We start from the raw sequence: 288358 nt of genomic DNA, 5'->3' as shown, positions 1-288358 counted from the left end.
CAAAGATACAAGTGGTTAAAATAGATAACAAATAGTGTGTAGTAGAAAATACAAAAGCTTGAAAATCTTGCCTGTGGGCCAAAAAAAATGTTTCACGACCACCCATTACACATGCTTACCTTTTCAATGGATATTATCATTCAACAAACCTCATAAGCCTCTTGCAAGTGTGTGTTAATCTACAACGAGATTCTTAGCGAGCGTGAAGAACAATTGAAGCTTCTTTCCTGTAACATGGCTCACCAAGTAATATTGTTCTAGCCATTGAGTGATTGGATCGTGAAATTCATTATGGTTATTTGGAAGGTCTCCTGACCTATGAAAAGATGGCTTTCTAATTGGAGAGACGAGATCACGATGGGAATATTGTACAGAAAAATAAATCTGATCATTCTCATCAGTCATGCCAAGACAGTGAGGACCTGACATAACCATTAGTGTAGGCTAAAGTGCCTCACCCGCTTGACAGAAATTTGAGGAGAAAGATGCTAAACAGTGAAGATCGAAGAGTATGAAGTAAATGTCATTGAATGTACTATTGGGAAAATGATAAGATGCATGACAGTCACCTGATATGGGGAAATAATCAGACAAGTTTGCTAAAATATTAGATTCACAGTTTGAAATGAACAAAGAAAAATTCATTTGAAAAATATTGTGAACGCTCTGATCAAAGGAACGAAGTTCATCGTGAGCTCGACATGATGGACCACCCCCATGCAACTAGTGAAAAATTGCGTAGGCATCATGGTCATCACAGGAATGTAAAAGGAATGCTAGCATTATGAATGCGTGAAACTAGTTGGTGTTACATGTCTATTTGGGCACATCACTCCTGACATTCAGATCAGTACAATTAGGTCTCATCAAACCCTAATTCAGTTGTTACATGCCCTAGACAAGTCAACTCATTGAATGCTTCCTTCTAAGAAAGTTTTATGGCCTGAAGCCTTGCTGAAATGCCTCCTTGGGACACCAGCACAGCCTTGGTCAGGGGTAAATGCATTGCAGAGCAGGAAGGCCCATTCTAGCCTGCACTGCAGTGCACTTAGGCCCTCTTTGACCTGCGTTGGGTGAGATTGATCGAAATTTGCATAGGGTTCTGGGAATATTCCTTGATTCTAGATGATTCTTGAAGGATCCCATCTCTTATCTCCTCCTATGAGCTTGAAATTGGATAGGCTAAGGATCCATTAACCTCCTATCCTCTCATCCCTTACTCCATGGAAACTAACTCCAAGTTTGGAAGCCATTCAATACCCTCATTTATGAAAAAACCACCTCCATTTCTGATAAATTGAGCACTAATCATAGTGATCAAGGGGCTAGAATCTAAAGTTTGTAAGGAAATTGTGTTGGTTTGAGAATCAAGTTCATGTTAAGCAATGTTATGCTGCTAGATTGGTGTGCTTTTGATGTGGCGAGGGTTGGACCGAGGCTAGAGGAGTGGCACAGGATCGAACTATAATGGGTGATACTCTTCCTTCTACATTAATAAAGAGTTTATTCCTTTTCTCATATTATTGTTCATATCTATGATGATTATGTGTTTCAATGTCTTCGATTCCATTGTTTTATAATAGGTATATCATTTATGCTTTGATCATTTCTTGTTTCTGTTTCTCTTGATACAGGTACCTTTTGAGCGGATTTAGTTCAAGTGGGAGCGACGGGAGTGATTCAAAAAGAGATCAAGGAAGTGAAAGACTACAAGTAAGTTCCTTCATCTCATCTATCTACTATAGGAAAAGGTTAAACTACTTTCTTTCTATTGTTCTAGGTGTAGTCACCCACCTAGGGAAAATGTGTTTATCCGTAGATGAAAATTCCATATAAAATATTGACGACCATACTAGGGAATGAATGTCATTCTTGGTGGCTTACCCTCATCATATTACGCCCTAGTAGACTTTTCTTGACTTTATTGATCTTATTTCAGTCTTTTTGAAGTGTTTTTAGTCAAAAATTGTTCTTGAATGTCTCTTGATTTGACTCTCTGGCACCATTGTAGTGTTGGGCTTGACACAGTGTTATAGACATTTTTGGGCCCTACAACCCCAAGCATGAAATTTCCATAAACCAAGGGCTCCTAAGTCCCTAAAAGTGTTGTTCTAACCCCTAAAGGAACAAGGTCAACATATTACAGCTTCTCCCAGAAGTTCTCCATGATAAACTGCTCAGAATTGGTCAAAACAGGATCATTGCAGCTACTCCACTGGCTAAGTGCGTTGCATCTCACCCAAATACACTTTGAGGGTACGTTTCATTTCAAAAGTCCCTTCTGTCGGGTGTGATGGGCGAGAAATGACAAATGGCAGTGTCATTCCGCGAGGTGGAGAGGCAATGGAAGCTTCCAGGATCTTCTCCTGTGACACTTGCCTCACTGAATTCGACCAAGGATGAGTAAGAGGCCATCAGTCTCCAAGTGGAAGCAAGAACTATCAGAGAGAAGACAGTAATCAAATCACAAGCTGACTCATCCCCCTTACAGATATCTATATATGGATCCCTCATCCCAGAGATCCAGAGGCTGGAATTTTGCATATTGTAAGGAATTGTTGTTGGTTTCTTGAGACAAACATCAGATTGTTGGGTGATCTAAGCTTTGTTTGAGGTGAAGAGGGGCTTCTTTGCTGGGAGGTTGATGTTGGGTCAGAACAACTGGTTGTAACTCCTCTTGGCTCTTTTCTTGTTTATCAATAAAAGCTATTTGAGTTTTTCTCCATGCTTTTGTGTCATTGATGCTTGTTAAATTTGTATGGTCAATTTACATCTGATCCTAGATTGTTTATGATTATAGATCCATGTCTTTGTATAGTGCTATGCTTCTGTGATCTTACAGGCACTTTGTGAAGCTGGGCGTGCAAGGGAGCAGGTAACTGAGGACTATCAATGAAGAGAGGGATCAAATCAGGAGATTAGCGCAAGACAGAGGTTGGTCTTTCTGTTCCTCTCTATCTATAATTCATAAAGGAAAAACAAAAGTAGCTTTTCTCTGTTTGTTCTAAGGCAGCTGTCACACCTTAGTGGGATAGAGCAGTTCTATATAGTCCCTGTAACAAAATGGCGACTCCGCTAGGGATCTAATTAGTTTGTTTGTTTATCATTCTTTGTTGTTTGTTTCATAAACTTACAAGTAGCATTCGAATTGCATTTGCCATAACAAATGCAAAGTAGACAACTGCTACTTCAATCCATCTACTGGATCTGTTTATGATTTAAACAACTGATTCACAAACTATCTGATTGCCCTTGTGATAGCTCTTAGATCCTCCTTAGATCTACCCCTGATTGTTGCATTACTGATTGCTTTTTGCTCGGCCAAAACCCAAGAACTGAACTACAAACTGTGACCCGGAACCTGAACAGAGTCTCGTTTCTGGCCCAGCGCAGGTACTGTTCAGAGATTCTGAATTTTAGCGCACTTCCCGAGTGGACAATCTGCGCTGCATTTCAGATTCTTTGTGTTACAGGTGCGCTGATCAGACTAGCTTTGTGCAGTTGTGGCTTCTGGGGTTCATTCTTTCCAGTTCTATTCTTGAATTTTGCTGCCTGTGATCAGTATATGTCTGTTTGAAACCCCTTTTCCTTGCTGTTATTCCGCCTCCTTTGTACAAAAGAACTGTAGATGTTTTTGTGTGTTTGTTGAGTCATTTACAGTTCTCCTTTGCAAAAGTAGCGTAATCGTACTATCGTCCTTTGATTTGAAACTGTCGCAAGTGTCGATTTCAATCATAGGAAAGAGCTTAATTGTTGTTAATGGTCGATTATCCTGTTACTATTGTTTTTGGTCTGAATTTGTAATTTTCTAGTGTCAAGAACAAGTATTCAACTCAAAATCGTAAAGTGTTGTGATCGTCTCCATTTTTTGATTTCGAAAAGAAACTTGTTGATATTTGTCGCTTGAAAAGAAATTCAGATTTGTGCATCAACTTTCTTTTTAGCATTCATATACTAAGGAAGTCGAAAAAAAATACATGCATTTGCATTTGCATATAGACAGTCTGATTGGCTTGATTTAGGAAAGTGCATTTAGAGTGTGCTCTTTGCTCTTTGTGAAAAGATTTTGTCTTTCTTTTCCCTAGTAGCTAGGATTTTCATTGCATAAAGGAGATAAAAAGTTTGTTTATCATCTTAGATTGCATTTTAGGAATTACATCTACATCTTGTGGTGAACCCGAAAGGAAAACTTCATAAACAAGATCAACTTAAAATAAATTCAATGAATCTAACAACGCTTTGGAACTTAACGCACAACATTTAGAAGTCTAGGCTAGAGACGTATTCTAGCGTCGTAAAGCCTGGTAACTGTTGTTCTCACTGATGGTTGGGTGATTCCTCCACTTTGAGACGATAAGTTCCAGTATGGACTTGTTCTCCCACGTACCATCGAGTATATTTTGGGAGACCCCAATAGGCTTAATCCTTTATGCATAGGAAGCCGTGTCTGCCGCCCTATCGATCGCAATGCACTGAACACAGCATTCAGGAAGATTGACTGCCGTACCGTAAAAAGTATTCTGCAGTTTTGCGATTGGTTTGGTAATCCCTCTACCTAGGTTTCCAGAGCAGTCCCTTTCGTTCCTTTTCAGACTCCTTAATGGAAAAGGTCCATCTGAGCACTTGTCACTTCAGGCTCATTAAAAATCGAAGGAGACTAGAGTCATCTTTTGTTTTTCTCGACTCTTAAAAATTGAAAAAACAAGTTGTGTCAAAGCATCTAAAATTTATTTTAAACGGAATATTCATTACCCTTTCCTACGTTGATCTTGGGCTGAGAAAATCGAATCCACCAACCGAGGAATTCCCCTTGGAGGAGATTCTAGTCCCTTCTCCTCTTGGGGAGATGTTGGTGCCCCCCATATGGCCACATTGTCACTTCCAGGACTGACAATTGGTTTGCCTGTATGGCTCTTCTCAACCTCTGTCGTTCAGAATACCACAATTCCTGAACAATCGAATCAGCAACTAGACGAGTCCAGAGTTACCCACCAACCTTCTACTTCCTCTAATTCTTCCTCTCCTCCTTCCTCTTCGCTTGATGGGGCTGGTAAAGCCAAAAGTAAAGTACCTAAGGAGAAGAAGGAAAAGAAGAAGAAAGAGAAGAAGAAGAAGGAGCCAAAAGCGAATGGGGGCAAACGAGTGTCGTCTAGCGAAAATCCACACACTGCACCGACCAGGCCTAAATCGCCATGTGTCATTTGCAAAGGAGACCACTATCACAGAGATTGTCCTTGCATCCCTCGGATCTTAAGGGACTGGTCTCCTCATTTGCACAACCCGGTGTCATCAACCTCTGATGCTCATGTTGAAAACACACCGTCGACTAGTGAAAGTGAAGCCCCAGGACAAAAAGGAAAATATAGATTTCCTTGTAAACTGTGCAAAGGCGATCATGCCGTCCACCATTGTCCCTTCTTAGACAAAGCTAAAAGAGTTTTGGACGATCGTCCAGTTTCACCGTTACGACTTCCTCCTGGATATAAAAAACTCTTGCCGAGTCCGTCACTAGTTGAAAATCTGGCTGGCCCGCTCAGGTGGTCGGTCGAAGCATCTGTCATTGAAGATAAACCATCTGAACCCATACCAGACGAAAGTCAAAAGGTCGAGGCGGCAGTTGACCCGGTCTTGCCTTCAGAGGTTCCATCTTCAGATGATACAATCACTGAAAGAACATTGATGACACCGTCCAAATTCTTTTCATAAGCACAGACTCCAACGAACATGGGGGCAATTTACCCGTTCCTTTACCGCAGGAAGGAAGTTCGTCAGAGTCATACCCGGCCATCTATTCGGTCCCACCTCCAAGCAACCTAGTTGTCTCCTTCGACTGGAATCAACTAGGCAGACCCCGTTTACTAGCTAGTATACCATTCCGAATCATTGTTCAAATATATAGAATGGTTATGGCTGGTACCATCATAGATGAGGGGGCTTCTGTGAGTATCCTTTCCTCGACTGCTTGGAAAGCGCTTGGTTCGCCATCGCTTTTGCCTGAGATGAGAAATCTAACAAGTTTTGATAAAGGAACCAGTCGACCATTAGGGATCCTTCCCAATGTGCCCATAACATTGAGAGGGAAAATCGTTCACATGAACGTAATGGTAGTTCAAGGACCCCTGGATTACAATCTACTCCTTGGACGACACTATATTTATTGCATGAGAGCCATTGTCTCATCACTCTTTAGAGTGATGTGTTTTCCACACGAAGGAAGAGTGGTCAAGCTCGTAGACCAGCTTTCATTTCCCGGATCACACATATCAAATAGTCATATACCATCCCTGAATGGTCTTTTCACGCAAGAAATGTCTCAACCCCCAGTCCGTCCACCCGATGAGCACGAGTGATTCGAGGGACATGACTGAAACCCAGGGGGCATGCACCCTGGTCTGCTTCGGCAGGAAAACCTCGGGTATAGGGTAGGTTTCCGTGAGAGTATATGACCTCCGTACTCCCGTCCGTGATTGGAAGAGGGAGTTGGACTGGAATAAGATCCTCTTGTCAAAGTTATGTGAGTTGGCGGGCATCGCCACCCACCTTTGTTTATCTCGGTAGACATCGCCGAAGAGGTGTTTTGTTTACGCCGTAAATAGAACTATCTTTGGTAACCTGTAAGAGGTAGGCCTCTCTCGGTAAAACAAATGTTTTAACATACTAAAGAAGGGGTAACCTTGAAACTCTGTTTTATACCTAGGGGCATGCAAGCCTTTTGGCGTGCAAGCGAAGAGCGACTATTTATTTTTTAAATTTATAGGATCTCTAACCCTTTAAAATCATAGGATTGGTCGTCTCCTAACTTGCATAAAGAAAGGATGTGGGGAAAAACTCTAAAAGTTGTCATTTTATATGAGACATTCTTACCACACGACTGGATTAATCGAGCAGTTTTAGCACATAATTCAAGCTCGTTAAAAAATAAACATAAGCCATGAGCAAATGTTTCCCCCCGCATTTAAGCTCGTTAAAAAATGAACTATTCCCCGGTAAATAACCATCGTGAATGTAGTACTTCAGCCATTAAAAGCCTTGGTCGTTTTTGCACCGTCACCTCCACTTTTTCATTGGCTGATCATTCACCCCCATTTGATTTTTTACCCATTTTGAGGAACAGCTGCGAAGAGTGATCTCACTAGCATCCTTGTGACACTGTCGTGATTGGAAAATTCCAAACCTTACCTGGAATCAGCTGCTACCCATTTTATCACTCGTTCCTCAAAAGACGAGTCTCCTTTAAGCTCTTTCAACTGACTCGTAAAATATGAAAAGATTGTCGAGCCATTGGCCTCTCCAGCTCGTTAAAGGAATAGGGAGTGCTATCCCTCCTCTAGATTTTAATCTTTTTGGACCTGAGGGATTATTACACAAAAATATCGAGCACTTGTTTTGTTCGGCTCGTTAAAAGTATCGAAAATTCATCCCTTCTGTATTGTTTTATACTTTTTCAGACTTAAGGGATTAGATGTCGAAAAAGGAATTTTGGAGTTACCTTTACGTTCCTTTTCAGACTCTCTAAAATTGAAAAGGACTGAGTTATCTTTGTCATTAAACTCGTTAAAAATATTAATAGCGACAAACTTGTCTATAGACGAGAACGAGTTTCACTGTCACTAGGCTCGTTAAAACATAGCGATGGGTTTGCCCGAAGGGAAAATTATAGAACAAGCATATGTTATCCTCCTCAAGCTTGACAAAAATAAAGAGGTACTGGTCAGCAATGACTATGGAAAATTGGGAAGAAAACTTGAAGAAACTTTGTTGGTAGCAAGTCGCTCTTGAACATGACACTTCCACTCCATGTCCGAGTCGGGTTGGGTTGTTTCATTCACCGGTCACATCACCATGGTCACGCCATACCATCCACATTTGGGGTTAATGCTACCAATCCATCACATCAGTGTCGCCGATATGTTCAAGAGAAGTCATTCAGTGAATTCACCTGTGTCTCACCCACTACCATACATTATACTCCATTCTTTCATGACCGCCACCCTGAACCTTATATCACCAGATCGTTTTCACCTCCATTAAAATCAATTTCTCCATTCCGTGTCATTGATGTGGGATTCATTAAGGCCCTCCTGTGACAGATCACTTCTTGTCAACATCAGCTCATTATCCAAGAAGTTGATCTAGGAACACCCCATTCAGTACTTTGAAGCTTGCATGCCTCAATGGCAAGCTTCTCACTTCCGGCAACAGGTTTACATCAATGGCCTTCGACCGAAAGATTTTGCATGGTGTTCGACGCCAAGTCCTTTATTCACACCCCGTGAATTTTACTGCAGTACCTTGAGGGTCATTATCACTATCAGTGATTCCTCTCGTGCTTGTTAACAGTTTACATCATTGACTGGCAATCAAGCGATGTCTTTCCATGTTCGACTTCAGAACATTTCTCACATGGATCGACTTGTACTTCGAGTGAAGATCGGGCGAGATTGAAGACCCCGGATCTAGTTTCATCCATCCGGGCTACGATATATATTCAGGGAAATAAAGACATTAAATGTACATCATTGCTGCATAGATAATCATCCACTCAAAAGGATGATGGCTCTATCAGAATCATCAGTCTACACTCAGACGATTGTATGTCCTATGTACTTGAAAATGAATTTATAAAGCTGAGCATGGGAATGCCCGCCTCAGCCAGATCATGAAAATATTATGGAGATAATGTATTGTATTGTATCTTATTACAGGTCTCCTCCTAGCATTGAAATAACTTTGGATCCTCACAATAAAGCATTTCACCCGACATCAAAAGATTAACGGCCTCATGCTTTAGGGGGCAACTATTATAGACATTTTTGGGCCCTACAACCCCAAGCATGAAATGTCCATAAACCAAGGGCTCCTAAGTCCCTAAAAGTGTTGTTCTAACCCCTAAAGGAACAAGGTCAATAGATTACAGCTTCTCCCAGAAGTTCTCCATGAGAAACTGCTCAGAATTGGTCAAAACAGGATCATTGTAGCTGCTCCACTGGCTAAGTGCGTTGCATCTCACCCAAATACACTGTGAGGGTTCGTTGCATTTCAAAAGTCCCTTTTGTGGGGTGCGATGGGCGAGAAATGACAAATGGCAGTGTCATTCCGCGAGGTGGAGAGGCAATGGAAGCTTCCAGGATCTTCTTCTGTGACACTTGCCTCACTGAATTCGACCAAGGATGAGTAAGAGGCCATCAGTTTCCAAGTGGAAGCAAGAACTATCAGAGAGAAGACACTAATCAAATCACAAGCTGACTCATCCCCCTTACAGATATCTATATATGGATCCCTCATCCCAGAGATCCAGAGGCTGGAATTTTGCATATTGTAAGGAATTGTTGTTGGTTTCTTGAGACAAACATCAGATTGTTGGGTGATCTAAGCTTTGTTTGAGGTGAAGAGGGGCTTCTTTGCTGGGAGGTTGATGCTGGGTCAGAATAACTGGTTGTAACTCCTCTTGGCTCTTTTCTTGTTTATCAATAAAAGCTATTTGAGTTTTCCTCCATGCTTTTGTGTCATTGATGCTTGTTACATTTGTATGGTCAATTTACATCTGATCCTAGATTGTTTATGATTATAGATCCATGTCTTTGTATAGTGCTATGCTTCTGTGATCTTACAGGAACTTTGTGAAGCTGGGAGTGCAAGGGAGCAGGTAGCTGAGGACTATCAAAGAAGAGAGGGATCAAATCAGGAGATTAGCGCAAGACAGAGGTTGGTCTTTCTGTTCCTCTCTATCTATAATTCATAAAGGAAAAACAAAAGTAGCTTTTCTCTGTTTGTTTCTAAGGCAGCTGTCACACCTTAGTGAGATAGAGCAGTTTTATATAGACACTTTTCCCTGTAACACACAGTGCACTATAGGGCAGCCCCTACCTTAGAGACAGTGCATTACAGTGCATTGTCTCCCACTTTGGCCTGCGCTGATTCCTCTTAGGCTAAAAACCCCACCTTTGGCTTGATTTTTCCACAGTTTCTTCTATTTTTGTTTGCTAAAAGATCAATGATTCTTGTGGTTTTGAAATCAAGTTGTATTTCTCCTCCTAGCACAACTTTGGTCTTGATTGTTTAGTGTTTCTTAAATGATTTCTTTATCATTATCAATCCATTGTCAAAGTTAGCTTATAGTTGATTAATCTTTTATGAAGAGGAAGTGTCGTAAAGTCTTCATTTCTTTCAAAAAGGAATTGTCATAAAGTATTTTTTTCTTGCGAAAAGTATTGATTGATTGTATGTGCATTTAGTTTCCTTTCGTTCATCTAAACATTAAGGGAATTGAAAAGAAAAACTTGCATTATGAAACTAGAGGTTTGTGTGTGCTTGTAGGAATAGTATAGGGAAATTTATTTAGATGTGCTCTTTTCTCTTTGATTAAACATTCTAATCGCTCTATCCCTTGTATTTAAGGTTTCCATTATTCAAATAAAATGAAAAGAATTTTTCTCATCATAGTTGCATTCTAGGAATTTCAAAGACATCACGCGGTGAACCTGAAAGACAAACTCTTAATCAAGATCAACTTAAAAGTTATATCAATTAACCTAATGGAGCATTGTCACCTAATGAATAAAATTTAGAGGTTCTAGGCTATAGACATGTTCTGGCGTCGTAAAACATAACAGTTGTCGTTAATTGTCTGCGATACATTCCGATTGTGATACCTCATTCCACGTACATAAGTATATCGTAGCTCATCCACGTACCTTCCGGTATATAGGGCATTGTTATAGTATGAAAGCATAATGGAATGCTCTCACTATGCGGTTTCGCATTAGACAACGCTAAGATGGATTTGGCCTCCAAGTACTTTCGGATATATATGGGATGACTACATTAGGTTGCTATCCATCCTTAGGTAACCGAGTCAGTCGTCTTTTACATTGTGATACACCGAACACAACATTCAAGGAGATTTCCTACACATATGTTAAGTCCTTAGTTTACTGAGGCAGTATAATGCAGTTCACAATTGCTTGGTAATCCTTTTTCCTAGATTACCCTCTTTTTGTTTTTCTTTTTGTAATAAAATCAATCAGCAATCATGGAGGAACATCAACCCTTACCCTGTCATTCTTGGAGGACAGTGAATAAACCGCCTTTACCCCCTAAAGCTACACCTAGCCGGCAAAATCGTTCTCGTTTAACTGAATCTAGTACATCACAAACTTCTGGTTCTTCATCTGAATTACTAGAGTCACCTATACCGGTAAGTACTATGACTCCAATTACTCCTACAATTACTGGTACATATGTTACTGAAGTGGAACCTCTACAATTACCTGAGGACACTAAAGGTGAACTTAGTGAAATGGTAACCCAATTTGTCCAACAAGAAGTTGATTCTCAACCCAAATTTGTTCAACAAGAAATTACTTTTGAAACTGACTCTGTTTAACCAGAATTTGATCCTGAACCTATCATTGTTCAACCAGAAGTTACTTCTGAAACAAAAGTTGTTCAAGAAGCTCAACCTGAACCCGTTGTTCTTTTACCAGAACACTTGGATCTTGAAGTTGAACAATCAGAAGTTGTTCCCATACCAGAAGATAATCGACCGGTTTATCCTCAGACATCTGTAACTGTTGAGACTTCCCCTTTACCGTAGAGTCAAATACCGGAAATATATTACAGACTTGACAGTGAAATCCTTCCACCTGGTTTGATTTCAATTGAAGAGGAACCTGAAGAAGAAACACCCAGAACTCCAACTCGCTTTGGACCTGGGCTTTATCTTTATCCTCATACTCCTCATTTTACTACTCCTTTTGATCCTAGTTACTTTCAGACTCTCATTGATTCGTTGGGACATTTATTGGGTCATTTGACTATGGCAGAATCGACATCCCAGACTATACCATTTGTTACAGTTGTGGCAGAATCCTCTATCGCTACTTCTTCGATGTTTACCACAACACCTGAGTCATATTTGTATGGTTTTCCATCCATCCCATCAGGTTACCAATCTTTATCTGGAATCCACTCAAGTGTTGCTTCTAGTCCATGGTCTTCACCCATGTCCTCCACGGGAATTTTATCTAGTTCCTCACTTACAGATACTGAACAGTTTGATCCATCAAGTCAATATCAAGCTACACTGGATTACCCCCATATGGAGAACAATATGCACAATCTCCTTATCCTCCATTTTCTGGGGGGAAACCATATGGAAGTATGTCCTCGTCTTTAGGTCAGCCCAGAATGAGTGTTTGTCAGTGGCAACCTACAATGCCCATTCCACCAAGGCTTGTATATCCATCACAACCAATTAAATTTGTTTCATCCATACCTACTACGCCCGTCATTACAACTTTACCACAATTGCAAGCTCAGTTAGTTGTATCTCAACCTTTGCAAGCTAGTCCTTCAACCTCTGACCCCCAAGTTTCAGGTTTACAGATTCAGTCTTCTCAGGTCATTTTACAACAACCATTTGTGCCTGGAATCCAACAACCTCAGGCTAGTTTACCATTTACTAGAATGACTCAGACTTATACTGGTTTAATTTATTCACAACCTGGTCAAACTTACATTGGTGGGAAACAACCGTTAAATCAACAACCATGGTAGCCACAATATCAACAATAGAAATTCCAATAATACCAAACTTATCTTGGACTTGGTCAACAAGCCTATGTTGGGTTTGGTCAACAACAAGCTTACCCAGGTCCTGGTCAACAAGCCTATGCTGGGTTTGGACAACAACAAATTTATCCTGGTGCCCAACAACCAACTTATATAGGATTTTCTCAACAAACTTACCCCTATCAAGGTTACCAGCAGCAGATTCCTTATGTTGGTATGCAAAGGCCTATTTCCTAGTTAATACCATCTTACCCTAGTTACGCTCAACCTAACCTCAATAGAAAGTTGCCTTTTGTCGCAACACTGGAATTACCGGATTTAAATCGGCTTACCAATGATCCAATTGTTTATGCACCTTGGTGGCCGGTGATTCCTCATAAATTTCCTTCCGATATTCTGAAATTCAATGGAAACCATGGAGAAGACCCGTCCAACCATGTTATGACTTTTCATTTATGGTGTCCATCTAACTCCCTGAATGATGATTCAGTTAGACTACATCTTTTCCAGCAAACACTTATTGGTCCAGCTGCAAAGTGGTATATTTAATTACCACGAGCTTCATTTGATAACTTTACATCCTTAGCCACCACATTTTTAACCCACTTCCAGTTACCCATCAGATATGAAACTGGAATGGAACTATTGACCAACTTTAAACAGACTACTGCTACTCACATTTCTGATCATATTCATGAGTGGAATTGTCGTTGTCAAATAGTAAAAACTTATGTTCCTTATTAGATTTTAGCTGAGTGGTCTATAAAATCCTTGTTGCCATCTATCACCGAGGATGTGGCTAAAGGAGGAGTTGTTATTGAAGAGAAAGTACTTTCTCATGCCCAATACTTAGAATTGATTTACACTCAGTCTGGCACGTTCTATGACAAAATTCCAAATGCACCCAGACCAGCTTTTACTGTTCCTCCACCTCCATCTAGTAAGGAATCTCATGCTGGTGATGATGTGATTAGTTCTTCAAGCACACAAACAGTAGGTAGACCATCTTGTCAAACACTTGCTATTTCCAATCAAACTTCTACTACATTTGATAGTACTCCGGCTTCCAAAATAAATGTCGAGTCAAAGGTAAGAATGAAAAGCAACCTGGAAGCAAGAAGACGGGGAAAGATAAAAAGAAACAAAATCCTCCCCCTAAGGAGAAATCATCTGATTCCTCCTCTCCGGCTAGGAAAACTCATTATCCATTTTTAATCTATAAGGAGGAGCATTTTACGTGAGATTGTCCTCACCTCTCTAAAGTCTCAAAACTTCTTAAGACTTCTAGTGCATCCATTGCGTTGACAGACCCTTTTCTGAATCTAGAGACTCATTTGGTTGCTACAGATCATGCTTCCACTTCAAAAGTTCTTATGATATCCGCCTCTAAGCCTAAAATTGATGTGTTGGTGTCTACACGAAGTAAATATTACGGTAAACCATCATCATTGTCGAATAACTAGGCTACATATCAACCAAATACTTTGAATTTGACTTCGTCTGATCCTATTCCACCACCCATTGCACCAGAGTTAACTATAAAAACGCCTAAGGGAGTTGTACATAAGTCTACATTCAACCCTCCAGCTCGAGTAGCGCAAAACTATAACATAGTAGAAGGTCTAGCTCAGTCGCCTTCTGCTATGTCAATGCTTGAGGTGCTTCAAAATTGTCCCTCCCAAAAGTAGGCTTTATTGTCAGCAATTGGTGGAATTGATCCAACGGATTCCAATCTTGTGGTTTTTAACCATGCGGGATATACGACACAATTACCAACTCAATTAGCTTTCCTAATCCAAGTAAAGGCTTTGAATAAACTCGTTCATCAAACCATCATTGACGAGAGTGCATCTACTTGTATCATGTCAATGAGTTGCTAGAAAACACTTGGCTCCTTGCCTTTGTTATGGTCACCTACAACTTTAAAAGCTTTTAACATATGCACTTATACACCTTGTGGAATTTTAAGTAACCTGCAGATAGAACTAGGGGGCAAAACTGTAACTGTTGAAGTTGGGGTCATTAACGAACCCCTTGACTACAACATTTTGCTAAGAAGACATTGGGTTTATGCTATGGCTATTGTGGTTAAGAAGACCTTGGGTTTATGCTATGGCTATTGTGGTTTTTACATACTTTCATATGATCGCTTTCCCTCATAAAGGCGGAATCACAACAATTGATCAACTCGGCTTCTTTGCCTCTAGTTCACAGGATACTGGAAGAATTCCATCAGCTCACGGACCCCTGATATCTCTTCATAATGTTGGAGTAGGTCTCTTCAAAGATCCTTCCCTAATGGGTACCTTTTCGCTATCGTCACCATCACAAATGGCGGAAGTTGCAAAAGTTGAGACTTGCAACATGATTTCTTCCACTTCATCTGATTCATGGAAGATTTGCAATAATTCTAAAGATGATATGCATAATGAAACCATGCCACTAATACCCATTGAGCTTGCATAGCAATCAACCTTCTTGGCTTGTGCAGCAAACCCAAATCCATTATCACCGATTGTATGGGTTGATCGTTCATTAGAATATGGTACTTCTTCTGATCCTTTTTCACGTACATTTTCTACTAATGAAGGAATCATCCAATCAATGATCACAGAAGAAGAACCATGGGAAGATTATCATCATCGATCCCATCTTCTAGGTCACATAGAAGATGTTTCAAATTAACCAAATCACCTTTCAATTGTTGATTTCCTTTCGAATTCTGTATTTATAGACACAGTCGATTCCAAACGAAACTTGTCAAATATCGAAGAAACCATTTCTATCGACATTTGGACCAAACCTGGAATTGTAGAAAATATCCATGTTGGCAAATCTTGTTCTCCATCAGAACTTGAAATTTACTGTGCTCTTTTCCGTGAATTCCGTGATATAGTTTCCAGGTCATATGAGGAAATGCCAGGAATTGATTATAGTATAGTTTAACATGAGATTAAAATGTATCCTGATGTCAAACTGGTACGACAGTGCCTCCATCTAGTTCATCCAAAGAAGGTTGCTGCCATAAAAGCAGAAATTGAAAAACTTTTGCATGCTGGTTTCATTTACCTTGTTCCTCTTACCGATTGGGTTTCCAATCTTGTTCCTATCATGAAGAAACAAGGAACAATATGAGTGTGTGTTGATTATAGGGATGTTAATAATGCTTGTCCAAAAGACAACTATCCCACTCCCTTTATCAACCAGATAATTGATGACTGTGCTGGATGTGAAATATTCTCATTTATGGATGGCTTTTCCGACTATAATCAGATCAATATCCACCCAGAAGACCAATATAAAACTGCTTTTATTTGTCCCTGGGACACATTCACATATAGGAAACTCCCTTTTGGTTTGAAGAATGCTGGGGAAACTTTTCAGAGGGCAATGAATTATTCCTTCCATGACATCAAACACATTATTCAACCTTACTAGATGATTTACCTGCTCATTCACAAAAACAAGTTGATTACCTGCAACATCTGAGAGCTATCTTTTTACGGTGCCGACACTATAAATTCAACTCAATCCACATAAATATGTGTTTTGTGTTGGTTCTGGTTGTTTGCTTCATTTCGTAGTGTCTAAAGAAGGAATTCGACTCGGCCCTTTGAAGGTTAAGGCAATTCTTGATTTGCCTCCACCTTCCAATTTACTGTTGTTATGGAGACTCCAAGGGAAGGCTAACTTTCTAAGGAGGTTCATTCCCAACTATGTTGAAATGGCTAAAGGATTTACTCATATTTTGAAAAAGGGGATTCCCTTCCATTGGGACCAGGTTGTCTAAGTTTCCTTTGATGCTCTCAAAGATAACCTGATTTGAGCATCATTAATGTATACCCCTAATTATCAAAACGACTATTTCATGTATCTCGTCACTATAGATACAACCATTGCTATGGTTTTGTCCAAGAAGAAGATGGGACTGAACATCCAATCTATTATTTGAGTCGCAATCTCAATGATATAGAAGTTAAGTACTCTTATGTCAAAAAGTTAGCTTTGGATATTGTTCAAGCTGTACAGATATTTTGCCACTATATCCTGCTCCAAAAGACCATTGTCATTTCATATTGCAACCCTATGACATACATTCTATCACATCAATTGTTGGGGGGAAAATATTCGAAATAGATCGTCATTTTGCAGGAATTTGATTTGGAATTCATCAAATCCAAATCGAAGAAATCTCTAGTCTTCGCCAAGCTTCTTTGTGACATTCCCTCTACTGATATCAATTCAACAACGAAACCATCAATTCCAGATGACTCTCTATTTTTAATTTTGTCATCTGACCCGTGGTATGGAGATATACTGATCTATCTCCAAACCCAAACTTTCCGGCCCAATACCTCTTTCTCGCAACAACGACATATTTGTTACCAAGCCAAAGATTATCTAATCATTGGCGACACTCTTTATCATCGTGGTATCGATACGATATTACGGAGGTGCCTCACTCATGAGGAAGCTGAGAAAGTTTTGAATGATTACCATTCTAGTGCTTGTGGTGGACATTTATCTGTTTATGTTACTGCATAGAAGATTCTTTGTGCTGGTTACTTCTGGACAACTATATTCAATGATTGCATAATTGCTGTCAGAAGTTGTCATCCGTGCCAGATTTTTTACCGCAAAACATGATTACCACCTGCACTATTGCATCCTATCATCATTTTTGTACCATTTGCAAAATGGGGAATTGATTTTATGACATATAACCCTAACTCGGTCGGGGGGCATGGGTATATTATTGTTGTCATTGACTATTTTACGAAATGGGCTGAGGCCATGCCTACATTAAACAACAACAGTGAGATGACTACTCTTTTTTTATTCAACCATGTGGTTGCACGGTTTGGTGTACCACAAGCTATATTTATAGATCATGGTTCGCATTTTGGCAACCATATGATGACTGAATTGACTACCAAGTTAGGACTTTCACATGATAGTTCTACTCCTTATTATCCGCAAGCTAATGGACAAGTTGAGGCCATAAACAAAATCCTTAAGCAAATGCTCCAACGAATGATAGGAGTTCATAAATGAAAATGGCATTTAATCTTATACTCAGCTTTGTGGTCTTACCGAACCTCGGTAAGAAATTCAACCAGATTCACACCTTTTCAATTGGTGTATGGTCTAGAAGCAATCTTGCCTGTATAATGTGAAATTTCGTCATTAAAACTCGTGATTGACCAGTTACCCGACAAATCTAAAGAAGAAGCACGTTTCTTAGAGCTCATCCATCTAGATGAAACACGTCATGAAGCCGCATTGGCTAATGAAGCACATAAGAAACGAATTAAGGCACAATATGACCGAAATGTCAAGCCTCACATTTTCTCAGAAGGAGACCTAGTCCTGCTTTACGATTAGGAAGCTAATAGACTAGGAGCAGGGAAATTTGAACCATTATGGATGGGCCCCTATATTGTCAAGCGTGTTTTGGCAAAAGTTGCTTATGAGTTAGTTAATTATGATGGAATTCCATTGTCACAGCCCCATAACAGGTTGTATTTGAAAGATTAATATGCCTGATTTTGTGTAGTAATAAGAACTGTATATATACTTTGATTGTATGTGTGTGTGTTACAGTGTGACTTTTAGAGTTTTTATGTGGTTAAGTAATCCTCTTTGCATTTGTTGCAGATGTCGGAATCTTTGGAACCATTTGTTGGTTATGCCGATGGTGCTAGTCATAGTACGCAGAACCTATCTTCTGCAGCATGGGCCATATTTGCTCCATGTGGCGAGTTAGTGAGTTTTAAAGGGATTTGTATCGGTCATTCTACGAACAATATCACTAAGTATAGTGCATTGATCGAAATCCTCTCTGATGCCATTTTTCTTGGCATTCGCCGAATCATCATTAGGCTGGACTCACAACTTGTCGTACTGCAACTAACAAATGTTTATACCGTCTGAAATCCAACAATTTATCATATGTTCCTTAGAGTTCGTCTCTTGGAAAGACATTTTGATTACATGAAATATCAACACATTTCTAGGAACTTTAACACATTAAATAATTCATTAGCGAACTATGTGTTAAACAGGCATTTACGACACATGTAAAAGTAAATTTTTCAATTCACATCAATAATTGAATAGAATTGCACATAACCATATATAAAAGCACTGAAAGAAAAATACATAGATGTTTTAAAGTTTTTACAAAATTTATGTCCAAGACATGTTGGTCATCTGACCTCAAAACTCAAAATGCATATAGAAAAACATCCGAAGTAGACCTAATGATGCTCATGATAACAAGTCACAGCCTGAGCTATCATGTGCAATATCCTCATCCAACGGCTAGGTACATCAATAGTATGGCGCTACAGCCTCATCAGTAACTCCTTGATCTAGATATCTAGAATACCGAGGGTTAACCCCTCTACATGATCCTGCAACTCTGCCAGTGTCTCGGTCAAATCCAAATCCTGGATAACTAATCTTCCAACATTTCTCCACATTGGTTGACCCACCTCTTGTTGATGACCCATAGGTCATACAATACCAACATATGCATGCATGAGAACATTTTTAGTTTAGTCTTGGAAGCATAAAAAACACAAAAACATGTAGAAACTTAAAAAATTAAAAACACTTTGTCAAAATAAATTACCTATAGCACCCCATTGGGCACCCACTGGTAACCTCAAACCTAGATCTCCACGAAAGTCCAACCCTGCATATGGATGCTTCTTGATGACAATGTGTTATCGACTGAGCTAACTGAAGAATGCAGGAGGAAATGAGATTGATGATTGACCAGCACATCAAGCCATCAACTCAACCCATCTCTACATCCGTGGATCTCTAGGACCAGTGAAACTTAGTGACACATACTGAGGTTGCATCAATTGAATTCTCTCTGAGGTAAAGGCAATCAAGATCAAACCATATCTAAAATTCTTCGTCTTACTGCTCTTTACCTTGGTCAGCTTCTCTTTCATTGAAGAGAGAATTGCCTCACACCAGTTGAATGTAGTTGGCTCAAGGCACTCAAGTGCAAATTTCATATATGATCTATTCGCCAAATGAAGTGTCACACTACCCACCAACTTTGCAATAGTGAAAAGGATTGCTCACAAAGGAAAATCATGAACATCCCTCATGTTGATCTTCTCATCGTTGTTAGGCTGTGTACCAGGGCGACAGAACTGTCGAATGTAGTCCCTCACCGATTCACCCCCATAGGCAGAACCTGAAAGAGATATGTGGGCACAACGTCATGACAACCATGTAAGGAAGTAAACATCATCGATCAATATAGGGAGCAATTTTCCCCCTATGTGAAAAGCCTGACCCGCTGGATCCCATGAATGAAATAAGAACTGTAATAATTATAGTTTTTGTCTCATCCTGGACAACCTAAAGTATTTGAGTAACCCACAGTCTTTGAGGGCCTCAACAGTACTCGGATCATTTAGGGAAACTATATCCTTTTCTTCATGCTCTCTTTCACACCAAGTAATAGTCATTCTGATCCGATTAAAGCCTGAAATCAAACCATAAGCTTAGGTAGGATCCATTTCATGCAAAAAATTGAATACCTTTTGGGTAAAATAGGAGGAACAAATTTATCAACTGCGCCCAACATAGCCTAAGCCTTGAGACAGTGCACTGCAGAGCAGGTACCCTTCTGTTTGGGTGCACTGCAGCGCAGTTTTCAATGTGATAGCCTGCACTGATCCCAAGGTGAGGTATATTTTCCCTAGGGACCCAAAAACCCTAGGAAACTTGCCTAAAACTGCAAAAGAATGAACTTAAATGGAAGAGAAAAGGTAGATCTCCTACCTGGTCTTGACGACGCGACAAATGATCCACAGAATTTCTCGTAATCAGTTGCTAAAGTTCAATATAAAAACACATTCAGAGCACAAAACTGAATGGTAAATATCAAATGGTGAAAATGACTTGGTAAATTCTTGTTTTATGTTTATTTCATGTTCATTTAATGAATAAACTATAGTTTTTTACCCATTTTTACCAATGAAACAGGTATGTTTAATCCGTTTCGTGTTTCTTTGAACAAATTTATAGCTGATACAGTGAATTTGACGTGCACGATCGTGAATTGTACTTTTGACCATAGAGCATACTTTTATCTCTTCTTTGAGCTCTGTTAAACATCAAAAAAGGAACCCCCTTGGAGTCCTCTTTAAGCTCTTTTTAGTCTCTCGAAATATGAAAAGATTGTCGAGCTTGTCCTTTTCAACTCGTTAACAGATTGGAGACGACATCTACTCAATATAAGTTTAACCCTTTGCCGAACTGAGATAGATTATTTATGAAAAAGGAATATGTTGATCGAACATGGTCAATAGGTTCTCTCTTGTATTATTTTACGCCTTTTTGGACTTGAGAGACAAATTTACGAAAAAGAACGTGTGGAGTTTTCTTTTTGTCACTTTTCAAACTCTCTAAACATGAAAATGACCGAATTCTAATTGTCTTTAAACTCAGTAAAACATCAAATAGTGATAAACTTGTCCATCATGACAAGACTGAGTTTCACCTTCACTAGGCTCGTTAAAACATCGCATAGCGATGGATTCACCTGAAGGGTGGAATTATACTACAAGCATATGTTATCCTCCTCAAGCTTGTTAAAAAAAATAAGGAGGTATTGGTCAGCAATGACTAGGGAAAGTGGGAAAATGGATAAATCACTTTATAGTAGCAAGTCACTCTTGAACATGACACTTTCACTTCATCTCTGTGACTATTTGGGTTGAGTTATCTACTTGATGGTTATCATACCTATGGTATATCACACCATCCATCACTTTGGTTTTGGGTCAATGCTGCCAATTCATTCAATGTCGCCAACATGTTCAAGAGAAGTCACTCAGTAAAACTCATCCTTTTGTTGAAAATAACAACAAGAAATGATAAAAATAGAATCCAAAAATTCCAATTTTAATTTGTCCTTGAATTAAAATCGAATTTAGTCTCACCAGCTACTTGGAAATAATTAACTAATTCATTATGGTTTAATTAGTTGGAGAAATTCAAGTTAGAAGTCTTTCTGAAGTCATGCAACAGTTATTCCTTAAATTAAGGAGATTATCCTTTAATTAAGGAGATAAGATTGAGTTATGTTTTAGTTGTAATTAGTTAACTCATTTTACTGAGTTAAGTCCAGTTAAATTAGTTCCAAACTATTTGAGGAACTAATTATGAGTTATCAGTCAGTTGATGCATGCATGCACTCAACAAGTGTGCTCTAGATAACTGAAGATTCCCTCTTCAGAAACTCATGCTTGTCTATTCTGAGAAAGACCCAGTTGAACTAAATGTCAAGGATAGTGTACTATCAGTTGCATGTGTTTTCTTATAAAGGAAACTCATGCATGTTGTCAAGGTAAGGTTCCTTGAGGATTGCGCAGTTCATACAGGGTGTGAGATCAGTGTGAGAGATCATTTTTCCACTTGGTTGGAGAAGATCATCCCAGAGGAATAGTGCAAGGAAATAGGAGCTTGGATGATATAGGAGAAGTCTTGTGAGAAGCTTTGATTACCTGTGAGCATCTGTGAGGATTGTACTGAGAGCTGGATACCTGTGAGAGCTAAGACTTTGTATAATCTCTATGTATTTCCACCTTGTATGATAATACAAATAGTGGGGTTTTTAGCTGAGGCTTTCCCCAAACTATTTTCATGTGTATTGTGCATTGATTCTTCTTCTTCTAGTTATATGTGTTCAGCGCTATCTTTCTCAATATTTAAACTTCCGCAAATTGATAGTAGAAGTAGATTATAGTATTTTTCTTTGGTTATATTGCATTATCGGGTCAATCTACAATCAGATTTTCTACATGGTCTTAGAGCTATATTTGTAGAGATTTTGCAGAATTTCTACATCGTATCAGAGCCAAGTTTATCGGAGCAGTGAACAGTATATGGAGAAGAGAATTTGAAGTTTGAAGTTCAGGGTTACAGGTGTAAATTGAATTCTTATCATACTTCAAGGTTGGACAATGGCGTTCTATGGCTTGAGACTCGAGTATGCCTTGGAAGGTAGCTCGAATTGCATAGCATGGAAAAATAGAATGGAGGATGTATTAGAAGACAACAGCTTGAAGGATTTCATTGATCAAGAAATCCCAAAGCCAGCATCAACTAATGCACAAGAGTTGGTTGAGTGGAAGAAGTGTGTGGCGAAGGCGAGATAGATCATCCTTGAGGGAGTTCAAGACCATATTATCTCGAGTCTCCATGGGAAGGATACTCCATTTCAATGTGGAATACATTGAAGGACCTCTACCAGAACAGTAGCAACCAGAGGAAATTGGCGCTCAAGGATAAGCTTCGAAGAATCAAGATGAAGGGCGATACTATTTCCACATATCTGAACAAGCTGACCACTTGCAGAGATGAGCTTGGTAGTGTGGGAATAACTACTGCCAATGATGATATGGGGAGCCTCGCTCTCCTTGGCCTTCCAAAGAGCTGGAATAGCTACCAGGACTTTGCGAATGGAAGGGAGAAACTACCATATTGGGAACAACTGTGGTCAAATCTGATGCAGGAGGAGATCAGGAGGAGCACACAAGATGGTTCTTCATCCAAGGATGACAATGATGAAAATCTAGCCTTAGTAAGTAAGGCAAGGAAAGGGAAGGGGAAGGCTTCCCATTCCAAATCGAATTCCTCTCATGGAGGGAAGAAGGGTGACAAGTCTAAAGTGAGATGCTTTAATTGTCACAAGATGGGACATTATGCAACTAATTGCCCATCGAAGAAGTCCAAAAAGGGATCCTTGGAAGGATAGAAAGGTGAGGCATTGGCCTCTTAGTTCCAAATGGACTTTAGCCTCATTGCATGCATGGTGTCATCGATGATGGGTTTTGTTTGGTATCTTGACAATGGAGCCTCATTCCACATGACTGGTGATAAAAGTTTATTCAGTGCCTTGGAGGAGAAAGACCTCAAGATGCGCATAGAGATGGGTGACGACGGAAGGTACAGTGTTTCAGGAGTGGGCACGGTTGCTTTTCAGAGGGAGCATGGAGCTCTTATCACCTTGACATATGTGAAGCATGTTCCTGGACTGAAGAAGAACTTGGTATCAGTGGCGATGTTAGAGGACAAAGGCTACGATGTGTTTTTTAGTAAGGGAAAGGTTTTCCTCAGACACATCACCACGAGACAAGTGAAACATGTATGTTCATGAGTTAAGAACCTGTATGCTCTTGAGGTTCAAGATGCATGAAAAGCCTTGAGGAGCAAGGAAAATGTTAGAGAATTGGTGGTTGAGAGGGAGAGTAAATTACCTCTCAACATACAGCCACAAAAGAAGTCTCAAAAAATTGTGGACGAGCCACAATTGGAGAAGCAGAGAGGAGACTGAGTGAAGAGATGCACTCATGTAGATACCTCCATTAAGGGGGAATTTCGATCCAAGTGGGAAGAGGGATCACATGCAGCCATACCTCCAGGTGTGAGGTGGGGCGATGTGAAGTGATAGTCCCAAGAAGGCTAAAATTGGGTAGGGTCCATTGAGACATTTTATCTCATGGATCGTTCCTTGCTGCAGGAGCCCAAAGTGCATAGTAGCGGGACGAATCAGTGGGATTGATGCAGTCAGATATCAAAGTGATAGAGGCTAGAGCAGTTAGATACTAAAGAGCACAAAGAAGGATTGACAACATTGCAGAAAGGTAGAGTCAGTAGAAGCGCAAAGTTTTCAGTTCACAGAGGCAATAACAGTCAGAGACTTTGATGACAGATGCATCATACTGATACAGGTTGGATGTTTTTTTGTTTCTGGAGTTGCTGGAGAAAAAACAATAGAGAGAAGTGTTGCATGCATAACATTCCAAAGGTTCACAATCGGGATCGAATTGAATTCCTTTCTTGTTGAGAGGGAGTTTTGAAAATAGCAACAAGAAACGATAAAAATAGAATCCAGAAATTCCAATTTTAATTTGTCTTTGAATTAAGATTGTGAATTAAAATCGAATTTATTCTCACCAGCTGCTTGGAAATAATTAATTAATTCACTATGGATTAATTAGTTGGAGAAATTCAAGTTAGAAGTCTTTCTGAAGTCATGCAACAGTTATCCCTTAAATTAAGGAGATAAGATTGAGTTATATTTGAGTTGTAATTAGTTAACTCAGTTTACTAAGTTAAGTCCAGTTAAATTAGTTCCAAACTGTTTGAGGAACTAATTGTGAGTTATCAGTCAGTTGATGCATGCATGCACTCAACCAGTGTGCTCCAGATAATTGAAGATTCCCTCATCAAAAATTCATGCATGTCTATTCTGAGAGAGACCCAATTGAGCTAAATGTCAAGGACAGTGTACTATCAATTGCATGTGTTTTCCTATAAAGTAAACTCATTCATGCAGTCAACGTAAGGTTCCTTGAAGATTGCACAATTCATACAGGGTGTAAGATCAATGTGAGAGATCAGTTTTCCACTTGGTTGGAGAAGATCATCCCAGAGGAACAACACAAGAAAATAGGAGCTTGAAGGGCAGAGGAGAAGGCTTGTGAGAAGCTTTGATTTCTTGTGAGCATCTGTGAGGATTGTACTGAGAGTTGGATAACTATGAGAGCTAAGGCTTTGTATAATCTCTATGTATTTCCACCTTGTATGATAATACAGATAGTGGGGTTTTTAGCTGAGGCTTTCCCCAAAGTATTTTCATGTGTATTGTGCATTGATTCTTCTTCTTCTAGTTATATGTGTTCAACTCAATCTTGCTCAATATTTAATCTACAGTCAGATTTTCTACATGGTCTTAGAGCTATATTTGTAGAGAATTTGCAGAATTTCTACACATTTGCAATACTTATAAACCTTCATTTTCATGACCTCCATTCTTGAACCTTGTGTCGTCAATCACATTCCACCTCCAAAATCATTACACTTGTTTCGTGTCGTTGATGGGGGATACATCAAGGCCCTCTTGCGACGAGTTGCTTCTTGTCGACATCATAACATTATCCAAGAAGTTGACTTAGAAACACCCTTTTAGTACCTTGAGGCTTGCATACATCAATGGAAAGTTTCTCACTTCCGGCAACAGGTTGACATCACTGATCTTCGACCGAAAGACTTTGTATGGTGTTCAACATCAAAACATTTATTCACACCATGCAGAATGTACTGCAATACCTTAAGAATCATTATCATTATCGGTGATCTCTCTCGCGTTTGTCAACGACTTACATCATTGGCTGGTAATCAAACGACGTCTTCCCATGTTCGACTTCAGATCACATATTCACATGGTTAGACTCATACTTGAGTGAACGATTGGATGAGATAGAAGACCCCGGATCTAGTTTCATCCATCCGAGCTGCGATTTCAGGAGAGTACTAAATCATCTGTACAATGGCTTTACACGGATGGTCATCCTATCATGGGTCTATATCTGTAGACGACTATCTATGTACATGTAATGAAAAGTTTATATGCTGAGTATGGGTATGCCTTCCCTCAACAATTCATGAAAAATTCAAAATATCATGATGTAATGTATTGTAATCGATGCAGGTCACCATCCGCTTCAGTTCCTCTCTATCACATCGTAAAGCATATCACTCGACATTATCATTTTCGAATTAATGCTTACGGGGAAACTGTTACAGGTCTATTTGGGCACATCACTCCCGACATTTAGATCAATACAATTATGGCTCATCAAACGCTAATTTAGTTGTTACATGCCCTAGACAAGTCAACTCATTGAATGCTTCCTTGTAAGAAAGTTTCCTGGCCTGAAGCCTTGCTGAAATGCCTCCTTGGGACACCAGCGCAGCCTTGGTCAGGGGTAAATGCGCTGCAGAGTAGGCAAGCCCATTCTGGCCTGCACTATAATCTATTTAGGCCCTCTTTGCCTGCGCTTGGCGAGATTGAGTGAAATTTGCATAGGGTTTTTCTGCAGGAGCATTCAACTCAGAAGAATAATTGTATTTTAGTAGACATAGGGGGGTCTTGTGTTTTAAGGAAGCTAGTTTCCTACGTGTTAAAATTAATGTAATTACTTGGGATTTTGAGTGATTTTAATGAGAATAGGAATTAATTAAGTATTGTGAGGCATATTTGTAAATGTTCTTGAATGTTGGAGAACATGAGAGATTTAGGATATTTGAAAGATTTGAAAATCAATTACAAATCTTAGATTAGAAATAGGTTTCATGATTTGTGGATTAAAGAGGATCCTTAGGGATAAAGATGAGATTTTAGGATTTTGTTGAGACGTTTATGGATCTAAACCAGTAATTGGTTATAGAATCCTTTTGTATAAATGTAATCCAAAAGGGCAAAGAAAAAGTTAGTCAAGTTAGTTGGGTAGCTAGTTAAAGGTTGTGACTTAGAGGTTTGATTGTAAGCCTACGGGCAGTTAGGAAAACAGAGGCCACTGATACAGAAGATCAGGCCAAGGAGAGAGTTCCTATGTAAATCCCTGTTTATTAATACAAACAACTCGATTCTGAGTTTGTGTGTGTGTGTGGAGTAATTTAGTTATAATCTGTGTATGAACTAGAGTAAATTCTATGTAACAAAGGTTGCAACTGGAGTCTGAGCAGAACACAGAGAAGAAGTGGAGTATGTAGGATTAGGGTTTGATCATTGAATCCGATCAAAGGATCCAAGTGAATTTTAGGGATGAGAGTGATTAAGAGTACACAGAAAGGGAGTTGTAATGTAAAACAACTAAAGACCCGAAACCCTGAAGTAAAATCTAAAACCACAGAAACACTAAGAAATGGCATAAAAGCGAAGTAAAGGGAAGGTAGAAGAAATGAGGTGATGATGTACAGGAGCCGTTGGATTGAGAATAGATCAATGGATGAGAAGAGTTTCAATCGAAACTGGAGTTGATTGAGTAACATAGCGGCACTGTCGGATTGTCTAGATTGACGGATATTATTGGCAAAAGAAAGAACCCTCACAAAATTCATGGAGAAACCGAGAAATAGATCTAGATTGTCCGATCAATAGATCCATTGATCTAACGGTCAATGCACGCCAATAAGCTCGTGCGATAGTCAAGGAAGAAATGTGGTTTTATCAGCAAAACTGTTTATCGGGTGAAGAAAAAGTGGTATGTGGTAATTCGGGGTGGTCACCCGATTCCGTTTATCAGTCGACATGTAGCACACCACAGGATAGAGAAAACCACTTTATCGGGTGGGTAAACATTGCGCAAAATTCCTATCCAATATCTTTGTTAACCGTTGGATCAAATGGGTTTTGATCAATGGTGGAGGATCACTGATTAGTTTTGTTGATCGGGGGAGCCAACAACCATCGGATTGAGGGAGTGAAATCGACGGCGGAGGCTGAACGTGATGAGAGAGCATCAATAAATGTGCAAAGGCCGAGGAAAGGTGAAAAGGTAAGGTTAAGTGCAGTTTATGTAATATTTCTATTATACAAGAGTTATAATAGAAATAACAGAGTTAAAGGTATTTTGGCTTAAGTCAGGGGTTTAACAAAAGTCTAACCATGGTATGAATAAGACGAGTGGATAGTGAAATCAACCTGAGGGTTAAGTAGTAAGGTATAAGAATTAAACAAAGTTTATGAACATTGGGTAAAGTTTCGCTCAAGGGTTAAGTAAGGGGTCAGACTATGTATAGTCAAATGAAAACATTTCGGCAATGAGATTTAAATTAAGATGCCTTAAGCCTTTATATGTGAAGGTTTTCACCATGGATCAGGTGATTAATTCCTGGGACCAGTGACATGCAATTTTATTTGCATACTGTGGGTATTGTCGGCTTAGGCTGGCATCATTTGGTATCATAGCAGAATAAGGAAATTATGTGTAAAAGGTCTTTGAGAAATTTAGAACAGAGTTATGTTTTAAGATGTGTATGTAGGCAAGAGGAGATCAGATTTTAATCTGACGAATAGTAGGCAAACGGTGATAAAAGTATAACAGAATTTGCAGATGCAAGAAATAGAGAACAATCCATTCAAAGTGTAGGAGAATGGTAGAACAAGATCATGCAGAGATCTTGAAGGTGAGATGATATGTTTTTTATTTTAATTTGATTTGAAGATTGGAGGGTTTGTGGTCTTTATATTGATGCACAGGTAGCAGCATAAGAAGGTGATAAGGTTGCAGCAACCTAGAGCAAGGAGTGCTCAATTGGTTATAGAGGAAAGAACCAAAGAGATGCCAAAAGATTGAGCTCAAAGGAGAGAAGCTTAGTGAGGCATATGTAGCAAGAAGGAGACTTGTTATTGCAGGGGTTTTGTTGCAGCTCACAAAGGAAATTCCACAGAGGATGTGGGTAGAATTGCTAAGGGATGAAGGAAGTTGGTAAGAGTTTCTAAGTGAAAGAAGAGGTGGTCAAAACCTAGTATTTCATTAGTGATTGAAATACAAGAGGACAATTGTGTTCTTAAAAGGTGCAGATGAGTTGAAGCCTAGAAGGAGCAGAGAGAAGTGCTCAAAAGAGGTTCCAGAGATAGAGAACCAAGTGCTTGCCAAAAGACCAAGTACAGAGGAAAGCTTGGTGAGGTAAGTGGTAGCAGGGAGGACTTGTTGTTGCAGAGGCTTTAATGCAGCTCATAGTAAGTGAGTAAGGATCTCATGAAGATAGAGAAGGAGAAAATGACTATTGATAGTCATAGTAGAGGTTCTGAGGAAAACCACAACAGAAGAAAGGTGAAGAAGGAGGATGCCAAGGCAAATGGCAAGAGAATGAGTCAAGAGGAAATTGACAAAGAGATTGTTGAGATGAAAGAACAACTCAATGTATTAAGGATGATACTTGAGGAAAACCAAAGACTAGGTTGGGTATTAAAGAAGAAGCTAGTGAAGTGGTCTAAGTTACAGAGAAGGCTACAATAGAAGCAAGTAAAGTCATTGATGGAAAACCTCAGAGAAGTTGAGTTGGAAATGGAAGTTTCCATTTGTGAAGCAGAGGAGGGTGAAGTTCTGGGTGAAGAAGAAGGAATTATTGATGATTTTTTGAAATGTTGGACAAATGCAAACCAGTAGGAGAATGTAAAACCTTATATTGTTGAATCTAATAATCTTGATGTGATTACAGGTTTTGTAGAGGATGAGAAATATTTTGAAGCTGTCAAAAGTATGGAATAGTATCTTTCAGAAGATAAAAACTCTTAAGTAAAGAATGATGGAGAATGTCTCTTGAATGAGAAAAGCAGTGAATTATTGCAGCAAAAAGAATTTAGTAATACATTGATGTTTGAAGCTGTGACAACACAGGAAAAATTTCTTGTGAAAGGAGATGAAATTCATTCTGAAGAACTGATATGTGAAGCAACAGTTGAGATTGTTGAACCTTGTAATTTTCAAACTAATAATTTGTGTATAAATGTAGGAATCATAAGTAATGATGAAGTACTTATGAAGTGTCACAGAGAAATTGAATTGCTGGAGTATTTGCTGGGAAATTCAGAGTATGACAGTGTGATTGCAGAGGAAGGAGTTCACTACAGTGGACAAGAGCAAAAAGACATCATTAGAGCAGATGATGTGGAGGGGAGACTAACTGATAGTCTTGAGAGTACATTAGAGGATTCTTTAGATAATTATTTAAAGAGGTTGAATCAGCATACTGATGTGCTGATAGAAGAGGAGAAATCAGAGCAGCATACTGAAGTGTTGCCAAAGGAAGAAGAGGCACTGAGGCCTTATGTTTTTTATTTTAATAATTGTTTTGTGAGTGCAGGTTTAGTTGCAAATGCTGGAGGAAATTTGGCACAGATGAGCAGCCAAGTAAAGATGGTAGAAGAGGATTCTATGGAAGAATTTAATCCATGGAACATAGATGTTCAATTGCTAGAGAGAATGCTGGAAAGTCAGGATTCAATGCAGAAAGAGATAATCATGAAAGACGGTAAGGATGAAAGGGTGGTAGTAAGAATTCGACAAATTCAAAGAGAAGAACAACAGTTTGAAGAGTTAGCTAACAAAAGCAACAACCTGAAACAAAGAGAAAGAGGTAACAGTAAGTGGCAGAGTATGAACCAGCCCAAGGATGTGCTAGAGATGGAGATTGAAGAATTATGGCAGTTGATGATGAAACAGTCCAGGATGAGGGAAATGATAGCAGGAAGGATGGTCAATCAAAACTTGAACCTGAATGGCAAGGAGAGGAAGATGAAACAAAAGACAACAAACATACAACAGCAGCAAAGGTGCATAGCATTCAGACAACTACAAACTAAAGTTTGGGACCCTGAAGGTTTTCTATCAACATATGAAGACACATGATCAGGAGATCATGAATGTTTTCTACTTTGGGAGTTTGATGTAGGAGCATTTAGCTCAGAAGAATCATTGTATTTTAGTAGACATAGGGGGGTCTTGTGTTTTAAGGAAGTTGGTTTCCTAAGTGTTAAAATTAATGTAATTACTTAGGCTTTTGAGTGATTTTAATGAGAATAGGAATTAATTAAGTATTGTGAGGCATATTTGTAAATGTTCTCGAATGTTGGAGAACATGAGAGATTTAGGATAGTTGAAAGATTTGAGAATCAGTTGTAAATATTGGATTAGAAATAGGTTTCATGATTTGTGGATTAAAGAGGATCCTTAGGGATAAAGATGAGATTTTACGATTTCATTGAGAATTTTATGGATCTAAACCAGGAATTGGTTATAGAATCCTTTTGTATAAATGTAAGCCAAAAAGGCAAAGAAAAAGTTAGTCAAGTTAGCTGGTTAGCTAGTTAGAGGTTTGATTGTAAGCCTACGAGCAGTTAGGAAAATAAAGGCCACTGATACAGAAGATCAGGCCAAGGAGAGAGTTCCTGTGTAAATTCCTATTTATTAATACAAACAACTCGATTCTGAGTTTATGTGTGTGTATGGAGTAATTTAGTTATAATCTGTGTATGAACTAGAGTAAATTTTTTGTAACAGAGGTTGCAGGTGGAGTTCGAGCAAAACATAGAGAAGAAGTGGAGTAGGTAGGATTGGGGTTTGATTGTTGAATCCGATCAAAGGATCCAAGTGAAGTTCAGGGATGAAAGTGATTAAGAGTACACAGAGTTAACTTCAAGAGGGAGTTGTAATGCAAAACAACTAAAGATTCGAAACCCTGAAGTAAAACCCAAAACCATAGAAACAATATGAAATGGAATAAAAGAAAAGTGAAGGGAAGGTTGAAGAAATGAGGTGATGATGTATAGGAGCCGTTGGATTGAGAATAGATCAATGGATGACAAGAATTTCAATCGAAACTGGAGTTGATTGAGTAACGTAGCGGCACCGTTGAATCGTCTAAATCGGCGGATAATATTGGCGAAAGAAAGAACCTTGACAAAATTCGTGGAGAAACCTAGAAATAGATCTGGATTGTCCGATCAACAGATCCATTGATCTAATTGTCAGCGCGCACCAATAAGCTCGTCCAATAGTCAAGGAAGAAAGGCAGTTTTATCAGCGAAACTATTTTTCGGGTGAAGAAAAAGTGGTAAATGGTAATTCGGGGTGGCCACATGATTCCATTTATCAGTCAACATGTAGCACACCCAGGAGAGAGAAAACCACTTTATTGGGTGGGTAAACATTGTGCAAGATTCCCGTCTGATATCGTTGTTAACCGTTGGATCAAATGGGTTTTGATCAACGATGGAGGATCACTGATTAGTTTTGTTGATCGGGGGAGCCAACAACTGTCGGATTGAGGGATTGAAATCAACGACGGAAGCTAAACGTGATGAGAGAGCATCGATAAATGTGCAAAGGCTGAGGAAAGGTGAAAAGGTAAGGTTAAGTGTGGTTTATGTAATATTTCTATTATACGAGAATTATAATAGAAATAGCGGAGTTAAAGGTATTTTTGGTTAAGTTGGGGGTTTAACCAAAGTCTAATTATGGTATGATTAAGACAAGAAGATAGTGAAATCAACTAGAGGGTTAAGTACTAAGGTATAAGAATTAACCAAATTCTATGAACGTTGGGTAAAGTTTCGCTCAAGGTTTAATTAAGGGGTCAAACTATGTATAGTCAAATGAAAATGTTTCCGCAATGAGATTTAAATTAAGAAGCCTTAAGCCTTTATATGTAAAGGTTTTCACCATGGATCAGGTGATTAATTCCTGGGACCAGTGACATGCAATTTTATTTGCATAATGTGGATATTGTCAGCTTAGGCTGGCATCAGTTTCTGGGAATATTCCTTGATTCTAGATAATTCTAGAAGGATCCCATCTCTTATCTCCTCCTATGAGATCGAAATTAGATAGGCTAAGGATCCATTAACCTCCTATCCTCTCATACCTTGCTCCATGGAAACTAACTCCAAGTTTGGAAGGCCATTCAATACCCTCATTTATGACAAAACCACCTCCATTTCCTACAAATTGAGCACTCATCATAGTGATCAAGGGGCTAGAATCTGAAGTTTGTAAGGAAATTCTGTTGGTTTGAGAATTGAGTTCATCTTAAGCAATGTTATGTTGCTGGATTGGTGTGCTTTTGATGTGGCGAGGGTTGGACTAAAGCTAGAGGAGTTGCACATGATCGAATTGTATTATGTGATACTCTTCCTTCTACATTAATAAAGAGTTTATTCCTTTTCTCATATTATTGTTCATATCTATGATGATTATGTGTTTCAATGTCTTCGATTCCACTGTTTTATAGTAGGTAGATCATGTATGCTTTGATCATTTCTTGTTTCTATTTCTCTTGATACATGTACGTTTTGAGCGAATTTAGTTCAAGTGGGAGCGATGGGAGCGATTCAAAAAGAGATCAAGGAAGCGAAAGACTACAAGTAAGTTCCTTCATCTCACCTATCTACTATAGGAAAATTTTAAACTACTTTCTTTATGTTGTTCTAGGTGTAGTCACTCACCTAGGGAAAATGTGTTTATCCGTAGATGCAAATTCCATATAATAGTTGGGGCATGGTGAAATGAAAGGGACTTGATTCATGTGACATATTGTGCTCTCGTCATCACATAGTGTTATTAGGAATAGTGTCTATGCAGAGCTGCTAATCCCACTAAGGCTGGTAGATACCTTAGAAACAAACACACTAAAAACTACATTCGTTTTCCTTTATGAGAAATAGATAAGAGAAGAATAAGGAGACCAACCTCTATCTTGCGCTTGGTTCATTGCTCGATTCCTCTCTCTTCTGGTAGGTCTTTGCCACTTGCTTCCTTGTCTACCCAGCTTCAAAGAGTACCTGTAGAATCAAAGTAGCATAATACTATCCAAGAACATAGATCTATTATCATAAACAATATAGGATCAGATGTACATTGACCATACAAATGCATAAATAATCAATCATACAAGAATATGGAGGAAAACTTGAATAGCTTTATTGATAATCAAGAAAGAGAAAAGAGAATTACAACCGATTGTTCTGACCCAGCATCATCCTCTCAGCAAGTAAGCCCTTCTTCACCTCATGAAAAGCTTAGATCACCCAACACTATGATATTGCACCAAGAAACCAACAACACTTCCTTACAAGATACAAAATTCCAGCCTCCGGATCTCTGGGGTGAGGGATCCATATATAGATGTCTACAAGGGAGGTGAGTCAGCTTTTAAGATTTGATTAGTGTCTTCCCTCTGATAGTTCTTGATTCCACTTGGAGATTGATGATCTCTTACTCATCCCTGGTCGAATTCAGAGAGGCAAGTGTCACAGGAGAAGTTTCTGGAAGATTCCATGCTTCTCCACCTTGCGGATTGACCCTGCCATTTGTCCCTTCTCGCCCATCACACCCCATAGAAGGGATTTTTGACATGCATCGCACCTACTATTTGTATTTAGGTGGTATGCAACGCACTTTTCCTATGGAGCAGGTGAAATGGTCCAGTTTTGACCAGTTCTGAGTAGTTTTTCATGGAGAACTTCTGAGAGATGCTGTAATCAGTTGACCTTGTTCTTTTAGGGGTTGGAACAACACCTTTAGGGACTTAGGAGCCTTTGGTTTATGGACATTTACGCTTGGGGTTGCAGTGCCCAAAAATGTCTATAACAGTTTCCCCCTAAAGCATGAGGTCGTTAATCTTTTTGATGTCGGGTGAAATGCTTTATCATGAGGATCTGAAGTTTTTTCGAGCTGGGAGGCGACCTGTAATAAGATAAAATACAATACATTATCTTCATTTTATTTTCATGATCTAGCTGAGGCGGGCATTCCCATGCTCAGCTTTATAAATTCATTTTCATGTACATAGGACAGACAATCGTCTGAGTGTAGACTGATGATTTTGGTAGAGCCATCATCCCTTAGATTGGATGATTATCTATGCAGCAATGATGTACATTTGATGTCTTTATTTTCCTGAATATATATCGCAGCCCGGATGGATGAAACTAGATTCGGGGTCTTCAATCTCATTCGATCTTCACTCAAAGTACAAGTCGATCCATGTGAGAGATGTTCTAGAGTCAAACATGGAAAGACATCGCCTGATTACCAGCCAATGATGTAAGCTGTTAACAGGCACGAGAGGAATCACCAATAATGATAATGATCCTCAAGGTACTGCAGTACAATTCACGTGGTGTGAATAAGGGACTTGGCGTCGAACACCACGCAAAATCTTTCGGTCGAAGGCCATTGATGTAAACCTGTCGCCAGAAGTGAGAAACTTGCCATTGAGGCATGCAAGCTTCAAAGTACTGAAAGGGTTGTTCCTAGATCGACTTCTTTGATAATGAGCTGATGTCGACAAGAAGCGATCTGTCATAGGAGGGCCTTAGTGAATCCCACATCAACGACACAGAACGGAGCAAATGATTTTAATGGAGGTGAAAACAATCTGGTGATATACGGTTCAGGGTGGTGGTCATGAAAGAATGGAGCGAAAATGCATTATAGTGGGTGAGACACAGGTGAACTCTCTGAGCGACTTCTCTTGAACATATCGGCGACACTGACATGATGGATTGGTAGCATTGACCCCAAGTGTGGATGGTGTGATGGAACCATGGTGATGTGACCAGTGAATGGAACAACCCAACCCGACTTGGATGCAGACTGAAAGTGTCATGTTCAAGAGCGACTTGCTACCAACAAAGTTTCTTCAAGTTTTCTTCCCAATTTTTTCCCCAGTCATTGCTGACCAGTACCTCTTTATTTTTGTCAAGCTTGAGGAGGATAACATATGCGTGTTCTATAATTTTCCCTTCAGGAAAACCCATCGCTATGTTTTAACGAGCCTAGCGATAGTGAAACTCGTTCTTGTCTGTTATGGACAAGTTTGTCGCTATTAGGTTTTAACGAGTTTAACGACAAAGATAACTCAGTCCTTTTCAATTTTATAGAGTCTGAAAAGGAACGTAAAGGAAACTCCAAAATTCCTTTTTCGTCATCTAATCCCTTAAGTCCGAAAAAGTATAAAATAATACGAAAGGGATGAATTTTCGGTAATTTTAACGAGCCGAACAAGACAAGCGCTCGATCTTTTTGTGTAATAATCCCTCAGGTCCAAAAAGATTAAAATCTAAAGGAGGGATAGCACTTCCGGTCGCTTTAACGAGCTAGAGAGGCCAATGGCTCGGCAATCTTTTCATATTTTATGAGTCAGTTGAAAAGAGCTTAAAGGAGACTCGTTTTTTGAGGAACGAGTGATAGATTCGGGTAGCAGCTGATTCCAGGTAAGGTTTGGAATTTTTCAATCACGGCAGTGTCACAAGGATGGCAAACAAGATCACTCTTCGCAGCTGTTCCTCAAAAGGGGTAAACAATCAAGTGGAGGTGAATGATCGGCCAATACAGAGTGGAGGTGATGATGAGAACACGACCAAGTCTTCAAAGGCTGAAGTAATACATTCACGATGGTTATTTACTGGAAATTGGTTCATTTTTTAATGAGCTTAAACACTAGGGGAAACACTTGCTCATTGCTTATGTTTATTTTTTTAACGAGCTTGAATTCCACGTTAAAACTTCTCGATTAATCCAGTCGCATAATAAGGATGTCTCATATTAAAAACGACATTATTTCAAAGCTTTGCCTCACATCCTTTCTTTATGCAAGTTAGGAAACGACCAATCCTACGAGTTTAAAGGGTTAGAGGGCCTATAAATTTAAAAAATAAATGGTCGCTCTTCACTTGCATGCCAAAAGGTTTGCATGCCCCCAGGTATAGTGAAATAGAGTTTCAAGGTTACCCCTCAATTTGCAGACAAAACATTTGTTTTATCAGGAAAGGCCTACCTTTTCAGGTTACCCCTCAATTTGCAGACAAAACATTTGTTTTATCGGGAAAGGCCTACCTTTTTCAGGTTACCAAAGATTGTTCTATTTGTGCCACAAATAAAACACTTCTTCGGCGATGTCTATCGAAATAGACAAAGGTGAGTGGTGCAAACGCCTCCACTCACATAACTTTGACAAGGGAATCTTATTCTAGTCTAATCCCCTTTTCCTAAATGGATGGGTGTGTCAGACTAGTCAGATATCCTTCGCGGAAACCTACCCTATACTTGAAGTTTTCTTGTCAAAACAGGCCAGGGTGCATGCCCCCTGGGTTTCAGTCATGCCCTCCGAATCACTCGCGCTCATCAGGAGGACAGATTGGGGATTAATGAGACATTCCTTGCGTGAAAAGACCATTCAGGGTTGGTATATGACTATTTGCTATGTGTGAACCGAGGAATGAAAGTTGGTCTACGAGCTTGACCACTCTTCCTTCGTGCGGAAAACACATTACTCTAAAGAGTGAGGAGACAATGGCTCCCATGCAATAAATATAGTCTCGTCCAAGGAGTAGATTATAATCCAGGGGTCCTTGGACTACCATTACGTTCATGTGAACATTTTTCCTTCTCAATGTTATCGGCACATCAAGAAGGATCCCGAACGGTCGATTGGTTCCTTTGTCAAAGCCTATTAGATTTATCATCTCAGGCAAAAGCGATGGTGAACCAAGCGCTTTACAAGCAGTTGAGGAAAGGATACTCACAGAAGCCCCCTCATCTATGATGGTAGTGGCCATAACCATTCTATATACTTGAGGGATGATTCGGAAAGGTACACTAGCCGGTAAACGGGGTTTGCCTAGTAGATTCCAGTCAAAGGAAACAACCAGGTTGCTTGGAGGTGGGACCGAATAGATGGCCGGGTATGACTCTGACAAACTTCCTTCCTGTGGTAAAGGAACGGGTAGACTGCCCCCATGTCCATCAGAGTCTGTGTTTACGAAGAGAATTTGAACGATGTCATTCTTGTTCTCTTCGGTGACTGTATCATCTGAAGATTGATCCTCTGAAGGCACGACTGGGTCAACTGCCACCTCGACCTTTTGACTTTCATCTGGTATGGATTCAAATGGTTTATATTCAATGATAGATGCTTCGACCGACCACAAGGGCATGTCAGCCGGATTTTCAACTAGTGACGGACTCGGCAAGAGTTTATTGTATCCAGGAGGAAGCCGTAACGGTGAAACCGGACGGTCATCCAAGACACTTTTAGCATCGTCTAAGAAGGGACAATGGTGGATGGCGTGATCACCTTCACACACTTTACAAGGAAATTTATACTTTCCCTTTTGTCTAGGGGCTTCACTTTCACTAGTTGATGGTGTATGCTCAACATGATCGTCAGAGGTTGATGACACCGGATTGTGCAAACGAGGAGACCAATCCCTTAAGATCCGAGGGATGCAAGGACAATCTCAATGATAGTGGTCTCCTTTGCAAATGACACATGGCGATTTAGGCCTGGTCGGTGCAGTGTGTGGATTTTCGCTAGACGATGCTTGGTTTCCCCTTTTTGCCTTTGGCTCCTTCTTCTTCTTCTCTTTCTTCTTCTTCTCCTTCTTCTTCTCAGTTACTTGATTTTGGGCTTTACCAGCTTCATCAAGCGCAGAGGAAGGAGGAGAGGAAGAATTGGACGAAGTAGAGGGTTGGAGGGTAACTCTAGTATCGTTTAGTTGCTGACTTGATTGTTCAGGAATTATGGTGTTCTGAACGATAGAAGTCGAGAAGAGCCATACGGGCAAGCCGATTGTCAATCCTGGAAGAGACAATGTGGCCATATGGGGTGCACCAACATCTCCCCAAGAGGAGAAGGGACTAGGATTTCCTCCAAGGGGAACTCCTTGGTTGGTGGACTCCATTTTTCTCAACTTAAGATCAACGTAGGAAAGGTGATGATTATTTCGTTTAAAATAAAATTTAGATGCTTTGACACAACTTGTTTTTTCAATTTTTAAGAGTTGAGAAAAAAACAAAAGATGACTCTAGTCGCCTTCGATTTTTAATGAGCCTGAAGTGACAAGTGCTCAGATGGATCTTTTCTGTTAAGGAGTTTGAAAAGGAATGAAAGGTACTGCTCTGGAAATCTAGATAAAGGGATTACCAAACCAATCGCAAAACTGTAGAATATCTTTTACGGTACGGCAATCAATCTTCCCGAATGTTGTGTTCAATGCATTGTGATTGATAGGGCGGCAGACACGGCTTCCTATGGATAAAGGATGAAGCCTATTGTGGTCTCCCAAAATATACTCGAAGGTACATGGGAGCACAAGTCCGTACTGGCACTTATCATCTCAAAGTGGAGGAATCACCCAACCAACAGTGAAAACAACAGTTACCAGGCTTTACGACGTTGGAATACATCTCTAGCCTAGAATTCTAGATGTTGTGCGTTAGGTTCCAAAGCATTTTTAACGACAAAGATAACTCAGTCCTTTTCAATTTTAGAGAGTCTGAAAAGGAACGTAAAGGAAACTCCAAAAATCCTTTTTCGTCATCTAATCCCTTAAGTCCAAAAAAGTATAAAATAATACGAAAGGGATGAATTTTCGGTAATTTTAACGAGCCGAACAAGACAAGCACTTGATCTTTTTGTGTAATAATCCCTCAGGTCCAAAAAGATTAAAATCTAAAGGAGGGATAGCACTTCGGTCACTTTAACGAGCTAGAGAGGCCAATGGCTCGGCAATCTTTTCATATTTTATGAGTCAGTTGAAAAGAGCTTAAAGGAGACTCGTTTTTTGAGGAACGAGTGATAGATTTGGGTAGCAATTGATTCCAGGTAAGGTTTGGAATTTTCCAATCACGGCAGTGTCACAAGGATGGCTAACAAGATCACTCTTCACAGCTGTTCCTCAAAAGGGGTAAACAATCAAGTGGAGGTGAATGATCAGCCAATGCAGAGTGGAGGTGATGATGAGAACACGACCAAGTCTTCAAAAGCTGAAGTAATACATTCACGATGGTTATTTACCGGAAATTGGTTCATTTTTTAATGAGCTTAAACACTGGGGGAAACACTTGCTCATTGCTTATGTTTATTTTTTTAACGAGCTTGAATTCCGCGTTAAAACTTCTCGATTAATCCAGTCGCATAATAAGGATGTCTCATATTAAAAACGGCATTATTTCAAAGCTTTGCCTCACATCCTTTCTTTATGCAAGTTAGGAAACGACCAATCCTACGAGTTTAAAGGGTTAGAGGGCCTATAAATTTAAAAAATAAATGGTCACTCTTCACTTGCATGCCAAAAGGTTTGCATGCCCCCAGGTATAGTGAAATAGAGTTTCGAGGTTACCCCTCAATTTGCAGACAAAACATTTGTTTTATCGGGAAAGGCCTACCTTTTCAGGTTACCCCTCAATTTGCAGACAAAACATTTGTTTTATCGGGAAAGGCCTACCTTTTTCAGGTTACCAAAGATTGTTCTATTTGTGCCACAAACAAAACACTTCTTCGGCGATGTCTACCGAAATAGACAAAGGTGAGTGGCGCAGACGCCTCCACTCACATAACTTTGACGAGGGAATCTTATTCTAGTCTAATCCCCTTTTCCTAAACGGACGGGTGTGTCAGACTAGTCAGATATCCTTCGCGGAAACCTACCCTATACCTGAAGTTTTCTTGTCGAAACAAGCCAGGGTGCATGCCCCCTGGGTTTCAGTCATGCCCTCCGAATCACTTGCGCTCATCAGGAGGACAGACTGGGGATTGATGAGACATTCCTTGCGTGAAAAGACCATTCAGGGTTGGTATATGACTATTTGCTATGTGTGAAACGAGGAATGAAAGTTGGTCTACGAGCTTGACCACTCTTCCTTCGTGCGGAAAACACATTACTCTAAAGAGTGAGGAGACAATGGCTCCCATGCAATAAATATATTCTCGTCCAAGGAGTAGATTATAATCCAGGGGTCCTTGGACTACCATTACGTTCATGTGAACAATTTTCCTTCTCAATGTTATCGGCACATCGGGAAGGATCTCGAACGGTCGACTGGTTCCTTTGTCAAAGCCTATTATATTTCTCATCTCAGGCAAAAGCGATGGCGAACCAAGCGCTTTCCAAGCAGTTGAGGAAAGGATACTCACAGAAGCCCCCTCATCTATGATGGTAGTAGCCATAACCATTCTATATACTTGAGTGATGATTCGGAATGGTACACTAGTCGGTAAACGGGGTTTGCCTAGTATATTCCAGTCAAAGGAAACAACCAGGTTGCTTGGAGGTGGGACCGAATAGATGGCCGGGTATGACTCTGATGAACTTCCTTCCTGCAGTAAAGGAACGGGTAGACTGCCCCCATGTCCATCGGAGTCTGTGTTTACGAAGAGAATTTGAACAGTGTCATTCTTGTTCTCTTCGGTGACTGTATCATCTGAAGATTGATCCTCTGAAGGCACGGCCGGGTCAACTGCCACCTCGACCTTTTGACTTTCGTCTGGTATGGATTCAGATGGTTTATCTTCAATGATAGATGCTTCGGCCGACCACAAGGGCATGTCAGCTGGATTTTCAACTAGTGACGGACTCGACAAGAGTTTATTGTATCCAGGAGAAAGTCGTAACGGTGAAACCAAACGGTCATCCAAGACTCTTTTAGCTTCGTCTAAGAAGGGACAACGGTGGACGGCGTGATCGCCTTCACACACTTTACAAGGAAATTTATACTTTCCCTTTTTTCCAGGGGCTTCACTTTCACTAGTTGACAGTGTATGCTCAACATGATTGTCAGAGGTTGATGACACCGGATTGTGCAAACGAGGAGACCAGTCCCTTAAGATCCAAGGGATACAAGGACAATCTCGATGATAGTGGTCTCCTTTGCAAATGACACATGGTGATTTAGGCCTGGTCGGTGCAGTGTGTGGATTTTCGCTAGACGATGCTTGGTTGCCCCTTTTCACCTTTGGCTCCTTCTTCTTCTTCTCTTTCTTCTTCTTCTCCTTCTTCTTCTCAGTTACTTGATTTTGGGCTTTACCAGCTTCATCAAGTGAAGAGGAAGGAGGAGAGGAAGAATTGGACGAAGTAGAGGGTTGGAGGGTAACTCTAGTATCGTTTAGTTGCTGACTTGATTGTTCAGGAATTACGGTGTTCTGAACGACAGAAGTCGAAAAGAGCCATACGGGCAAGCCGATTGTCAATCCCGGAAGAGACAATGTGGCCATATGGGGTGCACCAACATCTCCCCAAGAGGAGAAGGGACTAGGATTTCCTCCAAGGGGAACTCCTTGGTTGGTGGACTCCATTTTTCTCAACTTAAGATCAACATAGGAAAGGTGATGATTATTCCGTTTAAAATAAATTTTAGATGCTTTGACACAACTTGTTTTTTCAATTTTTAAGAGTCGAGAAAAAACAAAAGATGACTCTAGTCGCCTTCGATTTTTAATGAGCCTGAAGTGACAAGTGCTCAGATGGACCTTTTCTGTTAAGGAGTCTGAAAAGGAACGAAAGGGACTGCTCTGGAAATCTAGACAGAGGGATTACCAAACCAATCACAAAATTGCAGAATACTTTTTACGGTAAAGCAGTCAATCTTCCTGAATGCTGTGTTCAGTGCATTGCGATCTATAGGGCGGCAGACACGGCTTCCTATGGATAAAGGATAAAGCCTATGATGTTCTCCCAAAATATACTCGACGGTACATGGGAGCACAAGTCCATACTGGCACTTATCGTCTCAAAGTGGAGGAATCGCCCAACCAACAGTGAAAACAACAGTTACCAGGCTTTACGACGCTGGAATACGTCTCTAGCCTAGACTTCTAGATGTTGTGCGTTAGGTTCCAAAGCGTTTTTAGATTCATTAAATTTATTTTATAGTTGATCTTGCTTAAGAAATTTGCCTTTCAGGTTCACCGCGTGATGTAGATGTACAATTCCTAAAATGCAATCTAAGATGATAAACAGTCGTTTAATCTTCTTTCTGCAATGAAAATCCTAGCTACTAAGGAAAGAGAGATGGCATTCTTTCAACAAAGAGCATAGAGAACACGATATGTGCACTGTCCTAAATCAAACCAACAAACAGTCTAAATGCAAATGCACATGCATGTATTTGTTTTTAGTGTTCTTAATGTGTGAATGATAAAAAGAAAGCTAAGCGCAAATCTGAATTATTTTCCAAAGCGACAATTACTAACAAGTTTCTTTTCAAAACAAAATGAGGACAATGACAACACTTTGCGATTTGGAATTGAAAACTTGCTTTCGACACTAGAAAAAACTACTAATTCAGATCAAATACAAGAGTAACAGTGTAATCGACTATCAAGAATAATCAGATTCTCTTCTATGACTGAAAACGACACTTGCGACACTTTCAAATCAAGAAACGATAGTACAATTACGCTACTTCTTTGTAAAGGAGAACTGAAAATGACTCCAAAATACATAAAAACATTTACAGTCCTTTGCACAATGGAGGCAGAATAACAGCAAGGAAAGGGGTTTCAAACAGAGGTGTACTGACTACAGGCTGCAAAACTCCTGAATAGAGCTGAAAAGAGTGAACACAGAAACCAAAATTTAGGAACAATGCCTTGTCTGATCAGCGCACCTATAACACAGTGAAACTGAAATGCAACGCACCTACTACACTCGGGAAGTGCGCTGCATTTGAAGTTCATGGAACAGACAGTGCGCTGGACAAGGGACGAGACTTTGATTGGATTCCGGGTCACAGTTTGCAGTTCAGTTCAGGGATTTAGGCCAAGCAAGTGGTAATCAGTAAATCAATCACAGGGGTAGATATAAGGAGGTTACTAGAGCCACCACAAGGGCAATTAGAAAGCTTGTAAATCAATCGTTTAATTCATAAAAAAAACCCGGAGATTGACTGAAGCAGCGTTGATCTACTTTGCACTTGCATAGCAAATGCAGTTCGAAGGCTAGTTGGCTTGACTTCAGGCTCTGTCTGTAACTTTATAAAGTAAACAAATGTAGATGAACAAACAATCTACTCGCTCCCCAGCGGAGTCGCCATTTTGTTATCGGGAATAGTGTCTATGCAGAGCTGCTAATCCCACTAAGGCTGGTAGCTACCTTAGAAACAAACACACTAAAAACCTACTTTCGTTTTCCTTTATGAGAAATAGATAAGAGAAGAATAAGGAGACCAACCTCTATTTTGTGCTTGGTTCCTTGCTCGATTCCTCTCTCTTCTGGTAGGTATTTTCCACTCGCTTCCTTGTCTACCCAGCTTCAAAGAGTACCTGTAGAATCAAAGCAGCATAACACTATCCAAGAACATAGATCTATTATCATAAACAATATAGGATCAGATGTACATTGACCATACAAATTCATAAATAATCAATCTTACAAGAATATGGAGGAAAACTTGAATAGCTTTATTGATAATCAAGAAAGAGCAAAGAGAATTACAACCTATTGTTCTGACCCAGCATCATCCTCTCAGCAAGTAAGCCCTTCTTCACCTCATGAAAAGCTTAGATCACCCAACACTATGATATTGCACCAAGAAACCAACAACACTTCCTTACAAGATACAAAATTCCAGCCTCCGGATCTCTAGGATGAGGGATCCATATATAGATGTCTGCAAGGGAGGTGAGTCAGCTTTTAAGATTTGATTAGTTTCTTCCTTCTGATAATTCTTGATTCCACTTGGAGATTGATGATCTCTTACTCATCCCTGGTCGAATTCAGAGAGGCAAGTGTCACAGGAGAAGTTTCTGGAAGATTCCATGCTTCTCCACCTTGCGGATTGACCCTGCCATTTGTCCCTTCTCGCCCATCGCACCCCATAGAAGGGATTTTTGACATGCATCACACCTACTGTGTGTATTTAGGTGGGATGCAACGCACTTTTCCTATGGAGCAGGTGAAATGGTCCAGTTTTGACCAGTTCTGAGTAGTTTTTCATGGAGAACTTTTGGGAGATGTTGTAATCAGTTGACCTTGTTCTTTTAGGGGTTGGAACAACACCTTTAGGGACTTAGGAGCCCTTGGTTTATGGACATTTATGCTTGGGGTTGCAGTGCCCAAAAATGTCTATAACACATAGTGGGATTGTTTGTGTGATAAGCGAGCAGATGTGAAGTACAAGGTTAGCAAGGAGACTTAGGAGTTGATCATGAGACAAAAAATCTGATAAGTATGATCGCAGGAAAAGACAATATTTTAGATGATCAACTTCATAATTCCACGATTTCATGAGGGATAGACATTCCCACCCTGAGTTTGATGTAAGAGATGTGCATGAAGATGGATGCGTTGTGACAGATTTGTGAATTTGGCCATAAGTGAAATTTTGAAAATTTGAGAGATCACATCCGGAATACCAAACATTTTTTACACGTGAATTCACATCGAGTGAAAACATGCAGATATATGGATTGTGCATGAGAAACCAGATCTGATTGGGTTCTAGAGGCTTACCATAGTCACGAGATCCTGACATAAGCATCAACAGACATTGAAGTGCCTCGACTCCTTGGCACGTCCCAGAACTTTCCAGAATTGCAAAATCATATTTTGAAGTTTGAACTAGATCATGCATGGCTTGAAGATGGTTGTTGTTGCTGATTTCAAAATTTCTCTCAGGATGGCAGCCATCTCTGTCATAGGATGCACAAGATTTTTCAGCTTCAGCAAGTTGACTTGAAGAGTTGTCTTCATTTAAGAGAAGAGATGACGAGGAATGGGAAGTATGCTTTGTGATTAAACTGTTTTCAACTTCATCATGGACAACCTCACTTCCTTTTGTCAATTGAGGAGATAACTCATCGGATGAAGAAGTAAGAGAACATGGAGTATCTCTGACACATGTGGGTGTGTTGTGAATGCTAGGACACACGGGTGAGTGAGGTGAAGAGGAAGTTTCGATATGAACATATTCTTTGACTAGAGGAAATTCTAGAATTGAGTAAGAGTATTCATGATAAAATGGAAGATCACATGATGTGCTTGGGCATTCATCATGGTATATGGAAGCATGGGAGTGATGACTACCCAAGACTAGGGATTGATCGAAAGGATTAATTATACAAGATGTTTCACTGAGATTAGTAGATTGAGAATTGTTAGAGAATGGAAGCTCATTGTTTTGATGTGGACAATTTTAAATCAAAGAGGGGGAATTGATAATGTCCTCACCTTTTTGCTCCTCTGCCAGTGTAATGTGACTGCCTTGCGCCTGATCGTAGTTTGGGATAATAGCTTAAGAATTGAGAGAATGTGCAAAGTTGGCTAGTGAAACAGATTGATCAAGCAAGTCATGGTACAAGGAGTCATGGCTTGTGAATGATGGAGGATGGCAGAGAGGTAGATCAACTTCGAGACTTGAGTTGTGAATGGTGATGTCCTCTTGTGGAATGGAGGAGTGAGTCTTGGCTATAGGCTCTCTGAGCCACTCTGGAAATTCCTCCATGGAAGTCAGAGACAAATGAGAAGATGGGATGGGGACATGTTGCGCAGATTCCTCAGCTTTACAATCACCACAAGGGGGCACCCACATCAGGACCGAAAAAGGAGGAGGACAAGGAACAAACGATGTGTTGGGCTCCTCCTCTATAATCTGAGGTGCCTCATGACCTGCAAGAGTTGGGGCAGCAAAAAAATCGAGAGGTTCAAGTTCACCATATGATGAAACACAAACCAAGTGCTTGAACTCTTGTTTCAAGAAATCCTAGTTCAAATCTTCTTCCGGAATTTCATAGCAAAGGTGAAGAAATCAATCAAAAAATTTCTCAACTAATTCATTAGGTTCCATTCTTAATAGGTTGATTCTTCCACAAACATCTCAGTAGTTATACTTACCGAAGACTTGATGGAGCTCCTTGAGGAAAGGGAGAAGGGAATGGATGGAAGTAGGTGGAAAGGTATGACACCATCAATTAGCATGACCTTCAAGGGTGAGGAAGAAAAGCACACAAGAAGACTCTTCATTATCGATTTCATAAGGTTGGAAAAATTGAAGAAAATCAGAAATGTGCTTGGATATGGACGTTCCGTCCTCACCATCAAACTTTAACTGGGACAAGTGATTGAGAAGCTCATTGGGGAGTGAAATTTGATCAAGGGAAAAATTGGAGAAATACCCTGGGAGCATGATTGGTGTATGATCCATTTTAGATAAGAGATTCAAACCAGATGTAACAGGCTCATCTTGTCATTTGGCCCTCCTTCTAGCACAATTTTTTTGACCTTGCTGGACCCACCAACAAAGGGGTTCTCCCCGGTATGAAGTCCCAACTAGACCTCACACCGTTTTGTGTAGGAGCCCCATCGGTACGATGGATCGATTTCCATTATCTTAAAGATCTTCCTTAGCTCTAGTTGTTAGCACATGAGAGTGTTACGCTGGTATCTTAAAACAGCAAGGTACATGTGCCTGGTAAGTGCGTAATGTAACTCATGTTTAGGTTCTCTTACTGTAAAAGAGGAGACTGAAGTGAGCCTCTTGATGAGAGGGAGCATTCTGAACCCAGAAAGAAACACATGTAGAACAATAACCGTTTATCTAGCATCCAACAAAATAGTCCACAGTGGATGCAACAGTCATCAAAACTAAAGTTCAAGGGAGAACACATACACCTTCCAACATAATAGTCCACATGGGGGTGACGGTCGTTAAAACCAAGAAAACACAAGGATGGTTTGTCTAGTGTCTAGCGGAGTAGTCCACATAGGCAAGACATCAGTGAGAAACAATACAACACATCTTCAACAATGTAAGTACTAAAATAACCGAAGTGGTTCAACTATCTTAGTATAGGTTAAGTAAACATGCATTACAAATGTTTAAAGAAGAGTCTTACAAACGGATACAAAACATGTGTGAAAACATGATGGCCTGAGACATGCTTCTGAATTAAGCAAACGTTCCAAGACACATATGTACACCATACATCACTAGTCCGAGTAGTGGGGCATTGGACCCACTCCTCATTCCTCAAAGAACAGACTATAGACTCTCAAGGCTATATGGGAGGAGCCAAGGTGAAAAATTCCTTTTCTCATACAATGAGGGGGTATATATAGCCAAGGGGGTATAACTGACCCTTGTGGATCTTCGACTTCCCTCTCGACTATTTGACTTCCTATGACCTTTTTACTTTACATGACTCTTCAACTTCATATGTGGGTCTCTTGGAATTCCACTTTACATTGCATTGATTACAACAAGTATGGCACATAGTAGTGATCTGGCCGAGACAACTCATGACACAACTCGACATGACACTGTTGACATGTACTGGCTGATTGTGGTGTTCATGTCGAGCTTGTGTGCTGTTGAGCAATGCTATGCTCTCGGTGTAACATGTCTCCACCTTCGCATGCCAAAGTGCGCGGTGTCTTTGATAGTCTTGATCTTTGCTTGATGGTGCATGTGTATGTGTCCCTTTCGCTCACTTTCTCAATGTGCTTCATGTGTTCGTTCGACTACGAGCAAGTCTTCTAGCATTCACCTTGTCTTCACCCCGTTTATCGTCACACCATGTTTCATCGATGTACCTGATCTTGCAATCACTCATGACGAGATGAAATCAAATCAAAAAATCTCCTAGTCTAACATGATGCATTGTTTTTTGTTTCAGTGCAGGTGACCAGGAGAGGGACAAGGCACTGGAACTACGCAGAGCATAGCTTAGGCTGGGATGCAAGGCTCCAAAGCATTGTCAGGAAAAATTGTGCATATGTCACTGGGAGGCACATTTGTGCAATCTGGGATAGCAGTGATAGTTGCAGAAAAAAAGCTAGCTAGGAGGTAGAATTACACAGTTTCCGGGAGGAAGGCCAAGCAAGGTGTCGGGGAACTACTGGGCCAATATGTGCAATTTTCAAGGGGAGCACTGGGCAGGCCATCTAGCTAGGGTCTGAAAATTTTCTCTGGGGAAGACAGTATGGGTAGGACAAAGCATTGGCAGAAAAATATGTGCATTTTTCAAGAGGAGGACTGGATCGGGTTGCAAGAGCTACTAGTCAAAATTACACAATTCTGGGAGACAGTCTAGGCCTGGAAATAACTACGCAATTTCTAGGCTGATTACAGAGCAGGACAGAAGGGGAAGTGACAAATAGATCTATGTAATTTTATGAGTGAGAGCATAGCAAACCAATAGCGAAGCCTGCTTGTCATATCTGTGCAATTTCTGGGTTGCTTGCAGAGCTGGGCAGGGCAGGTGATAGACAACTCTGTGCAATTTTTCAATTGATGACAGAGCGGGCCAGCAAGGAAGCATGCCTAGAAGATTTGTGCAATTTCCTGGGATAGTGTAGTGAAAGGAAGCAGAGGCATGTCCCACATGTATGCGAAGTTTCTACAAGTAGTGCAAGGCAATTAGGCTAGACAAGTTCTATGCAGTTTTAGAGATCAGTGTAGCCCTAGGTCACAACTCAAGTCATTTTTTTTTATTGACCAGCGGGAGACTTGATGGGAGATCTTGTGGTAAGTGCAAACTAGATCAGGTTTTGGGAAAACTTCTGCACAATTCTAGGAGACAGACAACTGACTCATTTCCCTAAATGCGCATTGCAGGCTGCCTGGAGGAAAACCTCAAGTTATGTGCAGTTTTGGGAATCAATGCAAGGTCATTGAGATCGGGGTCTGGTTGAAGGAGGGTTGTCAAGTCAACAGATTTTTAGGAAAATGACTAACTATGAAAGCAAGTGTAGTTGTGCATACATGAAAATGTGATCACACACTTAACACAACTCGACAACAAGACACCTCGAACCAACAAGACAAACATGTGCTCAATGAGACTGACTCAGTGATTAAAAAAATGACTAATCCTGCTCCTTCCTTTGACCAAGAGCCATAAAAATAAAGTTTCCAGATATCTGATTTTACAATTTTAGGTTTAGAAACTGTATTTTCAATAGCAAGTTGAGTGTTTGATGAATTTTGCAATGATAACTGAAAACAACCAAAATCCTAATCTACTGCATAAATGGGGTCATTTTTTACTTGATCAGACCTACAAACAGTATGGAGGAGTATGCCTTCCCTATAAAACCTTAGATGTTCACCTCCATAGACTGGAATAGTATCAAAATACATGTCCATCTGAAGTGATCCTCCAAGTTTAGCACAACATGATCTAGATAGAAGCATACCAATCTTGGCAGGAATATCAATGACAACTATGTCTAAGACTATACTCTTAACAGGTACTTGGGCTAGGGTGACAACTAGGTCTTTGATCAGTCCTAGGCATGGTACTTTATTTGAATCAAAGGCGTAGAGGTCATGATAGGAACAAGTAACTTCTAACTAGAGATGGTCCATAGTTACCTTTTGTATAAGGTTATGAGAATATCTAGAGTCCAACATGCAGTTATTGTTGAGATTGCAACAAGATGATGGAGCTTAGTGAAAAGAGTCGCATTCACTAAGTGGGCCCGTAGGCAAATTATGGCGCAAGTTCTATTTTTGATCACAGTGTGGATGATCACAGTATGGGTGATCACAATATGGATGATCACAGTGTGGATGACTACAGTATGAGTGATCACAGTGTGGGTGACCACAGTGTGAGTGATCACAGTATGAGTGATCAAAGTCTATTTTTAGACTGGCTGTCAAAAATAGAAAAGTCAAATATTGTTGTCTCATAATAATATTTGGACTATAAACTTGATCTTATTCTCTTGGAGCACTTCAGGATGAGCTACGGATGTGGTACATGCAGATCCCAGAGGGAAATATGTGGTTACCTATGGGATGACTAATATTTGCATGCAGGACTTCAGTTAGAACTCAAGTGAGTTGAGTTTAGTGGACTGGAGGTGCAGTTGATGGAGTTGTGTTCAGTTTAGCTTTGTTAAACTGGTTGTATTTAGTCTAACTGGAAAATAGACTAGAGATGAGTTGGGTGAATTAGTTATTAATTAATTCACAAGTTATTAACTCATAATGCAACTATAGAATACATCAGTTAACTCAGTTGCATGTCAGTGCATGTTCATTTCAGCAGGGACAGGTGTTAGAGGATCAGATTGCTATCAGTTGTGACTATAGTTGTGCATGATGGTTTGCACAATCAGAGGGATTGAGTATGCCAATGAATTGGCCAATATCAAGAATTGTAGCCTGTGCTCACGTCCAACACAGTGTGAGTGATTCTTTGCAGGTGAAATACGAGTTTGGTAAACCATTCTCATCAATTCTTGAGCAGGTATTGTGCAGTGGAGGTAGGCAAAGCAGCGGAGGAGATTTGGAGATTAGATCTGAGCTGTATTGTGTGTAGCATGTGGAGATGAGGAGTATTGCACTATGTATTATTACATGATTCAATCACACATCCAACACAGTGTGAGTGATTCTTTGCAGGTGAAATACGAGTTTGGTAAACCATTCTCATCAATTCTTGAGCAGGTATTGTGCAGTGGAGGCAGGCAAAGCAGCGGAGGAGATTTGGAGATCAGATCTGAGCTGTATTGTGTGTAGCATGTGGAGATAGTACTAAGTACTTGTGAGGAGTATTGTACTATGTATTATTACATGATTCAATCACTATAATATACAGATAGTTGGGGTTTTTAGCGGGATGCTTTCCCCGGGAAAATACTGTGTTGATATGTGTGATTGATGCTTCTATGTACGCCTGTGAATGTTTCTGCTTTTGTAAATTGATGATCAACGTAGAGGAGGTTATGTATTATGCATGTTCCGCTTATAAGTGTATAATCAAGATAATCTCTATGAATATGTGTCATATTATTCAAAATTTCTACATGGTATCGGAGCGCTTTGATTTGTAGAAGAAGTTCTACTTGGTATCAAAGCTGTTGATCATCAGATCTACTATTGAGGAAGTGTTTACATTCTATTTCTTCAGGCAGAGTCTGTAATCGGGCCAGGTAGCCTCTGGATTCATCCTTCCTTTGGAAGGTGAGATATCCGGTGAATGCCCATACAGTCGTTCTCTGTACAAGAAATATTTTATTCTCACGAATTTTAGATCGGAAGCGGTTGAGTTGGAGCTGGTGGAAATTTGAATTTGCAGAAGTGTTGTTGAAATGTCTTTCAATGGATTACAAATTTTATTCCAAAGCAAGAGCGACCTGGCGCTCAAGGATAAACTCAGAAACAATAAAGGTGAGAATGGATCTTCATCAAAGGTATCTGATGAAGAGAATTGCGCTTTGGCTGCCAAAGCAAAGAAGGGGAAGAACAAGAAAGCTTCTCAGTCTGGTGCGAAAGGCAAGAAGCAGGATATGTCCAAGGTGAAGTGTTTTCACTGTCACCAGCACGGACACTATGCCACTAATTGTCCACAGTAGAAGAAGAACAAGCAGGCTGCTGGATCTTCAGCAGGAGAGGCTCTAGCCTCACAGTTTGAGCTTGATTTTTCATTGATCGCATGCTTGGTCTCAAGTGTGATGGGATCAGTGTGGTTCTTGGACAGTGGTGCGTCTTTTCACATGACGGGAGATAGAGATTTGTTCTCTGATCTGGAGGACAAAGATCTTGGAGTGCACATCGAGATGGGCGATGATGGTAGATACAGTGCGACCAATATCGGTACCATTTCCTTTGAGAGGGAGTCTGGTAAACCCTTCGTATTGAAGGAAGTCATGCATGTTCCAGGATTGAAGAAGAATCTTATCTCAGTGGCGATGTTAGAAGACAAGGGGTATGATGTTGTTTTCAGCGAGGGAAGGGCTTTCCTGCGCAGCAAGACAACTGGTGAGACTCGGAAGATAGGGGTTCGAGTGAGGAACCTTTATCAGTTGCATGTAGTTGGATGCGCAGCAATGGCAGGCAAGGCAGAAGGATTGGTGAGTCGGGATGATGGCGAGTTGTGGCACAGGAGATTGGGTCACCTTCACCATGGAGCCTTGAAGATACTGCAGCAGATCACTACAGGGCTTCCTAAAGGCACACTTGCATAGTCAGATCAGTGCAAGGGGTGTACTTTGGGGAAGTTTGTGAAAGCCACCTTTCATGAGAAGGATAGTCGTGCCACGACAATCCTTGAGAGAATTCACACAGATGCGTGTGGACCTTTCTCAGTTGCTTCGACAGCAAAACACACGTATTATGTGATTTTTGTTGATGATTTCTCTCGTAAGTGCTGGATCTTCTTCATGCAGAAGAAGAGCGAGAAATATTCAAAGTTCTGTGAATTCAAAGCACTGGTCGAGAAGGATTCGGGGAAGAAGGTGAAGGCTCTTAGGAGCGATAATGGTGGTGAATACATCTCGGACGAGTTCAAGGATTTCTGCAAGGCAGAAGGGATTCGTAGAGAGCTCATAGCTCCCCATAACCCACAGCAGAATGGGGTAGCTGAGTGGAAGAACAGAACGATTGTGGGTGTTGCACGGGCAATGTTGCATGATCAAGGCCTACCCCTTCACTTGTGGGCAGAAGCATGCAATATAGCAGTTTATGTGCAGAACCGTTGTCCTCATAGGATACTTGGCATGAGTACACCCGAAGAGGCTTATTCTGGTAAGAAGCCTGATCTTTCTCATTTGAGGATTTTTGGTGCTAACGTTTACATGCATGTGACGAAGGATGCCAGGAAGAAGTTGGAGCCGACCGCAGAGGTTGGGATATTTTTGGGGTACACTGATACGCCCCACAACTATCGTGTGTATTTTCCAGACAGTGATAAAACTGTCGTGCGACGGGATATTAAATTTCAGGAGGAGAAAGCCATGCAGTGTTCGCTTGAGAGGGAGCTACACTTGCATGCAGATGAGGAGCTATTAGTTCCTAAGGATGAGCTTCAGGACGTGGATCAGCCACAGGACGAGGTTCATGGAGTGGAAGAGACCACTCATGCAACGCCAACTATCAGAGGGCGAAAGCGCTTGACAGAAGCTGAGCGACTGGCTCAAGATGCAGAGAAAGTTGTAGGACCACTTACAGCCCAACGTAGGCAGAGACAGTCACCTGATCGGTACACTGGATACATGGCTCTGATGAGCAAGTGTGTTGTGACTGAGCCATCCTCTTTCGAGGAAGCTGTGGAGGAGCCCGCATGGGTAGATGCCATGGTGGAAGAGTATGATTCTATTGTCAAAAACAGTGCATGGGAGATTGTTCCTAGACCGGAAGGGAAATCAGTGGTGGGTTTGAGATGGATCTACAAGGTCAAGCAGGCAGCTAACGGGAGTGTGGAGAAGTACAAGGCAAGATTTGTTGCCCGAGGCTTTTCACAGATAGAGGGGATCGATTATGAGGAGATATTTGCACCTGTCGCAAGGTATTCTTCCATACAGACGATTCTTTCTCTCTCAGTGTAGATGGGATGGCACATTCATCAGATGGATGTGAAGACTATGTTCCTCAACGGAGTCATTGAGGAGGAGGTGTACATTGAGCAACCCGAAGGCTTTGAGGTCTTCAGCAGCGAGTCGCATGTGTACAGGCTCAAGAGAGCGCTGTATGGGTTGAAGTAAGCACCACGTTCTTGGTACACATGGATAGATAGCTATTTCACAGGACTTGGATTCTCCAAGAGCGAGGCGGATCCTAACCTATACCAGATTGTGGTGGAGGGTAAGTTGCTTATCATTGTACTGTATGTTCATGATTTGATTCTAACGGGTGATGAGCTGTTGATACTGTCATGCAAGAAGGATCTTGCTACAGAGTTTGAGATGAAGGACTTGGGCCTCCTTCACTATTTCCTAGGATTGGAAATATGGCAGCGCAGTGGTGGACTGTTTGTTTCTCAGGGCAAGTATGCTCGGGAGATACTGGAGAAGTTCAACATGCATGGCTGCAAGCCTGTTGATACTCCTCTTCCTGGAGGTTGGAGGAAGGAGGATGCCACTTCGGGAGAAGAAGTGGATGCCACTGTTTATCAACAGTTGGTGGGGTCGCTGATGTATTTGGTCAATACACGACCTAATATATGCTATGCAGTTAACCAGCTTTCACAAGCTATGGTTAAGCCTACCAAGCTCTTCTGGAAGGCGGGCAAGCATGTATTACGCTACTTGAGAGGCACATCGGGATATGGATCTTGGTACAGACAGGAGGATGCAGATTGGGCAGGGAGCTCAAGAGGTCGAGTATATGGCAGCAAGGACATCAGGTACCATCATATCAGAGATTGTGTGTAGCGGAGGATCATGTTGCTTTCATACATTCCAACGGAGGATCAGGATGCTAATATTCTGACGAAGGCTCTCACCAGGAGCAAATTCGAGTACCACCGAGGCAGGATAGGGGTTGCTGATAATCCATATCTTTTCGAGAGGGAGTGTTGAGATTGCAACAAGATGATGGAGCTTAGTGAAAAGAGTCGCCTTCACTAAGTGGGCCCGCAGGCAAATTATGGCGCAAGTTCTATTTTTTATCACAGTTTGGATGATCACAGTATGGGTGATCACAGTATGGATGATCACAGTGTGGATGACCACAGTATGAGTGATCACAGTGTGGCTGACCACAGTGTGAGTGATCACAGTATGAGTGATCAAAGTCTATTTTTAGACTGGCTGTCAAAAATAGAAAAGTCAAATATTATTGTCTCATAATAATATTTGGACTATAAACTTGATCTTATTCTCTTGGAGCACTTCAGGATGAGCTACGGATGTGGTACATGCAGATCCCAGAGGAAAATACGTGGTTACCTATGGGATGACTAATATTTGCATGCAGGACTTCAGTTAGAACTCAAGTGAGTTGAGTTTAGTGGACTGGAAGTGCAGTTGATGGAGTTGTGTTCAGTTTAGCTTTGTTAAACTGGTTGTATTTAGTCTAACTGGAAAATAGACTAGAGATGAGTTGGGTGAATTAGTTATTAATTAATTCACAAGTTATTAACTCATAATGCAACTATAGAATACATCAATTAACTCAGTTGCATGTCAATGCATGTTCAGTTCAGCAGGGACAGGTGTTAGAGGATCAGATTGCTATCAGTTGTGAGTATAGTTGTGCATGATGATTTGCACAATCAGAGGGATTGAGTATGCCAATGAATTGGCCAATATCAATAATTGTAGCCTGTTCTCACGTCCAACACAGTGTGAGTGATTCTTTGTAAGTGAAATACGAGTTTGGTAAACCATTCTCATCAATTCTTGAGCAAGTATTGTGCAGTGGAGGCAGGCAAAGCAGCGGAGGAGATTTGGAGATTAGATTTGAGTTGTATTGTGTGTAGCATGTGGAGATAGTACTGAGTACTTGTGAGGAGTATTGTACTATGTATTGTTACATGATTCAATCACTATAATATACAGATAGTTGGGGTTTTTAGCGAGATGCTTTCCCCAGTAAAATACTGTGTTGATATGTGTGATTGATGCTTCTATGTATGCCTGTGAATGTTTCTGCTTCTGTAAATTGATGATCAACGTAGAGGAGGTTATGTATTATGCATGTTCCGCTTATAAGTGTATAATCGGGATAATCTCTGTGAATATGTGTCATATTATTCAAAATTTCTACAGTTATACAAGAGAAAATCATGGACCTTTAAAGTTACATAAAAGGGTGGAACAATCTCATCAATAATATCAGAACTAGGGCCAAAAACTACTAAGGGTTTTTCATCTTGTAGATTATAATATCTCCCTCAGCATCTACACTAGAGGATTGTATCCATTTAGACATTTGATTTTTGTAACCAGGTTTTTTGGAAAGTTAAGCTAAAGGGATAGGAATCTTGATTATTTCCAATTCTTTCTCAATATTAAAAGTTACCTAAATGGTTTTATCAAATGAAAAAGTTTCAGTAGATGACTCTGTAGTTTGAGGTGTTGGGGTTTGTGTTTGAATAGATTTTATTGTAGGTTCAATTATAGTTGTAGATTTTTGAGGTCTACATGGGCCAGATCTAGGTCTTAGATCATAACTCTTATTTAACTCTGCAATCAAAAATTTAGAAAACACTTGATATTTGTTGGGTTATGTTATATTCTTTCCACGACTAGCCACGCTAGTTAACTAGGGGGTTAGAGGGGGGGTGGAGCCACCCCTTCCTTGTGTTGATTACGTAGCGGGGGGGTCACATGGGGTTTGAGGGGGGTGGGTAGCCACTCTCTACAAGGTCTGGGGCAATGCCCTAGGTAAATTTCTTTTGGACCCTATATTAGGTTGCGCGGACCTACCTATGGTTTTGTGCATGGTTTTTGCACATGGTTTTGGACACGATGGTTTTTCAGTCCATGGTATCGGATGCTTCAGCATGTATAAATATGTATTGTAACATTGAAAGGAACATAATGAAAAATCAAGCTGGTAGTCCCAGTTTTGGGATCCAGGGGAAAATATCTGTGTATATGTGTTTTATGTGTTATGCTCTTGCATTGTTTATTTTCTGTTCATAGAATTCATATGCAGGTAATTTATGTATGGGGTTAAAAACTACATTTGGTATCATAGCTATTTTGGCTTCAAGGGGATGCCTTTGTTGCTGAGGGGTTTCGCTCGAACCTGTGGTAGACCCTATTCAGTGGGAGATCTGCAAGATCGATTCTGGTGGTGAAAGAAGATGGCGAGAAGTGGAAAGATAGAGATCGAGAAATTTAATGGTCGGAGTTTTGAGTTATGGAAACTCAAGAATGGGGGATTTGTTGGTAGATAAAGATCAGTGCATCGCGGTAGATCTAGGTACTAAACCAATAAGAGTGTCCGATGAAGAATGGAAGAAGTTGGATCGGAAGGAAAAGAGAACAATACGATTGTGTGTCTCAGATTCAGTATTGTTGAATGTATCAGGGGAAGCTACGGCTAAGGCTTTGTGGGTCAAGTTAGCGACTTTGTACCAATCTAAATCTCTAGTGAACAAACTGTTCCAATAGAAAGAGTTGTATAACCTGAGGATGAAAGATGGAGACTCGGTGACAAAGAATCTAAATGCATTTAATATTGTGGTAAGTCAGTTATTGTCTATTGATATTAAAATTTCAGATGAATATAAGTGCATTATTTTGTTGTGTTCTCTACCAGATTCATGGGATAGTCTGGTTATTGCAATAGGTAGCAAGGCAACTGCCTTGTAGTTTGATGAAATAGTCTCATCCTTGCTGACAGAGGAGATCAGATGGAAAAATATGGAGAGCTAGAATGGTGATCCCTTGTCTGTACGAGGACAGTCCCAGAATAGAAACAAAAATAAGCAATCTAGTGCGAGATCTAAATCTAGAGGGAGATCTAAATCTCCAGGAAAACCTGTAAAGGTGGTGTGCTGGAAATGCGGAAAGGAAGGGCACTACAAAAGGGACTGTAAATCTAAAGCTCCTGACAAAGGAAAGGGGTCTAATGGTTCTCCTTCTGTAGAGGTGAAAACCACCTCAGATGAAGGTGGGGATGTGTACTTGGCTTCTTCAAGTACACATGTAGATCATGAGGCATGGTTGATTGACTTATGTAAATCCTTCCACTTCACTCCCCATAGAGAGTGGTTCTACGAGTATGAGAAATATGATGGTGGTGATGTCTTCTTGGGGGATGATAGGAAGGCTAGAATCGTTGGTCACGGAAAATTTAAGTTGAAGTTGTAAGATGGAAGGATTAGAACACTTCTGGGTGTCCTGCATATCCCTGCATTAGCCAGAAATATTATTTCTGTAAGCAAGCTAGATGATGCAGGTGTAAAAACAGTGTTCGAGAAAGATACCTGCAAGATGGTTCGGGGAGCACTGGTATTGATGCGAGGAGTTTGGATTGGAACTTGCACAAGATGCAAGGTAGCACTGTTATTGATGGGTGCAACAATTATGTGGTTCCTGAAAGTGGAGCAGAAAATCTAGCGGTCTCTAGAGAAAATACCATGCTATGGAATCAAAGGCTTGCACATATTGGAGAGAAGGGCCTTCTAATTCTTCATGGTAAAGGTATGGTAGAAGGTATGGATAATAGCTCTCTGGATTATTATTTCTATGAAAATTGTGTATATGGGAAGCAGAATTGGGTGAGTTTCCCCTCTGGTGGTAAGAGGGCAAAACAGATATTAGAGCTTGTGCACAGTGATGTGTTTGGACCTCTAAAGGTTCCATCACTGGGTAAGTCTGTGTACTATGTATCATTTATAGATGACTTCTCAAGGAATACATGGATATATTTCCTCAAGAAGAAATCTGAATTCTTTGACAAGTTTAAAGAATTTAAGGCTCTGGTGGAAAACTAGACATAGAAGAAGATAAAGGTCCTAAGGACAGATAATGGTGGAGAGTTTTGTAGTAAGGAATTTGAAGAGTTTTGTAAGGTGTGGTATAGCACGACAAAATAATACTCCATACACACCTTAGAAAATGGAGTTGCAGAAAGAATGAACAAGATGTTGATGGAAAGCGCAAGAAGCATGCTTAGTGGTGTCAGAATAGGACAGAAATTCTGGGTAGAGGTAGTGGGGATAGCATGTTACCTGGTCAAAAGATCACCTTCATCAGTGTTGGAGGATAAGACTCCACAAGAGGCATGGACTAGTAATAAACCCTATCTTTCACATCTGAGGGTATTTGGATGTGATGCATATGTACATGTTCCAAAGGAGAAAAGAACAAAGTTGGATAGTAAATATGAAAATTGCATATTTATTGGGTATAAGGATGGTTTGAAGGGTTATAAGCTTTGGAACCTAGTAACAAGGAAGGTTGTGTACAACCGAGATGTGGTGTTGAGAGAGGTTAAAAATGTTATTAAACATGAAGTCCCATCAAAGGAACCTGAGAAGATAGATTTTGAGCTAAAGGAGGAAGAATCATACTCTACAACAGAAGAGGAATTAGAAAATGAAGAGCCACAAACTCCTGTTGTGAGAAGTTCAGTTCAAGAAAGAAGGCAGCCAGAAAGGTATAATCCATCTGATTTCTGTTCAAATTTTGCTTTATCTATTATTGATGATGATACCAAAACTGTGAAGGAAGCAATAGATTCAAAGGATGGAAAACTCTGGAAAGAGGCCATGGTTGATGAAATGGCATCTTTGCACAAAAACGAGGCTTGGGATCTGGTGGAGTTGTCGGCTGGAAAGAAACCCATTGGCAGCAAATGGGTGTTCAAGAAGAAGACAAATGCAAAAGGAAAGGTGGATAAATACAGAACTTCGTTGGTAGAAAAAGGTTTTTCCCAGGTGCTGGGAATTGATTTTGGTGATATTTTTTCTCCTATTGCCAAGGTAGCTTCTATTAGATTACTTTTATCTATTTTTGTTGCTTTTGATTTTGAGGTAGAACAGATGGATGTGAATACAACATTTCTCCATGGAGATCTGGAAGAGGAGATCCACATGAAGCAACCTGAAGGCTTTGTTGTGAAGGGTAAGAAAGAACTGGTATGCAAGTTAAATAAGTCTCTATATGGGCTAAAACAGTCACCAAGGATGTGGTATCAGAAATTTGATAAATTTATACGGGGAGTTGGATTCACCAGAAGGAAAGAAGATCACTATGTCTATTTTAAATTAATTGGTGACCGTGTTATTTATTTGGTCTTTTATGTGTATGACATGTTTTTGGTTGGAAATGACAAATAAGTCATCCAAGATTTGAAGACCCAGCTATCCTCCAAATTTGACATGAAAGATCTTGGAGCTACAAACTATATTTTGGGCATGGAAATTCAAAGAGATTGGGCAAAGAGGAAGCTCTGGTTAAACCAGAGGAAGTATGTCGAGACAATATTGCAGAGGTTTAATATGAGAGATAGTAAACCAGTAAAGGTTTCTATTCCTGTAGGTGTAAAGTTATCTATTGAGTAGTGTCTCAAGACATAAGAAGAGGAAGTGGACATGTCTCGTGTTCCATATGCAAGTGAAGTCGGTAGCCTGATGTATGTGATGGTCTGTACTAGACTAGACATTACAGATGCAGTGGGAGTATTGAGTAGGTTTATGTCAAAACCAGGGAAGGAGCATTGGACATCAGTGAAGCGGGTTTTCAGGTATTTGCGTCACACTAGTGATTATGGTTTTTGCTACCAAGGAAGACCAGGATTGGATAGAGTTTTGGATATTTGTGGCTTTGTTGATGCAGACTTGGCTGGAGATCTGTATCAAAGAAGATATACAAGTGGGTATGTGTTTAATGTATTTGGAGGTGCAGTCAGTTGGATAAGTAAGAAACAATCTGCAGTGGCATTGTCAACTACAGAGGCAGAATACATGGTAGCCACTCATGCAAGCAAGGAAGCAGTTTGGTTGTAGAGGTTATGTTCAAGTATGGGGTTAGTGTAGGGAGCTATAAGGATAGAATGTGACAACCAAAGTGCAATTTTCTTGGCAAAGAACCCTACTTACCATTCAAAGACAAAGCACATTGATATTCAGTATCACTTTGTGACAGATATGATAGAAGACAAAAAGGTGTTGCTAGTAAAGGTGGACACTTTCAATAATATTGCAGATGCATTGACAAAGTATGTGAGCTCTGAGAAGTTCTCTTGGTGTAGAGAAACAATGGGTGTTGCAGGGCTGGATAAATGACTAAGCTCTCTGTGGCCCCCTATGGAAAGAAAACAATAAGTGGGAGAATGTTGGGTTGTGTTATATTCTTTCCACAACTAGCCACCCTAGTCAACCGGGGGGTTAGAGGGGGGGCGAGCCCCCCCTTCATTGTGCCAATTGTGCAGCGGGGGGGTCACAAGGGGTTTGAGGGGGGTGGGTAACCCCCTCTACGGGGTCCGGGGTAGCGCTCAAGGGAAAAAAAAATTGGACCCTATATTAGGTTGGGTGGGCCTACCTATGGTTTTGTGCATGGTTTTCACACATTGTTTTGGACATGATGGTTTTTCGGTCCATGGTATTGGAAGCTTTGGCATGTATAAATATGTATTGTAACATTGAAAGGAACATAATGAAAAATCAATCTGGTAATCCCGATTTTGGGATCCAGTGGAAAATCTCTGTGTATATATGTTTTATGTGTTATGCTCTCGCATTGTTTATTTTCTGATCATAGAATTCATATGCAAGTAATTTCTGTACAGGGTTAAAACCTACAATATTTGAAAAGTTGAACATCTCCTTGCTCTTGTTCAAAAGACTAAGAGGAAGTTGTAGGTACTATTTCCATTTGTACTATTCAAGAATCAAGATTATTGATATCTTTAGTAATTAAAGGACCTATATCCTAAGGTTGTTGATCAGCAATCAACAATGGTGGTTGGATGTTTTGATCAAAACCTAGTCTCTGAAAGATCTACATTTGAGGAGCTCTTCGAAATTGAGTTTGAGCTTGTGGCCTATTAGTAGTTTGTTGAGTAGTCCTATGTAGTGCTTCAATTTTAGAAATCCTATTGGAAAGGTTTCTAAGTAAGGATGTAATTTCATCAATTTTCTGACCTTCAAGTTTTGATTTGGAAGAAGATGAATCATCAATCCTAACTTTTAATTTTATTTCTTCTTTTTCTTCTTTAGCTTTAAGTTTGCTAGAAGCAGACCTATTAGCTTCAAACTCTATGGCATTTGTCTGCATACCTTATAATGTATTGGGCACTCTCTCTCTTAACATGATTGCAAAGTCATCCTAAAACGCTTTGGAAAATCTAACTTTTGCAGCTGCTATCGATGGCTTACAATCAACGGGCATTTTCTGATAGAGTTTATTAAATCTTTTGATAAATTTGGCCACTGGTTCAACAGGATTTCTCTTCAATTCTTAAATTTTAGTGAGAAAGTAGATAGGATCCTTCTTTACCCCCCATTGATTCTTAAAGATAGTTATGAGCTCATTCCATGTTCTAATCGAGTTAGGTCTAAGTTTCCTAATCCAGATCCTAACATTTCCTTCTAAGGATTGCAAAAATAATGTCATATAAACATTTTCATGTTTTATGTTCATATTATCAGCAAAATAGAGGAAAGCGGCTACATGATATTCTACTAACGGACCAATTTCACCATTGAATCTTAGTATATCCATCAGGAAAATTTGCCAAGTTTTGAGGAAGAACTAAAGCAGCATATCTTTCTTGTACAATGGGTTGAAAAGCCATGATGGTAGTTGGAGTTTGGGGTGACTGAGTGGATGATGAAGAAGAAGAGGAAGATGATGAAGAAGAAGATGAAGTTGAAGAAGAAGAATCGGTAGGGGTATTAGTATGTGGAGGAGAGAAAGAAGGAGGAGACCTCCTTGAATATTTCAAAGGGGTTTTAATAACCACCTTCTAAACTCCTGATGGAAAGTATTCCTTATTATCAAACAAAAGATGTGAATAGATAGAGAATGTTTCCTCAAGATTAGTAGAAGTTGATGGAACATAATAAGGAGTTGGAGAGATGAAATATGTAGGCTTGAATTTGGGTAAATGTAAAGCCAACTCTTCCTTAGATGAAGGTGATTTTATAGAAATAGATGGCACTTGATATGACTCAAGTGATTGGATTAAAAAGGTTAATGGAAGATCTACCCCTTTTGAATGGAGTTCAGAACCCTAGGAGGTAGTTCAGTCCAATCAGGATTAGATGGAACAAATGAAAAAGGATCTACAAATGATATATCTTCAGAGTATAATGATGAAGAAGAAGAAGAGGTTTGATGTATTCTCCTTAAAGAGGCTCCCCTCATAAGTCTCTCTGGATCTCGAAGAGGGTTAATAATATCAAAATCAAAGTATGATATAGTATGCTTAAAAGGAGCCAGCTTGAAACAGTGGAATCGCTAGGTGAAATTTTTTGACCTATATCTAATCCTTTATTCACCTTAAAGGAAAAGGGAAAAAATGTTGCCCCAGGGAAAATAAAAATTTTAATCCTTCGCTCCCCAATAACAACGCCAATCTGATGTTGTCCTTTGAGATAACTCTAGGTCAATTAGTTATGCCAAAGAATCTATAATGTTTTGTTGTTTTAAATGATTGGATGACCGATGAACAATTTTGTAAACAGGTGTTTAAAACTTAGATAGATTGCCAAGTAAAATAAAAGGTTGTTCTTTAACTACACATAGTTAATTTGATTTTAATGGAGTGGAAAAGTAGAGCTTGGAGAAGTATAATTGATTTAATATTCAAACTGAATACTTAACCAGTTATAAGAAGAAATGAAGAAAAACGTGTTTACTTAATCAAAATAATATAATTAAAATGTTACGAAGCTCTGACATAATTTATTTTTAAAGAGGAACTTACAATAACAAACAATTCTGTAAATTATTCTCTTATTTAAAATCACAAATTCACAAAGGATTCAAAATGAGACTAAAACTCAGTTAAATTTTGAATCAGATAACTGCAAAAGACTTAGGTTATATGAAGAAAACATAATGAATAAACTAGATGAAATACAACTCACTAAGAAACAAACCATATGAGGTAAATCCAAAATATTTTGTTATTCCAAAAAAATGCTCCATATTAGTACAAATCTGCTTGATAGCTTGTTCTAGGGTTCAACCCATAATAACTCAAAGGAGGAGTTATTTATACAAAATTTGCAAAAGATCTATAATCTGTTTGGAATAGCATACCAAGATAGTACAAAATTACAAAAATATATCAATATAATAGGAACCGAGAATCTGCTGAAGAGGTGGCTCTGTCCTTTGGGAATATGTTGATGATCTAGCCTGAAAATACTGATGAGTTGTCATGTTGTTAGAATCAGAAATTACTAAATTGTTTCACAGAATTGATCCCATATTTCTTCACTTGGGATTTCCACATTCACCATCTTTCTAAATGTTTCATCCACTTCTATGTACCTCTTGAAATTTGGCTTGGTGAGAAATAAATGTTTAATTTCATGCATGGTGGTTAAATCAAACTCTAAGACCTCCAAAAAGGCCTTCCCTGTTATTTGTCCTTTGACTCCTGCAAATTTGGTTCTGTCCACTGCAATAGCATACAATTCCTTGCAATAATCTTCTAATTTGATCAATTTATCATTCAGACCTACCAATCCTGGTAGTCCTTTATGATTCAAGATATTAAACTTTGAATGAAACCTTTTAACAACAATATCCAGAGTTTGACATTTTGTTTCTAATTGGTTGATCAAATTCTTCTTTTGTAATACCTTCTTAATATCTAAAATGGTATTTGTTTTGTCAGAAATGTTCATTTCTTCTAGTTCTTCTCTGCTTTTTTAATTTAACACTTTGATCATATCTGTGGCTTCTACTAGCTTGGTCTTCAAGGTTTCTTTCTGCTCTTCTATCATTGCTCTGCATCTGGTGATGAGTTCTTGCTGCTCAAAAATAATCTGTATGGATGGCCATACATCTGTCATGGGTTGGCTGATTTGTGTCCAAATATTTTCCATGGCATGGGACAAAGTATCTACCATTAGGGCCTCATTCTCCAAATTCTGGATCTTAAGTTCCAATTTGTGGCACTTCTACATTCCCTGTAAATACAAAGTATCATTTTTTACTTTTTGCAATTATAAATTTTAGAATTTCTGTGGCAACTTCTCATTTTCCTATTTTTGTATGGCCAATTCTTGTGATAATCTGGTTGGATCAGCTGATGTTGAAGTAGACTCAATGGTTGTTGACGATGAACTAGGGTCTGTACCTTCAACTGCTATTGGGACTGGAACCATAGCAAGTTGTGTTGCTTCCTTTTCCTTTAATAACTCTTCAATATTCTCTTCCATTTTCTTCAGCTATATATTTTGCTCAATGATAAGCTTGAGCATGTCCTCCTTTTGCTATTCATTCTCTGTTATATCCTTTGTTAGAGGATCTTCTGTAGAAGGTAGCTTCAACTATTTCTTCAATGTAGCAATGTCTGCATCTTTCTTTTTGAGGAGTAGCTCTACAACTTTTACATCTTTGGGATCATATCCCACTTTAATTACAAAATATTCCAATGCTTTTATTCTATTATCTTTAGCTAAGGAAGAAATATTTTCTAACTTAAGCTGAGACTGAACATTGGATAGGGCAGTCCTAAGTTTGGAAAGAGACATAGTTGTAGTTGTCATAGTAGAAAACAACATCTCACCAGTTTGTTTGTGCATATCCATATGGTCAATTGGATGAATTTGACTGGTATCAAATGAAAACACGGTCCTTTTAGAATATGATGGAGACTTGGGAAATGGAATTTGGGCTTGTAAGAAAGCCATTTGCATTTTGCCTTTATCACTGTCAAAAGCAGAAAGAAGCCTATGCTGGGAAGTTGAAATTTGTTTCCAGAATTGGTTGTACACATTGGACTTTAACGTCCCATTTTTCTGTTTAATCTCAAGGAACCTTGAAAAGATATTCTGATCATCTGAAGAACTAGTTCCTTTGGACTGAATTATTTCTAGAGGCTCTCTAGAAGGTGAAGTTGTAGGAGGATTCATTGGAACACTAGTTGTAGGAGGAGTGGTTGAAACACTAACTCTTGCTGATGTAGAAACTTCTGAATCTCCTAGATCAATTATAATTGGTTGATTTTCTTTTATTGAAGTAATCAAGCCAACCTTTGGCTTCTTATGTTGAAAAAAAATCCTTTCATAATCTCCTCAGTAGATGAAGTCTCCTCTCTTAGCCCTTTCTATTGCTTTCTTTGAGAAACTGGAGCTTGTTCAGTGGGGGTGGATACAACCTGTTCATCTGCCTCTTGAAGTGTCCCATCAACCCATTACTCTTGATTCATGAATTTTTCTATTTTTGGCCTTGGAGTATGATTATAGGGAGTCATTTTTAAATCAACTTTCAAGGCAGAAATAATACCAAAAGGATCATAAGACCAAGTGAAGCTGGGCTGGAAATTCATCTTTTTTAACAATGTATCGCCTCAACACCAGTTGATCTAGTGTTGCAAATGAATGATCCAATATGTGCTTTGATCTTGAATTGAGATTTCATTTTGCCTGACACAAAGTGCAAGTCATCCATGTTGATCATCTACCTAATATATTCCAAAGAAAAGATTCTCATAGGAACATACTTGGGTAGCTTATATGGTGGAAGTTCACAACCATATACCCTTATCTCTGTGTAATTCTGGTATAACTACCAGTCACCAATTTTAGTCTGCTCACTTAAGTGTAAAATCTTTTTAATTTCATCTCCAATCCTTGGCTCTATCTGACTGTTGAGGAGTTGTGCCATTGGATGTATGAATGTATCGAAAAATTCTGAAAATGAGGAGGTGGTAGAAGTTGTCATGACTATTTATATCCAGTGAATCACCGATTGATTCACTCCTTGTTCATCCTGCTTGTTGAGCTTGATAGGCAAAAGATCACCCTACTGAAAAAGAAGCATGTGAACAATTACAAAGTTGTAACTAAACACTCCTTGTACAGTAAAATTCATAAATTGTTCATGTATATTATCAGCCAAAATTTGGCTATAATTATACATGAATGTTGGTTGCTAATCTTTGTTAAATATGGAAAGGAAACCAAGGATAGTCTCATCAACAGGTTGGTCATTTGGATATCCTAATAAGTAGGAAAGCATAGAAACACAATGTCTGGAGGCTTTAGGAAACATGGAATATGAGTAGGGAGGATTTCTTTTTGGTAATTCTGCATCCTCAGTTAAAAAGATTTCAAAAATTTAGGCTCTCTGTGGAAAGGTTAACTTATGGTACAGATCTATAAGTGTTGCTAGTGAAAAATGGCTGAGAGAGTCTAATTGAGGGATTAGGAGCATTTGGTTTATTGTTTCAGCCAAGATGGTGATCAGAATGTCTACATTTTGAGCCACCACTGCTCTTTTTACACGGTCATATTTGGCTTGGCACTAGGTGATTAAGTTAGGGAAATCATGTGTTTTTGGGAAACTGTAAAAAGGTAATAGTGATTCCCAAAATTTGATTGGATATTGCTTGTCGAGGTAATTTTGTTTGAGCCATAAGTGAAGTTCATAGAAACCGAACTCACACTTAGCTTCTGCAATTTTAAATAGTGAGTCTACAAGAGGAACATGGTCAAGGTCGAGCTGGGTTGGAGTAGCAGTGCTTTCCTCTGTACTCTACTTTTTAGCTTTCCCTTTTGAGGCCATGCTAGTAGACAGAAGGAAGAGAGATTTAGGTAACAAATCGATCGAATAGGAAAAGGTCCTACAGAAATTGTTTACCTGCAAATAACAAAAAAGAGTCAGAGGAAAGTGACAAAGAGGTGGGTATGGGTTTATTTATAGCATGTCGGGAAGAGCTAATGATTTTATTTATGACCGTAGTAGTTTTAATGTATAGGAGCGGAGCTACAATGAGTGAATATAAACGGGAATGATAGCAGGGCAGTAAGTACGTGAGGTGGAAACATATAGGATGATTGGGCAATGGGTATGCAAGGTGATGGCATTGGATTGGTTAGGAGACAATAGTCGAGGCATGGGATGAACGACCGTTTGCGGAGGGAAACCATAAGTGGTTTGCAGGGGGGGTAGCAATTGGTTTACGATTTTGAGCGGGGGAGTGCAGAGTAATAAGGTGGTGACACGTAGGGTTGGGGCGTTCACCATTGAAACCACTTTGCAGAACCCCCCCCCCCCGTCACGATAACGAGAAACGGTCGAGGGGGGTGTGAAGTCTTTCCCTGTCATTAATCCAGGTGGGGAGTAGATCTACGATTGAATGATGCGCTCTATTTATGAAAGCCGACAAGAAATTTTGTCCATTAGCGACTTTGGCCCAAACAATGTATATGTGCTATATAACATAAATTTTAATGTCAAAGGTTTATAACCAAAAATTAATCCCAATTAAGGAAATGAATCATTAATTAACAAAAATTTAACATTTCTAATGTGGCGCATTTAAATGAGCAGCCCTTGAATTTATTCATTTATTTGAAATTGAAGCCTTTATTTCTTTTTGCTTCCCTAGCATTTTATTTTCTTTTTCCTTCTTTATTTAGGGCAACTAACTCCTAACATTTTATTGATATGGAAGCATATAAAATATAAAATTGTCCTAACATTTTTTATTTTTCTATATTTTCCATCCATATCCTAACGTAACATTTTGAATTTATTTTTGACTAATATACTAACTTATCAAAACCAAATAATGTTACAACATGGGATCCAGCTAGGGACTGCTTCCCCCTGTGGGATGCAGAGAACAAGCAGATCCAAGTGCCTTCTCCTCAAGCTATGGAGTCTTTGATGAAACAATTACACACTTGCAATTTTCTCAAAATAAAATGAACTATCTGAATATTGATAGAGGATGAATGGATGGATGAAAATCTAATACTAGATATAATGTTTCAAGTATTTCCCATTGACTAGAAATGAAGAATACTCTCCTTCCAAATTTTGCAGGATGAATGTATTATCCCCTTTGACTTCTACAATGCTAAATGGACCAAACCAAAGGTTGTCAAATTTTGCATGCTTTCCTTTATCCTCCCTCCTTGTATCCCATCTAAGCACCATGTCTCCTTTCTTAAAATTTCTTTCTCTGGCCTTTCTATCAAACAACTCCTTCATCTTGTTTTGATATTTCCCTAGCTTGTACTAAATTTCATCCCTGTCCTCATTTAACTCAATGATTTGATTAATCCTTCTCAAGGAATCATCTTTTTCTTCATAAGATTCTTGAAGGAACCTCATAATTGCTAAAGCCAAATGAGTAGGAAAAATTGCCTCCTTACCATAAACTAATTGGAAAGGAGACTTTCCTGTGGATCTCTTAGGAGAAACTCTATTTTCCCAAATTGCATGGATGAGGTGATTGTCCCAACTCTTTTTATGGTCTTCAAGAGTCTTCTTAATGACCTTAACTAAGCTCTTGTTGGAGGACTCTTCTATCCCATTACCCTATGGATAGTATGGTGTAGAATGACGTAACAAAATTGAATACTTTTGACAGAACTCAATCATTTTAACACTGCTAAAAGTTGTTACATTGTCTGTAAAAATTTGTTGAGGACATCCAAATCTTGATAAATTATTTTCCTCAAGGAATTTAATTACAACAGTATTAGTTGCATTCTTAACAGGTATTGACTCTACCCATTTGGTAAAATAGTATGTAGCAGTTAGAATCCATCTATGTTGATTACTTGATTGTGGATGAATCTCTCCTATGAAGTCCAACCGCCATTGTAGAAATGGTGCTTGAACCAATACTGGAACAAGAGGGATTGCTGGCAGCTTCTATTTACATGCAAATATTTGACATTATGTGCAACTTCTAACTCTTACTCAGACTTCTTTAAAAAGCGTGGGCCAGTAAAAACCTGCCTTTAAAATTTTGTAAGTTGTTTCTCTCCAGGCATAGTGTCCACCACAAAACCTTGCATGGAACTGATCTATAATTCCCTCTCTTTCATTTTCAGTCAAACAAAGAAGAAGGATATCAAGGGGATCCTTCCAATATAGGTTACCATTGATAATATAGTATTTAACTACTTTAAGCTTCAGGGCCTTACACTGATTTAAGTCAAGTTTAGCTAGACATTGAAAATCTCTTAGAAACTGCACAATATCAGAATACCAATAAGAGAGTAGATATTTCTAATCTATATGAATGAGAATGGTTTGATTTGAAGAAAGAGGTTCTTGTGGATTCTCCCCTTCTGCATTTAAGGAAGGTTCTTGTGGATTCTCCTTTTGTGCAATTTGAGAAGGTTCTTGTGGATTTTTCTCAGAGGATAGTTCAGAAATTAAATTTATCCCCAATACTTTGCAATTAGATTCAGTCAACAATTTGGCTAAACCTTGACCCTTCACTAGCTTTGTGGTCTTGATCTCAAGATCAAATTCTATAATTTTGGTAATCCATCTTCCCCTTCTTCCATCAGTACCAGGTTGGGTTAAAAAAGTTTTGACAGCATTATTAGGGACATAATCTGTAATGTGTGAATGCAAAACATAGGTTCTAAAGGCTTTGAGTGCTTGGATTAAGGCATAAACTTGTTTTTCAATAATGTCATACCTAAGCTCGACATCCCTCATGACTTTAGGAAAGAAGGCTATGGGCTGGTCATCACCATTTGTATTCTTCTGTAAAAGTACAATTGCTAAGGTTGTCTCTGATGCAAAAGAAAATATGCTAAAAGGTGAAGAATAATCAGGACTAGCTAATGTAGGGGCTTCAGATATATCCTTTTTTATTTGATCAAAAGCATATCTGGAAAAAACTATCCATCTCGATTAATTTTTCTTCTTTAACATATCAATTATATCTTTTACCATCTTTGCATAATTAGGGATAAATCTTCTGATAAAATTAATTTTCCCAAGGAAGGTTTGTATCTCCTTCTTGTTTCTAGGTAGAGATAGAGTTTGAATAGCTGAAACTCTCTTTGGATCAATGATAACTCCCTCCTTGGAGATAATATGCCCTAGTAATTTCCCTTCCTTTACAACAAATAAAGACTTTTTTGGATTTATGGATATGCCATATTTTCTGCACATATCAAAAACCTTACTCAAGTGTTTTAAATGATTTTCATCAGAATCAGAGAAAATAGTTAAATCATCTAGATAAATGACAGTAAATTCAGATGTCTTACCTACAAATGCTAGAATCATTGGCTCTTTGGAAAGTGTCTCCAGTGTTTGTCAGTCCAAATGGCATCCTAGCATACATGAATGTACTCCAGGGAGTAATAAAAGCAGTTTTGTCTTGGTCAGCTTGACTCACCATAATCTGGTTGTAACCAGAAAATCCATCTAGAATAGAAATCTTATTTTCACCTGAAACTTTTTGAAGTAGATGATGCATTTTGGGCAATGGGTAGTTATCCTTTAAAGATGATTTGTTGAGATTTCAAAAGTCTACACATAGCCTAATTTCATCATTTTTCTTTCTGACAGGAACTAGGTTAGCTACCCAGTCAGAATACCTTAGAGGAACTATGATATGAGCATCAAGTAGTTTTTTAAGTTCTTTATCAATGTTTGGAAGAAGTATTGGATTGATTATTCTTATTTTTTGTTGGAAAGGTTTTGCTTCTGGTTTCAAAGGAATCTTATGCTCAATTAAAGATGTATCATAAGTTTTTAATTCATTATAAGACCAGGAAAAAACATCTTTGTAATTTTTAAGAAGATTCAAGTATTTGTTTTTAACATCCAAAGGCAAAGATGATGACAATTTAACATTTTTCACTTCATCTAAAGTCCCAATATTTCATTCTTCGGTTTCTTCTTCAGGTGAATTAGACAAGGGGTTTTTGGAGACATCATTATTATAAAATAGCTTTTCCAATGGAACTAATCCTTTGGGAATAAAATTATTAGATAATTGAATGATATCATGATCAAGAATTTTAGGACTGAATGAAGTTTCTAGGCTCTGTTGATTTGATTCTTGCACATCTTTTTGATCTTCTTCAATTTGCATATTTGAGAATTCATCAATGACTTGAAGAAAATATTTTAATTTCTCATCATCCTAAAAAATCTTCCAGTGTTTAAGGTTATCAGGAATTGATGGTCTGTACTTGACTTGAATTTGATATTCCAACAATACTCATTCAGGTATTTTGAAAGAGCTTGTTAAAACAACATGTGAATCAGCATGCATATTCTCATCCCTGGGTATAGTAGTTATGTTAAATCCTTAAAAGAAATTTTCAATGATATCCCAAACTTCATTTCTATAAGATCTGAGTCTTCGGTGCTTTGTTTGACACAATTTTCTAACCTGCTTCACTATTAGCTCAGAATCAGAAAAGACACTCAAGTTTTGAACCTTTAGACTCTTAGCTAGTTCAAGACCAAGAAGAAAAGCTTCATACTCAACCACATTATTGGTGACTACAAATTCAAGTTTACATGACTAAGCAATATTTCCTTTATTTGGTGAGATTAAAATAATGCCTGCTCCTGTTCCTTCCTTTGAGCAAGAGCCATCAAAATAAAGTTTCCAAATATCTGATTTTACAATTTTAGGTTTGGAAACTGTATTTTCAATAGAAAGTTGAGTATTTGATGAATTTTGCAATGATAACTGAAAACAACCAAAATCCTAATCTACTGCATAGATGGGGTGTTTTTTTGGTTGATCATACCTACAAACATTATGGAGGAATCTAACTTCCCTATACAACCTTAAATGTTCACCTCCATAGACTAGAATAGTAGCAAAAGACATGTCCATCTGAAGTGATCCTCCAATTTTAGCACATCATGATCTAGATAGAATCATACCAAACTTGGCATGAATATTAGTGACAACTATGTCTAAGACTATACTCTTAACAAGTACTTGGGCTAGGATGACAACTAGGTCTTTGATCAGTCCTAGGCATGGTACTTCATTGAATCAAAGGTGTATAGGTCATGATAGGAATGAGTAACTTCTAACTGGAGCTGGTCCATAATTACCTTTGGCATAAGGTTATGAGAAGCTCCAAAGTCTAACCTGCAATTATACAAGAGAAAATCATGGAACCTTAAAGTTACATAAAAAGGGGGAACAATCTCATCAATAATATTAGAACTAGGGCCAAAACTACTGAGGGTTTTTCATCTTGTAGACTAATAATATTTCCCTCAACATCTACACTAGAGGATTGCATCCATTTAGACACTTGATTTTTGTAACCAGGGTTTTTGGAAAGTTCGGCTAAAGGGATAGGAATCTTGATTCTTTCCAATTCTTTCTCAATATTAAAAGTTGTCAAAACGGTTTTATCATATGAAAAAGTTTCAGTAGATGAATTTGTATTTTGAGGTGTTAAAGTTTGTGTTTGAATATATTTTATTGTAGGTTAAATTATAGTTGTAGATTGTGGAGGCCTACCTGGGCCTAATCTAGGTCTTAGATCATACCTCTTATTTAACTCTGCAATCAAAAATTCAGAAAATGCTTGATATTTGGAAAGTTGAGCATCTCCTTTCTCTTGTTCAAAATACTGAGAGGAAGATGTAGGTACTATTGCCATTTGTACTAGTGAAGAATCAAGATTATTGATGTCTTCAATAATTAAAGGACCTATATCATGAGGTTGTTGATCATAAATCAATAATAGTGGTTGGATGTTTTGATCAGAACCTAGTCTCTGAAGGATTTGCATTTGAGGAGCTCTTCGAAATTGAGTTTGACCTTGTGGCCTAGCAGCAGTTTGGCAAGTAGTCCTATGTTGTGCTTCGATTTTAGAAATACTATTGGAAAGGTTTCTAAGTAAAGATGTAATTTCATCAATTTTCTGATCTTCAAGTTTTAATTTGGAAGAATATGAATCATCAACCCTAGCTTTTAATTCTATTTCTTCTTTTTCTTCTTTAGATTTAAGTTTGCTATAAGAACACCTATTAGCTTCAACCCCTATGGCATTTATCTACATATCTTATAATGTATTGGACACTCTCTCTTAACATGAATGCAAAGTCATCCTCAAATGCTTTGGAAAATCTAACTTTTACAGCTGCTACGTGTGGCTTACTGTTTGTGTGTGGAGCATGATTGTTCAGAGGTCTTTGTTTCAGCCGGATGTATACCCTAGGAAGTTTGTACACCCCTCCACGCGGGGGGCGTGCGGGGGGGACTTGTCCCCCCGGCGAGGGTCCGGGGGGGGGGGGGCGATCCCCCCCCGGCATGGGGGTCCGAGGGCCAACGGTCCCTCGGCGGGGGCTCTGGGGCAGCGCCCCCGAAGCTAAAAACAAATGTAAAATTGCCTTGTAAAAGTATAGTAATTTCTAGTCAATCTGGGCCATTCATTAGGCGGATGATCTGACGGTAGAACTTATGTTTAGTTTAGGTTTTTTTTCCCTAGAAGGCAACCCCTCTCTTTGTATGAGGGTATTGTATTTGAGGCTGTGAAATAGATGTGTATTCTATGAGTGAGAAACAGAGAGGTGAGACTGTGAGAGAAAACAGAGGATATTACAGCGGATTTGCTGTAGGTTGTGTCTCTTCATTTTGCTGGATAATAGAAAGGAAGGACTGGCTGTTCGGGGTGGACGTAGCCCAAACTGGGTGAACCACGTATATCTGTGTCTCTCTTGTTTTGTGCGTTCTCTGTGTTTATATTTCTGCAATATTTTATGTGTTCCATTGCTCTGTAATATATAATTTTCTAACAACTGGTATCAGAGCCGAAGGTCTATTTGGCTTATAAACTCGCAGGAAAGAAGGGTTCCTGGTTCGAGTGGGAGCAATGGCGGAAGATGGTAAGTTTAGGGTCGAGAAATTTAACGGCCAAAACTTCTCGCTGTGGAAGATGCATATGGAAGATTATCTGTATCAGAAAGATCTATACCTACCATTGGGCAGAAAAACAAAGATGCCGACGGGTATGAAAGACGAAGAATGGAACCTTCTCGATAGAAAGGCACTCGGAACAATACGGTTGTGCCTTGTTGCGTCAGTCGCCTTCAACATTTCGAAGGAAACCACGACAGAGGGTTTGATGCAGACATTGTCAAAACTATATGAAAAACCCTCGGCCTCAAACAAGGTATTTCTTATGAAATGGTTATTTAATATGAATATGTCGGAAGGTTGATCTGTTACAAACCATTTAAATGATTTTAATACAGTTACAAGTCAGTTAAGTTCTGTAGGGGAAAACTTTGATGATGAAGTTAGAGCTCTATTATTCTTGTGCTCATTACCAGAAAGTTGGAATGGTTTGGTAATGGCCATTAGTAACTCCGTTTCTGGATCTAGTACTTTAAAGTTTGATGATGTTGTCGATGCTATCCTTAGCGAGGAAATGCGACGGAAAAGCTCAGGTGAGACATCGGGAAATGCTTTGAGTGCAGAGTCTAGAGGAAGAAAAATGGAAAGAGGAAAGAGCTTAGGATATCGCAGTAAATCAAGGAAAGGCAGATCCAAGTCCAGATCGGGGATAGTGTGCTGGAAATGTGGAAAGAAAGGACACCTAAAGAAAGACTGTAGATCTCGGAAGGGAAAAGAAGGAGATGCACAACAAGAAAACAATCATGAAGCAAATGTGACAGGTGAGGTGTTACAAGATGCTTTGATTCTTTCTTTCGAAAATATTATTGATTCCTGGGTGGTAGATTCAGGGGCTTCATTCCATGCCACACCTGATAAGAAATACTTTCATGACTATGTTCAAGGAGATTTTGGACAAGTTCATCTGGGTGATTATAAACCCTGTAAAATCATTGGAATGGGTAAGGTTCTTGTAAAACAACAGAATGGAAACCAATGGCTATTAAAGGAGGTAAGGCATGTTCCAGATCTAAAGAAAAATCTGATTTCAACAGGGCAGTTAGGTGGTGAAGGTTGTGTGACAACTTTCACAGATAAAGCTTGGAAGGTCACCAAAGGAGCCCTGGTAATAGCAAAAAGCGAAAAGGTTGGTACATTGTATTTATGCAATGGTATTTCTAACTCTGTTAATGCTTTAACTTCCAAAGGAGCAGATGCAGCATTATGGCATCATAGGCTCGGACACATGAGTGAAAAGGGGATGAAGATTCTTCACTCAAGGAATTTGTTTCCGGGTTTGAAGAATGTTGATTTGGACTTCTGTGATAATTGCATTTATGGAAAACAGAAGAGAGTCAGATTTCTCATAGTTGGGAAAGAAAAGAAGAATGAAAAATTAGAGCTTGTGCATACAGATGTATGGGGACCTGCTCAGGTATCATCTCTCGGTGGCTCTCGTTATTATGTTACTTTTATTGATGATGCAACTAGAAAAACTTGGATTTATTGTATTAGGAATAAATCTGATGTATTTGATACTTTCAAGAAATGGAAAGCTTTGGTTGAGATTGAGACAGGAAAGAAATTGAAGTGTCTTAGATCAGACAATGGAGGTGAATATTGCAGCAAATAGTTTGATAGGTACTATTCAGAGCATGCAATTTGCAGAGAGAAGACAGTTCCAAGAACACCACAAGAAAATGGTGTGTCATAAAGGATGAACAGAAAAATCATGGAGCGTGCAAGGTGCATGAGATTGCATGCAGGATTGCCTTTATAGTTTTGGGCAGATGTTGTAGATACTGTTGTTTATCTAATAAACAAAGGGCCTTCAAGTTCCTTGGATGGTGGTGTTCCAGAGGAAGCATGGACAGGTAAAAAGGTAAACTACTCCTTTTTAAAGCCTTTTGGTTGTGAGGCCTTTGTCCATATTGCTAAAGAAAATAAAACAAAGCTTGAGGCAAAGTCAAAGAAATGTACCTTTATTGGATATGGTGTTAATGATTTTGGTTATCGCTTATATGATTATAAAAATCACAAAATCATTAGGAGCAGAGATGTAATATTCAATGAAAAGGTCTTGTATAAGCATCCGTTGCAGGAAAAGAAACAAGAAAAGGAAAACAAGGAATACGCAGTTCTTGATGAAATCACTGAAAAAGGAAAGGTGCCTGAAAATAATAATAATCAACAACCACAACAACAGCAACCACCACAACAACAACAAGCACCCCAAACACCTGAAAGTGGTGTTAGAAGATCTACCAGGATAAGTAGACCCCCTGAACGATACTCTCCTTCATTATATTATTTATTGTTGACTGATTCCAGTGAACCCGAATGTTATGAAGAAGCAATGCAGGTTGAACGCAGGAAGAAGTGGGAGGTAGCCATGGAAGAAGAGATGGACTCCTTAATGCATAACCAGACTTGGGATTTAGTCAGGTTGCATGTAGGAAAAACTACATTGAAGAATAAATGGGTTTACAGGCTGAAGGAAGAAGATGGAGGAAAACAGAGGTATAAAGCTAGACTTGTGGTGAAGGGGTTTGCACAGAAGAAAGGTATTGATTTTGATGAAATATTTTCTCCTGTTGTTAAAATGACTTCAATCAGAACCATTTTAAGTCTTGTAGCAGCTGAAGATTTGCATCTTGAGCAGTTAGATGTAAAGACAACCTTTCTCCATGGGGATTTGGAGGAAGAGATATATATGCAGCAACCACAAGGATATGAGGTGAAAGGGAAGGAGAAACTAGTGTGCAGGTTGAAGAAGAGCTTGTATGGCTTAAAACAGGCTCCAAGGCAGTGGTATCTAAAATTTGACAAGTTTATGTCTGAACAAGGTTATACTAGATGTCACTCTAATGACCGTGTTTATTTGAAAAAGCAAAATGATGGCAGTTATATTATATTGTTATTGTATGTAGATGACATGCTTGTTGCAGGATCTAACATGTAGGAAATAAATGTGCTCAAAAGAAAATTGGAAAATTCATTTGCAATGAAGGATTTGGGAGCTACAAAACAAATCCTTGGTATGAGAATAACTAGAGACAGGAAAAATCGTAAATTAACATTGTCTCAGAATGAGTACATACAAAAGGTGTTGAAAAGATTTAACATGCACAATGCAAAACCAGTTAGTACACCTTTTGCTAGCCATTTCAAACTTAGCAAGGAAATGTGCCCAAAGACCCAAGAAGACATGGATTATATGTCTAAAGTTCCATATGCATCAGCAGTTGGAAGCTTAATGTATGCAATGGTCTGCACAAGGCCTGATATTGCACATGCAGTGGGAGTTGTAAGCAGGTACATGAACAATCCAGGAAAGGAACATTGGATGGCAGTGAAATGGATTCTCAGATATTTGAAAGGTACCACAAATAAAGCATTATGCTTTGGTGGTTCAAACATATCCCTACAAGGATATGTTGATGCAGATATGGCAGGTGACAGAGATAACAGGAGGAGCACTACAGGATATGTATTTACTGTTGGAGGAACAGCTGTCAGTTGGGTTTCAAAAATCCAAAGTGTTGTTGCACTTTCAACAACAGAAGCAGAGTATGTTGCTGCTACAGAGGCTAGTAAAGAAATGATTTGGTTACAAAGGTTTATGGGTGAATTGGGTAAGGAGCATGATATGGGCACGTTATACAGTGATAGTCAAAGTGCCATTCATCTTGCAAAGAACTCAGCATTTCATTCTAGGACTAAACACATACAGCTCAAGTACCATTTCATACGATCAGTGTTGGAAGATGGAGAGTTGAAGCTAGAAAAGATACACACTAGCCAGAATCCTGCAAATATGCTAACAAAAGTTGTAACTAGGGAGAAACTGAGAATATGCTCAGTTTCAATTGGTCTTCAAGGATGACGATGAAGATGAGAAACAGCCAGGTCCAAAGAGGAGTCATTGTCCAGCAAATGAAGCAGCGGTGGAGTTTCTACAATCATTCTCCAAGTGGGAGATTGTTGTGTGTGGAGCATGATTGTTCAGAGGTCTTTGTTTCAGCCGGATGTATACCCTAGGAAGTTTGTACACCCCTCCACGCGGGGGGGTTGCGGGGGGGACTTGTCCCCCCCACGGGGGTCCGGGGGGGCCGATCCCCCCTGACTGGGGGGTCCGGGGGCCAGCGGTCCCCCGGCGGGGGCTCGGGGGCAGCGCCCCCGAAGCTAAAAACAAATGTAAAATTGCCTTGTAAAAGTATAGTAATTTCTAGTCAATCTGGGCCGTTCATTAGGCGGATGATCTGACGGTAGAACTTGTGTTTAGTTTAGGGTTTTTTTCCCTAGAAGGCAACCCCTCTCTTTGTATGAGGGTATTGTATTTGAGGCTGTGAAATAGATGTGTATTCTGTGAGTGAGAAATAGAGAGGTGAGACTGTGAGAGAAAACATAGGATATTACAGCAGATTTGCTGTAGGTTGTGTCTCTTCATTTTGCTGGATAATAGAAAGGAAGGACTGGCTGTTCGGGGTGGACGTAGCCCAAACTGGGTGAACCACGTATATCTGTGTCTCTCTTGTTTTGTGTGTTCTCTGTGTTTATATTTCTGCAATATTTTATGTGTTCCATTGCTCCGTAATATATAATTTTCTAACACTTACAATCAACAGGCTTTTTATGATAGAGTTTATTAAATCTTTTGATAAATTCGGCCACTGGTTCACTAAGGTTTCTCTTCAATTCTTCAAATTTAGTGAGAAAGTAGATAGGATCCTTCTTTACCCCCCATTGATTCTTAAATATAGTTATGAGCTCATTCCATGTTCTAATAGAGTCAGGTCTAAGTTGCCTAAACCAGATCCTAACATTTCCTTCTAAGGATTGCACAAATAATCTCATATAAACATTTTCATGTTCTATGTTCATATTATCAGCAAAATCTAGGAAAGCAGCTACATGATCTTCTGCTGAGGGACCAGTTTCACCATTGAATCTTGGTAAATGCTTTATATATCCATGAGGAAAATTTACCAAGTTTTGAGGAAGAACTAAAGAAGCATATATTGCTTGTACAATGGGTTGAAAATCCTTGATGGCAGGTGGAGTCTGGGGTGACTGAGTGGATGATGAAGAAGAAGAGGAAGATGATGAAGAAGAAGAGGAAGATGATGAAGGTGAAGGTGAAGAAGAAGAATCAGTAGGGGTATTAATATGTGGAGGAGAGAAAGAAGGAGGAGACCTCCTTGAAGATTTCAAAGGGGTTTTAATAACCAACTTCTGAATTCCTGATGGAAAGTCTTCCTTATTATCAAACAAAAGATGTGAATAGATAGAGAATGTTTCCTCAAGATTAGTAGAAGTTGATGGAACATAATAAGGAGTTGGAGAGATGAAATTTGTAGGCTTGAATTTGGGTAAATGTAAACCCAACCTTCCTCAGATGAAGGTGATTTTATAGGAATAGATGGCACTTGATATGACTCAAGTGATTGGATTAAAAAGGCTGATGAAAGATCTACTCCTTTTGAATGGAGTTCGGAAACCCTAGGAGGTAGTTGAGTCCAATTAGGATTAGATGGAACAAATGAAAAAGGATCTACAGATGATATATCTTCGAAGTGTAATGTTGAAGAAGAAGAAGAGGTTGATGTCTTCTCCTTAAAGAGGCTCCCCTAATAATTCTCTCTGGATCTCGAAGAGGGTTAACAATATCAGAATCAGAGCGTGATCTAGTATGCTTAAAAGGAGCCAGCTTGAAACAGTGGAATTTCCAGGTGAAATTTTTTGACCTATATCTAATCCTTTATTCACCTTAAAGGAAAAGGGAAAAAATTTTGCCCTAGGGAAAATAAAACCTTCAATCCTTCGCTCCCCGGTAATGATGCCAATATGATGTTGTCCTTTGAGATAACTCTAGGTAAATTAGTTATGCCAAAGAATCTATAATTTTTTGTTGTTTTAAATGCTCGGATGACCAGTGAACAATTTTATAAACAAGTGCTTCAAACTTAGATAGATTTGCAAGTAAAATAAAAGGTTGTTCTTTAATTACACATAGTTAATTTGATTTTAATGGAGTGGAAAAATAGAGCTTGGAGAAGTATAATTGATTTAATATTCAAATTGGGTACTTAACCAGTTATAAGAAGAAATTAAGAAAAAGGTGTTTACTTAATCAAGAAATTATAATTAAATTGTTACAGAGATTTGATGTAATTTATATCTAAAGAGGAACTTACAATAACAAATAGTTCTGTAAATTATTCTCTTATTTTAAATCACAACTTCACAAAGGATTCAAAATGAGACTAAAACTCAGTTAAATTTTGAATCGGATAACTGCAAAAGACTTAATTTATATGAAGAAAACATAATTAATAAACTAAATGAAATACAACTCACTAAGAAACCGACCATATGAGGTAAATCTAGAATCTTTTATTATTCCAAAAAAATGCTCCAATTTAGTATAAATATGCTTGATAGTTGTTCAAGGGTTTAACCCATAATAACTCAAAGGGGGAGTTATTTATACAAAATTTGCAAAAGATCTATAATATGTTTGGAATAGCATACCAAAATAGTACAAAATTACAAAAATAGATCAATATAATAGGAACCAAGAAACTGCTGAAGAGGTGACTCTATCCTTTGGGAATCTGTTGATGATCTGGCCTAAAAATACTGATGAGCTGTCATGCTGTTAGAATAAGAAATTACTAAATTATTTCACACAATTGATCCCATATTTCTTCACTTGGGATTTCCACATTCACCATCTTTCTAAATGTTTCATCCACTTTTGTGTACCTCTCAAAATTTATCTTGGTGAGAAATAAATGTTTAATTTCATGCATGATGGTTAAATCAAACTCCAAGGCTTCCAAAAAGGCCTTCCCTATTATTTTTCCTTTGACTCCTGCAAATTTGGTTATGTCCACTGCAATAGCATACATTTCCTTGCAATAATCTTCTAATTTGATCAATTTATCATTCATACCTACCAATCCTAGTAGTCCTTTATGATTCAAGATATTAAAATTTGAATGAAACCTTTTAACAACAATATCGAGAGTTTGACATTTTGTTTCTAATTGGTTGATCAAATTCTTCTTTTGTAATACTTTATTAATCTCTAAAATGGTAGTTGTTCCATCATAAATGTTTATTTCTTCTAGTTATTCTCTTCTTTTTGAATTTAACACTTTGATCATATATGTGGCTTCGGCTGGCTTGGTCTTCAAGGCTGCTTTCTACTCTTCAATCATTGCTCTGCATCTGGTGATGAGTTCTTGCTGCTCAAAAATAATCTGTATGGATGGCCATACATCTATCATGGATTGGATGATTTGTGTCCAAATATTTTCCTTGGCATGGGCCAAAGTATCTGCCATTAGGGACTCACTCTCCAACTTCTGGATCTTAAGTTCCAATCTGTGGGACTTCTGCATTTCCTGCACATACAAAGTATCATTTTTTACTTTCTGCAATTCTAAATTTTGGAATTTATGTAGTAACTTCTCATTTTCCTGTTTTTATATGGCCAGTTCTTATGATAATCTGGTTGCATGAGCTTCTGTTGAAGTAGAATCAATGGTGGTTGATGATGAACTAGGGTTTGTACCTTCAACTTCTATTGGGACTACTATGACTAGAACCATAGCAAGTTGTGTTGCTTCCTTTTCCTTTAATAACTCTTCAATCTGCTCTTCCATTTTCTTCAGTTGTATATTTTTCTCAATGATAATCTTGAGAATGTCCTCCTTTTGTTGTTCATTCTCTGTTATATCCTTTGTTAGAGGATCTTTTGTAGAAGGTAGCTTCAAGTGTTTCTTCAATGCAACAATGTCTGCATCTTTCATTTTGAGGAGTAGCTCTGCAGCTTTTACATCTTCGGGACCATATCCCAATTTAATTACAAAATATTCCAATGCTTTTATTCTATTATCTTTAGCTAAGGAAGAAATGTTTTCTAACTTAAGCTGAGACTGAACATTAGATAGGGCAGTCCTAAGTTTGGAAAGAGACATAGATGTAGTTGTCATAGTATAAAACAACATCTCACCATTCTGTCTGTGCATATCCATCTGGTCAATTGGATGAATTTGACTGGTATCAAATGAAAACACAATGTTTTTATAATCTAATGGAGACATGGGAAATGGAATTTGGGCTTGTAAGAAAGCCATTTGCATTCTGCCTTTCTCACTATCAAAAGTAGAAAGAAGCCTATGTTGGGAAGTTGAAGTTTGTTTCCAGAATTGGTTGTACACATTGGACTTTAAAGTCTCATTTTTCTATTTAATCTCAAGGAACCTTGAAAAGATATTTTGATCATTTGAAGAACTAGTTCCTGTGGAATGAATGATTTCTAGAGGCTCTCTAGAAGGTGAAGTTGTAGGAGGAGTGGTTGGAACACTAGTTGTAGGAGGAGTGGTTGAAACACTAACTCCTGCTGATGTAGAAACTTCTGAATCTCCTAGATCAATTATAACTGGTTGAGTTTCTTCTGTTGAAGTAACCAAGCCAACCTTTGGCTTCTTCTGTTGAAAAATAAATCCTTTCATAATCTCCTCAGTAGATGAAGTCTCCTATCTTACCCTTTTCTATTGCTTTCTCTAAGCAACTGGAGTCTGTTCAGTGGGGGTGGATACAACCTGTTCATCTGCCTCTTTAAGTGTCCCATCAACCCATTTCTCTTGATTCATGAATTTTTCTATTTCTGGCCTTGGAGTATGATTATAGGGAGTCATTTTTAAATCAACTCTCAAGGTAGAAATAATACCAAAAGGATCATAAGACCAAGTGAAGTTGGGTTGGAAATTCATCTTCTTTAACAATGTATCTGCCTCAACACCAACTAATCTGGTGTTGCAAATGAATGATCCAATATGTGCTTTGATCTTGAATTGAGATTTCCTTTTGCCTAACACAAAGTGCAGGTCATCCTTGTTGATAATCTACCTAATATATTCCAGAGAAAAGATTCTCATATGAACATACTTGGGTAGCTTATATGGTGGAAGTTCACAACCATATACCCTTATCTCTCTGTAATTCTGGTATAAATACCAGTCAACAGTTTTAGTCTCCTCACTTGATCCAGGTGGATGTTGGTGGCCACCCACCTATCCCATTTGGACCCCCACAATTGTCCCTTTCAGTTTTTCAGTTTCCTTAATTATAGCGCAGTTTACTATTTTTAGCAGTTTTTCGGGTCCTAAACTTCCGGAGCCGTTTTGAGGCCCTAAACGACGTTTTTTGGTAGCGATTTTTCTGTCAAAAAATCATCTTTTTCATCGTATTCCTCGAAGAGATATTTCCAACGGGCTATCATGTGCGTCAAACGGAGATAATACGACCAATTCGCGACCCCGGGAAGTTGATGTACCAACTTACCCAAAAACGGGGCCCACAATTTGGCGTTTCATCTTCTAGGGTTAGGTTTTGGAATGTGAAGGGTTTTCTATTGTTTCCCAACAATAAATAGGCCTTCGAGCCTCATTGTAACACAGTTCAGAACAGTCCAGAGGCATGTAGCCACCACATCTCTTCTCAGAGATAAGCTACCATCGCCCTAGCTGGTTTATTTCCATTCCTGTTTGTAAGCATATTCCAGTATTTTCTATTAATGAAATGAAACATTATTTCCACTGCATCTTTGTGTATATGGTTATCTCTGTATTTTGTTGCATTCCTATTTAAATCCGGATCATCACTTAAGTGTAAAATCTTTTTAATTTCATCTCCAATCCTTGGCGTTGTCTGACTGTTGAGGAGACGTGCCACTAGATGTATGAATGTATCTACAAATTCTGAAAATTAGGAGGTGGTAGAATTTGTCCTGACTATTTCTTTCCAGTGAATCACTGATTGATTCACTCCTTTTTCATCCTATTTGCTGAGCTTGATAGGAAAAATATCACCCTACTGAAAAAGAAACATATGAACAATTACAAAGTTGTAACTGAACACTCCTTGTACAGTAAAATTCATAAATTGTTCATGTATATTATCAACCAAGAATTGGTTGTAATTATACATGAATTTTGGTTGCTAATCTTTGTTAAAGATGGAAAGGAAACCAATGATAGTCTCATCAACAAACTGGTCATCTGGATATCCTAATAAGTAGGAAAGCATAGAAATACAATGTTTGGAGCCTTCAGGAAACATGGAAGATGAGCAGGAAGGATTTATTTTTGGTAATTCTACATCCTCAGCTAAAAATATTTCAAACTTTTGGGCTCTCTGTGGAAAGGTTAACTTATGGTACAGATCCATAAGTGTTGCTGGTGAAAAATGGCTGAGAGAGTCTAATTGAGGGATTAGGAGCATCTAGTTTATTGTTTCAACAGGGATGGTGATCATAGTGTCTCCATTCTGAGCCACCACTGCTCTTTTTACAGGGTCATATTTAGCTTTTCTCCAGGTCATTAAGTCAAGGAAATCATGTGTTTTTGGGAAACTATAAAAGGGTAACAGTGATTCCCAAAATCTGATTAGGTCTTGCTTATCAAGGTAATTTTGTTTGAGCCATAAGTGTAGTTCATAGAAATCAAACTCACACTTAGCTTATGAAATTTTAAGAAGTGAGTCTACAAGAGGAACATGGTCAAGGTTGAGTTGGATTGGAGTAGCAGTGCTTTCCTCTGTACTCTGCTTTTTATCTTTCCCTTTTGGGGCCATGCTGGTAGACAGAAGGAAGAGCGATTTAGGTAGCATATTGAATGAATAGGAAAAGGTCCTTCAAAAATTGTTTACCTACAAATAATAGAAAAGAGTCAGAGGAAAGTGACAGAGACGCGGGTACGGGTTTATTTATAGAAGGTTGGGAAGAGATAATGATTTTATTTATGACCATAGCGGTTTTAATTCATAGGAGCGGAGCTACAACAGGCAAATATAAACGGGTATTACAGCAGGGCAACGAGCACGTGAGGTGGAAACGGATAGGATGAATGGGCAACGGGAATGTGAGGTGGTGGCATTGGATTAGTTAGGAGATAATGGTCGAGGCACAGGATGAAAGACCATTGGTGGAGGGAAACCATGAGCATTTTGTGGGGTGTAGCGAGTGGTTTACGGTTTTGAGCGGTGGGGGGTGCAAAGTAATAAAGTGGTGACACGTAGGGTTGGGGCGTCTGCCATTGAAAGCACTTTGCAGAACCCCCCCCCCCCTGTCACATTAACAAGAAACGGTCAAGGGGGGTGTGAAGTCTTTCCCCGCCATTGATCCAGGCGGGGATTAGATCAGTCGTTGAATGATGCGCTCTATTTATGAAAATCGACAAGACTTTTTTTCCATTAGAGACTTTGGCCCAAACAATGTATATGCGTTATATAACATAAATTTTAATGTCAAAGGTTATAACCAAAAATTAATCCCGATTAAGGAAATTAATCATTAATTAACAAAAATTTAACATTTCTGATGTGGCACATTTAAATGAGCATCCCTTGCATTTATTCTTTTTATTTGAAATTGAAGCCTTTATTTCTTTTTGCTTCCCTAACATTTTATTGAGATGGATGCATATAAAATATAAAATTCTCGTAACTTTTTTTATTTTTCTTTCTTTTCCATCCATATCCTAACTTAACATTTTGAATTTATTTTTGACTAATATACTAACTTATCAAAACCAAATAATGTTACAACACTTCACTCAAACATTCCATGTTGTTGGGTGAAAAGGTGTTCAAAATCTTTAATTCTTTAATGATTCCCTAGTTGTAGTTAGTTGGATTAATGAGATAAATGAATTCAATAATTATTTCATACAACTTATATTTAACGTGATAAAACTTGATTGGATAGCTTTTAAATCTATTTCTTTCCATCATCATGTGAGAAATAGAGGAATGTTGATGTGCATGGGTTTTCAAATGTTGGGATACATTTAGATATAGGTGTTTGGATTATTTGATATATTTGACCACTATAACCCTTAGGTGTAACCACTTCCCCTTGGGACAACACACAATTTTGAAACTCAAGTAATTTGAGCATAGGACGTTCATAACACATAACTTTACATATCATGGGCTTGCCAAGTGAGTCGCCCCAAGAGTTACTTTAATTTGTATTTAAAATAAAACATATAACAACATAAAAATTGACAAGTGCATGGTTAAAGGTAGTATGACTATAGGATTGGCAGAGATTTATGAATGTATTTGAACTATTATAATTTATTTTAAAAGTTATTATATAAATTTCAATTATAATTATTCATTTTTTAATTTTTTATAATTTAACATTTTAGTATAACACTTTTAAATTTTATGACTATTATATTATTTTTTAATTTGTAATTCGATATTTTTTTCCCCTAAATTTTTGTAGATAAGAAATTATAATCATATAAATAGTTATATGCATATTCACTTAGATTCTTTAATTTGAAATTAATATTTTAATTGTTTTTCATCATTTTTTATGGGATAAAATGTAACAATTTCTTTTATTGTTAATTGGATCATTTCTCTTATAAAATAATAATAATCTATTTTTAAGGTTATAGCCAATCTAGACATGAAATTGGTGTATGAGACCCCCTTGTTTATGGGACAAGGAATGCGTACATATTCTATCATTCTCTGGATTTGAACCTGTGACCTTTTATGAGAAAATACATGTTATGAATCGTTAAACTCACACAAGTTGTTCAATAAAACTTGGACAACCCTTGTGATAGTTTAACTCCCCAAAAGTGGCTTCCATCCTCAATCACACCCAAGCCGACTAATCTACACTCAGTGGATTACATAATAATCTAATTTTAAGGTAAACCCACTCAAATGAATTTTTCTACACCTAGTGGGTTACATAATAATCTAATTTTAAGTACAAAATGAAGTCAAACACCAAATTGGTGTATGAGACCCCATTATTTGTGAGACAGTAGACCCACCTCCATACAATAACTTGTATTGTTAATTGAACCATTTCTCTTCTAAAATAATAATAATCTAATTTTAAGGTTATAATCAAGATAGACACCAAATTGGTACGTGAGATCCTCTTGTTTGTGCGGAAAGGAAGGTGTACATACTCTACCATCCTTTATATTTGAATCTATGACCACTTACAAGACATGTTCTTAATCATTAGACCCACACAGGTTGTACAATAAATCTTGGACACCCCTTGTGATAGTATAGTTCTAATAAAAGTGGCATCCATCCTCAACCCCACTCAAGCCAACTAGTGAGGACTAAACCGCACTCAATCCAACTGGTCTACACCTAGTGGGTTACATAAAAATATAATTTAGGTTTACCCCGTTCAAGCCCACTGATCTACACCTAGTGGGTTACATAATAATCTAATTTTAAGGTCACAAAATTGGTGTAAGAGACTCCATTATTTGTGAGACAATCGACCCACTTCCGCTACACAAAAATTTGACTACTAAACTCTATGAATGTGTACATACTCTACCCCCTTTGGATTTGAACATGTAACCTCTTACAAGAAAACACATATTCTTAACTCTTAGTCCTATTCAAACTATAATATGTAAGCCATGTGGAAATGTAAAAGTAATGTTATACAATTACATTCACAATTTTGTTGCACCAAGAGGTGCTTTACATCCCAGTATGAGAGAGATGTAGTCACCTAATGTTACATTAATAAATAATAAAATAATAATTGCAATAACAAATTAAAAAATAGTAATATAAAAAATAAATCAAAGTCGACTTCAATTTCCACCTTTAATTTACATCCACTTTATATAGAGATGATGTAATTGAAAGTAAAAAAAAAACTTTTAATATTAAAAAGATATGTAATTCCTTCACTACTTAACATGGAGTTGGAAAATGCCATGTAAAAACAATACAATTGATATTACATGATATGTAATTCATTTTAACGTTTAATTGGTATACATAATAATTCAAATAAAAATATATCGATGACAACAAATATTTTATTGTTAGACATAAATAAAATATTTCAATGTCCATATTAAATAACACAGCTTTATATAAAGTAATTTAAATCTAAAAAATTGTGATATTTTCACTTTTCATTGTAAGGGATATGCGAGTTTATTGCATTCTTAATATGGAGTTGATATATAATATTTAAAAAATATTAATAACAAAAAAAACTTTAATATGGATATAATATATATATATATATATATAGAGAGAGAGAGAGAGAGAGAGAGAGATATTCCATTAATAGATTCTTTAGAGAGATTTGTAATTAATTAATCTTTTTAATATGCAGTTGACTTGCATTAGAGAAATTTTGAGGTCTAAAATGGACCTCCTAAGGAATATTATAAAATAATAATGGAAACAATAAAATAAGATTAGATTATGTATCATCAAATTTTAGAGGGAAAAAAGAAAAATATTATTTTTCCAACTCATACTTTCAACTTATCTCCCTATAATTTTACTGAAATTTCGAGCGAGAGAACTCATTAGATGTGGAATTTAATTCTTCATCCAAGGAGTACCCATGTTGCATACTTTTGATGGACCCTATTACCCGAAAAATGAGACATACATGAAAAATGTGATTGTAATCATGTTTTTCATGTATTTCTCATTTTTGGTGTAGTAGGGTCCATCAAAAGTATGCAACATGGGCAATCCTTGGATGAGGAATTAAATTATGCATCCAACGAGTGCTCCTACTCGGATTGTGAGTAAAATCGTGAGAAAAGTTGAAAATACAAGTTGAAAAAATAGTTTTTTTTTTTTTTTAATATTTTTTTTACTCCAAAAATGGTGAATCACGCTCTGTGGTTGACATCATCATATTGGATCTTATTGGTCCTTATAAAGTTGATTTTGGTTGTACATTTTGGTTTTGAGACCCATTTTTTACTTCAAAATTTCTCTAATGTAAGATTATATATATATATATATATATATATATATATATATATATATATATATATATATATATATATAGTAATGCTAATTCTATTAAAGAAACAAAAATATAATTACAAAGAGGCCATAGCCTCAGTCATTAGCATCGAAGTCCATCAGGAGTATCTAAACTGCCCCATATTTGGGGAAACCAGTTTTCCATAACTAAAAACCATACAAATAACCCAGACCCAATCACCAAAGAAACTAGAAGAAGTTTTGATACAGCATAACATGACACAGCTGAAAGTATGACAGATCCGCCAATTGATTAGACAAAAAAACAAAAAAAATCAAATGACTAGACCACACCAGTCAGCATCAAAGACCTGAGATGGCACGTGGATGGCAGTGGATGCCACATGGCTTCACTTGGGATCATGCTGGTCAGGGGTCTCCTTGACAACGCGGCAAGCATACTGGTACCAAACTTCATCCACCTCCGCCACGTCGCCTTCCACCACGCCACTTGGTGGCTCCCTCGTTGGAAGAGTACCGCTCGAGCTTCCGGTCATAGCCACCAGAATAGAAGCACCAACTAAGCTGCCACCTAGTGGCCGAATGTCTCCAGTGTGTCCTCCTCTTGCATGCAAACCACCATGCCGCCTTCCTCCATGCCACTTGGTGGCTCCCTTGTTGGAAGAGTTCCGCTTGAGCTGCCAGTCATAGCCACCAAAACAGAAGCACCAACTAAGCTAACACCTGGTGGCCGAATGTCTCCAGTGTGTCCTCCTCCTGCATGCAAACTGCCACGCTGAATTCCCCTACATTCTTCTGTCAGGAGCAGCCTAGAGTCACATCCAATTCCCTGTCCTCATTCCTCCTGAAGCTGCATTTCAGAATTTCTCACAGGAATGTTGTGTTGCTCGTTCTCTTCTGAGAAGACAATGGTGACATTGGTCGTGATGATAGGCCTGTTCAGGTTGCTCTGGAACCTGAATTGAGTCGAGTGAGGGACCTAACTGGGGTGCAGAGGAAAAGTGGTTGTATGAAGCCTAAAATCTCTGTGCTCATTAGAAGAAGCCTGCACACGACCCCGGCCACTGCGAGTTTGAGGATAATGTCTGAGCGGCGAGCTGGGAGGGGGAGAATTTTCATGGGGAGGATGTGGAGAGGTAGGTTCCGAGCTCTTCGCTGCCTGTGTGTGAGCACTGCCACCACGGGTACTACCTCTGTGGCTCCTCATTCGGTGATGGACCATATCAGTGTGGTGGGTCTGGAATTTAGTAGGAGAGAAAGCCTGGAAGGATAACAGAGTATGAATAGTGATTGGGCAGGATTCAAAGGGCAGAGCCTGGAATGGGAATAATGATGCCCATTACCAAGGTTGATACAGCACAGAAGCCAACAGCGTCTTCCTGTTACAGTCCTACTGTAGGGATTTCCAACAAGGGGCGGGCAAATGGTGAGGGAAGGAGGGCAAGCTGAGGGGTTGAAGGACTCCATGTTATGTCAAACAGTGTCCGGATCTCAGCCTGAGCGGCCATTTAATGCATTATGCAGGCTGGCCTTCTCTCGTTTCAGGTGGACTTGGGATGGTGCGCTGGCCACCATCTGTCTGGTCTGAATGTCGTCATTCCATCAATTCTTCATTAATTTCTTCGGTTGTCACCCGCATCCTGTGCCATGTCATTCTTCACCAGTTCCTTGTATTCCAATAATTAGTGTTCAGTGGCTAGCGTAGAAAGCGAACTTGTATGGAGATCCCTCCCACTTTCCACTCCTATATTATCCAATAGATCAGCCACTTTATTTCCATCTCGCCATATGTGCTTGAGATTGACTGCTCTATTGGAAGAGAGCCAGATTTCAATAAGTTCTAGTCTACTCGCCAATCTCCAATTGTTGCTTACTTTGCTTGATGGTGTTCCCTACAAAATTTTATTGACCATATTTATAAGGATCTGCGAATCACCTTCTATAACAAGCGGGAAAAAACCATGATTTTGAGCTAGAAGGAGTCCCTGCCATAATCCTTCTAATTATGCTGAGTTATTAGTATCCCATCCACTTGAGCCTAAATAGGATAGAAGGGGAGCTCCCTTATGATCCCTGAATATCCCTCTGAATCCTGCTTTTCCCGGATTCCCTTTCAAGGCTCCATCAAAGTTTAGTTGGATCATGTGATGGGGAGGAGGAAGCCACTTATCTGGTGTCCTGCTCTTTGCTGGATCTTTTCGTTTGATTGTCATCTCTTGATTCCACTAAAGGTTCCAATTTGCCCATATGTTTTGTTCTTGAGGGAGGGAGGGAAAGTCCTCCTCATGCCATGTTTGAAGAAGTAGAGTTTCCCTGATATTTTGACAAACAATATTCCAAAGAGTTTCCAAGGGTGAGGATTGGTTCTTGAATATTCGCCAGTTTCTCTCCTTCCATATTATCCACATGAGAAAGCCCGGAATAAGCTTCCATAAGGAGTTTAAAATCTTGCTTTCAAATGGGTTCCGAGCCCAATTGAAAATAGTGGATATGATATCTCCTTGGATCCGTCCATCCTTTTGACATCTAAAACTGGCTTTTTCCTAGAGCTTGAGAGCTAGAGGACAAGAATGCATAAGATGCTTAGTGGATTCCTCTTCTTGCTTATAGTTGGGACAGATTGAGGGGCCGTGGAAGCTTCTCTTCCGGAGATTGTCCCACGTAAGGATTTTGTTTTGACATAAAAGCCATAGAAAGGTGGAAACTTTCGGCCAGAGACTGGGGTCCCATACTTTGTTCCAGAGAGGATCTTTGACAGTTTGTTCCTTTATGATGATGTTGTAAGCCTCCCGAGTAGTGAAAGTTCCTTTTTCTTCATATCCCCATCTAAGAACATCCTTTTTATCTGAATATTGTATTCTTCTTTTCGCAAGTTCTGTACCAAGAGTCTGTTGAGCTGAAGCCATTCCATGTCTTAAGATGTGGTCCGTGCGAAGCCATTGCCTATAGCCCTGTGTTGTGGAAGAGTGCCAGAAAAGCTTGACTTTGTCAGATTTCTGCAGTACCTGCTCCGGGATTTGATGAGGTAAGATTATGTCCTTTAATTTGGGTTGTTTCTACCAGGAATCTTCCCAGAATCTTGTTGTGTTTCCATCCCTAACTTCCCAGAAACTGTGCTGCTGGATTAAGATCTTGTGTTGCTTGGCTGCATTCTAAATTAAGGAACCTGGACTGACTTCTGAAATTCATATTAGTTCTTTTGTAGGTCGATTACTAGCATATTTTGCTGTCGAGAGGGTGGCCCATGGGGTGAATAGCTTGGTAAGCCACTTCCACCAAATGCGAGCACCCATGACCACATTGTTGTGATGAGGATCCTGAAGTCCAGTTCCTCCTGCAATCTTCGATAAACAAACTGTATCCCATTTAACCAGAGCCCATTTACGCTTTTGTCCCGAATTGCCCCACAGAAAGGATCACTGGAGATGTTCAATTTCTTTGAGAACCTATTTCGGTGCAGCCAGGATCGAGAAGAGATACAATGGCATGGATTGGAGAACTGCCTTAATTACAACTAGACGACTGGTCATATTGAGGGCCCTATGAGTCCAGGAGAAGAGGCGCACCTCCAGTTTTTCTAAGAGCACCCTCTAAGATGAGTGTTTTAGAGCAAAGTTAGTCATGGGGGCGCCAAGATAATTGGAAGGGAGAGCAGCAATTGTGAATCCAAGAATGCGGGAAATGGATGCTTGGGTAACTGTAGGGGTATTGAAAAAGTAAATTTGGGAATTGGCTTTATTTATTCTTGCTCCAAAAGCATCCGAGAAGTCCGTCAATAGAGATTTGTATTGACATGCTTCCTGGACTGAAGGATGACCAAACAACATGTTGTCGTCCACGAATTGCTGGTGGGTGAAAGCAGGGGTATTAGGAAAGGAAAGGCCTCTTAGATGTTGGGATTGCAGAGCGTCTTTAATGCTTCGGCCAAGACCTTCCGCCATGATAACGAAGAGGAAAGGGGAGAGATAGTCTTCCTGTATGATTCCTCTGGAGGGATGGAAAGGAGAAGATGGAATGTCGTTGATCAAAATAGAGAAGGAGGAAGATATGAGACTGAGTACCCATCTTACCTAAGGGATGGAGAAGCCAAAGGCAATTAGTGTATTTTGTATATACATCTAGCTTAAGCTATCAAAGGCTTTTGAGAGATCTATTTTAAGGAGCATACCTGACTTTTTGGAGTGCTTCAAGGAGTGGATGATTTCATGAGTAAGGATGATGCCATCCGTAATCTGCCTGCCTTCCACATATCCGGATTGCTCAGGCGAAATGAGAAGGGGTAGCAACAATTTAAGTCTTGAGGCAATGATTTTGGAGACAATCTTGTAAATGACGTTACATAGGGCAATAGGCCGGTATTTGTCAGGAGTACTGGGTTGAGCTTCCTTGGGAATGAGGGCGATGAATGTGGCATTCATGGCCGCAAGCATCCACCTCAAAGTTCTCGATTCTCAACGACCTACCAGAATTCCATTTTTATCAGCTCCCAGAAGTTGTGGAAAAAAATTGAGGTAAATCCGTGAGGGCCAGGTGCCTTCCTTTCCTTCAATTGACGTACTGCATTTTCCACCTCCTGTACGTTGACCAGCCTGAGAAGGAGTTGATTGTGCTCCTCAGTGATAACTTTGGGAATATTCTTAGTTATTTTTTCTATGGCCTGCGATCTTTCAACTTGTGGTTCTTGATGTGCCTGCTTGAAGTAGTTGAGAATTTCGTGTTCAATATATTCATGTTTTTCCATCTTTACCCCCTACTCATTTTGGATATGAGTAATTTTTTTATTCATTCTTCGTTGAACAGTAGTTCGGTGGAAAAATTTTGTGTTTTTTTCTCCATCCTTTAGCCATCTAATTCTCGATTTTTGCCTCCAGAGCGTTTCTTCCTGTTTTTCCCTCTCTGATATCTGAGATTCTAGAGACTTTTCTTGTTCTAAAGATTCCTCTGATCGACCTTATGTGATGATTCTTTGCTGCAGTCGTTTCATGTCTTGATCGAGAGAAATTTGAGCCTGGAATATATTACCAAATGAAGAATGGTTCCATTGTTTGATTTTACTCTTGAGGTTTTTAAGCCTCTGGTGAAATTGAAACATTTTTGAACCATTGGGAGGAGAGAAATTATTCCATTCCGAATTAATTAGGTTGATGAAATCTGGATGTGTCATCCAAAAATCCTCAAAGTGAAATGGCCGACAGGTGGCATTGCCTAGTCGTGACCATTGTAGAGAAATTGGCCAGTGATCAGATCTTAAGAATGGCAATATTGAAGCTGAGAGGTCTCCTCCTAGATGGATTGCATTGTCTGAGAGTAGAAATCTATCTAGACCAAAAGCAATCTGATGTGAGCCAGCTCTTTCATTATTCCAAGTGTAAAGTCCATTATTGAATGGCATGTCAATAAGCCAATTGTTTTGAATGAATTCTTTTAGATTATTACTTTCCTTGTCCAGTCTATTCCTTCCTCCCTGCTTTTCTTCCATCTTGGTTATCATATTGAAGTCACCCCTTGCGATCCAAAGCGGATGAGTTCTTTCAACATTGATTAAAGAAAGGGTATTCAGAATATCTACCTTGTGCAAAGCCTCCTGAGGAAAGTAGACATTGGTTAAATGCCCGTGTATACTGGTTCCTATGATGTGGAAGGTAGCTTGAATGAAATGCTTGTTTGCATGAATGTTATTGAGCGTGATGGCGCGTGTGTCCCAAATGATTGCCAGGCCACCTGAAGCACCAGAGGCATCCACCGCAACTGCAAGACTACCTGGCCAGACTTTCGCAGCAGTTCGATCCATAGAGGTGGAGTTGCATTTGGTTTCTTGCAAAAAGAGGATTTGAGGCTTCTCTTGCTGTATCATATTTTTAATCAGTCTACATTTCCCGGGGCTATTGAGCCCTCTGATATTCCATGAGATTAGCTTCATGATGGTATGTTGGGGAGAGAGTTGTAATACTTTGTAAGCTTGAAGTATCTTCCTAACTGCACCAACATTTCCTCGATGCAGATAGTTCGTTGGAGATATTTTTTCCTTCCTATCTTTTTGTTGTCTTTGGTAATATTTTTCCCATCCCAGAGACCTCCAGTTTGTATGCCTAGGGATTTTTGCCGTTGTTCCCTTGAGAGGATCACCTCCAGATTCTCCAGCTGTCTCTCTGGAATTTTGTCATAATTTTTTGTTTTGCACGCCTGCTCTAGGCCAAGAATATCCAAATCCCCAATATCTATGCTTTCTGGTTCCTCATCCATGTGTTGGGTATCACTTATAACTTATGTTGTTTCTGTTGCCATTGTAGAGGAAAGTTGCATGTTATCTACCTCCATGCCCTGAGAGATCCCCACTGGGACTTTACGCAGAGCCAAGGAGGAAGGGTCTGTGGGTAGGGTATCTTTTTTGGCTTTCTTGGAATCAAAATGGGCAGATTGCTTGTTCATCTTGGGTTCCTCCTCTGAGGGGGAGGGGTTTTCAGAGTTATAACCATCCTGGCGGGCCAACATTTCAAAACTATTGCTCATAGAAGGCTTGGATGAACTGGCATGAGGAAAATTAGGGTTTATAGCAAGTTTCTTGTGATTTTTCCTACGATTGGTGACTTTAGTGAATCCATCTGAATCAGGCTTATCAGAGGCAGAGGGGGTCTAGGGTTTCTGATTTAAAGGACAGTCACGAAATAGATGGCCAAGGGCATGGCATCTCCTGCATCTAAACGGGACATGTTCATAGTCTATTAGCTGAACCCATTCAACATCGTCATCATAGAGACTTACCACATCTGGAAGTGCCTTGCTAAGATGCATATAAACGCAGATTCGGGCATATGAAGTGTATCTTTTGAAGTTTTTTCTCCTCTGCGATTTTGATGAATTCGCGAGACCATTTCCAATGTCATGTAAAGACTCTTCGTCCCAGTATTCTAAAGGGAGTGAATAGAGACGAATCCAGATAGGTTCCCAGCTGAGGTCTTCTTTGTCTAGATTAAATCTCTCAACCCAGTCCCTAAGATACAGGGTAGTTGCATTGAAGAAATAGGGCCCTCCATCTAAGACTCTATTTCGGTCCTCTATGCAGTTAAAGATGGTTGTGAAGAAACCTTTTGGCCCTAGCTACAGGGTTATGTGTCCTTTTGGCTTCCACTTAGCTGTTATCCAACCATGCAGAGCTTTTTCTGTTGGCCATAGTCCTATGAATTTGCCTATCAGGGCATGATCTTTCATGTACTAGATCTAAGCATTGATCTGGTGGCTTGGAAGCCCTATCTTCGGGCGTTTTGCAGCAACCGGCTTACAGGTGGTCGATGTGACTTGGGGATGCTCTTTATCATCCATTTTGGCCTTTTGTGGATCTGTTTCCCCTCCAGATCCATTTTGTTCAGTGTGTCTGGTACCTTCCTCATGCATTTGAGGAATTTCATTTTCAATGGGGGGAGGCGCAGCGTCCTCCCCCTGGGGGGGATTCATGATGCACGTGACTCTCCTTGTCGTTTATGGTTTATTGTATTACTGGTGGTAAATGACAGAGGTGCAGAGGTCTGTACAGGTCTGCCGTTGCAGGTTCTCTAGCAACCCTAAATCTCCATTCCACCAAAGCGCTCCTTCAAAACCTCAAGTTTCCCTAAATATTATATAATATTTTAAATATTAATAATATAAATATATAAAAACATGTAACAATTTTAAAACTATTTATAACAAAGATAATTATATAGAAAGTGTCCTATGAATATATGTTTTCTACTTACAAATGCGATTGAGACATGTATTAACATTTTAATATGTAGAATATGAATCATAAATAATCTCTCTCTCAATATATATATATATATATATATATATATATATATATATATATATATATATATATATATATATATATATATATATATGAAAGTTCTTATTATATTAATATATTTTTTTAAGATTTGTAATTCATTCATTTTTTAATATGGATTTGACATGAAGCGCGCGCACACACACACACACACACACACACACACACACACACATATATATATATATATATATATATATATATATATATATATATATATATATATATATATATATATATATATATTAAAAAATCATTATGACTACAATAATTTAATATAGAGAGAGTTCTATAGATACATGTTTTCTATTTCTAAATATGATTAGGACACGTTAAAATTTTAATGTGTAGAATGTGAATCATGAATAAAATATTTCAATGTTATATATATCTATATATGGATTTTATATCTAAATAGGGAGAATTCTTATTCCATTAATAGGTTTTTTTAGAGAGATTTGTAATTCATTTTTTTTAACAGAAATTAAAATAGTTTGTATTAAATATGTGCTCGACCATAGTAAATACATGGGAAAATTTACAATATGGTCTCCTTCCGGTGAGCCCTTTTGACTTGTTTTGACTAATGACACTTTTACAAAAAAAATAAAAAACTAGGTTCCTCCCAATAAGAGAAAATAGGGAAAATCTCTCAGACTAAATCTTTTGATTTTTGTTCCTACTGCATCATGCTAGCAGGAGTAAATTCTAACAAATTGCTTGCACAAGAAAATGTAGAAATGAAACATTTCTATGAATTTCTAGCAGACATCCTATTGTTGGGTCTGTTGGGTGCAATATAGTCCTCATGGCCGAAGTTTTTTTTACCACGATCTTTCCTAATTCTTATTATCAGAGGGAAATAATACTAATTTTTAATCACTTCTTAGTAGGAAGGGGAAGATGAGGAGGGTGTGAACTTCTTCTCAGTCCCCTTGATTCTTCTTCTTTCGATGTTGAAGGAACCTTTGAAGAGTCATAATCTAGGCCTTATTCATTTTTCATATCAAGAATAATTTTTTAGGGGACCTGATATGGCACCAACATATCCATTTGGATCTCAAGCTTCTCATCTTCTTCCTCATGGACATTCATGACTTCAAAATTGTTGCTAGAAAGGGGCAAATGTAGAGATTCAACCTTATATGTTTGTTGTTGCCTATTTCCTTACTTCTTGTGTTTCATTTTCACTAGAGTGAATCCTTGCTTATTTTCTTCTTACTCCTCTTTAGGAGGAGGTGGTGGGTTTGGATAAATTTGGGATACTAGAGCATTTGGACAACTTTTTGCAAAATTTCCATGCTCATGACATGAACCTGTTCGTAATCCAAATCCTGTTGGTGGGACCAACCATCCAAATTTAATTGAATTTCCTCAGGGATGCCTTTCAAGAAATAAATTTCCACATAAATTCTAGCACATGAAAGATGGTTCCTATGTGCCATGTCACTAGAAATAAATAGGGTCGCCCAATTTATTTCATATATCCTTAAAAATTCCTTTATACCAACAAAGAAGAGGGAGAGAAGGAAATCTGATCCACACAGGTGCAACTGAAATTTCCATCGAGGGATTAAATTCCATAGAAAAAAGAGTGAGAAACATACCTCTATTACCCATGAAATAAGGACCTGACTTATAGACCAAGTCTTCATATATTTGATTTTCAAAAAGAAATAGAAAAAATTTGATAGAAATTGCAATTGCTCAAGATTTCAACCTAAAAAGAAGAGACACAATTCTACTCTATTGATCCGTGGAATGGAAATCACAATTTAGAACACCATGCAATAAGAAAAACCACAAATACACAATGATTTCTTGGGGAACCCAACTAGGAAAAACCCCTCAAGCCTTTTTTGCATTAATCAGTTGAATATAGAAACTATTACACTTGCTAGCTCCATCTCTGAGCTCAACCTACAAAAGAATAATTATTCTCTCTACTCAATGACAAATTTTGGGAAACACTTAGCCAATTATTTTCTCACCAAGCCTCCTATTTCCTTGCACAAATCCTAAGGAAATCGGCCCCTAAAAGATAGGAATTTCCTCCAAATTGATTTTGCAATTCACAAGGATTGATCACTGACTGCATGCAACACATACACTCAAAACTAGTTTACAACTAATGTTACACTACCTTATCATCTCCACTTATGCTGAGGAATCTGAAATCCTTGCACGAACTAGCTATTTTGGGATGATTGATCAGTTGAATAACAAATCTCTGAGTTATATTGTTGTCCAACTGAACAATGGACCTTCAATTGACTCCAACAATAGTTAGAGGTCAGTTAACTGAATACAACTGAAAATAAATGAATTGGATTACTAAAATTTAGAAATCACACATGCATAACTGAAATCCAAGCCCTCTAACTCGAATTTACTGAGCTAACTTAGTGTCAAGAGCCATGTCACACTATTTAACTGCCTCCAAGTTGTCCCGCTAATGTGAAAAATCGATTTACTCAATTTGAATAAGGCTAAAGTCAAATTGAGCCTTTCCTGCTACATTTTTTCAACACTCCCTCCTAGCAAGAAAGGGATTTTCCACCACCCCTATCCCGCACCTCTCGAATTAGAATTTACCTCTTGACAATGCCTTAGTCATGATGTCAATGTCTTCCTCCTAAGTTGGAATGTACTGTAGCAACATAATTCTCTCTGCACACAGTCCCACAAATGATGATACCATACATCAATGTTCTTGGAGATGTAATGAAATACCATATTCTTAGAGATCTTAATACAACTCTGATTATCACAATATATCACTATCAAATCCATCTCCTGACTGAATAGTCCCACAAGTATTTTCCTCATCTAGATTGCTTTGCATGTTGCTTGGCTTGCAGCCATGTATTCAGCCTCTTCTCAGTTGAGCGCCACATACCTATACTTCCTGTTGTAACAGGAAATAGTTCCAGACCCAACACTGAAGATAGCACCTGATGTACTTTTCTTGTCGGATGGACTGCCTGGCCAATCTGCATCAATGAAGCCTTGTAGCTTCACTCCCTCTGTCTGTGTGTACCATAATCCACACTGGCTAGTTCCTCTGAGGTACCATAGCACATGCTTTGCTTCCTTCCAATATAATTTGGTAGGCCTCACTATATCTTGGTTGAGTTGGTTGACTGCATAGCACATGTCAGGTCGTGTGTTCACAATATACATTAGTGAACCCACAATTTTCCTGTAAATGGTAGCATTAACCTCTTCACCTGAAGTGGCATTCTCCTTCCTCATTTTGTAGTTAGAGGCATGTCCATGGGCTTACAATTCTCCATGTGAAATATCTGAAGTATATCGGTAGCATACTTGCCTTGAGACACAAAACATTCACCATCACCCTACCATAATTATAGCCTGAAGAAGTAATGCATGAGGCCCATGTCTTCCACATAAAATTCCCTTGCAAGATCCTCTTTACAAGAGCGGATCAACTACTCATCGCCTGTCAATATTAAATCATCGACATACAAAACAAGAATAAGAAACTTACCATCTAACACAATGTGATAAAGGTTAGCATTTGCTTCACTTTTGGTGAAGCCCAATCCAATGAGATAACTGTTGATCTAAGAATACCATGCTCGAGGTGCCTGTTTGAGACCATATAATGCTCTCTTGAGTCTGCACACATGTGGCTCCCGATCATATGTCTCAAATCCTTCTGCCTACTCTATGTAAATTTCCTCCTCAACAACACCATTGATAAAGGCGTCCTTCACATCCATATGGTCGAGTTTCTACCCATATGTGTAGCCAATGCTACAATGGATTTGATTGAGGAATATGTTACAACTAGTGCAAAAATTTCTCATAGTCCACTCCCTCTACCTAAGAGAATCCTTTGGCCACAAATTTGGCCTTATAGTTCTCGATGCTCTAGCTACCTACATGCCTCGCTTTTTAAATCCATCTCAACCCAACCACTAATTCCCCTTCTGGTCTCGACACCACCTCCCATACAATTTTCTTCATGATGGATTCGTATTCTTCCACCATGGCATCAACCCAAAAAGGTTGAGCAACTACTTCCTCAAATGAAGAAGGCTTTGTCTCAATGAGATTTATCATGAGATCCATGTAACCAGTGTACATATCAAGTAACCTCCTCTACCTACATTGTGATGTAAGGGCTCCCACATTCTCTCCAGCATCCTGTAACAATCTATCAGTTTCTCTGGTTCTCTTTCTCCCCTACCTAGAAGTTTCTAGTTGAGTGGGTACCTCCACTCTGCCTCGTGTATGCTCCTTTGCATGTGACTTCTCCGCAACCTCCTAAATCTCATCTTGAGGCTCCTCCTTTGGAGCTATAATCTCCTTCTCCAGTGGCATACTCAGCTCTTGTTACAAAGAGAATCTCATAGCCTTGTCCTCATCAAACTTGACATCTCTCCTTACAATTGTCATCCTCAGTGAAGGAAAATACACCCAGTAATTGTGTGGAGTTTTAGTGTATCCTACAAAAACTCCCAAATCTGCTATAGGCTCAAGTTTCTTCCTCAAATCCTTGGAGACATGACAATAAAATAAAGCTCCAAAAATTCTGAAATGAGACACATCAGACTTTCTCCCAGAGAAATCTTCCACTGGTGTGATCATACCCAGTACTCTATGTGGACTCTAATTATGCAAGTAGACTATGATGTTGCATGTTTTCACCCATATATGTAATGGAATCCCCTAATCATGCAACATGGCCCTTTTTTCTACCACTATTCTCTTGTTCTTCTTCTCAGCTACCCAATTTTGTTGTGGGTTATGGGGTGTTGTCAGTTCTGTTCGAATACCTTATTTGGCACAAAAATCCATGAAGGCATGCAAAAATATTTCACCTCCATATCATTCCTTAGAGCTTTCACCTTCTTCCCAGTCTCCTTCTCAACTAATTCGTTGAAATCAACAATTTTGAGAAAACTTCATCCTTCTTCCACATGAAGAAGATCTAGCATTTTCTAGAGAAATCCTCAATAAAAATAACATAGTACTTATGTTTTATTATGGATAATGTAGAAAATGGTCCACATACATCAGAGTGGACTTTCTCCAAGATTGCATCTGCTCTATTATCTTGGCAATTGGAAGAGGATTTGACATATTTCCCCAATGTGCGACCTTTGCAGACATCCTACTGGTCAAGGGAGCCTTTAGGGAGACTTTGTTGCATGACTTTTAAGGCACCATGGTGTAAATGACGCGATATCCTATGCCAAAATTTTCCAACATCTCGACTCTCCACTTTTTTATCCTTACTACTCAATCCAGTGAAATCTCCCACCTCAAGTTTATAAAGGTTATTCACTCAAACCCTAATATGATTCACTTTCCTCGTAGCTATGTGTCTTAGAAAGGCTTTCCCTTTATTGAAAATAGCATCATAACCACAATCCTCCAAAATTGCTAGAATGACCAAGTTCTTCTTCAGCCCAAGTACAAATATAACATCTTTGAAGCGAAAAGTAGAGGTTTTCTCCCTCTCAAAGGTGACAGTACCAATTCCTATAGGACTATACCTCCCATCATCCCACCATTTCGATATGCATATGGAGATCCTTATCCTCCAAGCTACTGGAAAAATCCTTGCACCCTATCATATGGGACGAGGCACCAGAATCATGATACCCCACACTTCCCATAATATGGCTAGTCATTCATGCTATTAGGGTGAATTATAATTCAAATTGTGAATCTAGTGCTTCACCTATTGCTCCTCCTGAAGGCTTCTTGTTAGATTTCTTGTGTGGGCATTTTCTTTCATAGTGCACATATTCATGGTAGTGGAAGCATAGTGTCATTCTAATGTTTCAAATTTTGTCTTTCAGGGCTAATTTTCTATGGTAACTGTTATTTTCGAATAGCTCAGCCAATGTCTTCCACATAGAAAATGGTGTTTCTTTTCCATGGATATTTGAGATAACATGGTCACTCCCACCTTCCAGAATAATTCTTCTCACCTTTGCAACATCCTTCTTCCACTGGGATAATTTTTGTGCATTCGACTATGGAGGTTTTACAATATTAGTCTTCACATATTCTAACACACCACTATCATCAAGCATTGCTTCCATGCGATCCTTCCAGGCTATGAAATTCAAGCTACCCTCCAGGAAATACTCCAACCTCAGACCTTTGAAAGACTTTCTCTTGACATTGAAGAAAAATTGTTGCACTAAAGCTGCTACTTCAAAATTCCTGAGATACAAGTTCAAAATATTGTTTCTAATGTGATTTCAGGGCTTTGATACCATGTAGAAATTTGATATAAATTGAAACTGCTCATTATTTCAACCTGAAAAACAAGAGACACAATTCTACTCTACTGATCTAAGGAATGGAAATCACATTTTATAACAACATGCTTATACATACAATAAGAAAAACCAAAAAATACACAGTGATTTCTGGAGGAACCAAACTGGGAAAAACCCCTCAATCTTTTTCATTAATTAGTTGAATAGAGAAATTACTACAATTGTTAGATCCACCTCTGAGCTTGTCAGGCCAGGTAACTCCTCATTTGAACGAGAGAAAACTCTGATTGATCTTTATTCATTAGCTAGTATTTTATTTATACAAATACAAAACGGATCAGTTCATCTTCTAGATGACTGTCCGGCTTCACCTCATCCGTTTCGGATTCGGCCTCACCTTCACCTACAAAAGAATAATTGTTCTCTCTGCTCAATGAAAACTCTATCCAACACTTAGCCAATTATTTTTTCACCAAGCTTCCTATTTCCTTGTGCAAATCCTAAGGAAATTGGCCCCTAAAAGATAGGAATTTCCTCCAAATTTATTGCACAAATCCCAAGGATTGATCATTGACTGCATACAATTCTTGTACACTTAGAACTAGTTTAAAATTGATGTTACACTACCTTGTTATTTCCACTTTAGCTATGGAATTCAAATTCCCTGTATTCATTAGCTATTTTGGGATTTTTGATCAGTTAACTAACAGATCTCTGAGTTATAATGTTGTCCCACTGCACAACTAACCTTCAACTGACTCCAACAATAGTTAGAGGTCAGTTAACTGAATACAAATGAAAATAATTAAACTGGATTACTAAAATTTAGTAATCACACATGCATAATTGAACTCCAAGCCCTCTAACTCAAATTTACTGGAAATAAATAGGGTTCCCCAATTTATTTCCTACATCCTTATAAAATCCTTTACACCAACGAAAAGAGGGAGAGAAGGAAATAGGATCCACACATGTGCATATGAAATTTCCATCAAGGGATTAAATTCCATAGACCAAAGAGTGAGAAAAATATCTCTGTTACCCATGAAATAAGGACCTGACTTATAAATCAAGTCTCTATATGTTTGGTTTTCAAAAAGAAATAGATAATACCCATTTCCACAGTAACAATTGTTTGAGGGTTCATGATGTGTCTAATTGAGAGAAACCCAATCTACAAAAATTTCATAACTAGGCCACAACCCAATAAACTTTCCCAATAATCCTTTTTCCTTTAGAGTAGCCACATTTTATTTTGCAGAGGGAGAAAACCCAAAATCCAAAGAGGGGGTTAATTCTTCCTTCTTCACGAATTTATTTGGAGCACTCATTGTGTATGCAACAAAAACAACACTTGATTATTCATTAAGAGTTGTCCACAAGCATTAATCTGCAAGGGAAATCCATTAAACAAGAGATATTCTTAACCCTTCAAGATCTGGAAAGGAAAATATGAACACGAAGGTGATGATGATGACATAAGCTTGGATTTGACACAGTGGCGATGACCTTATTCTCAAATCCCACAACAAATATGGTTTCCTTTGCATAAAACTACAAAGCGACCATGAGCAGGCAGACAATCTGTAGGTAGAAAGTCGAGAGGAGATTCCAGACTGGTAGCAATGAATTCCACAAATGCAGACATGATTCCTTGGAAATGACTATATATGAAGGCCTCTACAATGACACTTGCAAATGAAGGATTTAACAGTGGCTAGGGAAATTATAGCCCTCATGAGTTGGATGCAGCAAAGCTTGAGGTCATATCTCTTCCTATAATTTTCTTTGTTTTTGTAATTCATTCATTTGCTAACATGGAGTTTACATGTAGAAATTTAAATATTAATAAAACACACACACACAACATTTTAAAAATGATTTATAACGAAAATAATTATGTATAGAAAGAGTCCTATGGATGATGCATTAACATTTTAATGTGTAGAATGTGAAACATATATATCTTTTTTTCTTCTAGAGACATCCTAGTACGAGGGATATGTTGTCACATAATGTTACATTTAAAAATAATAAAATAACATTTACAATAACAAATTAAAAAAACAGTAATAACAAAAAGAAAACAATGTTGACCATAAATAAAGTACTTCGATTTCCACCTTCATTTTACATCTATTTTATACAGAGATAAAGTAATTGAAAGGAAACAAAAAATTAATTTACCTTTCAATATTAAAAAAAAAAATAGTTAATTCCTTCACTACTTAATTATTATATATAAAGGGAGACCCATGGATATATGTTTCTTACTTCCAAATATGATTTGGGACATGTATTAAAAAATGTTTGCATGTTGAGATAACTGATGCTTTTGGGCACTTGGTAGATTCAGAGTTACGATAATCTATGTTGCAGTTAGATCAATCTGAATTTAGAATCTACCAAAAACCAAGAGAAATTAAATATTTCCATGTGCAAACATTTCCTTAAATTTTACACTAAAAAAAAGATTTACTTATTGAGAGAATTAAACCCTTAAGATAATATCAATTTAATATAAAATCCTTGTAGAAATTAAAATTTAATCACCAAAACTATTAAATATTAACAAAAATTGATTAATCACTTTTTTTAAAAGGGCGAAGCAAACCACATAAATATGTTGTTATAACACATATATCATATAAATCTTACTAAATAATTAATCTATCATTATCATTATCACAAAAACAAAAAATCCAATCATTTTAGTTTGGATTCTTGTTTGATATAAAGTTGATCTTTCATTGAAAATGATATTATACCACATTTTAGTCTCACGTCCTTCTCGATATAAATTTGAACTGTATTGAAAATGATATTACACCATTTTGACATCCTCACTTATATAAAAATTGTTATCTGATTTTCGTTTGGCCACTTTGGTTCACATAAAGTTGATCCTGCATTGAAATTGTTGCATGTCCAGATTATGTTCAGTCCATAATGCAAAAAGGGACAAATCTACCACTCAATGGGCATGTATTGAAAATGGTTTGTGTACCAGTTATGTTATGTTTATCAGTGATCTTTTGTAATTTCCTCTTCGCTCTCACACAGTCTCGTCTCTCTTTCTCGCTCAGAATACACGTACATCTAATCACAATACAATTCCCTCATATAAATTGAGGTGTCGCCTTCTAGGTAAAATATACCCTAAATTAAACATAACTTCTACCGTCAGATCATCCGCGTAATGAATGACCTAGATTGAGTACAAAATTAAAATATTATACATGGAATTTTACATCTGCTTTTAGCTTCGGGGGCACTACCCCTGAATCCCTGCCAAGGGGGTGGGGCTCATAAAATCATCATCCACCACCCCCCCCCACCTGGCCCCCCTGGACCCCCTTGATGGAGATTAAATAGGAAGCATTGTCGCCCTATTAGGAACTGGGATCCAACGCAGTGATGTTGAAAATGGCAACAAGAAGTGTTAAAAATAACATTTCAGGAAATACTCCAACTCTGTTGGAAATAGCAAAAAATAGAAATTCTATAAATAGCATTTTGTGATAGATTCCAATTTTAATTAGTCCCTGAATTAAAATTGAGAATTAAAATTCGAATTTGGTCTCAGCAGTTGTTTGAAAAATAATTAATTAATTCATCTTGAGTTAATTAGTTGGAGAAAATCAAACATGAAGTTTATGTGAAGACATGCAATAACTATCCCTTTGATTGAGGAAGTTATCCCTTAATTAAGGAGATAAGGATGAGTTGTATTTGAATTGTAATTAGCTAGCTCAGTTAATTGAGTTAAGTCCAATTAAATTAGTTACAAACAATTGGAGGAACTAATTGTGAGTTTACTCAGTTAATGAATGCATGCATGCAACTAGTGTTCTCCAGATAACTAAATATTCTCTCATAAATAACTCATGCATGTCAGTTCGGAGAAAGACCTAGTTGAGATTAAATGAAGGGACATTGTACTATCAGTTGGAGGAATTTTCCTATAAAGGAAACTCATCCATGCAGAAGGAATTATCTCCTTCAGGATTGCACAGTTATTTCAGAGGTCAGTGTTGTGTGTGAGGTGAGAATCACACAGGTTATAGTTGGAGGACCCAGGAGAAACTGCGCAAGGAAATAGGAGGCTTGGAGGACTGAAGGAAGGCATATGTGTTGTCTATTCTGTTTATGAGTGGCAGTGAGGAATTGTACTGAGAGCCAGATAGCTTGTGAGCTAAATCTTTGTGTAATTCTAAGATATTTCCACTTGTATGATAATACAGATAGCGGGATTTTTAGTTGAGGCTTTCCCTTGAGTATTCTTTTGTGTTTCATGTATATGATTTCTTCTTCTTTGTTATATGTGTTCCAATTGATCTTGCTCAAATTGATTAAGCTTCCGCAAAGTTTGATAGTAGAAGTAGATCAAGTATTTTGCTTTAGTATATTGCATTATCAGGTGATCTACGATGAAATTTCTACATGGTATCGGAGCGAGGTTTTGTAGAAAAAGTTATACAAGGTATGAAATGGTGAGTCTTGCTCTCCTCGGTCTTCCTAAGAGCTGGAATAGCTACCAGGACTTAGTGAATGGAAGAGAGAAACTTCCAGATTGGGAACAACTGTGGTCGGATCTGATGCAGGAGGAGATCAGGAGGAGCACCAAATATGGTTCTTCATCCAAGGAGGATGAAGAAAATTTCACCTTAGCAAGTAAGGCAAGGAAAGGGAAGGAGAAGGATTCTCATCCCAAATCGAGTTCTTCTCATGGAGGGAAGAAGATTGACAAATCTAAAGTGAGATGCTTTAATTGTCATGAGGTAGGCCATTATGCAATTAATTATCCAATGAATAAATCCAAGAAGGGATCCTCGTGAGGCATTGGCCTCTCAGTTCGAATTGGATTTTACCCTCATCACATGCATGGTTTCATCAATGATGGGTTGTGGTTGGTTTCTTGACAGTGGAGCCTCATTCCACATGACTGGCGATAAGAGTTTGTTCAGTACCTTGGAGGAGAAAGACCTCAAGATACTCATAGAGATGGGTGACGATGAAAGGTACCATGTTTCAGGTGAAGGTACAGTTTCTTTTCAGAGGGAGCATGGAGCTCGCATCACCTTGACAGATGTGAAGTATGTGCCAGGACTGAAGAAGAACTTGGTTTCGATCACGATGTTGGAGGACAAAGGCTATGATGTAGTCTTCAGTAAAGGAAAGGTTTTCCTTAGACACATCACCACGAGACAGGTGAATCAAATCGGTTTACGAGTCAAGAACCTGTATGCTCTTGAGGTTCAAGATGCATGCAAAGCCTTGAGGAGTAAGGAAACTGTTGGAGACTTGGTGGTTGAGAGGGAGAGTACATTACCTCTCAACATGCAGCGCCAGAAGAAGTCTCAGACAATTGTGGAGGAGACATAATTGGTGAAGCAGTTTCAAGAGGTTGTGGAGCAGCCACAATTGGAGAAGCAGAGAGGAGACCAAGTGGAGGCATCCACTCATGCAGAGACCTCCAGTAGGGGGAAATTTCAAGCCAAGTGGGCAAAGGGATCACATGCAGCCATACCTCCAGGTGTGAGGTGGGGTGATGTGAAGTGATAGTCCCAAGAAGGCTGAAATAGGGGTAGGATCCTTGAGGTACCCAGCCTCTTTGATTAGACCTTGCTACGGGAGCCCCGACAAGGAGTAGCAGGACTGGCTAAGTGGGTAGAGACAGATGCGGATGGAGCGGCAGAGGAAGCTTCAACATCATAGGATGTTTCTAGCCCAACAGGGAGGTCAGTTGGGAGATCAGTTACTTACTACTTAGTAACTGAGTTGCAGTGCAACAATGGGCAGCACAATGCAACATGATGAGAGGAGGTGCAATGCGAATGCAGTGCTGGGAGACAGGACCAGCAACAGCACAAATGCGGCAAGAGGAATTAGTGTGATTGATGCAGTCAGAGATCAAAGTGACAAAGGCTATAGTAGTCAGATAATGAAGAGCCCAAAGGTGCAAAGTTATCAGTCGACAGAGGCAATAGCAGTGAAAGACTTTGATGATAGAGGCATCATTCTAATTCAGGTTGGATATTTTTTGTTTCTAGAGTTGTTGGAGCAACAACACTTGAGAGAAGTGTTGCATGCAGAACATCCCAAAGGTTCAGGATCGGGTTCGAGTTGAATGCCTTTGTTGTTGAGAGGGAGTGTTGAAAATGGCAACAAGAAATGCTAAAAATAGAATTTCTATAAATAGAATTTCAGGATATACTCCAACTCTGTTGGAAATAGCAAAAAATAGAAATGCTAAAAATAACATTATTGTAAATAGCATTTTGGGATAGGTTCCAATTTTAGTTATTCCCTGAATTAAAATTGAGAATTAAAATTCGAATTTGGTCTCAGCAGCTGTTTGAAAAATAATTAATTAATTCATCTTGACTTAATTAGTTGGAGAATATCAAACATGAAGTCTATGTGAAGACATGCAACAGTTATCCTTACTACATGTATTTTGGTTAATGTCCAAAACTCATGAATCTCCTTCTCTAGTTTAAATGAAGATGAAGTTAGATTTATATTTCATCTATCCCCATGTCAATAGAGTGATGTTTGAAATCATTAAAATATATAAGGTTTTAACTCAATCCCATTGACAATAGTAAAAGAGATTGGCACTATGTTATAGCTAAGGTAGAAAAGAGATGGTGTGTGATGCATTTGATAGCTTACTCAAGGAGATAGATTTACATTAGTAGAATAATTTGTAGAAGCTAATGTCATGCATTTTTATTTCTAAAGGGGTATTGTAAAATAATATAAAAATAAAATACATATTTTTGTGATCTAAAACTAGGAGGGGAAAATGATTATTTCATACAACATATATTTAAGGTGATATAAGTTGATTGGATAGCTTTTAATTCTATTGCTTTCCATCGTCATGTGTATAAATAGAGGAATGTTGATGTGCATGGCTTTTCGAATGTTGGGTTACATTTAGATATAGGTGTTTGGATTGTTTGATATATTTGACCACTATAACCCCTAGGTGTAACCACTTCCCCTTGGGACAACATGCAACTTTGAAAGTCAGGGAATTTGAGCATAGGACCTTCATAACACATAACTTTACATATCATGGGCTTGCCAAGTGAGTCGCCCCAAGAGCTACTTTAATTTTTATTTAAAATAAAACATATAACATAAAAATGATAAGTGCATGGTTAAAGGTAGTACGACTATAGGATTGGCAGGGATTTATGAATGCATTTGAACTATTATAGTTTATTTTAAAAGTGATTATATAAATTTCAATTATAATTATACATTTTTTAATTTTTTTAATTTAACATTTTAATATCATATTTTTTAATTTTATGATTATTATATTATTTTTTAATTTGTAATTCAATATGTTTCTCCCCTAAATTTTTATAGATAAGAAATTATAATCATATAAATAGTGTTATGCATATTCATTTAGCTTCTTTACTTTGAAATTAATATTTTATTTGTTTTATCATTTTTATGGGAGAAAATGTAACAATTTCTTTTATTGTTAATTGAAGCATTTCTCTTATAAAATAAAAAATTATAATCTATTTTTAAGGTTATAGTCAATCTAGACACCAAATTGGTGTATGAGACCCCCTTGTTTATGGGACAAGGAATACATATATACTCTACCATTCTATGGATTTGAACCTGTGACCTCTTATGAGGAAATACATGTTCTAAATCATTAGACTCACACAAGTTGTTCAATAAAACTTGGACACTGCTTGGGATAGTTTAACTCCCCAAAAGTGGCTTCCATCCTCAACCACACCCAAGCTCACTAATATACACCTAGTGGATTACATAATAATCTAATTTTAAGGTAACCCCACTCAAGTGAATTTGTCTACACCTAATGGATTACATAATAATCTAATTTTAAGGACACAAATAAGCTAGACACTAAATTGGTGTATGAGACCCCATTGTTTGTGAGACAATAGACCCACCTCCATACAATAACTTGTCTTTTTAATTGAACCATTTCTCTTATAAAATAATAATAATCTAATTTTAAGGTTATAGTCAAGATAGACACCAAATTGGTACATGAGATCCCCTTATTTGTGCAGCAAGGAAGGTGTACATACTCTACCATCCTTTAGATTTGAATCTATGACCACTCACAAGACATGTTCTTAATCACTAGACCCACACAGGTTGTACAATAAATCTTGGACACCCCTTGTGATAGTTTAGTTCCAATAAAAGTGGCATTCATCCTCAACCCCACTTAAGCCAACTAGTGGGGACTAAACCACACTCAATCCAACTGGTCTACACCTAGTGTGTCACATAAAAATCTAATTTTAAGTTTACCCAGTTCAAGCCCACTAATCTACACCTAGTGGGTTACATAATAATCTAATTTTAAGGTCAAAAAATTGGTGTAAGATACTCCATTATTTGTGAGGCAATCAACCCACTTCAGCTACACAAAAATTACTACTAAACTCTATGAATGTGTACATACTCTACCCCCTTTGGATTTGAACATGTAACCTCTTACAAGGAAACACATATTCTTAAATCTTAGGCCAATTCAAACTATAATATGTAAGCCATGTGGAAATGTAAAAATAATGTTACATAATTCCATTCACAATTTTGTTGCACCAAGAGGCGTTTACATCCCAGTATGAGAGGGATGTAGTCATGTAATGTTACATTTAAAAATAATAAAATAATAATACAATAACAAATTAAAAAAATAGTAATATCAAAAATAAATCACAGTCGACTTCAATTTCCAACTTTAATCTACATCTGTTTTATATAGAGATGATGTAATTGAAAGTAAAATAAATAAATAAATAAAAATTATTACTTTTTAATATTAAAAAGATATGTAATTCCTTCACTACTTAATATGGAGTTGGCAAGTGCCATGTAAAAACTATATAATTGATCTTACATGATATGTAATTCATTTTATGTTTAGTTGGTATGCATAACAATTAAAATAAAAATATATCGATGACAAACAAATATTTTATTGTTGGCCATAAATAAAATATTTCAATGTCCATATTAAATAACATAGCTTTATATCAAGTTTATATAAAAGAAGAGAAAAGTAATTTAAATTTAAAAAATTGTGATATTTTCACTTTTCATTGTAAGGGATATGTGCGTTTATTGCATTCTTAATATTGAGTTGATATATTATATTTAAAAAATATTAATAAAAAAAACTATATATATATATATATATATATAGAGAGAGAGAGAGAGAGAGAGAGAGAGAGAGAGAGAGAGAGAGAGAATTCCATTAATAGATTCTTTAGAGAGATTTGTAATTTATTTATTTTTTAATATGCACTTGACTTGCATTAGAGAAATTTTGAGATCTAAAATGGACCTCCTAAAGAATATTATAAAATAATATTGGAAATAATAAAATAAGATTAGAACACATCATCAAATTTTAGAGGGAAAAAAGAAAAAAAATCAACTCATATTTTCAACTTATCTCCCTATGCTTTTGCTCAAATTTGGAGAGGGAGAACTAATTAGATGTGAAGTTTAATTCTTCATCCAATGACTACCCATGTTGCATATTTTCGATGGACCCTGCTACCTAAAAAATGAGACATGCCTGAAAAATGTTTTTGCAATCATGTTTTTCATGTATTTCTCATTTGTTTGTAGCAGGGTCCATCGAAAGTATGCAACATGGATACTCATTGGATGAGGAATTAAATTATGCATCCAACAAGTACTCTTGCTCAAAATTTGAGTAAAATCGTAAGGAGATAAGTTGAAAATACAAGTTGAAAAAATAGTTTTTATTTTTTTATTTTTAAATCTTTTTTTTTACTCCAAAAATGGTGAATCACCCCCCATGATTGAAATCATTATATTGAACCTTATTGGTCCTTATAAAGTTGATTTTGGTTGTACATTTTGGTTTTGAGACCCGTATTTGACTTCAAAATTTCTCTAATGTAAGATTTTAAATATTAATAATAAAAATAGTATAAATATATAAAAACATGCAACAATTTTAAAACTATTTATAACAAAGATAATTATATAGAGAGAGTCCTATGAATATATGTTTTCTACTTACAAATATGATTGAGACATGTATTAACAGTTAAATATGTAGAATATGAATCATAAATAATCTCTCTCAATATCTATATATATATATATATATATATGAAAAATCTTATTATATTAATAGATTTTTTTAAGGAAGATTTGTAATTCATTCATTTTTTAATATGGATTCGACATGTAACACACACACACACACACACATATATAGAAAACATATATCTATAGAACTCTCTATATATATATTAAAAATAATTATAACTACAATAATTTTATATAGAGAGAGTTCTATAGATATATGTTTTCTATATAGATATATATTAAAAAAGATTATAACTACAATAATTTTACATAGAGAGAGTTCTATAGATATATGTTTTCTATTTCGATATATATTCGAACACGTTAACATATTAATGTGTAGAATGTGAATCATGAATAAAATATTTCAATATATATATATATGGAGAATTCTTATTCCATTAATAGGTTTTATTAGAGAGATTTGTAATTCATTTTTTTTAAGAGAAATTAAAATAGTTTGTATTAAATATGTGCTCGACCATAGCGAATACATGGGAAAATTTACAATATGATCTCCTTCCTGTGAGGTCTTTTGACTAATGACACTTTTGAAAAAAACTAAAAAACTAGCTTCCTCCCAATAAGAGCAAATAGGGAAAAGTTTTGAGACTAAATAATTTGATTTTTATTCCTACTGCTTCATACTACCAGGAGTAGATTCTAACAAATTACTTGCACAAGAAAATTTAGAAACAAAACATTTCTATGAATTTCTAGTAGACATCCTATTTTTGGGTCCATGGGGTGCAATATAGTCCTCACGATCGAAGTTTTTCTTACCGCGATATTTCCTACTTCTTATTATTAGAGGAAAATAACACTATTTTTTAATCACTTCTTAGTAGGAAGGGGAAGATGAGGAGGGTGTGAACTTCTTCTCAGTCCCCTTACTTGATTCTTCTTCTTTCGATGTTGAATGAACTTTTGAAGAGTCTTGATCTAGGCCTTCTTCATTTTTGTATCAAGAATAATTTTTCACGGGACCTGATATGGCACTAACAAATCCATTTGGATCTCAAGATTCTCGTCTTCTTCCTCATGGACATTCATGACTTCAAAGTTATTGCTAGAAAGGGGCAAATGTAGAGATTCAACCTTACATGTTTGTTGTTGCCTATTTCCTTACTTCCTGTGTTTCCTTTTCACCAGAGTGAATCCTTGCATGTTTTCTTCTTACTCCTCTTTACGAGGAGGCGGTGGGTTTGGATAACTTCAAGATACTGGAGAATTTGGACAAGTTTTTGTAAAATTTCCATGCTCATGACATGAACCTATTCGTAATCCATATCCTGTTGGTGGGACCAACCGTCCAAATTTAGTTGAATTTCCTAAGGGAGGCCTTTCGAGAAATAAATTTCCACATAAATTTTGGCACATGAAAGATGGTTCCTATGTGCCATGTCATTGGAAATAAATAGGGCTTCCCAATTTATTTCATATCTCCTTCAAAATTCCTTTATACAAACAAAGAAGAGGGAGAGAAGGAAATCTGATCCACACAGGTGCAGCTGAAATTTCCATCAAGGGATTAAATTCCATAGAAAAAAGAGTGAGAAACAGAGCTTTGTTACCCATGAAATAAGGACCTAGATTATAGACCCAGTCTTCATATATTTGGTTTTCAAAAAGCAATAGAACAAATTTGATAGAAATTTCAATTGCTCAAGCTTTCAACCTGAAAACAAGAGACACAATTCTAATCCACTGATCCACGGAATGTAAATCACAATTTAGAACAATATGTATAGACATGCAATAAGAAAAACCACAAATACACAGTGATTTCTTGGGGAACCCAACTAGGAAAAACCACTCAATCCTTTCTACATTAATCAATTGAATAGAGAAACTATTACAATTGCTAGCTCCATTTTTGAGTTCAACCTACAAAAGAATAATTATTCTCTCTGTTCAATGACAAACTTTGGAAAACACTTAGCCAATTCTTTTCTCACCAAGCCTCTTATTTCCTTGTGTAAATCCTAAGGAAATTGGCCCCTAAAAGATAGGAATTTCCTCAAAATTGATTGTGCAATTCACAAGGATTGATCACTGACTGCATGCAACACTTGTACACTCAGAACTAGTTCACAACTAATGTTATACTAGCTTATCATCTCCACTTATGCTGAGGAATCTGAATTCCTTGCATGAACTAGCTATTTTGGGATGATTGATTAGTTAACTGACAGATCTCTAAGTTATACTATTGTCCCACTGAAAAATTGACCTTCAATTGACTCCAAAAATAGTTAGAGGTCAGTTAACTGAATACAATTGAAAATAAATGAACTGGATTACTCAAATTTAGCAATCACACATGCATAACTAAACTCCAAGCCCTATAACTCAAATTTACTCAGCGAACTAAGTGTCAAGAGCCATGTCACACTAGTTAACTACCTCCAAGTTGTCCTGCTGATGTGGAAATTAAATTTACTCAATTTGAATAAGGCTAAAGTCAAATTGAGCCTTTCTTGCTACATTTTTTCAACACTCCCTCTTAGCAAGAAATGGATTTTCCACCATCCCTATCCTGCACCTCTCAAATTAGAATTTGCCTCTTGATAATGCCTTAATCACGATGTCAACGTATTTCTCCTAAGTTGGAATGTATTGTAGCAACATAATTCTCCTCTGCACATAGTCCCGCAAATGATGATACCATACATCAATGTTCTTGGACATGTCATGAAATACCATATTCTCAGAGATCTTAATACAACTTTGATTATCACAATATATCACTATCAAATCCATCTCCTAACTGAATAGTCCCACAAGTATTTTCTTCATTCATATTGCTTCACATGTTGCTTAGCTTACAACCATGTATTCAACCTCTTCTGAGTTGAGCACCATGGACCTCTACTTCCTGTTGTAATAGGAAATAGTTTCAGACCCAACATTGAAGATAACACCTCATGTACTTTTCTATCCAAAATGGATTTTGGATAGACTTCTAAGTCTAAGTGTTCCTCACTTAGGAAAATAAAAGTCCATGCAAGTTCCTAGAACTAGCCCCATTGTAGAGATCGTATCATTCTGAATCTACTGCAACTTGAATGGGCAAAAATGGAGTTAGGATGCAGAAGTTATCATAAAATGAAGTTGCCCCTTATCCTTTGGAAAAAGGAGCAAAATCCCCTAAAATGGGTCCTAAAAACCCTCTAAGTCTTCTAAAGACCAGAACTATCGCAAAAGGAGAATCTTCAAAAAAGCCAGAAAACACTATCGAGACCCAAATATATGAAGAAATAGTGGAAAATAGGCTTATCGGTGGTCAAAGGAGCAATGCACAGGAGCTGTCAGATCTAGCCGATCAACGGTCCAGATCTAATCGGAATATCACAATCGACGGTGATAGCCAGAGGATATCGGAGGCAGACATGCCATAGGACTGAGCCGATGCGATATCGCGATCGCTGATGTTAGCGGATCGCAATCAGCGTTGGTATAGGCCATACCATATGGAAATACCTCGGGCTTATGCAATATGCGATTACGACAAGTCACATCGCAATATCGCGTCGGAGCATTACAAAGGAGCGGGGCCGTTATATATATATGTGATGCGATAGCTGGACCCAACGGGGCTATAGACAATATTTGATATACTTTGAGATCTATCAAATCGCAGTTTTCTACGCATTTTCGCGTAAATACGAAGGGAGGCGCTGATGCGATGAAACCAGACCCCAAAGGGTTTAGGAATACAAATATATAATATTTCAAGTTCGTATAAAGCCATTTTACAGGATTTTGCAATGTTTTAATGTATTTTTAAAATACAAAGGGAAACCACGAAACAGGGCAATTGCAACATGCGATAAGTGATTAAAGGGGGACCCGATAGAAGTATAAAGCAGATCTATGGATATTTGAGGTCCGATGAGCAGTGTTTCTACGGATTTTTCCTGTTTTTGAATGTATTTCTCTGTGTAAACAGAGAATGGCTATTTCGGGGATTTCAAAGGCGCGACGGACTCTTTCGTTGCAGAACAAGTGGCCATCTCCCCTGAAGGCACTATGCCATGATTGCTAACGCTCAGAAGGGGGATTCGAATGAACAGAGGCTGGGAGCCAGAAAGCTCGAGAAGAGGAAATGAACAGATAGCGCTGATTGGCTTAAAAGGCATAGACTAATAGAGAAAAAAGGATAAGCAGGAGTTGTTGCTAAAACAGAGAATAAGCAGGTAGCGCAGAAGCAAAAAGAGCCAGAGAGAGTGAAAGTTAATGCGCAGAGCAGCTGAGGGAGTCTTTGGAGTCACTTAGAGGTCAAGTGAAAAGCTAGAGAGCTGAAAGTTGCAAAAAAGCAAGAGCCAGAGCCAAGAGCCAAAGCCGAGAGCTTCAAGAGCCAGGGGATAAGATGGTCTTCTGAACCCATTATTGTTGTGTAAAACAATGGAGTTGAGCTAAGAGCTTGTAAAAGGACTTTGCCATAATCCCAAAGAGCCTAGTTGAATTGACTGGAGCTCAAGGAGATGTAGCCTAAAAGATTTGGGTGAACTCCACATTAATTTGTTGTCTATGTGTTTGTTTTACTACTTCATTATTTACTATTATATGTATCCATAGATCAGTTTAAGCACATCAACTTACGGCACAACAACAAATTCTAAAGCATATAAGCAGTTAAAAACAAATACCAACATACACCTATTTTCAAGCATTTTTAATTCCGCATTTGTTAATCATAAAGACTTGGGAATATTTAATGCTTTGGAAGTGAGAGAGGTTCTTGTAAGTTAGACAAGAAGCCTAAGTGCCCCATTTTCAGATAAGGTGGTATCAGAGCCTAAGTTTGATTAAACCCACCTTCAAAGGAGGTTATATCAGAATGCTTGATTGACAGAGCAAAGATTGCTTGTCTAAAAGGTGTTTAAACAATTAGAGGTTGATCGTATGCTTGTTGCAGACTGACTATTGTTTGATTTTGCAGAGGTGAAGGGAAAGTTGTTGATAGCTCAGTCCAAGAAGGATAAAGAAGAAGGGATGAAGGCATTCTTCTATTCCCAAGGACCTCAAAGTAATCCTTGAAGCACAAGAGGTTTGTTGTAAAAGGTTGCTCAATAAAGCACTTTATTAATCTTGTTTGAAGTTCTTTTGTTCATTGGTATAATGACAACTTCTACAAGTGAATCCTCAAATTCCTCCTTCATCACAAGACTCTATGATGGAGACTTGAAGCAAGACTTGTTCATCATGATGGACAAGGTGAGAGAAATGTATGAGGATGGAAGGAAGAGTAGCATACTTAGAGAGCAGTTGAATTCCATGAAGGAAGAGAAGCAGTTGCTTTCTGACAGACTACAGGAAATGGAGAGGCAACTTCATATTGAAAATATGAACCTGAAGAGGATGCATGAGTTGGAGTCACAACTCTTTATTGCCAAAGAAGCCTTGGTCAAGTATCAGCTTGAAGAAGAGGTAAACCATTCCAGTTCGTCTTCAAATTCTTTTGAGAATGCTTATATTGGTTCTTTAGAAAAACATACTAGAGGCATAGGTTCCAAGCTAATGTCCAAGATGGGCTATGAAGGAAAGGGCTTGGGAAAGCATGCACAAGGTATTGTTGAACCAATAATGGTTGAGGAAAGGCCTAAGTACTTGGGTCTTAGCTATGGACAATCTTATGGAGAGAGTTCCAAAGCTACCATGAAGGCCATTGAAATAGCCCCAAGAAGGAGTTGAATTACAGAGTGTGAAGATTGTATTCAGGAGGAATTCAATGGCTTGAAACATCACTTGCAGAATGCAGGTGTTCAGAAGCACACACTTGAACCAGAGAGTTGTGGAAACTCTGAAAGCATTGAAGATATTGAGGGTGTTCCAAAGGGAGCCACTTCTTCAGTTGCTTCACCTCCTCATGAAGGCAATAAAGGTGAAAGAGGCAGGTATAAATCTGGTTATAAACATATTTGTTTTGATTTTGCAAAGCATGGTAAATTTCCACATAAGCATGGGAGAAGAATTGCATGTTCCTTTTATGGTTTGGATAACCATCATGTTTCCAGATGTTGGAAGAGAATGGCCACGTACAAAAAAAATTTGAAGGAAAAGAAGCAAAAAGCCAAAGGTCCATTGGACAAGGCAAATCATGTTGTCAAGAGGATGCACATATGTTGCACTTACTCCCATAAGCAAGGGCATCTTGTTGAAAGGTGTTGAACTCTGAATCCAGTAATGCTTCCACAAAAGCTGAAGAAAGTGGAAAGAAAAGATGGCAGAAATGGAAAGGAAGATTCCATGAATAATGTATCTCAGAATGATTCACATGTTGATGTTGATGTACAAACAAAGGAAAGATCTTGGAACTGGATTGGTAAGAAATAGCTAGAGTTCTTTTCCAAATAAGGTTGCATGTCTATTGATGCATCTATTTGCATTTCTATGGTAATTGAATGCAAGTTGCAGGTTTCTACCAAGAAGGTGAATGGAAAAAAGTTGAGCAGGAGACTCACTTTGTTGCTGCAACATTATATTTCATTTCAACTTCAAAAGTGCAGTGTGCTTAAGTAAAAGTTGAAGGATGAAATGCATGCATAAGCATAATATGCATGAACACAGGGATGTTGATGTTTTCCTTGTATTTGAACATGTATGTGTAATTAACGTGAAGAGTTGATTTCTTTGTTGTAAACATGCATGTAATGCAATATTAACTTGGAAAAGGTTGATTGGTCTCCAAGATGGAGGTAATAATGAAGTGTTTCATCTTTTGAAAAAGAGTCCAAATGGTCTTTTTCTACATGCTTGACTTGAAGGGTCATTTGTTTTAAAGGCATGTTTTGTAGGCTTGTTACCTAGTCCATCATTTGTATGCAGATGTAAGGCATGGAGGTGTTCACAAGATGTGAAATCTATTTCTTTTGTTGAAGCAGGAGTTAGACCATCCAGTTGTTGTCTGTATTTCTGTTGTTGTTAACAACTGTTGTTGACAGCTTGTCAAATAGGTACAAGTGAAAGTTTTGTGGAGCAGGTGTACTTCACATTTGTTTGAACCACCTTGGATCAATGATCAAGGTATAGAACTTCAAACTACCTTTTGTGACCATCGAAGCAGGAGTTCTGTAGGAAGACAAAGAAGAAGACAGCTCTTCCCAGGAAGACCAGCCCATCCAAGAAGGGAAGTGGTCAGAAACTTTGGTTCAAAGGCACTATGCAAGGCAAGTGTAGGGGGAGGCTGAAAGAAGAGGGTGAGTCACTCTCATTTACTATTTAGATCAGTATATCAGTCTTTTGGAGACCAAAAGTTCTTTTAGTGGGAAGGCGTGATCCAAAATGGATTTTGGATAGACTCCTAAGTATAAGTGTTCCTCACTGAGGAAAATAAAAGTCCAAGGAAGTTCCTGGAACTAGCTCCATTGCAAAGATCGTCTCGTTCTGAATCTACTGCAACTTGAATGGGAAAAAATGGACTTAGGATGCGAAAGTTATCATAAAATGAAGCTACCCCTTATCCTTTGGAAAAAGGGGTAAAATCCCCTAAAAATGGGTCCTAAAAACCCTCTAAATCTTCTAAAGACAAAAACTATCGCAAAAGGAGAACCTTCCAAAAAGGCGGAAAACACTATCAGGACCCAAAAATATGAAGAAATAGTGGAAAACAGGATTATCGGCGGTCAAAGGAGCAACGCGCAGGAGCCATCGGATCTGGCTGATCAACGGTCCAGATTCGATCGGCATATCGCAATTAGTGGTGACAAACGAAGGATATCGGAGGCAGACATGCGATAGGACCGAGCCGATGTGATATTGCGATCGCCGATATCAGCGGATCGCAATTGGCGTTGGCATAGGCCATACCATATGGAAAGACCTCGGGCTTATGTGATCTGCGATTGTGACAAGTCAAATCGAAATACAAAGGAGTGGGGCCGTTATATATATATGCGATGCGATAGCCGAAACCGACGGGGCTATAGACAATATTTGATATATTTTGAGATCCGTCAAACGGCATTTTTCTATGTATTTTCGCGTATTTCGTTTATTAAAAGAAATACGAAGGGAAGCACCAATGCGATCAAACCGGACCCGAAAGGGTTTAGGAATGCAAATATATAATATTTCAAGTCTGTATAAAGCCATTTTACGGGATTTTGCAATGTTTTAATGTATTTTTAAAATACAAAGGGAAACCACGAAACAGGGCAGTTGCGACATGCGATAAGCGATTAAAGGCGAACCCAATAGAAGTATAAAGTGGATCTATGGATATTTGAGGTCCAATGAACAGTGTGTCTGTGGATTTTTCCCGTTTTTGAATGTATTTCTCTGTGTAAATAGAGAATGGCTATTTCGGGGATTTCAAAGGCCCGATGGACTCTTTCATTACAGAACAGGTGGCCACCTCCCCTGAAGGAGTTATGCCATGATTGCTAACGTTCAGAAGGGAGATTCGAACGGACAGAGGCTGGGAGCCAGAAATCCTGAGAAAAGGAAATGAACAGATAGCACCGATTGGCTTGAAAGCCATAGACTAACAGAGAACAAAGGATAAGCAGGAGTTGTTGCTAAAACAGAGAATAAGTAGGCAGTGCAGAAGCAAAAAGAGCTAGAGAGAGTGAAAGCTAATGTGCATAGCAGCTGAGGGAGTCTTTGGAGCCACTTGGAGGTCAAGTGAAAAGCTAGAGAGCTGAAGGTTGCAAAAAAGCAAGAGCCAGAGCCAAGAGCCAGATCCGAGAGCCAAAAAGACGAGAGCTTCAAAAGCTAGGGGATAAGATGGTGTTCTAAACCCATTGTTGTTGTGTAAAATAGTGGAGTTGAGCTAAGAGCTTGTAAAACGACTTTGCCATAATCCCAGAGAGCCTAGTCAAATTGACTAGAGCTCAAGGAGATGTAACCTAAGAGTTTTGGGTGAACTCCACATTAATTTGTTGTCTTATGTGTTTACTTTACTGCTGCATTATTCATTGTTATATGTATCTATATATCAGTTTAAGCACATCAACTTACAGCACAACAATAGATTCTAAAGCATATAAGCAGTTAAAAACAAATACCAACATACACCTATTTTCAAGCATTTTTAATTCTGCATTGGTTAATCATAAAGACTTGGGAATACTTAAAGCTTTGGAAGTGGGAGAGGTTCTTGTAAGTTAGACAAGAAGCCTAAGTGCCCCATTTTCAGATAAGGTGGTATTAGAGCCTAATTCTGATTAAACCCACCTTCAAAGGAGGTTATATCAGAATGCTTGATTGACAGAGCAAAGATTGCTTATCTGAAAGGTGTTTAAACAGTCAGAGGTTGATTGTATGCTTGTTGCAGACTAACTATTGTTTGAGTTTGCATAGGTGAAGGGAAAGTTGTTGATAACTCAGTCCAGGAAGGAAAAGAAGCAAGAAGGGTTGAAGGCATTCTTCTATTCCCAAGGACCTCAAAGCAATCCTTGAAGCACAAGAGGTTTGTTGAAAAGGTTGCTTAATAAAGCACTTTATTAATCTTGTTTGAAGTTCTTTTGTTCATTGGTATAATGACAACTTCTACAAGTGAATCCTCAAATTCCTCCATCATAAGACTCTATGATGGAGACTTGAAGTAAGACTTGTTCATCGTGATGGACAAGGTGAGAGAAATGTATGAGGATGGAAGGAAGAGCAGCATACTTAGAGAGCAGTTGAATTCCATGAAGGAAGAGAAGCAGTTGCTTTTTGACAGAATGCAGGAAATGGAGAGGCAACTTCATATTGCAAATATGAACCTGAAGAGAATGTCTGAGCTGGAGTCACAACTCTTTGTTGCCAAAGGAGCCTTGGTCAAGTATCAGCTTGAAGAAGAGGTAAACCATTCCTGTTTGTCTTCAAATTCTTCTGAGAATGCTTATATTGGTTCTTTTGAAAAACATACTAGAGTCATAGGTTCCAAGCTAATGTCCAAGATGGGCTATGAAGGACAGGGCTTGGGAAAGCATGAACAAGGTATTGTTAAACCAATAATGGTTGAGGAAAGGCCTAAGTACTTGGGTCTTGGCTATGGACAGTCTTATGGAGAGAGTTCCAAAGCTGCCATGAAGGCCATTGAAATAGCCCCAAGAAGGAGTTGCATTACAGAGTGTGAAGATTGTATTAAGGAGGAATGCAATGGCTTGAAACATCACTTGTAGGATGCAGGTGTTCAGAAGCACACACTTGAACCAGAGAGTTGTGGAAACTCTGAAAGCATTGAAGAGATTGAGGGTGTTCCAAAGGGAGCCACTTCTTCAGTTGCTTCACCTCCTCATGAAGGCAATAAAGGTAAAAGAGACAGGTATAAATCTGGTTCTAAACATATTCCTTTTGATTTTGAAAAGCATGGTAAATTTCCACATAAGCATGGGAGAAGAATTGCATGTTCCTTTTTTGGTTTGGATAACCATCATGTTTCCAAATGATGGAAGAGAATGGCCACATATAGGAAAAATTTGAAGGAAAAGAAGCAAAAAGCCAAAGGTCCATTGGACAAGGCAAATTATGCTGTCAAAAGGATGCACATGCATTTCACTTACTGTCATAAGCAAGGGCATCTTGCTAAAAGGTGTTGGACTCTGAATCCAACAATGCTTCCACAAAAGCTGAAGAAAGTGGAAGGAAAAGATGGCAGAAATGGAAAGGAAGATTCCATGAATGATGTATCTCAAAATGATTCACATGTTGATGCTGATGTGCAGACAAAGGAGAGACCTTAGAACTGGATTGGTAAGAAATGGCTAGAGTTCTTTTCCAATTAAGGTTGCATGTCTATTGATGCATCTATTTTCATTTTTGTGGTAATTGAATGCAAGTTGCAGGTTTCTACCAAGAATGTGAATAGACCTAACAAGGCTATAGACAATATTTGATATATTTGGAGATCTGTCAAATGGCCATTTTCTATGTATTTTCGCGTATTTCGTTTATTAAACGAAATACGAAGGGAAGCGCCGATGCGATGAAACGGACCCGAAAGGGTTTAGGAATGCAAATATATAATATTTCAAGTCCGTCTAAAGCCATTTTACAAGATTTTGCAATGTTTTAATGTATTTTTAAAATACAAAGGGAAACCAAGGAACAGGGCAGTTGCGACATGCGATAAGTGATTAAAGGCAGACTCAATAGAAGTATAAAGCGTATCTATGGATATTTGAGGTCCGATGAACAATGTTTCTACGGATTTTTCCCATTTTTGAATGTATTTCTCTGTGTAAACAGAGAATGGCTATTTTTGGGATTTCAAAGGCTCGATGGACTCTTCCATTGCAGAACAGGTGGCCACCTCTCGTGAAGTCGTTATGCCATGATTTCTAACGCTCAGAAGGGGGAATCGAAAAGACAGAGATTGGGAGCCAGAAAACCCGAGAAGAGGAAATGAGCAGATAACGTCAATTGGCTTAAAAGCCATAGGCTGACAACGGACAAAGGATAAGCAGGAGTTGTTGCTAAAACAGAGAATAAGCAGGAATCGCAGAAGCAAAAAGAGCCAGAGAGAGTGAAAGCTAATGTGCAAAGTAGCTGAGGGAGTCTTTGGAGTCACTTGGAGATCAAGTGAAAAGCTAGAGAGCTGAAGGTTGCAGAAAAGCAAGAGCCAGAGCCAAGAGGCAAAGCTGAGAGCCAGAAAATCGAGAGCTTCAAGAGCCAGGGGATAAGATGGTGTTCTGAACCCATTATTGTTGTGTAAAATAATGGAGTTGAGCTAAGAGCTTGTAAAAGGACTTTTCCATAATCCCAAAGAGCCTAGTCGAATTGACTAGAGCTCAAGGAGATGTAGCCTAAGAGTTTTGGGTGAACTCCACATTAATTTGTTGTCTTATGTGTTTGTTTTACTGCTGCATTATTTACTGTTATATGTATCTATATATCAGTTTAAGCACATCAACTTACAGCACAACAACAGATTCTAAAGCATATAAGCAGTTAAAAACAAATACCAGCATACACCTATTTTCAAGCATTTTTAATTCCGCATTGGTTAATCATAAGGACTTGGGAATATTTAAAGCTTTGGAAGTGGGAGAGGTTCTTGTAAGTTAGACAAGAAGCCTAAGTGCCCCATTTTTAGATCACTTTTCCTGTTGGATGGACTCCCTGCCCAATTTGCATCGGTGAAGCCTTGTAACTTCTCACCCTCTATCTGTCTGTACCATAATCCACACTAGGTAATTCCTCTGAGGTACCATAACACATACTTTGCTTCCTTCCAATATAATTTGTTAGGCCTCACCATAGCTTCGATGAGTGGGTTAAATGCATAGCACATGTCAAGTCGTGTGTTCACAAGATACATCAGTGAACCCACAAGATTTCAGTAAATGGTAGCATCAACCTCTTCACCTGAAGTGGCATTCTCCTTCCTCTAGTTTGTAGCTAGAGGTGTTTCCATGGGCTTACAATTCTCCATACGAAATATTGTAAGTATGTCGGTAGCATACTTTCCTTGAGACACAAAAAATTCACCATCACCCCGCCATACTTCCAACCCAAGGAAGTAATGCATGAGGCCAATGTCTTTCATATCAAATTCCCTTGCAATATCCTCTTTGCAAGAGCGGATCAGCTACTCATCACCCGTCAATATTAAATCATCGACGTAGAAAACAAGAATAAACAACTTACCATCTACCACAATGTGATATAGGTTAGCATTGACTTCACTTTTGGCGAAGCCCAATCCAATGAGATAACTGTCGATCCGAACATACCATGCTCGAGATGCCCATTTGAGACCATACAATGCTCTCGTGAGTCTGCACACATGTGGCTCTCGATGATATGTCTCAAATCCATCTGTCTGCTCTATGTAAATTTCCTCTTCAACAACATCATTGAGAAAGGTGGTCTTCACATCCATATGGTGGATTTTCTACCCCATATGTGAATCCAATGCTAGAATGGATCTGATTGAGGAATATGTTGCAACAGTTGCAAAATTTCCCTCATAGTCCACTCCCTCTATCTAAGAGAATCCTTTGGCCACAAATCTAGCCTTGTACTTCTCGATGCTCTCGTCAGCTACATGCCTCACTTTGTAAATCCATCTCAAACCAACCATTGATTTCCCTTTTGGTATCGCCACCACCTCCCATACATGTTTCTTCATGATGGATTCGTATTCTTCCACCATGGCATCAACCCAAACAGGTTGAGAAACTACTTACTCAAATGAAGAAGGATTTGTCTCAATGAGCTTTGTCATGAGAGCCATGTAACCAGTGTACATATCAAGTAACCTCCTCTACCTGCATTCTAATGTAATGGCTCCCACACTTGTTTCAGTATCCTGTAACAATCTATCATCTTATCTGGTTCTATTTCTCCCCTCCCTAGAAGATTCTGGTTGAGTGAGTGCCTCCACTCTACCTCATGTCTGCTCCTCTACAAGTAACTAATCCACAACCTCCTAAAGCTCATCCTGAGGCTCCTCCTTTGGAGCTATAATCTCCTGCTTCAATGGGATACTCAGCTCTTGTTCCAGAGAGCATCTCATAGCCTTGTCCTCGTCAAACTTGACATCTCTCCTTACAATTGTCATCCTCAGTGAAGGAAAATACACCCAGTAATTGTGTGGAGCTTCGATGTATCCTACAAAACTCCCAACCCTGTTGTAGGCTCAAGTTTCTTCCTTGAATCCTTGGAGACATGACAATAAACTAAAGCTCCAAAAATTTTGAAATGAGACACATCTGGCTTTCTCCCAGATAAATCTTCCTCTGATGTGATCATACTATTGGGTTTGGAGCCTGATTATCTTCTTTATTCAGAGGTATCACCACATTGGACCCTAGTTCGTAATGAGGCGGCAACATTGCCCATAATATTTGCGCTGCAAGGGGGGTCTAGGGGGGGTGGCTGTGACCTTTGGGAGCCCCCCCTGGTGGGGGGATCAGGGGTAGTGCCCCTAAAGCCAAAAATAGATGTAAAATTGCTTGGTAAAATATTGTAATTTCATAGTCAATATGGGTCGTTCATTAGGCAGAGATCTGATGGTGGAAGTTATGTTTAATCTAGGGTTTTTTCCCTAGAAGGCAACCCCTCGCTATATATGAGGGAATTGTCTTGCGTCTATGTAGATCTGTATTCTGAGCGAGAAGAGAGATGAGATTGAGCAAGAGAGAAGAGGGAATTACAGCAGATCTTCTGTAGGTTGTATCTCTTCAGTTTGCTGGATAATATAAAAGGAAGGACTGGTTGTTTCTCCGTGGACATAGCCCAAATTGGGTGAACCACGTATAAATGTGTCTCTCTTGTTTTATGCATTTTCTGTATTTATATTTCTACAATATTTTATGTGTTCCATTGCTCTGTAGTATATAATTTTCTAACACATACCCAATATTCTATGTGGACTCTAATTCTATGAGTAGACTATGGTGTTGCATTCTTTTTCCCATAAATGTAATGGCAGCCCCTAATCATGCAACATGGCCCTTATTTCTACCACTATGCTCTTGTTCTTCCTCTCAACTACCCCATTTTGTTGTGGGTTATGGGGTGTTTTTAGTTATCTTCGAATACCTTCTTTGGCATAGAAATCCGTGAATCCATGCGAAACAAATTCACCTCCATTGTCACTCCTTAGAGCTTTCACCTTCTTCCCAGTCTCCTTCTCAACTAATGCCTTGAAATCAACAAATTTTGAGAAAACTTCATCCTTCTTCCACATGAAGAAGCTCTAGAATTTTCTAGAGAAATCATCAATAAAAATAACATAGTACTTATGTTTTATTGTGAAGACTATAGAAAAGGGTCCACATACATCAGAGTGGACTTGCTTCAAGATTGCATCTTCTCTTCTATCTTGGCCATTGAAAGTGGATTTGACATATTTCCCCAATTTGCAACCCTTGCAGACATCCTATGGTCAAAGGAGCCTTTAGGGAGACCGATGGTAATTTGATGCATGACTTTTAAGGCACCATGGTGTAAATGATGCAATCTCCTATGCAAAAATTTTCCAACATCTCAACTATGCACTTTTTTAGACTTACTACTCAATGCAATGCAATCTCCCACCTCAAGTTTATAAATTTTCTTCACTTAGACCCTAATCTGCTTCACTTGCCTTGTAGTTATGTTTCTTAGAAAGGCTTTCCCTTTATTGAAAATAACATCATAACCACGATCCTCCAAAACTGATACAGAGACCAGGTTATTCTTCAGCCCAGGTACAAACATAACAAGCGAAGAGAGGTTTTCTCCCTCTCAAAGGTGATAGTACCAATTCCTATAGCACTATACCTCCCATCATCCCCCATTTCAATATGCATCTGGAGATCCTTCTCCTCCAAGCTACTAAAAAGCTCCTTGCACCCTGTCATATGGAACGAGGCACCAGAATCATGATACCACACACTTCCCATAATAGTGTTGGCCATTCATTTTATTAGGGTGAATTCTAATTGGAATAATGAAGCCAGTGCTTCACCTGCTACTCCTCCTAAAGGCTTCTTGTTAGACTTCTTGTGCAGACATATTTTTTGCATAATGCCCATGGCAGTGGAAGCATTTTATCTTGCTCAAGTCTTTCTTCTTGCCATTATTTTTGTTGGATTCTGGTTTTCTCTAGGTCTTCTTTCCTTTTTCCTTCTTCCCCTTTCCAACCAATGCAAAATTCACTTCATCCTCAGCTTTGGATGATGTTACATATCTGTTATTTCTCTTGAACTCTTCTTGAACCAAATTAGACCACAAGTTGTGCCAAGATTTTGGAAGGCCTAGAAGAGCTACATTCACCAGGTCATCTTCTACTACATTCACCCCGAGCCCTCCAAGCTCATCTTGAACTTATCTAATCCTAAAGAGATACTGCGAAATAGTGTCATTCTAATATTTCAAAGTTTGTCTTTTAGGGCCAATGTCCTATGATCATTATTATTTTTGAACAGCTCAGTCTGTGTATTCACATAGAAAATGGTGTCCCTTTTCCATGGATATTTGAGATAACATGGTCTCTCACACCTTCTAGAATAATTCTTCTCACCTTTGCAACATCCTTCTTCCACTGGGATAATTCTTGTGCATCCAACTGTGGAGGTTTTGCAATATTAGTCTTCACATATTCTAAGACACCATTGTCATCAAGCATTGCTTCTATGCGATCCTTCCAGGCTATGAAATTCAAGCTACCCTCCAAGGAATACTCCAATCTCAAACCATTGAAAGACTTTCTCCCGAGCTTGAAGAAAAAATGTTGCACTGAATCTATTACTTCAAAATTCTTGAGAGACAAGTTCAAAATATTGGTTCTAATGTGATTTCAGGGCTCTGATACCATGTAGAAATTTGATAGAAATTGAAACTGCTCAATATTTCAACCTAAAAAACAAGAGACGCAATTCTACTCTACTAGTCTAAGGAATGGAAATCACAATTTAGAACAACATGCATATACATGGAATAAGCAAAACCAAAAATACACAGTGATTTCTATGGGAACCCAACTAGGAAAAACCCCTCAATCTTTTTTGCATTAATTAGTTGAATACATACACTATTACAATTGTTAGCTCCAGCGTTGAGCTCAACCTACAAAAGAATAATTGTTCTCTCTGCTCAATGAAAAACTATGGAAAAAACTTAGCCAATTCTTTGCTCACCAAGCCTCATATTTCCTTGCGCAAATCCTAAGAAAATTGGCCACTAAAAGATAGGAATTTCCATAGACCAAAAAGTGAGAAACATATCTCTATTACCCATGAAATAAGGACCTGACTTATAAATCAAGCCTCTATATATTTGGTTTTCAAAAAGAAATAGATAATACCATTTCCACAATAACAAGTGTTTGAGGGTTCATGATTTGTCCAATTGACAGAAACCCAATCTACAACAATTTCATAACTAGGCCGCAACCCAATAAACTTTCCCAATAATCCTTTTTCCTTCAGAGTAGCCACATTTTATTTTGTAGAGGGAGAAAATCCCAGATCCAAAGAGGGGGTTAATTCTACCTTCTTCGCGAATTTATTTGGAGCACTCATTGTGCATGCAACAAAAGCAACACCTGCTTATTCCTTAAGACTTGTCCATAAGCATTAATCTGCAAGGGAAATCCATTAAATAAGAAATATTATTAACCCTTCGAGATCTGGAAAGGAAAACCTGAACATGTAGGCAATGACGATGACATAAGATTGGATCTGACAAAATGGCGGGGACCTTATTCTCAAATCCCACAACAGAGGTAGTTGGCTTTCCATAAATCCACAAAGCGACAATGAGCAGGTTGACAATCTATGGACAGAGAGTCGAGAGGAGATTTCAAACAGGGGACAATGACTTCCACAAACGCAGACACGATTCCTTAGAAATGACTATATATGAAGGCCTCTATGACGACACTTGCAAATGAAGGATTCAACAGTGGCTAGGGAAATTATAGCCCTCATGAGTTGGATGCAGCAGAGCTTCAGGTCATATCTCTTCCTATAATTTTCTTTGTTTTGTAATTCATACATTTTTTTACATGGAGTTTACATGTAGCAATTTAAATATCAATAACACACACACACAACATTTTAAAAATTATTATAACGAAAATAAATATGTATAGAAAGAGTCATATGGATCATGCATTAACATTTTAATGTGTAGAATGTGACACACACACACACACACACACACATATATATATACCTTTTTTTGCTTCTAGAGACATCCTAGTACGAGGGAGATGTTGTCACATAATGTTACATTTAAAAATCATAAAATAACGTTTACAATAACAAATTAAAAAAATAGTAATAACCAAAAGAAAACAATGTTGACCACAAATAAAGTACTTCGATTTCCACCTTAATTTTACATCCATTTTATACAGAGATAAAGTAATTGAAAATAAATAAAAAATAATAATTTACCTTTTAATATTAAAAAGATAGTTAATTCCTTCACTACTTAATAATTATATATAGAGGGAGACCCATGGCTATATGTTTTTTACTTCCAAATATGATTTGGGACATGTATTAAAAAAATGTTTGCAAGTTGAGAGAATTGTTGCTTTTGGGCACTTGTTAGATCAATCTGAACTTAGAATCTACCAAAAAACCAAGATAAATTAAAACTTAATCACCAAAACTATTAAATATTAACAAAATTTGATTAATCAATTTTTTTTAAAGGCGAAGCAAACCACATAAAGATGTTGTTATAACACATATATCATATAAATCTTACTAAATAACTAATCTATCATTAACATTATCATAAATGTAGGTTTTAACCCCTACAGAAATTAACTGCATATGAATTTAAAAACAGAAAATAAACAAGAGCGAGAGCATAACACATAAAACAAACATACATAGATATTTTTCTTTGGATCCCAAACCGGGACTACTAGATTGCTTTTTCATTATGTTCCTTTCAATGTTACAATACATATATATACATGTCGAATCATCCAATACTATGGACTAAAAATCATGGCGCCCAAAACCATGGACAAAACCATGAATCCAAAAAAAATTCAACACGAGATACCCGAACACTATAACCACCCCTCATAACCCCCTCTAACCCTACTGCGCATCTGTAGTACAGGAAAAAATATAACACCTCCAACCTTAAAAAGAAAATATCAAACCATTTTAATTTGGAATGTTGTTTGATATAAAGTTGATCTTTCATTGAAAATGATAATATAGCATATTTTAGTCTGACATCCTTATCGATATAAAGTTGAACTGTATTGAAAATGATATTACACCGTTTTGACATGCTCACGGATAAGAATTGTTATCCGATTTTAGTTTGGCTACTTTGGTTCAGATAAAGTTGATCTGCATTGAAATTGCTGCGTGTCCAGATTATGTTCAGTCCACAATGCAGAAAGGGACAGATCTACCATTCAATGGTTTGTGACATGACACCTACCATTCAATATTATAGCTACGTGGTGTTTCACATTCCTTCGTGACATGACACCTATATCAACCTTGCCCTGCAGGAAGTTCAGACATTACATGACAAAGAAGACTCTGGTACGAACACGCTGAAAAAGCACCTTTGCAATGGCGACGGGCAGAGCAATAGTTCAGACGGTGTTCCCGGGATCGAATCCCGCTGAGTCGGTGTCTCTTGTGAGAAAGGAGAAGCCACGGCCGTCGCCCCACAACGTGGTGGTGCGGATGATTGCCAGCGCAGTGAATCCCGTCGATCTCCTCCACATACGCAACAGCTTCCTTGGGCGCTTCGAAGACAAGGGCGCAGTGCACGGTTCAGAAGGAGTAGGCGTTGTGGATGAGGTGAGTAATTTGTTTATTAGGTAGGTGAGTAATTTGTTTAATGATTGTTATTTTTTTATTTCTATTTAACATTATATTACTGGTAAGATAGAGAAAAATGATTGTTATTTTTTTATGATTTCTCAATTGATAAGATACAGAAGAAAAATGATTTTTTTTTATAATTTGCCAATAAAGTAAATCTGGGAGATGAGATGATTAATTTGTTGTTTTTTTTAAATAATTATGCCGATTGGTTGTTGTTCTTTTTCTTGTCCTAATTCAATTTGTCAATAATGATCTCTCTAGAGAAAAATGATTATTATCCTCTTTATAATTTGGAATATAATTGCACATGAGGTGCATGATAGGACGGCTGGGGCGGTTGGCTTTCGCACCCTCAGCCGTGATTGAGTCTTGCGGCGGTTCCTCGCTGGGCGATTTCGAACGGTTCTGCCGTATTCTGCTGGCTTCGGCCTTTGATCTACTTCTGCTGGCTTCGGCCATATTCTGCTTCTGCTGGCTTCGGCCGTATTGTAAAAATATCTGTAGGCTTCGGCCATATGTGGATTTTCTCTCTGAAAAAAAATAATTTGGAATATAATTGCTTGGAATATTCAATATGTTCTTTATCACTCTATTATTTGTGTTAAGATTGTAGCCAATTTGTTCTTATAATTTGGGGAGTTTGTTGCCAATTTCTTAAGCCAACAACAATTAACACAAAACAAACTAAATTTGAAACCCAATTCTATCTGCAACAATTTATAAAATAATTGCTATGCCCACAGATTGGCGAAGGGGTGACATCCTGCAGAGTTGGGGAGCGAGTGATACCGGTGGTTTTCTGGAAGTATTACTGCGGTAGAGGAGAAGGGGCGTGGCAGGACTACGTGGAAGTAGCGGAGGAGGATGTGCTGCCCGTCCCTGACACGATTCCGGATGCCGTGGCTGCCCAATTTGTGATCAATCCGTGGACTATTTATGGCATGCTTCACGACCTCCAGATTCCCAAGGGCAAGTATCTCTTGCAAACAGCGGCCGGGTCTGTTCTCGGAAGGTATGTCTTCCACTGCTCATCCTCCATCCAGCAGAAATTAATGGCTCTGAGTGCTGCCTTGTTTATTAATTAGCAATTAAATAAAGGAAGAATGGATTAACTCACTAATCAACCTCATCCTTTAAAATAGTAGTTATAGATAACAGTCATAATGGATTAACTCACTAATCAACCTCATCCTTTAAAATAGTAGCTATAGATAACAGTCATAGATAAGTGAAAAGATATCATTAATAATGGTTAATAATAATATTGGTGGTGTTTTAATAAAATTGGATTTTTTTAATAATTGATATAATTTGAGTGGGTCTAATAGTTCAAGCATGTGTTTTTTCTTAAAAGGTCATAGAGAACTAGAAGGATTTAGAGTATGTATGTCTTCATAGACTTTAATAGTAGTCAAATTATTATGTGATGGGTCATTTGTCCCATAAAAAAAAAAGAGAGAGATTTCATGCATCAAATTGGTGTAATTTTACACAATTTTACAATAATTATATATTGTTATATTTTTGTTTAGGTTTGTTTTTATATATTATATTTCATTTTTTTGTTTAGGGTTGCAACTTTAATTAATTGAATCATGTTTAGTATGTATGTTTTCATAGACTTTATCACTAGTTAAATTATTGTGTGGTGGGTCCCTTGTCCCATAAAGAAGGAGAATCCATACAACAATTTATGTGGTGAGTCCTTTGTCCCATAAAGAAAGAGATTTCATACATCAATTTGGTGTAATTTTACAATAATTATATATTATTATATTTTTGTTTAGGTTTGTTTTTACATATTATATTTCATTTTTTTTGTTTAGGATTGTAACTTTAATTAATTGAATCATTTTTAGTATGTATGTCTTCATAGACTTTAACACTAGTAAAATTATTGTGTGGTGGGTCCCTTGTTCTATAAAAAAGGAGATTTCATACACCAATTTGGTGTAATTTTACAAAATTTTAAAATAATTATATATTATTATATTTTTGTTTAGGTTTGTTTTTATATATTATATTTCATTTTTTTGTTTAGGATTGTAACTTTAATTAATTGAATCATGTTTGTTAATGAGAGTTTTTGGAGTCGTGTGTGAATTGTTTGAAGAGCCCAACATTTGGGGTGAACAGTTCACCCATCTTCAGGAGCAGGAAGCAAATTGATGATAGGAAGAGTGCACGACCATAATATATAGAGATTGAGGGAATTAGCCATTAGAGATAAACGTTAAAGTGACTAATTCCTTCAATCTCTATATATTATGGTCCTGCACTCTTCCTATCATCAGTTTTCTTCTTGCCCTTGAAGATGGGTGAAGTGTTCACCCGAAATGTTGGGCTCTTCAACAATTCACACAGGACTCCACAAGCTCTCATCAACAATATGTTACTAAATGTAGAAACATTCAGGCTATTATTAAATCATGTTTGTTGATAGAAAAGTAATAGGTTACAATTTTAAATTTAGTCTAATCCCTTGAGATTACCAACCACAATTATAAATGATAATTAAAAACTTGTATGTATGTATGTAGATAAATGATAATTAGAAACTTGTAGGTATGTATATGTATAAAAAATTATATATTTTTTCGATTAGTTTTATTTAATTATTATATTTAATTGAGTTATGTAATATCACCATTAGACTTCTCTTTTATTCTTTAGGAAGGACCCTTACCACTACAAAAATAAAAAGTGTTGTTTCACATTTATTCAGGAAGTTTCCAGCCTAAAATTGTCATACTTGTTTAATTTTTACATAAATGATACGAATTAGGATTTTAGTTTTTATAGGAACTGTTTGGCGGAGTTCAATTGCAAAAGAAGTCATGGTATACGTGTTGACATGTAAAAGGCTACATGAAACCTTTCTTCTTCACTTAAGCCAACGTTAGTCACACCGTAGTTCTTTGGCGAAATTCGTAGGAGTGGCAAACAACAAGGGGATTATATTATACATGCAAAACCACCCACGATTGAAAACTAGATGTAGAGATTGTTTATATTATAAATAACTTTCAAAAATGATTTTTCATTAACCAAAATGGTGATTTATTATACAAATTCAACCCTTCCATGGTGACACATGTGAACATCTTCAAAATAAGATGTTGTACATGCTTTATGCAAACCCTCTTGTAAATGGTTTGCTAGTTAAAGAACTAGAGACAAAGGTAAACCTTCATAGAGTAGTGGAGGATTGCTAAAGCAAGATTTTTTACTCAAATGCAATTTTCTTTGCATATAAAGTGCTTGATTTCACACAAGTTCCCACACACTTATACGTGCTAACATAGGTATTTTTCCTTGACAAGCACCATCATAGAGTTTTCCATATGTTGCGATGTTCCAAGATCATTATGAAATATACTTTAGGTCTTATTGATGATTGTTATGTTCAAAATGAAGTAATAGTTGATCTACGTAGTTGTGTTCCAAAGGGTGCAGACTAAGTGTTTCATGAAATACTTGCATTCTAAGTATCTGAAGAAGTGTTTGTTTGTTAAGCATTTGATGAAATAATTACATTTTGAGTATTTGAAGAGTGTCTAGTTTCCATATGTTTGTTAAACACCTAGTACAAAGGTCACATTTCAAATTATGGTTAATACTTTGATTGAGAGCACCTCATTCTTGTGTGTGAATTCCATAAATTATTTTGTGGATATAAAGAAAAAAATTGGATCTTTTATAATATTTTTTTTGTACTAGTAACACCTTATTTTTTAAGTTAAACAACTTGAGGACCAATATTTGATGTTCAATTGTAACATCTACAAAGTCTCAAACATCATTTTGGTATTATGATTATGTAGAGGAGAATTGGGACATGGAATGTGTTCAATTTCATAGTATATTTCCTTCAAGAATACAATAAAAAACAAACCTTCCAACTCTGTTTTTCCAAACACTCATTTGTCCAATGTGTATATTGTGTAGAACTTTGAAGCAATGACAAAGTTCGAGGTCCCCAAGCCAAATGTCAAAGATTTTACTTTTATTTTACAAATCGTCTATGTTAATATGCAAAGTCACTAGTTTATGGCCTTCTACTTCAAATTTGTGATAATGGATTTATTAGACATAGGCAAAGGATTGTGAGATTTATCTATGCCCCAAGTATTTCTTTATTTTTTAGTTTTACAATTATGTTCATTATTAAAAGTGTTGAAAGAGGGCCTTAGTATTGGGATTGAGGGGGTCTTTTTGTTACCCTATGGTTTCCCTTTCTTTATTATACAACTGTGTCTATAACAAATATACTTGCTTGTGTTTGATTCCCAAATCTACACTTTCATTTTTGGCATTTTCAATTTCTTACAATATCAACAATACTTTGGGTAGTTACATAAAAACAAATCTAGAAAGGGTTTAATTGGGTCTGTACACATGTGTTAGAATAGGTGTTGGGATTGAAATTAAGCTAGGGTCTCCAAGACAAAATGCTCTTACAATAGGACAATTTTAGCTAGGTTCAATTTCTAAATTATGAGAATAGAACTTTATGGTGTCAAGCCTTCCAATAAAAAAAAAAAACATCTCCATGTTTCTTATCCTCAAGCACATGCTTTCTTTGAAGGAAATAGAGTACACAAATCTAGATAAAAAATGTGGCATGAATGTGAGCAATTGATCCGAAGGGTGATAATGTACAAACTGCGACAAATTAGCAAATCATTAATTTAGAGAAGGAGAACATTATTTGTTCATAATTTTCTAATGAGGAATCCTATTCTTCCTCAAAATATATAGAAGAATACATAAATGCCATTCATTTATCCTTGAGGGTGGTAGTTGTACATGTTGCCCTTATGGAGACAATGAAGAGACTTCATGAAACCTACTCCATTAATTTTGATAAGGAATGAGTTCCCTCTACGAATCCTTATCTCCCACCTTATGAATTATCATTAGTCATTGTGGATCCTTCTTCAATATAATGACATTAGGTTAGAAAGGAGGAGAAGAAGGGAAATAATGAGGATTACTTTTAAAGGGACAGAAAGTGTACAATACTTATGTAATTGTAAGTGTAGTATATATCTGAGTAGTGCTATTTCCCTTCAAATTTAAATAGATTTCATGCCTTTTTCTTTGGAAAAACATAGATGTATCTTAACATCAAATATTATAGTTAATAAAAAATTCAATGATTGATTTATATGTGAACGCATATACTAAAATTGGTAATTTAAACATGGAGGGTGCAAAGGGTGGGTAATTTAAACACATACTATGGCCAAAATTGTCCATAAGGTTCTCGTTGTTTACAAAGCACTATAGAACCTTGGCCACAAGTTGGTTGCAAGCTTCATGCACCAAGAATGGTTCACAACAATATAATAAAACACCCCATACTTCTATCTAGGATTTTTCATGCACATACCATCCGCAATGGTGAAAGTAACCATTAAAAAATTGCAAAGATATCATCTCATAAAACACAAACTCCTTATACTAAACCATAAAGGTTTCATATGTAAAACACAAAAGTTGGTAATATCTAGTCATTACTTGAATTAGAAACATCCCATTTGCTTCGATTAATTAAAAATTATCAAAAATACCATCAACATGCGGTGAATAGTTGAGTAGAGGAAAATCATTTTTCCATTCATTGGCATGCCCACACAATGGCATAATACATCCTTCACTAATTAGTAATGCAAAAAAACATAGTAATTGAAGGTTTCAATCCATTAACTATTTATTTCATGAGAATTTTGATGTAAATGACAACTATAAGCATTGTGTTTACTCATAATGTTTACAAACCATAAACCTTCCATAATAACCATTCTCGTATATATTGCAAATTTTTGAAGAGTGCAACTAAATATATACCTTTTTATTTAGACATTTTTACAAACAATCTATGAGATTTTTTTTTATCTATTATTATACCAGTACCTTCATACATAGAACACTACTTTACACATAACAAGTTGTCTATAATTTTCAAAATCATAATGAAACTGACAAATCATTTCTCATTCTTATGTTCCTACTCCAAGATCCCATATTTTTAACACAAAATAAGATGGTTGAATTTCCACCATACTCTTCTTCCCATGGTCTCTGAGCCATGAAAACTCACCAAAAGATGAATTTTTCTATAAATAGCCTATGTCTCTCATTGAAAAGTTGTAGATAGATGATTTTGGTTGAAAAAGCACATGACGAAGGCTTCACATAGCCAAAATCACTCTCCTCAAATCTCCGTGAAATCCATTTCCATAAACTTGTTAATCCGAAATTTGTGTGTCCCTTCTTGTGTACTCTCTATTACTTTATTTATATAGTCATAATGCAATATATCACATGTGCTTCATGCATCGTTATTAATTTTATTAATTATCTAAATTGCATATTACTCACCTATTTTTCCACCTTTCTCAAGTAAACCTACTTATTGAACACAAGTAAATTCCATTTTCTATTTAAAATGTAAAACTAATGCACTTTTAACTAAACTAAGTTTTAAATGAGAAGTAGTTTAGAATTTTGCTAAAGTGAGTGTTATTTTCAAATGATATACTTAGTAACTGCATTTTAAAATCCAAATAATAATAATACTACATGTGAGAATAAACACAACTCTAAGTTCATTGTACACATTCACATGGAATGTGCAACAATATCACTAGGAGCAAGGGTGCACCCAATGCTAACCTTGGTAACTTTCGATGGGTGTCTCATGGTTTATCAGTGAGTAAGGATTCTATGTTCTTAGTATGCCACTCCTCTTTATTCTGCATTGGTGATTTGTGTGGCCTCATGATATTGTGCAATCCTAATAGTGAGGGTACACCTAGATCCAACCCTAGTATGTATGGATGGAATTGCTAGTAAGTGGTAAAATTATCCTCCACCTCTCCTTAGTGTAACATTTGTTAGATATCTTTAAATGAGTCCCCTCCCTTATGAAGGCTTAGCTAAAAAGGACACCCAACCCCTACATACAAATAAGAGCCAAAGTATTAATATAATTATCAAATAATATGAAGATGCATAAACACATGCATTTAATTACTAATATTAATACTTGTAGTCTCTCAATCTCATATTAGGTCCACATATGACATAATTTTTGGATATATGTTTTATCCTCTGCAAGGACATTTAGTTCATTACAAGGAATGTAGCATGCTACAAGGGTCTCCTACTATGAAATATCTACATCTAAAATTCAATTGCACAATTAAAGCCTGAAATAAAAATGATATTATACCTTCAATCCTCCAACAAACTCTAAGTACATTTTGTACAAAGGAAGTCCAAGGGGCGAGTTCTTCAATCCCAAAATTTCCAAAAACCCTTAGAATGGAGGTACATATATTTTTTTATAGAGAGAGTCCCTTTGATCATACAATAACGAATTTTTATCTATTAACTAACTCCATTACAAGTTAAGGAAATAATTAAAAATGTAGTTGGATCCATCTTCAATCCCTGGTTGGCCATGTCACAATATGTGGACATGACACTTGTCGAAGGAGTTGAGCTCAATCGGTAGAGGCACATATTGTGCCTATGGCCGTGGCCGGTTCAAATCTCTAGAGACATGCTCTACTTGGTGAAAATTGTGAAATTTTTTTGTATAAATATGTTCTAATGGGTAGTCCCATAACTGTTTCGTTGAACAAAAAATATGTGTACATGACACTCTTGAGGATAAATTTCCCTAATTCAAAAATAGGAAAGGAATTACATCAAAAATTTTCATGATAGGGCATACAAATAAAAATAGGCTTGAAAACTACATCATCATGCAATAGGTCCACAAGGATTCACCTTCAAAGAATAGATGCATGAAAAATATAATTTAATAATGTTCAACCTAGGAGGCTTTTCTCAAGCGTACACTTCGAAAGATAACAAAGTGCACCCTCTAATGTGCACAAGAGATAAAACAAGAAAACAATCCTCTTGAGAGAATACTCCATAATCAATCTCCAAAAATAGAAACTAGTACACAATATGCATATTACCAATCCACTCAATGTGTGAATCCCAAGGCAACCAACTCCATAGATGAATGTGCAAGATGCCAAATAGATGGATCACTTCACAAGAAAGGAGGCAATCAAACAAAAAAATAGTAAGTTAACCATCTCCACAAGTGCACCCTAGAAAATTAATCCATTTAACTACCTCAAACACCCATAAAATCATAAAATATATCCTTGTGAAGATTTCCCTAGAAAGGAGTTCCATAAGTGGTTAGAATCCCTTAATGCTCATGCCAAAACCATATGTTATTTCTCAATATCTCAAATGAAAAAACCAAACCATATGCACATGAGAAAGTGTTCCCTATAAAAAATTTCCAATCATTCTAATAATAAAATAATAATATAAACATTGGAAACTATGCCCAAGAGATGAGCACTTCATCCAAGAACCTAGGTAACCTCCAACTAAACCCCTCCGAGTGTGAAAACAACCAAGTTAGGTAGGGTGCTCAATCAATTAACCTCCAAGGTAATAAAATGGCTTAAATTAACCACTAAATGGTTAAAACAACCTAAACATGTGTGCACAAAACTTATTGTTGAAACAGAACCATATTCCAAACTCGCAATAGCCACCTACTAATTAAATAAACATGAAGAATTGTTCCAATGAGTGGGGGTGTGTTCCATTAATAATTGTACCATGTAAACATGTTATCTCCTAACAAAAACCAACCTGATAACAACATAATGACAAATAGAAGATCCACCTAGGTTTGAACCTAGGGTGCACCACCAAAGGATCATGACATCATCAAACCTTAGAAAAGGCTTGACCGCAAAAAATGTATCTAATGCCCCACACTCTAACTCTAGCTTATGAAAATGTACATCGACGAGGCTATTAATATCACCACACACATTCCACCTAAGTTAAATCCAACAATTGATACAAAATTAAATCATATAAACTAAGTAAATCCCACCAAGGAAAAAGTGCACTACCATAATACATCCTCCAACCACATAAACATCAAAAGAGAAGGGATAATTGAAATGCTAACCCATTCAATCATCAATTATGTCCCACCACATGTCCAACACAATAGGACCTTGTAGAACACTTCTTCCTAGTGACAAAAATAATGCAACATCACCATGCAAAAGTCGTTAGGAAACTCCAACAAACTCATGAAACATCTACCTCCTAGCATCACTGATGAGCTACAAAATTGACATTCTTTTTTCCACCAAGTTATCCCTTTTTTCTTCCATTTCATACCTCCTCCTTGATATTGAACCCATAAAATATGTATTTTTTGATCTCATAGTTCAAGGTATAAATATTCGTTACATCTCTTTCACTTTATTGTTTGGATTGGAACTAAGGCATGTTTATCAAGGTGTAGGTATATATAAGTGTGATAAGTAAATTGAATTTGGTTGAAAATGATCTTAAGTTAATACAATTATTAAAACCCAAGGATATCAAGTTACATGTGTAAAGACATGTGAACAATAATTGAATATGTTTTCATTTTTTCATTTTGACACAAGGATCCTCTAATTTTGGAACAATGGAACCCTTCCACCCCCACCATGCCATGATAGTTCATCTAGAGTTGCGTGGGTTATATAGGTGCCACTTTTAAAGGACCAACAAAGCCAACTTGAAAAATAGATCTATGAATTTTGTCTACAACAGTCAAGCATTAACAATTATGTTTTTACATAGACTGCACATGTCATATTATTATTTTGTGAGTATCCCCAACCGAGCATCAAAATCTCAGAATAGTTACATGGGAGGTGCATACATTTGGAACAAATACCAACCAAAGGTTTTCCTTATGTCTCGACATGCAATGCCAGTGGAAATGCCATAGAGCTCATACAGTCAACATATGGTTAACGCTTCCCATGAGGAGAATCGCCTCCCATGGTAACTAGAATGGAATCGATGTTCTCTTGCCCTCTACTATAAATCAATATTAAAGATATTGTCTTATTTTTTAATCAGCTTGGTTCAAATAGGAGGAGAACTCGCTAAGTTTCTATGTGATGACCCCTCTTGTTTCCTTATATATGTGTAAGTTTTGATGCACCAATAAACAATTTGCAAGTTTAATATAAATTTTTTAGTGTTCATTGTAAGATTGTTGTCACTCTTTGTTTTGATTAAAATTATTTATTGTGTATGGTTTCAAATTGTATTTGAGCATGTGATGGTAGTTTTGTAAGATCATAGCACAAGTTGACCTTGAGGAAGGACCCAATCAAGGTAAGGATTTGTGCTTACCAATCATTTCCTTTTGCTTTGGGTATGTTAGCTCATTAGCAGTAAGATATAAATAGCTCTATTCCATTCTAGTACTTTTTATGCATGTTTTCCAATTCCAAGGTATGGTTTATCATAGTTTTTCAACAAGGAAATTCAACATAGTTATTTATCATAGTGATTTGTCATAGTGGTGTGTGGTTTTCAATTTATGAATGTTGGCAGTTGATAGTACAAGGTTTTATTTAAAAAAAAAAAAATCCTTCAAGGTGATGACACTTGTGGCCAATTTCCACAGAATCAAGTTGTTACCAAAACTATAACAAGAGTTGTTGTGGAATTGGCGTGTTGTGGAATTTCCTAGATTTGGCCTATCTAGTGACACAAAGCTAAAAACCAAAAAAAATAATGTGGGTATGTGTGGGACCATTTAGATGAGTTGTGGGAAAACACTAGGATTATCCCTCATCTAGAATCTATGTCCCCATAGGTTTTACCTTCTTAGTAACCGAGGTCATTTAGTGCAAGTGAGGAACCTACTTCATGTGTATACTGCATAGAGTGCCTCACATGTCACACAAAACCTAGGTTGAAAAAATAATTGAACAATGTACCCTTGAATTTCCTTTAAAATGTGAAGCATATAAACACACCATATATTATAACCTTATTTTCCAGTTCATTATAGTGAGAGAGACCCTAGTTCAACTAACCTTAGTTGTTGGCTAGAATGCATCCCCTTTCACTCTTGTTTTTACTAATATGGGTCTCACAAGGAATTTATTCGATGTTATAGGGATTAAATTACATAATTGAATAATTTCTCATAATTATTTTGTCACAATTTCATATTATGAAATGAGAATTATTTCATAATTAAGAATAAGGTTCTTTGTGAGTTGGGAAAAGCTCATAATTGAGCACGAAACTTGTGCACGACTTGTAATTGCTCGGTTCACATGCCATCAATTCTATCCATGAGTTGTATCTGCCCAATTACATTTCATTAAGCCCAACATCTAATGGCCCTAGGTGTCCAAATACATCCTCCTGAGTTTGGAAAAACTCATATATGATAAGACCATCTTAAGGGGGGAGATAAGGAGAAAGTATTGCTCAATTATGTTAGTAGAATTATACCATCCTTTCCTTGCACGTGAGATTATCCTAGTCCATAATAATTCAAGGAGAGGAAGATGCTAAGGATCAAAAAGGAGGCCTCACCATCTAAAGGTATATCATGTATTATACTTTTGATTAATATGAATGCAAAGTTCTTTCCCTTCTAATGTATTGTTTCTAATATGGATAATTTGATCATGTTTATGAATTAAGTTGACTTTATAAGCTAATCTACCTTCCTTGGAGGAAATCATTGTGTTTGTATGTTCATCATTATGTAGGAGATTAGGTCTAGCAATTGGAGTAGGATCTCTAGGTAGGTGCAATAACTTCAACAACCAAGGATTTTCAAAATATACATCAATCTGTGAGGGCTAAGGTATGCACTTCTACCTCACTTTTATCTTTTATGTATATGGATGGTAGTAGCATAAGTTATTTTGGATTGGATTTGAACATTTACACACTATCTGATGGATCTAAGGGAAATATCCATGGAGCAACAACTCCTTGCCTCTTGAGGATTTCTTGAGGTAACAAAATTAGCGACTCCATTGGGGAGTATATTCCTAGTGTTTTGATTTCTCTTTCCTTGGTTTTGGGATTTTGATTTATGCCTATTGCTAATTTTTCCTCTATTATTTTTTACCTTGTCTAGGCCTCTTATAGGACGAGTTTGCTTTCATTTAATTAGATCTTAAATCTATTTTAAAAAATAATGAGGAAAAACCAAATTGTGGGTTTCAGATCGAATTATATGATTTTATGTACAAAATTTTAGTGAAACAACTGCGTATTTGAGTTCTTCTCAGAATTTTAGCCAAAATAAAAATAAAAATAAAAAATAAAAAATCATCTAAAATGGTGTCCAGATGAGGAAGATATGGCTTATTGAAAGCCAACTTGTTTTTTGATTTTTCATGACGACCGCATGAAATTATTTTTTCCATATATTTTCATCAAGACCTTTGTCTTATAAAAACAAAACCATTAGACCAAGAATTTTCCTAGATTTATTTTGAAATACAATATGATATATTTATAATATGTATTCATTAACTAATAGCCTTTGAAGATTTTTTCTCTATTTTATTTTTTTATTTCTTGCAGAATTTGTTATATTTTTTGTTGAGATATAATTTGAAAAATTAGATCTATAATTTTCTATTGTTGGGGGGTCAAAACTAAATCAAATCTAATTCACATGTAATCCCCTTCAAGAGATCTGATTACATCTTGTACCTTGTTCTAGTTTGTGTGATATGTTTTGCGTTGGTTTCTTAATTAGGTGATATATATTTTAATCATTTTTGTGACATTGTAAACTAGATTTGAGTGCCACGATATGTATTTATGATATACTTGTGTGGATGGATCGTGAAGAAAGTTTATTTTTTTTAGTCTCTCTAGTCTTGTTTCCTTGTCTAGTGTTTGGTTTGTTTTCCTTGTAGGCCATTGTAAGTAACCTCTTTCTTGCAGTCTACATTGAGTTGAAAATATAAAACTTACTTTTTATTTAAACTTATTAGTTATATAACACGATATGAACCATTGTTCATGATTTCTTTTACAAATCCTTAGTTTTGAGCTTTTGAGTGCTTGTTGGTGCAATTGCTTTAACATTGTTTAAGAGTTTATTTTTTTATTTTTGAGTTGTTTTGTCGGTCATATTCATTTTTGGATATAGTGAATTTCAGAGTGAATATTAAGAGTGAATATGAGTTTGTTTGTCACTAGGAAAAAGAAAATATACTCTCTACCCTTCCTTAATTAGTTTTCATCAAAATTGAATGTGAAAATTTTGCACTTCATATAGTTTGCATTGTGATTGGTGTTGATTCATTTCACACCATATCAGTTACACTCCATTACCCCTGAGTAAACAAAAACCAGAAAATAAAGTATTAATAAAATTAAATAGACTTTTTGGTTATAGAAAACCAACAATATCTTAGGGTTGTAGAGCCTTGGAGTAGGGTTTGGAGAGAAGATTCTTTAGGGCTATTAAACTGAAACTTAAAATACTAAGAGTGTAAATCCATTATCATAGCGACATCACTAGGAAATCTCCTCTTGCAAAGGATTTAAGAATGTATTTACATCGGGAATCTAAGAGTCATCCCCACTCTTAGGCTATTGGTGTCCTTGAATTGTGTTTGTTATAGGGTGATCTCCTTAAGAGGCATATGACTCAATTTGAGCAATATCTTTGGAGCTTTTAGGCTTAGATACCCTACCTACATGTATGGTTTTGATCACACATGTCCCCTCAACCATTTGACTGTGAAATGGTAACCTTAGTGGTATATATTCTAGGACTCTTACATAGATGACCATGGGTGGGAAGTTCCCATGGTACCTAAGGTGGACGTGAATCATCATATCAGTGCTCTTGGAGGCTCGACGCTCAACCCCATCAAGGTCACTATCACTGATTAAGGTGGATATAGGGATTTCAAGGTAATTGCTTCTCTATTCCTTTGTTATTCCAAGGTAATTATGGGTTTTATTGGCTTAAGATTCTTGGATTTCAAGAGGTACCTTTACGATGATTTTCTTGTTGTATCTCTTAGGGATTTTTATAGTCTGTGTTGTTTAGTATGAGTCTAGTTGGCCATGGTGGAGCCTCAAATTAATTAAAAAAATTATATTCACCATGGATAACCAAACTGTCTGATGTTCTTGAATACTTTTAAACCTTTCTCCCAAAGGGGAGGGTCCACAATCTAGAAAATGTAGGATAGTTATGATATCGAAAGACTTATATCAAACCAAGTTGGGGTTTATAACCATGTTTTTGGGGAGGAAGACTTGGTTACTATTGAGGTTATAGATGAGAGTCCAAAACTGCACATCAATCCACATTTAACCAACCTTTTTGACCTTGTACTTGTACAACTAAGTGCCTTTACTTCTGAACCTTTCTCCTTTTTCTCTCATCTAATGTTTGGTGAGAGTAATTCCTTTACTATTGGGGAAATGGGTCCCTTATCTCCGTCTATGTTAGGATTGTCATTTTTTATGTACATGTTACCATTGATCAATGTGATAGGGCCCACTTCTCTAACACTCGAAACATTGATATCCTCTTCATGGGGCATTCCACCAGTTTCTTTGGCAACCCCAACAAGTTTTTCAAGTTTGTATGTACCCATACCTTCATCCACCTTTGTGTTTGGAATGGGGAAAAACCTAATCCAACCAATGGAATCCAAGTGGTTTCCATATAGCTCAGTTATTTTGACAATTTTGATGCCTAATATGGGTTTATCTTCTTTGGGAAACATGTAAAGGTGGGGGATCTATGTTTATCCCTAATTAGTATGGGGTAAATAATGTTTTTGTAGAAACTTATCATACATGGGGTAGTTCTATGTTAGGAGGAATGACCTTCTCTGTAGTTATTATTTCCTTTGGAGGGATTGGCTTACCTTGGGGCTTCAACCCCACTAGTACCACTATGCCAACAACTTCTTATGCTTATGGCGGTGCTTTTACATCGGGAGGTCCTCCGTACAGTGTCAGGTATAATCCCATTAGTAATCATGCTTTTGGGAGTTCTTTTATCATTAGGGGCATTCCCCCGAGGGACCAAAATAATTTCACCACACCTATTGGTCTAAGGATCCAATTCCATGGGTCGACATATCCTCTTTTTAAACCCTCTTCCTCCATTAAATTTGTTATTGGGGATCACAAGGTCCATTAGCAGTCCCATATCTACTAACTAATCCATTCAACCAACATTAGCTTCCATTTCTAACATGATTTGATTTTCCAAACTTGGACAAACTTACCAATGATCCCATATGCCATGATCCTAGGTGGCCACATATGCCCACCAAATTACGATATGATATTCTTAAATTTGAAGGGAAGTTAGGAAAAAACCCATCCATACATATTACCACTTACCATATTTTTTGTTCTTCAAAATCTCCAGTGGATGATTATATATGTGGCCAATGGTACATTGAACTTTATAGAGAATCCTGCAGTGACTATGCTTCCTTGGCATGAACCTTCTTAAACCATTTCCAATTACTTATGAGGCAAGAGCTTCGTAAATAACCTCCTGTCAACATTCAAACAAGACACCTCTACTCATATTTCTTATCGTATACATGAGTGGAAGCAATGAAAGAGGTTACTTAGTACTAATCTTCCTTAAAAATTGATTAAAAATTGGTTCACTTGATCCTTGCTTACACCTATAGCCAAGGATGTCACCATGGATGAAGCAAATAAAAAGGAGTAGGACATTTTACATGCCCAACATCTTGATATGATTTATTCTTAATGAGACACTTTGTATGATATCATCCCTAATGCTCCTTAACCTTTATCTCATCATCCATAACCTAAACTAGGATTGCATTATAATAGTGTGATTGGTTCCATCTCTTATAATTCCACTTAGCTTCTCATTTGGGGAAATTGATAGTCACTTCACAAGCCTCAGCAACTAAACCAAGTTCTAAACAAACATCATATTTTGAGATAAATTCCAAGGTTCATATAGTGCATTCCACATAGCCTAAGAATCCTTAGAAACCTAGAGACAAGAAGAAGAAAAGAGTAGAAAAATACTTCTAAACCTACTCAATATACCAAACAAAACCAACCCAAGCAAGGCGGGGGCATGAGTGAGAAACATGGTCAGGTCAAATTCATTTATAATATTTTTCAAGGAGATCACTTAACTCATGAGTGTACACATATGGATGAGATTCATCATATCCTCACACTACCAATAGCCACATAGTAGTCAACCATGTTGACCCATCCATTCCCTGGCCAGCCATAACAATAAATGGTTACACAAGCTCCTCCACCTTCACTAATGGGAAATGGAGAACATAATTTTCCTAGAGGCCATGCACATATTATTGTGTGATGTGAGTATATTAACTTGTCCATGAGAGCCAAATATTATGATATTCCAAAGTCAAGTTCTCCCTCTAAGGATCTGGACACCCCCACTATGCCCAATGAACCTCTCATGCTAGATAAACCTTTGGAGCCAGTGTTTCACCACCTAAGGGTGCTCTCCAAACGTCAACACAAAATCTTAATGCATGAGTTTCCTAGCACTATAATATCATTGAGGATTTAGCCCAAGTACCAAGTTCCATGTTTGGTCTATAGGTTTTATAGAGTTATCTTATGCAATGCAAAGCCTTGTTGACTATTATTAAAGGTTTTTATCCCTTAGAGTCAACTTTAATTACATTTGACATCGATGCCCCTCATTTTAGACTCTCCCATCAGGTTTCCTTCCATATCATGATGTGTGTCTTCAATCAAGATGTACACCAAATGCTTGTGGATGAAGGGTATTTCTCCTATGTTATAGTTGTGTCATGCTATAAATCTCGTGGTTCTCAAACAATTGTTAAGTCAAGTACAATGCTTCAAGCCTTTGATGGACATACCATTATTCCTTAAGGCATTATTCCTTCATTTTCCATCAAGATAGGTAGAAAAACCATTACCGTAGATGTTGAATTTTTCAAAGCCCCATAGGATTATAACTTTCTACTTGGTCTTAGATGGTTTTATGCCATGAATATTTTCATGTTGTCAATGTTTCATGTGCTTCTCTTTCCTCATCAAGGAAATATTTTTCACGATCAATCAACTTGACTATTGTGTACTATTTACTGCTATAGGCACTATTATGTAATTTGTTGGAGTTAACCCTCTAGTGTATGAGAGTATCAATGCAGTACTTCTTAAAATCCCATCACTTATAGCTCTTTTCCCTATGCCCCCACCTAATAACCATCTACCTCTATCACTCCTATGCATATGATTTTTTCCATCGCTAGTGGATCCCATCAATCTCCTGACCCTTGGGTGGTTCCTTTTCCTTTGTAGGTTGATTAATATGGTGATCATATGCTACCTTTAGCAAAAGATATTTCATCTCCATTAGTTCCCTTAGTGCCTCTTGATGTTGGTTAGAAACCACATCCTAATATCAAAACAAACCAAGAATCGTTTCTCACACAGGATGTCACTTTGTGTATTCCACATGACTCCCTCAATGACAAGTATTCATCTTAGCAAGTCATCTTGGAAGTCATGGATCAACTTTTTAATCCTAGAGAAACTATTCCTTTTTATGCCTCCATTATTCTTGAGGAGGAATTAGAATAGATTGGGAAAATAAATCTTGAATCGAGCCAAGGGGAATTTTCTAGGCCACTCTTAGACATGCCACCCTTGGGCTAAGTCATGTTTTGGGTTTTTGATACTGAACTTTCCGATGAATTTACCAACCCACATCATCCCACTGACAAGTGCCTTGTACCCCCTTTATGTATAATAGCCCTTGTCGACGAGTTATACTAGATCACAAGATCACTCATTCTCTACGTGCTTGAGTATTTCCTAATAACAATGTGGTTGTAGGTTTTTCCTAAGATCATCAACCATTAGGAATCAAGAAACTCAACTCTCTACAACATGGCCCCATCATGGTGTGGAATATGTGATGGGTCTCTAAATTAGACATAAATTAAGGCCCATATGACCATCCTTCAACACATTAAACCTCTCTTTTTGCATTATATAATGTGTTTTTAACTTTAATATGTTCATTAGGAAGGTTTATGGATAATTGCATATTTGTGCCTAATATTATTTATTTTTGTAGAATATTGTGATAATATTGGGTAGATTATGGAGATTTGGAGGAGGAGATAATCTAGGGACCCACTCCCTACTACAAGAGGATCAATATTAAATAAAAAATCAACAAGATATTCTGGAATTTTGGCACAAAATGTGGAGCTCCAGTGATTGAGAAAATCTAGGAATGTGTTCCCTGTCATTTAATGTAGATTCCTAGTATTGTGAACCATATCTACTAATCAAGGGATTTTGGTGGGGAAAGCTTCCTCCTTTCATGGGGAATGATTCCTAATAATTTTGTATAAGTACCAAGTCGAATTTTCCTCTAGGGGTTGATTTTTCTTAGTCTTCTTGTGGAGAGAACTCATATGTTTGTAGCTCCACTGTCATTTCTTACATGGATGTAATTGTATTGATGGAAATAATGAAGATTGGTGACATGTTCAGCTTCTAGATCTTGGAATCCTTCATAGGACTCTGAGTTTCCTTGGGCTTGGCCATCCCATGAGCCTCAGAGCCCTTTTGTATCATTTTCTTTTCTTCCTTTCACTTCTTATTCACTTGCATCTCTTGTTCTTGTCTTTTTTCTATTTCTGCATTTAATATTAATAATTTCTTATTGTAGTATTGGGTTAAATGGTTGAAGTAAGTTATTTTGAAGGATAACAAGCATCATTTCATCATTGGAACAACTTTGGAAGGTCATAGTAATCATTGAGTTACTTGGATTAGTTTGTTTATTCCCAAATCTAGATTTCTGGAAGTCCTTTGTGGAAAATAACACTAAATTTATGCTATTTTTTAGAGCATTCTAACGAGCTTAAATCGAGTTTATTCCACTTGAATTATATCAAAAAGACATTCTAGTTAATAACAAAAATTACCCCATTTCATTTGCACTTTATTAAATTAGGAATTTGATAGATTTACTAACTCACTAGTTCTCTGATTTCTAAATTTTAGACTAGTAATTTTCTGCCATTTTTTAACATGGGTTAACAGAGGTAGTTTTGAGTGATTCCACTTGGAATGAAGACCTAAGATATCCTAGTCAATAAAAAAATTTGTCCCATCGAATTTGGATTTGATTTGGTTGGTAATTTGATGAATTATAACTCCTTATAGCAAATCTGTTGTTTCCTGTAGTAAACTACAGGAAACCCTGTAGTAGCCTTCCAACATGCATATACTTACCCAGCTTCACTCAAGAAACCTGGCTATTGTCCCTTAGGGTTGAATAAAGACCCATAGGATCTAAATCAATGATTATGGAAGACTAAATACCACTTAGGACTTGCCTCTTTACCCATGCAAAACATTTCAGCTAATGGACAGATTTATAAATTGGACAATATAATGATGATTTTCTTGATTGCCACATCCAATGAACTCTATTAATGGGTCTAAACTCTTTAAAATGTAATGGTTTACATTTATTTCATGATATTTACTTTATGCAATTAAAATTGTTTTCTTTCCTTGTATTTTCTTTCTTTCAATAGGTTAAGGTTTCCATTTCGAGCATTTCATTTTCTACAATTAGTTTAGGATTTGACTTCAGTACATGCACTCCATTACATCATGACAGTAAAGGAAGGACATATTGTTTGCTGCACATATAGTGCCGATACTTCTTAATTTTGCATGAATCCTGGGTTGATAATTAAATTTGGTAGCCTTGGGATTTGCAGCATTCTTGTTGCAATACTGAGGCTCATAACGTGTTGCGTCGTTGCCAAGGAGGTGTCAAAGTATGCATTGTTTTCTTCCTTTAGTTGATTCATTTCTTTTTACTTTTTGCAAAACGAAAAAAAGAATTGCATTAGGAATATTTCATTTCAAAAATAGAAAAGTGCATTTCATTATTGTTTTCATTCAATCATAAAAAACAAAAAAATTCTCCAATACCAACCCACTCCCCCATTTGATCACGTGGTGCAGTAAGAGCCACATCACCATCCACTTTTGCAGGTAGAAGATGAAGGGATGGCAAATAATGTAGAAGAAATGGATGGAGATGATGTCAATGAAGAATATCCTCTTGGATTTCCCATTCAAGATACTGATGGTAGTGTACACATGAAGAACAACCCTCCATCTTTTCTTCCAAAATTTCATGGTCTAAGGTCAAATGATACGGAAACCTTTCTCTTTTAATTTTAAATTGTTTGTAGATCTTATGGTTACTTATTAGACACTAAAAAAATGAGATTGTTTCCAACAACATTGAAGGATAGAGCTCTTAAATGGTTCATGAGTTTAGGGACTAATTCAATAAGATCATGGAATGATATGAAAAAAAATATTTATAGAAAAATATAAAGATCATGATCTTAAAGAAGAAATCTTTAGAATGAATCAAAAAGAAGATGAGAGCCTTGAAGATCTAATAGATAAGTTCATGTATAATGTTAAAAGGGAAAAATTACATCATTTAGGATCTAACACACTAAAAACCCTCTTACTTAGAACAATTAGGGATGAGTGGATTGATCTCCCTGATCTCATGAGTAGAGGTGATGTATACCAATGATTATTTGAAGAAATTGTTGAAACATGCAAACACATATCAAGAGGAAGGGCAAGAGTAAGTAAATCAGCATCAAGATCAGTAAGTCAATCTAAACTTGGAAATTGGTTTGATGACTTTAAAAAAAAAATTATTAGCAATCTAAGCAAACAAGTACAAATGTTAAGAATGCACACAGAGGAAAAAGAAGATGATGATATTTGTGTTGTCCATGCAGAATCACATATTAGTAAATATTGCCCCTCATTACCAAGGTTGAAGGAAGTTTACCAAGAGGACAATGGAGCAAGTCAATTTCCAATGCAACTATGTTATGTAGCTCCAAGAGGACCATGGAAGCCTATTCCACCTGATATGATGCAAGATCCTAATTGACAATTCCAAGCTTATGCACATCCATCTCAAAGTAATTGGAACACACCATTTCCATGGCAACTTTGGCCATCTCAAACCCAAAAAGGAACTTATGCAAGCAATCCACAATATCCTCAATATTTTCCTCAATATCCTCCATACCCAACTCCATGTTATCCATACCATCCACCTCCACCACAACCCCAACCACATCCATCTCAAATATCCACTCCCACTCAACTACCTGTACCACCATTTCCAAACCCACACAATGAAGTAGCTCAGCCCACTTACAATGCTGAGGTACAACACTTCCAAATATATCCTCTTGATCTCAATGGTATTCATCTCAGCTCAGGAATAATATTAGAAAAAAGAGATTATCTTGATATCATTGAAGGACCACATCCAAAAGAAGAAGATTCAAATGAGAATACCAAAGGATCATGAGCTGTATTTGATGAAGAGAATACATCAAAATTAGAGATTGAGAAAGTTCCATCATGGTTACCATCAAATCCTCCATGTGTTCAAGAGAACAATCAGCAAAAAGAGGAAGATTTGAAGGTCATAGAAGAAGAAGACATCCAACATGATCCAACTAAGCAAGTGTACTAGGGGCATCACAACTATATTGGAATATGGTTCCACACAATCATTAAGTTGCAACAACACTCTCTTGTTCAATTGTGCTTGATATCATCAAAGTGAAAGTATTTGATCTCTCAAATTCAGGTACATGTCAAAGCATACATTTCAAGCCTACACATTAGTTTTTCTGTCATCTTGATGTGCACATGGATCCATTGGAAGAATTCTTATACTTGAAAGTGATTTTTTTTTTCAATTAGAGTAGGGTAGAAAAAATAAAATAAAAATGAAAAATGAGAGAAAAAAAAAAATCTCAAGTGAAAACCTCCTTTGAGGTGCCTGAGATTGGCTCATTGATTGAAAACCTCCATGAGGCAGTAAATGGGTTGGAAAAAAGAGAAAAAAAAAGATCCTAGGTGAAAACCCCTTTTGCGGCACCTAGGCAGACCTACTAGTTGAAAACCTCATTGAGGCGACGAGTAGGCCTAGAAAAAAAGAAGAAAAAAACAAAAAATATTTGCTCCATCTATCTCTCTGATGAATGCAAGTGTTTTCCAACATTTGCAAGCAACAAAAACAAGATGGCACCAAAAGAAAAATTAGTCAAAAGAAGTCAAACTTTGACTTTTTCCTCCTTTGCTAAAATTCTCCAAGAGGACCAAGGCCATGCTAATTCATCATTCTCATCTATTTCGACCATCCACCCATCATTCCCAAGCTTTTCCCATTCAGTTTCCTTGTTGTCCTAAAATACTACAGGAATGTTCTATTTGACTACAGGAAACAGAAATACGTACAGCAAAAATTTATTTTTGTCATATCTTGAAAATCATGCATCCATTTGCCAAGATGTTTCAGTTGAGATGCATATGGATGATGGTAACATGGTAAAGCGATTTCGGCAAATTCGAGTGCACTGTTTTCGAAAAATCGGCCTCCATCATCTACAACCATTTTTTTATTTTCTTGATATTTGTGCATCCATTTAAAACGTTGTTTCATGGGGAGATGCATATGGATGATGGTAACATGCCCAATCAATTTCAGAAAATTCTAGTGTTGCACAGTTTCCAAGAAATCGACCTCCATCAACTTTAGCCATTTTCATTTTTTCTCGCGATTCGTGCATTCATTGGTCAAACTTTTTTTATGGGAAGGTGCATAAGGATGATAGAAACATGCTAAGAAAATTTTAGGTTAATCCATTCTACCATTTGGGAGATATGGACAAAACAAGGTTGCTACAAGGTTTCCTGTAGTACTATAAAAGTCCTAGTTTACTATAGGAAACAGGCTGAAAGCTATAGGATGGTACAGAAGGTGAAATAAAGTGTGGGAAAGGTGCCTAATGGTGGAATAAGGTATAGGGAAGGTGAATATCACCCATGGCCAATCCTAACACTCCAAGAAAGTCAGATTTGACTAAGATAGCTTGCTCATGGTAACTGGAAGACAAAGGTTTAGAATCACCAAGCTATGGAGATCTTTGCAAAAGAAAACAAAGGAAATTATCCTCCAGAGGACCATGGATTGATCATCAACTCAGCAATAGCATGCATGCCTCTCCAACAACCATCAGGTAGGTACAAGTATGCAATATTCTTGACCTCCTCTTTTGAGCTTATTATAGTTAGAAATTTGTTGTCAATGCATGAGAGATGAGGTTTTATAAGCTAAGGATGGGTTGGCAATCTCAGATGCCTTCAACTAGTTAATTGCAGCTCAGTCCTTCACTCATGAAATGTGGAAAAGCCAAATTAGGAAGGGTGATGATTTTGAGGAATGGGGACAACAGTTAAAATAAGAAATTTTTGCAAAGGCCAAGTCACCACAGCACTCCAAGCCCTCCATCCACTTCATATCCACTATCTATCCATCATTCATCCATCCCATTTCATAATAAAAAAAATAATATTTTTCAAGAACAAACCCTACACTCTGTCTCACCCTGAAAAATTCTTGAAAAAACACATTGAGCACATCTTCTCCATTTTCACAAACCTACACTACTCCCTCTAAGCCCTAGCATCATCCTCCAAACCCTCTACATCATTTCTCATCACTCCCATACAATTAGAAGACCTTGAAAGAGGAGGAATGACTGCTACAGGAAGGAAAAATGTCGCTACAAGAAGGAAGAAAGGAACAAATTGTGTTAAAACCCAAAATGTCATTGCCTAAGAGAGACATAATCAAAACAGAGAACTCCAAGGCCATTAGGCAATCATCTAGGCCACAAAAGAGAAGAAGAATGCAACAAAAAGAAAGAAGGCATTTACCAGCAAAATAGAACTCAAACTGCAGTGGCGAAAATAGGCTTTCCAAGAAGTCTCTAATCTGTATGATAGAAATATTTTCAGAAAAATCACATCAGAAGAATTTTGTCGACGCGTTTCGAACCAACTAGTGTGGTTCATCATCAGGAAAAGTTGAAAAATCAGATCATGGCTACATGTTAAATAGGGATAGCAGAACTTCCAATGGCTAGGTTTGACTGGAAAACGGCTATATTAGACTAGACTGGACAAACAGCTATAATCTACCATGAAATGGCTAGATTTGACTAGTCAAATTATTTAGTTAAAATAATATTATTAGAATAGTTAATATATGTATTAGTGTTTAATATTAATATATTTTTATAACATTTGTCATTAAAGTTAAATATGAATATTACTTTAATATTTTTGGTTGGTTAAGTAAAATGTTAACCAAATTTGATTTAAAAATAATAAAACTGGGGACTATAATAAAAAGTAACATGTAACATATATTAAAAGATCTAGGGATAATAACAATTAGTAATGTTATGGATTTTAATAATATTAAATATTATTATTATTACTATAGTATAATTCTTATCATTAAAGTTTGGGTAACTTATTAATATAAAATTTTATTAGTTAAGCTATCTAAAGGGAACTTAAACTTACTATTAAATTAAAATCATTATCTTATCATAGCTAACGTTAACCCATTTAGTTAGTCATAACAAGGACTATCTCCTAAATATAAAGAAAAGAAAAAGAGGTAGATTTCCAAAGGAGGACTATTCTCATTAATTCTTATTTGAGGTTGTGCATCCTCTTTTGGAAATCTACCTCTTGTTCTTTTCTTTATATTTAGGAGATAGTCCTTGTTATGACTAACTAAATGGGTTAACGTTAGCTATGATAAGATAATGATTTTAATTTAATAGTAAGTTTAAGTTCCCTTTAGATAGCTTAACTAATAAAATTGTATATTAATAAGTTAACCAAACTTTAATAATAACAATAATACTATAGTAATAATAATAATAATATTTAATATTATTAAAATCCATAACATTACTAATTGTTATTATCCCTAGATCTTTTAATATATGTTACATGTTACTTTTTATTATAGTCCCCAGTTTTATTATTTTTAAATCAAATTTGGTTAACATTTTACTTAACCAACCAAAAATATTAAAGTAATATTCGTATTTAACTTTAATGACAAATGTTATAAAAATGTATTAATATTAAACACTAATACATATATTAACTATTCTAATAATATTATTTTAACTAAATAATTTGACTAGTCAAATCTAGCCATTTCATGGTAGATTATAGTCGTTTGTCTAGTCTAGTCTAATATAGTTGTTTTCCAGTCAAACCTAGTCATTGGAAGTTCTGCTATCCCTATTTAACATGTAGCCATGATCTGATTTTTCAACTTGTCCTGACGATGAACCACACTAGTTGGTTCGAAACGCGTCGACAAAATTCTTCTGATGTGATTTTTCTGAAAATATTTCTATCATACAGATTATGGATCACAGAAGCTTAAATTCGAAGTCTCTAATATCTTTCTAGCTTTTTTCCAAGGCCTAAAAGATGTTATAGAAATGGGAGAAAGGCACGGAAGTCAAGTTGAGGACCTACCCTAGGCTAAGACTATCATGTCTGCTCAAAACAAGTTTAAATAGGGTTTCCTGTAGTACTACGGGAACTACTACAAGGTTTCATGTAGTACTATAGGAACCGCTACTGGTTTCCTGTAGTTTCATATAGTTTACTACATGAAACACAAATTTACTACAGAATGTCTTAATTATCATCTAAAGGCGTTTTGAAGATTTCATAGGTGTCCAAGTGGTGAAAAAGGTAGCAAAATGTTGGAAAATGATGTGGAAGACCTTGCCAAATTGGAAAATATTCAAGAACCCATCTTGAATAAGGGGAAGAAGGCAAGCTAATGGTCTCAAGAAACATTGTGATTTTTTCTATGTACAAACAAATTTGGAAATATGAGTGAAAATGGAATGAAGGTTTCAAGGGAGAGGATATGAATTAAATGGATGTACAAGCCAACAAAGTTCACTTACAAAGAGGAAAGTTATGTTTTTTTTGCTTGAAAGACTGTTAAACAATCATGAAAAGAACAACTACATTTTTTTGCTTGTCCTTGCAGAACTTACAACCAAGATTCTTACGAGAAAGGACTGAGGAATGCACAAGAGAGAGTACACCAGGGCCATGAATGAGGCACAATGAGGTCACTAAGTTGCTCAGAGGATGAGCAACACTTTCAGCAGTGGGGAATGACGGGAATCTAAATTAGACATAAATTAAGGCCCATGCATCTAAATTAGACATAAATTAAGGCCCATTTGACCATCCTTCAACACATTAAACCTCTCTTTTTTCATTATATAATGTATTTTTAGCTTTAATATGTTCATTCGGAAGGTTTATGGATAATTTCATATTTGTGCCTAATATTATTTATTTTTGTGGAATATTGTGAGAATATTGGGCAGATTATGGAGATTTGGAGAAGGAGATAATATAGGGACCTGCTCCCTACTACAGGAAGATCAATATTAAATAATAAATCAACAATATATTATAGATTTATGGCACATATTGTGGAGCTCCAATGATTGAGAAAATCTAGGAATGTGTTCCCTGTCATTTAATGAAAATTCCTAGTATTGTAAACCATATCCACTAATCAAGGTATTTTGGTGGGGAATGATTCCTCCTTTCATGGGGAATGATTACTAATCATTTTGTATAAGTACCAAGTCGAATTTGCCTCTAAGGGTTGATTTTTCTTAGTATTCTTATGGAGAGAACTCGTATTTTTGTAGTTCCAATGTCATTTCTTGCATGGATGTAATTGTATTGATGGAAATGATGAAGATTGGTGACATGTTCAGCTTTTAGATCTTGGTCTCCTTCATAGGAATCTGATTTTTCTTGGGCTTGGCCATCCCAGGAGCCTCAAAGCCCTTTTGTATCATTTTCTTTTCTTCCTTTCACTTCTTATTCACATGCATCTCTTGTTCTTGTCTTTTTTCTTTTTCTGCATTTAGTATTAATAATTTTCTGTTGTAGGATTGGGTTAAATGGTTGAAGTAATTTATTTTGAAAGATCATAAGAATCATTTCAACATTGCAACAACTTTGGAAGGTCATAGTAATTTTTGAGTTACTTGGATTAGTTTGTTTATTCCCAAATCTAGATTTCTAGAAGTCCCTTGTGGCAAATAACAGTAAATTTCTACTATTTTTTAGAGCATTCTAACAAGATTCAATCGAGTTGATTCCACTTCATTATATCACAAAAACATTCTAGTTAATAACAAAAATTACCCCATTTCATTTGCACTTTATTAGGTTAGGCATTTGATATATTTACTAGCTCAGTAGTTCTCGAATTTCTAAATTTTATACTAGTAATTTTCTGCCATTTTTTTAACATGGGTTCACAGAGGTCTTTTTGAGTGATTCCACTTGGAATGGAGACCTAATACATCCTAGTGAATAAAAAATTTGTCCCATCTAATTTGGATTTGATTTGTTTGGTCATTCACTGAATTATAACTCCCTATAGCAAATATGTTGTTTCCTGTAGTAGCCTTCCAACATGAAGATACTTGCCTAGATTCGCTCAAGAAGCTTGGTTATTGTCCCTTAGGATTGAATCAAGACCCCTAGAATCTGAATCAATGATTAGGTAAGACTAAATACCACTTAGGACTTGCCTCTTTACCCATGCAAAACATTTCATCTAATGGACAGATTTATGGATTGGATAATACAATGATGATTTTCTTGATTGCCACATCCAATGAACTCTATTAATGGATCTAAACTCTTTAAATTTTAATGATTTACATTTAGTTCATGATCTTTACTTTAAGAAATTAGAATAGGTTTATTTCCTTATACTTTTTTTCTTGCAATAGGTTAATATTTCCATTTCGAGCATTTCATTTTCTGCAATTAGTTTAGGATTTGACTTCAGTACAGGCACTCCATTACATCATGACATCAAAGGAAGGACACATTGTATGTTGCACATATAGTGCTGATACCTCTTATGTTTGCATGAAACCTGGGTTGATAATTATAGTTGGTAGCCTTAGGAGTTGTAGCATTCTTGTTGCAATATCGAGGCTCATCAATATGTACCCACAATAGCCCATGACTTCATATGTGGTAATCCTTGGCTTTTTCCTTGTAGTGGGCATAACTTGACAAGACCTACTAAACATCATTGTACCTTGTACATATGTATTTTAGCTTTAATTCAGTGTGTAATGTGAGCACTATTTTAGTACGTCATATATGCTAAAAAATCTTTTAAAAAATAAAACTCAAAAATAAAAAAAATGTATTGTCCTATTTTTACCTCAGCCATGTTTTGTTTCTTTCTTTGTGTGACTTAATCATGGGTCTAGTCTTTCTCAATGGTTTTTACAGGATAGGGTGGAGTTTTTATTGTGACATCCATTGAACCTTAGGTTTATTTCTCTTGAACCTGGCATATAGGGGTAGGTCTCTTATTACCATCTTTTTTGTATCATTGACCATGATTTCCATATTCATTGTGCCTTATGTCCAACCTTGTCAAGTTGTGATACTAACCTGTCTCTCTTTACAAATTATAACTTTTGCGATATAACCTTCACCCACATGGATCCCCCAGTTTAGCACCTCTTTGTTGTGTTGGTTTCCATGATACATATTTTTATCACTTTGTAATCCCTCCTATTGACCCACCATGACTTCGAATCTGAGCCTCATTTTATCTTCTATCCATACTCTGTTTACTTTCTAATTTATACTACCTTTAGCTTCAATTATGCATGTTGATATGATTTAGTCTTATCTCATCATAAAAATCAAATTTCCATTTCCTCTTCTGCTTTCTTTCACTTGGTGTTCTAATCCTTCCTAAAGAGACTGCTATGATGAGTGGTCTACCCTACGAGTCTCTTTACTTCAGTCTACGTATAGTAGTTCCATCAACTCAGAACTAGTTACTACCCATTATACCACTTGTTCCTTCATGACAAGCTTCCTTTATGTCCTCCCCGTGCTTGTTAAACACTAAAGGGTACCGAGCATCCTTTTATCTCTTTTTTGGGCTCATTAAAACCTCACAAAAAATACACCTTGTATCATGCACATTACTACTTCTTCTTCAAGCTCATTAAACCATGAGGAAGACAACTTATCGATTATCCTTTTATATCTTTTCTTGGGCTCATTAAAATTGAATGAAAAAGACACTATCAAGCTTACTTGTCTTCTCTTTCATGCTCGGTAAACTATGAAAGAGATCCCAATACATAAAAGAGAAAAAGGGGGTGGGGATCACTTTTTTCCATTATATCCGTCAAAATGGTAGTGTCGTTCACATTTCCCTTAAACATGGCACCTGTTTGCATCATTACCTTATAGCTAGTTTTAGCTTGCCTAGGAGTTGTACCATACATATGATTTTGTTCACTCCTCTAGTTGATTACTCTTTGAGTCAATATGGATCAAGCTTCAATGCCTCCAATGTTGATGTGTAGTATCATGTGATGCTTATTAGTCAATGATACCAAGTCCCTTGTGTGTCATGTTGTTTCATGTTCAAGGGGTGTCTAATCCTAAGTCGGCCAACTACAGTCTTTGTCGACCTTTTTGTTGGCCACCCATATGTCAATTGTACCTCATGACTTCATCCATTCATATCAACTCTCAGTCTTATCCATGTTGATTGACATTAGAGACATTTTGAGGTCAAAAATAGGCCTCAAAACAAAAGTGTACAACCAAAATCAACTTTATAAGAACCAATAGGATGCACGATGATGATGTCAACGATGGGAGATGATTGACCATTTTTGGAGTAAAAAAGTAAAAATATTAAAAAACAAAACTACTTTTTCAACTTGTATTTTCAACTTATACCCTCTATAGTTTTACTCAAATTTCGAGTGGGGGACACTTGTTGGATGCAGAGTTTAATTCCTCATCCAATGAGTACCCATGTTACATACTTTAGATGGACCCTGCAATACAAAAAATGAGAAATACATGAAAAAATGTGATCGCATCCAATGAGTGCTCCCCTTTGATGAATCTCCTCTTATCAACTTCAACTCATTATCTAGAAGTTTGATCTAGGAACTAGGAGTACCTTGGAGCTTGCAAACCTCAATGGAAATGTTCCTCGTGATTGACAATGGATTTGCCTCATTGAATCCTAATTAGTTGATTCTATGAGTGCTTGAAATCAACTCAATTACTCACACTTAGTGAACTATGTTATGTACCTTTTGGTCCATTTTCATCATTGATGGGTCCCCTCAAATATATTAATGGTCTACCTTAATTATTAGTAATTAGATGGTTTCTACCATGATTGGCATCAACTCATTTATTTGCATTTTGTAAATCTGTACCATTTGTTAGTGTCGGTATCTTCATCTCTCCATCAGTGATCAAAAGACAGACACAAAGCAATTGTGGTTTCCAATTTTCCCCATCTGATTAAATTTAACGTGTCCAGATGGGTAAACTCTGTGGTCTTTTCATATTTAGAGAGTCTCAAAAGATCATAAAGACCAACTCCAGGGGAGTCCCTTTGTCATAGTTATTAACCGGGTGCGACGAAGGTTTAATAGTATACCCAACATAGTTCCTTTTCTGTAAGTTAGGCTATCGAGTTCGGATAAAGTGATCAACCTATGCTCAATAGACGTTTGCCTCATTTTGGTACAAGTATGAGGGGACGTAGTAAACTCGATTCGTGAAATTTTAATGAGTCACACGAAGACAAACTCAGTAGATCTTCATCAAATTTTAACGAGTCAAATGAAGAAAACTCAAGGTATCTTTTTCAGTTTAATGAGCAAGTAAAAAGAGATGAAATAACTGCTCATGCCTTCTTTGTAGATTTAACGAGCCCAAAGAAGGAAAAACTCGAGCAATTTTCAATTTAAGAGCAAGAAAGAGTCCCAAAAATGAAAGCGCTCGTATCGTCATCATAGGATTTTTATGAGCCCGATGACAAAAAATCGGGGTTTTTTTAATTTTATGAGCGAGAAAATGTTCCTAAAAAGAATGTTTAGAGCTTCTTCATAAGTTTTTAACGATGTTGAAGAAGTATCTCGGGGTTTTTTCAATTTTACGAGCGAGAAAAATTCCCTAAAAAGAATTCTCATACCATATTTTTCAGTTTAATGAGCTAGAAGAGGAAAGAAAAAGTCTTTCTCAGATCTTCTTCATAAGATTTTAACGAGCTTGAAGAAGTGACTCGGGGATTTTTGAGTTCAAGAGTGAGAAAAAGTCCCAAAAAAGAATACAATCATATCTTCTTTGTAGTAGTTTAACGAGCCCAGAGAAGTAGACTCGAGGTTTTTTAGATTAACGAGCAAGAAAAATATCATAAAAAAAAAATCTTGGAGCTTCTTGATATCATGCTTGACAATAAAAGGGTTTATTCCATGCATTTCCTCATAAGACCAAGTGAAAACATCACGGAAGTTCTTAAAAGGGGAGGTGAAGCTCGCAATTTCCTCAAGAGTGCAGTTAGCTCCAATCTGAATGCTTTCCACGATACCTATTTTGACTGAGATAGTGATGGGCATAGTATTTGAAATATTTCCCAAGTTCCCTTCCGAATCCATAGGTTGGACAGTCATATAAATCAAGGGAACAATCTCAGGTGGTTCAAAAGGCAGGATTTTTACAGTTTTTGCGTTTGAATCGGATATCAAAGCGCGATGTTTAGATTTTTCCCAAGTTCACTCCTCTAAACACATGATCTCTCGAATAACTTCGTCCATAGGTAGAACTTCATCGAGGAGATCGTTAAAAGGAGCCATGATGGGAGAGGTTTCCCAAGGTTGATCCTCTAAAGACAAGATCTCTCAAATAGCTTCATTCGTAGGTAGGACTTCATTAAGGAGATCATTAAAGGGAGTCGTTATGGGAGAGGAGATGGTACCATTGGTCTTGACCAATGTGACAAGAGAATCTGATGTAGATTGAATGGCTTGATAAGCCAATTCTATTGGTGACAGCGACATTTTTTCTCCATAAGATTCAATGTCTGAAGGTGCTGGGAGGATCCAGGGATTGGTTGGGTTATGAGGAATGGTGGAGACCATATAAATCGTCTGTGGAACCTTGGGCGACGGGAGAGGAAAGCAACCCATCACGGAAGAACCCCTCAATAAACCAGTACCAATACTGACTTAAGAGTTAGGTATGCCACCCACTAAAGGTATAGTGCCGCTAGGCAATGGGGAGTAATCTGGGGTGCAGAAGGACAACTGGTCCACTGTGACAATTCTCCCATCCAATCGAAAGAGGATGAGGTGGAAAACTGAAGACACAATGGTAGTCATGGCATAAGTCCAACTACGACCCAAAAGTAGATTATAGTCGAGTTTACGATCTACGACTTCAATGTCCACCATTATTGTTTTCCCACTCAGAGTAATGGGGTAGTCAGCAAGGTAACCTTTTGGGATGAATTTATGGCCATCGAATGCTTCAAGCGAATTCGACGGCGAGGATAGGGTTGGAGAACTGAAGGCGAGCCAACATGAAGTGGACATGACGCAGGTCGAAGCACCTTCGTCAATGACAGTCCTATGTACCCCTCGTCCTTTCGAAAAAATTTGCCCCTAAAATAAAAGTAGGTATGAAAGGGGAGGTTTAAATTTCTCCAGGTCAAATATTGCTAGCATGGAATCATGAGGGTCAACTGCACCAATAGCCGACAAGTTTGCAATATTTTTAGTGTAGACATAGCTAACGGTGCTTGCACCAAATCTTCTACAATATTGTAGCTATGGGTAGCTTGTGCAGATGTATTATGTGTTGTGCAATGAAGTGCCCCTTTTGGGGGGTGAATTACAAGATCAGCAATTGGCCTTTCGATATGAAGATCGTTGGGCGGCAGTGGGTTTGAACTCAAGGCAGCACCTTGAGCGTTAGCAACTGGAGCTCCATAAGTTTTGGGTCGCATTTTGAGTAGAACTTATTATTTGTGTTCTTCTCATGTTTCGGGGACGAAACATGTTAAGGGGGGTGGAATGTAGTATACCTAGGGGGGATAATATGGGGTATAAAGGGAGGTACCCAAGGGAATAATGTAATAATGGGATGGGCCATAGTAATAAATAAGGTGGTTAACCCGTATCATGTAAGGGACCACAAGTCGTTAGTAATAATGTAATGGGCCCATGGTATTAGATAGATGGTATTGAGGGAACCATGGTAATGACCCATGGTATTGTATGTATGAGGCCTATATAGAGGCTAGAGATTCCCCATTGAGGGATGTCAAGGAATATTGTATGAACAGGCATATGGCTTGTGGAGTGTTCTCCTTCCTTAAGGAGTGAATGTATGGTGTTTCCCTACCTTAAGGGTTAGATCAATAAAGTGAAGCATTTCTATTTCTATATTCAAATCATATTATTTCTAGATTCAAATCATATTATTTCTTGGGTTTATTTCTATTATCATATATTTCTGGATTAGATCTATAACAAGTGGTATCAGATCTATAACAATCGACCATTTCAAAAGTGTAAATGGTAGATGGTCGTTCACCAGCGGAAGGATGTTGTGAACCATTATTTCCCCCTTGCGGGGGTTGTGGCGGGTTCGAAATAAGAAGTTGTTTTTACTGAGTGGAGAAAGGGTTGTTTACGACCACAGGGGTTTGACCAGTGTCCTTTTGAGCAAGAAGATCTGTGCATTCTTTGAGGAGTGGAAAACAATGTGTCATATGGTCTTCCACATAGATTTTGCAACGAAACTTGACAGTTTTGTCCTTACCGCTATCAGGTGTCGCAGTACCTTTTTGCTCTGGGTTGGATTGCTTAGTTGGCTGCTCATCAAAAGGAGTGGTATTTTTCTTATTCTTCTTATTCTTACTGTTAGATTTTTGTGTAGATTGTGCAGAGTTTATCGTAACGGTGGGAAGAGAAACCGATTGGGTATCGGGATCAACAGACAACTGGGCAATGTGTCCGCTAAGTTGTTTTACAGCATACCCAGAGGTAGCACCGATAATACCATCAGTGTGCGCACTGGGTTGCTAAGTAGCAGGAGCATTGGAAGTTCTGGGGGCATTAGGGATTACATCGTATAAATTTCCAAACTGTGAATAAATAAAATCTAAGTGTTAGGCACGATGAATAGATTAGTCTTCAGTGGCAGCACCACCTAAGGAAACTTCCTTGGTGATTTGGGGAAGAAGATATTTATAGAACCAATCTGCTAATAGGTAATCCGAAAGGGGCGCTTTGACTAGCCTCCGCCTACATCTCCATTCATGAATGTGATCGGAGATGTGGGTGGAGGTGTCTCGGCATAAAGTAGTAAGGAGTTCTATCCCAGTTTCATAGCGGATGAGTAACTGAAAGTGCTTTAAAAATTCCATTCCAAAGCCCCAAAGGTATTAACTGACATGTGTAGTAACTCAATGTACCACTTGGCATCATTGTCAATAAGGGTGCAGCAGAAAATCCAAAGCCAGTTACTATCGTCCACCATGGAGTTTGATAGGCACCATAGATGATAGGTGGTGAAATGTGTACCTGGATCCTTCCCCTGTTTGCCTTCAAACTTCGGGATGTCAATAGGAATTTGTGTGGGATTGAAGGCCAATGTAAGTTATGGTAGATGGGGTCATTGGTCAGTTTGTACAGATCGGGGATGTCGAGTGTTGACAAAAAAGGCAAAGCATTTGGTGCCCCCAATTCTGACCAGGGTGATAACGAATGACTTGAGGGTCCTTGTGGTCTTCCCATCATATTGTTCCCAACATTATACATAGTATTTGTTGAATAAAAGTTTCCTTGAGGAACAACCATATATTGTTGTTGTCCATATGGGTTGTTAGGCTGGGTGATATAAGATTGATTTCCCCCAGGATAATAATTTCCCCCTTGACTCAATTAAGGTTGAGAATGGGGTGCCCAAATGGATTGAGCAAGACCAGGTTGAGGGATCCCGCCAACCACATAGTTGGTCGTCAGCACTTGACTGACATATGGAGGATTCATGTCAATCAATGATTGTCCAGTTTGTCCTACAAACAGAGGGGGAACTATAATGCCCCCTGTCGGTATGTGCATGTTGGGAACGGTGCCCCCTGGCATTTGAACCTAGGGGTTTGAACTAAACAAAGGATTCCAACCAAAGGGGTTGCTGAAGGGACCCATGCTAACCGCGCTATTTGGAGTGCTTGGCAAAGGTCCAGGAGCTGACACAAAAGAGGCAGAAACCGGCTTGTACTAGGTTCCACTCATGTTGGGTGTAACTAAGGTGCTCGGACTTGGCATAGTTTGGATAGCATGGTTCACGGTCAGTGGTGTAGTACTGACTATCAACTGGGGAATTGGAGGTGGAACAAAATTGTCCACAAAAGCCCACGACCCATTAGTCGTCGACAGAATGGTGGGTGTACGTACAATGGAAGACATGGCAGGTACAGGTGCAACTTGAATCAATAACGGTCCCAATGGATCAATGATAGGAGGTTTATAAGGAGGTTCGGAACCTTGAATAAAGAAATCTTCCAGCAGTATTGAGTCTTGGGATGTATTGGTTGATTCAGTGTTATATATTGGAGACTGATTACCTAAAGATGGGTAATCTAGCTCACTGAGGCTCGGCAGATCCTCCACAGTCTACAGAGGAAGGCCTTGTTGTTGCCTAAATTGACGATAAGGGTCATATGTAGCCACGGTGACCGATATATTTTATTAAAAAAAATTATAGTGATATTTATTATAGTCTCAGTGATAACAAACTGGCACCTAAAAAATAAAAAATACTCTAAAAAGTCAATCAACAAGCAGGGGATATGACTCTGTCTAACAACCACCATTTGCTGGAGATGAAACTCAGTATCATAATGGATAAAAAAGAGATCTAGCCAAATGTACAGTTATGATTACTCTTGAGCTTCACCCAAACCTCAGATTAAGGGGCCAAATACTCTCATGAAGATGAGCACCCTCCCAAAAATCGAAGACAGAGTAGGTTCATCTATTTAGGTACCAGGGTAGCCCACCCCAATCACCTTATGTTCATCCCTAAAAAGTATGGCCACTATGGTTACCTCAAATCACAGACACTACTAGGGGGGGCATGGTCGCAGATAGTATGCTGTGTGGGTAGGATACCCGAGTCCCCGACTCAGCTTCGATATCCCCGAAGGGATCCCCGATACACAGAATATCCAAAGGAGATGTAATCAAAGGTGGGCTACCTTCTTTGACATTCCAATGTTGTCTTGCATTTAGCTCCTCTTTGACTGGAGTGGTCCCGGATAGTATGAGTGTAGTAGGATTTTCCCTCCTTAACAACACTAGTCTCGATTTTACGATCTTGGGCAATTAACTCACAACTGCCTAACCCAAGATCCTAGCCTAGACTAATATGTGTGTTTACTCAAAAAAGAGTTGCTGATTGATTTTATTATGAGATAAATTTTAAATGTACTTTTTTAATGTCTTCGGAAGGGGTGTTGACGTATGGAGTTTTGTGGGACTCTGACACAAACCATGTAGAAAATGCTTTTAATTTCACTTCGATGAATGAGTTATTTCTACAAGGAGAGGATCATTTATACATCAATATGTACCATGCATCCAGTACAGTAAAACACAAGCACAACTTGCAGACATGAAATGCTCTCTAACAACTTTTAAAACCAAATAAATGCATAATCTAACCAACTAAGTAGAAAAACTGTAAATTTTTTGTATTTTTTTCTTGAAAAACATAAGCAGTTAAGATATTTTCCTAAAAATAAAAAATGCTCAGGAAATAGGCAACCAAACAAACATGCACAACTACAAATCCTTGATCAAACTACAGGCAGCTTCCCCAACCCAAGAGTTCACAGAATTGGTTGTTTATCAAGATTTGGCTGGCTAACACACTTCAGAAGAGGACACAGAGAGTTAGTGACTACACTAACGCCCTATCTGCAAGCCAATAGAGCATTATAAACCTCTGGTTACACTGCTAGGGTGCATTAGGGAGGTAGAATCTCTAAAAGAAATATTTTGGGATCAGATCAAAAGCTGAGCACAGTGAGGAGGCTATTGAATAGTCTTGAGTGGTCAGAAAGGGAACCAAGAAGTACAGGAGGGCTTGGAAGAAAGAGAGATCTGGGAACTTGGTAGGAGAAAAGCGGGAACTAAGTATATTCCCCAACGGAGTCGCCAATTCTACTATAAGGATTAATGCACGAGTGATTACGATGGAAATACCCTGAAGGATCTTCCTGAGATCCTTGGCATACATATCAGTTTAGCTGAAGCTGGCACAAAGAGACATGTTTATATCCATATAAATGAAATGATAATCAAAGTAGGAGGGAATAGTTTTACCTCAGATCTTGGTGCAGTGTTGTTGGAGAACCCAATGTAGCGGAGTGGAAGACCTCTCAACTAGCTCCTAGATCAATACCTGCACATAGACAAGACAAGAAGTAATACTACAACATATAACCCTGATAATAAAAACAAGAATACATAAGGATATCTAACTACACATATCTAAGCTACTCATAATCAATGATATTGCATAAACATGTAAATGAAGTAGAAAACACAATTGCAATTCTATATTAATGATAGGAAAGAGTGATTACAACCATTAGTTGCATCAAGCTTCCCGTACTCCTCTAGCTCCTCTCTCTCTCTCTTCTTAACCTCTTGGTGAACCAATGTCTCATGCAAAGCTTTGACAGTAAGTAGGCAATCCTTTCAATTCTTTCAACCTCTTTCACAATGCTCCAAGCCTCAAATATATAGAATGAGAGGATAAACCTTGCCAACTCTTTCATGAGTTCCCTTTGGAAAAAGCTGGGATGTTTCCATGCTTTATTGCTCTTTCCCTTTTCTTTAGACTTTTTTAGAAATATCAATATCCTCAAACATGTCAAATATGGATGTTTCATGCTTTTTGAGCTGATATATGAGTAAATGGTGGGGTATTATTCAATCAACCCGCTCCTTTGACAAATGGAAACTCACCAAAACTTACTAACGCTACACCTAAGGCAACATAGAGAGTTACCCTAGGGACTAATGCCCCTGGTTCATGGCTGAGGAGCATTATAAATCTTTTTTCTTGTTCCTGGGGAGCTTTACCCTGACAAACAAGACTGTGACCTTAGTCAATCTTTCAGCCAAACTGCCTTTCTCCTCTGAGCTGATAAGGAGGCCATTTTCTTGTATAACAAGGTCCTAAGAAGAGGCAATTAGAAAGATGAAATAGGAGTACACTCTTGAATTTATGGAGACCCTTAGAAGTCTGAGAGCTTAAATAAAAACTTGCAAGAAAAATAACGAAAATATTGTTAAAGAAGAATAATGTTATGTTATTACAAATTTTATTATATATGCAATGACGAGGCAACAATAATTTGGTACCAGCCACCATGAGAGGTATAAGCCCAAGTAAATTTCATCAGAGATTCAAGATTATAAGTTGGATACTAATAGAGCAAAGGGAACCCAGTCGAGAAAAAGACAAAGACATGCAAAAGAAGGAACATTTCTTCTCAACACTCTGGATAGAGAATCAACTAGTCCTAACAACTGATTAGCAACTACAACTAAGAGAAATCATTATCAAAGGAAGAGAAGAAAGAATCCCATGCAAGAAGAATTTAAGAAATAAAAACCTCTTATCTTTGATGGAGAGATGAAGAAAGAGGAAGATGCAGAGGCTTGGATCTTGGGGATGAAGAAGTACTTTAAGGTGCTTGAATATTCTGAGAACATGAAGGCTAGGGTGGCTATTTTCAGCCTAAAAGGAAAGGCTAATGTATAGTGGGAGGATCTCAAGAACATAAAATACATTGGATATAAGGATTTGTCATGGAGGAAGTTTGAAAAGTACTTATGGGAGAAGTACCTATCCAAAAAATATTATGACAGTAGGACCAAGGAATTCTATGAACAAAAAATAAGATAGTTGACACCTGAGTATACCATCATACTTTTGGAACTAATGAGTTAAGTACGTCATATTAAGGATGAGAAGAAGAAGATAAAAAGTTATATTGGTGGGTTATTAGATGCATACTAAGACATAATAGAATTTGATGAACCTGAGACTCTGGAGGAGGTTATTCAAAAGAACAAGAACTATTATGAACATTCTAAGCATAACATTGTTGTTTGGGCTGACTAGAAGAAGAAATATAAGGGAAAATTTAAAGGAAAATGGTAGAGGAGCTCAGGATACAAAAAAGGGGGAGAGAATGAAAGGTTTAATACCTCCATCGGGAATGAACATCAAGAAAACTCCATAATCAGTAGAAATGAACCTTATAAATCAATGAATGAATAGGTTGAGGGGTCTAAGAGAAGTCCCATGCAATGTTGGGAATGTGGAGAGAACCACCTGCAGAGAAGTGTTGGCAGAAACAACTAGATGGACTTGTGAGAAAATTTACCAACTCAATGATGATGGAATAATGTTGTTCAAAAACAGAAAATATGTACCTAATGCAGTTGATTTAAGATATATTTTTATGGATGAGTTCCATAAGAGATCTTCTGTAAGTCATCATGGTTACCATAAGATGATAACAGTCATGAAGAAAGCATATTATGAGCTACGAATGAAGAATGATATAGCTTAATAAATTGCTAAGTGTTTGGAATGTGAAGAAGTGAAGGTGGAATACAAACATCCGACTAGATTGTTGCAATCAATCCTAATCCTAGAATGGAAATGGGAAGTCATATCCATGGACTTCATCATGAGAATATTCAAGATAGCTAGGAAACATGATGCTATCATAGTGGTAGTGGACAAGTTGAGCAAGGAAACTCACTTTATAGTTGTTAACTCTACCCATAAAGCAATTGGCATAGCTCATATCTTCATGAACGAAATATTTAGGTTGCATGGAGTACCTAAACATATAATATCAAATATATATTCCAAGTTCACTTAAAACTTTTGGAAGTCATTATTTTTTGGTTTTGGAACCCAACTATCTTTTAGCACTTCCTACCATCCTTAAATAGATAGTCAAACAAAAATAATGAATAGAATATTGGAAGACATGTTGAGGATGTACTTCATGTATCAACCAAGGAAGTGGGAGGGATACTTTCCACTACTCGAGGTTGCATATAACAATGGTTATGAAGAGGCATTAGGAATGAGTCCATTTGAGGCATTATATGGTAGGAAATGCAACACTCCTATCAGCTAGGATGACCCAGTAAATAAAGTAGTCCTTGGACCTGATGTTGAACGAAATGGAGTAGGAGATGGTCAATTTCAAATAGAAGTTAAAGATAGTGGAGGATAGAAAAAAGAGTTATGCAGACTAGAAAATAATGCATAAAGAGTTACAAGTGAGAGAGAATTTCTATCTTTGTGTTAAGCCAAAGAAAATATCATTAAAAGTGGACTCATGTGCAAAGTTGGCGACCAAATATTGTAGACCATTTTAGATCTTAGAAAGAGTGGAACCAGTGGCTTATAGATTGGCCCTACCACCCATAGTGAAAGCACACGATGTTTTTCATGTTTCATTGCTTAAGAATTATGTTCATGATGCTAACCATGTTGTTCATTAACCTGTGATATAGGTGGAAGCCGAGGGAGAGTTCCAACTAGAACCACTATGCATCTCAGATTAGAGGAAAATTATGCTTCAAAATCAAGTATTATAGTAGGTTAAGGTTCCATGGAAGCACTTTGGACTTGATGGAGACACCTAGGAGATGGATGAGAAAATAAGGGTGATGTACCCATCTTTTGTTAGCTAAATAAGTGAATGTAAGGGTTGTTTGTAAATCGCATTTCTACTCTATCATTTTGATGATAAGAACATTGAGGATAGTGTTACACTTAAGGTGGTGGGGATTGTAATAATCTTGGTATGCTCCCCCTAATTTTTTTAATGTAATTGTACTATGAATATGAATTATTATAAACTTAATTAAATAGCCTAAAGGGTGGGACCACAAATCCACGCTCTAAGAGGGAACAGGAAGATGAATATGAGTGGTGATAGTTGGAACCACTACTTAATTAAATGTTTTGCCAACAAGAAAGATCTAGAAAAGAAGAAAAACATTCCCTGAGGAACACGAAGGGACACACAAGAAAGAGATAAAAAGGGACTTGAGAAATAAGAGGGGGGTTGGTCTCTTTTTGGTCTGTTATTGGAATGAATGGAAATTAAACATTGAGAAAGAAACTTTTGATCATTGGTTGAGAATTGGTGTGACCTACTAAGGCCGAGGGAATGGAATTCCCTGGTGACGACGTTGTCGATTGTGTGTATGTTCAATCTTGGAGAAGCTCAAGGAAATATATGAGGAGATAGGTGATGGGTACTTTCTAAAGGGTTGATAAACCACTCAAGGTGCTTGTTGAAGGGTTGATAAACCGCAAGGAAAGAGGGTGTTCGCTGAGAGGGCTTATAAACCACTCAGGGTGCTTGTTATCGGGTTGATAAACCACTATTAGATTGCTTACCAGAGCTAATAAACCACCCATGTGTATGAAATTATTGCAGTGCTTACCTAGCTGATAAACCACCAGTGTATAAAATTCCCATACTTCTAAAGCTAAGTTGAAGGAAATCCCCATGGATTGTGGATTTGGCTTGGGGGTGAAAACTGCAAGTAATATTGGTTGCAATTTGTCTATGGTTGGGTGGAAAATTGAAGTCCCACCTTCTGTTTCATTCATCATTATACATACTTTTAGATAAGTGTTAATAAATTCTAAGTTATGAACTTGTTGAATGGTTCTTTATGAAATTAATGTATAGCTCGGTATTAATCTTGCATGGGTGTAGGACATTGAGGCATGAATGCAACAAGCGAAAAACTACCTTGGATGTGATATGAATTTAAATTGGTATTCTTCCTGTTATCACCTGGATTGAACCTCAGGCTTAAGGAAGGCAAGCCAGGGTAACCACAAACCACGCTTAGCCAAGTAGCTAGCCCTACTAGGCCGGAAGAGGGCTCTCTCTATGAGGATCTCAGCCAAGATGACTAGATCGGGAAAAGGATTTTAGGTTAGGTATAGTACCAGGAAGTTTTGATTGGATTTTGAAGGGGTTTTGCCGAATCAGGAGGAGCTGGACAGTTTAGGTCTATGGAACTAGGTCAAAATTGCAAGGTGTTCAATGGGGCAATGTAGGCATAGGCTTTAAAACTCAGGGGCTTGATGGGGTGAGATGTTTTAGACAGGTGAGAAGCTAAGAAGGGCATGTGAAAACCATGGATCCCTCCTAGACTACAAAAAACATGAAATGGTGAATGGTTTCCCAAGGCAGAGCACTGATGTAATGAATTCAGCCTATCAACTTGAAAACATTCAACTAGAAGCAATGAAATGATTAAAGAAGCATACAAAAAACATTAGCACATGATCAAAGAAGAAGAAACTGTGTTAAAACTCATACCACATGGATCCCATAAAAATAGCTGCAATTCTTATTAATCTCCTGCTAAACTGCTTACAAAAGGTGTACAATAAAGGTCTGAGCATCCAACTCAGTCCAAACCTTTACAATGAGAAAGAAGAAGAAGATATAGACATGAATTCAACCTCCTCCCATCCTCAGGGGTCAAATCCCTAAGATGAGGAGCTAATCTAACTAATACTAAACAAGAAACATGAATATAGGCATCATCAACAACTTGCCTCTAAAAGTGAAAAACTGATTCATTTGAGCTCAAACTAACTTCTAAGGCAATGAATCTACCCTATATTACTATTTATCTATCATAATTACATGCCAAGTCATCATTTACAATGGTGAATCATCATCCATGAGAGAGAATCCATGATCATAGTCAAAAACTGGAAAAATAGCAACCCTGAGCAAAAACTGCCCTACACGCAGTACCACTTTCAGGTCCATTTTGGAGGACTTCCCGGCATCCAAATTGAGCTCATGATAGCTCATTGGAAAGGTCTTCAAGTATAATTTCCAAAACACTTGGAATTTCTGAATTGGATGCTCATTTGGCCCCTCAAAACTGGATTCACCCAACACTACTTCTGTGTGTCCAAAAAGTGGCAGAAAGGTCATTTTTAGGGTGTTTTTTGACCTTTTGGTGGACCAGTTCTACCCCAAAAACTTTGAAACTTGCTAGGGTGCATGTCCTCATCTCTCTAAATCCAAATGCAAGCCATTTCTTCATTGAGTGTATGAAATTTCCAAATTTTGGGAATGACAAAATTTCCTCCAAAGTTGCCCAAAATTGGTGAGAAGCACCATCATCAAGTGTCCTGATGAGTTAAGGAAGCTTCAGCAAGCATCCTAAGCCTATCCTCCTCCTTTTTGCCTTTCAAGGCACACCTAAGCCTAGTTTTCATTTTCTTGACCCTTATATTGCAAATCTTGTTTCAGGTCCTGTAATGATAAGCCATGTGTCCAATCATCTGATTGTCTCTATTGGCCTTCTGTAGCAGCTTTTCAAGGTGCAAGTTGACTCTCTCAAGCCAAGTCTCTCTATCATCTTCAATCTCCTTCTCAGTAGGAGTCAAAGTGACTTGTGCCTCTTTGCCACTTTGTCGTTTTACCTTGAGAATTTCCAGCTCCATGAGGACTTGTTTATCACTCAACTGCTTGTTTTCTTGCTCCAAGTATGTGATGACATACTTAGCCCTCTCCAAATTATCTGCCAAAGCTTGTACTTGAGCCTCTTTTTCTTGTATGATGATGTCGTTTATGGTTTCTTCGTCCTAAGCCTCTAAGTCAATGATTTCCACTCCACGATGAGTATAACACTTCTCCAACTCATCATGCTCAGTCAAGTCAAAGTCTCTTTCCTCCTCATCATCAAAAATCTCCTCTGGTATATTTTCCTTCCCTTTTTGCAGCTGCTGCACCTGTACCTACTGTGTTGATGAAGAAGCCCCTCCCACATCCTATGGAGCTAGCATTTTCCTATGAGTTGATGAAGAATGCAAGGTCCCTTCCACATCCCGTGGAGAAAACACCTGCCTATCAGCTGCAAATAACCTCCTTGTGCCCCTCTGATATGTCATGTAAACGGGCACCTCAGTAGTTCTAGTCTCCTTGGCCTCCTCATCTATTTTCACTTGGGCACTGCTAGAAGGTCCCCCTGCTTCTTAAGACACTAGTGGAGGAATTTGAGGACCCCTGAAGATATCATGAGAAATAAAGGTCTCCCAAGAGATGTTGAGGAGACTGAGATGATGAAGCACAATGATCTTGATCAGGGAGTAATGATAGAGATTGCTCATATGCTGAGGGTATGGCTTCTTCTAAAGAAAATGAGCCATCTTCTCAATATTCCTAAGCAAGAAGTAAGGGAGGTTTATCATCCTCACCCTGGTAAAATGCATGAGGAGCCTGATGTGATAGGTGTACAACCTGGAGAATCTGTCCTCACAAGTGAAATACTTCATGATGATTTTCATCATGGGGACATACTTGTCCTCGAGAAATTTGAAAGGAAAAAGTCTCTTCACCTCATTTCTATATTGGGTTTGATATAAGGCTCATAGTAGTGTTCATCCAGGTCTTGGGCCTTGTACCATTTCTCCCCTACATTTGGAATCCTGGTGGCATCTGAAATGATGGAAGGTGAAACTATGAATGTTACCCCAACAAGAGTCACCCTGTTGTCCCGAAGATGAGCTACAAAAAGTCTAGTGAGCTCAGGGTGGTGTTGAACTCTCTCTACCTACTCATAGAACTCATAGCAGCCAAGGTATTTGAAACATGTGACAACCAACTGAGAGGCCTGCAATTCCCTAAGGTTTTATGGCTCTTCTCTTATAATCCTGCCTCCCTTGTGTGGTTTTCTCTGTTGCTTAGCTCTTTCTGTTGAGGTGTCATTGCTTGTGTTTGCCTCTTCCTCATAGTCTCGATTCTCTATGTCCATATTTGCAAGGCTGGAGATTGTATGGAGGGAATGAATGAAAGTGTTTTAGGAATGAGGGGATGGGAAATGACTTTATGGGCTAAAAATGAATTAGGGAGTAGGAAATGAGTGTTGGAAATAATACTGAGAGGGGGGGGTGAATCAGTATTATCATATTAATAAAACTTTTTCATTTCCATAATCAGATTCATATATGCTACTTCCACAACTTCTTATGATTAAGTTAATCGATCTTCAATGAGTGCATTAGAACATTATCAACCATATTATCAGTTAACAGATGCAGTAACATAAAGTAGATCATCACACATAAGGCACACACATGAACACAATGATGTAAGGTGGAAACCCAATGCGGGAGAAAAACCACCTGCTGCAAGTCATCTCAATCTTCTTCTTAATAAGAAAATTCTTTTACAATATTTGTACTGGTGCAGCCTTATACCAGTACGGGAGCTACAACCCCCTTTGCTCTTGTACTAGCCGATCCATTTACTAGTACGCAGGCTACTACCTGCTACAATGCTCCAAAGATTTCCTTTAGCTCTTGTACTAGCTTAGATACTAGTACGTAGGCGCCGGCCTACAATCTTCTCTCCTTCAAGTACCACGTTTCATCAATTTTCATACTGGATACACTGAAGCCCAACCCATAAACTGAAAGGCCACATTTCATCCAATTTTCATACTGGACCCAACAACAACATTGAAGCTCAAACAACCTTCTGAAACACCCAATCAACTGAAGTAACCAGATCAACAATAATAGGACCAAACCCAGAACACAACAATGATAAACAAAGATTTTAAGAGAAGGAAGCACCCTGCTCAACTGCTAGCCTGAGTCCGGACTCACCCTGCTCAACTGCTAGCCTGAGTCCCGGACTCACCCTGCTCAACTGCTGGCCTGAGTCCCTGGACGCACCCTGCTCAACTGCTGGCCTGAGTCCCGGACGCACTCTGCTCAACTGATAGCCTGCGTCCCTCGCACTGAGTCTACTGAACTGCCTGCGTCCCGGCGCACCTGAACCCTTTTGCGCCTGCGTCCGGCGCACCTGAAACTCTTCGCTCCTGTGTCCCGGACGCACCTGAACCCTTACTGCACCTGCGTCCCTCCGGGCATAGATGATTTCAAGACTTCAGAAGTAACCCAGACAATCAGATCCACAGATCTGAACATGCGCTGAAGAGATCTCGGTCCATCAGTAGATTCGCCTTGTTTAGATCTAGACCAGATCTAGCCCTCATAAGATATTCAACCCAAGACTTGCAAAATCCAAATGATCTCCTTTGCTTTATATAGGCAAGCTCCTCCTCAAAACATGGAACAATACCACGAGCCGACACCATAGAAACACAAAACCGTCGGCTAGATACCACACAAGAAACCCCCACGTGCTTTTCTCTGCCTTGAAATGTGTGCACTGGGTGGACGCACCCCCTGAACGGCTGGCCTGCGTCCCTGGACGCAGTTTTTGCATGGTGTACCTACGGGTACGCACCTTCTGAACTGGCTTCCTGCGTCCTTCATAATTTTTCAATAAGGTGAGAGCTGATCATCAACTTCTGCTGCTGACTTGAAGAATAGTGAACTACCACCTGAATGGGTTGCCATCAAGGACAACACTTTAGCCATAATGCCAACAATCTCCCCCTTTGGACTTGATGGCAAAGCTTACTAAGAGCTTGCCATTTGATTCCTTTGAGCTGTCCTGCATCTATGTATTATGTTACATCTGATATCTCTTCTGAATGTATATAAGTGAGATGGTCTTCTATGAGGGGGGTTGCCATCAAGTACAACACATGCATCATAATGCCAACAATGAGAGGGAGGGCTTGCTTTGTTTCAGATACTGCCCTTGGGGAAGAGGGATAAAGGGATAGGGAAAGAGTTTAGAGCTGTAGGAATAGGTGATAGGATGAACAATGAGGGTTTAGGGTTTTAGGCACGACTAGGAACATTTTTAGGGTTTCATGTTTATCACGGAAAATGATGCTCATAAGTTTTATTTGCAAACCAAAACTGAAGTGAGGTATGTCAACTTACTTGCAATGATGGAAAGAGAGAGAAATTTGAGGTTGGTATGAAGATTTGAGGCTTTTCTAACCTTCCTGTTCAACGTGCAATGCTGGTTCATAGACGTGCAGTGCCACCCTAGAAGCACAGCACCAGTGTAAAATAACACTGCGAAAATTTTCCAGACACATAGCGCCAAGTCCTCAAACGCATAGCGCCACTCTGCCAACGCGTAGCGCCACTTCAATCTCATTTTTTACTACCTTCCCAATGTCCAAATTGAGCGTGGGATAGCTCATTGGAAATATTGTTGAGTCTAATTTTCAGAACAGCTTGCATTTTTCGATTTGGAGCTCATTTGACCTATCAAAAGCTCAATCTCCCAAGACTGGTCAAAATGTGTAGAATGAGGCTGCCAAAATGCAGTGTTATTTCAGTCAACTTTTGGAGGTCTTCCTCAACTCCAAATTGAGCTCATAATATCTCATTGGAAAGATATTTGTGTCTAGTTATCATTTGACTCATCAAGCAAGTCATTTTGTCACTCCAGCTAGGAGAAAGTTGGAGTTTCCCAAGGTCACTCCAGAAGTGCAGCAACTCTCTTGTAGCAACTATAATTTTGACATTTCTCTAAAACCATGACACCTGTGTAAAAAGTGAAGGTAGTTTTTCTTCTTTGGCCTATTTTGGACAAAAAAATCTCTCACTTTTTCCAAATTCTTACATGTTTTGTCTAAAACATAGTTTGAAGAAAAAATGGCCCTATGTGTGGAAAATGATTTTTCCCTTGGAGTGACTGATCGAAAAATGATGGAGACATGATGTGTATGAGTTGGAATGGCCTCATACTCGCTGAAATGACCTCCCTTATGCCTCATATACTCAGATGTCTCTGATTTCATAACCAACCCTAGCTCAATGGGTGATGAAATTAGGGTTTAATGCTTGTGGAAAATGATGATTTGGACACCCTTGGGAAAAAACAACTCCCTTTGGCATGCACTTAACCCTTTGAAACTTTACCCTTTCAATTGACTATTTCCTTTGAAAAATTGATCTTTTGATTGTCTGGCATCTTTGGAACACTGAGTTAACAGCTTGGGATGGTGAAATTATTACATTTGAAAGACATAAAATTACATAATGAAATAAGCATTTCTCTTTACAAATCATCTTCACATGCTGAAGGGATGTTATTTGATCACCCTTTACTTGCTAGTCTTATGCAATGGAATGAAACCTTGGCAACCCTAATGACCTAATGAAACCTTGAAAAACCCTAAAGACCTAATGAGACCTTGAAGGACTGAATTTCAAGACGACATAATGACCTTGTGACTGATACAAATGGCATGATAAAAATAACTTTATGGATGATGTACAGTGAACAAGATATGAAACTAGGCCAGAAAGTAATCACATTTAGGGAAGAGATGTTTTTGGACTAGGACTACCATTAGTGACTAATTGTTTTGCATGACCTAGTGGAATGATAAAAAAATTCAGTATGGGACCCCTAAAATGACAATGCAAAGAGCGAATTTTGATCCCTGATGGAAATATGCAGATACTAACACTAACACTTCCTTTTGATTATAAGAAATGTGTCTTTATTTCTTATATGCAAAGATAATTTATTGCATGTGGCCATGTAGGGCTCGATAATTCTAAATTGTTTTCATGCTTGGATAGCATATTGTTGGACTTTTTAAATATTGTTATAATATGCTAAGGGCTTGGTCTAATATTGAGACATGTTACATAATTACGCCATTAAAAGTTTTTAATTTCCATGTATGCTTGGTGTTCTTTGTGCACTTTATATAATAATTATTTGTTAAGAAGGGTTGAGATTTAGGTAATCTTAAGTGCACTTAAATTGGGGGTAAATCCCCTACTCCTAAATGTAATGGAAACTGAACTGGAGCTCTGTTGTTTTCCTTTGATGGGTCTAATTAGAGTGAAGCCTTGAATTTCTTGTTTATTTATATAACTTAATTATTATTATCGGGCAAGCCAGACTGGGGAAAGGCCTAAGAAGTTAATTATTGAATGATTTATTATCATATTTCATTAGTGCAAGTACCTTCAAGGCATACATTGTTTATATATTAAATTACCCAAGTTAAATTTATAATAAATAATGGATGTGCCCGTGGTAGTGTCTAAGCCAGACCAAGGGCCTAGAAGTTTGGGGTTGGTTGTCACAGCTAATTGCTTGAATGGCCTAAAGACCCAAATGTGGGCCCAGGCCCAAACAATTTCGAGAGATCTGGTGTTCGACCTTTAGCATTGTAAATTATGTTTGATAGTCTGAATGGCCTGAAGACTCAAAGGTGAACCCACACCCAAATTGATTTTGGGTTCGGGGGTTTGGCAGATACAGTATGTCTTTGCATCAAGGGACCCAAAGTATTGAAAAACCATTGTAACAGGAATTGAGCATAGAACACATTAAGAGGTCAGTCTTATGGGTTTGCATAGTTAAGTTATGTGGTTGGATCCATGTAAGTTTAACTAAGGACATACTAGTACCAAGGAGTGGAATGCCACTATGAGGGTTTGAAGTGGGCTCCACGTGGGAAGCCCTTGGCTATGTGATAGGGTTTTAATGGTGAAATGTTAGAATGCTCATAACTTTTTATTTGGCTATCAAATTGAGGTAAAATTTATATCATTGGGAAGCTCTCAAAAAGCAGGCCGCAATGGTGGTATTTTCTTTGGATTTCAAGAAATTTGAAAATTGAGGATTTTAAGAACCCATATCCATAACGAGACCATGGAAGTTGGGTTAGCTTGATGTAGTACCTTCCACTACCCAAGAATATCTCAAGGGGATGGGAGGGTATGTTACATTATGTTTGTGAGATATTATATTTTATCATGTTCTCTATTTTCCACATTTTAAATATTACATGCATAAAACAATAACTTAATAAAGCTAGGTTTCTAAGGAAAATAACCTTCATAGTATAGATTTCATATTGACGAAATGTCTAGTGGAATATCTATGGAAGTTTACACATCAATTTTGCCACATTAGGTGAGGGCCATGAATATGTCTAGATCATGGTTGTGTGTTTTTCACCATTTGACTCAGATTCAACAACTTCCAACAAAGAAAATTGGTATTTCGTCCTCATTCAAATAAGAATGAAAATACCCAGATGTAGGTGGTTTTAATGCTCATTAATGGTGACAATTAAGAGCGACGGCGCTCGGTCCTACCAGCTGCTGGCCAGCGTGATTCTCCAAGCCCATACTTGGCTCATGCTAGCTCACACAAGGCGCGAGCAGGTCCGCCTGCAGATTGATTTTAATGTTCACACTGGCCGAGACAAGGCAGCTGCTGGTTTATTCATGGAGCATTCGGCCTTCAAACTCATTGTTTGCTCCCTGTTCTCTAATCTTTGCCCGTCCAATGCAGGAATCCTTTGCAGCAGAATAGTTTTAAGCAATCGCTGCTGGCTCCTCTTGGCTTTTGATTTTGGAATTGAATTGTCTTTCTCCCGTTTTCATCCTTGCTCTCTAAGCCCTTCTCAGGATATTTCTGTTCATTCTCAGCTCCCCCCTAAATTTTCTAGTGATTTCGCGCTTTCCCCTCGCCACTCAGCCATGGTGCGTCATCGCATGAGAAGCCGCCATGGAGGGTGCCATGGTGGTCGCGCGCGACCTCAGACGGCTCAATCAGTTGATCAGCCTCTGCCTCTTCGCCTTCATCCCAAGAGAATTCTCCTCCTCCTAGCCCTTCTCGCAGACCTTTCCCACACAATGCCTTCCAAACTACTCATTTCAAATTCCAGAGTAACCTGAACAGGTCCATCATTACGGCAAATATCACCATCATTTTCTGTGACAAAGAAGCTCAGAAGCAAGCTCCTACACGTACTGTGGTAGAGCATCCTCAGGGCGTTCACAGAACTGCGGGCGTGCAGAATCTGGCAGAAGAAGGTTTGGCGGAAAGGCGTGGCGATCAGCATGGGGAGGGTGACAATCCAGGCAAAGCTCAGCCACCAGGTGGCAGCTCACATGATGCCACAATCTCGATGACCATGGTGGGCAGCTCTAGTGGCACTCGTCCAGCGGGGGACCCTCCAGGAGGCAGCGAAGCTGGTGTCGTGGTTCGGGATGGAGAAATCTAGTATGGCAATGCATGCCCTATCGTTGAGGAGCCAATGGACCCCATGTGATGCCACCTGGACTCCTTCGTGTCTTCCCAGAGTTTTCTTATCAGCTCACTGGTCAGGTTCGGATGTTTATGGTTTTGTTGTTCTGGTTCTGTTTCTGCGGCTCGGTAGTCTGGTTCTTTGTCTATGTGGCTCGGAAGTATGTGGTTTTATGGCTGCCATGTACAGCTTCTCGGTCTTTAGGTGTTTGTCTCCACTGTTTCAAAGAGGGCTATCCCAAGTCCCCATTTTGGCTTTCTTGCAGTATTCAGGCTCCTATGTATGGATTTTTGCTCACTGTAACTGGTTTTCCCAATTTTGGGATAGTTTTGATGACCTGAAAGTAGTCAAATGCTCTCGTCTGAGGCTTCTGCCTCTTTGTAATTTTATTCTTTTTTCCTTTTAATAGAATTAGTCTTTACAGAGAAAAAAAAATAAGAATGAAAAAAGAAATGACAACACATGTGTAGGATGACTAAGTAAATTAGCAATAGCTTGATTAGCCATATCCATGTCAGAAGTTATAACCACTTCATAACTAATTGAAGATTTACATAACCTCTTAGTATAATCATCTCATCTACCTTTTCTATAAAGTGAAGATAGTCCTATTAAAAATCTATGAAGAAATTGAAGTAATCTAATTGAGAACAAGAACACAAAGTTAAATAAACAATCAAATTGGGATGTTGAAATTTTGAGATATAGAAAATAATTTGGCATCAACAACACGACTTCTTCTTTCTCATCCTTGCTTTTGTAATATATTCTCTTTTTCACATACTATTTTGGCTATATAGATTACTGATTGTAAAAGTCCTCAAAATAGAGACATAGCGGGATAACAAAAACTCCCCCACTTTGAATGTTTTATTCTTTACCAAGGATTTCATAAAAAATGGGGAACATCATGGCACTCAAAATTATAATATTAATTTATCTCACTTATAATAAAAGTTTTAGCTTGGAAAATATATTCACATAGCTTGGGTTCACTATGTCTATGATGTGTTAATTGAATTAACTAGATTCATTTCATTATGCCCAATGACTTTTCTATCTATAATGTTGGCTAATGGAAATTATTTCTAGAACTCTCACAAAAATTATCATTTCTTGGTTTGACATTTCTTTTGTGTTTTCCACATTCAAATATCATGTTTAGATGGGATATGCATTGCTCTTTGACAAAGAATTTGAATGCCTAGAAAAATTTTCTTGTTCTTAATTTATTCTTGATCATTTAGTTTTAACATTCATCTATAAATGTTTAGATACCTAAGAGAATACAAAGATATATCAATTGAATTTGAGCTTAAAAGAGTTTTTTTTTTAAATCTAAATATTTTCTTCTAGATTTTGTGTGGAAATTTTTTTACCTCTACATATGCCTTGGCACAGTGCCTTTGAGAAAAGAAGTGTTTAAGGGATAAATCATGGTCATTCATAATTTGCATAATTCATATAGTTAAAGATCATGGTTGTAAATCTTGTGAAGGGAGTTTTAGATGTTTGATTGAATCGACATATTTGATAAAATTTTAAAGAAGTTTGTATTTTAATAACTTGATGTTATAATATTATTATTTGATGATTAATAGAATAATATGAATTCATTATAGATCTTTGTTTTTAATAAGAATTTAATGTTAGCTAATGTGATATAGATATGTCTTATTATGACTAATAGGCAATGCATTCAATTGGCGAAGCATTGGGATATCAAAACCATTAACATTGTTCGACGAGATGAGTTAAAGGATGAGCTAATTGCCATCGGTGCTGATGAAGTTATAAATTCAGAAAAAGAAGGTAATTAAATGATTAAATTTAAATGAAAGATCGATGTGAATAAAAGTTGGAGAATTATATTCTTTGTGTCAATATCTCCTTGCATCTAAGAATATATTCAATGATTGTTTTCTATTTTGTAGACATTGCAATGAGGGTCAAGGAAATTACAAATGGTGAAGGTGCTTATGCAGGCATCGATGCAGTTGGAGGCATGTTATCCAAGGTCAATATAAGATCACCTTATCAAATTTCCATTCCTATTACATTAAACAATTCATTTAATATAATGCTTTTATGTTATAATAAATAATAAATAAAATTTATTATACTTTAATAATAAAAAAACACAAACAAGAATATTACAAATTAATTCGAAACACCAAAATTCCAAAAACCAAAATGCAAATATAAAAAAAAAAAAAAAATTAAAATAAAATAAAATTTAAAATAACTAAAAATAATATTTAAAATTCTTTTTTTTTTCAAATTACACATACTGCTTAAAACAGCAAGTATAACATTTTAAAATCTACCTATAATTTATAATAATTATATTTTAAACACATTTTTCCCCACTCAAGCCTATAGACATACTACTTAAAATATCAATAATGACATTTTATAACCTACCTATAATTTACAATATTTATATTTCAACAAATCTACCCCCCACCTGGCATAACCACTCAATCATATCAAAGATAATACATTTTGATATCAAGAATTCTGCAAATTGATGGAATATGACTTTCTTTTTAAAGGCTTGCAAGACCAAATGAGCTTATAGCATAATTTCTATAAACCTAATTGGAAACAATATTACTCTCTTCATGCATAATCAATGCACACAATATGCCTTTAGTAATGTGAGTTGTTTAAACTAAAAATGACTAAGCAAAATATATTTTATAAACATATATTTTATATTTATATTTATATTTTTTTAATAATTAAAAGGGGTTAATAATTGTGTTTTCATAAATAAAATGTACATTACAACAATTATGTTTGCATCAATAAGAAAAGTTTCTCTGGAATAGAATTGAAATAACTAGTGACTATTATGAATAATTAGAATTCCATTTAGATTTAATGGTGGAACACTTTCTATAAATTCATTAAAAAAATATTACGTCCCTTTATTGGAGACATTGAACATTGGCATTTTTACTTGCCCTCTTTCTTTGCAACATATTTACACTCATTCCAATCATGCAAGGATGGGGAAAGCTTAATAGACTTTATCAACATCAATTGAAAGGATTGTTTTTCTTTTATGTTAAGAGTCGTAAAAATCACATGGATACTTCATCCCTTGAGAGAATGTCTATATGAGTGCTTCATACACTAGTTCTTGGTTTAGTTTGCATGATCATAGCTTATTATTTATCCCTTACATTAAAGGGTGAGAATAGGACCTTTGTGAATGCCCTTGTTTTAAAGTGAAAGAATTCCTTAATTTTGAAGTTTTGTGGGATCATGGCTTTAGGACTTGCACTATTGAATGGTATATTTATGGATAGAATTTTCTTACAAAATTATGCATTCTCATAATCTAGTTCTTAGATCCAACTAGAATCGTTACAATGCATAATTGTCTTATCTAAAAGATCTAGAATCAAGTCATATTTACATAAATGTGGACATAAGTAATGATGCCCTCTTTTATTTGGTTGATTAGAACCTTTAAAAATCACCATATAGTATTTCAACTATATTTAGTATTGAAAGAATCCATATAAATGGGGGATATTCAACATCTAGATCTAAATTATTGTGCTAGTAGTAGACATGGTCAATGGGTTGAACTTTGGAAACTAGTGTTTGATGAAGAGGATATGTAGGCCTAATAAACATGATCCCTCATTTAATATATTTATATGATCATTAATGTAGTTAAAGAAACATAATAAAAAGGCCCTTGGAATAATAAGAGATTGATGTGTTCCATGTGGACTTAATTCACTCAAAAAGAGGAGATGGTGGGAAATTGGATTTCCAAATTAGTCCATTCTGGTTGTATTTAATTATTTAATATGAAGTATAATATCATTATATAACAATTTAATTTGTATTGATTTATTTAATAGTGCAATAATGTTTCTTCAACAAAAATAATGTAATATTTGACAGGAGAACCATAAGTTAGTGTCTTTTGATTGGGCATATGGGGTCAACTAGCTCTCCCTTTATAAGGTATGAATGGACTAAGGGATATCACTAGGGTTGTGCACTACTAACCATACTATATCCTCCTATTGGAATTTTACAAGCTTTAATATAGCTTCAAGGGAAGGTTCTCCACTAGAACTTTTCCTGGGGTTTACAAGATAGGATCTATCCAATAACAATACAAAGAAAATGCACACTCACCACTATATAAGCACATTGCACTTAATATATTTAATAAATAAATATGAATGACTTAGAGAGGCCACTTACTCAAGAATGCATTGTTCATCCATAAACCCTATCTTGAAGGGGCTCAACCCCTCATAAATGACAAACATTTGTAAATGAGGGAATGAAGTGGGTCCAAGGTGTAGTTTCAAGCCTTTGAAGGCCCTTCAATGTCATCAAGCATTCCAATCGATTAATTCATCCCCCAAATCTTCTTAAATAAACATCATCATTTAAGACCATTCAAGACATATAGGTCAACTCTAACCCCTATACAAATGAGACCTTCTAATTAAAATATCATTTGTAGGTCACCCCTACATCATATGGGTTAGTTGTTCTAGTCATATTAGCATTGTAGTTCAGCCCTATATCATATCATATAAGCTGGCCCAATCAAGTATCAAATGATTCCAACATCCAATATCTATATAGACACAATTTTGCTTACTTAATTCCCTCTAGTCCTCCATATTAGTGCAACCCTATGTCCATTGTTACATCATCAAGTCGAAGTTCTATAATATTTAATGATCTTATTTGTCTCCCCTTTCTTACCTTTACTAGCATCACAAATATTGTAGCATATTGAACAAATATTTTTTAACAACCCTTTTTGTTGCACCCGATGTGAATGTCACCATGTAAATTTGTTTATTTAATTTATGTAAAAATTAAATTGATGATTGAGCTTAAGGATAGGATACTGATTTAGAGATATAAGGAGGAAAGGTTGTTTGTGATTTGTTAAAACCAAACCACACCCACCTCGTTTAATAATATTACCTATCACCCATGTGAATTGAATGGCCTACACAAATAGGCAGTAATGTTTTGATATGGGTCACTTGAAGGGAGGATGGTGCCCATACTAGCCCCTTCCTCATGGGATATGATGGAGAGGGGGAGGAAAACTATCCAAGTGGAAGAAAAAACAACATGAAAGGGGAATAGAAAAAATAAAACATGCGTAGATCACAAAGGGCGGGAGGAGAACACACAAAAATGCAAGAAGAGAATGTAAGGGTATGTGAAGAGGAGAGACGTGACTGGTAGCAACAGATGGAAAAAGGAAATGCTCGAGTAGATATAGAAAAAGAAGAAATATCCCTGACCCAGTGCTCTATGTTTTTAAAAACGAATTACCTATAATTGTGTTGAGGCTTGGGATGTGTTCCTTTGTTTGATTTGCTAGTGGTCGAGTGAAGATTTGAATCACTTAATGCTTGCTGAGTAAGCTAATAAACCACTAAGTGCTTGTTGGATAAGCTGATAAATTACTTAGTGCTTATTGAATGGGTTGATAAACCACTTGGGTGCTTGTTGGAAGGTTGATAAACCACTAGGCGGGTGAGTTGAGCCATTATGGTGCTTGCTTAAAAGATTTGATAAACAACTAAATGCTTGTTGAGGAATTTAATAAACCACTTAATGCTTGATAAGTAAGTTGATAAACCACCCAAACATTGGGTTATAGACTCCAGTAGTGCTTCCCTTGAAAATATAGCTTATAAACCACCCATACAGTGTATTTAATCTCCTAGAACTGAGTATTACTTCAGTTATGCCTTGGGTGAATCCCTATGACTAATTTCAGAGAGGCAAAGAGTCAATGTGGTGCTTATTTCCAGAGAGAAGTTGAAAAATCACTTGGACAATGGAATCCCTCTCTTGTTTTCTTTGACTAAACATCGTTGTGAAATTCCCTTGAGCAAGTAACTCCTCAAAGTCTAATTTATTTTTGGGGTGGTTAGCTACAAGAAAGGGTTGCAATGGAGCTAGCCTATGATTGGGTGGATATTTGAATTCCTCCTTTAGTTTCCAACCATTTCAAGTTAAACATATAAGTATATTTACTTGTATTCATTTGAACTATGGATGATGAAAATGTCTAAGATGTGATATGTAAATATATGGATCAACACTACCCATGGAAGGTTTTTGAGATTATTGTATGTTCATGGTGAATAATTTTCTTTATATGCCTTCATAGTTATGTTGAACATCTAGATCTATGTGATTGTTATTATATTCATGAATTGCAAAGTTATTTACATAAATATGACTCGTTTCCTGAATCCCCTCAGTTAACATGTTATTGCAAGTGTTCTCAATTATTTGATATGTTTATGAATCTAGTGGCTCAATTCCTTGTTTAAGACTGTAAAATACTTCACATGGTAAGGAGATAATCCATGAAATATATGTTGAAGAAATATTTAGTTAAGAATTGATAGTCACTTATTTTAAGAGAAATGTGGGAATGTTATGGATACACACACATGTACATTGTTGTAATGTCTTGAGCTTCACATATAAAGCATGGTCTATGGTTCTCCTAAGAAATCTAGTATTTGGAGCCACTTCTCCATTTTCTTAGGATTTGGTGTAAGTTAGGCTTGTTGGTTCTATTAAATCCTTTGTGGTCATGGCATAATACCTTTGAAGGTTGATTTTTAGAATTTTGATCTTATCCCTGGAATTTGTTGTTCTAGGAAAATGTTTTGTTGTAAGGAATTCTAATAAAATTCCTTGAGTTCTTCCTCTTACAACTTTTTGTAGAAATATGGATGATGTATCTAGGACCGGATTGTCTCTCGGTAGACTTGTATCTAGGAAAAATACCATTTCATATCCCAAGAGTGAATTGGATTTGAATGTGTGAGGGGGGGGATATCTAGTTAACTCGTAGATGCACAAGTATTCTAGGGCATCCAGATGGTCAATAATTGTAAACTTTAGGAAGAGACCTGATTTATGTCAAACTATATTTTGGTGAGGAGCATGGTTTAGGACTGAATATCCAAGGCGGGCCCCACTTGGAAGGAACATATGTGCAAGAACAGATTTCTTCGCAATATGTTTCATCCACAATCCATAGCATTTAGTGGGTGTGGATTTTAATACATATGAGAAATTCCCAAGTGGGACTAGGACCAAAATTCCCCTATAATTTGTGAGTGATCCGAGGAATTGGAGATCTAGAGGTGGTGAGTTGTGCACACCATTGTGGACCCCAAAGGTTTGCAGAGATAGATTTTCCACAACATAACTAAGTAATCTGAAGGATCAATTTTCCGAGGGTGTGTTAACATTGGATAATGTGTGACATCCCAAATATCCGTGGAATGAGATATAATGAAGAATTACAACACAAAATGAAAAATACGGGCTTGGTGGGACCTAGTAGCTTGGGAGGAGGTGGTAGGTGCCATGAAGGCCTTGTAATGGCCATGTGGGTTCCACATTAGGATCATGAGTGATGGGGGGTCCACTTGGGGTGACATGAAAAGGCCACATGGGTCACATGTGAATGCCCTATGGAAGTCCTTTACTGATGTGGCACAATATAATTGGTCAAAATTCAAATGGTCATAACTTTCAATTCAAGTGTCATATTGAGATAAAATTTATTTCGTTGGAAATATCTCAATGAGGTAAACATGATGGTAGTATTATTTTCGAGTTTCGATGAAGTTCAAAAAAAAAATCATTAGAGATATTTTGGGGTCTAAACTGGGCCTCCTAAGGAATATTATAAAATAATAGTGGAAATAATAAAATAAGATTACATTACCTCGTCAATTTTTGGAGGGAAAAAAGAAAAAACTACTTTTTCAACTCATATTTTCAACTTATCTCCCTACAATTTTACTCATATTTTGAGTGGGAGCATGCGTTGGATGCAGAATATAATTTTTCATCCAAGGAATACCCAGGTTGCATACTTTCGATGGACCCTACTACATGACAAATGTGAAATACATGAAAAAACGTGATTGCAATCATGTTTTTCATGTATGTCACATTTTTCGTGTAGTGGGGTCCATCAAAAGTATGCAACATGGGTACCCCTTGGCTACAAAATTAAATTCTGCATCCAGTGAGTGCTCCCACTTGAAATTTAAGTATAATTGTAGGGAGATAAGTTGAAAAGTAGTTTTTTTATTTTATTTTTATTTTTACCTTTTTACTCCAAAAATGATTAATCATCCCTCATGGTTGACATTATCAAATTGAATCTTATTGTTTCTTATAAAGTTGATTTTTGTTGTAAATTTTTGTTTTTAGGCCCATTTTTAACCTTAAAATTTGTCTAATGATTTTTGTAAACCCATCTTCATAACATACCTTGGAGGTCAGGTTAGAGAAATAAGTAACACCTCCCACAGCCTAGTGCATTAGAAGGGGATAGGAAGGAGCGCTACAGATGTTATATAAATCCACCATTCTCTTATACCTTTTAAGGACTATAAATCTCTCAGTTTTTCCTTCTTGAGAGAGTGAAACCATGTTTATATAAAATTAATCTCCTCCAATTTCTTAGCTAATGTTAAGGTCATTCAATAGTCTTTTACTTAATCTCACATTGATCAACAATAATATTTTCAAATGAGATCAAGTAGCATGCAAGTCCAACATTCAAAAGTGTTGTTTCTAGCATAAAATTCAAGCATAGTATAAGTTCCAATAGAAAATCAAAATCTTGATAAATAAGGATCTTATGTAATAGATCACAATCAAGATATTAAGTTTGATACCTAGATTTCAAGGATTCAATTTCTTTCACGACTTCAGCTTTGTCTTAATCAAATTTTTAATCATCTTTCCCAACAATAAAAAATGAAGTAGCTTTTCCCAATTGGTTACAAGTATGCTCACAATTTCAAGATGTTTATTTTTATTTTACACAAAGAGATTCAATACATGGAAAGATTCAATTTTGGATGTTCTTTCTAGATTCCGTGAGAATGTTAATTAGGATTCACAATTTTTCTTTTGAGCTCACATAGCATGTCATGACTGCAACATTTGAGTGATCTAGTAAAATGTTTCCAAGCAGCTTCATAACTTGCTAACTCATAATGTAATTTGGAGGCTCCATTTGTTCCTTGTTGTATTCCACACAAAACCAGTCATAAATCATTTTTAGAAAGTCATCTACAATTGGATTATGTATTTCCAAAAATCCTTAAACGTAGTTGTTGCATCTGAAGCAATGCTTGAATTCAAGGGTTGTATAAAACCAAAGAATTTCCTCATAGTATAAGACTCCAAAATATACATTGCAATACTTTGATATCCCCATATTTAAAAAATGAATGAGCTTAAAATATCTCGAGCAAAGAGATCATAGTATCCATCGCAAGATAAATCATTTTTTCAATTTTGATTAAAATGTTATTTGGAATTCCTTTGTATTGTTGAAGAGGGGTTTGAACACTCCACATATGCTTATTAACTATATTGCATAGGTTAAGGTTTATTTCATCCAAATAAGCACATCATATTTTTTAGAAAAATCTCAAAAGTTCTCTCATGGCGTGGACTTCACTACGAGCAATGAACATCTTGTCAAATGTGAGAGAAAGTCCTTCAAGCATAAGTTGTGAACTATATGCCTGAAGAAAGACATTGATAGTTGCACTGGGCTCTACCAAGCTCTCCTTAACTAGGATTGATACTCAACAAAAAGCTTTGAAAGTTCCATCTTCACATTTCTCGATCACATGTTTCCATAATTATGTTCTTTTAGAAGAATTACTCCCCTGCCAAAACAAGGTAGCCTAATGGAAATGAGTGCCAATTTCCATCATACACACCATCACTGAATCACCATTCTCAACAAGAGTATAAATCATCAAGAAAAACCCCTAAATACTTGCATTAGCATTTACACTCCCAATTTTACGAGGGGAACACCAAATGAGCTAGCAAGTTCTGCTTAAGTATAGTACCCAAGAAAATGCAAGAATCAAATATGCAATGTTCAACTAATCTAAGTTATCTAACCTTTTATTCCACTATCAATGAGTAAGTACCTTCTTTGTAGGGTTATTTTCAAGTAATATTACTTGATAATTCTAAGAAGAATTAGAATTCCTTCTTTTTGGAGTTTAGTTTGTGTATCTTCCTCATCAAGCTTTCCATAAACATACTTGTACAAACCCTTTGTATACTAGTGGATAAGAGACCCTAGGGATGCATTTAATGAACTAATTAGTTCTTTATTTAATGATTGGGTGTATGGGAGGATCATCATCTATGAATTTGTCAATATGATTAATATTTCGATTGTATTTTAAATCTATAAAAGGGAAGGATAGACTGTTCTAAAGATATAGATACTTGGAGATCATATACATGGGCTTGGAGTGCTTTATTTTGGGATCCTTGGGGATTGTGTTGATGTAATTGAGCCTTCCATTTACTTTTATTATTTCACAGATAAATTATTATAGGAAGTATTACAATTGGAGGTTGTGTATGGGTTAAAATTTCTCTATTTTTTGATAGAGAGTTGAAATCTTCTTTTGGAGTTTGAGTTAGGCATGATGCTAAAATAAGACTATTGCTAGGTCTTAGTGTTATCTTTGTAAGAGCTAAAATATAAATAATCATTGTTGTTAGAATACTATCACTTGATTAATATGAATACCAATATTGTTCCTTGATTTTGTTACATTATCTATGGAATTCTTATAGTTGTATGAGGATTTTATGTTTCACACTCTCTTCATTAAGAATTAAGACAATTTTAAATATCCTTTGTTTTCTCTTGTCATTTTTTCCATCATTTCCAACTCTATTTCCAAAGAAGATAGCCATTGGTCCTACTTAATCCACGAAATATACTATAAAAACACCTAAATATACCATCATTATCTAATCTAATATTATATGCTTGCACTTAATTGGGAGAACATGTGAATCATTAGGGAGCACCCCCAGCACCCCTCACCCCCCTCTCCACCCCTCACCCCCCTCTCCACCCCCCCCCCCCAGGCACACACACCACCCCCTATAATTTAAATTTCACTAGTTGTGCAGTGAGAGAGGTTATTTTTATGGTGACAATGGATCATACTTTTAGTGTGGCACTAGGATTTCCCTAGATTATATTAAGGTCTTGATATTTTGATTGAAAAATTGAGGTGTAACTTAAAAGAAAGTTTGTTACATACAATACGAAAATTTGTCTTCAATAATATCAATGTACACTTCCCCATTTTGGTAGTTTATAAATAAATTCAAGAATACATGACTTGTCTTCATGTTGAGGTTGGGATTGATCTATAAGAGTATTTATTAATTTATTTTTTGTACATGGAGAAAATATTTGTTGTCTGTAAGGCTAGTACCAAAGTATCAAGGTGGAGATGAAAAATATTGTTTTGACTCAAATAAGATATTGGGAAATCGATCAACATATAGATATGATAAATATGAAAATGGATATGCTGAATGAGTATTCTAATTCACCCATACTGAGTGTCCATTTGCAAGTGTGGAGGTTGGAAGTATCATTTTATGAAACTTATTATTATATATTTCTATTCCATAGAGCATGGCATTTTTGTTGGAGAATATCTAGGGGAATGGAGATCGATGATTTGTTTTATGGTGTATGATTGTTTAAGATCATTGTTACATATAGTCATTGCCATAAAAAAATGGCATGGTGCATTTTTCTAGAATAAGGATAGTGACGGTTATCTTAAAGATGACAATGAGTATATAGAAGGAGATGTGTGGCAGACCATTGGGCATACCTTATCATATCAAAGAAATATATGTTGATAAGCATGATCTCAACTTTGGTTTTAGAGTCAAATATGGTAATAGAATGAAAGGTAGAGTCATCATAGGATATATTTCCCATTAATAGGAACTCATTGGTGAGATAATTATGATACAAAGAAAGAAATGCATTTATATAATTTCCATGTGAAAAGTGTCATAAACAAGAGATAATATGTATCTTGTATTGGAATACTAATGTCTAATTTTAAATCATTTTTTTCATTTTATTTGTTATGAACTTAAATTCATAAAAATTAATTAAAATATTAAAATATTATTTAAATAAGTAAATGATTAATTATAATCAATTAATTAACAATTAATTAGTTAAATGAAGAGACATTAGTCCCAAGGGACATGTCTCTTTGATTAGGCATGGCCAGTCAACTCCTATTTAAGGAGCACCGCCTCAACCTTGTAATCATCATTCAAATTTTATCAATTAAATATATATATATATATATATATATATTACATTTAGAAATCATCTAGTGTATTTTTAATAGTCAAATAGCAAATTAGAAATTTATATTTCTAACAGTGGTATCAGAGCCAGAATTAGTCTGGTGACACCCACGACGTTCTGCTAGTCGTCACGCCCTATGGGCCTTCCATTAGCAGCTTGCGTTTCTTTGTTGCAAGACTGTTGCTCTAGGAATAGTAGTGTGTTTTCCAGTGGGCGTGGAGGAGACATCTGCATTAGGCGTGGAACAATGAACACCGTGGAAATAACTCGTTGTTTGTGGCGTCTGCGTAAAAATAATCGGCAACACTGGCGTTGAGCGGCTCAGTGGCATGGACACACACCCACTATGCCCTTTGCGAGGTCCGAGGCCGTGACTGGTGTCGTGAGCCGTAGCGTGTACCCCGAACAGTTACGCTGCTGTCGATACGCACCCACTATGTTCAAGTCGTCAAGCGATTGTGGTCTGGTATCAATCCAAACAGTAGGTGTCAGCGGTCTGAATCGGTGGTGATAAATGGTCGTGACGGGTCAGCAGCGTAGTCGTCATTCGAACTATTGGCATTTATGTTAATTTAACTTAATTAAAATTATATTATATATATATATATAGATATATAGATATAGATATAATAAAATAAAAATTGGGTCTTCAAGAAAAAAACGAAACAAAATGGCAAGCAACAACAATGACGATATGAAAAAAATTAAAGAGGGCATCAGCAAATTAAATAAATGCTTAGATAACATCGAGAAGTCAGTTAGTAAGTAGGACCATATGGCCAACAATATCTCTTACTTAAAAAACTTGATGAGTCGGCGTTTCAGAGAGACGGATCCACCTTCAGCTACACAGAGTCCCAAGACTCTGGAAGGTGATACTTCTCCAGAGCATGAGTTCCTGAGGCATGAGAAGTAGTAAATACCACAAATTCACTTCGAAGGAAGTCAATATTATACTAAATCTTCCGAAAGGAACCATCTTAAAATCAAAAATGAATTACCTATGTATGATGGTAAGAACTATAAGGGTGTTATCATATGGGTAAATAAGATGGACGCCATTTTTTTAGCAAACCCTCCACTCAGTGAGTAAGAAAGAGTCATGATTGCATCCAACTACTTAGAAGCAGAAGCGTACGATTGGTTTTTGTGGTGGTCGTCTAAATGTACGGGTTGTTTATTTAATTGGAAAAACTTTAAAAACGCCTTGCTAAAAAGGTTTCATGATGAGGAGGAGGATGATGTCTACAAGAGATTCATTCACCTGAAACAAAAAGGATCAGTGAGTGAATACACTCATGAATGGGAAGTATTAGCAGTAAGGCAGAGAGGGTTCTTAGATGAAGAGTTGTTAAAAATATATCGTTGTGGCCTTAAAGATTACATTCGCGAATAATTAAAATTACATAAACCTAAAACCATTGAGGAGGCCAGACACGCAGCCATAATTATCGAGTAGAAATATAAACTCCACAGGCCACCATATGCCAGTAACGAGAGAACTAACAACTATTCCAAGGGGAAGGCTGGTAAACCATTGTTAGAGAACACTAGCAAGTACATTCCACCACCAATGTGAAATGAAGGAAAACAACAAGCTACTGTCGAAAGGAAAAATGATGGCAAATGTTGGAAGTGTGGAAACAAGTATTACGTAGGACACAAATGCACAACGCAAAAATTGTACAACTGCAAAGTTGAATGAGAAGAAGAATCTTCAGAAGAAAACTCTGACGAAGAGGACAATGAAGAAAATGCAAACCCTAGTTCGAAATCAAAAGAAGATATGCCACGAATTTCTTTAGCGTCCATCACAAGGATAACTCAACCACAAACATTGAAGCTTAAAGGTCACATCAAGAAGCAAAGCATTATCATTCTAATAAACTCAAGAAGTACACACAACCTCATAGATGTCAATGTTCCAAAAAGACTGAACATTTTTGCTTACCCGGCAGCAGATTTAAAAGTTATGGTAGCCGATGGAAAATGTACAGATGGAGTAAGCAAGTGCCATAATGTTAAATTGCAATTAAGCGAATACACAATGGAGTCTAGTTTTTATACAACTCCCCTAGGAGGAGTAGATGTCGTTTTAGGTGTACAATGGTTAAAAACACTAGGCACATATTCAACAAATCACATTAAGCAGTTCATTAAATTCAAGTGGGATGGAAGGAAATATAAGTTGTTCATGTTTCAGGCACCACCAACTCAAGTCATCTCTGCTCAACAGATGAAGAAACTTATTCGCAAGGGAGCATCATCGATTGTCACATAATGTCAGTAGTTGGAGTTATTATCGACAAAAGTGACTCATCAGCCATCAAAAATTTCATCCTTGATTCAGAAATACGAGAAGGTTTTTCAAGATCTACCAATGAAGTTATCCCCTGAGAGGCAAATTGAACACATCATCAAAGTCAAACTAGACTCAACACCAGTAAATGCTAAGCCATATCGTTATCCCCATCACCACAAGACATAAATAGAATGCTTAATACAAGACCTGCTGAAGCATGGAATCATTACGAAAAGTAGAATTCCATACACTACACCTGTAGTATTGGTCAGGAAGAAGGATGGATCCTTGGGATTATGTATAGATTACAGAGTTTTAAACAAAATCACTATTAAACATAAGTTTCTGATTTCGTTCATTGATGAAATGATAGATGAACTACATGGAGCAGAATACTTTTCCAAATTAGATATAAGATCAGGCTACTACCAAATACGAGTAAGGTTAGAAGATGTAAAAAAGACAGCATTCAGGACTCATGAAGGGAATTATGAGTTCAAGGTCATGCCATTTGGATTAACAAATGCGCCAGCCACCTTCCAAGAAACCATGAATGAACTCTTTCACCCTTATCTACGGAAGTTTGTATTAGTTTTATTCGATGATATGCTGGTCTACAGTAAGACGTGGAAAGAACATCTCAAGCATCTCGAATAAGTATTGTCTTTATTGGAGAAGAACCAGTTTTATGCCAAGCTATCAAAGTGTATGTTTGGGCAAAATGAAGTTGAATACCTAGAACATGTGATATCCAAGGAAGGATACCAAGTGGATCCCAACAAAATCAAGGAAATTAAAGAATGACCCAAAACGAAGAATGTATCCAAGCTAAGAGCATTTTTAGGTTTAACCGAGTATTACAGAAGATTTATAAAAAACTATGCACATCTGACATCACCCCTAACCAATTTGTTAAAGAAGAATGCTTTCTAATGGAATGACCAAGCAGACAAGTGTTTCGAGACTTTAAAGGAAGTAATGTCAACCACACCAGTACTAGCAACACCTGACTTCTCCAAACCATTCGTAGTAAAATGTGATGCTTTTAGGTTAGAATTGGAGTTGTATTAATGCAGGACAACCACCCTATAGCATTTGAGAGCAGGAAACTTAATAAACAAGAAGGCTTAAAATCAACATACCAAAAGGAGATGCTCACCATCATACACACTTTAATGAAGTGGCGTCAATATTTGCTTGGAAGTAAATTTTCAATCTGAACCAACCACAACAGTCTTCAGTTCTTACTTCAGGAAAATAAATTATCAACAGAAATGGATCGAGAAATTGTCATCTTTCAACTTAGAAATATTACACAAGAAAGGAAAGGAGAATTGCGTAGCTAATGCACTCTCACGTAAGGATGACGACCACACAACATGTGTCACCATGATAGTTTTTCCAGATTGGTTGGACGAAATATGAGCCGAATATGCCAAGGATGAGGATTGTGACTCCATGATTGAGAATATCAGTCAGTATACCAATTTCGAGTGGAAGAATCACATCCTATGGTACAAGGGTAGAATTTACCTAACACCTGCATCCAAATTTAAGGTGAGAATATTAAAAGAGTCTCACAATTCACCTGCAGCCGAACATGTCGGATTCTATAAGACTTAGTACAACATCCGATAGTCATTCTATTGGAAGCGTATGAGCAATGAAATGCAGAAACATGTTGCAGAATGTGATACTTGTCAAAGAAACAAGAGTGAAAATGTTCCAACTCCAGGATTACTACATCCACTACACATCCCCAATCAGAAGTGGGAAGATATTTCGATGGACTTTATTGAAGGGCTACCTACATCTGACGAGAAGGATAAAATATTTGTAGTAGTCGAAAGGCTCACTAAATATGCCCACTTTATAGCTATTAAAAACATAGACACAACTAAACAAATTGATGATGTGTTTTGTAAAAATATTTACAAACTACACGGGTTCCCTAAGGTCATCGTCAGCGATAGAGATGTATGATTTAAGGGAAAATTTTGGAAGGAATTCTGCCACCAAGCAGGGATATCCCTCAACATGAGTTCGACCTATCACCCCCAAACAGATGGGCAAACCAAAATTGTTAATAAATTCTTGGAAACATATCTGCGTTGTTTCGTTACAAATAAACAAAACAGATGGACCCATACACCAGAAAGAATGGTGGTATAATACCATGTACCACACGTCAGCTAAGATGACACCCTTACAGTTCTTATATGGTTACGAGCCACCCAGGTGGAAATATTTTTCACTTCTTGATTCTAGGGTACCAGCAGTTAACGACCACCTAGGAGAAAGTCAAAGGATCATCAACTTACTAAAGGAAAATATAACCATGGCTCATAATAGAATGAAACAACAAGCCGACCAACACTGCTATGAAAGATAGTTTGAGGAAGGAGAGTGGGTCCTTGTTAGACTCCAACCTTACAAGCAGTCATCACGAAAACAACATGGAAAGAACAAATTATCACCTAAATATTATGGACCATATCAGATAATCAAAAAGATAAGTAGTATAGCTTATGGATTAAAGTTACCCAACAATTGTCGAATCCATAATACCTTTCATGTATCAAGTCTCAAAAGAGTATTAGGGAAAAACTGAATAGCGCAAACACAAATACCAGAGACTAATGAAGAAGGAAGAATAGTCCTTGAACCTGAAGGTATACTTTCTACCCAAGAAAAAGTTTTACGATCCAAGACAATAAAGGAATACCTCATCAAATGGAAGAGGTTACCAGAGGAAGATTCGTCTTGGGAATCAAAACGTTTCCTGCATCAACACCCAGGCCTACCTATGCTTTGAGGACAAAGCATCTTAAGGGGAAGGCAATGTTATGAACTTAAATTCATAAAAATTAATTAAAATATTATTTAACTAAGTAAATCATTAATTGTAATCAATTAATTATTTAAATGAAGAGACATTAGTCCCAAGATACATGTCTCTCTGATTAGGCATGGCCAGTCAACTCCTATTTAAGGAGCATCACCTCAGCCTTGTAATCATCATTCAAATTTTATCAATTAAATATATATATTACATTCAGAAATCATATGGTGTATTTTTAACAGTCAAATAGAAAATTAGAAATTTAGATTTCTAACATTATTACACCTGTAATAACATGGGGAAATAATTTCATCAACTTTTCTATGAATGATGTATTGACAAGGGAAAGTACCACTACTAAACTCACAAGTTCACAAAGCAAAACGACCCAATTATACCTTCATCCATTGGAACGACAAACCCTTTGACTATGGACTACATGTAATAATTTGAGTTTATGAACTAAATGAAATGTAGCAATGAATTTTAATTCAAAATGAAAATAATATAACAACATTGTAATCCTAGCTATGAGCATTTAAGAACCAAGTAACATGAAACAAAGGAAGAAATACAAAAAGTCAAGGAAATATTCCACCAACCATAATCTGCACTAACCCCAAAGAAAATTTGAGAAACTAAGGATAGCCTACCAATTTTTTGCACCTACTTCACGTCAATTTTTAAATGCTACATAAAATAAGCATATAAATCATAAGCATGATCATATTGTACAAATTGGAAAATCCATTCTTAAAAGGCTCATGAAAAATATGAAAGGTGAGAATAGTCTACAATTATTCATAACTTTGCAAGAGTATAAACATACAAACTAATAGCATATCCTATTAACATATGAAGATATATTATAGTTCCAAGAAGACATACCTTTGAAGCACTAAAATGGCTTTATTTATAAATTTTTCATTTATTCTTGGCCTTTTAGTTGCATAAATCTTAGCATCATACCTTCTAAATTGTTGGACTTCCTAGGCTACTTGTCTTAATAGACTTATATAGTTTTGTATTCATCCTTTGTACGAATATGAGAATATTCTTAAATAAAAATTCTAAATATCATACAATTTGCCTTAACTCATGTCACATTTTTAACCAACAATTTGTCTCTATATGCTTACAAGCAAAATAATGCCCCAATTACTTTCGTCATCAATATAAATTGGTTTTCCTTATGTATTACATCTCGACTTGCAACTTTCTTTTTTTAATGATGGGATTTGTGTAGACTTGGAGATCATCTTTAATCCAGTGTCCATTTCCTAATCTTGTTTGGAGAGGGTTATTTGTTACCAAAAGCATTAACTTCCTCGTTCAATATGCAATCTTCAGCGTTATTAGTTGCATATAATGAATATGTATCTAAATTTCACATTGATATGGAAAAATCAAAGGTAAATAATAACAAAGATATCCTCACATGTGTTGTCATGAACCTTGCAATTAAAAAACCACAAGAAACCAAAAATTATAGTCCTCTTCAAGGTGGGAAACTCCTTTTTAAATGAATACAATGTAAAATACAAGATTTGATGATCATAATACTAGGTCTCCTTAGTATACATATAGAACATAAAGGGTACGATTATAATAAAATGGGACAATGAAAGGTTCTAGCCTGCATAAGAATACAACAACATAAATGTAATCACTCAATATCTAGGGCTTAATAAGGGATTTTATAGTTAACATGAGGATTGTATAGGGTCCAACATACCCCTCCCCTTATAACAAGTTGTTGACGGTGCTGGACCTACCAACATGTCAAGGGGATCTCCACGGTAAGAAGTCCCAATTAGACCTTAAACCGTTTGGTGTAGGAGTTCCAGCAGTGGGTTGTAAGGTAATGCCTTGACTATGATGTCGCACAGAGGCAAGTACAATAACTCTGTCAGCAACAAGGGTGTGACTGATGCAATGAGTCAAAGAAGGTGTATGAGAGGTTCCAACACTACGAAAGGGGAAGGAGGTGAAGGTGAGTTCCAGGTTGAAAGGGATCAATCCTAACTTAGCTAGGAACACACAACACCAAGGACATGCATAGCTTCCGGCAGAGCAGTCCACTCAGATGCGGTAGTCACATCATACAAGGTAATATAACACATACAACACTCACAGATCAGTCCGAGACGAGTGTGACGGTTGTTATAGAAAGGTTCAAGTGAAAGGTCTATCTGATGTCCGGCAGAGCAGTCAACACAGACGGTGACAACATTAACAACATATGCAACACATTAACAACAAGATTCATATAATTGCATGTGAATCAGTTCATACTCAAGTATGTAAGTTAAACAACACATATAATTAAAGCAACCGGAGCAGTCCAATTACAATAACAACATATGCATGAAAATGTGTTGTCTCTTATTATATAAAGAAGTGTAAGTCACAATCATACAATACATCCATGTAAACCTGCTAGCCCCAATAGTGGAACGTTACAGCCACATCCGCCTGCTCCTCCAAAGAGATGTACTAGCTTTGTGTAGTGGAGAAGCTAAGGCGCGTTACAATATTGTCCAAGCCTTCTTCAAAATAGTCTTAGTAGAACCTTGGCTGACCAAAAGCCTATACAATGAGTTATGAGGGACTATTTATAGCAAAGGGTTGGGTGACCCTTGACATTCCCCTTTTTGACCATTCAACTACCCTCATGACTCTTCACCTACTCTATGATTGTTACATCCACTCTTGACACTTGACAAGACTCAACATTACAATCTGCATGTACCCATGTGAATAATGGCTTGGACAAGACAAACTAGACATCATTCGGACTTAGACAACCATAGAAGTCCAAATGTTCGACATCCTCATGCTGATCAACAATGACATATTGATGCCAAGATTGGTAGTCCTTGAGAGTGTTTGTGTGTTCTATTTTGACATCCTTCTAAAACCTGAACCTTGCCTCCATAGCATCTGGGTACACTGCTTGGGCTCCTCTGTCCAACTCGTCTGTGAGCATGCGCATCATTGTCTTTAGTGTGGCCGAACCAGCAACGTACTTGCGCATGATGTCTACACTGATAGGAAAGTTTGGGCTGGTGGCAGTGCACATCAGCTTGTCGAAGTACGAGTCAAGATCTTGTTGGACCTACTTCTTGGGATTCGCCTAGGTGAGGGTCCCAAGTGATGGGATCGCATTAGTGTGAACTATAACCTCCATGCTTTTGAATACTCGTGCATGGGAAGCCTGTATGCTAGTGATGAGTTGTGGTAGGTCTTCATAGTTCTAGACCTGACTCTGGATACATGCTTGCAGCTCGACCGCATTGGCCTTCATCATCTTTGGCAAGTGAAGCGGGGCTCCCTTGTACTTCATCATCCATGCTCACATGTTATCAGTAGCAGTATGTATGTTCTTCAAGATGTGTACTCTTCTTGCACATCGTTGCTGCCATCCGTGGAGATGAATAACTGCTTGATGCATGGTACCAAACTTGGAGTACAATGCTCGCATAACTGTGTCCAAGGACAATACTTCATCCAGTATTGCCTTCTTTAGTTCAGCTCGGGCGGACATTATCACCAAGTCTCCTCCCTACTTGGCCACCTGTAGTTCCTCCGCCATTCGCTCATTCTCATCTATGAGAAAACGGACACTTGAGCTAGTGGATTCGGCATACACTCTAGTTGCATCAGCCAACGCAGCTGGATGCTCGAGCACATCAATCACGATCACTTGATCTTCAAATTGCGCAGGGGATGTTTGGTCCTCCGGAATAGGTACTATCTGAGATTGCACAACTCTGTGATGAGATTTGTCAAAGGAGATGTTGTGCATCTCTGCTTCCGGTTGACCACCCAGGATATCAGTGCCTCCTGGGTCATCCGAGACTTGATCATCATTTGGATCCATTGAAGCAGGTGAGTCGACCTCTCTTTGGTGACGCATGAGGTCAGTGTCCTGTTCCAACTTCTGCTGCTCCATGTCTACATCCAACTGTTTAAGAGCATGTTCTATCTCATGAGCAAAGTCTTGCCCCTGTGAGGGTTCACCCTATTTGCCTAATGATAGTTGTTTAGAAGAATCAACTACTTGTACGGGTGTTGCTTCGTATGTCTGCATGTGATGTACCCCCTGCTGAATTTGTTGTTGTTGCGTTTCCTTCTCTTGTTGGCGCAGCTCTTGTTCTTTCCAGAGTTTCTCCCTCATCTCATGCAACTCCTTCTCTGCTTCTTCCATTCTCTTCTTATCCCTCTACCTTCGCGTGATTCACTTGTCGCACTGTTGCCTCTTCTGTTGAATAGCCATAGCTGCTTGTTCTACAAGTGGATATGCTTGAAACTTGCAGCTTTGTTCCCCCTCCATGTGATCGACAATCTTTCCCTTCCCTTTGTCATGCATAGGTATGCTTGGCTCTGTTGCTTCTGCTACTGCTACTACTACTGGTGTTCTCCATGATGTTGCTTCATGCTGCTGTGCTAACCACTCTACGGCAAAACTGACCTATTCATTGGGTATGGAGGAATTGAAGCAATACCTCCATGAGTCCTCCTCGGCCCAATGACATGCCCCATGGATCCAATTGAACTGAACTCTCATTCAGTGATCCTTCATAATGAAATGTGGGTCATACAGGTTGAAGCTTCGGAGGTCGAACGGGTACTTCTTCACCTGTTCAGCTTCGACATCTGCTTGCTTAATGCTCCGGATCTCATATAACCCAATCTGCATTGGAAGAGTGGGCCAAGGTGCCTTCTTCTTCCGTTGTAGCCCATCTGTTAATCCTACTGAGATATGATACGCTACTTCCTACATGACAAGCACATCCAACGCAAACTTTGGCATAACATGCGGAGGTTTCTCCGCACTGAACACTCTAATGAACGTGTTGTTTGTTGAGGCATACCAATCTGCAATGCCTAACAATGCCTTCATCGCTTCTTTTGACATGCATGGTGGATCCTGTTCGAATATCAACCTGTACATTGGGGTGACAAGCTGGTCGGACAGTCGTATGATCACTCCTCTGAAGCTACACATGGAAAATAACTTGAAATATGTGCTCACAACAGTCTCCGCCGGTGATCATGCCCACTCTAAGCCTGGGAACTCATGTCAAGCACAGACTGCATCTAGAATGTAGGCAAACATGTAAATCTCTACATGCATGCCTTCGGGTGACTGTCGAGCCTTCGTGACTTGCTCCTTCAGCTGATGAGCCAGTATGCCAAACCAGTTGCATGGTCTTCCTTCTCTAGCCAGTTGGTCCAACGCGACCACCCAACTCTAAGGGAAGGTCTCAGTGCTCGCTTGGCCACTCAGTTGACATGCGAATATGACCAATTATTGGTATGCCTTCCTCAATATCTTCGTCTTATAGATTTGATTGGGGGTCATCCTGAAATGAGCTCGCTTCTTTACCCAATCCTTCAGAATGTCTCTAGAGTGGCCTCTATTGTTGGGAAAGATGAATGAAGGAGTCATGACAGTCTTGGGCTCGGTCATCTGATACATCTCATCACAATCTCATGCCCAAAAGGTTGCAATATTCGTCCCACTAACATAGCTCAAGGGCATCGTCTCGGGGTCAGTGTGAGAGACGATCCAGTGAATCATGTCCGCGCATGGGAACGTGGGGTATCTGCATGCAATCCGGTACAAGTCAGACTTATGAATGTTCACGTACACCTAATGGTCTTCAAATTCTTCCCCAAAAGTACCTATGAATGTTTCATTCACCTCTTGCCACTTCAATTTGATGTCCTTGTCTAGATACAACTTCGTATCTTCATAGTTCGGCAGACCAGAGGACACTTGCTCATGTGCTGATCCAGCTGCCATACCATCACTGTCCTGAGATCCTGTTCTGTTGGAAGCCATTGAGATAGATGAACACCTGAAAGACATGGAAACAAGCGGCATGCATGGCAAGAAATATGTCAATGAAAACAAAGTAAATCCGAGGAAGGACAGAGCACATACCTAGGAAAATGATGAGCAAGATTGCGCAAATTTCACTAGGAGGCCGAATGACTGGCTGCTAGAACTGCACAAAAGGCAGTCTGGGCTGTCTATTAGGATGGACTAGTTGTTGGATCTGTGAAATTCGCAATCCAGTTGGGTAGCTGGCTGCTGGGATTACGCAATGCGTAATTCCAACTAGGAAGGACTGCTGGCTCAGGGACAAATTTGCGCAATTTCCTGGGCCAAGCAGCCACTGTCCTCTAGGAAGGCGCAAAACAATATAGGAGGCCAGTTCTGGGCTAGAATGCACAAATCTAGAGAGGAATGCGAGCCTTCCTTCCCCAAATTGCGCAATGTAGCCTTGGTGAAGGCAAAGATCGGGCTAAGGTTGACCTGACTCGCCGACGGGCAACTGAAAGCAAGTAAGTCGATGAAATGCATGGAGACACTAAGTGATAGCAAAAGTGATAAATAGTGCATGCAAAACATGAATGGAAGATTCAGCAAACATATCAACATGCATGTGGGTGAGGTCGTTTGCTGGTTGGGCGAACGTCCATGCAAAACAGTTTCATGCATGCGACAGCAGTGAGATAGCAACGAAAATTGAAACAAACCTATGAAAAGCTAGAATATATGTAAACGATAGCAGGCATTCAAATAAATCAAGCAAACAACACTCACACAAGTGAATAGAGAAGAAACAACAGAAATGTTGAAAAATACAAGTTGAGGCCACTTACCCGTGAATAGCTGAGCCGGATGTGTCGAAGAGTCCTGGATGTGTTGTGGGATGTCAAAGCTCCAAGATCGATGTGAATGAATGAGCTCTGATGCGTCGAATAAATAAGTTTGGTCTCATGACGCGCATGCCACAAATCTAGGAAAAAGTGACACTTGGAGGGAAACTTCTAAAACAACTTTGCATGTAACCCCCAGCTACTAAAAATAGTTCCCTAAATCATGGGATGCCTTTTTCATGTTGTATCTTTCTATTCCAAGAAGATCAAGTCATGCATGCATGCAAGTCAAGTTTCTTCGGTCCTGGGTGGAACTGGTCAACCAGATCGTTCATGCATGCGAGTGCTCAGCTGCTCAGAAAAAAATCGTATTCCTGGCTTGGACCTGGGCTGACTGCCCAAGGGGACTGCGCCTGGGCAGAGCAGCTGACTGCTGCCCATATTTGCACAAATCCTGGACTGAACAACCTGCTGCTAGGAAAAATTGCGCAAATCCTACTGGGAGGGTTAGCTGCTAGGATTGTGCAATCCTGGAGCCCAGCAGGCTGTCAAAGAGGATTGAGAAATTCCTGGAGGGAAGGTTGGTTGCCCTCCAGGAATGCACAATTTTCAAGGGGAATTTTCTCAACCTGCAGTTGGACCAAGTCCGGGTAAGCAGCCTGTGAGGGGAATGGATCGACTGTGATTGACAGGCTACCTTTGTGCGAGGAAAACACTGAAGCTTGAGTACTTGACAAAGCAAGACAAAGTGTTGTGTAAGGTTGGTAGGGAGGCTCCAAAACAGGCTAAGGAAAAATTTTGGAGGGTGGTTGTAGCCGCTACAACACTTGGTGACACACTGGTAGAACTCCAGCTCTCTGCATAGACCTTGTTCATGAAAAGAAAGTCTAACACCTCCGGAAGTATTGTTCAGTTCTTAGCTCATCTTGGTTTCACACTCACTCGATTGTAAGATGTATCATCTGCCAAGCCCCTGGTTGATTGACACACATTCCAAGCCAAGGCAACACAGTTGTTTTGATTGGGGTTGAGGGGTATATAGGTGCACAAGTAGTATAGTCGTCAGAGTCTTAGTTTCATCTCTAGTATTTGCTCCACTGCCAACAAGCCTGGACAGTTCCCTGGTGGAGTCACATAGGAACATAAGCATGGCTCTGTTGCCAGCGAGCCTGGTCAATACCCCGATGGAGTTACTTGCATCACCTCCCTGTGCAGGAAGCCTTTCTCTTCCTTCGCCTTATTTATTTTTCATTTTGAATTTTTTGACTTTCCATTTTTCATTTTCACTATGCATAGCACTTATTCATTTCAGAGGCGGAAGAGGGATCCCGACTTATTGAGAGCATAGGAGGTTGTTCTAGAAGAGAAGTAGTTTATTATATCTTTGACATGCCTGTTAAGGTTTTCCCCCACACCTTACTCTACTTAACTGAGCTAACAAGGGTTAAGCCAAAAACAATTGACTAGAGAAGGTGACACTAGTTAGCGCGCAAGCGTTGTGTTGACACCAAGGTTCACTTCGAAGAGTACGTATTTTCCTTCGACGTATCATGGACTAAGAGTAACAATTTCATCATACAGAGGCAAGATGACAGATAACCAAGTCGTGATAGTTGTACAAGCCCTCTTGTACTTTACCCATCTCATTTCATGAGTCACACATGGTTTCATGCGAACTAACCTACGAATGAAACAAGTGAATGAACTAACAACAAAGCCAAGAAAAAGCAGAAGAAAAAGTGAAAGAAAAGCAATCAAACAAATAAGCAAGCAAACAATCAAGCAAACAAAGCATGTAAGCAAACAAGCATGAAAGAAAACAACTTAAAGCAAACATTACTCCTACTCCTACAGTAACGGTGCATGGGCCTAATCACATGAAGTGATACTTCCAATGCATCCACCGGCGCATTGGTAGACCCATGTTGGTTAAGTCTTGGTCTGTGAGTAGCCAAGTGGTGCGAACCAGCAAGCAAGAAAGATAACAATGAATACAACCACACTTCGTGTTTCAAAGTGCCCACATGACGTAAGTGAGTGCAGGATTAGGACGAACAATCTATGGACTTCTCATGGTGTTGTGTGACACTACATGCAACTTTGAAGCATAAGCACACTCTTGACTGTGACATGCAAGCAAACGAAAGAAACAAAGACAACTTGCATCACGAACGAGTGCTTGCAATGTAAGACTCCTCCAAAGCATGAGTGATGGGGTCGTGCAGTCCGAGTGGAGGAAGTGTGATCTATGTGTGAGATGGATCTTCAATGAATACAGATGAGTGATGAGGATCCTTTGGCAATTGAACGATTTCGTGATCGGAAGTGAGACTAACCTCAAGAAAGTGAGGGCCTGACATAACCATCAGCTCAGGCTGAAGTGCCTCGACAGTCTTGCGTGTCTCAAATAATTCATTAAGTAAATCATCATACACCGGTAGCTTCAAAAGATCAACTGCGATAGATTCATGATCGTGATCAAAATTTGAAGAAAATGGATCACGATCACCAGGATCAAAAAAATCAATGAATTCTTCGGCATCCTCAAGATCAAATGAATCAAATAGAGGGGTAGATGAAAAGTGAACGAAATCATCCTCTATGTTTCCAAAAAATACAGATGAAGGATCAAGTGGATCTTCAATGAATAAATTATCCTCTCCGTTGTCGATGATGGACTAACATCTAGTGAGTCCTACAAGTGATCAATAGTGGGTGCATCCATGGATGAAGACACACATGCAAAATCATGGATGGCAGGTTCACCAAAGAGGCTAGGGAAGAACAGAGGGGGACCAGACAAAAGGGAGTCATCCTTCGCTGAGTGTTGATGCTCAAGCTCCCACTCATACTCTTCATGAATGATAGCGCATGTTGGTTGTGAAAGACCAACTCCGTCAGTGTGTTGTTCCTCATTCACAACAAGTGAAGAGTCTGGAATGGATGAACACAAGACAGCATCATCCAGAGGAACACCTGAGTGCAAAGATGGAGGTCGAAGAAAAGAATGCATATGAGAACTCGAAGGACTCATAACCAAATCCACACGAAAATTGAGTGGAGTGATGTTGGGAGAGTGTGAAGGATGAACAGGTGTGCAAACATGATCCTTATCATCAATGGGCGATGGTGGAACAGTTGAATGATAGGGAGGTAGATAGTCCATTGAGACGGTGCACAGCTTCCGGCAGAGCAGTCCACTTGGATGCGGTAGTCACATCATACAAGGTAAGATAACACGTACAACACTCACGGATCAATCTGAGACGAGTGTGACGGTTTTTATAACAAGGTTCAAGTGAAAGGTCTGTCTGATGTCCAGCAAAGCAGTCGACACGAATGGTGACAGCATTAAAAACATATGCAACACATTAACAACAAGATTCATATAATTGCATGTGCATTAGCTCATACACAAGTACGCAAGTTAAACAACACATATCATTAAAGCAACCGGAGCAGTGCAACTACAATAATAGTATATGCATGAAAATGTGTTGGTGCTTATTATATAAAGAAGTGTAAGTCACAATCATACAATACATCCATGTAAAACTACTAGCCCCAATAGTGGAACGTTACAGCCACATCCACCTACACCTCTGAAGAGATGTACTAGCTCTGCAGTGGAGAATCCAAGGCGAGTTACAATATTGTCCAGGCCTTCTTCAAAATAGTCTTAGTAGAAGCTTGGTTGACCAAAATCCTATATAATGAGTTATGAGGGACTATTTATAGCAAAGGGTGGGGTGACCCTTTGAAATTCCCCTTTGTCACCATTCAACTACCCTCATGACTCTTCACCTACTCTATGACTGTTACATCCACTCTTGACACTTGACTTACACTTGACATGACTCAACATTACAATGCACATGTACCCATGTGAACAATGGCTTGGACAAGACAAACTAGACATCATTCGGACTTAGACAACCATAGAAGTCCAACTGCTCAACATCCTCATGCTGATCAATAGTGACATTTGATGCCAAGATTGGTAGTCCTTGAGAGTGTCCCTGTGTTCTTCTATGACATTCGTTTGAAACCTGAACCTTGCCTCCATAGCATCTGGGGACACTGCTCGGACTCCTCTATTCAACTCGTCTGTGAGCATGCACATCATTGTCTTTAGTGTGGCCAGGCCAGCAATGTACTTGCGCATGATGTCTACACTGATAGGCAAGTCTGGGTTGGTGGTGGTGCGCATCAGCTCATCGAAGTATGAGTCAAGCTCCTGTTGGACCTGCTTCTTTGTCTTCGCCTAGGTGAGGATCCCAAGTGATGGGATCGCATGAGTGTGCACTATAACCTCCATGATTTTTAATACTCATGCATGGGAAACATGTATGCTAGTGATGAGTTGCGATAGGTCTTCATAGTTTCGGACTTGACTTCGGATATGTGCTTGCATCTCGACCGCATTGGCCTTCATCATCTTTGGCAAGTGAAGTGGGGCTCCCTTGTACTTCATCATCCATGCTCGCATGTTATCAACAACAGTATGTATGTTCTTCAAGATGCATACTCTTCTTGCACATCATTGTTGCCATCCGTGGAGATGAACGACTGCTTGATGCACGGTACCAAACTTGGAGTACAATGCTCGCATAATTGTGTCCAAGGACAATACTTCATCTAGTATTGCCTTCTTTAGTTCAGCTCGGGCAGACATTGTCACCAAGTCTCCTCCCTTCTTGGCCACCTGTAGTTCCTTCGCCATTTGCTCATTCTTAGCTATGAGAAAACGAACACTTGAGCTAGTGGCTTCGGCATACACTCTAGTTGCATCGACCAATGCAGCTGGATGCTTGTGCACATCAGTCACGATCACTTGCTCTTCAAATTGCGTAGGGGATGTTTGGTCCTCTGGAGTCGGTACTCTCTGAGACTGCACAACTCTGTGATGAGATTCGTCAAAGGAGATGTTGTGCATCTCTACTTCCGGTTGACCACCAAGGATCTCAATGCCTCCTTGGTCATCCGAGACTTGCTCATCATCTGGATGCATTGAAGTAGGTGAGTCGACCTCTCTTTGGTGAGGCATGAGGTCAGTGTCCTGTTCCAACTCCTGTTGCTCCATGTCTACATCCAATTGTTCAAGATCCTGTTCTATCTCATGAGCAAAGTCTTGCCCCTGCGAGGGTTCACCCTATTTGCCTGATGCCAGCTATTTAGAAGAATCAACTACTTGTACAAGTGTTGCTTTGTATGTCTGCACGTGATGTGCCCCCTACTAAATCTATTGTGTTGCATTTCCTTCTCCTGTTGGCACAACTCTTGTTCTTTCTGGAGTTGCTCCCTCAACTCATGCAACTCCTTCTCTGCTTCTTCCATTCTCTTCTTATCCCTCTACCTTCACACGATTCACTTGTCGCGTCGCTACCTCTTCTGTTTAATAGCCATAATTGCTTGTTCTACAAGTGGATCTGCTCGAAACTTGCAGCTTTATTCCTCCTCCATGTGGTCGACAATCTTTCTCTTCCCTTTGTCACACATAGGTATGCTTGGCTCTGCTACTTCTGTTGCTGCTGCTACTACTGGTGTTCTCCGTGATGCTGCTTCATGCTGTTGTGCCAACCACTCTATGGCGAAACCGATTTCTTCATTGGGTCTCGAGTAATTGAAGCAATACCTCCATGAGTCCTCCTCAACCCAATGACATGCACCATGGATCCAATTGAACTGAACTCTCATGCAGTGATCCTTCACAATGCAATGTGGGTCATGCGGTTTGAAGCTTCAGAGGTCAAACAAGTACTTCATCTGTTCAGCTTCAACATACGCTTTCTTGATGCTCCGGATCTCGTATAACCCAATCTGCAATGAAAGAGTGGTCCAAGGTGCCTTCTTCTTCTGCTACAACCTAGTTGTTAATCATGTTGAGATATGATACGCTACTTCCTTCACATCCAACGCAAAATTTGGCAGAACATGCGAAGGCTTCTCTGCACTGAACACTCGGATGAACGTGTCGTCCGGTGAGGCATACCAATATGCAATGCCTAATAATGCCTTCATTGCTTCTTCTGACATGCAAGGTGGATCCTGTTCGAATATCAACATGTACACTAGGGTGACAAGATGGTCAGAAAGTCATATGATCACTCCTCTGAAGCTACACTCGGACAATAACTTGAAATATGTGCTCACAACAATCTCCGTCAGTGACCATGCCCACTCTAAGCCCGGGAACTCATGTCAGGCATAGACTGCATCTAGAATGTAGGCAGACATGTAAATCTCTGCATGCATGCCTTCGGGTGACTGTCGATCCTTCGTGACTTGCTCCTTCAGCTGATTAGCAAGTATGCCAGACCAGTTGCATGGTCATCCTTCTCTAGCCTGTTGGTCCAGCACGGCCACCCAACTCTGGGGAAGGTCTCAGTCCTCGCTTGGCCACTCAATCGACATGCGAATATGACCAAGTGTTGGTATGCCTTCCTCAATATCTTCATCTTATAGATTTCATTAGGGGTCATGCTAAAACAATCTGGCTCCTTTACCCAATCCTTCAGAATGTCTCTGGAGTGGCCTCTATTGTTGGGCAAGCTGAACGGGGAGTCATGATAGTCATGGGCTCCATCATCCGATACATATCATCATAATCTCCTACCCAGAAGGTTGCAAGCTTCGTCCCACTGACACTGCTCAAGTTCATCGTCTCGGAGTCAGTGTGAGAGACGATCCAATGAATCATGTCCGCACATGGGAACGCAAGGTATCTGCATGCAATCGGTACAAATCGAACTTATGAATGTTCACGTACACCTGACGGTCCTGAAGGTCTTCCCCAAAAGTACCTATGAATGTTTCATTCACCTTTTTCCACTTAAGTTTGATGTCCTTGTTTAGATACAACTTTGTATCTTCATATATCGGCAGACCAGAGGACACCTGCTCAGCTGCTGCTCCAGCTACCATACCATCAGTGTCCTGAGATCCTTCTCTCTTAGAAGCCATTGAGACAGATGAACACTTGAAATATCTAGAAACAAGCGGCATGCATGGCAAGAAATATGTCATGAAAACAAATAAAATCCAGCGAAGGACACAACACATACCTGGGAAACTGATGAGCAATATTGCGCAAATTTCACTGGGAGGCTGAGTGACTGGTTGCCAGAACTGCGCAAAAGGTATTCTAGGATGTCTGGGAGGCTAGACTGGATGCTAGATCTATGAAATGCTCAATCTAGTTGGGAAGCTGGCTGTTGGGATTGCGCAATGCGTAATTCCAACTGGGAAGGACTACTAGCTTAGGGACAGATTTGCGCAATTTCCTGGGCCAAGTAGCCACTGTCCTCTAGGAATGTGCAAAATAATCTAGGAGGCTAGTGCTAGGCCAGAATGCGTAAATCTAGAGAGGAAGGTGAGCCTTCCTTCCCTAGATTGCGCAATGCAGCCTTGGTGAAGGCAGAGACTGGGCCAAGGTTGGCCTGACTCGCCGACGAGCAGCTGAAAGTAAGTAAGTCAATGAAATGCATGGTGAGACTAAGTGATAGCAGAAGTGATAGAAATTGCATGCAAAACATGAATGGAAGATTCAGCAAATAGATCAACATGCATGTGGGTGAGGTCATTCACCGGTTGGGTGAATGTCCGTGCAAAACAGTTTCATGCATGCGACAAGCTAGAATATATGTAAACGACAGCAAGCATTCAAAGAAATCATGCAAACAACACTCACACAAATGAATACACAAGAAGCGATAGAAATGCTGAAAAAGACAAGTTGAGGCCACTTACCCGTGAATAGCAGAGCCGGATGTGTCGAAGAGTCCTGGATGTGTTGTGGGATGTCAAAGCTCCAAGATCAATGTGAATGAATGAGCTCTGATGCGTCAAATAAATAAGTTTGGTCTCATGACGTGCATGCCACAAATTTAGGAAAAAACGACACTTGGAGGGAAAATTCTAAAACAACTTTGCATGTAACCCTTGGCTACTAAAAATAGTTTCCTAAATCATGGGATGCCATTTGCATGTTGTCTCTTACTATTCCGGGAAGATCAAGTCATGCATGCATGCAAGTCAAGTTTCCTCGATCCTGGGTGGAACTAGTGAATCGAACCGTTCATGCATGCGAGTGCTCAACTGCTCCTGAAAAATGTGCATTCCTGGCTTAGAGTTGGATTGGTTGCCCAAGGGGATTGCACAATTTCTGGGCAAAGCAGCTGACTGCTACCTAGATTTGTGCAAATCTTGCGTTGAACAGCCTACTGCTAGGAAAAATTGCGAAAATCCTGCTGGGAAGGTTGGTTGGCAGGATTGCGTAATCCTGGAGCCCAGCAGGCTGTCAAAGAGGATTGCACAATTCCTAGAGGGAAGGTTGGTTTCCCTCCAGGAATGCGCAAATTTCAAGGGGAAGTTGCTCAGCCTGCAGCTGGACCAAGTCTGGGTAAGCAGCTTGTGAGGGGAATGGATCGACTGTGATCGACAGGCTACCTTTGTGCGAGGAAAACACTGAAGCTTGAGTACTTGACGAAGCAAGACAAAGTATTGTGTAAGGTTGGTAGGGAGGCTCCAAAACATGTTAAGGAAAAATTTTGGAGGGTGGTTGTAGCCACTACAACACAAGTGTTATTCTCCACACTTGACTATCTATCAATGTTTCTACATGAAAAACTCATCTTCCCATGTCACTTCTTCCACTGATATGTTCTTCCATTTTATGATGTACTTAGTGATTGCTTAATTTCTCGGTCACTTAATCCTTATTTCCAGGATTGTTTATGGTTCTAGTATAATTTCCCCCTTTCATTAATCTCTATCAAAATAGTTTGGACTAGGATATTTTCATTGATTACCTTATGTAATCAAGAAACATGGATGACTGGATGTACACGATGAATATGGAGGTAATGCAATTTTTTAAACCATACTTAAAATGTTATGCAACACCTTATAGGTTCCATAATACCTCGGTGCTAATTTATCGTTCGTCTTTTGTTTCTTAAGGAACATGTGATTATATGGTTCTAGTTTCACAAATAGTCAATCCCCAACTTCAAATTCCCTTTCACTGTGACATTGGTTTGCATGTTTATTCATCTTATTTTGTGCTACAACCAATTTATACTTCAATAGTTTGAAAACCTCTTATTAGTGCTACATATGCTCCTCTATTGCTTGATCCTTTATAATCCTTTTCAAGGTTATTGTGATGTATGGAGTATGATATCCATAAAGTGCATGGCATCCATTTCATTACCAAAAAAAATTTAATGTAATTAAGAACATATAATGTTTGGGTGCCAGCATTGATGCTTTGATGTCAAACTCTAATATATGTTGTAATTTTATTTTTATTAATAAAAATTCCAAAGCCAAAGAAAGCCAATAGATTATGATGCCTTGGGGAGGGGGGAAATATGACTTAAGAGTAAAAATATAACTTGGGTGAATATTTCCTTTTGAAGTGATGGTTAGTCTTCCTATGAAGCTAAAAGGTCGAGAAGTTAAAGGGTTAAGGTGTGATTATAAGAGTAAGAGGGATGAGAAATCAATGGGTTCTTCTTCATGGTTCTTAAGCTTCTATTTTTTTCTCTCTCTTTTATTACTCTCTCATACATATCTCTCTATCTCTCACTAATAAAATTTGAATTGGAAAAAGGAATGGTAGTAGAACACAAATAGGTTCATACCTTATGACTAGTTAAGAGCTTTGAGTGATAGCTTATATAACAAGAAATGAATGTGTTGCAACACATTTTCTTTGGACTAGATGGCTCTAGGGACTAGGAATGGTCCTAGTTGTGTGTGGCACATAAATAAATAAAGAGGGGCGGGTTGAGGGACTATAAATATTAAATAAGGATTGTTGGCTTGTATGGGCCTGACCCAGGTTCAGAGATGATTTAGCCAAACAAATCCCATTACTACTGGCCCTTTCGGCAATAGTCTGTGGAGCGTAGACTGAGGTCTCACCCAAAGTAGTATGGGAGGGTGCTAGAACCAGGTTTCTACACCCTAGAGATGTCTGATGGTCTTTCGGTGCTCCGCGGTTTGACCCTGCAGGCACGTCGCTACGCACACCTATCTACAATGTTGCTTTCGCGCAGTCCTGCTTGAGGCGCGATCCGTGTTATTACTCAAGTTCCTTACTATTAACCTGATATTATCCGATTACTTAACTTATCTATATGATCCCAATTATACTTAACAGTGTTCAGTATTCATATAAGTGCACGTGATAAACAAAACAATATAAATGCATAGAAGATCATACAAAAACATCTACACAGTATTTGGAATCAAACTTCTCTTTATTATTCTTCTTCTTGGGTTACAGACTCAACTTCGCCCTGTGCACTTAGCTGCAGGGGTCTGCGCACTTAGCTGCGAACTCTACTAGGCCTCTACGCACTCAGCTGCAGAGCCTCTTCCTACTACTACGACCCAAGACACTTAGACTTCTTCTCTATCCGCTACTAGATCATTACATCAATCCATCTCTCCTTTCCTTTACAACTTAGAGCCTTGCTCTATTTATACAATCCCATGGTCCACGAACCACGGGTAGGCCGACATGACATTACATTACATTACAAAACTTAGGGTGAACAACCCTACGACTCAACATACATTTCGCGCTCCGCGCACACAATTCGTAGAGTCTTACAACATATTTGACCAAAACTTGGGCTTTGAGCCCCAAAACATGTTGTGGGGGTATTCCATGCCCAACAAGCCCCCAACACAAACATCGTGACTCACCCTCGAGTCACTCTATCGACGTGACGATCTTGGTGCGAAGTCCCTCCAGCTAGCCCCATGCTGCTCGGAGGTCTGCAGCGCACTTCTCTGCGGTTTGCTGGACCTGCTTCATGCGCTCTTCTGAAGCCTCTTTGTCAAGAGAAAATCCCTGCCTTAGCGCGTACATCCCCTACATCTGTGCGAGCTTGCCTTCGATATCTACTGTAATGGTGAAGGCCTCGTCAATCCATGGCTGGACGCGCGCTTTGAGAACTACCTCTTTCTATCGCGCCACATCTGCCTACTCTTTCAGTGCCTTAGCTTGAAACATCTTCGCAAGTCGTTGAGTGATGACTACTATCTACGCAATTCCTCGGACATTATCGTACTAGGCCTGCAGTTCACGCGCCTTTGTTTCCAAGCGTTGTATGTTGGGGTCCTCTTGCAAAGATGTGACGACTGCAAATGCTTGTTTTAACATACCGGTACAATCTTGCACTGCACATCCAATTTCTTCCAACCCTGTTTGGATAGCGCTAGCGCGCTGTTCTCTGACTTCCGGGGGAGTGGAAGGCTACGCCTTCAACCGCAGCTCGGTGATTTGAAGATTCAGCTCCAGCTGAACCTTTGTTGTTTTTGCTCTGGCTTCGCGGACGTTGGTCGCCAACCTGTGGATCCGCTCTGCTGCTGGTAGATCTGTTGGGATGGCCAGCTCTGGGACACATTTGCAAGCATCGTCTACCACTTGTTCCAACCACTAAGTCTATGATACCATTTCATCATGCTGCAGGCTGAGTTGCTCGATGTTTATATTTTTCTCACTCAGACCCTGTATCAAGAAGCCCTCCCTAGCGTGGAGTTCTACTGTTATTCCATCCTACAGTTGGTACAGTGTTTCTCGTGGAAGGGCAACCAAATTGAGGCCAAGTCCTTTGATCCTGTCAACCGCAGCTCTGTCGATCTCATTTGCTGCTGCTAGCACTCCTTGCGGTAACACTATGGTATTGGCCATCCTTGTGCGTAGCATCTATTATGTTGTTGATGTACCTGTTGCGATGTAGGTGGACAAGAAATCTTCCTATGGGGGCCGCACCTGTAGTTCCTGTAGCTATGCCCTTAGCACCCCCAACACAGTCTACTGCTCGTCATAACTTCTTGGGGCGCTTCCTTGGTAACATCGTGAACCGTCTCATCGATGTCGTAGAGGTCTTCTTCAGTTAATGTGATTGGGTCGATGGCCAGCTTTGAGGCCTTGACCTTTTTCCATGGACCTGATCTCTTTGGGACACGCGACCGTTTGAGTTGGGTCGAAGTGGTTCCTGGGTCCGTGCCCTCTTCTACAAGGTCTGTGTCCTCTGCCTCCTGTCCTATAGACACTTCCTGGCCCTCCTTTGCCTACGCTGTTGCAGCCTCTGCTGTTTGCACTGTTGTTGCTGCTTCAGTGGCCTTCTTTTGCTCCGCAGTTGATTGTGCCACTTTGCGGGCTGCCCTGACCTCGACTGCCGCTTTTTCGTTGCACCTTTTCTCAGCCAATTGACACGTTGTTGTCTTCTCCAACTCCGCCAAATCCGGGGCGCGCCACTTGAGAGGCCATGTCTCTAACACTGTAAAGATCGTGTTGTCAGTGGCTATGAATGGGAGCTTTGTCCACTGCTGTGTCAGATCCTTTCACGCCCTGATGTAAATATTGTGCATGTCCGCCTTGAAGTCTGCAAAACTCTGCAGACTATTGTGCATTGTGGGGGACAGGCGCAGCCTCCTATTAATCCACATCTAGATGCTCGCCTCCATGAGCACCCAAAAAATCTTTGTATCGTGAATCTACTTCGCGTCCTTGGTAGCCCATAGCGAAGCGTACTTCACAGTCTCTGATAAGTCACGCTCAATGATTGAGAACTAACTATCCTCTGACAGTTCTCCAACTACCAGCAAGATGGACAAGAGCAACCACGCGTAGTGGAAGGTCTTGCCCTACTCTTGGGCCTCGTTGTAGTTGATCAAAAATTCTTCGCAGAGGAATTCGGCCCAGTTGAATTGGACCCCTTCCGCACATTGTTCGGCCAATGCAACTACCGGCACTGGTACTTCATCGCCGCAGCATTTTCTCATTACTTTACCGGCCAGGAGTTGGGTGGCTACGTGCACCCCTTTATCCTTGATACTATTGATGGCGTAACCCATTTTTCTTCTCAAGCTTATATTTTTTCTTCATGGCTTCCACGAGAGCCAAACTGTCGCTTTTCCCTACTATTGTCGCGGGGTTTGTTCCCTTACAGGGAAGCCACGAAATTCTGTGGATGAGATCCGCCGTGATGGGAATAGGCTCCTCCAGCCATAAGTACCCATCATGCACCAGGAAAAGCAGCTGCCTGATGACGAAAATGGTGATGGGCGCACGGTGAAAGTGTGGTATCCATAGTAGATGAAGCAACCCGACCTTCTCCACACTGCACAGCCATTTTCACAGTTGTAATGTGATCATCGGCACCTCCTTATTTTTTTCATTAGGCTCTCCATCTCTAAGTGTGGGAACTTCTCGTTGTCTGTGGGGTCCCAGTCTTCAAATTCTAGGGTAGGCACACGTCCTAGGAGCAGACCCTCAAAGGTATTTTCATTGGGGAGGAGCGGGGTCTGGAGTGCACTCTTCGTTCCGTCTAGATCCTTTTGTACCTTAGCTTTCCCTTTTTGTGGAGGGACATACTCAAGCAATTTTGTTGTAGGGCGCATCGATTGGATGTCTGCCTCCACGTCTTCTTCTTCCTCTACCTCAGAAATCAGAGCCTGTAAGTCCTCCTTCTCTTCATCTATCTCAATGGTGACAGCCTTTCCCTTTTCCTCCATTGATAGCTTACCGAACAACGGATTCCTCGAGGACATGCGGACTAGTCCCACTGCCTGCTTATCTTTTTCGGTTTAGGCATCCGAGGTGGTTTCAGGATTTCTGGCACATCCCCAGTATCTTCGGTAATAGCGTGTATCGTGTGGGTTAGAGCGGCCTCACCGGCAGTTCCTTCTTCAAAGCCCAAACCTCCCCTGGTATCTGTCATCTTGTCTATACTGTATGCGGTCTTTCATGAACTTAGGGGCTCGAATATCGCTCGACGCTCAACACTCTGTGCTCTATTCAACCGCTCAAGTCTCAAGTGAACAAGTGTTGTCTCGTGGCTAGCCCTTGGAGTTTTATAGCGCCTTTTAAATTCAAATTCGACCGTTCCCCCCAATTCTGGGCCATTAATGCTTTCTTGGTGGCAGATTTTCTGAAATCTTGCCCATAACTGCTATCTTAAATGTCCACCGCCCACTCCATTTGGCCTCAAACTGGACATCCTGTCATGAACAGTGACACCAACGGTCACTTCCCAGCCTACCCGCGCGGTAGCGCAGCCCTCTGTGCACAAGCACGAACCTTGTGACATGCTAACTCTGCGCGCACCTCTCGGATCACGTAGCTTCCCCGTGGATTCTTTTATAGTTTTACGCTCCCTTTCAACTGCTTGGAGCACTGAGACTGTTCTTCCTACGGCTAGTCAGGTGGTCACACCACCTGTGCGAGGCTCCATCTCACCTTCCAGTATAGTTCGTGGAAAATCCTCAATTTCCCTCGCGATAGTTGGTGTCGCATGTTCTACTGTATGCAGTGTGTTCCCCTTGTTACTGTGTGTGGTGATATGTGGCCCTAGCCATGGCAGCAAACTAATCAATTCTTTGCGATAGTCTTCTAATTCATTGGTATGATCATTTGCACCATACCTTGCCATCCTTGGTTTATCAACGAAACATGCTTGCTTGATCTCGTTTTCCAGCCTCTTGACCTCTGCGTCCATCCAAATGCTTTTCTTCCTTAGTCGTACCCGATCTTTTTCGAGTTCGCGAAGTCTAATGTTCCCTTGTCGAATGGCTTCCTGAAGCCTTATGTGTTCTACCTCGCATAGCTGTGTGATTTCTTCGTTCTGGGCTTCGCGCACTATCGCACCTGCAGGTGCTATTATGTGCAAATTCATTGTTGCATGTGCCTCAGAAATTACGGTCCCTACCCTATTCCTCAACCTTAGAATCGTTCTCGTGGTCAGGGTTTTTTACATGGTCTTATAGGCTCATCAAACCACTAGTACGCGCAGATCCCAGTCAGTGCGTTTCACCTGGTGAACCTTGTTTAGCACTTCGTGCACCCGGTCGAATGCTTCTTCGTGGATAGTTCTTGGCGCACTTTGCCTTTCTTACTGTTGCATTTTGTTCCAATTCTCTATTCTGGGAGTGTTGTGCATCAGTGTGGGCTGCATGTCATATCTCTATACCCATTGGGAAAGGTGGGCGCACAAGTTATTCTGCCCCTGCTAAGGCTCTCATCCTTAGCTGGGGTTCTCCAAATCGTAGGCGCATCATCCTCCTACATCTGTGCTAGTTCTCAAAACTTCTCTGATGTGTACCCCACCATCTTGTGGGCATCATGCATAGTGCCCATTTTAGAGCATCGAACTGCAATTGTTTTGGTATTGCGCTTTCAAATTTATTTAGGAATTCATCCACCACTGTCAACCCGTCATATATAGGCAGATCCCTTGCCTCTGTTCTCATGCAGCGCAGTGATCTCACCATTTGTTGGTTTGATGGTGCCTTACCCAGGTTCAGAAATGTTTTAGCCAAACAAATCCCAAAACTACCAGCCCTTTCGGTAACAGTCCGCGGAGCGCAGACTGATATCTCACTCGAGGTAGTATGGGAGGGTGCTAGAACCAGGTTTCTGCACCCTAGGGATGTCTTGATGAGGTCTGGAGAGTTCGCAAACCGATCTTTCACAATTGTACAGTTTCGCGCAGCTATCCAACCTTCGTGTAGCCCTAGTACCGAGCGCGAGGCGACACTGTCTAGATCCCTTACCCTTAGTATGTTTTATTGGTATTATAGATCTTGGATTAACTTAAATGGCCCCAATGCGTTCCTTTACTATTCAACATAAATAGACTTGTGCGCAATCATAAACAGTAACAGATGCATAAATAGAAATAGAGCAATAGATATGCGATATTCCAAAACCAACTTATCTTTATTAATGCTTTTTCCAGTTACAATCCACTTCCTACCCTGTGCACATAGCTGCAGGGGTCCGCTCACACAGCTACGGACTCTACTAGGCCTCTACGCACACAGGTGTAGAGCCTCTTCTACTACCACGACCCGTGACTCAAACTTATAGACTTAGATCAAATATTACTTTCAGAAACCCATACACTTTAGATCTAATCTTCACTTCCCTTGCCTCTACACCTAGAGCCTCGCTCTATTTATACATTCCCATGGTTCGCGGACCATGGGTAAGCCGACACATTCTATATTAGATTACAATCTTTTAGGGCGGCTACCCTTTGACTTGACTTATTACAACTCACACTCCGTGCACTTCACGGGGCCTTTACAATACCAATACCCAAAATTGTGGGCATTAAGCCCTAAAACCGTTACGTAGGGGATCCACTGCCCAACAGGCCCCCAACACAAACATCGTGACTTGTCCTGAATCACTTGGCCAGTGCGGTGATCTTTGCGCGAAGTTCATCCAGCAATCTCTATGCTTCGCTTACGTCCACAGCACATTCTTCCACTATCTGTTGTACCCGCTGCGCGCATATCTCTGATGTTTCGTTGTCAGGTGCAAGTCCTTGCCTGAGTGCATATACGCCCTACATGTGTGCCAGTTTTCCCTCGATCTTGGTAGTGACCGTGAATGCTTCCTCGAGCCAAGGTTGAATGTGTTCTTTAAGCACTGCTTCTTTTTTACGTGCAGCATCCACCTGGGCCTCCCTCATCTTGGCCAGCCACTGAGTAAGGGCGACCGTCTGCGCAGTCCCCCAAACATTGTCATAAGCCTGCTGCAACTCCCGCGCTTCTGTCTCTAACCGTTGGAGCGTTGGGTCTTCCTGCAGTGAAGTGAGGGTGACGAGTGACTGATCTAGCAAGCTAGTGCAATCCTGTATGGTGCGCTCTATGGCTTCCAACCCTACTTGAATGGCATGGTGTCGCTGTTCTCGGACCTTCGGTGGTGTAGCGAGCTGCGCCTTGAGCCTCAGCTCTACGATCTGCAAGTTGAGGTCCAACTGGATCCTCGTTGCTTCCTCCTTCACCTCGTGGAATCCACTGGCCAATTTGTGGATCCGTATGCCTACTGGTAAGTCTGTTTCAATCTCGAGCTCGAGGGCGCGGCGACACGCTTCCTCGACGATTTGCTCCAACTGCTGAGTTTGTGCTACTGCTTCATCGTGTTGGAGGATCAACTGCTCAATGTTGATTCGTTGTTCACTGAGCATCTGTACTGCGCGTCCTTCCCTAATGCAGAGCTCTGTCATTAATCCATCCTGTAGCTGGTATAAGGTTTCTCGTGGGAGGGCAGCCAAGTTTAATCCAAGTCCACTGAGCTGGCCTACTGCAGCTCTGTCCTCCACGTTGTCTGTTGTTAGTTCTCCTGCCAGCAGCGTGACTGTATTAGCCATTTTGGCCCGTAGCAACTGCTCGGTTGCTGACATACCCATAGCCCCGTAGGTAGCTACCATTTCCTGCTGTGGGGGTCGTACCTAAAGTTCCTGCAGTTGCGTCCCGAGTGCCCCCAACACAGTCTGCTGCTTCGTCAATGCCTCCTAGAGCGCCTCCCTAGTGACTTCGCGAACTGTATCACCGATGTCACATAGGTCACCCTCGGTCAGTGTGATAGGCTCCCCATCCAACTTGGATGCCTTGGTCTTCTTTTGTGGCCCTGTTCGTTCTGTCACACGCGGCCGTTTTAAGGGTGTAGAGGTGGTGCTTGGGTCTACACCTTCTGTCATATCATCCGTTCCTGGCCCTGTGGTCACGTTTGGGCCTCTTTCTTCTTCTGTCGGAGTGGCCCCTCCTGCTGCTGCCTTTTCTGCGGCAACCTTCGCTGCCTCCCGGGACGCCCGTACTTCCTCAGCAAGCTATTCGTTCTGCTTTTGTTGTGCTAGAAACTTGGCGGTAGCCTTCTGTCTTTGAATCTCTGTCTCATCGCGCACCACCACATCTGGTGTGCACCATTCTGGTGGCCAGGTGTCAGGCACAGCAAAAACAGTGTCATCTATTGCGATGAAGGGGAGCGTGGTCCACTTCTGCTCTGGATCCTTCCGTGCCTGGATATACACATGGTGCATATCTGCTTTAAAGTCTGCAAAACTCTTCACACTATCATATTGGGAATGCAGCCTATAGTCTTTCCTTTGAACAGAACCCCCTGAGGGAGGGACGAGGTGTTAAGTGTGCTTTTAACGGTATCCAAATCTTTAGGTACCATTACCCTCCCTTTCTGCGGAGGGACATACTTGGGAAGTTTTGCCGCAACACGTACTGGTTGGATGTCTTCTTCCATCTCTTCCTCTGGTTCCATCTCTTCGACAAAGGTCGAATGGTCCTCTTCCTCATCGTCGCTTTCAATATTAACTGTTTTGCCCTTTTCTTCCATCGACAGTTTGTCGAACTGTCAATTTCACGGCGACATATGGACCGGTCTTGCTACCTATGGGTCCTTCTTGGGCCTCGGCGTCTGGGGCGATTTAGGGATTTTGAGTGCATCCCCTACCGGCAGCGTAGGACTTTGCATGGCTCCCTTGGTTGTTGACATGATTCTAATCAGGGACTCTTGTGTATCCTTCAACAATGCTTCAAACCATGGACTTGCTCTTACAACCTCCTCATTCATCATGTTCAGGCCCTCTTGATAACACAACAACTTTATTTGCAAGATGCCAGGGGTTGTTCAGTGGAGGGCCATTTGCAATTTATAGGTCTGTTGAAATTAAAATTTCACCATCCCCCCATATTCTGGCTCATTAATGCTAGAAGGTCCACCGCCCACTCCTTTTCACCATAACTTGGACGTCTTTTCATGAACAGTGACGCCAATGGTTACTTCCTTGTTTATCTGTGTGGTAGCATAGCCCCTTCTGCGTGGTCGCGACCCTTATGACATACCAACCTTGCGTGCGTCCCTATTGTCACGTAGCTACTTAACAGACTTTTATATAGTCCCGCATTCCCTCTCAACTGTCTGGAGCGCTAAGACTGTCTCCTCTTCGGCTAGTCAAGTGGTCGCACCTCCTTGGTGCACCGTTATCACGTCTTGGCAAGCAACCCACGACACAGTCTCTATTGTCGCTATTACGCGCACTACCGGATGCAGCGTGCTTTCCTGATTCCCCCGAGAGTGAGGTGTTGCCTTAACCACGGCATTCTATCAATTATCTTGCGGTCATACTCCTCCAATTCCTCCTTAGGTTTGCGCGTATCCGGCTGCGACTTTCCAGGTTTTTCATTCAGAAAGTCCTCCTTTAGTTCCTTTTCCAACTGTTTAATCTCCGCGTCCAGCATCATATTCTTCATTCGCAGTAGTATCTTGTTCCTTTCTAGTTCGCGAAGTTGCGCATTCCCTAGCCGAATAGCTTCTTGCATCCCTTTATACTCCTCTTCGCAAGGTCTTATGAGTTCTTCAGTCCGGACTTCATACACTATTCTCTTCATCGACATTGTTACATCCACGGCCATCTGTGAAGGTTCTTCAAGGACCTCAGTTCCTATACCATTCAATGGCCTCGAACTCGGCTTCACAGCTAGGTTCTTACATGGCTCCGTATATGCCCCTCTGGCCATTGGGGTGCACAGGTTCCCTTTTCTACATTGTATCCTCGGATCCTTATTCATGACTTTGCGTACCTTGGCGAACGATCCCCCCCTCGCACTTGGTTGTGTGATCATGTTCTTCCTCCAACGCTTCCTGTTTGGGCCTGCTATTGTAGTACTACTGCGCATTGGAACAATTCGTTCTGTATATGTCTGGTGTGCTTGCAAGTTGTTCTGCCTTCTCCCACCAATCCACCTTAGTTGGGGTCTGCCAAATTGTAAACGCATCCGTCTTCTACTTTCGTGCCAATTTCCGATATTCTTCTGACGTAGATGCCCCCATCGTGCGGGTGTCGCATGCAACACCCATTCGAGCAAACTGCACTGTTGCCGTTCGGATACGGTACTTTCAACCTTGTCTAAGGGTCCATCCATTCTTGGTACCCCATCATCTGGTGGCATTTCCCTTACTTCGATCGTTACGCACTATAGTGATCGAGTCATCATGTTACAATTTAGCGTTGTGACTTCGTGCAACCAGTTCTGCCAGTGTTCTATTTCTTCATTTGAATCCGATGTACAGGAACTGTCACGCTCCCATGAAATTCTCCCATCTTTAGTTGGGTTCACCCGATCCTGGTCTTGCACCGTCATCTGATAAATGCAATCCAGCTCATTGTCATTGTCATCTTGGCGCACAGGTTCAGTGTAGCGTGGTCCTTTGGCTAGATCCAACGGAACTACTACGCATAGGGACTTTTTCTCGAATATCTTCTGTTTTTTTAGGTTGATGACTCCATTCATATCCATGGCCCAGTCTATTCCTAGCAATGCGGGGTAAGGGTTACTGTCATCCATAATCTTTATTACCTCAAAGTCCATCTGTGTGCTCGCACCTTCGATATCCACTGTTACCCCTTGCCATGGGAAAAATCTTTTGTTGGTTCACCATCCGTAATTGAATAGGAGACCAATGTAGCGTGGGCTTGCACATGCATTCCCATGTTTGTTTTGGTAACACATTCGCGTCCAAACCCAAGTCTAAGATCACCTGATCCATTTCATACTCGCCAATCTATGCTGTCAATCTCATTTCCCTCCTGGTGCGTAGTGCATGCCTTCCCAATTTTCGGACTACGCGCGGTTCACCCGGTCCTGCGCACCTAGCGATCAGCTCTTGTAGTCCCTTAACTACCTTATTGTCACATAGCAGCTTCATGCATGTCTCTAAAAAGGTAGTAAGCATAGAAGGATCCATTCCTGTCTCGGATTGATCCTTACTACCTGAAGTAGAGGCCTCCGCGAAGCTCTTCTTAGCTTCCATAAACGTTTCCCTTGCGCACTCCAATTCAAACTCAGGTTCCTTCGTAGGAGCCTTGCAAACCTATGTATCGCCCTCGAGTTGCTTTCCCTTATCTTCCCCTGTGGTCGTGCCACTTTTGAGAACCATGTTCACGTTAGAGTCTTCTTCGCGCAGTTCCAACCTCATCATTTGGATATTTTGAGTTGGAGTAGAATGTAGTACCCCTTTCTCGCACATTTGTGCGATCAGCGTCGGACAATCTACCATTTCATGATCAAATTGTTCGTAGTATGGACAAGATATTCTCGTTGGGTTGGTACAATCGCAAGCGTAGTGCCCTGGTCCTCCGCAATTGTAACAGATTAGCTGCCTGCGCCCTCATCCAAGTCCCATTCCTCCTCGTCCTCGTCTGCATCCTTGGAATCCACCACGTGCTATTGCTGCGGCTGGATCGAGGCCTTGCGTTTCTATCTGCATTCAATAGGCTGGAGTCCTATCCATCATTAGCTCATAGCTCCGACACGTCCGCTCATCGTGGCCTACTGATCTACAGAAATTACAAAATAGTTGCTGCGGAGTCTGCGTATACTTTTGCAACAGGTGACAATTGTCTATAGTGTGCTTTCCTCCCACCTAACAGATCGCACACCATAGCACGGGTGTCACGCTTGGCCCTACCTGAGCCTCTGGTCTCAACGGCATTGGTCCCCCTCCCGCCAAATAGTTCGCAAATACTAGGCAGTGATCCTTATCGTGACCCTGACCTTTACATTTTATGCACCACACTTCTTTGCGCGCTTCCGGCCAGGGTGCCCTATCCTACTTCAAACTCTGCATCTCCAAGCATAGGTTTTGTAGCTGCGCGTGGATTTGTTGGACTCCCAACCCTGGATCCTGTATCGGCGTCTCATGCAACCTCATCGCCATTTCCAATGCTTCTGCCTGGGTTGAGAGCTTCTGTTGTGACAGCGCCGTCCTCAGGTGTGGTGTCAAAGACGCCACAAACCACGTGCAGTGCTGCGCATCCGTTAGCGTCATATTAGCCTTGCGGATCGTACTTTTTAGTCTCTGATCCAGATCCCAAGGGGTTTCGCCTAGAAGCATCGCGATCTCCTTAAATCCAATGATCGACTGTGTTTCAGATTTCGGCCGGCTAAATTCTCTATTCAACGTGATCTGGATCTCCGCTATTCCTGCATTTGGGTGATCATTCGAGTGCTTGATATACCAAGTCAATGCGTGGTCCTGCAGTGCGCTTACCAATGTGGCCTTCTTAATGTTATCATCCGTAACCCCATGTGCTTCCCATACTGCTCTTACTACAAACCAAAACTGATCTAGATCTTCGTTCCCTACTCCTCTGAATATAGGCAGCTTGATTGCACTCGCCATGCTAAACTGCTGGTTAGGTGGAGGTGGTGTGGGCGAGGATGGAGGTGAATGAGGTGATGTGGGTGGCAGCGTACATGGGGATGGTATCTGCGAAATGTGTTGCCTGACCGCACTCCTCGGAGAAACCCAAGCGTGCTCTTCCTCGCTCACTTGCGGAGGTGAAATTAAAGGACTGTTTCCTAACCCTTCGATACCTTTGTATACCTTTCCGCTCCGCATCGTTCCACTCATTAATGTATTCACATCACCCGTTTTTCACATAGCAGCATCTTAATCCAGGTATTCAAAGATTTGATGTACTTACCTCACGGTCCTTTGAGAAAACATCTTTCTGCTTCGCTATAGCTTACAGTCGTGTCTATCACAAATTCAGTGATAAACCCTCCTATTATCCAATTGAGCCAATGGTTGACAGCCCGCGCGATCTGGTCCTCTGAGGCCTCTAGCCTATGCACCAACTTTGGAGTCCACACTATCGGTTTATCGAGCTTATACCTTCCCTGGCTGTCAGCTAACCTCGCAATCCAATCATACAACTCTAAAGAGAAGGACGCAAAGAAGATCTAGTAAATTTCTGTATATACGTAGCGATCCAACCACCTCTTCTCAGATATTTGCGGGGTTTTGTTTTCCTGTATCACAAACTCATGAAGCTTCTGATCCAACCAATCTTCAATTTCTTTCTTTGTAGGGTTCCAGTGTTCCGACATCAAACATCCCTTAGGCAGATCCTGGTCCTGGCAACGCAACCATTTGTTGGCTTGATGGGGCCTGACCCAGGGTCAGAAATGTTTTAGCCAAACAAATCCCAAAACTACCGACCCTTTCGGAAACAGTCCGCGGAGAGCGGACTGAGTTCTTACCCGAGGTAGTATGGGAGGGTGCTGGAACTAGTTTTCCGCACCCTAGGGATGTCTTGATGAGTTCTGGAGAGTTCGCAAACTGATCTTTCACAATTGTATAGTTTCGTGCAACTATCCAGCCTTCGCATAGCCCTAGTACCAAGCGCGAGGCGGTGCTGTCTAGATCCCTTACCCTTAGTATGTTTTATTGGTATAATAGATCTTGGATTAACTTAAATGGCCCCAATGCATTCCTTTACTATTCAACATAAATAGACATGCACGCAATCATAAACAGTAATAGATGCATAAACAGAAACAAAGCAACAGATATGCGATATTCCAAAACCAACTTATCTTTATTAATGCTTTTTCCAGTTACAATCCACTTCCTACCCTGCGCACACAGCTGCAGGGGTCCGCGCACACAGCTGCGGACTCTACTAGGCCTCTGCGCACACAGCTGCAGAGCCTCTTCTACTACCACGACCCGCGACTCAGACTTACAAACTTAGATCGAATAATACTTTTAGAAACCCATACACTTTAGATCTAATCTTCACTTCCCTTGCCTCTACACCTAAATCCTCACTCTATTTATACATTCCCATGGTTCGTGGACCATGGGTAAGCCGACACATTCTATATTAGATTACAATCTTTTAGGGTAGGCTACCTTTTGACTTGACTTATTACAACTCACGCTCCACACACTTCGCGAAGCCTTTACAATACCAATACCCAAAATTGTGGACGTTAAGCCCTAAAACCATTACGCGGGGGATCCACTGCCCAACACCATCATGTTGTAGTTGAGTGTTGTTACTTCGTGCAGCTAATTCCGCCATCGTTCTATTTCTTCATCCAAATCCGAAGTGCAGGAGCTTTCGCACTCTCACAAAATCCTTCCATCTGCAGTCGAATTCACCCAATGTTGTTCTCGTGCAGTTATCTTGTAGATACAGTCGAGATCGTCATCACTATCATCGTCGCGCACCAGTTTAGTGTATCGTGCTCCTTCGACTGGATCTAGTGGTACTACTACGCATAGTGACTTTTTCTCAAAAATCATTTTGCGCTTCTTCATGTTTATGACTCCGTTCATATCGGTGGCCCAGTCTATTCCTAGTAGCGCGGGATAGGGATTGTTGTCATCGACAATCTCTATCACTTCAAAATCCACCTGTGCACTCGCACCTTCAATATCCACCATTACCCCTTGCAATCTTCCCATGGGCAAGATCTTCTGTTGGTTCGCCATTCGCAACTAAATAGGAGACCATTGTAGCGCGGGTCTGCCCATGCGTTCCCATGTTTGTTTCGACAGTACATTCGCATCTGATCCGAGATCCAAGATTACTTGATCCATTTCATACTCGTTGATTTGTGCAGTCAACCTCATTTCCCTTCCTGTGAGCAATGTATGCTTTCCTAGTTTCAGGACCATGCACGGTTCTCCTAACCCCGCGCACCTAGTGATAAGTTCCTGTAGTCCTTTCACTGCCTTGCTGTCGCATAGCAGTTTCATGCATGTCTCCAGAAAGGTAGTGAGCATTGAAGGATCCATCTCGGGTTCTAGTTGATCCTTGCTACCTGAAGTGGAGGCCTCCGTGAAGTTCTTCTTAGCTTCCGTGAATGTCTCCTTCGCGCGTTCTAAATAGGGCAGAGATAACTTGATAGCCTAACAAGACAAAATACTATGATGCTTGAGTTTGGGGAAACTCTAGCTCAACAACTTCCACTTGATGCTTCTCAGTCACATATTGGTGCCAATCTTGGTATTGTGTGATGACATCCCCAAAATGCGTGATGGTATCTGGATAGAAGTGGACTCTAGGCTCCATAGAATTTGGGTACAATGACTTGGAACCAAGTTTAAGTTTCCTCTAAAGCATGAGCAACATTGTTCTAATTTAGACAGGACCATCGATGTAGTTCTACATGTTCTGTCTGTTCAGCTCCAAATCTTCCTTGGTGGAAATTTGTCTCACCTGCTCCAAGTACTCTTCGATCTCCTGCCAGACCTAGTTCCTAAGTTTCCCTTTAGTGAGCGAACCAACTGATGGGATCTTGTGTGTTTTCACTAAGACATCCAAGGTACTGCACAACCATACATATGAGGCCTGAATGTTATCAATAAATGAGGTGAGATGCTTGTTGTCTTGAATCAACATATGAACTCTTGCTCTCTCCAGCTCTACTTGTGGCTTCATTTTCTTCCCTAATTCAAGTGGTGCCCCTTTGTATCGCATTGTCCATTCTTGCACATAAGTAATGGAAACTTGTATTTTCTTGAGAGTTTTAACAAAATATTTTCTCTGTTGCCATAGGCCATTCAAATGGACAATTGCTTTATGTACGGTCACAAACTCCTCAAAGAATTTCCACATGGTTTCTCCAAGTGTTGATAATTCAGCAAGTATCACTACTCTCGTCTCCTCCACGTAGACCTGTGCAGAAACTGTGTTCTGTGTGACTACATAGAGTTTTTCTTCCTCTTGCTTGGCAGCCTGTAAGTTATGTGCTAATTGCTTATTCTCGGCTCTCAATTACTAAATATTTGATCTTGTTACACTTGTGAAGGCCAAGTTGGCTTCCGAAATGGCATTTGGATTCTTCCTGGTGTCTACCAATATAACCCTTTCTCTAACAAATGCAGGTAATGTATGATCATCCAAAAAATTATTTCTCCGTGATTGTACAATCTTCTTTTGGAACTCATCAAATGACAGATTGTACAGATCCATTACCAGATCATCATTGTTGGGTAGGGTCCCCCTAGGTCAAAGTTTTGTAAAGAGCCTGCATTTTGAGGAGTGGAGCGGGATTCACGCAATATTTTAGGAGTCATAAGGGCTTTAGGGCAAGTCAAAGCCCCTTATTTTATAAAAGGATGGGATCAAGTTGTATGTTTTGAGCTTTGCCCATGGTTTGCAGACCATGGTATTGTAAAATAAAAATATATATAAAGGGTGTCTTAGTAAGTCAATGAACCAATCAATTGATGGATGATGAATATGTTTTGATGTTTTGAGTCTATAATTGTCTTTCTATGTTAGAGCGGAGAGGAAGGTTCCTGCAGATATTTGTGTGGAGACCTTGGTAAGTCTACAGCTGTGTGCGCAAGCCCCTGCAGCTATGTGCGCAGGGTAAGAAGGATTGTAATTGTGAAGATCTGAAGATAATAAAGAAGATTTTAAGGGCAGACCAGTGTATTTACATTTTGTACTATACTTTATGCAATTACTGTTTACTTTTATGCTGCGCAATAAAGGATAGGATCAGAATTAATATATGAATGTTGTTAAATTTAATTGCAGTTAAGATCCATTGATTTATGCACAACAGATATAGTTTTAGATCTGCAAAGTAGCATTTTTGTATGAATAGATCGGATTCGATGTAATATTAAGTAAGATCACAGTGTGTGGTAATAGATCTGTAGGTGAGTTAGACTAAGTCAAGAGCCACATTCCATATTCCTTCTGGATGCGGAAACATGGTTCCAGCATCCCCCAATATTGCCTTGGGTCAAACTGCGGTCTGCGCGAGAAGATCATTGCCGAAAGTGTCTATGATAAAGGGGTTTGTGGGTTAGCGCAGCTAACTCTGAACCTGGGTCTGAGCCCCTCAAGCCAACAAATGGTGGCATCTCACCAAAAAAGAGATTCAAGGTTGGGTCGATCAGAAGGTGGGCGAATTCGCAGCACAAGAGAATAGAAATCTGCACATGTCAACAGAAAGGTGGTTGCAGAGGTATATCTTAACAAAACAGCACAATATCTTTTTTGCATCATTCGCTAACGAGTTGCATGAGTGGCTTTCAAAACCAGGTGAAAGTAAGACCTGTTTAGAAGCGGAACAAGCCTACTGCATGGACCCCAGTGCTGATTAAGCCATTCAAGGAGACTTAAAATAAGATCAGAAGGGTTGTTGATTACTGGATCAATAGTGTTCTCGAAGGCTTTATTGCCGAATTCGCGATTAACACATTGGTATCCTACAGTGAAGCTGAGCGTCAGTTTTTCAAGGGTCCACGAGGTAAGTATTTGAATTCCTTAAAGATTTGGATTAAGATGTTGTTATGTGAGAAGGGCGTACTATGCATGCAAGCAAATTGATGTTTAAAGAACGCAAGACTGGATCTACGTGGAGCAGAAAGAGATTCCTGAATAGACTGTGATAATTTCACTGAAACTATTTACAGTCCATTATTGGGTGAATCAGAAAGCGAAGAAGAAAGGAGCAAACCCCGCTGACGCATTTGTCAGAAAATCTACAGAGAAAAAGTTGGCCGAGACAATGAAGAGGGATTATGATGTGATCATGAAGTCTCGGGGATTTGTCATCAACTCCATTAATGATTAGGTTGTGCGCTTTTATGCGCACATTTTGATCGGGAAAGTTATGAGGAAGTGTCAGGCGCATGAGGTATCCGCCTCAGTCGTATCATTGGCTGCGCAGTGTAGCAAGGGCGTCCATTTTAACTGGGCAAGCTATTTGTGCCAATAATTTTTGGATGACTGTTGGGAGGCATAAGAAGAGGGAAAGAAATTCCACTACGCATGGTTATTTCTCTTGATAGCATTGATAGCATGGAGAATGCCAAAGGAGTCATAGTTCCCCACTATGGACCCTGACGTCTGTGAGGCTGCGAGGTATGCCTTGCTATGGGCTTCCAAGGAGCCCACCGATGTTACAGAGAACAAACTTTTGTTGGGTCTTGTTTTAAATGGATTTACACACCATGATCAACCAGAAGTCAAGGTTGTCACCATTTATATTTGAACAATATAGAGCAATTGCAGACTTCAAGGTGGACTTTCACCATGTACATATCCACGCCAAGAAAGACCTGGAGGAGGTGTGGTACGAGCTACCATCACACAAGTGGTGAGCAGCTGGCCAAGTGATTAGCTAACTCCACCCACAGAAGGAGTAGAGACAGAACAAGTAAGCACTAGTCGAGCAACGAAATATATTTCAGGTGCGCAGTCCGAGAAGCAGCCAACCAAGTTGGGCAAAAAGAAGGTGGCTGAGAAAGTCACAATCGAGCTAGAGAAGGACACTGCGCTAGAGGCAGAGCACGAAGCCGAACAGGAGGAACAGGACACCGAAGGAGGCGATCAGGGTGGTGAAGACCCTTTTGTTGACACTGAGGAGGTAGATTCCCCATTCATAGTTAAACGACGAAAATCAAGTGTTGGAGGCACGCAGAAGAAGAACAATTCGGACAAATCCGTTGGCACAGAACCAATGGCCCTCACTAAGGGGGACATCGACGAGATTGGAGACACAGTCCGAGTTGTGACAGAATACATATGGGGAACATTGAAAACTGTTGAAAATAGCAACAAGAAATGCTAAAAATAGCATTGCTATAAATAGCATTTCAGGATATACTCCAACTCTGTTGGAAATAGCAAAAAATAGAAATGCTAAAAATAACATTGCTATAAATATAATTTCGGGATATATTCCAATTTTAATTTGTCCTTGAATTAAAATTCAAATTTAGTCTCACTAGCTGTTTGAAAAATAATTAATTAATTCATCTTGAGTTAATTAGTTCGAGAAAATCAAACATGAAGTCTTTGTGAAGACATGCAACAGTTATCTCTTTGATTGAGGAAGTTATCCCTTAATTAAGGAGATAAGGATGAGTTGTATTTGAGTTGTAACTAGTTAGCTCAGCTAACTGAGTTAAGTCCAGTTAAATTAGTTCCAGACAGTTGGAGGAACTAATTCTGAGTTCAGTCAGTTAATGCATGAATGCATACAACTAGTGTACTCCAGATAACTGAATATTCGCTCATAAATAACTAATGCAAGTCAGTTCAGAGAAAGACACAGTTGAGATTAAAGACAGGTGTTATAGACATTTTTGTGCCTTACAGCTCTAAGCATGAAATGTCCATAAACCAAGGGATCCTAAGTCCCTAAAAGTGTTGTTCCAACTCCTAAAGAAACAAGGTCAACAAATTATAGCTTCTCCCGGAAGTTCTCCACCAGAAACTGCTCAGAACTAGTCAAATCAGGATCATCTCAGCTACTCCACTAGCTAGCCGCGTTGCAAAGCACCCAAATACACTAGCTAGGTGCGTTGCAACGCACCTAAATGCACTACCAAGGTGCGTTGAGCGGGAAATGACAAGTGGCAGAGTCATTCCACGAGGTGGAGAGACAATGGAAGCTTCCAGAATCTTTTCCAATGACACTTGCCTCACTGAATTTGACCAGTGATGAGTAAGAGGCTCTCAGTCTCCAAGTGGAAGCAAGGACTGACAGAGAGAAGCCACTAATCAATTCATGAGCTGAATCATCCTCTTTGCATACATCTATATATGGATCCCTCACCAAGAGATCCAGGAGGCTGGAATTTTGTACATTGCAGAGAATTGCTGTTGGTTTTGAGATAGATATCAGAGTATTGGGTGATTTTTGCTTTGTTGGAGGTGAAGAGGGGATTCCATGCTGGGAGGTTGATGCTGGATCAGGAATCATCGGTTGTAACTCCTCCTAGATCTTCTTGTTTTATCAATAAAACTATTTGAGTTTCTCCTACATGCTTGTATATCATTGATGTTTGTTATATTTGTATGTTTAGCTTAAATCTGATCCTAGGCTATTTATGAATATAAATCCATGTCTTTGTGTAGTTTCCTTCTTCTGTGATCTTACAGGAACTCGGTGACGTTGGGCAAGTAAGGGAGCAGGTAGCTGGAAGCTGTCAAAGAGGAGAGAGATTGGATCAAAGGACTAGCGCAAGACACAGGTTGGTTCATCCTATTCCTCTTCGTTTATAGTTCATAAAGGAGAATACAAGAGTAGTTTTCCTTGTTTGTTTCTGAGGTCACTGTCACACCTCAGTGGGATAGGGTCGTTCTGAATAGACACTTTTCCCGTTAACAAAATGGCGACTCTGCTGGCGATCGTGTCTAGTTAGTTTGTTTGTGTTTCTCTTGTTGTTTGTTTCATAAACTTAGAAGTAGCAAATCGAACTGCATTTGCCATTAACAAATGCAAAGTAGACATCTGCTACTTCAATCCATTCACTAGATCTGTTTATGATTTGAACAGTTGATTCACAAATAATCTGATTACCCTTTGTGATAGCTCTTAAACCTCTTTTAAATCAACCCTCTGATTGTGCATTACTGATTGTTTTTACTCGGCCAAAAACCATAGATTAAACTGCAAACCGTGACCCAGAACCCGGATAGAATTCTCGTTTCTGCCCCAGCGCAGGTGCTGTGAAGAGTTCCTGCATTTAAGCACAGTTCCCGAGAGGGCAACCTGCGTTGCAATCCAGTTTCTTTGTGCACCAGGTGCGTTGATCATCTTAGCCCTGTGCAGCTGAGGTTCTTTGCTCATTTTTTCAGTTTTGCCTCTGACTTTTGTAGCCTGTGATCAGTGTGTGTGTCTGTTTAAAAGCCCCTTTTCTTTGCCTTAATTCCGCCTCAGTTGTATAAAAGAAACTGTATTTGTTTTTGTGTGTTTGTTGCGTCATTTACAGTTTCCCATTGCAAAAGCAGAATAGCCATACTGTCGTCCTTTGATTTAGATCTATCGTAAGTGTCGATTTTAATCTTAGGAGAAAGTTTATTTGCTGTTGACAGTTGATTATGCTTTTACTTTTGCCTTTGGCTTGAATTTGTAAATTTCTAGTGTAGAAACAAGTGTTTATTTCAAAATCATAAAGTGTCGTAATCGTCTATACCTTTTGATTTCGAAAAGAAGCTTGTTTGTGTTTTTCACTTGAAAACGAATTCAAATTTGTACAACTTCTTTCTTTTTAGGCATCAATATTAAGAAAGTGAAAAACAAATACATGCACATGTGCATTTGCATATTGACAGTCTGTTTGGCTTGATTTAGGAAAAGTGCATTTACAGTGTGCTCTTTGCTCTTTGAGAAAAGATTGTGTCTTTCTTTTCCCCTTGTAGCTAGGATTTTCATTGTTGAAAAGAGATAAAAGCTTGCTTATCATCTTTAGATTGCATTTCAGGAATTACATCTACATCTCGTGGTGAACCCAAAAGGCAAACTTCATAAGAAAGATCAACCTAAAATAAATTCAATGAACTTAACAACGCTTTGTAACTTAACGCACAACATTTAGAGGTCTAGGCTAGAGACGTATTCTGGCGTCGTAAAGCCTGGTAACTGTTGTCCTCACTGATGGTTGGGTGATTCCTCCACTTTGAGACGATAAGTGCCAGTACGGACTTGTGCTCCCACGTACCGTCGAGTATTTATTGGGAGACCCCTATAGGCATAAAACCTTTATCCATAGGAAGCCGTGTCGGCCGCCCTACTGATCGCAATGCACCGAACACAGCATTCGGGAAGATTGACTACCGTACCGTAAAAAGTATTCTGCAGTTTTGCGATTGGTTTGGTACTCCCTCTACCTAGACCTCCAGAGCAGTCCCTTTCATTCCTTTTCAGACTCCTTAACAGAAAAGGTCCATCTGAGCACTTGTCACTTCAGGCTCATTAAAAATCGAAGGAGACTAGAGTCATCTTTTGTTTTTTCTCGACTCTTTAAAACTGAAAAAACAAGTTGTGTCAAAGCGTGTTAAAATTTATTTTAAACGGAATATTCATCCCCTTTTCCTACGTTGATCTTTGGGTTGAGAAAATGGAACCTACCAACCAAGGAATTCCCCTTGGTGGAAATCCTAGTCCCTTCTCCTCTTGGGGAGATGTTGGTGTGCCCCATATGGCCACATTGTCGCTTCCAGGACTAACAATTGGCTTGCCAGTATGGCTCTTCTCAACCAATGTCGTTCAGAACACCACTATTCCTGAACAATCGAATCAGCAATTAGACGAGTCCAGAGTTACCCACCAGCCTTCTACTTCCTCTAATTCTTCCTCTCCTCCTTCCTCTTCGCTTGACGGGACTGGTAAAGCTAAAAGCCAAGTTCCTAAGGAGAAGAAGGAAAAGAAGAAGAAAGAGAAAAAGAAGAAGGAGCCAAAGGCAAATGGGGGAAAACGAGTGTCGTCTAACGAAAATCCACACACAGCACCGACCAGGCCTAAATCGCCATGTGTCATTTGCAGAGGAGACCACTTTCACAGAGATTGTCCTTGCATCCCCCGGATACTAAGGGACTGGTCTCCTCGTTTGCACAATCCGGTGTCATCAACCTCTGGAGATCATGTTGAAAGCACACCGTCAACTAGTGAAAGTGAAGCCCCAGGACGAAAAGGGAAAGTTAGATTTCCTTGTAAACTGTGCGAAGGCGACCATGCCCTCCACCGTTGTCCCTTCTTAGACGAGGCTAAAAGAGTTTTGGATGATCGTCCGGTTTCACCGTTACGACTTCCTCCTGGATATAAAAAACTCTTGCCGAGTCCGTCACTAGTTGAGAACCCAGCTGGCCCGCTCAGGTGGTCGGCTGAAGCGCCTGTCATTGAAGATAAACCAACTGAATCCATACCAGACGAAAGTCAAAAGGTCGAGGCGGCAGTTGACCCAGTCTTGCCTTCAGAGGTTTTATCTTCGGATGATACAGTCACTGAAAAGAACAAGGATGATACCGTCCAAATTCTCTTCATCAACACAGACTCCGACGAACATGGGGGCAATCCACCCATTCCTTTACCGCAGGAAGGAAGTTCGTCAGAGCCATATCCGGCCGTCTACTCGGTCCCACCTCCAAGCAACCTAGTTGTATCCTTCGACTGGAATCAAATAGGCAGACCCCATTTGCCGGCAAGCATACCATTCCGAATTATCGTTCAAATATATAGAATGGTCATGGTTGGTACCATCATAGATGAGGGGGCTTCTGTGAGTATCCTTTCCTCTATTGCTTGGAAAGCGCTTGGTTCGCCATCGTTGTTGCCTGAAATGAGAAATCTGACAGGCTTTAATAAAGGAACCAGTCGACCTTTAGGGATCCTTCCCGATGTGCCCATAACATTGAGGGGGAAGACAGTTCGAATGAACATCATGGTAGTTCAAGGACCCTTGGATTATAACCTACTCCTTGGACGAGACTATATTTATTGCATGGGAGCCATCGTCTCCTCACTCTTTAGAGTAATGTGTTTTCCGCACGAAGGAAGAGTGGTCAAGCTCGTGGACCAGCTTTCATTTCCCGGATCACGCATAGAAAATAGTCATATACCATCCCTAAATGGTCTTTTCACGCAAGAAATGTCTCAATCCCCAGTCCGTCCTCCCGATGAGCACGAGTAATTCAGAGGGATATGACTGAAACCCAAGGGGCATGCATCCTGGTCTGCTTCAGCAGGAAAACTTCAGGTATAGGGTAGGTTTCCGCGGGAGAATATGACTAGTCTGTACCCCGTCCGTAAGTGGAAGAGGGGTTATTCTAGAATAAGATTCTCTTGTCAAAGTTATGTGAGTTGGCGGGCATCGTCACTCACCTTTGTTTATTTCGAGCAACATCGCCGAAGAAGTGTTTTGTTTACACCGTAAATAGAACAATCTTTGGGTAACCTGTAAGAGGTAGGCCTCTCCTGATAGAACAAATGTTTTGTCTGCAAATTGAGGGGTAACCTTGAAACTCTGTTTTATACCTGGGGGCATGCAAACCTTTTGGAATGCAAGCGAAGAGCGACTATTTATTTTTTTAAATTTATAGGACCTCTAACCCTTTAAACTCGTAGGATTGGTCATTTCCTAACTTGCATAAAGAAAGGATGTGGGGCAACACTCGAAAGATTGTCGTTTTTATATGAGACATTCTTATCATATGACTGGATTAATCGAGCAGTTTTAGCGCATAGTTCAAGCTCGTTAAAAAATAAACATAAGACCGAGCAAATGTTTCCACCCGCGTTTAAGCTCGTTAAAAAATGAACTAACCCCCGGTAAATAACCACCGTGAATGTAGTACTTCAGCCATTAAAGCCTTGGTCGTGTTTGCACCGTCACCTCCACTTTTCCATTGGCCGATCATTCACCTCCATTTGATTGTTTACCCATTTTGAGGAACAGCTGCGAAGAGTGATTTCACTAGCCATCCTTGTGACACTGCCGTGATTGGAAAATTCCAAACCTTACCTGGAATCAGCTGCTACCCATTTTATCACTCGTTCCTCAAAAGATGAGTCTTCTTTAAGCTCTTTTCAACTGACTCGTAAAATATGAAAAGATTGCCGAGTTTTGGCCTTCCAGCTCGTTAAAGTGACCGGAAGTGCTATCCCTCCTCTAGATTTTAATCTTTTTGGACCTGAGGGATTATTGCACAAAAAGATCGAGCGCTTGTTTTGTTCGGCTCGTTAAAGCTAATCGAAAATTCATCCCTTTTGTATTGTTTTATACTTTATCGGACTTAAGGGATTAGATGACGAAAAAGGAATTTTGGAGTTACCTTTACGTACCTTTTCAGACTCTCTAAAAATGAAAAGGACCGAGTTATCTTTGTCGTTAGACTCGTTAAAAAGATTAATAGCGACAAACTTGTCTTTAGGCGAGAACGAGTTTCACTATCGCTAGGCTCGTTAAAACATGGCGATGGGTTTGCCCGAAGGGAAAATTATAGAACAAGCATCTGTTATCCTCCTCAAGCTTGACAAAAATAAAGAGGTACTGGTCAGCAATGACTGGGGAAAAATTGGGAAGAAAACTCAAAGAAACTTTATTGGTAGCAAGTTGCTCTTGAACATGACACTTCCACTCCATGCCTGAGTCGGGTTGGGTTGTTTCATTCACCGGTCACATCACCATGGTCACACCACACCATCCATATTTGGGGTAAATGCTACCAATCCATCACATAAGTGTCGCCGACATGTTCAAGAGAAGTCATCCAGAGAAGTCACCTGTGTCCCGTCCACTACCATACATTATACTTCATTCTTTCATGACCGCCACCCTGAACCATATATCATCAGATCGTTTTCACCTCCATCAAAATCATTTGCTCCGTTCCGTGTCATTGATGTGAGATTCATTAAGGCCCTCCTTTGACGGATCGCTTCTTGTCGACATTAGCTCATTATCCAAGAAGTTGATCTAGGAACACCCCATTCAGTACTTTGAAGCTTGCATGCCTCAATGGCAAGTTTCTCACTTCCGGCGACAGGTATACATCAATGACCTTCGACCGAAAGATTTTGCGTGGTGTTCGATGCCAAGTCCTTTATTCACACCACGTGAATTGTACTGCAGTACCTTGAGGGTCATTATCATTATCGGTGATTCCTCTCGCGCTTGTTAACAGTTTACATCATTGACTGGTAATCAAGCGATGTCTTTCCATGTTCGACTTCAAAACATTTCTCACATGGATCGACTTGTACTTCGAGTGAAAATTGGACGAGATTGAAGACCCCAGATCTAGTTTCATCCATTCGGGCTGCGATATATATTCAGAAAAAATAAAGACATTGAAATGTACAGCATTACAGCACAGATAATCATCCTACCAAAAGGATGATGACTCCATCAAAATCATCAGTGTACCATTAGACGATTGTCTGTCCGATGTACATGAAAATGAATTTATAAAGCTGAGCATGGGAATGCCCGCCTCAGCTAGATCATGAAAACAGTATGAAGATAATGTATTGTATTGTATCTTATTACAGGTCTCCTCCCAGCATTGAAAGAACTTCGGATCCTCCTAATAAAGCATTTCACCCAATAAACGGCCTCATACTTTAGGGGGCAACTGTTATAGACATTTTTGTGCCTTACAGCTCTAAGCATGAAATGTCCATAAACCAAGGGATCCTAAGTCCCTAAAAGTGTTGTTCCAGCTCCTAAAGAAACAAGGTCAACAAATTACAGCTTCTCCCGGAAGTTTTCCACCAGAAACTGCTCAGAACTAGTCAAATTAGGATCATTTCAGCTGCTCCACTAGCTAGCTGCGTTGCAAAGCACCCAAATACACTAGCTAGGTGCGTTGCAATGCACCTAAATGCACTACCAAGGTGCGTTGAGCGGGAAATGACAAGTGGCAGAGTCATTCCACGAGGTGGAGAGACAATGGAAGCTTCCAGAATCTTTCCCAATGACACTTGCCTCACTGAATTCGACCAGTGATGAGTAAGAGGCTCTCAGTCTCCAAGTGGAAGCAAGGACTGACAGAGAGAAGCCACTAATCAATTCATGAGCTGACTCATCCTCTTTGCATACATCTATATATGGATCCCTCACCAAGAGATCCAGGAGGCTGGAATTTTGTACATTGCAGAGAATTGTTGTTGGTTTTGAGATAGATATCAGAGTATTGGGTGATTTTTGCTTTGTTGGAGGTGAAGAGGGGATTCCATGCTGGGAGGTTGATGTTGGATCAGGAATCATCGGTTGTAACTCCTCCTGGATCTTCTTGTTTTATCAATAAAACTATTTGAGTTTCTCCTACATGCTTGTATATCATTGATGTTTGTTATATTTGTATGTTTAGCTTAAATCTGATCCTAAGCTATTTATGAATATAAATCCATGTCTTTGTGTAGTTTCCTTCTTCTGTGATCTTGCAGGAACTCGGTGACGCTGGGCAAGTAAGGGAGCAGGTAGCTGGAAGCTGTCAAAGAGGAGAGAGATTGGATCAAAGGACTAGCGCAAGACACAGGTTGGTTCATCCTATTCCTCTTCGTTTATAGTTCATAAAGGAGAATACAAGAGTAGTTTTCCCTGTTTGTTTCTGAGGTCACTGTCACACCTCAGTGGGATAGGGTCGTTCTGAATAGACACTTTTCCCGTTAACAACAGGGACATTGTACTATCAGTTGGAGGATTTTTCCTATAAAGGAAACTCATCCATGCAGAAGGAATTATCTCCTTCAAGATTGCGCAGTTATTTCAGAGGTCAGTGTTGTGTGTGAGGTGAGAATCACACAGATTGCAACTGGAGGACCCAGAAGAAACTATGCAAGGGAATAGGAGGCTTGGAGGACTCAAGGAAGGCATATGTGTTGTCTATTTTGTCTATGAGTAGCATTGAGGGATTGTACGGAGAGTTGGATAGTTTGAGAGCTAAAGCTTTGTGTAATCCTGATATATTTCCACTTGTATGATAATACAGATAGTGGGTTTTTTAGCTGAGGCTTTCCCCAGAGTATTCTTCTGTATTTCATGTGTATGATTTCTTCTTCTCTGTTATATGTGTTCTGATTGATCTTGCTCAAATTGATTAAGCTTCCGAAAAGTTTGATAGTAGAAGTAGATCAAGTATTTTTCGTTAGTACATTGCATTATCAGGTGATCTACAGTGAGAATTTCTACATGGTATTAGAGTTAGCTGATCCATAGAGAAATTTCTACATGGTATCAGAGCCAAGTTGATCAGAGCAAAGGTGATAAAAGCGGAGAACAGTATACAAAGAAGGGAGAAGTTCTAAGTTTGAAGTTCTTGATTGTAGATACAAAATCGATTTCTTATCACATCTCAAAGTTCACCAATGGCGTTCAATGGCTTGAGACTTGAGTATGCCTTGGATGGCAGCTTGAATTACATAGCCTGGAAGGATCACATGGAAGTGGTATTAAAGGACAACGATTTGAAGGACTTCATTGATCAAGAAGTCCCCAAGCCAACAACAGCTAATGACCAAGAATTGGCGGAATGGAAGAAATGTGTGGCGAGAGTGAGGTTGATTCTTCTGGAGGGAGTTCGAGACCATATTGTCTCGAGTCTCCATGGGAAGGAGACTCCATTTTCAATGTGAAATACATTGAAAGATCTATATCATAACAACAGCGGCCAAAGGAAGCTGGCGATGAAGGAAGATCTTCGGAAAATCAAGTGTGAAAAGGGCAACACGATCTCTACATATCTGAACTAGCTCACCACCTGTAGAGATGAGCTTGGAAGTGTAGGAATCATGATAGCTGATGATTATATGGTGAGTCTTTCTCTCCTTGGTCTTCCTAAGAGCTGGCATAGCTACCAAGACTTAGTGAATGGAAGAGAGAAACTGTCGGATTGGGAACGACTGTGGTCGGATCTGATGCAGGAGGAGATGAGGAGGAGCACCAAAGATGATTCTTCATCCAAGGATGATGAATAAAATCTAGCCTTAGCCAGTAAGGCAAGGAAAGGGAAGGAGAAGGATTCTCATCCCAAATCAAGTTCTTCTCATGGTGGGAAGAAGATTGACAAATCTAAAGTGAGATGCTTTAATTATCATGAGGTGGGCCATTATGCAACTAATTTTCCATTGAAGAAATCCAATAAGAGAACCTTGGAAGGATATGAAGGTGAGGCATTGGCCTCTCAGTTCGAATTGGATTTTACCCTCATCGCATGCATGGTTTCATCGATGATGGGTTGTGGTTGGTTTCTTGACAGTGGAGCCTCATTCCACATGACCGGCGATAAGAGTTTATTCAGTACATTGGAGGAGAAGGACCTCCAGATGTGCATAGAGATGGGTAATGATGGAAAGTACCGTGTTTCAGGTGAAGGTACGGTTGCTTTTCAGAGGGAGCATGGAGCTTCTATCACCCTGACTGATGTGAAGTATGTGCCTGGACTAAAGAAAAACTTGGTATCGATCGCGATGGTGGAGGACAAAGGCTATGATGTAGTCTTCAGTAAGGGAAAGGTTTTCCTTATACACGTCACCACGAGGCAAGTGAAGCAGATCGGTTCATGAGTCAAGAACTTGTATGCTCTTAAGGTTCAAGATGCATGCAAAGCCTTGAGGAGCAAGGCAATTGTTGGAGACTTGGTGGTTGAGAGGGAGAGTACATTACCTCTCAACATGCAGCGCCAGAAGAAGTCTCAGAAAATTGTGGAGGAGTCACAATTGGTGAAGCAGCTTCAGGAGGTTGTGGAGCAGCCACAACTGGAGAAGCCCAGAGGAAATTGAGTGGAGGCATCCGCTCATGCAGAGACCTCTAGTAGGGGGAAATTTTGAGTCAAGTGGGCAAAGGGATCACATGCAGCCATACCTCCAGGTGTGAGGTGGGGCGATGTGAAGTGATAGTCTTAAGAAGGCTGAAATAGGGGCAGGATCCTTGAGGTACCCAGCCTCTTTGATTAGACCTTGCTACGGGAGCCTCAACAAGGAGTAGCAGGACTGGCTAAGTGGGTAGAGACAGGTGTGGATGGAGCGGCAGAGGGAGCTTCAGCATCAAAAGGTGGTTCTAGCCCAACAGGGAGGTCAATTGGGAGATCAGTTACTTACTTCTCAATAACTAAGTTGCAGTGTAGTAGTGGGCAGCACGATGCAACATGATGAGAGGAGGTGCAGTGCGGATGCAGTGCTGGGAGACAGGACCAGCAGCAGCACGGATGCAGCAGGAGGAATCAGCGTGATTGATGCAGTCAGAGATCAAAGTGACAGAGGCTAGAGTAGTCAGATACTGAAGAGCACAAAGGTGCAGAGTTTTCAATCGACAGAGGCAATAGCAGTCAGAAACTTTGATGACAGAGGCATCATTCTGATTCAGGTTGGATTCTTTTTTGTTTTTGGAGTTGCTGGAGCAACAACACTTGAGAGAAGTGTTGCATACAAAACATTCCAAAGGTTCAGGATCAGGTTCTAGTTGAAGGCCTTTCTTGTTGAGAGGGAGTGTTGAAAATAGCAACAAGAAATGCTAAAAATAGAATTGCTAAAAATAGCATTTCAGGATATACTCCAACTCTGTTGGAAATAGCAAAAAATAGAAATGCTAAAAATAGCATTGCTATATAAAGAATTTCAGGATATATTCCAATTTTAATTTGTCCTTGAATTAAAATTGAGAATTAAAATTTGAATTTAGTCTCACTAGCTGTTTGAAAAATAATTAATTAATTCATCTTAAGTTAATTAGTTGGAGAAAATCAAACATGAAGTCTTTGTGAAGACATGCAACAATTATCCCTTTGATTGGGGAAGTTATCCCTTAACTAAGAAGATAAGGATGAGTTGTATTTGAGTTGTAATTAGTTAGCTCAGTTAACTGAGTTAAGTCCAGTTAAATTAGTTCCAAACAGTTGGAGGAACTAATTGTGAGTTCAGTCAGTTAATGCATGCACGCATGCAACTAGTGTACTCCAGACAACTGAATATTCTCTCATAAATAACCAATGCATGTCAATTCAGAGAAAGACCTAGTTGAGATTAAAGAGAGGGACCTTGTACTATCATTTGGAGGATTTTTCCTATAAAGGAAACTCATCCATGCAGAAGGAATTATCTCCTTCAGGATTGCACAGTTATTTCATAGGTCAGTGTTGTGTGTGAGGTGAGAATCACACAAGTTGCAGCTGGAGGACCCAAGAGAAACTACACAAGGAAATAGGAGGCTTGGAGGATGAAGGAAGGCATATTTGTTGTCTATTCTATCTATGAGCAGTAGTGAGGGATTGTACTGAGATCTGGATAGCTTGAGAGCTAAAGCTTTGCGTAATCCTGAGATATTTCCACTTGTATGATAATATAGATAGCGGGATTTTTCGTTGAGGCTTTCCCCAAAGTATTCCTCTTTGTTTCATGTGTATGATTTCTTCTTCTCAGTTATATGTGTTCCGATTGATCTTGCTCAATTGATTAAGCTTCCACAAAGTTTGATAGTAGAAGTAGATCAAGTATTTAGCTTTAGTAAATTGCATTACCAAGGGATCTACAGTGAGAATTTCTACATAGTATCAGAGCTAGTTGATCCATAGAGAAATTTTTACAAAGACCAGTATAAAGTAGTTTTGACTGAGGTCCAAAAGGGCCTCAAGGAGCTGTAGGTTCAAGCAAGCGTGGCTCAGGCGAGCATGGTTCAAGCGAGCATGGTACCATCAAGCACAACTACAGGCAGCCCACAGACAACAGTAATCACATCTGAGCTTCGGGTTGTGCCACTACCAGGTAATGCTCTACATTTTGAGACTATCGAAGATTAGGAGTATGCGCAACACTCGAAGAATCTGAGTATCAATCTTGCAGCACTCCCCATTCAGACCTTGCACGAGTTAAATCAGGGAGTCATCGATGAACTAAAGGTGCGGGAGCAGCGTGCTCTGTTGGTAATTAAAGAAGTTAAAGATGACAAGCAACGAATGTTCGAGGACAAGAATCATGCCATCAAGGATCGTGATGAGGCTGCAGTCAACAACTCCACCATAGGTTCGCAAGCAAGGCGAAGCGGATATCAAGGTTGCTATGGAAAATATAGATACTACAGTCAAGGACTATAGCTAGATCTTCGAAGACACTATAGAGATATGGGCCTCACTGCAGGAGGAGTCACATGTACAGAAGATCTAGGCAGAGATCCACGACAAGCAATGACAGTTTGATGAAATCAAAGTGACGGCGCGGACCCTAGCACCTGTGCAACGGTTTACCTGTCTCCAGGAGGGAAAGTTTTTGCAGGGACAGATCGATGAGTTGTAGTGAAAGGAGCATATCATTTTAGCATGGATGCAACCATGGGCCAATGAAGCCATTTAGCTCTCATAGTCAATGGAGAGTAAGCTAAAGATCATAAGGCAAAAGCAAAGAACCATCGTTCTAGCGACAGATGGACCGACAACAAAGAAGTTGGTAGAAGAAGTATGATAGGCCGCCACGCAGTGCGCAGAGACACTCCAACCTTTGAAGGATGCATACAGTGGTCTCAAAGCGAAGATTCAAGACATACTAGTTGAGTGACTCGAGACAAGTCACATATTTGTGTTGGGGGCCTATTAGGTAGGGTTCCCCTAGGTCAAATTTTTGTCAAAGTTTTGTAAAGAGCCCGCATTTTGAGGAGAGGAGAGAGATTCGCGCAATGTTTTAGGAGTCATAGGGGCTTTAGGGTGGGTGAAAGCTCCTTATTTTGTAAAAGGATGGGATCAAGTTATATGTTTTGAGCTCTACCCATGGTTTGCAGACTATGGTATTGTAAGAGAAAAAGATATATAAAGGGTGTCTTAGTAAGTCAACGCACCAATCAAACGATGGATGATGAATATGTTTTGATGTTTTGAGTCTATAATTGTCTTTTTGTGTTAGAGTGAAGGGGAAGGCTCCTGCAGTTGTGTGCGTAGAGACCTTGGTAAGTCTACAGTTGTGCAGGTAGGCCCCTGCAGCGCTGTGCACAGGGTAAGAAGGATTGTAATTATGAAGATCTAAAGATAATAAAGAAGATTTTGAAGGCATACCTGTGTACTTACATTTTGTGCTTTACTTTATGCAATTATTTTTTACTTTTTTGTTGCGCAATAAAGGATAATATTAGAATTAATATATGAATGTTGTTATATTTAATTACATTTAAGATCCATTGATTTATGCACAGTAGATAGAGTTTTAGATATGCAAAGTAGTCTTTTTGTATGAATAGATCGGATTCGATGTAATATTAAGTAAGATTGCATAGCGTAGTAATAGATCTCTAGGTGAGTCAGACTAAGTCAAGAGCCACATTCCATATTCCTTCTGGATGTGGAATCCTGGTTCCAGCATCCCCCAATATTGCCTCGGGTGAGACTGCGGTCTGCGCAAGCAGATCATTGCTGAAAGCGCCGGTGATAAAGGATTTTGTTGATTAGTGCAGCCAACTCTGAACCTAGGTCTGAGCCCCTCAAGCCAGCAATCATCAATAAGAACAACATCCCTTTCCTTGCTCGGGGCTGGCTCTGTTGTTGGAAGTAGTGGATACTTAACAGTGACCAGTGGTGTGCTCGGCATCAGGTTAACATATTCATTATACGACTCCTATTCCATCGATTCCATATCTGTAACTTCAATCAAGTGCTCAATCTTTTGACAAAGATCTTGGATCCTACATCTATTCATCTTCCTCCTTAGCTGTTGACTGGTTCTATCACTGATTTTCAACCTGTATGGGCAGTGTTTCCCCTATTATTGTTCCTTTCCTTTCTTCGTCTTCCTGATTTAGCTTCTCTTCTTGTTCTCTCCTCCTCAAATCTTATTCTTCCTTCAGTTCTTGTTCTACTTCCTGCAACTTCAGTTATGCTTCATGTAACCTCTGTTTTTCTCTATTCCTCTTCTCTTCTCTTAGTATCCTCTGCTTCCTCTTCGATTTTGTTGTTAAAGTTTCCTTCATAAGAATAGGATATGATTTCATCTTGCAACTTTGTTCTCCCCCTGGATTGTCAGCAATCTCTCTTTCCCTTTTCCTGCATGGGATTGTTTCCTTCTACTATTGCTTCTTCTAGAGTTGCTTCCCTCTGTTGAGTAGCTCATAAATTCCTTGCTAAACTAACCGACTCATGGAGTTTGGAGGCATTGTAGAAATTCCTCCATGGGTCCTCCTCTAGCCAATGAAAAGCCTCACTGATCCACTGAAAGTAAATTCTCATACAGTGGTCCTTGAAAATATTACGAGGACCATACAGATTAAATATCGAGTACCGAATGCAAACTTCACTATCTCCTTTCCCTCGGTATACACAACTTTCAAGTTATTTATCTCGTATAATCCAATTTTCAAAGGAAGAGTGGGCCATGGTGCTTTCTTCTTCCTATACAAAGCTGCTGACAACCCTGTGGCAAGGTGATATGACACTTCTTGCATGACAAGTTTGTCGGTGGCATACCTTGGTAAAACATGTGGCGGCTTCTCTCTGTCGAACACTCTAAGGAAGGTACCACCTAGTGAGGCATACCAATCTGAAATTTTTGATATTTCCTCCATTGCTCCTCGTGACATGCAAGATGGTTCTTCTTCAAAGATGAGCTCATAAAGTAGGATGATGAAATGGTCAGATAGTTGTTCCATTACTGCTCAATGATTGCAATTTGAAAGCAGCTTGCAATAGATATGCAAGACAGATTCTCATGGTGTCCATGTCCATTTCATGCCAGGAAACTGATGTTGTGCAAAGATTGCATCCAGTAAATATGCAGACATATAAAACCTTGCTTTCTCCCCATTGCGAGGACAATGGGCTTGTGCTACATGGGCTCTCAATTGTCGAGCCAACAGATATGACCAGTTGAATGACTTCCCCTCGTTCACAACCTAGTTCAATAAGACTTCCCACCCTTCAGGAAAGATCTTCATGCTCTATTGACCATGGATCCTGCAAGCTCATATAACTAAGAGCTGGTAGGCCTTCCAGAGATACTTTGTCTTGTATGAATGGGTGGGTGTCTCTCAAAACATGGATGGCCTCTAACACCTAGCCTTTGACAATATCTCTTGTGTTCACATAGATGTTGTTGGCATAGAAAAATGATTCCATGAGCTTCACTGGCTCGGGCAAGTGATACATGCACTGATAATCTTCTGCGAGAAAGGTAGCAAGATTTTGTCCGCTAGTATAGCTCAATGTCATGGTCTTCTCATCAATGTCTGAAATAATCTAGCAGATGACATCTCCATATGGGAAGGTTGGATATCTACATGCAACCTTGTGTAGTCTTCACTATCGGATACTGAGATAAAATTGTCGGTCCTCTAGATCTACCTCAAGGCTCTTTCCTGAAATAGAATCATTAACTTGCTGCCATGTTAGTGTTGACCCCTTTTCTATAAGCAATTGAGTGTCCGCATACACTAGCAAGTCTACTGGTGTTTTCTCAACTTCTTCCCCAGTACTGCTTTCAATGATCTCTTTTGAAGCAACTCTCTTTGGTGCCACGGTAACAGTGAATGCTAGAGAGGTGTTTCAAAAGTGTGGTACCTATGGGACAAAAAGGACATTCATGGCAAGAAAACATTAGATTTTGAAAATATACCTTCAAAGCATGATAAAGCAACAAACTGATCAACTGATGAGAGGAATTGTGCAGTTTTCATCAACAACCAAGGGAACCTGGTTGTGGGAATTGTGCATTGCACATTCCCAGCATCCAAGGGTGCACCTTGAGGCTTGAGATTGCACAATGCGTAGTTCATCTTGGGCAAAGACTGGGAAAGACTACGCATTGCACAGTCTCAGTGGCCAAGGTGACAGGATGAGCCTTGGAACTGTGCAATGCGTAGTTGGGCCATCCTATACTATGCATTGTGCAGTTCCATAGGCCAAGCTCTCGGCTTGAGCCTTAGAATTGCACAACGCCTAGATAGGAAAGGAAAAATATGGCCAAGGAAAGTACAGATCTTCCCGGTGGAAGTGTGAAAACTGAGCAGAAGTGAGTAATGATGTGAACTTGAGTGAAAAACTAACTAAGTATGAAAACATCAATGTAGATCAAGTGTAGAAACTGAACAAATAGAAGGAAAATCAAGTTTGTGAGGAGGGTCACCGCAACGATGACCATTGGTGCAAAAATAACAAAACCAATGTGACACTTGTGAAAGGAAAAGGAAAACTTCGAACAACACTTATACAAGCCAAAATAAGTTGAAATGCCAGAAACTATGAAGCGAAATAATTAAAACAACACTCACACAAGCAAAACGATAGAAAGCAGCAAAAGACGATAAAAGCAAAAATCACTCGGAAAAGCGACGACAACCACACTAAAGGTTCCTTGATCTCATCGAGAATGATAGATATCCAAGGTCGAATGTACAAATGAGTTCTAGAGGCATCAATTAAATATATTTGAGTGAATTAGGGTTTATGATGCACATGCCTAAAATCAAGGAAAAAGAGACACTTGGCAGAAGTTTCTAAAAATAGTGAGTGTGCCTCCTTTGGGATAGTAATAGTGGATTCCTATTTTTAAGGGATACTTTTTGTTTTTTAGATTTTTTTCTTTTTTTCTTTTTTAGGGAAACTTGCCATGCACACTGCCAAGAAAGACTGTGCAATTATAAGAACTAGGCAACTTTCCAGCTCAATGCACTGCACATTTTCTGAGCTCAATGAGGGATTGCACAGTTTCTGGGCTCAGTGTTGGGCTTCCTTCCATGTCGACACAATTTCGGAGCTCAAAGTTGACTGCCAGTTTGAACTGCACAATTCCAATCAAGGTTGATTGCCCTCAAGGATTGCGTTGTTTCTGGAGGCAAGCCCAAAACTGTTGTGTGACCAAGTCGGGAGGTTATATTATGAGTTAGAAAGATCAGTTAAGTGTGGAAACAAGAAAACACAAGCACAATTGAAAAATATAAGTCTTAGTCGAAGCATGAATATATAAATCAGTGCAACATAGGCTCCTGTGGATAGGAAGACTCCAAAATCAAAGCACAGGAAAAAATTTGGAGGTTGGTTGTGCCGCTACAACACATACATATTTTTCAATTAAATGCCCAAATGAAAACATTGTTTTTTGGATGGTTTTAGTATTTTTTTATGTTATCATTGTTGTATGATATTGCTATTGTAGTCGATCTATGTCTATTTGCATGCAAAGCATTTGAAAAAATGTGTTAAACGCGTTGGCATGTTTGTGTTGCCATTGATGTCACATATTGTAAGTCATGTACTCATGATTCACTATGTATTACTTTGACTCTTATGTATGCATTCTAAAGGATGTCATGATGTTGTAAAGTGTTGTCATAGTCTCAGGAGGTTTATAGAAGAGTTGTCATGGTGTAGCAAGCTATCATCTGAAGTTGAGCTACAAGTTTGATAGAGGTATTTCCACTTATAAGTTGATGTCTTGTATTGAGTTTCATTGATTCATTCAGATGGTTGCATGAAGTTATGTTGGGCATGGAAGGATGTCTCACACACCTTATCACCCCTTGAAGTTGAGTTGGAAGTTGGAGGCATAGATTTTATGCTTTTAATTGTGCATTGCCCCAACTGCCCTAAAGCAAGGTTGTGTGTGTGGCTGAAAGGCTCTAGCCATTGGCATGCCATGGGAGGGTCTCGGCTGCAACTCAAATTTTTAGGTTTGTCTGTGTGGCTAAAGACTAACATGAGTTTTTATCTTAATTTTACACACACATCAAATGTTTTTAGGTGTTTCACGATGGTCATGTTTGAAATTTTCCAGGAAAAGTTTGAAAAATGTTCATGAGCTTCTAGAAGGTGGTTAAAATTGAAAGTATCAATCGTTAAGTGTAGTAGATGGATAAATTAAATCAAGAATTTGATCTGGGCATTTTTTGGAGCATTTGAAAATAAATTTTGAAAGTTGCATCACTTGTAATAATTATTGATTTAACCCTTTCAAGTAATTACAAATATGAGAAGGCTAGGACCTCATTTGGTTTGTTCTCATGAGTTGTGACAGTGTGAGTGTGCGTAGTGTGATAAGGAGGAAATATTTAGAAATAATTGGTTGTAACAGAATATTCAAAACTTTAAAAATTTCAAAGATTAATCATCAACAGTGATTCTGAGTTGTGTGCGGGGATTGAAAATATGTTTTGGAGGGAGTTTGTGTGGAGAATGGTTTTCTCGTCAGGAGTGTGGATTTGTGACTACAAGAGGGTTCTTTATTGATATTATTTTTTGCATCTTGCAGTAGTGATTCAATTCATAATTTCCATATTTTCTCCATAATTGTTTGTGCACAAAGTGGTGGCTTCAAGCTAAGTGCATGCAAATTTGTTTATTGTAGGAGTGGGTGCTCCAAGTTGGAATTACCCAACATTTTTATTTCTATCAAGGAGTGGGTGCTCCATTAGTAGTGGTGGATAGATGATGTAATGTAAATGAGAAAATTTTGAAGCAATAGATTATAAGAAGAAGAAGTAAACAGTTTAGTGGTTTTTTTCCTTGGAGGGGGGTTTTCCACCTAAAATCCAAGTGTCTGCATGCGATGATTGATTGTGTTTTTCTTGTGCATGTTTACTTTTATGTGGATTTGATGTTGAGATCTGAATAATTTATTATTTGCAAAAAAAATCTAATATTTTATAATACCAATTCATCGCCCCCCCTCACAGTATTACTTGTGTTTAAAAATTGGTATCAAAGTCGGCTCCCTTGTTGTAGCTTAACCGATGAAAGGACAAATCGATCAGGGGATTATGGATGGTTAAGAGGTTAAAATTCTAGTTTTTTATGGAGAGAACTACAATGTATGGAAGATAAGAATGCAAGGACACCTGATGAGCCTAGGTGTTGATGTTTATTTTACGGTGGTGTCTAGATATGTTGTTCCTGGTACTCTCCCTACAGATGTTGATGGAAAGAAGATGTATCAAAACAATGCCAAGGGAAGAAATTCCATTTTGGCAGTGCTTAGTGAGAATGGGATGATAAAGGTCATGCATTGTAAATCAGCCAAAGAAGTATGGGACAAAATTGAGAATAGTTATGAAGGAAATCCAAAGGTGAAGAAGGCAAAACTCTAAACCTATAGGATGAGGTTTGAGAGTGTAAGGATGAAATAAGAAGGAACCATCAGTGGTTATTTTCAGAGAGTTGAGGTAGTGACCAATATAATCAAAGTCGTAGATGAAAAATTTAAAGATGAAATTATTATTTAGAAAATCTTGAGGTCCTTGCCTCCAAGATTTAACCCAAAATTTATGCAATTGAGGAAATGGTTGATTCGATCACTCTTACTTTGAAGCAACTTTTAGGGATCCTTACGACTTATGAAATGAAAATTGAAGAAGAGAACTATGAGCCTATTGAATAAGTTTTCAAGGCCTCCAAAAATGTCAAATATCTTTCCAAGAAACTCAAGAAACTTCCCAAGAAGATCAAGGAAGAGGAGGATCAATACAGTAGTGAATATGACCAAGTCTTTGCTTAGTTTGCCAAGAAACTAAAGAGAGGATCTAGAAAGTATAAAGGAAAGTTTCCTTTCAAGTGTTTTGATTGTGGAAGGGTTGGAAATTTTGCTGCAAAGTGCACATTTACAAGAGATGAAAAGGAGGAGAAGTAGAAGGAGACAAAGAGCAAGGATAAAACTCAAAATTTTGGGAAGGGTACAGATCAAAAGAAAAAGAGATTTTAATCCAAAGAAGAAAGTGACTATTCAAAGGGTAGCAGTGAGAAATAATCATCAAAATAAGATCACAATGAATGAATTTTTATGGTTTTTGAAACTAAAGATGGATTTGATCCTTAAGATGGAGAGATAGATTAGGAAGGTGAACTCATTACTGCACTTGATGAACTAAGAAAAGCAAGAAATAAAAAATTTATTTTGAAGGAGGAACTGCACAAATTAAAGGAGAATAAGCCTTCTTTTGTTGATGATTCCTTGAGGACAGATATAAAAGAGCTATAAAAATTCAAGGATACCTTACTTCAGCAGATCATGATTCAACAAAAAAATATGGCTGAGTTGGATCAAGAGAGCGAGTCAATGAAGCAAAATATTTGAGGGATTCAAAATGCATGTTCTCATGAAGATGACATATTTTTTATTAAGAGACAATTGGAAGAGGCAATTATGAAGGAAAATTTTCTTACAAATCGGCAAGAAAATTCGAAGGAGAACTGTCACGAACTTGAAGAAGAAAATGTTGTCCTAAGATCAGATATATCAAAGGCAAACGTTGAAGTGTGTCTAAATCAGAAATTCATAAAGGGATCTAAAACCTTGAAGGAAATTATCAATGTGAAAAGTATACAAAATAAAAATTTGGCTTGGGGTTTAAACCTCCTCAACAAAATGTCAAGGATCAAGCAAGCTCCAGTAATGCAAATGCTCTAAAAGGGAAATAAGACCAAGCAAAGACTTTGGTTGATAATAACGGTGAGAATAAAAATGGTGGTCCAAATAAATCAACAGAAAATCATCAAGCATACTTCAAGAATAAGAAAATGAAACGATCAAGATCCTCCAATTCTACCCCTTCTACATGGCAACAAAAAGTCAGGTATCCTACTCTATTTTATGATTATTGTTTTGCATGTTACAATTTTGGACACAAGGCCATAAATTGTAGAATGAAGTTTCTTTCCAAAAGAGTTCCTCAAGGTTAAAACAGCTTGCATAAAAATGGTAGAAATATTTTTTCTCCACGAATGAATGAGATTGAGTGTTTCAGATGCAATAATTTTGGTCATAAAGAAAGTGAATGCAAATCTAGTTTTTCAAGCTCCTCCATTTAGCCTCCTCAAGAGCAACCAATTTTGAAAGATGTGAGCTAGCATTGATAGCTCGTGATCAGCATGAGAAATGGCTTATTGACAATGGATTCTCTAACCATATGCCCTGTGACAAGAGAAAATTTCTAGAATTGGAGTATGAGAAAGGAAATGTCAGTTTTGGAAATGATGCAGCAGTACCCATCAAAGGAAAAGGAATAGTCCTATTGGATAAGAGGACCAAGGCCTAGAATGTGTTTTATGTTGATGGTTTGAAACACAACCTCCTCAACATGAGTCAGATGTGTGATAATGGACATGATTTGATATTCATATCTATAGAGTGTGAGATCATAAATTCAAAATCGGGAAATTTGGTGGCAAAAGATATCAAGAATGATAAAAACGTTTACATGTTTGATGATACCAGACATAAGTGTTGCATGAGCAAAGTAGAAGAGCCTTGGTTATGGCATAGAAGATTGGGTCATGTCAATTTTGACAACCTAATCAAAATAATCAAGAATGGAGTAGTTAGAGTGATGGGTCCCATCAATAGGTATATTTTGAGGCCCATTGTGCTATCCTCCAGCCCTTAAAAAACTCTTCTTTTCTCACATTAATTTGCATTTTTATCCATAATATTCTTAGTAGGAAGACCAAAGGGTGCTTTTCATATTTCATGGCCTAATGTGATTAATATGCAGGCAAAACAAGCAATTTCGGATATATTTACTAAGTAGGAGCTTGTTGGAGACATTTAGAGAAAATATAAGAGGATTGTCCACTACATCAACTCTCCAACTCAGCTTGAGATCAAAGATTCCTCACCAACAGTTCGAATTCACTAACAGTCGAGGAACTCAGGTGCATGTGAATATCCAAGGGAACCAGATCCACCAATTTCAATATTTTAGAGGGAATCAATCCTCCTTTCAAGGGAGCTACCCCTCAATTAGTTTTCTATAAATAAACAAGCCTAAAGGCTCATTAGGATTTGAACTTTTGTGGGAGATAGGAGTAGCTACTAAGAGCCTAGTGCTTGATATTGTTATTTTCATCTTTCACGTGATGTATGTGTCTCTTATTATCTGTCAATGAAAAGACTATTGTTAGCCTACATCTGAGTTAACTTTGGAGGGTTGAAACCCTTGAGTTTGGGCCCAACCCAGAGGCTTTAGTCCCTCTCATGTATTATTTTCTTGTTCTTATTCAAGTTATTGTATTTATTTCCTTGTTTAAGTAGGGATTATATTACAAAAAATGTAGTTTCAGGTTTGACCACCACCTCTCTTGTGGGAAGTGTGGCTCGAGGATCTACAGCCACAAGCCAAAAATATGTGTTTATGATTTCTTGGAAATTGTTAAGTTTTGGATTGTAACTCTTTTTCATGCTTGGTTTCTACAACTTAGAAGTTAGTAGCATTGATTTGGAAATTAGAGTGGGTATATGTTATAGGGTAGAATTGAACTTAAAGAAATAAAATTCAACTCATTCTTTCCACTTTGATTCATTTTGTTGAAATATGGATCATTTAATGCATGCACTTGATTAGTATGCAGGAATTGTTGTTGAATTGCAGGGGTTGGCACATTCATCCACATCCACGTAGGTCATTCCACCTCCCTATTGGACACCTCATGCTGCTCTCAAAATCTACCACCGAGATCGCCCTTACAAGTTACAGGGCCAATGAAGGACACCGTGGGCACGAAACTTTGTACAAGATAGGCCTCCGAGGGGTACTAGGCTTTGCGAAACCCACACCCTTCATTCACCTCCATCCACCTTCCTCCACCTTCAAGACACCATCCTTTCCATTATAAAGCTCTCAGATCCACTCCTATAGCAAAATAGGGCCTCCTGTAGCAAAACAAGGCCTCCTATAGCAATCCTATAGCACTACCTAAATCCATCCAGATTTGCTCCAGACCTTGACTCTTGAATTTTGATGTTGAATAATGGCCCTCGGGTTTTTATTTCATGATTAAGGAGACTCCAAGACCACTCCAACCCTATATTTTCTTCACTACAAACACAAAACAACAAGTAGAATTAGACTTAGTATTTTTTAATTCCATAGTTGTGTTGAAGATTGAATTCCTCCTTTTCAAGCAAGTTGCAATTAGATAAATAATTCATGCAAGTAGAATATTAACTTGATTGGTGTGCAAGTAGACTAGCATGGTTTACCTCTACAACTAGACTAGTATATTCCTTTCATGCAGTTACAATTAGCCTTTAGATGTAATGAATGACATTTTCATTTATGTAATTAGAATCATGTTCATTTTCCTTACAATCATGATATGATTTCATAGGAAATTTTCTTTGTAGTTAGTTGAACGAGTGGTTTATGAATACCTTGATTTGATCTAATGGCTGAGGGTAACATGAGTAGAACTTAACCTATTGTGCATATAACACTGTCACCTCTAAGTTTGTACGAACCCTGGGTTGATAATTTAAGTTCAGAGCCTTGGAAGTTGAAACATCATTGATGCAATACCAGGCCTCATCATAAAGGCTTACCCAAATTGTCCAAAACATATAACACTATATGCAACTCATATCAATTTGGGAAGCAAACAAAAGTGAAATTCAGATCCAATGAGTTTTCCACCACTATACCATTGGAGCTAGTGCATACAAATATATGTGTTCCTACAAGGAAGCAAAGCCCAAGAGGAGAGAGATATTTCATTTTGTTTGTTGATTATTACACTAGATCCACCTAGATCATGCTCATTAAGGAGAAATTTGAAGTGTTCAATAAGTTCAAGTATTTTATGGCACTAGTTGAGAATGAGATTGATTTAAAGATCAAGTGTCTTAGATCCGATAGAGGAGGTGAGTACATGTCTAAATAATTTGACAAATATTGTGAAGAACATGGGATCAAGAGGCAATATTCCATAGCTATAACAACTCAACAAAATGGTATGGTTGAGAGGAAAAATATATTGGTCCAAGACATGGCACGAGCTATGATGTATGAAGTCAGTGTTGTGGATACTTTTTGGGGAGAAGCAGCCTAAAAAATAGTGTATTTGGCCAATTTGATTCTCCTTAGGCCTAATAGTGAAAAAAATCCATATGAGTTGTGGAAAGAAAGACTAGCAAAGGTTGATCATTTCAAAGTATTTGGGAGCAAGTGCTACATAAAGGGAACTAAAGATAAGCTTGGAAAGTTCGATTCAAGAGTTGATGAGGGCATATTCCCTAGTTATTCATTCAAGGGCAAGGGATATAAGTGCTACAACAAGAGGACCTAAAAGTTAAATGAATGTATTGTTATTGTTGTTGATGAAGTGTTGCCAAAATCTAATGATTCCAAAGATGTAGCAATTGAACATGATTTTATACAATATGAGGATCAAGAAATTTCAGACAAAGATGAAGGAGAGGAAGAAGAAAGAAATACCTCCACTACAGTAATGGCTCCACCAAGTCACATCTGAAAAGTAAAATACTTGGGAACAAAGAAATTGGAGTGCAAAAAAGGAGGAAATTGTTGGACAACTTCAATCAAACTCTGCGTTATGATCTCAAATAGCGCCCAAGAGTTTCAATGAGGCTAGAGAAGATTAAATCTGGATCAAGGAAATGAATGAAGAGATAGATCAGATTGAGAAGAACAATACATGGGAGCTTATAACGAGGCCAAAGGAAAAGAACAATATTTGGAAAAAGTGGGTCTTTAAGAACAAACTCAATGAAGAAGGAAAGGTGATAAGAAACAAGGAAATACTTGTGTGCAAAGGGTATACTCAGGTAAAAGGTATTTTTTAATGAAAATTTTGCACTAGTAGCTGGATTAGATGCCATTCTAATGTTTTTGTCCTTTTCATGTTATAAAAATATGAAATTTTACCAAATGGATGTTAAATCATCTTTTTTGAATGGTGATCTAGAAGAGGAAGCTTATATAGAATAACCTGAAGGTTTTCAATTGGGTGAAGATGAGAACCAAGCGTGCAAGTTGAAAAATGCTCTTTATGGCTTGAAACAAGCTCCAATGGGATGGTATGCAAAGCTAGACAAACATATACGACAACAAGGCTTCAAAAAGGGATCAACAGACAACAATCTTTACATCAAATTTTAAGGTGATCATTTTCTAATAATTATTGTGTATGTAGATGATATCATCTTAGGGTGAAATTTGGAGGAGATGGGCCATAAATTTACTAAAGATATGAAAAAGGAGTTTGAAATGTCAATGTTAGGTTAGCTAACCTTTTTCCTTGGGCTGCAAATTACTCAAAGTGATAGAGGAATTTTTATCTCTCAATCAAAGTATCTAAGAGAGAAATTGAAGAAATTTGGCATGGAAGATTGCACGCCCAGTGTGCTCCTTTCGCGACATGCTCTGGTCCCCCACCCAAATGAATGGAACAAAAAGAAATGAAAGGTTATCCCAACCCCGGTTCAAATTAGAAGGGAGCGCTCCTATGGTAACTATTTACAAGTTGAGTAAAGATGATTAATCAGGTAAATCAATCCACTTATCGCTTTATGATTGGAATCTTATTGTATCTAACTACTTCTAGGCCTGACATCATGCAAGTTGTAGGATTGGTCTCAAGATTTAAAGCTCATCCCAAGGAGAGTCATGTTAATGCAATGAAAAGAATCTTCAAGGAATTCATGATTATGGCTTATGGTATCCCAAAGGTAAACATTTCAATCTGATTACTTATACTGCTGCAACTGGGATGGTAGTATTGATGACATGAAAAGTACTTCACGAGCAGCTCACTTTTTGGGGGATTGTTTGGTTTCATGGGCAAGCAAGAAGGAAAGTTCCATCTCTTTTTCGACTACTAAAGTTGAATATATAGCAACAACCTCTTGTTTTACTCGCATACTATGGATGAAGCAAACTCTTCAAGACATGTGCATTGAGTACAATGATCATATTCCTGTCATGGTTGGCAACACAAGTGCAATAATAATCTTCAAGAATCCAATTCTTCACTCCAAGACCAAGCATAAACCAATCAAGCATCATTTTCTAAGAGATCAAGTGGTTAACAAAGTTGTGAGGCTGGAGTATATAGCCACAAATGAACAAATTGTAGACGTCTTCACTAAGCCACTTCCAAGGGAGAATTTTAAATATCTTAGAGAGAAGATGGGTGTGGTGCCTTTTCGAAGGCATTGAGGAGTTTTTCATGGAGATAACTACTATCATAAGGCTTCCAATAGGAGCACTTTCAGCTGCAAAAGTTTGGAAAATTGGTGGTGGTTTCTTGATTACATGCACATTTCAAACCATTATGGATAGTTTTTCTTGCTTCTTATTTCTCATTTCAAGATGTATTGCTTCTTCAAAGTGAATTGTTTCTTAAGGATGTATGGCCTCACATGTATGCAGGGGGAGATTGTTCATCATCTCAAGGGAGTGTATGGTGCAACCCTTCAGGGGGAGTATGTCAACAATTGCTATGTATTTAATTGTCTCCATGTAATTTTTTTTCCATGTAAAACCCCTTGTCATTGATTTCAAAGGGGGAGAGAGAGTTGTTGTATGTGCTCAAAGATAGAAATAAAAAGTTGCATGATTGAGTGGTATATTTTAGTTAGTATGTTACAAGTAGAATCAAAGCAATGTTTCTTATTTGTTTTCATATAAACTATTTGAAAAAATGTCTACATGAAAAAGATTGCTTAATTGGTTGTATACAAAGTATTTGAAGAAAGATATACATGTCAAGTGTTTGAAAAAATGTATGGGAGATGACAATCAAGTTTTTGCAAGTGTGGTTAGGATAAATTTAGTAGGGGTGTGTAACAAAGTGGTATCAAAGTTTATTTTCAAGCTAGTTAAAAAGAAAAAGAAAAAGAAAAATGGTTACCATGTAACCTCTGTAAGTCATTAAGGGAACTAGATATGTGACTAAGTGGCATAAACTGACATTTTTTATGAAGTGTGGAAGGATGTGTTGTAACACCATTTTTCCAAGGGAAACTATTTGACCTGTTGTGTTTGTTCATTAAATTCAAAGGATTGTAGATATCCCTTTAAACATTTATTCACAATCTCATTTTGTCCATGATATTGAGAATGGTAAGATGAGTTGTGATCCAACTGAGTACCCAATTAATAACATAATTTAGTCCAAATATTTTCTAGTGGAAATTGGATCTTTGTCACTTACAATTATCTTTGATATTCCATGTAGTTGTTGGACTATTTCCATGAATGATTTTTCCATTGTACTTGCTTTAAAAGGATGAGAACGGGTTAAAAAATGGGAATACTTTTTTCATTTCATCTACCAATACCATAATGACACTATTCCCTTCATATTTGGGTAAACCTATAATAAAATCCATTGAAACTTTTTCCCAATGCTAGCTTTGTATGGCTAATGGTTAAAGCAACCATAGGGTCTTGATTGTCTCCCAATTTTTTTGTTGAAATTCCACACATTTTGCCACAAACTTTTCCACACTTATTTTAGAAACTTCCCAAAAGAAATATTTCTTAATCCTATGGTATGTCTTCAAGAACCCTAAATATCCTCCTACTACAAAAGTGTGTAATTTCAAAGTGACCCTTTTTTTGAGTTGAAAATACTTAATTATAAGTTATATTGATACAACAATAAATCATTCTTCCAGGTGAATTTTTCTGCTACATTGGGATCCTACTATAGTTGTTGAATATCTTGCATACATTCTCATATTTCTTCCATTATATCCTTGCTTATTCCACCCAATTAGATAGTGGAAAGGAAATAGTGCATAGTAAACCCTTGTGTCTTTTCCTTTCCTTGAGAGTGCATATGCCACATTATTTTGTTTTCCCTTTTGTGGATAATTTCAAAGTCATAACCCAACGTATTTCTAACCCATTTATGTTTCCCTTATGAAGATAATCTTCGTTCCAAGAATTAATTCAAACTATCATGGTTTATTTTTACTTTGAAGTGCCTTCCTATTGGGTAGGTGTCATTTCTTAACTACATGTATTATGGCCAACATTTATTTTTCATACATGGGTCTAAGTAAGTTATTTCCTTTAAGTTCACTACTTTGAAATGCAAGGGGATTTCCTTCTTGCACCAAATTTGTAACAATGACATGGTCTGAGGCATCACACTCCACCATGAAGGTTTTTGTGAAGTTAGTTATTGCCATGATGGGAGTTGTATACATATCCTCTTTAAGTTTTTCAATTTATTCTTTAGTGGAAGAAAATGTATTTTCTTCAATAATTGATAGAGGAAATTTCAACATAAAAGTGGCCTCCTAAGGAAAAATAATAATTAATAGTTAAATTAATAAAATAAGAGTTATGAATTTTAGAGGGAAAAGAAGAAAACCACTTTTTTTAATTGTATGTTTGGCTTATATCCTAATAATTTTACTCAAATTTCAAGTGCAGACACTTGTTGGATGTAAAATTAAATTTCACATCTAATGAGTACCCCTTATGCATACTTTTGAGAAAACCCATTAGGGAGATCCTTTAATAGAATGTTTTGTAATTATTTTATGGATTTTTATATTTATTCCTTATTTTCATTCATCTTCTTTTTTGTTTCTTTATTATTCTTTTCCATTTCATACATTATTTTTCTTTTAAGGTTTTCTTGAATCCTAATAAATCCATTTTTTTTTAACATACAACCATTCATTTCATTCACTTTCTTCTCTAATTTGGAGAACCTAAATTCTAAGTCTTCACTTTCTCCATAGCTCCTGAATGAACCTTTAGGATGTTTATTAGGTATAGAAGCTTTTGAATCTTTCTTTTGAGCAGTGTGAGAAAATAATAATAGTACTCATTTTAATACAATTTCCAGTCACCAAAAAAATGGATATTTTAATCAAAAGTTATGTTGCTTGTAGGTTACATACCTTTAAAACCATAATTTGGAGAATACATGAATAGTTAAACTTTTCCTTATATATATCTAGTATTCGAGCCCTTCTAAATCTGAAACTCATGTTTGTAATACTTTGATATGTCTTCTTTCCAATTCCACGGGTCTAACCAGAATTTGATGTGCCAAGTGAAAGTAATGGTAACTTTCCCAAAACTACTTGGATTTCGTCCTCTTCCCATGAGCAAACTTGTATAACATGCCATGTATCCAATTCTTCGAAAATGATGATAAATTTTTTACCTGGAGTACTTTTGTATGTCTCTTAATATCCCTTAATATTTCATAGTCTTAAAATTCCCAAAAAAGAAGTTTAGACAAAAATAACATGACGACTTACTTAAAATTGATTTCAAGATCTTTCCCAAACCCTAACTTCCATAAAGTATATGTCAGTAATTATAGTTAACTAAACAATGAAATTTTCTGTATATATTCTCCAAGATCCCACTTAAATATGGTCCAAATTTCACCATCTCAAGTTTCTGAGAAAAAAATTATAGTGAAAATGTCAAATTGACTTGTTTAAAATTGATTTCAAGAGAATTTAGGAACCCTAACTTCCTCGAAGCAAGTGTATTGAACCAAGATCTGATGTTTTAACTAGATATTCCATGATAGCTTGCCTCAATATGATTCAAATTTCATTGCTTGAAACATCTCACTAGAAAGTTACAATGAAAATTCCAAACTAACAAGTTTGAAACTGATTTTAGGAGCATTCAAGGACTTTAACTTCCTTAGAGCATATCTCTATAAGTATAGTGAACCAATATCTTAAATTTTAACTAGATGTTTTCAAAGAGTTCTTCTCAATATGATCACAATTTCACCATCTGAAACCTCCTAACTGTGGAGATATGTGCCGGCAAGTGGCGTAGCCATATGGCCGCCCATAATCTCACACACCGTGCCATAAAAATGTCTTACAGACCTTCATAAATGCGCTTCGATGCTGCACTCACACCAATTTACCACCGCCATCCTACCTCGGCTCTTCATTATGGAGACCTCAAGCGCTCTTCGGCCCGCATCCTCGTCTGTTTATGCTCCTCTACCTCTGAAATGTAAGTGCCCCTTGGTTGTCGTGGAGCCAAGCACTCACACGACAACAGGCAAGAGATGCCAAATTCTCTGTTGTATAGAGTTCGGGAAGGGCAACCACTATTCGCAGAGCCTATTATGTAACCTCACCCTCACTTCTAAGCCTTCCGCCTCTGATAATGCCACCCTAAGTGACCTTTTCTACTATGTGCCTACTCCTCATAGTCAGTCCCTTTCTCCCTATGAAATTATGCCTCGGCTGCGTCAGCAAATGCGTTGCAGGAGGGGCAGCAGCAGAGGCAGAATGCTCCATTCTTCGCCCTCAACTATCTCTAACTCCTCCTCCCCCTCGTCAAATCATTTCTCGGCTCGTTATCCTGATACACGTAGTGGCAGGGGTCGCACTCGCGTTGTTAGCTCCCAGCCTTCGCAAACCTGTCCATCAGCTACTGCTCTCCCTTCCAGCTCTCAGCATTCCAGTTATACAGCTCACTTCACATACCAATGCTCTCTAGATCGACCTCTTATCAAGGCCACCATAACAGTTACGTTTCAGGAGGAGCCTTCTGCTCTCAAATCTGATAGCCCAATTTCCAAACGCAGCCAAATTCAAACAGCTGAAGGCACTACAGAGCAGAATCGAGAAAATCTGGACCACCCCACGGTCAGCAAGAGTGAGAAGGAAGACATGGGTGAACTGCAAAAGAAGAGGATGACCTCGATGCCTACAGGTGCCTAATTCTTGAAGAACACGTTTCTTCAGGTTTCAGGTTCCCGACACCCAGTCCTATGGGTTTATTTCTGCATTTTTTAGCAAAATAGTTAGTTTTGAAGCTATTTTCAAAAGAATATCACACTATGTTCACACGCTGGTTTCCTCTGCGAAGGCAACAAATCTATTTTGGATTGGACTGGTTTCCCTGTTTTGGGCAGTCTTCATTTTGTTTTGGTTGCAATATGCCATGAACTTTGGCTAAGAACTGCAGAGGCCAGTGCCTCCATGTATCATTTTGTTACAGTAATAGATTTTAGACATATTTAGGAAAAAAAAAATGATAAGAAACCAATAATTACAATCCTCTTCGGGGGGAACCCTCCTTTAATAATGAATCCAATATACAATACAAGATTTCATGATACTAAGACTAGGTCTCCTTGGTGTATATATGGGAGGAAAAAGGTACAATTATAATAAAATGGGACCAAGAAAGGTTCTAGCCTACATAAAATTATAACAATAGAAATGTAATCACTCAATATAACATGGGGCTTATATAGGGCTTAACATGTTCAATTAAGCACTTGTGTTAGAGAAGTCTCTTCAAACTATTTATAAAGATTAGCGATACAAAAATCTATATACAATAAGAGCATAGAAATGCTAGTGCGTTTATTGGATTTCTTCCATTGTGCATTTAATCAAGCTTGGAAATGCATAGTGAAATGTTTCTATGATAAATTCATGAAGTCAACTCATGCACATTATTGTTTGAGTTCTTTTGCACCACAATTTCACTTTCAAATTTATTAATAATATATAATTCAAGTCATTTTCTTGAGGTTTTGGTGAGTTCCCTTCATTCCCTAGGCATTTATTCACCTTTCAAGATGCCAAAAAATACAAACTTAACCTCTTGACTCAAGAGCATTGACTCTAGATAGATTTAAGGTTTTTTTTGGGCTAGTTGATGTTTGTTAAGCCACTGCACGTCACTGCACTAACACAACATACAAATATGTCTTCATATTTCCTTAATTAGTTAGCATTACCTTTAGGGAACCCTTTTGGTCTTCAGTCGTTCTTGACTATGAGGGATGAGAGTTGTGCATCACTTCCTTCCCCGGGTTATGTGTTTAGCTTCCCAATTGATGCCTAGTGACTCATTTTCATTCTTAAGCACACACTAGTTGCAACAGTACATTTCATGGCTTCCTCTACTACCTTTTTTCTTTCTATACAAAATCTTAATTTGGCCTTCTTCCTAAAATTTTAGCCAATTTAAAGTTTACAATTTTTATTTAATGAATCAGCCCACAACTCTATGGGTGTCAACAATGAGGGGTGAGGATTCACACATCACTTCACTTGCTAGGCTTGAAAATACACCTCCCCAACTCCTCAAGTGATGCATATTACCTTTGTTGAGTTTTCTATGACCTTTGGTGAGTCTAGTAATTTCTTTTTTCTTCTCTTCACATTAGTTTTCTTTCCAAGTTACTAAAAAAATGGCCCAATAATTCAACCTATGCACATTGTTTCAGAGAGTAGCTCCATTCTCCAACAAATTCTAGTGAGCTTCCACAATCCTTCGATAATCTTTATGCATTTCTTCTTTAGTCTAATATATTTGTTAACTTCCTCATCAAAACAAAAAACACTTCCTTAAAAAATTAATAACAACTTATATTAAAAAAGCAAAACATAAAACTATATCAAATTACTAATAATCTTCATATAAATAAAATAGAAAATATACTCTAACCTAAAAATAAATGTAAACAAACTTTTTTTTTAATAATAAAAAACAATAAATTGAAAACTTAATTAATACACTACATAATTCTTTTAAACCACATAGATCTCTCTTTAATTTGATACTTGATTAGTTCAGCTACATCATAACTAAAGCCTTATGATCCAATTCAGTGAGTGCTTATGCCAAACAACCTGGCATGATATGGAAGAAAATTACTTAAAAATATAAGAAACGTAAGAATGTTATAGCCAAGTACTTATGATATATGATTGGAATTGAGATGTTTAGATTTGTATCTAAACATATCTAAGTTGAATTAATATATAATTATTTAACCTAAAAATAGGTTTAATATTTAAATTAAAATTTAAAAATTTTAAATAAAAAAATTATTTTTAAAATTTAATAAAATCAACCATTTTAAATTTGAAAATTCAATTTAATTATCAAGTACTTAATGAATGAATATCAACAACTCTCTGATACTTTTAACTTTTGGCAGGTTGTAGCAGGAAATGTGAGAGATAAGGGAACTGTTTTCATATATGGTGTTCTCGGATCAACAGATGTCATTGTTGGTATCAATGATTTAATGAGAGAAGTGAAAGTAAGTGGGTGGAATTTAAATGCCTTGGTTAAGAATGAGGATAATAAGAAAAAGTGCATCTCAGATATCTTAATATTAATGGAACAAAAGGTTATCACGCCTCTTGTTGGGCAGATGTTCCCACTAGAAGAATTTGGGAAGGCAATTATTGAATCTGAGAAATATGCTAGAGGTGGAAAAATTATTCTCATCAATTAGCATATCCAATATTTCTGGCCAATTTTATTTATTGTTATAAGATCCATTAAATTATTAATATTTACATAATTTCTTGCGAGTTTTATATATCATAAGAACTTTGTAAAACAAGGGCGACAATTTAATAATTTGAAATATTTGTTACTCAAATGCATATTAGATATTTAGTCATATTAGGAAATAAACTCGTATGCATATATGTTTTGAGTTTGTGTGGAGCATTCTATATAGTATTGTGGTGTCCTAATCTAACGACATTAATATTGATGTATGTGTTAATTAAATGTATATTAATATTGATGTATGTGTTAATTAAATGTATATTAGATGATTTGTGATATTAGGTAATAATGTTGACTTGTTTGTTTGTGTTTGTGTATAACATTTTGTATCATATAATATTTTTATTTATGGAAATGTTTAAGAAAATGTTTAATTTGTCGTTGTCCATAATTTTTATAAGCATGAGTTTAATCGTTATTATTTCTTATAATTTTAGTAGTTGTGAGTTTGATAATATTTGGGGTGGAGGAAATATTGTGTAAAACATAAATAATTTTGGTGTTTGGTATCTAATGATATTGGTCCTTTCGTGACATTAAACAAAGGTCACTCCACAAAAAGAAGAATCTTGTTTAACCCACGAAGAATCTAGTGTTTCAAGCCAAGGTGGTCAATGAGAGAGTCCCATAATCTTAAGGATATTTGAAGGAATTTTTAGAGACAATGGCAATCCCATATATGGATTTCTCATATTCGTAACAGTTCTTGACATTGAAATTAGAAGCTTATGCCAAAATGGAAGTTCAACAAGGACAAAAATGAGTTTTTGAATTTCTATCCAACATTTGACCCATTATTAAAGTCAAAGATTATGAAGTATTGTTCCATGTTTCAAGAAGACATCCAATTGAGTGGGTTACATCTAGTAACCTATGTTTTACATTGATGGTGGTATCTTATGGTTGTGTAGTAAAATTATAATAAACCTCAAAATGTTGCATGGCATAACTAGACTTTTAATCATTGTGCTAGATGTTAAGCCACTTCTTATGACATGAGACCTGAAGCCTTAGTGATGTGGCATAGTGAAGGAATTATATTACAAGTATAACTTTTTTAGAATATGGAGTAGGCATTGATAAAATTGACTATGGACTAGTCATCATGGCTTCAAAGTTAGTGGCTTGCAAAGTGTTGTGCAATGAATGAACCAATGAAAGCACCAAAACTAAATTTCACATAATCAAAGCTTATGTGAAGAGAAAATATTCAACTGGTGTTGTCGCATTATGAATAAGTTGGTGGATGCCTACAAAAATGCTCAAGGAAAACCACAATTCTTGCCTTATGGGTATTTTGTTTATGATATTAGCAATGTAGTACCATGGACCAACAACATGATTTCCTTATTGTTTTTTCAGAAAAGAATAAACCAAAAACTTTCTATTAAATAAAAATATGTTTACATATAGCATATGTTCCAGTATAGTTCCCATATTACATGTGACTAATATCAAGATATAGGGCATCCAAGCCCTTCAAAGAAACTCGGTAGGTGTTACACAGTATTTTGTCACACCTCCCACACTTCCCTGTGACATACCCCGAAGTGCCCGAAACATGACCATCATGCAGTGTACTCATTCAGATATGCAACTCAGATCCTCCCTAAAACACTGATTGGAAAATGCCTTGAGCTTCCCCTGAAGGAAATGGCTCTAAAACCCTAATTTTAGAATCATCGCTCTTATGATACTAAAAACCGCGATGGTCGCTAGTTGCACTATACTAGCCCCATGATGTCATCGCTTTGTTTTCTTGAATACCCGTGATGATCCCTAAAAGGAAATTTTCCCAAAGAGGATGAGAAGCTTCCAGAGCGACGAGCTAGAGGTTGTTCGATGTGGATGAGGTCGAGTTCTCTCAACTTGGCCTTTTGGTCTTATCCCTATGAGCTACCTCCTTGAGATGAGGGCCTTCTCCTATCTTTGGAGAGATCCTAACTCCTTTTCACTGCCTATATATTCATCTTCTCCCATTCCCAAATGGTTGGTCTTTGTCTATTTGCACCCTTATGCCGAGATTGTGCCTACATGCTACTCATTTGGCTTAGAGAAGGAGTGCTTGGAGAGCTTAAGCTTGGACTTGGACATTCATTCAAGGAGAGCCTATTGACATCAAGGCTTGGTTGTATGCTTCCTCCTTTATTCTATTAATATACAACTGCTAGTTCATTTTCCATAAATGTGTATGCTCATGTATCATTTATCTTAATGCTCCTTGATCTGTTAAGTAGGTTAATTTTGATTATGTTATTTGTATTTGCATGCCTTGTTGTGTCTTGATCTCTTGTGCAGGTTTTTAAACATTGTGATCAGCAGGACCGAGCCCGTGACGCAATTGATTCAAGGTATTCAAAAAAGGAAGACGTGATAGCATCAGAATGAGGTAGGCCATCTTCTTCGTCTCTTATTTCAATTGTAACTTAGGAAAGTGTCTAGTAGATTGTCACATAGGTTGCTAGTCCCACTCATTGGGCTAAAGGGACCGTATCTGTATGCGGAGAGGACTGTTTTCATTAAACAAGCGATGCCATCGTGAGGGCCTTTCGGCTCAGGGGTGACCATCGCAGGTCCGATGAGAAAACCCACGATGATCGCCCGCGTGGTTAAAAAATTAAAATCCCTCCTTCCAGCAAGAAAAATTTAATGAAAATGCATAAAAATGTAATGAAATGCAAGAGAAAAGGCAGAGCTCTTACTTGTTGCTGACGATTCAAGAAATGATGCCCTGGATCTCCCACACCGTTCGCTTGAAAATCAAGGAAGATGGTGTAAAAATGAACTCTTAAACTTACTCCAATGAAATGGTAAAAATGTTTTGACTTGTAGTCTATTTATAAGTTTTAATTTCATTTTTGCCATTATTTTATTAACATTTTATTATTTTTTCTCGATATCAGTGATCGGTGGTTGGTGGATACATTGATTATTCTTGATTGATTCAACGAGTTTTTGTTTTATCTCTTTTTCAGACTCGTTAAAAACAAATGAAAAAGGAACCCCCTTGGAGTCATCTTTAAGCTCTTTTCTGACTCTCGAAACATGAAAAGATTGTCGAGTACTTATCTTTTCGAACTCGTTAAATTAAATGAATTGACGTCGTCTCAGTATATGTTTACCCCTTTTTCAGGTTGAAATTGACTATTTACGAATAAGAAAAACCTTGATCAACATGGTCAAGAGGTTCTCTCGAATATTGTTTTCTACCTTTTCAGGTTCGAGGGACAATTTACAAAAAGGGACATGATGGGGTTTTCTTTTTCGTCTCTTTTTCAAACTCTCTAAATATGAAAAATATACTGAGTTATTCTTCCGTCGGACTCATTAAAAATTTTACGACAAAAGACTCATCACCATGATGAGACCAAGTTTATCCTTCCTAGGGCTCGTAAAACTTACTATGATGGATTCATTCGAAGAATGAACTTATATGACAAGCATATGTTATCCCCTTCAAGCTTGTGATAAAAATAATTGGGGTACTCGCTAGAAATAGTGGGGAAAAATGAAAATGAAACATCCTTTGTATAGGCAACATGTCACTCTTGAACATGACACTCTTCTACTTTTCGTGTCAGGTTTGGGATATCCTCACTCAGTCACTTGTCCTCCTGGGTTTGGGTGATCCATTTTTGCCTCTCATCTGACTATTCCACTTTGTCATCATGACCTTTAGTCTTGTGATGAGTCAAATGCTGCCACACTCTGGAGTCATGTCGCCAATGTTCAAGAGAAGTCTTATCTACAGTCTATTACCTATACATTGTCTGACCTTTTGTTACAGTCTTGGATATTATTCATTTCATTCCACTTTATTCCTCGTTTCATGTCAATGATGGGGGATTGATCATGGCCCTCCTTCGACGGGTCACTTCCTGTCGACTTCAGCTCTTTATCTAGGGAGATGACTTAGAGACTCCCTTTCAGTAGCTTAGAGATTGCATGCCTTAATGGCAAGTTCTTTGCATCCGATGACAAGTTTTCATCATTGTCCTTCGATCGGGTGATTCCACAAGTGTTCGACTTCAGCTTCTTTTTTCACATTCACGGATTGTATTGTCGTACCTTGAGAGCCATTTTCATTATTGGTGGTTTCTCTCGTGCCTGTTAATGGTCCACATCATTGGCCAGTAATCAGGTAGTTTTCTAGCATGTTCGACTTCGACACATTCATTCGCATGTTAGAATTCGTACTTTGATTGGGTTGGGATGGAGCGCAAGACCTTGAGTCTTATCTGATATGACTCAGGCTACGTGGAGTTATGTGTTATTCATGATTGTACACATGTTTCTGCTATACGGATGGTTGTGACCATACCATGGGACTTTACATTTATGATGATCCTTCTATATCGGGTGGCTGCATCCATACCTTAGATCTTAGATTTACAGATGATCCTTTTCATTTGGATGGTTGTGCTTATACCATGGATCCTTTCACATAGTGCTTATTATCCGGATGGTTGCGTCCATATCGTGGATTTATGTTTCGATATTAGATATGTATATGTATATGCATCCTTGATTTGTAGATCTCCTGACAGTGTTTGTTCTTATCCTTGCAAAAGCTCGCAAAAGCATCTCAGCCATCACTCCCTGTTCTGCCTTCATGCTTTAGGGGGCATCTGTTACACAGTATTTTGTCACACCTCCCACACTTCCCTGTGACATACCCTGAAGTGCCTGAAACATGACCATCATGTAGTGTACTCATTCAGATATGTAGCTCAGATCCTCCCTAAAACACTGATTGGAAAATGCCTTGAGCTTCCCTTGAAGGAAATGGCTCTAAAACCCTAATTTTAGAATCATCGCTCTTATGATACTAAAAACCGCGATGGTCGCTAGTTGCACTATACTAGCCCCGTGATGTCATCGCTTTGTTCGCTTGAATACCCACGATGATCCCTAAAAGGAATTTTTCCCAAAGAGGATGAGAAGCTTCCAGAGTGACGAGCTGGAGGTTGTTCAGCGTGGATGAGGTCAAGTTCTCTCAACTTGGCCTTTTGGTCTTATCCCTATGAGCTACCTCCTTGAGATGAGGGTCTTCTCCTATCTTTGGAGAGATCCCAACTCCCTTTCCTTACCTATATATTCATCCTCTCCCATTCCCAAATGGTTGGTCTTTGGCTATTTGCACCCTTATGCTGAGATTCTACCTACATGATACTCATTTAGCTTGGAGAAGGAGTGCTTGGAGAGCTTAAGCTTGGAATTGGACATTCATTCAAGGAGAGCCTATTGACATCAAGGCTTGGTTGTATGCTTCCTCATTTATTATATTAATATACAACTGTTGGTTCATTTTCCATAAATGTGTATGTTCATGTATCATTTATCTTAACACTCCTTGATCTGTTAAGTAGGTTAGTTTTGATTATGTTATTTGTATTTACATGCCTTGTTGTGCCTTGATCTCTTGTGCAAGTGTTTAAACATTGTGAGTAGTAGGACCGAGCCCGTGACGCAAGTGATTCAAGGTCTTTAACAAAGGAAGACGTGATAGCATCAGAATGAGGTAGGCCATCTTCTTCATCTCTTATTTCAATTGTAACTTAGAAAAGCATCCAGTAGATTTTCATGTAGGTTTCTAGTCCCACTCATTGGGCTAGAGGGATCATCTCTGTCCGCAGAGTAGATTTCCTAGACAACAGTAGGGAGCACTAGATATAGGCCAATAATGGATAGCCACTCATCATTCTTTCAACACCAGAAGATACACTAACCTGCAAGATAACATGTCGAAAGATACTCTGACCGACAAGAACATAATAACGTCAGAAGTTACTCTGACCAGCAAGAAAATCTTGGAGATGCTCTGACGAGCTTAAAATAAAAAACAAGCAAACAAGTCTGAAAAAAATAACAGGGCACACAGGTCTACTAAGGAACCCTAAAGTGGTACAGATGATTTCCTTTAGCATTGGAAGGAGAGGATAAATTATGGGCCCCTAAATACAATTTGTTTATGACTAAAGGAAATGATAAGAAAGAGCGATCAGAGTTAGATAAACACTCAATCTCTAACACATTGCATTGATGGAATAAGTAAATATTTACCAACACATCCATCCTAATATAATCATTGGGTATGAGAAATAGTAGTAATTTGAATTCAATCACCATAATTATTATAAATTGTCAAAGAATTTCCATTTATGTTAATATAAGTAAATTTTCAGAAAAAATCACATTGAAAATATTTGGTCGACACGTTTCGAACCAACCAGTGTGGTTCATCTTCAGGACAAGAATGAAATTTTTGTGGAGCTAATAGAAATTACACAAAATTGGAGGTTTTCCCTGGAGTTGGGGTTTCCTAGGTATATATAGTGTTCAATGTGTTGAATGTGTCTATCTTCTTATTTCCATTTATGTTGCAAAAATATTGGGTGGAGGAAAAATGGCTAGGTAACAAAAGGAGAATAAGTGTGCTCCTCAAAATAATATAGTAAATTAACGACGATCCATGGAATCTACACAAAACCACTTAAGAGATGGTGTGACATAGGATGCATCATTTCCCTAGACCACTCCAAATATAGTAGATAATAAGAAAATAATTATGGCTACTCCACTAAAGGGTCAAGCAATGCCCCAATAATAGAAGACAAAAGTGGGGAGGAGAAAACCACTAAAACTATAAGTCCTCATTGATGAGGAGTTAAATTCAAAACCAGCTCCCTCAACACCACCCATATTGGGTGTATCTCAAACTCCCATTTCCTTTTATCTAATCAAAATATTGAGAGCACTAGGGAAACCAACAAAGATAATAGTTAAGGACCCCACCACTCCTTTTAGATCCATAATTTCCAAATTCATTACATGTACAACCCATTTCGCAAAGTAAAGTATAATAAATAAATAAATAAACCTTTTACTACAATTTAAAAAATTACAAAAATTCGTTGTTGATTAGAGTAGACAGACCCATAAGACAACCGCTTTAGCAAAATATTAATTTACTTAACTATTTCCTAAAGTTTGACTTAGGAAAAATTAACAATTCTGAATTTAACTTGTTATTTAATCTTATCCCATCATCACAATTCAATCTTAGTCATTAAGAGTGATGTTAGGGTTGAGGTCGAAAGTATAATAGCAGATAAAGTGGTCAGTTTGATGAGCACGAAGAGTGCGTTATTGGCTCAACAAGAGAAGGGCCTTCAACAATCAGCGAGAAAATATGGGATCGAGAGGTTATAGGAAGGAAGAGGTTGAATAGCCTTAGCCCATCCCATAACCTACACAGTCAGACAACGAGTTACAATGTGCAAGTAGAAATCGACCTTCACAATTGTACAGTGTGCACATGTGCGCAAAAGAGAAGATATCTGCAAGAATTGCACAGCGGTTGTCTTGCTTTTGATTCAGATCAGATTTTGAGTGTAGTTTTTCTAAAAAAGGGAAGCATTCCTTGCTATATAAATCTCTGGAAATTTTATTATTTGTGGAGCTAATAGAAATTACACAAAATTGGAGGTTTTCCCTGGAGTTGGGGTTTCCTAGGTATATATAGTGTTCAATGTGTTGAATGTGTCTATCTTGTTATTTATTTATTTTCCGTTCTACATGATAAGTTAGAAAATTCAGTGTATTTGCAATTTAATTTTATAGTGCAATAGTTGTTTGTATTTATGGTTTTAAACTTAGAGAATTGTGAATCAAAAACTGGGTTTTAAGGAAATCTAACATGGTATAAGAGCTTAGACTTTGAGTGAAGGCCAAACACAGTTTTAACTTCAAGAATGGGTTATTTGATTCAAAGGGAGTGATTTTATCATATTGATTTTACCACTAGGGTTTCTAGGCAGTGCGCATTTGCTTTGAGCAGTGTGAATTGGCAATATGGCATATCAACGTCTCAAATTTAAGGGTAGATTGGATAGTGCATCCAACTTGTTTTCATGGTGTGAGAGGATAGAAATGGTATTGGAGGAGCAAGAGGTATGGGAATTTTTGGATAAATCCCAGCTGCAACTACTAACCCTCAGTAGTTGGCTCAACATAACAAGAAGGATGCCAAGGCAAGAAGAATTATCTTGGAGGGAGTCAAAGACCACAATATTCCTCACCTCATTAAGAAGAAGATAGCCAAATTCATGTGGGAAGCCATCATTAGTATATACCATGGTTTGAGAGTGGCTAGGAAGTTGGTATTGAAGGACAAGCTCAGGAATATTAAAATGTCCAAGTCAAATTATATGGTGTCTTACCTAACCAAGTTTGCCCAAGTGAGAGAAGAATTGGCGAGTGTGGGAAAGATAGATCCAGATAGGGATTTAGTGAATTTTCCCCTATTGAGATTAACCAAGTCATGCAAAGCCTTCATAGATGGGATTTGTGCCAAAGAAAAGCTTCCAGATTAGGAGCGGTTGTGGGGCGACTACGTTCAAGTGGAAATTCAGATATGAGTTGGGTCTCATGTTAATACCAAGGAAGATGAAGAGAATTTTTCCCTTGATAACAAAGGAGGTAGATCCAAGGGAAAAAAGTGTAGTGGTGGTGGAGACCCAAGATCGAAGGGTGGGAAGAAGAAGAAATATCTCAGTAAGATCAAGTGCTTTTCATGTCATTGATTTGGGCATTATGCCACTATATTCCCCAATAGGAAGAAAGGTTATAGGAAGGACCAAGTAGAAGCCTCTATAAAGATAGATGAGTTATATTCTCATTTTGAGAAGGATTTTTCACTCATTATTTTTATGGCAAGCTCAATGGCTACCAGTTTATGGTATGTAGACAATGGTGCATCATGTCATATGATAGGAAATAAGAAGTACTTCAGAAAACTATTAGAAAGGGATATGTAGTTCGACAATGATATGGGATATGATGGAAAGTATCAGGTTGAGGGCTCTGGTATAGTTTGATTTGAGAGGGCGTCAAGAAACCCTCTGAATCTCAGAGATGTCCTTTACATTCCTACGCTCAAGAAGAATCTCGTTTCATTTTCATCATTGTGGGATATGGAGTACAAGGTGACCTTCAGATAGGGAGGGTTTTTATAAAACCCTCAAACTCCAACGTGGAAAAAAATATTGGGGTTAGGTCCAAAATTCTATACAGATTTCAGTTTGAGATAACCACAACATTAAACAGTAGAGGGAGCCATGACTCAAGCACGGAGATTTGGGAGTTGTGGCATAGGTGTATGGGGCATTTGCACCATAGTGCATTGAAGATTCTCAAGGAGATAGCAACATTGTAATGTGGATCAGTGTGATGTGTTCAATGGTTGCACACTTTGAAAGTATCACTACCTAATAGCAAAACTGCAGAATACATTGCAACTTCGCAAGATGATTCTAAGAAGGAAGTTGATCAAAGTGAAAAGCCAAAGAAGAATGTTGCAACTCCAAAGAACAAGACCAAAGCAATCAAGAAAAAAAGACCACAACAAACTAAAACATCGCCTCCAAAGAAGAATGAAAAATCTTCCAGGTATGTTCGTTTATTTAATGGTTATTGTTTTTATGTGCTAACTATGGACATATGGCTAGGGATTGTGAAGTTTTTGACAGATACAATCATTATCTGCAAAACCCTAGAAGCAAGTTTGTAGGATCACGAGACAGGTTCCACAATCATTTTGTCAGAAGAGAATACATGCTAGATGGGCCAAATATTGAATGTTTCAAATGCCATAACTATGGCCATAGCGCTCGTGGTTGCAGATATCAGATGGAATCACCTATGGACAACATTGAATGCTTCAAGTGTAATAAATATGGGCACATGGCTCGAGATTGTAGGAATAAGAAGGTCTAGAAAAGGAAACAGGTACAGGAAGACAAAGCAAACTACAAGGTTTCAGCAATTATGATTTTAGGATTTGTAAAAGCAAAAGGTCATGAGGAATTAGCAGTTGCTTCAGCTAATGACTTAAGTCAAGATGGCCCGTTAGGTGACTCACTATTTTGAACAATCTGGCTTGTTGACTCCTTAATGTTTGTACAGGAGGAGTCTATGCAGCAGTATTTGGCACAAGTCTACGATTGACAGGAAGGTAGTTTGAACAAGATGGTAGTTTTATTAAAGGTTCAGGGGGAGCAACACAGTTGAAGGATTACAGCTTACCAGGAACAAGGCAAGATTAGTCTGCAAAGGATATGCATAGATTGAAGGAATCAATTTTAAAGAAACTTTTCACCAATTGCCAGAATGGAAGCCATCTAGATGTTTCTTGCTTATGCATGTTCAAGAAAAATAAAAGTCTACCAAATGGATGTTAATTCAGCATTACTGAATGGCGAATTAGAAGAAGAAGTTTACATCGAACAACCTGAAGGTTTTCTACTATCAGAAAAATAAGACTATGTTTACAGGTTAAAGAAGGCTCGATATGGTCTCAAGCAGGCTCCCAGAGCATGGTATGCTCGTCTTGATGGATATCTACATCAACAAGGGTTCAAGAAAGGTACTGCTGATAGCAATATTTACGTACAAATAGATAAAGATAATTTAACAATCGTTGAGGTATATGTGGATGATATAATCTTTGGTAGCAATGATGATCGACTAAGTAAGAACTTTGCTACAAAGATGCAAAGTGAGTTCAAGATGTCTTTACTTGGTGAGTTGACATACTTCTTAGGGCTTCAAATATCTCAGCAAGAGAAAGGAATATTTATATGTCAAGCCAAGTACATCAAGGAAATGCTCAAGAAATTCAAAATGGAAGATTGCAAACCCGTCCTTACTCCGATGGTAACAGGTTGCAAATTGAGCATAGATGACTCATCTAAGGATGTGGATCAAAGGTTGTATAGATCTATGATTGGTAGTCTTCTATATGTAACAGCCTCTCGACCAGATGTTATGCAAGCAGTTGGACAAGTAGCAAGATTCCAAGCAGCACCAAAAGAATCACATATTATTATCGTCAAAAGAATTCTTCGATATCTAAAGGGCACAACAAAATATGGCTTGTGGTATCCCAAGGGCAACAATCTCATTATTCAAACCTTTACAGATGCAGATTGGGCAAGAAGCATTGATGATCGTAAGAGTACTAGTGGAGCAGCATTCTATCTAGGTGGTTGTCTTGTATCATGGTTGAGCAAAAAGCAAACCTCAATCTCGTTATCTACAACGGAAACAGAATACATTGCAGTGAAAGCTTGTTGTACTCAAGTCCTTTGGATGAAACAAACCTTGCAAGATCTTCAAGTGCAATTCAGTGATCCTATTCCCATCTTCTGTGATAACTCCAGCGCCATCAGCATCTCCAAGATCCTGTCATGCATTCAAAAAAAAAACACAATCCGATCAAATATCATTTTGTTAGAGAACAAGTCATTGAAAAGAATATGAAACTTGAAGTTCGGAGATATGATCTGTGGAAGTTAGGGTTTTTGCAGGGTCCCGAATTTCATCTCAAAGAGGTGACCTTGGGAAAATCGTCATAACTCTCTCTCTGAGAAGCAAATTGGAATTCTGTAAAAAGTGGCGGATAGTGCACGGACTGTAGTTTTCTGTGTATCAATTTCAGAGCCGAAGGAGGAAACAATGACACGTGGCACGCCGTACAAGTTTGCTCTACTGAACTAGTCCATAATTAGGTCATTGTGAGAGATTGGGCATAACTTTGTCTTGAAGAATCCAAATCGGGTTAGACCTGTGGCATTGGAAAGAAGACTCAGAGGGCTACTACAAGACCAAAGATCACATATTGGAGATCTGAAATCACAGAGATACATCAGATTCAATATCGTGCTCCTAGAAGGCAAGAAGAAAAAACTAGATCAAGTGCTGTCAAGGGGTGCAAAGGACTAGGCTTTCTAGGGCAGCAAAGAGCAAGGTGCAGAAAAATAATGCAGCAGAGGTATTCTCCAGGTAAGTATCTTCTGTATATGCATGTTCATCTCTTAATTGCATTAGGTTCTTTGTATTCTAATTTGTTGTTTTTGTTTAGCACTAACATATGCTCTGCAGGATGAGGTAAGTTTTGCTATTATCATGTCATGGGTATTTCCTTGAAGACTTTTTGCAGGTATTATATATTCATCAAGAGAAAACTCAATGCATAATCTAATGTTCTAAAGAGTGAGAAATGGTAGCATGACAAAAGCAGCAATCAAGGTGCAGAACAGTAGCAATAAGTTCACCACATGAAGTCTTCAAGTGGGCAGCACTGCATATAATCATTGTAAAAGTATCATTGTACAGAGTCATTGTAAAATTTGTACAAGTGTCTATCTGCCAAGAGTTGAAGAGGTAGTGTCGGGAGGTCTAGGATCATCATTAGGTGGTTGTGTCATAGTTGGCGTTATGGTCTAGTGTGTCTTCTTCTTCTACATCATTCTATATCATTATAATGTGGACAATTTTCCCTGGTACGGGAGTCCATTCTTATTTTATTCTTCTATAGGGTGGTAGGGTGGTGCTAGGCTAGTGCATGAAGTCACCAATAGGTTCAAGCCTGTGAAAACTTCAGGGTGGTAGGGTGGTGCTAGGGTGAGTTGTAGCTCATTGGGTGTTGGGGCATCCGTTCAATTGACTACTGAAGAATCTCGGGCATTGGAGCATCCATCCAGTGGGAGCTGGAGAAGAATGATTTTCTAGATTCTAGGAAGTTGGAGCTTTCTTTTCAATTGGAGTTGAAGATTAAAGAATTATTAGAAAAGCGTTCAAGTGGTTTTTGTCCCGGAGGGGGTTTCCACCTTAAAAACTGTGTGCATTTGTGTTCCTTTTGTTTACTGCTATCATTGTACAAACACTGATAATAATTGAAGATTAACTAATGCTCTAAAAGATTAATAATAATACTAATTAAAAGGAATATTGATTCACCCCCCCCCCTTCCCCCCCCACCCAACTCTCAGTGTTTCCAACAATTGGTATCACTTGGTTCCTTCAATAACAGTTTAATAGCTGGAAGGAGACCATGGAGCATACCAAGAATGGTGTACCTTTGTTCAATGAAAATAATTATGCACTCTGGAAACGAAGAATGGAGGTATATCTCTTGGCGCAAGGTAATGAAGTATGGGACACTGTTCAAAATGGCTTTACACCAACCACAGATGAACAAGGTAAGAATAATTTGGTAAATGATGCAAAAACAAAGAATATTATTATTAGTGGACTTATTGAATCTACTTATCATAAGGTGTTGGGTTGTAAAACCACCAAAAATGTATGGGACAAGCTTGAGAATATATATGCAGGTGACTCAAATGTCAAAGATAGCTCATCATCCGATGAAGACAGTGACAGTGAAGAAGAAGCCAATGAGAGAGTATTGTTTATGGCCAAGCACAATAAACAAGAGGTATCAAACAACGAAGAAGAAGGGTTGACCATAGAAGAATTTTCTAAGGAGGCAATCAAGCTTATAAAAGAGCTCAAGGCTGAGAAGATTCGTTCCAATACTCTTGAAGAACAAGTTCAAGGTCTCAAAATTGAAGTTGAAGAACACAAATGTATTGAAGAGTCACTTCAAAAGAAGTTGGAAGAAAGCAACCGAGAAAGGGAAGCATTAGAAGCCAAAGTAGTCTCGCTGCATAAGGAAGTGAAGAAGGGAAACATTGTCCAAAACTATGCCAACAACTCAAGGGTATTGGAAGAAATCAATAATACAACGACACGAGACCTCAAGGGAGAAGTCCAACAGAAGCAACAAGAACTTGACACAGCATTTGCAGAGATTAGCAGGATCACACAACAAATGCAGGAAGCAGAAATTGAAAGGAAGGAATCTGATCAAAGATACATATTCGTTGTTGACCAAAAGCAAAAGGAATTAGAAACATCTTCAATAGAAATAAGCAGGCTCAGGATTGAAAATGAGAAGCAAAAGGAACAGATACAGGTTCTCAACAGAGAAGTAGAGAAGACCACTCTTCTCAAGCTATAGGTTGAGGAGGCCAAGAAAAGAAGGAAGATCTTGAAAATATGGTTTCAAGAAGATCTTGCTCAAAAGCAAGAACTTGATGCAACCCATCATGAGATCAACAAAATCAAGGGATCGCAAAAAGAACACTTACAAGATAAGACAGATAAAGAAGCAAAAATGAAAGCAATTAAAAATGATAAAGCTCCAATTGATGAAGGTACAAGCTCCACAACTTCGCAGGATGATTCTAAGAAGGAAATTCATCAAAGTGAAAAGCCAAAGAAGAATGTTGCAACTCCAAAGAACAAGACCAAAGCAATCAAGAACAAAAGACCACAACAAACTACAACACCGCCTCCAAAGAAGAATGAAAAATCTTCTAGGTATGTTCGTTTATTTAATGGTTATTTCTTTTTATGTGCTAAATATGGACATATGGCTAGGGATTGTGAAGTTTTTGACAGGTACAATCATTATCTGCAAAACCCTAGAAGCAAGTTTGTAGGATCACGAGACAGGTTCCACGATGATTTTGTCAGAAGATAATATGTGTTAGATGGGCCAAATATTGAATGTTTCAAATGCCATAACTATGGCCATAGCGCTCGCGGTTGCATATATCAGATGGAATCGCCTATGGACAACATTGAATGCTTCAAGTGTCATAACTATGGGCACATGGCTCGAGATTACAGGAATAAGAAGGTCTGGAAAAGGAAATAGGTATAAGAAGACAAAGCAGATAACAAGGTTTCAGCAGTTATGCTTTCAGGATTTGTAAAAGCAAAAGATCATGAGGAATTAGCAGTTGTTTCAGATAATGACTCAAGTCAAGATGGCCCGTTAGGTGACTCACTATTTTGAACAATCTGGCTTGTTGACTCCTTAATGTTTGTACAGGAGGAGTCTATGCAACAGTATATGGCACAAGTCTACGATTGACAGGAAGGTAGTTTGAACAAGATGGTAGTTTCATTAAAGGTTCAAGGGGAGAAAAACAGTTGAAGGATTACAGGTTACCAGGAACAAGGCAAGATTAGTCTGCAAAGGATATGCACAGGTTGAAGGAATCAATTTTGAAGAAACATTTTCACCAGTTGCCAGAATGGAAGCCATCTGGATGTTTCTCGCCTATGCATGTTCAAGAAAAATAAAAGTCTACCAAATGGATGTTAAGTCAGCATTTCTGAATGGCAAATTAGAAGAAGAAGTTTACATCGAACAACCTGAAGGTTTTCTACTATCAGAAAAAGAAGAATATGTTTGCAGGTTAAAGAAGGCTCGATATGGTCTCAAGCAGGCTCCCAGAGCATGGTATGCTCATCTTGATGGATATCTATGTCAACAAGGGTTCAAGAAAGGTATTGTTGATAGCAATCTTTACATACAAATAGATAAAGATAATTTAACAATCGTTGAGGTATATGTGGATGATATAATCTTTGGTAGCAATGATGATCGACTAAGTAAGAACTTTTCTACAAAGATGCAAAGTGAGTTCGAGATGTCTTTACTTGGTGAGTTGACATAATTCTTAGGGCTTCAAATATCTCAGCAAGAGAAAGGAATATTTATATGTCAAGCCAAGTACATCAAGGAAATGCTCAAGAAATTCAAAATGGAAGAATGCAAACCTGTCCTTACTCTGATGGTAACAAGTTGTAAATTGAGCATAGACAACTCATATAAGGATGTGGATTAGAGGTTGTACATATCTATGATTGGTAGTTTTCTATATGTAACAGCCTCCCGACCAGATGTTATGCAAGAAGTTGGACAAGTAGCAATATTCCAAGCAGCACCAAAAGAATCACATATTATTGTCGTCAAAAGAATTCTTTGATATCTAAAGGGCACAATAAAATATGGCTTGTGGTATCCAAGGGAAACAATCTCATTATTCAAGCCTTTAGAGATGCAGATTGGGATGGTCGTAAGAGTACTAGTGGAGCAACATTCTATCTAGGTGGTTGTCTCGCATCATGGTTGAGAAAAAAGCAAACCTCAATCTCGTTATCTACAGCGGAAGCAGAATACATTGCAACGAAAGCTTGTTGTACTCAAGTCCTTTGGATGAAACAAACCTTGCAAGATCTTCAAGTACAATTCAGTGAGCCTATTCCCATCTTCTATGATAACACCAGTGTCATAGGCATCTCCAAGAATCATGTCATGCATTCAAAAACAAAACACATTTCGTTCAAATATCATTTTGTTAGAGAACAAGTCGCTGAAAAGAATATCAAACTTGAATATGTTGGTACAAAAGAACAAATCATTGATATCTTCACTAAACCTTTACCTCGTGAAGCATTTAAATATCTTCGCCAAAAGCTTGGGATTCTCCCAAGTTCTCATTAGATTTTCCTTATTCAAAATAAAGGGGAGTGGAAGTGTGTACAGGTCCACATGATGGTTGTGTGTCAGGGGGAGTTACCCTTTGTCATTTATGTCAAAGGGGGAGAGAAGGCAGTAGGAAGAGGTGCCCTAATCGCAGGGGGAGTAATTGTGTTGCCATCAATGCCAAAGGGGGAGATTGTTGATCTAAATATGATATGATGTTTTCATTGATGTCAACCCAAGCACATTGGGCATCATCATTCATGGTTCTCACCTCATAACAATTATAGGAATACTCTACTCAAAAATATCTTTCTATCGGTATATAGCTCTCCTCGTAATTCCTCACGGTTTGTAAGTTATTCAAGATTGAAGTTAGTAACTCCAATTAGTGGGCTAAAACCCCATGGGATTGTGGCATGGCATTTATCATTCATTTTGGTCATTGAATAGTCAATAATTAATAATTTTTTAAGCTCCTAAAATCCCTCCAACAATCTCTATAGAAGCCCCTCTCAACTCTATAAAAAGAAATCTCATATATCCTCCAAAAGTAGTGATTGCGGCATTTTTGCTATCACTGTATTTCTACGAAGTCTTAGATGCTGAAATTAAAACCAATTTGAGCCGAAATCCTGATGAACGTCGTGACCGAATTTTAGATCTTAGTTCGCTATATTTTCGAAGATATGATCTGTGGAAGTTAAGGTTTTTGCAGACTCCCGAATTTCATCTTAAAGAGGTGACCTTGGGAATATCGTCATTACTCTCTCTCTCTGAGAAGCGGATTGCAATTATGTAAAAAGTGGTGGATAGTGCATGGACTGCAGTTTTATGTGTATCAATTTCAGAGCCGAAGGAGGAAATAGTGACATGTGGCACGCCGTACAAGTTCGCTCTACTGAACTACTCCATAATTAGGTCATTGTGAGAGATTGGGCATAACTTTGCCTTGAAGAATCCAAATCGGGTCAGACCTGTGGCATTGGAAAGAAGACTCATAGGGCTAAAATCACAGATATATATCATATTCAATATCATGCTCCTAGAAGGCAAGAAAAAAAAACTAGCTCAAGTGTTGCCAAGGGGTGCAAAAGACCAGACTTTCTAGGGAAACAAAGAGCAAGATGCAGCAGAGGTAAGCTCCAGGTAATTATCTTCTTTATATGCATGTTCATCTCTTAATTTCATTAGGTTCTTTTTATTCTGATTTGTTGTTTTTGTTTAGCACTAACATATGCTCTGCAGGATGAGGTAAGTTTTGCTATTATCATGTCATGGGTATTTCCTTGAAGAATTTTTGCAGGTATTATATATTCATCAAGAGAAGACTCAATGCATAATCCAATGTTTTGAAGAATGAGGAAAGGTATCATGACAAAAGCAACAATCAAGGTGCAGAACAACAGCAAGAAGTTCACCACATGAAGTCTTCAAGTGGGCAGCACTGCATATAGTCATTGTCAAAGTATCAATGTACAGAGTCATTGTAAATGCATCATTGTAAAATTTGTACGAGCGTCTATCTGCCAAGGGTTGAAGAGATAGTGTCGGGAGGTCTAGGATCATCATTAGGTGGTTGTTTCATAGTTGGGGTTATAGTCTAGTGTGTCTTCTTCTTCTACATCATTCTATATCATTGTAAAGTGGACCATTTTCCCTGGTACGGGAGTCCATTCTTCTTTTATTCTTCTATAGGGTGGTAGGGTGGTGCTAGGCTGGTGCATGAAGTCACCAACAGGTTCAAGCCTGTGAAAACTTCAGGGTGGTAGGGTGGTGCTAGGGTGAGTTGTAGCTCATTGGGTGTTGGGGCATCCGTTCAATTGACTACTGAAGAATCTCGGGCGTTGGAGCGTCCATCCAGTGGGAGCTGGAGAAGAATGATTTTCTAGATTCTAGGAAGTTGGAGCTTTCTTTTCAATTGGAGTTGAAGATTAAAGAATTATTAGAAAAGCGTTCAGGTGGTTTTTGTCCCAGAGGGGGTTTCCACCTTAAAAACTGTGTGCATTTGTGTTCCTTTTGTTTACTGCTATCATTGTACAAACACTGATAATAATTGAAGATTAACTAATGCTCTGAAAGATTAATAATAATACTAATTGAAAGGAATACTGATTCACCCCCCCCAGTATTTCCAATAGATATTTCATCTACCAGGTGACAACATGCGGAGTCCATGCAAAAAACAATGTGGATCTCTTTCCAACTAAGGACATCTGTGGTTCCACCTAGTGCCATGAAAATTTAAAAAAAAAATGCATACTTTCCATATATTTGTATTTTTATTTACACCTTTTTGGGTATGGGAATGCATG

At 38.5% G+C, this 288358-nt stretch overlaps 1 protein-coding gene across 1 annotated transcript; it reads left to right on the top strand.

The window, feature by feature from the left end:
• The first annotated feature begins 132670 nt into the window (after window positions 1-132670).
• LOC149144623 (uncharacterized) lies at window positions 132671-269853 on the top strand. Its single transcript, XM_089446549.1, has 5 exons — window positions 132671-132994; window positions 133765-134033; window positions 185585-185706; window positions 185829-185911; window positions 269493-269853. The coding sequence occupies exons 1-5, from the start codon at window positions 132761-132763 to the stop codon at window positions 269793-269795; spliced, it is 1011 nt and encodes a 336-aa protein (XP_089302675.1). The 5' UTR covers window positions 132671-132760; the 3' UTR covers window positions 269796-269853.
• The last annotated feature ends 18505 nt before the right edge of the window (window positions 269854-288358 follow it).

The sequence above is a fragment of the Pinus tabuliformis genome, chromosome X (genome assembly GCF_031772625.1).
Source record: "Pinus tabuliformis cultivar Carrire ecotype Pingquan chromosome X, CPIR1, whole genome shotgun sequence".
In the NCBI taxonomy this organism is placed as follows: domain Eukaryota; kingdom Viridiplantae; phylum Streptophyta; class Pinopsida; order Pinales; family Pinaceae; genus Pinus; species Pinus tabuliformis.
Note: the sequence above shows the minus strand (reverse complement) of the source record. Positions and strands in the feature narration are given on the sequence as shown.

Excerpts from the sequence above, each read along its gene's own strand:
- LOC149144623 (XM_089446549.1), top strand. The coding sequence starts at position 132,761 with ATGGCGACGGGCAGAGCAATAGTTCAGACGGTGTTCCCGGGATCGAAT. Across the intron at positions 132,995-133,764 it reads GAGTAGGCGTTGTGGATGAG|ATTGGCGAAGGGGTGACATC; the intron begins GTGAGTAATTTG and ends CTATGCCCACAG. Across the intron at positions 185,707-185,828 it reads TATAAATTCAGAAAAAGAAG|ACATTGCAATGAGGGTCAAG; the intron begins GTAATTAAATGA and ends TCTATTTTGTAG.